This window comes from Sceloporus occidentalis, unplaced genomic scaffold (assembly GCF_023333645.1).
Source record: "Sceloporus occidentalis isolate IW3139 unplaced genomic scaffold, rSceOcc1.0.p SCAF_10, whole genome shotgun sequence".
In the NCBI taxonomy this organism is placed as follows: domain Eukaryota; kingdom Metazoa; phylum Chordata; class Lepidosauria; order Squamata; family Phrynosomatidae; genus Sceloporus; species Sceloporus occidentalis.
Window position 1 is genome coordinate 21,211,741 of NW_028316990.1, and position 277,942 is coordinate 21,489,682.

The following is a 277,942-nucleotide window of genomic DNA, read 5'->3' on the forward strand; positions in this document are numbered from 1 at the left end:
ATCATCACAATGCAGTTTCCAAATCCTAATTACGGAGCGCAAAGTGTCTTGTCTCTTGCGTCTTGTGGTTTTCGTGTCTGAGGACTAAGCCCTCCAGACCGGAGCCAGGCAAGAAGCCAGAAAATTAGAAATGCAGGTAGGACACAACAACAACAACAACAACACAAGAACAGGGCGCGGCAATCCCAAAAAGAGAGCTTGACAGCTGGTTCATTCAGTGAAGTCAACAATATTGTGCAACAGGCCTTGTTAAGTCACACAACTGTCCGATCGGTGCAACTTTAATAAGAGCCGTTATTGTTGTGCGCCTTCAAGTCATGTCCGACTTATGGCAATCCTAGCAGGGTTTTCTTGGCAAAATTTGCTCAGAGCGGGTTTGCCATTGCCATCCTCTGAGGCCGAGAGAGTGTGACTTGCCCTAGGTCACCCAATGGGTTTCCATGGCCGAGTGGGCATTCGAACCCTGGTCTCACTGCTATGGAATTCTGGGATTTGTACTTTTTTCCCCTGGTGCTACAACAAACTGCATTTTCCACAATCCCATAGCATTGAACCAAGGCGGTTAAAGTGGAGCCAAACTGGATTATTTCTCCAGTGCAGATGCACCCAGAGTCTACTTCTCCTGATGCAGCTAATGCTATTGCTCTCTAATGCAAGCTCATGCTAAAGTTTCTTGCTTTGACTTAGGTCTCAAAGGTGCCACAAGATCCCTTTGCACACTTGTATTGCAGACCAACAACATGGCTATGCATTGCTAATCCAAGGGTTGCTATGATGATGATGATGATGATGTAGAAGGTTTTCACAACCAGCATCCATAGGTTTTTAGGGCTATGAAGCCATGATCGTGAAGAATTTATTCTTCCAGAACACAGCCACGTAGCCTGAAAAACCCACAAAAAACCTATTACTATTATTATTATTTTTATTTGTATCCTGTTGTATTAATTTTATAATCTTGTTTGTGGGTTTCATATTGTGTGCCATAGGCAGGCTTTTGTTTCTATTTTGGACCATTGTTTTCTCTCCTTTGCAAAGCGCTATGTAAAGTCTATGGCGCTATACAGATAAATGTAATAATAATAATAATAATAATAATAGGGACCCAAAGCGGCTTACATTCTAGAAACACAGTACAATTAAAAACATACAAAAGTGACGTTTAAAATGGAATTAATTGGAATATAATGCAGTGGTTCTTATGACCCTGCTGCATAAAAACACTGAGGATAACCTTTTAAATGAAATAAAGCTATGATAAAGACAGATGTTCTGCTTTTCTTGGGACCCTTGGCATTGAGCATCGCAGGAGACAAAGGCAAAGAAGAATATGGCCAACGCCAAGCAAAAAGTGGGGAGGAAAAGAGCCACCTCGAATGGAAATGAAAACATAATGTATGGAAATAACGCACTCATAAAAAACCTCCTTAGGCTCCCCATGTATTAATGTATTAGTTCGCAAACATTCAGATCAAAGGCAAAGCAACAAATGCATCCTAAAAAAGTTTTTTAGTCAGATTTTTATTAACGATATACAAGTAGCAAGGCATAAAAAATTAATATGCTCAAGCCTTGAAATGTCAAGTGTAATGATCTCCAGCTCGGCTTACCTCCTTTGCCTTTTTTGTTTCAGTCTCGCTGAAGGGTCTTCTTGCCTTGGGCATCTTTTGCATTAAGGGAATGAGAGAGAAAGAGAGAAAAAAGAACGAATCTGGAGAGACAGAAAGAGAAAGAAAAGGTTAACAGATGGTTAAAGCATCCCTCATCTGTTGCAGCAAGTTTGGAAAAAGAGAGAAAAGCACAGGATTAAGGGTGTCAAAGATGGGATGCCTGCCTTCATAGAAGTGCCATTTTAAGCCTCCAGGTCTCACCCAAAACCCTGCTAAATATTCAGCTCCAAATAAAATCTGCAAGAGGATTTAAAGAGAAAATGCTCCTCTTATTCCTATTGTTAAAGTTTCCAGATTTTTGACAACTTGCTTTTGCAGTTTGCCACTGGATTGCCATGTCTTGCTGAGAAAACAAATTTACTGGTGGCCAAGAGACCATGCGCTGCGGAGATGGAGTATATATCTTCATGCTCACAGAGTTATGTAATGTTTGTGCAATAAACGTGTCATGAGTAAATTGCTATGTTGTGCGACTCAGTGACATGCTTCCAGGCACCTGCTTGTATAGTGTGCGTCTGCAGACAACACATGAAAGTGGCTCCATGCACAATGCAATTGCACACCAGTGCCCCATTTTGCAGGCATGCAAAATGGCACAACTTGGCTTCTGCAACCTGGAAGCAGATGAAAAGGTCCAATTATGTGCATGCAAGGCTATGACTGGGACCCATCCACCATGACTGTGACGTTTCTTTGGACTTGGAAGACCAAGCAGGATGGAAATTTTGGGGGCGAGCATGACCTATGTGTGGGTCCATGTCAGCCCTTGGGACCCTCTCCAAAACCTCCCCAAAAATGTAATCTGTAACAATTACTGCCTCCTTTCACTACACAACATAGGAACAATGTCCTCACCAGTCCCCCCATTATGAAAAAGAGGTCACCAAAAAGGTGCATATCTCTGTTTCTGGAGGCTCTGTTTTGGAGAAGGAACTGGCATAACCACCTCTGAGGATTCCTGCCCTAAGAAAACCCTATGGGGTCCCCAAGGAACATATGTGCAAACACATACAAGGCACCAGATCCCATCTGATTTTGAAAGCTAAGCAGGGTCAGCCTTGGTTAGGACCTGGAGTGGAGACTAGCTCTAGTAGGCTCCATTTCTTAGGAAGGAATTGACAAAAACATCTCTGAGGATTCCTTGCCTAAGAAAACCCTTGGAAATCCATGGAGTCACCCTAAGTCTACAGGCGACATGAAGTCACATAAAGAGATGTATAGGGCTAAATATCCCCAAAGGGTCCAAATTCCATCTGATATTGGAAGCTAAGCAAGGTCAGCCCTGGTTAGGACTTGGATGGGAGACCATCAACCAATCCCAGGTGCTGTAAGCTACAGTTCAGAGGAAGAAATTTGCAAAACCACCTCTGAGTATCCCTTGCCTAAGAAACTCCTATGAAATCCATGGAGTCACCATAAAGTGACATGCGACTTGAAGGCATAGATACACAAACACATGGCACCAAATCCCATTTGATCTTGGAAACTAAGCAGGGTCGTCTCTGGTTAGCACTTGGGTGGAAGACCATTGAAGAATACTGTAGGCTCTGTTTCAGAGGAAAGGAATTGCAAAGCCACCTCTGAGCATTCCTGGCCTAAGAACGCCCTGCGAAATCCATGCCACGTAAGTCAAAAGGTGACACGTGGACGCACAAGGCACAGTCCACTCCTGGAAAAAGGCCCTTTTTGTGCATCAGCGTGTGCCTTTTGGAGCGGGAACGGAAAGCAGCCCTTTGCCATCCTCCTCAGCCTCCTTTTTGAGAATGTTTGTTCAAAGGCTCCCCAAAGGAAAGCAACGAAAGATCTGGGCTGGGTCGGGGGAAACCCAGTCTTGGAGTCTGTCGCAGACATATCCTCGGGGAGCTGTGAGTAACTCGTAATAACACATACTATTTGGCAGGTAACACAAAGCCGACTGTACTGGCTTCAGAGCCAGGCTCCCTTTTGCAGCAGATACGGCACGTAAGGGGCAAAGGAAAGGGATGGGAAGAGGGATAGCGATGGGAGAGGAGGATCCCCAACACACACACAAACACAGTCACACATACACAACATACAAGTTTCAGCTTCCAAGAAGAGCCAGTTGCAATACTGAGACTGACGGAGAAGAGAGCATCTGAGGATCTTGCAGCGAGGAGCAAACAAGAGAAAGCAAAACAAGGGGTTCTTCCACCAAGCAAGCTTCTACAAGCAGCAAGAAACCACCTTTTATCAGGCAGAAAGTTGCACCAAATGGTTTCCAAAATCCTGCCATATTGGACAGTATTGAAGAAGTCCATCTCCTTGTTAAATAGCTAGTCTGACACATGGACCATCAATCCACTTGCATTGCATTGCATTAGGATTCAGTGCAAGGGTTGCACAATGTAGTTCCACCAGCGTATGTTTATGGTATGCTGAAACATGGGAGGATATGAGCATAAAGTTGCCTTTTATGTCCTCCATGTAGGATCTCAGCCAGGTTTTTCTGTCCCTCCATGTTAGCAGTCTCCAAGTTGCATTGTCCCTTGGGAATGCCATGGACATTTAGCCTCTGGGCTTCCCTCTTTAAGGAGTTTTTCACAACAAAGTGATCAAGAGTTTATCCCATGAATATCCCGGAAAAATAGTGTAATTATGTGAAACGATTTCACACGACGTCGCACAAAACCCACCATTAAAGTGGTCACAAAGAAGCATTAACACGCATCTTTTTACTTTTGGGATTTCAGCCACAGTGCATCTCCGAAATCAATTTATTTGCGCAATCGCATGTGATAATCGTTCGTGCAATTACTCCCCATTTCCACTTCATTTGTGGGAAGCTTTAAACATGCTTTAATCTCTCTTTAATGCCGAAATCAGCCCCAGTGTGACAAACTCCTAAGAAACCTCTGTGCCTCCTGTTTCCTGAAACAGCTTCTTCCATGGCCATGATGTACATCTGGGAAGAAATTGCTGATGTTGTGTGCCTTTGAGTCCTTTCCAACTTATGGCAACGTAGCTTGTTGTGTGCCTCCAAGTCATTTTTCAACTTATGGCAACCCTAAGGAGAACCCATCATAAGGTTTTCTTGGCAGATTTCTGCAGAGGAGGTTTGCCATTGCCATCCTCTGAGAAAAATATAGATGATTAATTCAGCAATCCCATCTCTTTCTTACCGAATGAAGCCGAAATCTGCCTCTTCAGGTGAAATACCCATCAACAGCCTCTACTTTTTGGCCGACAATTTTAATTTTCAGCCTATTTCTGACATCGGAGCCAGCCTGTGACTTCCACTTTTTAATTAAAAGAAGTTAAGGCTGGTGACATGAAACACTTTCCTTTGCGCGGCTTTTGCTAATTCGGAAAAAGAAGAAGGAGAAGAGAGAGGCGTAAATTAAAAGTAACATAGCTGAAGGTTAAAGCCCCCGTTCAAAGTCAGGAGGAGGACCAAAGGGAAGGCAGGGACTGTACACCGGCCATTTCTTCTTCTTTCGTTTTTTTACACCTTCCATTTAAAAACATTGCAATTGAAGAGAAATAATTAACTGCCTTCAGAAACCAGGCGTCCGTGGATAACTTTGCCGTCCCTAAAAGGATCACAGCTTCTCTGAAACGAGGAAGAAGACTCAATGGCTGAAAGCAGATCAAACCCAATGGGTTTCCATGGATGAGCTGGGATTCGAACCTTGCTCTCCAGAGTTGTTGTCCAACGCTCAAACCAAGACACCACACTGGCCAAGTTTTATCTTGTGCTGTTGTTGTTGTGTACATTCAGGTTTCTGACTTATGGCAATCCTAAGGGGAACCTTTCTTCAGAGGAGTTTTTGCCCTGGCCTTCTTCTAAGGCTGAGATAGATAACAGACAGGTGGAGACAGAGGATCTTGCCCTGGTCCACAAAACACCTGCCCTGGCTGCCTGGGAAGGAAACCATCAACCAACAACGCAAGCAGAGGCAGTGAATTACAAACAGCCCAAAAGCATCCTTGCCTGGGAGACTCCGTTAAAAGAAAGACGTGGGTCAAGCAGTCAGAGTCAAGGGAGAAAACAGGAACCAAGACCAACACGGTCCAAAGGTCCAAGAAGCCAGGAGGTCTGAAGTAGGGAGGCAGCAGTCGAGAAACAGGGAAGAAGAACGCTGGCCAAGAAACAGACAAATTGCTTCCAGCTACTCCTTCGTAGGCCAGCTCAGCTCTTAATCAAAGCTGGATTGCTTGCTGCTTGGCCTGAGCCTCTTGGGTCTGTCTTTGGTTGAACCTTTGGTTCCTCCTTCTCCTCCTTGATGGAGGTCTGAAGGCCCCAGGTGGGTCCTCTGCCTCATGGGCTGCAGGTGAGTCAGGCCCTGGGCCTCCTGGCTCCGGCGGCAGTTCCACAGGAGCAGCTGGTTAAGGCTCATCATTAGGGAGGGCTGGCTGCTCTGCAACAGGGAGAGCGGTAGGTTGTTACTTCTCCGGAACATTCGCCTGAGTCTCTTCCTCCAGGTCCCAGTCCGGCAGCTCTTGGCCCATGACAGACAGATATAGAAGGAAGGAAGGAAGGAAGGAAGGAAGGAAGGAAGGTGATGGCTAGACAGATAGACAGATCAGTAGATGATAGGTAGACAGATAGTTAGAGAAAGAAGGTAATAGATAGGATAATAGATATAGTACAGTGGGGCCTTGTTATCTGCTGGGGTTTGGTTCCAGGGCTCCCCTGTGGATAACAAAAACCGTAGATGCTCAAGTCCCATTAAATATAATGGTAGAGCAGAATGGTGTCCCTTATATCAAATGGAAAATCAAGGTTTGCTGTTGGGAACTTATACTTTTTTTGAATATTTTCAAGCCACGGATGCTTGAATTTCTGGGTGAAAAACCCATGGATAAGCAGGGCTGACGATAGGTAGATAGATGATAGATAGATAGATAGATAGATAGATAGATAGATAGATAGATAGATAGTAAAAAGATAGGTAGATAATAGATACAGAAGGAAGAAAGGAAAGAAAGAAAATAAGAAAGAAAGTGATAGATAATAGATAGGGTAATAGACATAGTAGGTAGGTAGGTAGATAGATAGATAGATAGATAGATAGATAGATAGATAGATAGATAGATAAGAAAGGAAGGAAAACAAAAGATAACAGGATAATAAATAGTAGGTAGGTAGGTAGATACATACATACAAAAGAAAAGAAAACAATAGCTAGATAGGATAATAAACATAGCAGATAGATAGCTGGACATACAGACAGATTACAGGTATATAGAAGGAAGAAAGGAAAGAAGGAAAGTGATAGATGATAGATAGAATAGACATAGTAGGTAGATAGAAGACAGACAGACAGACAGACAGACAGATCAATTGATCAATAGATAGCCTTAAGAGTTTCTTAAAACACCCAGGAAAAAGCACCATCTGGTCTGAGAGGGAGGTGGCTTAGAAAGATAGGCCTATGAGAATTAAAAAACACACAAATGTTTCCTCTCTCCCTCTTTTTCTTTTTTCCTTTCCTGTTTTCCGGAGTGCCCCTATTTCTGCCTTGGGGCTGGGCGAGGAAGTGCCCTTATTTCCGCCATGGGGCCGGGCGAGGAAGTGCCTCTATTTCCGCCTTGGGGCCGGGCGAGGAAGTGCCCCTATTTCCGCCTTGGGGCCGGGTGAGGAAGTGCCCCTATTTCCGCCATGGGGCCAGGCAAGGAAGTGCCCCTATTTCTGCCATGGGGCCGGGCGAGGAAGTGCCCCTATTTCTGCCATGGGGCCGGGTGAGGAAGTGCCCCTATTTCCGCCATGGGGCCGGGCGAGGAAGTGCCCCTATTTCCGCCATGGGGCCAGGCAAGGAAGTGCCCCTATTTCTGCCATGGGGCCGGGTGAGGAAGTGCCCCTATTTCTGCCATGGGGCCGGGTGAGGAAGTGCCCCTATTTCTGCCATGGGGCCGGGTGAGGAAGTGCCCCTATTTCTGCCATGGGGCCGGGCGAGGGCGAAGCCTGGCACTTCTGAAGAAATAAAAAGCGGGAACGGGTAAAATTGCTATCATCTACTTCTGCGATGGTAATGCTGTGATGTGAAAGGAAGTGGCAGTGCTCCGTGTCACCCTTGGCTTGATGTCAGGCAGGCGCTGGGCTGAGGCCATCACTGCCAAGGCGCAAGGAGGGCGCTGCCACTCGCCAGCAGGGGGCACTGCAGGGATGCCCCTCTCCAGGCAAGAAAACACAAAGGGAAGCAAACAGCGCCAGCATTATGATTTTGGGAGGGACTTTTTTGCAATTTTTCAAAAATGCATATTTTGAATATGGTTGCTATGATGCACAGCGAACACAGTGACAAATCTCCCTAGCAACTATATATATAGATAGATAGATATATAGATAGATATAGATATAGATAGACATAGATATAGATATTAAAAATGCTTCTTTCTAGGCCCTTTGTTGCAGAAATTTCACCTCCATAACACACACACACACACAGTCAGCCCACCATATCCACAGATTTTTTTTTATCCACGGATTCAAGGATCCACAGTTTGGAAATATATTAAAAATACTTTCAATTCCAAAAAGCAAACCATGATTTTGCCATTTTATATAAGGAGCACCACCTTACCATGCCATTGGGACTTGAGCATCTGTGGATTTTGGTATCCATGAAGAGGTCCTAGAACCATACCCCAACAGATACTAAAGACACCCACAATGTATATATCATATATTACCCTGGCTCAGCCATGAAATCCATTGGGTGACCTTTGGCAAGTCACACTCTCTCAGCCTCAGGGAAGGCAATGGTGAACCTCCTCTGAACAAATATTGCCAAGAAAACCCCTTTATAGGTTAGTCTTGGGGTCGCCATAAGTTGAAAACAACTGATGGTGCACAACAACAGCAACAATTATTATTATTACTATTTTCGTTACAATTATTATTAAATATAGGGGAAAGTCTTGTTGGAAGGAAAGCCAGTTCTCAATCCTCTGCAGTAGAAGCACCTTGCAGAATGGATTTTGTTTTGCAAAAGGAGCAGATGACGTTTCTGGAAGCAACATTTGCTCGGCCTTCCTCGAATTTCCGTACAGGACTGTCGGCTTAAATGTATGTTTTCTTACGTCACAAAAATAGAGGGGTCTCACATTTTCCCAAGTCACTGTGGAGACGTGAAATGTGTATTCGATGTGTCAGAGATTTCAGACCGTTTTAACAGCAATGTCAAGAGATGACTCCTTTGGTGGAGGATCACAGCGATGTCCTTCGGGGGATTTTTTCTTTTTGGTGTAATGGTTCTCTCAAGGAATTCTGTGATTCCTTTGCAGTGGAATTCAAAGACAGATAGCGCTGTTCATCTGGGAAATCAGTTTGGAAAGGGATCTTGTAGCACCTTTGAGACTAACTGGGAGAAAGAAACTGGTAGCATGGACAGGTTTGCGTGAATTTTGTGCATTTTGGTTGCCCGAATAAAGGTATCACTGTTTTGTGGATGTTATTGCACTTTGCTATGTGGCCAACATGGCTACCCCAAACTGTTGTTGTTGTTGTTGTTGTATTAATAAATAAACAAATAATAACATTTATTTATATCCCGCTCCTCCGAATGATTGAAGTGGCTTACATTAAAATAAACCAATAAAATACAGTATCAATACAATATCATATAATAACATTATAACTCTACCCCTCCCTAACACTCCCATCAGTAATAATAAAATACAATTAAATTATAAATTATTAAAACAACCATTAATAATTAAATAATTAAATAATTATTATTGTTATTTGTATCCTGCTTTCCCCAAAAAATTCAAAGTGATTTTACAGTCTAAAAGCACAGTACAGTTGGGCCTCTATACCCATGGAGATACACACACACACACACACACACAGAGAGAGAGATTCAAGCATCCACGCCTCGAAAATATATAAATTCCCAAAAGCAAACCTTGATGTTGCTATTTTATATAAGGGTCAACATTTTACTATCCATTGAATTTAATGGGACTTGAACATCCATGGATTTTGGTGGTCCAAGGTTGGTCCTGGAACCAAACCCCAGCGGATAACAAGGGTCCGTTATGCAATTTAAAAACTTGCAAAAGTAACAATTAAAATGGAATCAGGCTATTGCAATATTAAAACAAAAATATTAAAGTATATATGTTTCTTGACATTGTTCTTCCAATGCTCAGAAACCCTCAACGCAGAAGCAGCAGGAGGAGAAGCTTACTCAAATACCCATCTGCTGCTATTGACAAAGAGGGAAGCAGAATGGCAGGATGCTTCTATTCAATATTTATTAAACTAATAACAACTGTTCGGAGGAAACAAGGCAGAAGGCCCTCAACTCCCCTTAGAAAGGCGGATGGAAGCGGGCCAGACACTGTCCAAGATCCCAGCCCAAAACTTCCCCGTTTGCCGTCGAAAAAGCAGTCGTTCCCGAGTGCCTTTTCGACACAAATGGGACCGTTGCACTCACCTTTTCCAAACAAGATGGACATCAGGCAGCTCCGGAACAAAATGCACAAAGGCCATGGAAAGAACTGGTTCCAGTTTGGATCGGAGCAGCTAGAACTGAAGTAGGAAGACACAGAAGGCCTTGTTTGTTGGACAGACTTTGGTGGGCTGCTTCTGCTGAAAAAAAGACAATAAAAAGCTTGGTTAGCAAGAAGAAAAACAGCAAAAGACCATTTTTTGCAGAAGCAAGGAACCCATTCCTGTCTTATGAATGGCCCAAAAATTCATAAAGTTTTGCAATTCAAATTCAGTATTGAAAAGTTCACTTTGGACCGTAAATTGGACCAAGGCATTTCCTTGTCCAAGGTAGGTGCCATTGGGGTATAAAACTAATAGAGTATCAAATAATATAATTGCATTGTATTATTTTAATGATGTAATCCCACTTCGATCCTTGGAAGAGACGGGATCTATAAATAAAAATTATTATTATTGTTATTATTAGAAAGCCAGCGTGGCGTAATAGTTTGCGCATTGGACTGCAACTCTAGAGACATCCCTCTTTTCCAGGACATGTCCTCCATTTCATCCTTCTGCCCATTTTTGGAGGAATTCCAAAACGTCTTCCATTTTGAGCATGACTAAGAGGCGCGAATTGATACTTCTATGAGTGTTTTGAGCTCCTCTTTGGTCCTGTCCTCCATTTTTCTTGAAACGTTCTACATTTGGGGGTGTGTTGTCCTCCTTTGCGGTCACCCTGAGTGTGACTTTATTCCGGATTGCTCTGAACCGACGGTCTTTCGATCTCTTTTGACTTTCCCAAATGCGACCAGATCAAGACCAGCGTCCTCCTTCTCCTTGAAAGCAAACCTTGGACCCAAACGGTGCCAAGTTTGCTGTAGAGATAAGAATGTACAATATTTTACGAAGGAAAGCTCTTCCCGGATCCCTGGGAGGCATTTGGCTGGCAGAAAGTGCCAAGGAAAGGCAAGAGCATCTGCTCTCACTTTAGCAGTTGATATTCTGAGTTTGGAGAAGGGAGATTTTTGGTCTCAAAAAAAGCCTGAGGGGAAGGCAATGGAGTTTCCCAACATTTCTACCCTCCAAAAAGTAAAATGCAAGTGGAGGCAGCATGGGATATTATAGGAAACTTGAAAGAACCAGCTTCTGAAAGAGAGGCTGGAGAACAGCTTTGCAACACCGAACGTATTGGCAAACCTTTGACAGAAACATTAAAGTCTCCCTTTCTCTTTCTCCCAAACTGGAGCAATTATTAAATATGAATAGCTTTAATGGCGGAACGCAACCCAGCCTTTTTTAAAAATGTTTTCTGTTCATGGAACGCATTGTGAGAAATAGAAAACCAGGCAGCTTTCGGCCATCTCTTATGGAAACCTAGGCCAAGTTTTAAAATGCATTAAAAAAGAAATTGAGAAGTAAGCCCTTAAAGGAGTTAAACAAAGTGGCCCAACATGTTCAGAAAATAGAAAATCTGGAATGAAGTTATTTGTCCTTTGCCCCATTGCCTGACTGTATAAATTCCTCTCCTAGAGATTCCTAGAGAGGACACTCCGCTAGGCATTTGTAGCTCCTCCAACGGAATTCTATGGTCAGTGTCTGGCAGATATTGATCATAGAGTTGCACTAGAAGACCTAGAGATTCCTAGAGAGACTACTCTACTAGGTCTTTGTAGCTCCTCCAGTGCATTTCTATGGTCAGTGTCTCTCGGATGTTGACCACAGAGTTGCCCTGGAGGACCTAGAGATTCCTAGAGAGGTGTTCCTATAGGTAAAAACAATAGTGTTTTTGATATTTGCAGTTTTTCCACATTCACAGGGCCCTTAACCCCAGCGAATGCGGAGAGACAAGTGTCATGCCATTTGCAAAAACAATTGTAAAGCACAAGTTCCCTTCCATGTCTCAATGCTGTCTCCTTTTCCTTCTCCTCCTTCCTCCTCGTCTTTAAAAACCAAACGACGTGCATGGCTCTTCCTCCCCGTTTTCCCCACCGTTCCCTTTCTTTCCCTTCATCAACTTGTCGGACTCGAGAGGTTCAGTTATTTGTCTATTTCACTTGAGCAGCTGTAGCTTGTGATTATTTCTAACAGTGGCCCTGGGGCTGCTTGTGACATTACCTTTAGCGCAAGGGGAGGCTGCAAAGGCAATGGCAGCAACGTGGCCTGGAAATCCAAGGAGGAGGAGGAGGAGGAAAATGTGTGCGCGTGTGCATGTGCCTTCGCTCCTTCCCATGCCCAGGTCTTGCCACACCTGGAACCCAGGGCCCACCTGGCATGGTAAGGAGCATCCAACCTCTGGACGGTTCCCTCCTCATGCAGTTTCGATGTGTTAACTAAGTGATCAGGGATGGAGCCCACCTGCATCGCTTCCATCTTTCCCATCACTCCAGCTTTCCTTGGGATGCCAGCTTCAGGACCCAACAGACAGGCAAAAGAGACAAGAGTTTTCTGGATAAAGCCAAATATACTTGTGCATCAGAGAGCGCATAAAGAAGAGAGGGACCCCCTCTTGCAAAGCTGCTATATAGTGAGACCCGGGCTTTGGTTCCAGGGCCCCCATGGATAAGAAAATCCATGGATGCTCAAGTCCCATTAAATATAACAGCAGAGCAAAATGGCGTCCCTTATATACAAATAGCTCACAAAACTACAAATCCCAGGGTTGCATAGCATTAAGCCATATCAGTTTAAAGCAATGTCAAACTGCATTAATTCTGCAGTGTGCGCCACAGGTGTTTGTTTGTTTGTTTGTTTCATAGCTACAGACTTTGAGAGATAGGTTGATTTCTTCTGCTCAAATTGGCTCAGTGCATATCTTTTTGGATTCTCTGCTATTTTAAAGGTTGGTTTGACTCCAAGAAAATTGGTACGGTTTTCCAGATGCACCTTGGACATTTTCAGGCAGAAAAGCAAGGGCTGAAATGAAAAGTGGTGCATCTGCAACAGAGATAAGAGCAGAAGGGGAAGGCAGGGAGGAGGATAAGGCTGCTTTTCCAACAGGAGAGAGCAACCGTCTCCAAGCTGCATCCAAAGGAAGGTCAGCAAGACCTTCCAAAATGTTGACCTTTGCAAGACTGTGTCTTCCGCTTCGGCTGCAAAATATTTGGGCCTGGCACCCCAGGATGTGACACAGACCTGAGCAAGGAATCATAAGAAGGCAGAGTCTTCTTTTTGATGGAGTCTGGCAGGGTTTCTGTGGAACAAAGACGCCATCCTGTGGCAGAGGAGACCGACAAGAAGGGAGAGCCCAACCAGTGTGTGGCTTGTGTCATCATGGCAATGGCAGCCACAGTGTGTTCACTTGGCATTCAGAGCCTAAGGGGCTAAGTAGCCTGTTTGACACAACCCAAGACTGCCCTAGAAAGTTTATGGAGAATCTGACCGTGGACAAAATCCTCTACGGCAAATGGTACGGAAAGAGTTGGGCGCATGCATCCCCAGATCCAACCAGTTTCCCCATGGATGGATGGATGGGGCATTCTCTTAATTGCCATCAAGTCACCTTTGACTTATGCAACCCCATGAAAGAGACTTCTAAGTCACCACCTCATCCACTGCCCTGCTCAGGTCTTGCAAAGCCATTGTGGCTTCTTTGAAGGAGCCCATATACACCTGAGGTGCAGTCTTCCTCTTGTCCTTCTGCCTTCCCAAGCATGGTTGCCTTTTCTAGAAACTCATGTCTTCTCATGATGTGGCCAAAATATGACAGTCTCATAGAATCATAGAGTTGGAAGAAACCCCCAAAAGGGCCATGCAGTCCAACCCCATTCTGCCATGCAGGAAATCACAACCAAAGCATCCCCATTGACAGATGGCCATCCAGCCTCTGTTTAAAGACCTCTGTTTAAAGTCTCAGCTTAGTCCTCTTGGCTTTTAGGGAGAATTTGGGTTTGATTTGCTATAGGACCCAATTTTTTTTTCTTTTTAGCCATCCACGGCATCCGTAGGACTCTCCTCCAGTATCACTTTTTAAATAGGTTGCTTTTCTTCCTATCCACTTTCTCCACCGTCCAACTTACTTCCAAGCAAACACAGCAAGGATGAGAAGAACAATGAATTTCTCAGGAAGCCTTTGCAGTTGTTGCATGTGGAAAACTTTTAGTTTTCCAAATGCAATCCCAAATATGTTTTACCTTTGTTGGAGGTGGAAACCCCAAAGGGCATTCAAAATGTGACACTGAAAGGAGAGTGCTTGGTTTTTCTTCCCATTCGCTTCCTTCATCATCCGGCTCACTTCCAAGCAAACCAACGCGGCCCTTTTTCTTTCCTTACTGGAGCAACTGGGGGAAAAGGAGCAAGAAGAAAAAACAACCCTGAACTTTTTTTCTTTCCAAAGGAAAGAAGTCAAGGCGATGAAGTAATGAAGAAAATATGCCATAATAAAACACTAGGGGCAAAATAAATTTATACGCAACCCTCCTCCTATTTTTCAAGCTCCTCGCTCGGCTTTGGAGATGCCAGTTTGCCTCCTGGCTACAAACTCATTCTTCTTTGCCCATGCTGGGAACGTTTCGGGGGAAACGCGTCACCATTCAGAGGATTAATACAGATTTCCAGCTCTCTGCCCCATGGCTCTGCAGTCGGCCTGCGCTGGGGCCTCCGGAGAGGCTTCGGGGCAACAACGGCCTGCTTTGTTCGGCTTATCGAGGCAAAGCTTGATCTCTCCTCGCTGTTTAATCATTCCTCCCAATTTTATGGACTTATTCAAATGCTGCCGAACTGCTTGGAAGGCAAAGGAAGGGAAGAGGGTTTTGAAAAAACACAAAACAATGCTTCAGATTTTCCTCTCCAGAGGGGGCAAACAAATGACACCAGACACTTGACAGCTTATTTACCAAACTCACTAAAGATTTATTGATTTGTCAATCAGGACCCCGAGCGCTTGCTTCTCCCCATAGAAAAATTAATAATTTCTACTGGCAACGTGGTTCCGGCGCATAAAGCTCGGCAAATGCAAGAATCAATTTGGAGGCCATTGATAAGGGGAAGAAAGCAACACCAGAGCTGGGTCTGTGTTTAAAAAGTGATGCAAGGGGAAGTGTGTTAATGGAGAGGGAAATACCCAGGTTATTCCAAAGGAAGGAAAAGATTAGGAGGGAGCAAAGTGAGCCCTTAAGAAATCTCAAGGAAAGGCACCTTTGGAGAAATGCGCAGCCCTGGGCACATCTTGGCCCAGCAAAGGATTGGTTTCTCTCATCTACCAGCAAAGGTCTCAGCCAGTTAACCCAGTTTTCCCCATCTTTTGGTCCTTCATTTGTTTTCAACTTCACTTCCCAGAAGCCCCAGCCAACTTGGCAAACAGTCAGAAATTATAACATCCAAAATCCACAAAACAGTGATAGCTTTATTGGGCGATGGCTTCATTGCACAAAACAGCAATATCTTTATGGCCCAAATTTACATGCCACAAGCTTTCGAAGCTCCACTGACTTCTTTGACAGAATACGAAAGTGTTGGAATCACAGGCCTACCTTTTGTTGTTGCTGTTGTTGTTCTTGGTTAAGATGGTATGGAGGGACATCTGTGCAGACAGAGGCCATTCCTTCCTGCCTTTAAGACAAAGACTCTTAAAGCCTAAGAAGTAAAATTTAAACTCCATTAATAACACAAAAAGAGACTTCCTTGGAGATCCAAGCTGCTTCTGTCCTTTGCAAGGCTATCTGTTCCCTTCTTAGGCTGAGAACATTGAATTTCTCTACTGCTTTTGCATTTGGAAAACTTTTGGGTGCTGTTTACGCACCAAATGTAGTCCCAATTTTTTAAAAAATAATGTTTTAACTTTATCGGAGGTAGAAACCTCAAGGAGTAAATTCCCAATCCATTGGCTCCTTCTTTAGCTTGTTGTGGCTACAATGCAGTATCCTCAAATCCAAGTAACATATCCAATGGGCATTGGGCGTTGGGCATACAGCAAAATATAATATACCCAAAATCCACAAAACAGCGATAGGAATTATGGAATTATTATGATAGGAATCATCTGGAGGACCAAGGGCTGGGAACCACATTGGGTGAGGTTATGACCCAAAGAGGTTACATGTCCAAGAGTGTAACCATGAGGCTATCCTGAATAATCCTGGGGATTGTAGTTTGGGGAGGTATTCAGCCTGGTGTCTCAAAGAAAGCTCAGGTCCCTCACCAAGCTACAAATCCCAGCATTCTCCAAAAGTCAAAAGCCCTAAGAAGAACTTTTTAAAGAGGGCTTAATCCAGCAAGTAATGGCACTCTCCAAGGTGCTGAGCCTCTTTGGAGGGATAAGGGTTATGTAGTGAATTTGTATTTAACTTGAACACAACCAATGGCGTCTGGTGTGTCCCTGGCCACTGGAGCAGTCAATCCACTCTGGACTTTGGTGCAAAATTTAAAGGTGCTACTGAAACTCTTTGGGCAACTGGGTTACAGCATTTTGGAGAGACCCTTTATAGTTTGGACTGTAACACGGAGCAGCATGGAAACCACCAAACCATCACCAGAGCCATGGAAACCCGCAGGGTGACCTTAGGCAAGTCACACATTCTCAGCCCCAGAAAACCCCATGATAGGTTCACCTTAGGGTTGCCATAAGTCGGTAATGAGTCAGTTTTCTGCACATCTTTTGCAAATCTCTTGCCTCCTTGAAGGATCGCCCTTCCAGCGCATTATTCACATCTTCGCTTGCGCCAGGAAAAGCTGCTGGAGGAAGTCGTAAAGGTACATGGCACATTTATTATTGTTGTTGTGTCTTGTGTGCCTGCAAGTCATTTCTGACTTATGGCAACCTTATCATGGGGCTTTACTGGCAAGTTTCTTCAGAGGGAGGGTTGCCATTGCCTTCCACTGAGGCTGAGAGAGTGTGACTTGCCTAAGGTAACCCAATGGATCTCCATGGCCAAGACGGGATTTGAACCCTGATCTCCAGAGTCATAATGCAATACTCAAGATCAGTTTTTAGGAGGAAGGAAATGAGCACTCTCTCAGCCAATGTGCAAAGTAGGGGGGGGGAGGATTCATAATTATTGCAAAAACACTGCCCTCTGGTGTTAAACAATGTTTTAAAGCAAAGGCCTTGTGCGGCGTGAAGGGGCTTTTCTTTTTCTTTTCCCTTTTTGCAAAAGCTCTTCTCTTGTACCTGAAAGAACCACCTCCAGGGTAATCCAGCTTGTTTTTCTGATTTGCAAAGACCTGAACACACCGAAGCCCCCCGGGAATTTCACTGGCTTGGATGGTTGGTACCTAAAAAACACTAAGCCATGTTATTATGAACTGTCTCAGGCAATTTACATCAAGGGGAGGGAGCAAGGAAATACAAGGGAAAAAGAAAAACCTTCTGTCCAGGAACTAAATTTAACCGTCTCTAAATAGCAGACAAAAGCAAGTGGTTATTCTTTCTTAAAGGATCCAGAGAAAGAGAGAGAGAGAGAGAGAGAGAGAGAGAGAGAGAGATAGGGACACAGCTTTTAAAAGAGACTAAGAAACATTATGTATGTGGTCTGCCATGTGTATGTGTGTATTTCTTCTGAAAATATTGTGGGTTGTTGTGGGCATTGCCCATGGGCAGTTGCTGTTGCTATGTGACCACAGATCATTTCTGCAAAGACTCGTTCAGGTCGAGAAATGGCATTTATGCAAGGTGCAATTCATGTGGGTTCGCCCCCTTTAGTGATAGCTAAAGGTTTGGGTTTTTTTAAAGTGCAACAAATGCACTTTAGGTGTTCATGAGCATGGAACTAGGAGGCCATCTACACTGCAAGAATAATCCAATTTGACCCCACTTTAACTGACGAAATTTCTGTCTTGCAAATCTGCATTTCGGCCCCTGAAACCAGACGGCAGCATCGGTCCATTCACAAAGATTAGTTACTTTTTTCTTTCCCTAGACACTAAAAAGGATTGTCATAGGAATCAGGAGAGTTACATACCACATTTGACAGGAAAGCCCCCGGGGAAACCTTTGCCTTTAGACATGATGCTTTGCCCCTACTTTGCGAAAAACCAGGATCCAGAAGAACTGCTGATTGTCCATCAAGCAGCAACATCTGGAGGCCATTTCCACACAAAGAGTCCCTGGACTCAAAGCTGAAACCACCTTCTCTTTGGAAATTAGAGTCACGTTGGGCCATTGCTGTTGATTTTTGGGAAATTCTGTCTGTAAGGTAAATATTTCAAACATGTTTATGGAGTCCAGATATTAAAAAGGAGGCTTGCAAACTAGATTCTGGCCAGAACAGGAGAAACAAGTTGGTAAAGGGTCTGGATGCCCAGCCCTGTGGTCACTCAAGTCACCTAACAGTCACACAAAACAATCAAACCTTGAAAATTTGCCAGATGTTGACCATAGAATTGCACTGGAGGACCCACAAACACCTGGAGAAGTGTTCTCTCTAGGAATCTCTAGGCCTTGCAGGGCAATTCTGTGATCAAGATCTGCCAGAAGTTGACCATAGAATTGTATTGGAAGACCTACAAATGCCTAGAGGAGTGTCCTCTCTAGGAATCTCTAGGTCCTCCAGGACAATTCTATGGAGGACCTAGAAATGCCTAGAGGAGTGTTCTCTCTATGAATCTTTAGGTCCTCCAATGTGACTTTTGGCATAAGTTGACAATAGAGTCATGTTGGCAGACCTAGAGATTCCTAGAGAAAACCTATGAATCAAATCCATGAATAATCAAATCCGCAAAAGGAAAGCCACAAATGTGGAGGGCTGACTAGTCCGTCATAGGGCTCTGTTTTATCTACACATAATTCAATGGAGCAGCAGACATTTTGCTTCATTTGAAGTCGCTCAGATAAGCAATCAAAATCCTGGAAGTTTTAACAAAAGTTATCTGCATGCCTGACATGTTGCTGCGCCAAACACCATTTGCCTGATGGAAGCCTTTGAGATTGCAAAAGCCTCCTCTACCTGATAGCAAATCAAAGGTGCACAGTTTGGAAAGGACCTGAAAGGAACCCTGCAAACCTTTCCTCGGTCGGGGAAAAAAGGGCTCCGACGACGTGCAGCCTTAAGCATGATAGTCAAAACAGGAGGAATGAAACGGAGCCATTTGTGAAGATCTGTCGGAGGAGAGAAAGGAAAAAGAACGATTTCACACCGGGAGGAGAAACATCTTACAGTAAAACACCGAGGTTTTTTAAATGGTGCATACCGATGCATCAGGATTGAAAGTCCCAGTCGATATCATCTTTTGCTTCTGTACACAATACTTGTTTCTTTGCATTTCGGCCTTTGGGACTGTGGTGAGTCTGCTTTGGGTTGTAGTTCGAACTTAAAAGAGCTTTAAGGTTGCCATAAGTCAGAAATGACTTGTTGGTACACAACAACAAACAACTGTAGTGCTTTGGCATAAGAAACCACAATTTGTCACACAGACGGCACCCGCGATAGAGACTCAGAAGGACGAGTAGAAGGAAAGGCTTGGAATAGAAAACCCAGGATGGAAACAGCATGGAAATTCCTTCTGGTTCCTATATACACACACACACACACACACACACACACACACACACACGTATATATATGTATATATAATGGTTATAATTAAGGATGAAAGGGCTCCAGAAATAGTCTTTCCTGCTCCTGCTTCCCATGGATATGGAAGGGAGGCTGCCATTCGTTCGTCAGGTCTGACATTTATCTTCACTCATGAGTAAACACTTGCTAACTCACTAGTGGCTCTGCCACTTGAGATTTATCAGGCTACTCACTCCTGAAGATAAATGTCATATCAAAGTCCAGCCATCATATAATCTGGCAGCATTAACTCACAATGATCTCCCCCTTGTAGGTTCGGATTTTGTAATAAATATTAAGATTGTCAGCGGATGCCTGGCTTAAAGAAACAGCCTCCCCAGAAGAAATGGCAGAAGGAGTTGTCCTTGTCCTTTACAGGGAAGGGATTTGAGGTGGAGCGTCCACCTTTGGAGGTCATCTTTGGATGGCCATCTTGGAGGGTCAAGAGTGCTTTGACTATGTCTTCCTGCATGGACAAAAGGCGATGGACTGGATGACCCTTGGGAGTCCCTTCCAACTCTAGGACTCTATGATTTGGTCAACCATTGGAGGCAATGGCTAGTCCTGGTGATGCAAACTGATCGACAAAGGTCTTTCTGTGTCCCTCGACGCCCGGATTTTCCTTTTTCTCATGGGGTTTTGTTGGCAAAATTGGGAACCGAGCCCTGGTTTCCAGAGTCATAGCCCAACACTCAAACCACTACACCATGCTAGGTCTCATTCATGTATTTCAAATATGAATGAATTTTGTGCTTAGACTCAGGTGCCTTCTCTGAGATTATGTATGTAAATGCATATACAGATATTCCAAAATCCAAGACATTCCATAATCATTGAATCATGGTATTATAGGAGTCGGAAAGGACCCCAAGAGGCCATCCACTCCAATCCTATTCTGCCATGCAGGAATACACAGCATCCAAGAATTAGAAGAGACCTCAAAGGCCAGCTAATCCGACCCCATTCTGCCATGCAGGAAGACAAAATCCAAGCCATCCCTGGGACAGATGGCCATCCAACCTCTGTTTAAAAACCTCCAAAGAGAGAGACCCCATCACCCTCTGAGGCAGAAGCATCTTTGGTCCCAAGCATTTTGGATAAGAGAGACTGAACCTTTAATGCTATCCAGGGCTTTCCCTACTTTCTTTGGAGCAGGGAAATCCCTCACACAGCTCTGGTTTTGCCTTCCTTTGACTTTACTTAACGCCATCCCACTGTTCCTCCGACTAACTCCCTTGGACCACTCTAAATGATTCATCCTCTCCCTTTGATGTTTAATCTCCTTAAAATATTTGCCGTTCTCAGCGTCCCCCGTTGAGCCGCTGTTTGGCCAACTTCTATCCACAAAATTCCCTCCATCGGTGGGTTCCCTAAGCAGCAGGCCTTTCCCTCTTTCCTGGATGGTGCATGCTTGCGCACATGGATGTGTGTGCATTGCTGAAATCCCGTGCAATCTTTAAGAAAAAAGCCAACTATAGCCTGCTGGAAAGTTTATAGCATCTGCTGGAAAGCGTACTGCTTCTTGGAAAGTATTTTTTAACAGAGCAGAGAAACTCATAAGACACAAAGATCGAAACCTACAACGCTGCCATGCTATCAGGGGGATTTTGGAACTTGTAGTACCGAAAAGTAACCTTTCCAAGCCTTCAGGTCACCTGTCATTCTATGATGATATTATGAATTTCATAGGGTTTTCTTTCACACACACAAATACTTTTAAGCATGTGCTGTGTTGTTTTAATTGTACAGGTAAAAACTCTCCCTTATCTGAAATGCTTGAAACTTGGATTTGTTTTGGATTTTGGAATACCTGTACTTGCATATATGTATGTAATGAGATACCTTAGAGATAGGGCCCAAGTCTAAACACAAAATCCATTTATGTTTCGTAGACAACTTATAGACATAGCCTCAATGTACTTTTACACACAACATTTTTAATAATCTTGTGCATGGGGAAAAAGTTTGTGTATACTAAACCATCAGAAAGCAGCTGTCATGCTCCTGAGAGAGCCCTGGGCAAAGAGGATGCATGCGAGGCAGCAGCAACCGGCCAGATTTCCTCCTGAGCAGCCAGCCCCAGGCAAAGCCAGCTGCATTCTCCCATTGCGGGTCAAGGCAGCATCAGCCTCCTGGCCTGAAGCTCTGCTCTAAATTTGGCCAACCTGGAGAAGACCAGAGAAGAGAGCAAGCTGGCCATCGCTGCAAAGGTAATGTTCAGTAGCCCAGCTACTTCTAGCTCCCAGCCTCTCCTTTGCATGCAAAGAATCCTAGAACTGGAAGAGACCCCAAGGGACAGCTAGTCCAACCCTATTCTGCCATGCAGGAACTCACAATGAAAGCATTCCTTGTGACAGATGGCCATCCAGCCTCTGCTTAAAGACCTCCAAAGAAGGAGACACCATCATAGGGACTCCATCACAGGGAATTTCATAGGGTTTCCTTACACACACAAAAATATTCATTGGTGGTTTTGCCACTTCCTTCCTCTGAAACAGAGCCTCCTGAACTTGCAATTCCTTGGCGGTCTCCCATCCAAGTATTAAACAGGGCTGATCCTCCTTTGTTTCCAAGATCAAATGGAATCTGGCGCCCTAAATTGTGTGTATCTGTGCCTTCGAGTCACATGTCCATGTGGATTCCATACGGTTTTCTTACGCAAGGGATACTCATTGGTGGTTTTGCCAGTTCCTTCTTCTGAAATACATCTTGACAGCACCCTTGTTTTCGTTGGCGGTCTCCCATCCACTTCCCAGCCAGGGCTGATCCTCCTTTGGTTCCAAGATCATGTCCTTCAAGTTGCCTGTCGACTTGTGGCGACCCCATGAATTTCATAGGGTTTTCTTAGACAAAGAATACTCATTGGTGGTTTTGCCAGTTCCTTCCTCTGAAATAGAACCAATAATAATAATATAATATAGCACTTGGGACTCATTGGCAGTCTCCTCTCCAAGTACTAACCAGAGCCAACCCTGATTAGCTCCCCAAATCAGAAGGGATCTGATGCCTTTAGGGCATTTAAAACCAGCATTTCCACTGATACTCTGGATTAAACCAATAATCCTTGCCCCACATCTGGAGGACTGCTAGACAAAGACGGCAATGTCTTGCAACGTGGGTTCAACCGCAGCAGCATCGTGTCAAGTCCATTATCTAAAATACCAGGCAAACAACAGGGCTTATCAAGGATCATGCCTAAAATGGATGCAGAAATACAGGCTCTTTTTAAAAGACATCCCAGTAGCTCGCCTTCAGTTTCTTCTACCCTGCTATATAAACTCACATGAAATATTTCTTCAAAGGCTTGACCAGGTCTTGAAGCCTTCTCTGGGAAAAGGAGCCCAGGCAGGTATTTGGAGCCTGGAGGGGTCCTCCTTCACCCATCATCAAACTGGCAGCATGCATCTTCAACCAGGTATCAATCTTGCAAGTTCCTAGGAGGAAGGCATGAAAACCGCTTCCTGACATCAGAACAAAACCTTTCCACGCTCTTTTCTCCTTCTTCTTTTGGCAGGGAAGGGGAAGGGGGGCTGTTTTGTTTTCGCTGACTTTCAAGTTAAAAACAAAACCTTGATTTAGGATGCCTTCCACACTCAAGAAAAGCCAGAGGCCAGAAAGAGCCGGATCATGAAAGGAGAGCCTTGTCTTGTCTTCCACTTTAAAGGAAGGCAGAAAGTGAACTTTCCTCAACACCTTTCCTTTCGGGTAGCATTTCTTTCTCATCCTGAAAAATCAGTCGCATAATTACAATGGCGATGGAAATGCACAGACACATAGGTGTAGTTTTGGCGTTCTTGTTTTTGTTTTAAATGCACGACCTGCCTTACAAAAAAATGCAAATTATTTCTTACAAAATTGCAGAACTTTACAAAGTTTTCATTTTGTTTTGTCGGTGTGAACGTCCCTCATCGTTCCCATTGCATTGCATTCACGCAAGTACGTTTGTGGTTTGGTTATTTGGGCACAACTTGTCTAACTAAAACGCAGTTATTATTATCATTATGATTGGTTTGACACCACTTTAATTGCCATGGCTCAATGCTTTGGCATTCTGGGAACTGCAGTTTGTTGTGGCAGAACTCTGGTGTCAAACTGGATTATTTCTGCAGTGCAGATACAGCCTCTCACTCAACTGCAAATGTGGAGAATCTATTGAGAGTGTGGTTGTTTCTTCTGAATTTGACGCTAGGGGTGAAAATCCTGTATTATTTGTAGGTACAGTGAGCCCTTGGTATTCGTTGGGGTTTGGTTCCAAGAGACCCCATGGATACCAAAATCTATGGATGCTCAAATCCCATTGAATGCAATGGCATGGAGAAATGGCGGCCCTAACGTAAAATGGCAAAATCAAGGTTTGCCTTTTGGAATTACACAGGATGGCTTGATTCAAAGATATAGCCATGTTAGTCTGTGGAATCGGTATGTGGAGAGACCTTGTAGCACCTTTGAGACACACTGAAAGAAAGAAATTGGCAGCTTGAGCTTTCCTAGACTTCACTCTACTTCCTCAGATGCAAAATGGCTTGGTTCCAGGACCCTCCCGTCAACCCCAAAATCCATGGAAGTCAAAATACATTGAATGCAATGACATAGTGCAATAGTACCTCTTACATAACATGGCAAAATCATGGTTTGCCTTTTGGAATTCATATAGTTTTAAAATATTTTCAATCTGTGGATGCTTGAATACATAGATTCAAGACTGCAAATCCTTTTTCAGCTGAGTTTATGAGGTTTTCAAGGGGGGAACAAGATCTGCCAAATTCCTCCAAATCTCATGTGTTCTGATTGCAGTCTATTTGGTTGGAAAGAGGAGTGTTTTCATCGTGTAGACAAGCCTTTGGATCCAGATCCAAATGCTACAGTTCCCAGAAGCTGGGAGTTTAGTCCCTGGAATCTGGAATCCAGAAAGGTAATCATAAAATCAGAGTTGGAAGAGATCCCAAGAGGCAATCCAGTCCAAACCCCATTGTGCCATGCAGGAATTCACAATCAAAGCACCCAGTGGGAGGTGGCCATCCAGCTTCTTCAAATTTACAGCACTTTATAAATAAAGTATAATAATAATAATAATAATAATTATAATTATTATTATTATTATTATTATTAAAGACCTTCAAAGAAGGAGACTCCACCAGTCTTCCACTGTCAAGCAGCTCTTACCTTTAGGAGGTTCTTTCTTATGTTGAGCTGGAATCTCTTTTCCTGGAGCTTGCATCCATTGCTCCATTTGGGTCCCATTCTCTGGAGCAGCAGAAAACAAGCTTCCTCCATCGTCAGCATGACCTCCCTTCAAATAGTTAAACAGGGCTATCATATCACCTCTTATCCTTCTCTTCTCCAGGCTGAACATCCCCAGTTCCTTAAGTCTTTCCTCATAAAGCATGGCTTCCGGACCCTTCACCATTTTGGTGGCCCTCCTTTGTACACAGTTCCAGTTTCTCCGCATCCTTTTTGAATTGTAGTGTCCAGAACTGGACACAGCATTATTCCAGGTGAGGGCGGCCTGACCAAAAAGCAGAATAGAGTGGCCCTATTATTTCCCTTTATCTAGACACTATACTTCTATTGATGAAGCCTAGAATCGCATTGGCCTTTTTTAGCTGCTGCATCGCACTGTCGACTCACGTTCAGCTTGTGGTCAATTTGGAGTCCCAGATCCCTTTCACACGTATAAATCTCTCGTTCAGCCAGGTGTCCCCCATAATCCTATATCTGTGCATTTCCTTTTTTCTGCCTAAGTGCAGTACCTTACATTTCTCACGGTTGAACTTCATTTTGTTAGCTTTGGCCCAGTATTCTAATCTATCGAGGGAGTTTATCACACGGGGGAAATTGGGACTTTAAACTGTGGGAAAATCACACAATTGACATTAAAACGTGATTAAAGTGAGATTAACACAAGTGCCATTATTCTGTGAATAACCAGAGAATAACCAACTAATAAACAGCAAACAGTCCTGTAAATGATTTGCTGTTGTTTCTTGCCCAGTTATACATGGGTTAATGGCACTTCAATCATGTCTCACCTCGATGTTGTGTGAAAACCATTAGTGCAATTGCGGGATTATCACGGGTTAAACACCGATTACACTTCCAATTGTCCCCTGTGTGATAAACTCCATTGTCTTCTTGAATTCCCCAAAGCACTGGAAAAAGAGAAGGCATTTGTATTTACTTCTAGAGAGAAACTGGATCTTCTTACACAATGGCTCTCGATGGAGCAAAGTCACAGCAAAACACAAGATGGCAGCATCTAACCACATAACGCAATTTCAACTGCGCAGAATTCACAGCTGCCTTCTTCTAGACTTTAAAGGGGAGACGAATTGCCAAACAAGAGCAACACAACTTTTGTAGTTTAAATTGTCTTCAAACATGGCGAAATTCCAGTGAACCTTTGCTTTTGAGGAAACTCAATAAACTCAAGAAATGGCAGGGAAAAACCCACGCCATGATAATAAGCCTGTGGGCCAATGTGGTTCTCTTCTGTTTTACAATAGAAAGAGTCACACTGGGAAAACATTTTTCCTGTTCTGTGGGGCTAAATTTGGTTAAAGCCTAACATTTCAACACTGCTGTTTTGTTTAAAACTGCTGGTTTTTTCGTACCACTTCCATTGAAAGGCTGCATCTACACTGTAGAAATATTGCAGTTTGACACCACTTTTAAGGGCTGTGTGGCTCCATCCTATGGAATCCTGGGATTTGTAGGTTTTTTTACGAAGTCTTTAGCCTTCTCTGTTTTGTGGAGTTGGGGTGATGCAATACTTTGAGATTAGATTGATAGATAGATATACGGTCCCTATATATTGTATTATATTACATTATATTATGTTATATAGTACTATACAGTACTATACTATATTAGTGGTCCCTAAACTATGGCCTTTCAGGGATTTTGGACTTCAGCTCCCAGAATCCCAGAGTATTGGCCAATATGGCTGAGGCTTCTGGGAGATGAAGTCCAAAATCTCTTTAAAGGCACCGTTTGGGGAGCACTATATTATATTACACTATATATAGTTTTATCTTTTTAAAATGTGTTTTATTCTTTTAATGACTATCTGTTTTAATATTGTAATAATTTAATAACTATGTTTTTAACTGTACTGGTTTTTGTAATGTTGTGAAGCCACTCTGAGGCCCAGTTCTGTGAAAAATAAATACATATGCAAATAAATATAATAATAATTATATATTATATTATATTATATTATATTACATTATATTATATTATATTATGTTATGTTATTTCTCTCCACAGAAACAGGCTACAAAGTTCTGTGAAAAATAAATACATATGCAAATATGTATGATAATTATTATATATTGTATTGTATTGTATTGTATTGTATTGTATTGTCTCTCCACAGAAACCGGCTACAAAGCTCTAAAACGCCTAACATAAACACAGGGGGAAAGCGCCTTTGGACTCCAACTCCCAGCAGCCCTTGCCGGCTCCGTCAATGGCGAGGGATGCCGGGAGCCGCAGTCCAAAGGCCTCTTCCGGCCTCCTAACGCGTCATACTACTGCTACCGCTGGTCCGAGGCCCTGACTAGGCCTCTCCCTTTCCCCAAGTTCTCGCGAGACTTGGGCGCCTTGTTCCCGGCATCCATTTCGTGGCGGAGGAGGAGAAGAAAGTCTGTGGCGAAGCGGCGGCGGCCGCCATGTTGGGAGCGTCGGGGCTGTTTTAGGGGGAAGGCGGCGGCGGAGGGGAGGAGAGGAGGCCTCGCTCCGTCCGTGTTCTGCGGGGCGGCCTCGGCAGGGCCTCCCTCGAGCCCCTGTTCGCCATGAGCGGAGGGACGCCGTACATCGGGAGCAAGATCAGCCTCATCTCCAAGGCCGAGATCCGCTACGAGGGCATCCTCTACACCATCGACACCGAGAACTCCACCGTCGCCTTGGCCAAAGGTGAGCCCGCGGAGCCCGGGGCCATAGAACAGCCCTGCCAGGCAGCGGAGGGGAAGGGGAAGGGGCAGGGGCAGGGAGGGTTTCAGTCGGGGAGGCCGGCAGGGAGAATCAAAGCCACACATCAGCCCTGCTGATCAGGGAGGCTGAGGAAGGCAGGAGTGGGGGCACCCGACAGCCCTGCAGGGCAGGCTAATAGGTTGGGGCCAGGAGGGTTTTAATAGGGGCACCCGACAGCCCTGCAGGGGAGGCCCTCAGGCAGAAAGGACGAGCGGGAGAAGGATGCGAGAGGGACACCCAACAGCCCTGCAAGGGAGGCCGGCAGGGAGAATCAAAGCCACACATCAGCCTTGCCAGGGAGGCTGACAAAGGCAATAGTGGGGGCACCCGACAGAGCCACACAGCCAGCCCTGCAAGGGAGGCCCTCAGGCAGAATAGACGAGCGGGAGAGGGACACCCAACAGCCCTGCAGGGGAGGCCGGCCGGGAGAACCAGAAGAGGGACACATCAGCCCTGCCAGGGAGGCTAATAGGTTGGGCTGAGGAGGGTTTTAATAGGGGCACCCGACAGCCCTGCAGGGGAGGCCCTCAGGCAGAAAAGACGAGCGGGAGAAGGATGCGAGAGGCACACCCAACAGCCCTGCAGGGGAGGCCGGCAGAGAGAATCAAAGCCACACATCAGCCTTGCCAGGTAGGCTGAGGAGGGCAGTAGTGGGGGCACCCACCAGCCCTGCAGGGGAGGCTAATAGGTTGGGCTGAGGAGGGTTTTAATAGGGGCTCCCGCCAGCCCTGCAGGGGAGGCCGGCAGAGAGAATCAAACCAGAGGGAGGGCTGTATATTTACAGTCTTGTGTGCCCTTGTTCTTGGTTGTGACTGATGCAAGCAAACAGCATCATTCTTATTGCCCAGGGCTGGGGGGGGGGGGGATCGGTGGAGCCTGGGTCCTTGGCGTCTGAGGGGTTTAGGAAGAGTTCTCCACAGAGTCCCTGGAAAGAGGCGCTTTGGCTGCAGAGGGAGGGCTCCCAGGGTCCCAAGGGAAGGAAGGAAGGAAGGAAGGAAAGAAAGAAGGAGTGGGGACAGTGAAAGGTGGCCCCACTCTTGTTGGGCCGTGTGTGTCTTAGTCTTAGCAGTGGGCTGTGCTTCTCCTCCTTTGCCCAAATGAGAACCCTCTGCTGCAGTGAAGAGAGGAATCGAAACAGGAACCTGGATGGTAGCTCTTTGGTCAGGTGAAAAAGGAAGGAGTAAAGCAAACGGAAACAAAGCACCCGTTTATGTGACGTAAGGAGACCCTGCGTCTCTTGGCAGGGTTTGCCTTGGTCTTCCATCCACAGCCTCAACCTCCAGAGAGTCTCCTTTGCGCAGATGGGAGTCCATTGACCCTACAGAACTGTCATAAGCATTTGGGCCATGTACGCACCTCCTGCCTTGTGAACTGGGAGGCCAAAGGACAGTCAGTCCAGGCTTCTTCAGGCTGGGAGGTGCCACTTCATCTTCATCATCATCACCCCTTATTTATGTATATCACTTCATCAGTGCATGTGGCATTTTACATAGTGAAACAACACTAACTCTGCTAAAAGTATACAATCTAGTATACACACAATCTAATACATATACCTGGGGAAGGAAGGATTTATACAAGTAAGAAACTAATGCAGTACCATTGTAAACAAATAACCTGTTTAGAAATACAAAAAGCCAGTGCAATATAATATAAAGTGAACACTGCGTCTTGTAACTCCTGAAAGTTGAGCATACTTTGGCCTACATCTTTGAGGACCATCCCGCCTTGAATGCTGGGGCTAATCTAACGTGATGCCGTCCGTTGTGCCACCTGAGCTGCTACTCTGTTGGTTCGAACTTGGTGCTTCTGTATGTGTTGAACCTCCCAGAAGAATGGCTTGGGTCAGCTTACAAGCTTCTCAATCATTTTTTGTTCTACCAAAACAGTAACTGCAGCTTTACACTGGATACGGTTTATGTTTACTAGCAAGCAGCCTTGGTTTTACTTATCTTCTCCCTCCTGGCTATATCTCTTGTGTTGATTTTCTCTCTCAAGTCCCTCTTGCATGCCATCCACTTGACGTGCTGCTTAAGAACAACGCAAGCCATGGATGCTTCCTGTTTTCCCTTTCTTACTAACCGTGTTTCTGTATAGTTGCTTGCATAGAGCCTCATACATTGAAAACAATCACTCTTGTCCCCCTTTCCCCCCTACTCCCAGTTACTCTTGTAAGGAAGAGATACTCCTTTTTAAAGTGGAGATGAGGGTCACATGCATTCCTTGAAGGGTGAGGGCACTAGTGCAGGGATTGAGAGCATCCCAGGTTCTGTCCTAGCCATCTCTAAAATGGTCTCAGAGATGCTTGAAGCTATGGACGATAAGAGTCTGGATGGATGGTCACACACATTAATCTTTGAAATACATTTTTGTAAAAGTAGGAACCATATTTGCTAAGTTAAGGGCTGTTGTCTCAGTGTAATGGAAATAGTTTAAAAACTACGCCCCAAACTGCAACCATTGTTCATCTCTCTGTTCAGCAACCAAGTCTTCGGTCCTCTGCGCTGATAACCGTTGCAGAAAATATACCTAGGAGTAGGCTGCGTGAAAATGCTTTGCTTATTAAAAACCTCCTTGCAGGCTTTCTGCTCCGTGTGTCACTGTGTTTGGGCACATCGACAGAAAATCTTAGGTCAGAGTCTTTAGTCTGCATACAAGTTTATTGTGCTCCTCTCTGCCTCTTTCAATGCATGCAGTCCTTTTTTGTTTTGTTTGCATCATTCCAATCCTGTTTCTGCATAGAGTTATGTTGCAATTACACCTGCAAGGCCTTGCATGGTTACACAAGAGTAACTCCTAATGTAAGCATGAAGGCTTAATAGCCTTATAATAACATTTTCCTTCACAGAGTGCTTCTTTATTAATCTTTTCTTGTTTTAATTCTTTCTTGCTTGCTGTGCATTTTCTGTTGTCGCTTTATATCTGGTAAATGGCTCACTAGTGCGCTGTTTTCCTCTGCTAGCATTACGTTGGAATTAGACCCTGTGAAGGAAGAGTGATCCAACCATTCAGTTCTATCATTTTAACCTCGTTCATCCTGCATATTTGTTAGTCAAGTGAGCAACCTGTTCATATATTACTGGCTGATTTCAAGTGTGTGTATGTGTGTCCTGTGGAAATGCATTAGATTCCCATTATAATCTTAAAATTACAGTTTGTCAACGTTTCCTAAGTTATCAGTGTGTAGGGGAAAGGAATTTGCTGTGTTGCCTTGCAGTCGGTTAGACCAGAATTTTGCTCATTCACATGGCTGCCTTATCTGTGCTTGACTGTAGTGCAGAAATGCCCAGCAACACATGATAAAATGTGTGTGTTTCTTCTACAGTTCGTTCATTCGGTACGGAAGATAGACCGACGGATCGGCCAATCCCGCCTCGTGATGAAGTATTTGAATACATTATTTTCCGTGGCAGCGATATCAAGGATTTAACTGTTTGTGAGCCACCCAAACCACAGTGCTCTCTGCCTCAGGATCCAGCTATTGTTCAGGTACTGTCCTGTGTCAGAAGTAGCTGGGCTGAAATAGTTCATGTGGTGAAGATGTTTGTATGTATACTTGAAAATATATGGTTTGGGTGTTCTTGTTCTTTGAGACTTCAGATGCAGATGGGATTTCTTTAGTTTGTCTTGAAACGTTGGTTTATCATTACTCTGTCATAACAGATGGTCTGTTAACTAGCTTTATCATGTTTGCACCCCATGCTCTATTAAGCCAATCCATGTAGTTAAAGGGCTGTGTGTTTCTCTTCTCAGCCAGTGCCACTTCAGTAGCTATCAGGGGTTTCACCATTTTGTCTTTTGTATTATTAATGTATTGTTTGGAGACTGAAAGTCATATAATTGATGGCTGGAGCAGGATTAAATATGGAGTTTTCTTGAGTCCACAGATACCCCAATGCATGCTCAGTTTCTATATGGTGATATATCATAATATTAATGTACTACTTATTAAAGAAGAAGCCAACATTAGAAGCCAACAGGTGACTTGAAGACACATACATGCATGCACAAGAATAAACTAGACAAAACAAGTAAAATCCAGAATTCAGATAACCAAGCAAAAGTAGTATTTATAACACAAGCCTTTCATTGAAAAGACAAAGAAAAGAATCATGTCTTTAAGTACCCTTAAAAACAACATCAGATGGAGGCCGTTGTGTTCCTGTCAGGAGGTGCTAGAGGAAAGGGTGCCCACAAAGAAGCCATTGTCTCTCCTGATGTCCCCGACCTGCCGCTCTTAGTGGCGAGCTACTCCTAGGGCCTCCAACACGGATGCAGATCAGTAAGAGTGCGTGGGTGGTTCTTCAACCCATCCCACGCCACTTGAGTCCCTTTATCCAGATCAGCACATTACCCCTCCCACAGTGCTTCAGTCTTATTTGAGTTAAGCTTCTGAAATTCTGCAGGATGAAGTCCTCAGTCTTCAGCAAAAGCCGATTGAGGGCAGCCTTAATAGTGGGTTTGAAAGGAGTATGTGAGCTGTAGAGGGCCCTGTCTTTGTCTGCAAGCTCTCTGTGACCCCTGCCTGACTCTTCCTACTGTATTTCTCTGGTCGTAAATCTGACCAAGGCATGCATTCTGCTCACCAGTTCTGTGTCGCTGTGTTTCATGAAGATGCACTTAAGCCCCAGGAACCACCTCTGCTCTAGCTACAGATATAGTTGGTTACTACAGATCGGTGGAGCTTTGGGCTGCTCCAGTTATCATGGCACATAAAACCCCAGCACCAAAGAGCAAGCACACGCCATGCTTGGCAGACAGCCCAGTAACTGAAACCCTGCCATACCAAATGGCCATGCATGCATCCAGGACCATCCCACAAGAAGAAACAGCACTTTTCAGGAGTGGAATGAATTTCCATGCACAGACCTATAAGAAAGAACTAGTACACTGGTTGCAGCATCTTGGCTTTGGCCTGTCCTATGAGAGGGTTGCACTACGTCTCTCAGCACAAATAGGGAAAAGTGTGCTGCAAAAGTTTCCATTTTGCTCAAGTAGTTTCTGTAGTGACCTCTTATGGTAGTGTGTTCACAAGTGCTGGAATAGACAACATAGACCACAGCCTGAGTGTGACCACAGCTGAGCACCCAGTCAGTGGAACTAGTCTGTTGCTCCTGCAGGGTCCTTGTTTTTGTTAATGAAGAAACTTGTTGTGGCATAACTATTGCCAAAAAGTGACATATGCTCCAAAAGACGTTGGCAGCCTACCACTCAGCTCTGCCAGTGCAATAATTGTTTTCAGAGCCTTGGTTTGGATTGCTAACTTGTAATGATTTTGCCCTTTGTGTGTTCCTGTTTTCCTGCCTCGATTGAGTCTTTCACGAATGTGGTTTTCTTTAGTCCTCTCTAGGGTCGTCTTCTACTTCTTCATTCCAGTCGGTGGGCTCCTATGGTCCCTTTGGCAGAATGCCAGCCTACAGCCAGTTCAGTCCAAGTCCATTAGTGAGCCAGCAGTTCGGGGCTGTTGGTGTTGGTATGTTTTCATTTAAACATATTATTTTTTTTTTTACTCTTGACAAGCAATTGACTGTTAAGAAATAACTGAATGTGCATATTGCTCACATGCTGTAGGATGAAATCTGTTATTCTAAAAACTGAGGTTTTGTGTAACTGAGGTGATCTTATGAAAGAAAGAGGGTCCATGTGAAGGTCAGGCCTCTGCTGTTATGTTCAGCACACCTGGATGCAAGCTCCTGGCCAAGGTCTCATCTTCTCTAGTTTAGTGCCTCCATTCTGTTTGTCCTGTTTGTATGGCTTATCTAGAAGTATCCTTGAGCTATATGATCCAGGCAGAGGAGTAACAGGTCGAGAATGAGGCAATGTGAGAGACGTCTGTGTGGAAGCAGTACTAAAAGCATGCCACACAGTTCCCTGAATTTTCAAAATGGAGCTTACTTGATTTTGGGTAAAAGTCAAGGTTTACAGGTAGTAAACTAGCCTGCAGAATGTATGGTGGAGGGGTGAAGAAACTTGGTATGTTCCCTCACGCTACTAACTCTGATGCTAAAGTCACTTAAAGGGCAGTCCAGGTGGAGATATATGTGACAAGCCCAGCCTTAGATAGACTCTCCTATCTTCTCTCTCAGCTGATGGATCCCAGCTGCCATTGAGGCTGTGCTTTCTCCCCTTTCCCCTCCCTGATTCCATTCTGTCATGGAGGAAGGGCCTCTATGGACCACTTCTCAGGCTTCCCTCACCAACCTGCCATATCCATTGCTTACATGTAGCTGTTTCCAAAGGCGGCAGGGCTTGACTTACTTTGTCTTCATGCAGGAAGCTCACTGACGTCTTTTGGGGCGGAACCGTCATCCAATGCTAATTTGTCCCAGAGCAATGCAGTTGGTTCTACTTTCACAACTGATGCAAGATCCCTAAAAAACCAGCTCTCACAAGGTAAAAGGCAGGTGTTGACAGAGTCCTGATCATTATGAGTATGTCAGAAGATTGCCTGGCATATCATTTGCATTTTATCAGTGTGTGGCTTGTGTCCCAGTGGCCATATGGTTTGAAGCATTGGCGTCAGAAGCTGCCAGTCGGGGGCAGATGCCATGACTCTCCACAACTGGCTGGGCCCATGCCACAGGCAGAATGCAGCTTCCAGCTTGGTTCCTCAGGACCCAAAACTCATACACATCCCTTCATCCTTTTTAATAATTTGCAATTATTTGCCTTGCAAACAGAGAAACGTGAAAACCAAGCTTGGGCCTAGGAAGCCATCGCTTTTTGTCTTTGTTTCAGGGCGTTCAAGTCCTCCGTTAGACCACTTGAGAAAGAGCCCAACCCTGGAACAAGCCGTGCAGACTGCCTCAAGCCACTTATCTGCCACAGCGCCCATTGGCAGAAGGAGTCCTGTTTCCGCAAGACCCCTGGGAGCTGCCAGCCAAAAAACATTAGAGAATCAAGAGCACAGAAGAGGTAGAATTTGACCTTCAGATATTGATCATTTGATTCCTTTTCTGTAAGCTTTCTTTTCACCAAAGTCCAGGGAATTTTTGTTTCAGGTTGATATGTAGTTTTGTGTGGGTTTTTTCCCCTGTGCCTTTATACTGTTTCAACAATGAAATCATGTTTTAGATGTGTTTATTTCAACATTTGTTAGAGACAACCTACCCTGCAGGAAAGTGGCAAGGGTGATGAGTATTGTGAAACTCTGGAAGATAGATATATTAATATTTCTGGATATCTCCAAGAGAGCAGTTTACCTTTTGAATCGGTTTCAGGGGGCCTTTTTATTGTTCTATACGTGTTTCTCTAAACTGGAAGTGGGCCTCTATTCTTTTCCATGGGTTTTTGCTTTTGTTTGGAGAAATATTTGACAATCGGTACAGTTTTTGGAGGTTCCCCAGAGCAGAGAACTTGCCTCCAGACACACTGCACTTGTCTGTTCTTTTTGTGTACACACTCATACAGAATAAAAAGTAACCGTTGTTTTCTCGCCCTTATATCCTAGCTGAAGCACACAAGATGTCAAGGTGTGAAGCGGAGCATCTCAGAAATGAGAACAAACGTCAAATGGGTAAATGGAATATTTCTCCCAGTGTGCCTGTGTGTGTGTAGGGCTTCACTGTATGTTTTTGACTTCAGAAAGGGCTAGTGGAACATTGCCTAAGTTCTCTCCCTCTTTTCACCTTGCGTCTTCAGCAGAGCCCAATCAGAAATCGAGATCAGGTCGGATGTGTTCTTTTCATGTAGTCACTGCCAAATACGTTTGATTTTCTGCAGTAGCTGGCCTGGAAATGGGGTAGCCTCATGTAAAAATACTCAGCAGCTGGCTATGCTTCCTCCTGGAGAAGTGTGCTGGTACATTACTTCTGTTTAACTTGGGACAAGTCTGAGAGAGGTTATCATAGGATATGACATTCTCATTATAAGGGTCAGTCCTTCTTTATCCTCAGATTCTGGCTGTGTTGTCAGCATCCTGAAGTATCCCTGCTTGGCAAGGAGAATGCAGTCCATTTGTCTTGGACCAGAGCAAGCTTGTTACCTGTAGGAAAATAAACAATATGAAGAGACAGATGTATTGTTGTAGGTACTTTCAAACCCTGTTTTGCTCCCATTTTCCAGGGGTGCCACCTCCGGTGCGAAGGGGCCGTGGCGGTCACCGGGGAGGCAGAGGAAGGTTTGGCATTAGACGGGATGTCCCCATGAAATTTGAGAAGGACTTTGACTTCGAAAGTGCAAATGCACAGTTCAATAAAGAGGAAATAGATCGTGAATTTCATAATAAGCTAAAACTGAAAGGTAAGCCAACTGCTCCATTCTAACAATGGCATATAAAAGCCTTCTTGCAGAGTACAGGTGGGTTAGCCTTCTGTAGAGGCTTGCAAACTGGGTTCCTAGGCAGATGTTTGCTGTTTCTGAGTGCCTTCAAGTTCTTTCCAACTTACAGTGACCCTAAGGCGAACCTGTCATGGGGTTTTCTTGGCAAAGTTTGTTCAGAGGAGGTTTGGCTTTGCCTTCCCCCGAAGCTAAGAGAGTGTGACTTGTACAAGTTCACTCAGTGGTTTTCATGGTCAATCAGGGAATCTAATTGAAACTAAATGCTGGTGCAAAAATTGATTGTTTCATCCACTTTGATCAAAGTGTCTAGTAGAGCTGCGATAAACCAACATTTGGTGTTCATGAAATATATAAAATAACATACTGTATGAGAACATTTTCCATAGTGTTGCTCTCGGCCTCCTTAGGCTTGCCATCTTCAGATTTGAGTGTCCACAGATGGCAAGCCTTGTTGTTTTCAGTGGCAGCGTGCGGCTTCACACATTAGACTGCCATTGGGGACAATGGGACTTGGAAGTCCCCTAGTTTTCCTTGTCCTTTGAAAGTGCTCTGGCCTGGAATATTCAGTGAAATTGCCTGTCTCTTTCTCCTCCATCACCCCCTTCCCACTCTCTAGAAGATAAACCAGAGAAGCCTATTAATGGGGAAGACAAAGGTGACTCAGGCGTTGACACCCAAAATAGTGAAGGCAATGCAGATGACGATGAACCTCTTGGACCCAACTGCTACTATGACAAAACCAAGTCCTTCTTCGATAACATTTCCTGTGATGACAATAGGTACCATATTTGCTTTTGCAACTCATTATGGAAGTGGGAAATCAAAGGGAATGCCGGACTTAACACAAAGTTCCTTTTTCAACAGTAGAGTGGAGAGTGGTCTAACTCACCTTAGGAACTGGCTTAGTATGGTTTGGGGAACATTGGCGACATTGTGTCTTTACTCTCTGAATTACTGTATTTGTTTATTGAGCTTGTTCTTCCTTGATTGGCAAAGGCCCATGGGAAAAGCTAGTTTTTCATGGCAGAGTGGCTAGTTCCACCTTTTCTTGGTTCTTCCAATGATCTGTTATGTGGGGATAATATGTAAGGGGGCATTCAGAAATATGCTCCTTCACTTGTAGGGAGCATTGCCTCAGGCCATGTGATGAAAGAGGAGGAGGAAAGAGTGAAAGTCTCAAAATTTGGCTCTGTGCTCTTAAGCCTTAAGGGTTGCAGCCACAGGATGGAGAGTGCAGGCTTGGTGAGTTATTGGTAGGTGTGCAAGAATCACATGACTCCTCACAGTGCCTGCTGGGAGAAAGAGAAAATGGTGGGTCCCCCTTTCCCTAGAAATACAAGGCTGACAACAACTCAAAAATCTGCTTTTTACCCAGCTTTCTGTGAGAGAACACAGCGGCGTTGCTAAAATAGAAATCTTTCTGCATAAAGTAGCTTCTGTGCAATTTCGTTGTGTGCCTTCAAATGTCAAGCATCTGAAGCAAGTGTTCTTGTCACTTACGTGTTTCAGAGACCGAAGACCAACCTGGGCAGAGGAACGGAGACTAAACGCAGAGACATTTGGGATTCCGTTGCGTTCGAACCGTGGCCGAGGGGGCTTCCGAGGCAGAGGGGGAGGCGGAGGAGGAATGGGCAACTTCCGGGGAGGAAGGGGACGCGGAGGCACAAGAGGAAGTTATGGCGCCCCTCGCGGATTCCGCGGAGGATTCAGAGGCGGACGTGGTGGCAGGGAGTTTGCGGATTTTGAATATAGGGTAACGTACGCTGACAAACTTCGTTGCTTATAGCCAAAGGCCGTTGCCTGTGAATTTCAGTGTCAGTTAATGTAGATCGGTGGCTCCCAAATGTTGGTCTTCCAGATGTCCTGTTTAAATATTTGAAAGGATGTCATATTGAGGAGGGAGCAAGCTTGTTTTCTGCTGCTCCAGAGAACAGGACCCGGAACAATGGATGCAAGCTACAGGAAAAGAGATTCCACCTGAACATTAGGAGGAACTTCCTGACAGTAAGGGCTGTTCGGCAGTGGAATGCACTTCCTCGGAAGGTGATAGAGTCTCCTTCCTTGGAGGTCTTTAAACAGAGGCTGGATGGCCATCTGTCAGGGATGCTTTGATTTGGATTTCCTGCATGGCAGGGGGTTGGACTGGATGGCCCTAGTGGTCTCTTCCAACTCTACGATTCTATGATTCTATGTTTTGGACCTCCGCTCCCAGAATCCCATACTGGCTAGGGCTTCTAGGAACTGAAGTCCAAAACACCTGGAGGACCAGAGTCTGAGAACCACTGGTGTAGCTTGTTTTATTTGGGTTTATTATTATTATTATTAATTATTCAAATATTGGTAACCTGCTCTATATCTGAGGATTTCAGAGAGAGACACAATAAAATCAATTTAGGAGGGTTTAAAGCAATCACAATTATTTTAAAGGCATATTAAACTTAAAATGAGGCAATTTAAAGCCAGTTTAAACCATCTGAAATAACATTGCACATACACAACTTAGACAGAATCTGTTAAAAATGCATCCTCCACTTTGGCCCCTGAAGTCTCCCCTCGATTCCCCAGTTCCCCCCATTTGCTTCAGATCAGGGTTCCTCTGATTAATTTGACTTTGGCCAAGATCCAGCGTAAGTAACGCTAGCCTTGTGTCCCGTTTTCCTTTCTGTTTTCCAGAAAGACAACAAAGTTGCAGCATAGTCTATGAAGAAGTTGGAAGCCAGGCGGTCTTACGGAGATCTTCATGGTCCAGTGAATGTGTTGGTCTTTGCAAAAGGGTTGCATTCGTTTGCTGTAACACTTGTCACCAGCACTGGGGTTTGGTTTGGTTTCTTTTTTTAATTTCAAAGGGGGGCATGGAGCAGGAACCTTTTGGAATAAAAAAATAAAATAAAAATGGTCATTGTCAGAAGCGACGAGCATTAAATATATTTGAGATAGAAGACTTTTAAGTACTTTTCTTACATATAGTTAAAATATAAAGCAGTACCTTCAGTGGAGTTTTAAGTCTTTTCTTTTTCATCACAAAGGGTTTTTTCTTAACCAAAATTGTATTTGACCGTTGCTGCAGGCTGCAAAAGACCATTGTATGCAGGAAGGCCGTCAGTACTGTGAGCGTCTTGATCCAGCAAAGGTTGCTTTTTTGGAAACCCTGTAATCTCCCTTTGAGATAGTTGTACTTTTTGTCATAGGTAGAAAACCTGGTTTGTCAGGCAAAAAATAAAACCCACAAAAACAAAACCCACAGTGAATGCTGTTTCTTAGGCAAAGGAAAAAACCTTTTTATAGTTGTAAAATTCTGTGAGTGCCCCCATTGCCAAAGAAACACTAGGGACTTTGTATAGCTGTATAAAAAGCAACTAATTTTTTAAGAATAAACATTTTTAAGTCTACAAACCTGCTGTGTTGAAATGCTAAACACACACGACACAACACACACACAGAAACACACGTTAGTCGTTTGGGTTGTATTTCCCCCCACTTTGTAGCTTTCCAGCTTTAAACTTGTTTGATTTTTTTTATATTTTGACTACAGACAAAAACATTTGAAATGTTCTTCCATGATACAAAACTGGATAAAATAATTCTCTTGCAAGGAATTCATTTTGTAGTTTTGGGCGGATTGTAGGAATGAGCGGGTTTTTCGATAAAGGCGGACCTTGGCACCTCATGGCACAATTCACAGTTCGTATTAGCGTTGGGAATAAAGGTATTTTTAAAAGACCCAGGCGCACAAGTTCTGACGTTCCCTTTGTTGTGCCTGGAATTAAAACGAAACGTTTCCTCTGTGTGTCAATTCTTAAAAATGTTGACATTGTTTTAATATTGTTGGCCTACTGCTCTATTATAAAAGTGATTTCTTAGTGTTTGCGATTACTTGAGCTTTTGATGGACTGTAGCTTGGAGACATTGACCGCCGATTTCTTCGACAAGTATCCCCAAAAGTGGTTCGGTATGAATTAGATTTTTGCCAGTTCTGAATTGCTAGTTATGAATTTGTTTGAGATTAAGTTGTAATGATTGAGAGAAAGAGAGAGAGAGAGAGAGAGAGTAATCTGGTGACGTGTATTTTGTATCCTCAGTACGGAAAGCCACAGGAATAAAGGGATCCAAAGATTTACAAACCTTTTTATCTAATTTGCTGACCTTGCTTTGTTTCTCCTTCGTGTTCAGTAGGAATAACATGTGGATGAACTGCACTCTTAGAAAACGGGGATATTCAAGTGACAGAATCATACTTTTATATCTCTTTTTGTATAGCACTGTAAGGAAGTGTTTTGTAATTGGTTTCTTTATCAGGTCAAGTATTTGGCAGCCATAGAAAACTAGATACTATTGTTTAGTAATATTTTTGCATGTTTAACAACAGAATGCCTTTCTGGGAATCCACAGATCATGACACTGAACCATTTTGTTTTAGTTTTGTTTCTGTTTCGTCTTATTTTTTAGAGGAAAGGGCAAGTGCTGTTCTGTTGCAATAACTATGTATTACTGTCTGAGGTGTCCCAAGTTTATTTAAACCACATCAGTTGTAAATACCAAATGAGACGCGCCGTGAAGGTATGACTAGGTTTCCTCTTACCTGCCGGTCCCTTTGGGTTTACTAGTCGGGATGCGTTTGGCCCCAGAAAACAGCCGCGTGACGTACCTTCAGTGTACCTTGCTACAGAAAAGGGGGGCTTTCGTTTTAAGCCAGAATAAAACAGTTCAATTTAAAAGCAACAACAACAGTCTTTGTGAAAGTTTTTTTTCCTTGTTTCACAGACTGCCCTGAATTTGGTTTCTCGGGGTTTGGGTTCAAGTTCACCTTCTCTCTAGGAGGATGTTGGCTATTAGCCTTAGAACTCATCTCATCCGAGTGGAGCATGGCGTCGCAAATGGCACCCATTCATCTCTGGAAAGAATCAGTATGGTTTGCCTACAGACTAGATAGACATTAATTTTAAAAAATCAAACATAGGTATATTTAAGTTTCGTATAATTTCTCTTTACAATTAGCTGTCTTTAAAATGAAATCCAAAGTCGTCCTTGACATGGTTTAAATCATTCCCAAACTTTGGTCCTCCGGATGCTTTGGACTTCAGCTTCCAGAATTCCTGACTTTGGGCCAAGTTAGCTGGGGCTTCTGGGAGCTGAAGTCCAAAACAGACGGAGGACCAAAGTTTGGAAATCACTGATGTACTTAAATTCTTTTATAAACCCAAGAAGAGCTGCTTGTCTTTGTGAACTGTGTGAGTTCAGGTATATAACTTCATACAGTAGGGATGGATGGGAACGGTAAGTTATTACATCTAGAGATGTAGACCCTGGGTCAGTGTTTCCCGAACTTTGGTCTTCCAAGTGTTTTGGACTTCATCTCCCAGAATTCCTGAGCGTTGGCCAAACTGGCTAGGGCTTCTGCAAGATGAGGTCCAAAACACCTGGAGGACCAAAGTTTGGGAAACCCTGGTCTAAGTGATGGGCTCCCAAATCTCACCAGCATCATCCACTGCAAGTTAATATTTGGAGTGGATGATATTGTACTCTTAGGTTGGATGATTTTGTACTTCTGTGTTTTATGCCTGACTACTAGAAACCTGGTACTTCGTTCTGGAATAGCTTTCAACCCCAAAACTGATGTTCATCTTCCATCTCATGGAGGAAACCTTGTGTGTCTATCTGGACCTTCCATGCTTTCTGGTGGATTCAGAGGGTTTTCTTTTGCAAGCAATCCTCACTGGTTTTGCCAGTTCCTTCCTCTGAAACATTGCCTGCAGCACCTGGGATTTGTTGGTGGTCTCCCATCCAAGTACCAACCAGGTCTGATCCTGTTTAGCTTCCAAGATCCTATCAGGTTTGGCGCTTTTAGGGTATTTAAGCCCACTGGCAAGAATTCATTGAAGAGGTCCAAATCTTAGAAATCGCTCATTGAATCTCATTACAGTAGTTCAAGTTGCAGGATGTTCCAGTTGCGTTCTGCATTTTTGTGGGTGGTAAACATTACCAGCTGTTAATAATGGTAGTAATAATAAAGTTTACTCCTTTTCCACCTCTCCTCAAGGATTTCAAATACAAAACACACCAGTGAAAAAGTGCTGTCTGTTGTTGTTGTGTGCCTTCAAGTTGTTTCTGACTTACAACAACCCAAAAGTGGCTCTTCTGGGCGAGATTGGTCCGGATGGCGTTTAGCACCATTGCCTTCCTCTGGGGCTGAGAGAGTGTGCCCCAGTGGTTCCCATGGCGGAGTGGAGATTCGAACCCTGGCCTTCAAAGTCCTGGTCCAGTGCTCAAACCACTACACTGTGTTTAGATTACTTAGATGGATGGTGGCTAGATAGTCGAAAGATAGAAAGATGGTAGAAAAATGATAGAATGTAAATAGAAAGATGGTAAGTAGATGGTAGAAATAGGAAGATGGTAGATAATACATTTTGATTTATATCCCACCTCTTCCCATAGGATTGTAGATGACAGAAAGATGGTAGATAGATGAAAGATAATAGATGGCAAATAGAAATGGTAGAGAGAAAAGGATGGTAGAAAGAACAGTAGCTGTCTCCTTGGGATATGACTATTGTACTTCATGCAAAGGGAATGAATGGGTGGTTGGGATGCAAGGATTTCAATAGGAATGAATGAGGGAGGAAGGCTGGCCAGGGGGAAAGAGGAGATGGCAGCCTTCCTTCTCGCCCTTGTGCTTTATTGCCTTGTCTATTGCTTTGTGTTGTGTTCCTCAGGGTTTACCCTGGAGCTGTGTGTGTGTGTGTTGTTGTGTCTCCTCTTTGTGCAGCTACAGCCTTTTGCATCCTTTTATGGATGATCCCCAGGCCTTTGCAAACTCCGATGCTTCGCAATGCAAGAGTATTTGTTTCTTTGCATCGTCGTTTCTTTCCTTTTTTGGGGAGGGAAGGCGGGGCTCCTTCCTTCTGACGTCATCCCCACGTGCCTGGGCCGGAAGTGAGGAGACTGTTCCTGGCCCTGCGCTTCTCTGCACGCGAGCTGACACGTGTCTGCGCTTTCACACATGCACTTTGCTTGCTATGGCTGCCTTGCCTTTGCCTCCGGTGCTTCTGGGCCTTTGCGACGCCCTTCTCCTTCCAGGGTTGGAGCAAAGGCTGCCCAGCAAGTTGGGAGGGATCCCGGTAAGAAGAGCAGGAGGAAGAGGAGGATGGGAGTTGCAGTGCTTTGAATTTCCCCCTCTCTTGCCCTGCCTCCTTCCAAAAAGGCATTTCCCTCCCCAATTCCCCTTATTTAAGCGGGGCCATCATCCCCCGAGAGAGAGACACACACACACCCAAGAAGGCAGAGGGTTGGACTACAACTCCCAGCATCCCCAACCAGCAAGGCCAGGAGATGTTTTGCAAAGAGGGACTAAAGTTTTGTCACTGCAATTTCTATTTAATTTCAATTTGGATGTTATTCTTCCGCTGAAATGTGCATTCCTTTAACTCTGCAGATAGTTTAGCTGTTTTAATGCTTGTATCTTTTTAGTTGCATAGGCACCTGGGATTCCCAAATATCCCAAAATGGTTCTCCTGAATGGCTGAGAGAGTGGCACCTTTGCTTTTTCAGGGTTCAGTGCACACGCACACTTTGGTTTCGTGCACAAATTGCATAAAACTATGCGTCTCAAGGTTTCTCTGAAGCATAAATGAGTTTTGTGTTGAGAGTTGGGTCCCATCTCCAAAATCTCTCATTATGGATATGCAAATGTGCCAAAATCCAAACAACTCTGAACTCCAAAACATCTTTGCTTTCTTGGTTCAATGCTCAAAATGAAGGACGTTTTGGAATTCCTCCAGGACAGAAGGTGGAAATGTAGGACAGGTCCTGGGAGAGGAGGACATCTGTCGCTGACCGGCTTTCTGGACCGTTGCTGAAGGCTGCAACCGCACTGCAGGAACAATCCAGTTTGGCCCCACTATTAACTGCTATGGCTCAGTGCTGTGGAATTACCACAGCAAAGTGCAGTTCCCAGGACTTTAGAGCATTGAGCCACGGCAGTTAAAGTGGTGCAGAACTGGATTATTTCTGCAGTGCGGATGCAGCCACAAAGGGCTTCTTTCTTCTCTTCTCCATCCCAGGATTGCATCCCTTCGGTAACTCTGGTTCATCCTCAGTGCAGGATTTGCGGTGCTGGTTTGGCGCATCTTTTGCAGATCTCTTGCCCCCTCGAAGGCTCGCCCTTCCAGCGCATCATTCACGTCTTTGCTTGCGCCAGGAAAAGCTGCTGGGGGAAGTCGGAAAGGTAAATGTCTCATTTATTATTATTGTTGTGTGTTGTGTGCCTTCAAGTCATTTTTGACTTGTGGCAAACCTATCATGGAGCTTTCTTGGCAAGATTGGTTTGGTGGAGGTTTGCCATTGCCTTCCCCTGAGGCTGAGAGAGTGTGACCTGGCCACTCATGGCCAAGCTAGGATTCCTTTGTTTAAGTGATATGAAACATTGAACGTTTCTTGTCTCAACCTTGTTTGTGTTGCTTTCTTGCTGGCTGTCTCTGCGACGCGTCTGAAGCTGGACGGTGCTGCGATCCCAGTATTTGCAAGAAGAAGGAATTCGGGGCTCCGAAGTGAAGCCGGTATGGCAACCTTTTCCCCCCTAAAGCACAAGGTTTTGGGTCCGCACCGGGTGTTGTGTTTGGGAAGGACGTCTTGGGTATGGGTTGATAGCAGATGTACAGGTTTAGATGTTTTGTTTTAACCTGTAGTATACATTGAGAAATATATAGCAGCCCCTTGGTATCCACTGGGATTTGGTCATATTCAATGGAAAATTATTATTATTATCATTATTACAATGGGTCCTTGGTATCTACTGGGGTTTGCTTCTAGAACCCTCAGTGGATGCGACAATCCCTGGATACTCAAATCCCATTATATAATAATAATAATAATCACAACTACTAATACTACAGTAGGACCTTGTATCCGCTGGGGTTCAATAAGTCTATCCTCTTCTGGGGATTGTAGTTCCATGAGGCATTTAGCCTTCTCTGTCGGAGAGCTCTGGTGCCGCAGCAAAGCACAACTCCCAGGATTCCATACCCTTGAGCTGTGGAAGTTGAAGCAGCGTCAAACTGGATTATTTCTGCTGTGTGGATACAGCCGATGAAGGTTGGGTTTCTGAACTTCTATATCCTTGTATTTGCAGAAGCCAGAATGGACAGTTGCCTCCAGCGACTGGTGCGAAGGAGCAGACGACTGGGGAGAAGATGGCGAGGAAATGGCGGGGTTTTTGGGACACGATCTCAGCCAAAGGCCTGGCAGAGCGTCAGAGTCGGTGCCTGGAGAAATAGACTGTGCCATGCAATTGCAAGACCTCAGCCTAAAAGAAAACCAAAGTCTCTGCCATCCTGCAAATCTTCATAATCTTCCTTGCAAAGACCCAGTCGTGCCCAGCTGTATTCCTATTTTCCAGCCCTATTATATCAGCGTAGTGGACGAAGAGGATTACCTCGGCTACTACGAGGATACTAGCCACGCCGAGCGACTCTTGCACGAGTATCAGCAGAGGGAAGGCCTTGATTTGGGGCGGCTGATGTCAGAATGGTAAGACTTGAGTCAGAGTTATTAGGATTTATTACTTATTGTGTTTATATCCTGCTCTTTAGTTGGCGTGGAAAGCCCTGGTAGCCAGCCATCATGGGTTTTGCTAACGGGTCTATAGTTCGTTGGGAGCCGGGATGGTTTCATGGACTAGGACTGCAGGAGAGCCGGGTTCAAATCCCTGCTCAGATGTGGAAATCCATTGGGCAAGAAGTCACACTCTCTCAGCCTCAGAGGAATGTAATGGCAAACGTCCTCTGGACAAATCTTGCCAAAAAAACCCCACATTACAAAACAAGTCAAAGGCACACAACAACAACGTCGGATGGCACACGCATACAGGTCTTGCTTAGTAACAATCTGCGGCTGATTGTTGACGATCGCCTAGTTGCCTCTGCTCTGGTTATTGTCAATAATTGTTAATTATTTAATTATTGTTGTTTTAATAATTGATCATTTAATTGTAGGGAGGGGTAGGGTTATATTGTTATGATATATTAATATTGTATTTTATTGGGATTTTTTAAGCCACTTTGATCGTTCGGAGGAGCGGGATATAAATAAATATCATTATTATTGTTATAATTAGAGTAATTTTTCAATTATAATTTTGTGCATGCTGTAACGCGGGCACATTTTCCTTATCGGCTTCTTAGTCACCCGTCCGGCGGTTGTGATGAGCGATACGAGAAAACGGAAAAGAGAGACCAGGCCTTCCATCGCTTCATGAAAAGGATTTCAGTCTGCCAGGAACAGCTCTTAAGGTAAAGGGGCCTTTGCATTTCATCTCACTCTTTTGGAGAACCGGGAATTGGGGTCGGGGAATTAAATCAGAAAGCTTTCCGGGACTGAAGGCTGAGGTATAAGTACTCTATTAATAATAATAATAATAATAATAATAATAATAATACACACACAGTTTTAATGTCTATATATATCTAGAGAGAGAGAGAGAATTTAATAATAGTTTTATCTTTTAAAATGTGTTTTATTCTTTTCATAATTACCTGTTTTAATATTTTATTCCTTTTTTAATGTGCTTTTTTCTGTTTTTAATTGTACTGTTCTTTTTTAATGTCGTGAAGCCACTCTGAGTCCCAATTCTGGGGAAAAATAAATATACAAATAAATATAATATATAGTTTTATCTTTTAAAAATGTGTTTATTCTTTTAATGACTATCTGTTTTAATATTGTGATAATTTAATTCCTTTTTAATGCCGTGAAGCCGCTCTGAGTGAGAGGAAGCAGAGGTGCCTGAAGGGAGATAGGCCTCATGCTTTTGTGATAAGAGGCCCGTTTAATTGATGCAGTTAAGTCCTGACGAAAGCAACATTTTGGGATTCTTTTATTAGGTATTCTTGGGGCGGAGAGCCCCTATTTATCACCTGCCCTTCAACAGACGTCCAGACCTCCGTCCCGCCTTGCGATCGTTGCAGAAGCCGGAGAGTATTTGAGTTTCAGCTCATGCCAGCCTTGGTCAGCCTCCTCAAGACCAAAGAAGGAGGTAGGAAAGCCCTCCATTTGGCCCTTTGCATTCATATTTAACATTTCTAAGCAGTGGATAAGGGATCCGTGGATGCAGAGCACCGACTCTATTAGGCTTTCAACATATCTGAAACCATTTTACATGAGGGTTTCTTCGTAGGATTGCTTATTTGATTACATTTATTTAAAAAAGTGGGATACAAATAAAAATAATAATAATGATGATGATGATAATAATAATAATAATAATAATAATAATACAAATCCCAGAATTCCATAGCATTGAGCCAGGGCAGTTAAAGCGGTGACAAAAACTGCTTTAATTCATCAGTGTAGATGCAGCATTAGCCTCAAAGGGTGCTTCAAGATCCCTTTGCATCATTCCTTTAAACTCAAGGCATGGCTCTGCTGCTGGCATAGTCCTTTTGGTTTAAATGCACTTTAAAGTGGATTTAAAGGGTTATGATGGGATTTATTATTATTATTATTATTCCAATGGCAAAAATGCCCCTTTTCGTCTCCTTTTTCGCCAGACGCGTCGGTGGAGTTTGGAACAGCGTTAGTTTATACGTGTGAAAAGAGCTGCTGGCCTCCAAAGCATCCGTCGCCATTTGAGGAATTCATTTATGTACAAGAAGACCCAGATCAGCACCTATTTAATAGAACCCTCCAACAATAAAACTTTGTGTAGGTGTATATATATATATATGTGTGTGTGTTATTTAAACCAAAACTACAAAGCACTTACATAGCAAGGAATAACTTGGTTTGCAGGTCAGGTCACGCTCTCTCAGCCTCAAAGGAAAGCAAGCGCAAAACCCCTTTGAAGACTGCTAAGTCTTTCTTATTATTGATATCCCACTTTTTGTAATGCAACAATCAAAGCGGCTGACAGCATTAAATACATTCTAAACACAATAGATTTGGAATATAAGGGAATGTCTGCACTGCAGAAATAATCCAGTGTGACACCACTTTTTATTCCTATTATTAAGCTTTATTTATATAGTGCTGTAAATTTTCACAGCACTGTCCATACAAACAAGATAGATAGATAGATAGATAGATAGATAGATAGATAGATAGATAGATAGATAGATAGATAACATAAAAGTATCAATGGAGAGCCCAGCAGTGTCCTGAGCCTGACTCCTCTCAAGCCATTTTCAATCCGCTAGGGGGCGAGAGAGAGAGAGAGAGAGAGATACATTCTTGCGCATGCGCGCGGGCGCCTGCTGCTGGCGAAGAGAGCCGCTCTAGCCCTTCCCGCCCTGCGCCTCTATGGCGACGCACGGGAGGCGGGGGCGTCGTGTGCGCATGCGCAGAGCCGGCTTAGCTCCTGAGGGAAAAGCTTGCTGCTGCTGTTTCTTTGGCGCCTTGGACGGAGGGCCATGGCGGCGGAGGTGGCGGCCGGGTGCCGGGTGCTGGTGGTGGGCGCCGGAGGCATCGGCTGCGAGCTCCTCAAGGACCTGGTCCTCACGGGCTTCGGACACATCGACGTGGTGAGCGGCGGCGGCGGAAGAGGAGGCCCCGCTGGGCCCCTCGTTGAGGCGCCTCAGAGATTCGCCTCAAGGCGCTGCGCGTGACGTCACCGCTCCAGCCTCAAGGCCACGCCCATCATCCCCGACCCTGGAGGCCCTTCTCCGACTCCAGCCTCCATCATCCCCGGCCTTAGGGCCCTTTCCCCCTCTCTCACCCCCATCGTTCTCCCTTGGGGGGTCCTTTTCCCTGACTCCAGTCCCCAGCATCCCTAATTTTAGGGTCCCGCCCCCATCAGCCCCTCTTGGGGGTCCTTCCCCCCTCAACTCTCACCACTATCATCCCCAGCTTTAGGCTCCTTTTCCTCACTCCCATTCCCATCATCCCCTCTTGGAGTGCCTTTCTCCCCACTCCAACCCCCATCATCCCCAACCTTTTCCTCCACTCCAACCCCCATCATGTCCAAACTTGGGGCCCTTTTCCCCTGATTCCAGTCCCCATTATCCCTAACCTTAGAGTCTTTCCCCCTACTTTTGCCCCCATCATCCCCCTTGGAGCTCCTTTCCCCACTCCAACCCCCATCATCCTCCCTTGGGGGGGGTCCTTTTTCCTGACTTCAGCCCCTATTGTCCCCAGCTTTAGGGTCCTTTTTTCTAACTCCAGCCCCCATCAGCCCCACCTTGAGGTCCTCCCCCCCCACTGTCACTACTATTATCCCCAACTTTAGGATCCTTTCCCTCCTTTCCCCACTCCAACCCCCATCATCCCCATCCTTATGCTGCATCTATTGTTATTTCCCACCTGCTTTCGACCTTGTTCTTGCCACATGCGTTCATCTTGCCTTTCATCATGGGTTATAGCTTTTGTAGGCCATGTTTTCATTCAGTGACGCTGCTGAAAGTCATATTTTTATCATCATCATCATCATCATAGTAATACATTGTATTTATATCCCTCCTTTCCGGTTGGATCAAGGCAGCTTCCAATAAGAATAAAATACAATACAAAGTACAATGAAATACCGAATAAACCCCATTATCCCTCCCTCCGACCCTTAAAATTCCCAGTTAATACTCATAATGATGGATAACATCCAGTGATAAAATAACAGTAAAGACGGTGGCAATCCTGGGGTGATATACACAGGGGTCCGTAATAACAGGGGCCTAATAAATTGATCAGGGAAGTCAGCCAAACGAAGGGGCTTCTGTCTTAATTAGCCCAGACCAAGTGCGTTCTCTGATCCTCGTTGCTTCGGCTTCAACAGACTTCTCTGTCAGAACATGCCTGGCTTAGTCTTATGCAAATGAAAACCAGTTTGGGCGCTGGATGGTTGATACATGCTAAAGGATATGATTTCTAGTTGATCTCAAACAGTTGATGGCACCTTTGTTTGTTTGTTTATAGCTTACCTTTTCCCCAAGCGCTGGACCCAAGGCATCCTGCAGCGTTTCCTATTCCACAAGGAGAGCAGGGCAGGCGTTCTAGACATGAAATAAAACACACGTGGCATCAATTGTTTGATATCAACTAGAAACAAAACAGTGGGGTTTTTTATAATTAACCTCAAAATGTGTGGAGATAGTGGTCTGTGGCTCTTGAAGCGTGTAGCGACGGCCCCAAAGAGTAGAGTTAGAACGTCATGTGGAGCGCCTCTTGTATTTTACTATACTCACTGTTTATGTTGTGATTATTATGTGGATTTGTTTTAAGGACAGAGCGGATACTGGGATTTATTTTATTGTGTTGTATGGTTTTTACTGATCTAAGCTGCCTCAGTCTTGTTGGAGAGGCGGGATACAAATAAATGTTGTTGTTATTACTATTATTTCTTGGGGCTTCAAAATCCATTGCGTATTCAAGCTGCCTCTGACTTGGCATTGCAAACCTAAGTATTTGTGTGCGAGATTGTGTACAGAAAAGGAAAACCATTTTACACGCTCCACTTCGAGCTGAAAGTGTGTGATGATAGTAGCTTTCCATTGACCAAGGAGCATTTGGGCTGGGGAAAAGCCCGCTTTTTAGACACACTTTCTTGTTTTCTGGTGCTGATCCAGGAAGGCTTTGTAGCAATTCAGTTTTGGACTCTAAATTGGCTAGAATGGTTGTGTCTTGCGATGGCGACTAGTAACCATACAATTTGCAAGGCTGTGAGCGCATACAGTATTTTGTTAATCAGAAGCTGTGACAATTAATGTCTTTCTAGATTGACCTGGACACCATTGATGTCAGTAACCTCAACAGGCAGTTCTTGTTCCAAAAGAAGCACGTTGGGAGATCGAAAGCTCAGGTAAGAGCAACGGCAAAGCATGGTCCTTAGAGAATCCCACTTCGTTATCATATTTATCTCTATCCTGCCCTTCTCCCAAAACTGGGGCTCAGGATGGCTAGTTTCACTTAGTTTCATGTAACTTGGAAACATCTAGATGTTTGTCATGTAATGACTTCACAGAGTTCATCTTGAAACTGCTTTTATAGTAATAATAATAATAATAATAATAATAAGGGTTACAACACAGTTAAAACACAATCATTACATAAGATATCATATATATACCAGCTAATACATACATTTATCTGATTGTTTATAGTAATAAAACCAGTAAGAAGTATTCTCGGCTTTCACTGATGCTAACTTGCTGTTTGTACATTTCTTACAAATCCATTGGGCCATTTCTTGTTCATAACAGGGATTTTATATATATATTTATATTCAAAAATGCTGTTCTATGTTTTATTCTTGCTCTTAACGTATTGGTTTTGCTTTGTCTTTTATGATAAGGCAGTCGGTCAACCACACGAATAAATTGTACACTTGGTTTGCTCTCGAATGAACTAATACAAACGTTGGGCATCTGTTCTTGGTCTGTTCCAGGTTGCCAAGGAAAGCGTGTTACAGTTTCATCCAAAAGCGAACATCACAGCTTATCATGACAGCATCACAAAGTATGTTTGGCATTCTTGTTCTCATATTTGGAGTCTGTATAAACTAGACACCCAAAGTCTCCACTTTCAGTTTCCAGTTAGCTGTTGGTTAAAAGTATAGGCATGTTCTTTGCAATACGGGATTACAGCTTGTACGAAATAGTTGTTTAACCTTCTGAGGTCATCTATGTATATATATTCAGAACAAAAACAAATAGATTTCTGATAGATACTCTGCCTGGAAATGATACAGGCAATTGTGGTATGAAAACAAATGAGGTCGGAGGAAGCTCTTTTACTTTGAGTTGTAGACAGCTCTCTCTTCTTTAGAGAAATGGCAACAGAGATTCCCAGTCAACTAGCCATCAATCCAGAAATACAGCAGCTTATTTCATTTTGCCCTGAACTGTTTTCATCTGTTGTCTCAAAAAAAAGAGGGGAGGGAATGCTGTTGTTGTTTTTAATTCATTCATTCTTGATTACATTGTAACCAACACAACTGCAACACTTTGCTGTGTGTGGTTTGGCAAAGGTTTTGTTCATATAGTTGTGTGTGTGTGTCTGCCGTGTCAAAACTTTGTATTTATTAAACCCTCTAAAATGAACGTGTGTTGTTGTGTTTTAATTGCAGCGCAGACTATAACGTGGAATTTTTTCGGCAGTTTACCCTAGTTATGAATGCCTTGGATAACAGAGGTAGGTTTTTCTTTGCTTCTGTAAAACAGCTAGGAATTGGAGCTTTGAAATGCGGGGGCTGAGAAGTATCTCAATATATGATGACTTCCCCATCCTCAAATAATCTGATATTTTAAAGTGAATATTATGGGCGACTGCTACCTTGATTTTTCGGTGGTGAATGCTAAAGACAGTGACTGCATGCACTGAATATAACCATTTGTAATACCTAAAAATTGTGGAAGGTTCATGTTAGAGCCTGGATTTCACCTTTAGAAGACCAGTAACTCTCTTAATTCTTTCGTAACAGCCGCCCGCAACCATGTGAACAGGATGTGCCTGGCAGCTGACGTTCCCCTTATAGAAAGTGGGACTGCCGGCTATCTTGGACAAGTAACTGTTATCAAAAAGGTACTACTCTGCTTCCATGTGCTTTGGCATGATAAAGCCTAAAAGGTAGTTTCCCACCAACAGTGGAAATTCTATAGGAAACAATATTTTCTGGCTTTTTCTCTCTCCTTTGCAGGGAGTGACAGAGTGCTATGAATGCCATCCCAAGCCGACCCAGAAAACCTTTCCAGGCTGTACCATCCGCAACACTCCTTCTGAACCGATTCACTGCATTGTCTGGGCAAAATATTTGTTCAAGTGAGTTGCTTCTTTAAAAAGTAATGCCAGTTTTGTACATCTTTTCCCCCCAGCAACTGACATCTTATTTGACTAGACAAGGCAATAGCTGGTTAGGCCCTGGTTTCTGTGTCTTAATACATTGGAGGGGTGTTAATTGGTAAAGGGGATAATGGGTCAAAAAGTCTGCCTTGCAGAAAAAGGCTGCACTTTTGATGTCTTTGTGTATCTGGCAAGGTATCTGGCAAACTCAGGCTGGCTTATCCTGATGTGATGTAAGTAGCCTTCAGTGTAGGTATTCCTATAGGAAGACAACGTTTGAGGGAACCTCAAGGTTTATAAGGCACCAAAAATGTTTTAAAACTAAAAAGATAGATTTCCACACACATAAAAAGCTCAGCAAGAATTCAGCATGTTCATTAGGTGCAGAATGTAGTGTAACCGTTGTGAAAGCAAAACAAAACACAGGAGGAGGAGAAGGCATGATGTTCTGCTTGAAGAAAATGGGTGGCTGGAACTCTGACTGAGAACACTCCTTTTGAGAGAGAGAGAGAGGATATATTGCAGCATTTTGTTGCAGGCGAAGATCAGCTTCTGAAATTTCTCTAAATGGTTTCCAAATGAGGGTTGCTAAGCTCTATTGCAGTGCAAACTAGATCCCCCCCCCAAATTAGTTCTTATGATCTCACAGACATATGTATTACTAGAAAAATAAATGTACTCTTCTTGTCCTTTTCCCATCTTGGGAGGGAAGTGGAGTTCCAAGTGAGCATGTTTCCTGTATGCAAGGGACAAAACACAACCCTGTATTTTAGTGGCAGAACACATCCTACTTACACCATTTGCTTTTAGTGTGCTAAGAGAGATTTCAGCCTCCACTGAGGAGAACACATATCTCTTGTGTTTGACTACACAGCCAGTTATTTGGAGAAGAAGATGCTGATCAAGAAGTGTCCCCAGACAGAGCTGATCCTGAAGCTGCATGTAAGTGCAAAAGGGTTCTTCTTGGGAGAGCCCTTGGTCTTTTCCCTGCAAGGTGTTCCTTCTGATATCTGCACGGTTCCTCAGGATGTGAATCACCTGCCACAAAGGAATGTAACTAAGCCTGGTGAGTGATCTTAATAGCAAATGTAAAGTGTCATTTTCTTGACAGGGGAGCCTGCAGAAGCTGAAGCCAGAGCGAGAGCATCCAGCGAAGATGGCGATATTAAACGTGTTTCCACCAAGGAATGGGCTAAATCTACAGGATACGATTCAGTTAAACTCTTCACAAAGGTATTGGTGTTCAGCTATAGCAGCACTTAAAGAAGTCTCTCTGGCTTGGTGAAAAAAGAGCAGAAGTAAAAACAAATCTCATTCTGCTACATATTTGCAGTCCCAGAAAGCTTTATGCCACAGTACACAGTGTATTCTTTAGAAGGGTCAGAGGAAATAATGATGGAGTGAAGGGGGTTATTTATTTAAAAATATATGTGCTGCCTTTAACCAAACCAATTCCTGCTTCCTAAAAAATATGCCACGTACAGTACTAATATTAAAGACTATTTGGTGTGAGGATGAATTCACTCACACCAGAAAGTGTGAGGATTGCAAGTTAAAAGAGATCCTGCCTTTAATGGCTACATAACAAAAGCAGTGAACATTGCCTCTGAACTGACAAGTTTCAAAGAATTTGCTTTTTAAAAATAACCATATATCATATTTAATATTGAAATGTAGGCTAATGTTAGATCGGTGCTCCCACTGTGCAGTTTGGCAGTTCAATCAGTGTTTTAAAGCATCAGCTCTCACTTTGGTTCTTCAGATGTTTTGGGTGTCAGCTTCCAAAACCTCCAGACAGTTTGGCCAATGGTCAATGATACTGGAAGCTGAAATCCAAAAAGTAGATAGCTACTTTTTTTAGGAGCTCACAGGTTGGTAGATCCGAAACGTGGCTTTGGGAGGAAGAAGAGCAAATTGCATCATTGCTTTCCACATCGGGTTTTCCAGCTTTTCAAAGATGACATCAGATATCTACTAACCATGGATAAACTCTGGAGAAAAAGGAAACCCCCAGTGCCCCTGGACTGGAATGAAATACAAAATCAAGGTAAGCATGTGATTGTTTTCTTTTAGTCTATAAAGACAAGTACAGATTTAATTATTGGGCTCCAGTGGAACTGCTGAAACATGAATATTGCCTGGTTCTAAGTTTAAGGACTTCTCAGAAAATGAGAAATCTTCTGTTTGAAAATAGGTTGCGCTGAATTTGCTGATAGTTTTTAAAGACCACCTTTCTCCATATTCAGTGTCTTAATGCTTTCCATCCTTTGAAGAGAACAGCACATCTGAGCAACACAATGAGTGTTCCTTGGGCCTCAAAGACCAACAGGTGCTAGACGTCAAGAGCTATGCACACCTCTTTTCTAAGAGCATCGAGACCCTGAGAGCTCAGCTGGCAGAAAAAGGTGATGGAGCTGAACTTATATGGGATAAGGTTAGTGTGTGTTGTGTCTAGAGAAGTAAACCTGTTTTGCCTCTCGGACGCTACTGATGTACTTGTCATTGGCTGTGATTGCACCTCATGAAAAAAGGAATAAAGCTCTTGAACCAGTTTGCCACTTTCGCTAAAATTCACAGGTTTTCCAAAAGCTAAAATACATTGTATATTATTATTATGGCTGCAGAGGGCACAGTCCACTATAGGACAGACTCCTGCACATGCCCAATTCAAACAAGCCCTTGTCTGGCGAGGATAGGCAAACTGAAAGAGAGGTAGTTCTACTCCTGTGCTCCTCTGTCAAAAGACAGAGCTTAGAAGTTGTTCAATATCAGAAACTGATGGGCTTCTCCTGAATTTCACAATATCCCACTGTGAAGATTTCAGCTGTTCTTAAGGAATGGAAACACTGAATTCATGACTGCCTTGTGAGTTTAGCCATGTCAAAGGTGTTATTTGAATAATGAGGAAAATGGTTTTATATCAGATGTACACATATTTGGATTTTGTTCAGAAGTTTCAGAAATGTTCAGTTTAATTTGAAAGGATTAACTTGTTTCCAGGATGATCCCTCCGCGATGGACTTTGTCACGTCTGCTGCAAACCTCAGGATGCATATCTTTAGTATGAATATGAAGAGCCGATTTGATATCAAATGTAAGAACTGAAGTACCTCTGCTGACTTGTTCAAGTATTTGCTTTCTCCTTCATGTGTGCAACAGAAAACATCTCACTCTATCATCTGCTTCTCTTGCAGCCATGGCAGGAAACATCATCCCTGCCATAGCGACAACTAATGCAATAATAGCTGGCCTGATCGTTCTGGAGGGCTTAAAGATTCTCTCGGGGAAGATAGACCAGTGCAGAGCTGTAAGTCTGGTGTTTATTTCTCTTCTGTTTTCCTTGCTTGTGTTACTTGTCTAATTGGTTTTCTCCTCTCCTTTCCAAGATCTTCCTTAATAAGCAGCCGAACCCAAGGAAGAAGCTGCTGGTTCCTTGTGCTTTGGACCCCCCAAACCCAAACTGCTATGTCTGTGCAAGCAAGCCGGAGGTGACCGTGAAGCTTAATGTCCACAAAGTCTCCGTTTTGACACTGCAGGATAAGGTAAACTAGTACCATTCTTTCTGTGACTCTTGCATTTTCAGTTTAAACAGGCACACTGGAGGAGGCATGGCTGGGGGAAGTCATTTGTCAATATGTGAGAGTCTTAATTCAGGAGATAAATGCTTTGCACTTTTTGTTTTTCTGCACTAAGTCCAAAAGATCCCAGGTTATTCCAACGCCAGTGATAATGTTTCTTTCCTTTCAGATTGTGAAAGAAAAATTTAATATGGTTGCACCAGATGTCCAAATAGAGGATGGAAAGGGGACTATTCTCATCTCATCAGAAGAAGGAGAAACTGAAGGTATGAAATAGGCCAGCTCTACACTAGTGGGACATGTGGATCTCGCCTATGGCCCTGTGCTACTGTTGTGCTGGATTTGGGATATCCTGCTTGATGTGTACAGTGCAACCAAGATAGCTGCCATGTCTTATGTGGATCCTATCATCTCTTCATAACAAACCTGAAAGAGATGCCAGCACTCATCTTCCTACCTCTCCAGCTCTGCAAGTGCCATTTTCTTCTTTCTTCTTACCCCTTTCCTTCTAGCTTTATAAGAAAAAGCAGATTCCTTCCTTTCTGTTGCTTTGCCTCACCCTTCCCTTCTCTCTGCCTTCTAAGCCCTTACCATCCTTCTCTGTCTCCCCCAAACACACCCTTTTCCCTTTGCTCAGAGAACAACCAGCAAGACCTTGCAGTGGAACAGGGGCCTTGGGGCAGTCTGAGTCCCTTCCCTCAGCCCAGTACAGACTGAGATCCTTCTGTTTCCTTTTCTCTCACCCTCCCAGCAAACAACCACAAAAAGTTGTCAGAATTCGGGATCCGGAATGGCACCCGGCTGCAGGCAGATGACTTTCTCCAGGACTACACCCTCTTGATCAATGTGCTGCACTGGTGAGAAAATTCAAAGCCAACTTCGTGGCCTGAAATTGAGACCAGAAATAGCATCTCTGGGGAACAAACTTTCAGATTAAATCCATTTCATAGCACTCACATTTGTGAGAAAAGCCAAATTAAAGTGGGGGAGCCAGAGGTCCTTTGTGACTCCTGGCTCATTCTTAACCCAGCCAGGGTTTTGAACATAATGTTGTGCCACTGGGGTGAGCATGGACTGGTCTGAGGCAATGAGCCATTTCAGAAACTGTCACGTGCCCCTTTCAAGCATTTTCTTATTATGTTTACCTTCTTTAAATCAGTGAGGAGCTTGAGAAGGATGTGGAGTTCGAAGTTGTCGGTGATGAAGTTGTCGGTCCCAAACCATCAGATGAACCCACTAAGAATATCACCAATGGAAGTGAGGATGGGGCAAAGCCATCTACATCCACAGGTAAAAAGAGACAAAAGGAAGAGGGACTGTGCTGAGGTTACTTGTGGCCTTAGGGAGCTCTGAGTAGCTGCTTCAAATCCTGAAACGTAAGACAGTGGAAAATGAGCTGCTATGTGGTGCTGATGGTGGCTTCAGGTCATTTCCATCTTACGGCAACCCTAAGATGAACCTGTCATGGGGTTTTCTGTCCTGGCCTTGGAAGGAGGGAAGAACCGGCAGTATCTGCTGGTTTTGGTTCCCTTTGCCACTGCCATTCTCTTCTCCTTTTGTGTCATGTCTATTGTACATTGTAAGATAGAGGGTAGGGAGCTGACAAATTAAAAATCTGCAAGCTGCCCTGAGAGCCTTTTGGGCAAAAGAGGGGTATAAATACTCTAAATAAAATTAATTTTAAAAAATGGCTGAGCACGAGTGGATTTGAACCTGTCTCCAGAGTCATAGTCAAGTCCTCAAATCACTACATTATGAATTCTCTATAGAGCCTTCCAACAGATTTTCCACAGAAATTAAATGCCGCCATTTTGGTGCAGTTGTTCTTCTGAATCCACACAGGGGCTTGTTTCTTCAATCAGGGTTTCTCCTTAAAAGTTGTTATAACGTGTGACCAGCAACTTAATTCACTAGATGCCCACACCTTATATGACCTGAGTTCGCCCATCATTTCACCAGGTGAAAGACTAAAAAATACCCATGAGATAATAGTTTAATTGACTCATTAAGTGTAAGTGTATAATCTATAGTCAGCAGGTGGAGTCTAGTTCCTAGGTATGATATATTGGACTGCATCAGAGTGGCTCTTTTTGTCTTCCAGCTCCAGACGAAGAGGACGATGTGCTGATTATTGAGACCGAGGAAGGTTCTTCCGGCCACACCGATGACTCAGAAAGCAAAAGCCGCAAGAGGAAACTCGAAGAGAAGGAGCATCCCGACACAAAAAGAATGCGTCCCTCAGAAGAGCAAGAGGATGTCATTGCGCTGGACTGAGTGATGGAATGTTCTGGCCGGTGGGACAGGGGTGGTCTGGGTGTGTTTGTAAAACATCTGGAACTAGACTTGGCCAAGGTCTCTTCTGGGCCTGGAAAGGAACCCTGCCCCTTCTGCCTCACAGAACCTCTGCCATCCCACTCAGTAGAATGTAGACCTTTGCCCATATTCAGTCCTAAATATAGTAGGCATCTAGTTTATAAACACTTAAGTAGTCCTGAATACAGAGCATGATTTTGTATATAATCTTTCAGAGATGAATTGGTATGGGAAAAACAAGGCAACTCCAGTCTAGCAAAGCGGTTTTCTCCCTCCTTGACATCGGAGAGGTTTCGAATTCTGGCAGGGAGGCTGGGGCATTCTCATCCCAGCCCAGTTCTTGTTGTTTCTCACAAGCAAAAAAATTGAAATTTGAAAGCAAAGATGTGTTGTGTTCCAGATGTGAAGCCGGCACAATGTACATTACTGTAAAACAATGGCTAACTTTCAGCTCATACTGCCTGAATGTGTCAGGAATGGATTTTGGTGTACTGTTACAGTTTCAGGTTATTTATATGGGATGTTTTGTAAAACTGAAATGCTTCTCTACCATTCATTCGACGGACCAAAATAAAACACCTTGAACGGCTCCCCACACATCCGCCTGTGTGCTGACATGAAGACGTGCAACATGTATGCACTCTTCATATTTAATACTGTTGTAGTTTTGGTTTTAAACATCCTATACACATAGTGCGGGACTCTTGAAAAATGTCCTTTGGTGGAATTGAAAGGGAGGGTTTTTTAATAAAACATTTTGTCACTGTTTTCCTTTGACAGTCTTCATTAGTCTCCTCCTCTCCAGAGGTCAGTCTCTACTTTTGTAAAGCTTCAGTCGGTCGCCTGTCCTGCCTTTCCCCAAAAACTCAACATGAGCTGCATCCACACTGCAGAAATAATCCACATTGACACCACTTTAATTGCGATAACTTAATGCTATTCTGAGAATTGTAGTTTTTTGTGGTGCCAGAGCTCTCTGACAGCGAAGGCCAGATGTCTCAAAAACTAGAATTTCTTAGCATTGAGCTGTGGAAGTCAAAGTGGCATGAAACTGCATTATTTCTGCAGTGCAGATGTAGCCTTACAGGTTAAAAAGAAATGCAAGCAAAACCTCAGTCATTGGCTCTAAGATTCAGGGAATCTTTTTTCCTCCAAGGGAAATGAAAAGGCTCAGCTGGAATGATTAAACCAAGGTAAGATTCACACTTAAAATCAGTCAAAGGACAGTCTGATAAAAACAATGCAGCACCCCTAAAGCCCCTTTGAAAGAAAAACCCTTACTTATTATATTTTTGAAGATGTATTTAAAATGTTTGACCGACACGCATACCATGTCCCTCCCTTCCATTTCCCACCAGGCACCCATAAAATTTGAATTCTTACCATTCTTTCAATATTTGCTTGCTGATACAGCTGAGCCCCCGCCGTGCAAAAAGTCAAAAGCTACTGCAGCCAAGATGGACGCTTCATAAATACCTCAGATTAGACAGATGGATGAAGGCATCCTCTGAGGATTTAGGGTTTTTAAGGTAGGAAAACAAACAAAGACAGCTTTGCATTCCAGGGAGCCCAAAAATAAAAGAATTGCTCCAGACGGTCGTTTTAAGCCTCTCGCAGGCTGGAGATTTCAGCCTGGTTTAAAATTAAAGGGGTTTATTTTGTTTTTAAGGGGAGAACTAGGCTGTATGGTCAAGATGCTATCACCCATCGAAGGGTGCTTTCCACCTCTACTTCTGCAAAATGCTGTGGTCCTTTGGTCACTCCACAAGGCAAATTTGGGGAATAGTCTTGTTAGCACCTGCCTTCAATTCGTTTCTGACTTCTAGAAACCCTGTCACAGGCTTTTGGCAAGACTTGTTCCGAGAAGGTTTGCCATTGCTTTCCTCGGGGTGAGAAAATTGCCAAAGTGAATCCAGTGAGTTTCCAATGCTGAACCCAGAGTCAAATTAAAACACAGATTAAAAAAAATATGTGCTTCAAAATTCAGGTTTTTATGTATGCCTTTAATTGTATGGTTTCATATTTAGATTCGTTTCAGTCTGATCACCATCTCCATCCTTTTGTTGTGTGCCTCCAAGGTCGTTTCCAACTTATGGCAACCCTAAGGCAGACCTATCCTGGGGTTTTCTTGGCAAGATTTGTTCAGAGGAGGTTTGCCATTGCCTTCCCCTGAAGAGGCTGAGAGAGTGTGACTTATTGCCCAGGGTCACCCTCTAAACTGGGAATCGAACCCTGGTCTCCAGAGTCGTAGTCCAACACTCAAACCACTGCCACTGGCTCTCTCCATCCCTTTACCCTCAATATAATGTGTCTAATAGCAGTGATTTGTTCTTGTTGTTGTTGCTGTTGTGTGCTTCAAGTCATTTCCAACTTATGGTGGCCCTATCATTCTTGGCATGTTTCTTCAGAGCGGGTTTGCCATTGCCATCCTCTGAGGCTGAGAGAATGTGACTTGCCCAAAGTGGGTATCCATGGGATTACTTGGCTGATTCTGGTACAAACCAAAACCTTAAGGAGTCCTGGAATTGCAGGCCCCTCCAGTTCACAAAACAGATGCCATCTTTCCTCTTTTTAACCTTTTATTATTGAAAAGCAACAGATCTGATGCTTGATCCTGGCAGTTCAAGGTACAGAGGCAGCGCTGACATTAAAACTCTCCCCTCATTATTGACCAATAAGATCCCCTTGCTCATATTTGATTTAATTATTATTGGACTTATATGCACATATAAATGAAGCCTCAATGTACTTTAACAAACTACTCCAATTAATACAATGTGTTTTGTTTCTCTGAAGATGCCAGCCACAAATGCTGACGAAAGTTCAGGAATAGACTTCTAGAACATGGCCACAGAGTCCCAAAAAACCCACAAAAAACTATGTTTTGGTTTTTTAATCTTTTTATTCAGATAGACACTTCAAAACATAATACAACACAACACTTTACATAACATAAACCAGCACATTACGTACAATATAAAAATATGAAACAATAATGACATACAAACATACCAGTTAACTCACCTCCTGCTACAATCACACCAACAATGAAACATTAACATTAATAATTATTAATAAAAAGGCTTCCTAATCTCCACTTTCCGTATCAATTAATACAACTGCGTATCGAACTAAGTGGAACTAAATTGACTGTCATATTGGCTTAATCGGACACGGAGTGGTTTTGCTGCCGAATTTCAGTGGCAAGCGGCTGTGTCAATTTCTTAATAAAATAAAAGCTTAGGGGAGCATGGAAGGCCATAAAAAGACAGGATGCAGGACCCATTAATGGCCCCTCTGTTTTCGGATGGCGCCTGCTCCAACACAGTTTGAGTAAAGCAAAGTACACAAAGAGCTGGATGAATATTTGCAGCAGCTGAATTGTTATTTAGGAACCGAAATCTGTCCTGCCTTCCGGAAGGTGGCGATCTAGGAAGCACCCGGCAATACCAAGAATCCTTCCAGCCAGATCAGTTTTAGTTCCTCTTCTGGCTCCTAAAAGAGAATGGTCTCGCCTGGTCACACTTTGACTTCCCAAGTTTGTACAAGGTAATAAATAGATGGGTCTAATTCCCATAAAGGTCCAAATGTCTAGTGCAGGAAAATGGTGCTGCTACAGTTGGTGCGGTTTAAATAATCCCAGAAGTATGGAACCACTTTTTAAAGTATTTTGGAAGCAATGAATATTTTGCAAACTCTTTTAACACACAGTAATATCTTTAAAATGCCAGCTGCTTTTTGGGGCTGTATTGAGGCATTCAAATTTCTGGCCTCGTTCATAGTTCAGTAAATAATGGGATTGTTTTAGCAAATATTCCACAGAAGATAAGAGCCTAAATGCACTAAGGGCACCAGATCCCTTCTGGTCTTGGAAACTAAGCAAGGTCAGACCTGGTTAGTACTTGGATGAGGAACCAAGGAATATCAGGTGCTAAGCTCTATTTCAGAGGAAGAAACTTGCAAAGTTACCTGTGAGGATCCTTGCCTAAGAAAGCCCTATGAAATTAATGGGGTCGCCATAGGTTAACATAAGGCTTGAAGGTGCATGTATACACACACACACACAGCACCAAATCCCATCTGATTTTGGAAGCCAAGCAGGGTCAGCCATAGTTAGTACTTGGAGGGGAGACCGCCAATGAATCCCAGGCCATATAGGCTCTTATTTCAGAGAAAAGAACTGGCAAAACCACCTAAAATTACTCTAAGAAATTAATGGGGTTGCAGTAAGTTGACAGGCGACTTGCAATATATTTAGAGAGAGACCCCAAAGCAGATAAATATCTAATTGGTCTCTTTATTAGAACTCCTTGAGAAATGCTTTCAAATTTCAGCCAGCAACACCAAGTTGCAAAAAGGAAGGCAGAGGATGTTTTGATCAATGCCTGATGAGTAGATTATTGTCATTTATCACATTGATTGGTTATACTAGGTTTTAAAAAGGTAGTCAATAAAAACATGCCCATACAACCAGTGGGCTTCCGTGGCTTAGATGGAGATTCGAACCCTGGTCTCCTTAGTCCAACACTTGAACCACTATACTGTTCTGCTGTTCTATTCTACTTTGGTCAGATCTCACCTGGGATCCAGTGTCCATTTCTGGGATCTCAACAAAATGGAGTATGTCCAGAGAAGGGCGACCAAGAGGATCAAAGATCTGGAATCCAAGCAACTCAAGGAGCTGGGTATGTTTAGCTTGGAAAAGAGAAGACTGAGAGTCGATGTGAGTTGTTGTTGTCGTTGTTGTGTGCCTTCAAGTTGTTTCCGACTTATGGCGGACCTAAGGCGAAAACTATCATGGGGTTTTCTTGCAGACTTCTTCAGATAGGGTTTGCCATTGCCTGGTCTCCAGCCATAGTCCAGTGCTCAAACCACAACATCACACTGGGTCTACTGGGACTAATAGTAGGCCTCTGGCCGAAAATGTCCAGGTTGTTGCATTATTTGCAATGCATTCTCCCCAAGCAGTGGTTGGCAGTCCTCCCAATGCATGCAAATGGCAGATAGGCTGCTTCTTTCCTTGGATGTTCAGCCGCCCGGGTTTCCTTGCCACCTTGGCTGCTGCACCAGACCAAGGACATTTTGTCCTGTTTATATCGTTCTTATTTAAACACTGAAACCAAACATGCATTCAAAGGGCACAGGTTGAAAAACCCATGAAGGACACCGGCAAAAGTCAGGGATGCTGGGTGCCAGGATTCTGGCAGATCCTGCTATAAAAACGATTTGGGTATTTTGGATCCTAGAACCAAACCTCAGTGGATACTAAAAACGCCTGCTTAGTAGTAGTAGTACCCCACTGTATTTATTGAGACTTGAGCATCCATGGATTTTGGTACCCATAGGGGTCCTGGAACCAAACCCGAGGTTTTGGGTACCACTTTATATGTCTGCAACTGGGGATTATGGTCTGAAAGGCGAGGTGTAGATGAAAAATAATAACCCCAACATCTGTATTAGCCTGAAGATCTTTGTTTGGCCAGTTCAAGGTGACCTTGCAAATGCTGGAAGACGTGGAGCCGAGATAAAAACGTTAAACAAAGAGAGTGGTCAGTGTGGGTGAAAACCCTCTGCTTCTGTTGCCGAACTGTGTTTTGGTTTCGTTCATTTAAGGGGGGGATACTACACTAAGGAGACCAGGGAGAAGACCTTGCAAGTGTGAGTTTCTCGGACTACAACTTCCAGAAGTAACTCCAGCCAGCGGAGATTTTGGGAGCTGTAGGGTACATCGCACGTTGTAGAAATAATCCAGTTTGACACCACTTTCAGTGCCGTACCTCCATCATCCTACGGAAACCTGGGGTTTGTAGTTGTAAACTTGTAGTTGAAGTCCTTAGCCTTCTCTGCCAAAGAAGTGCAGAACTGCAAAACTTCTGATCCCAGGTTTCTGTAGGATGGAGTCACGGCCGTTAAAGTGGTATCAAACTGCATTATTTCCAGAGTTTAGATGCACCTGTAGTCCCCAAAAATAACTTTCCCAAGCTATCTCCTAGAAGCAATTGGCCTGATAACTCTATAGGTTAGTTCCAACTTGTCAAGTAGTATTTCTGTTCACCAACAAGAGCCACTCTGTGTAAAAGCATAGGATCTCAAAGCGGCCACAAAGTCCATCTAGATGTACCCCCTTGCCATGCGGGAACACACCATTGCAAATACGCAGCTTGGTTTCTGCTTGGCGGGGGTCCTCTTGCTTGCTTGCGCCCCATTTATTGCAAGGGACTGGGTTGCAACCAGTCTCTTCCTCCAAGAAATGTCTCTGGGGGATGATGATAGGATCGCTCCGTTGAAAGCATAGGCATGCAAGATACTATTATTTTGTTTTGCTTTAGGTATGCCATGAGTTTTCCCTGGATTGTGTGGAATTCCCCAGAGAGCCAAGGAGCTCCCGCAAGGTTGCCTTGTGTGTCTTTCTTTCCAAAAGGCCATTCTTTGGGCATGACATAATTCTCAGCGGCGGAGGCTGCTTTTTTAAGCCACAAGGGAAGGAAGCCAAAGGCATCCAAAGGCATCAGGAGCAGGATTCAAGTTGGGGCAAAGCAGGCAGCCCAAAAAGATTCAGGGTGGCGAAACATGGCAGCTGGGAGAAAGAGTTTCAATGCAAAACGGAGGCAAGCTGGATTCAAGACCAACTTGTGCACAACAGTTGCGTTTTGGAAAGCACATGCGCCGCCCTTAATGTTTTAGGCTCCTTGCAGCCTTGTCTTCTTAATGGGAACTAAGAATTAAGGGTTTACATTTTAAATACTGTTGGTAATGGGAGCTTAAAAAAAAATTCATTCTAGGCCTGTGTTATTGATCATTATCATTATTGTTGCTAATGATCAACAACAGGTATTCAGTATTGTTGGTAATGGGCGCTAATGATGGCTGTTTCCTTGCAGACAGACCTGTGTTGTTGTGGCTCATGATCAACAATAATGATAATGGTCAACGATAGCACAGGCCAGCAATGGGGGGAGGGACTTAATTTTTTGCTCCCTTATCAATGATACTTAATACTTTAAAAACTAACTTTGTTTTTGTATTTGCAAGAATACAAGCCTGTAACGAAAGCAGTCCTTTCCGTTGGCCAGGGCTGATGGGAGCTGCAGTCCAAGAAGTGCTCTGGTTGGTGGAGCAGGTGGCCACCTCTGTGGTCCCTTCCAGGGTTTCTGAACCTCCGTCTTGCTCTAACCACTGCAGGGCACTGCTCCCCATTGACAAGGTCCTCCTTTTCCTCCAGGGGAACCCGGGGCGACCTGCTTGGCTGCATGTCTTCAGGACAGCCCTGTGAGGTAGGCCTCCCTGGCCCTTCTTGGCTCTGCCCCGCTGCCCCTTCGCTCCTGGGCTCCATCAGCTTTAAGACTTATCCAAAGGAGGAGGGGGTTGGGGGCCATATTTGGGGGGCTGTCTCCAAGAGAAGGGGGCTCTTCTGGGGAGCCCCAAATCTAACCCCTCAGAGCCCCTTCTTGCTCAGGTTGCATGCTCTCTCTCCAAGAGAAGGGGGTCTCTCCTCCAGCCCCCCAAATCCGGACCCTTAGAGCCCTCCCTGCAGGGACGTAGCCAAGGGGGGGATCTTGGGGTCCGGATCCCCCCTTCCATTAGAAAAATGAATGGTGTGTGCTGCTGCGCCGCTGTACCCAAGCCCCATGATAATGGTGGCACTTAGTCTGGACCCCCCCTTCCTAAAATCCTGGCTACGTCTCTGCTCCCTGGCTCCAGGAGAAGGGTCTCTCTCTCTCTCTGGACCCCTTCCTAGTCTGTCCCCCAAACAGGTGGGGTCTCTTCTCCAGCCCCCCCCCAAAAAAAAGGACCCTGGCCCTGGGCCTTGGCTGCTTCTGGGCTCTGTGTGTGGGTCTGCGTATATGTACCGTGTGTGTGTGTTGTGTGTGTGTATCTCTCTCTCTCTCTCTCTCTTGTGTGTGGAAGGAGGAAGGCCCCGGCGCCCCTCTTGGACTCCTTGCAAACTTTCCCCAGCTCTCTGCCAACTCTGGCCCCTCTTTCCCCGGCTGCCTCCTCCTTCCTTCCTTCCTTCCCTCCTTCCCTGGGCCCAAGGGGCGGGGCCTCCCTCCTTCCCTCCAAGGGGACCCCCTTTCCTTTCCCTGCCTGCCCCTGGCCTTCCTCCTCCTCCTCCTCCTCCTCCTCCTGGCTGCTGCTGCTGCTGCTGCTGCCCCACACAAAGGAAGGCGAGGAGGAGGAGGGAGGGAGGGCCCTTGGGCCCAGGAAAGGAGGCAGGGAGGGAAGGGAAGGGAAGGGGCGGCCGCATTCCTGCTCCTGCTGCTGCTGCTGCTGCTCCTCCGCCGGGAAAGGAGCGCCAGCCACGGAGCCCTCCGGGAGGGAAGGAAGGGAAGGGGGAGAATAGAGAAGAGGGAAGAAGAAGAAGAAGAAGAAGGGAAAGGGAGAAGGAAAGAAAGAAAGAAAGAAAGAAAGAAAGAAAGAAAGAAGAGGGGAAGGGGAGGGAGAAGGCAGGCAGCCCTGTCGGGGATGGCGTCGCCTTCTTCGGGTCCTGGCCGGGGTTCCCCCGGGGCCCCTTCTCCTTCGGGGGCGGAGGTGGCTCTGCCTTGCTACAAGCGCTGCTCCTCCTCCTCCTGCTCCTCCTCCTCGGGGGCCCCGGAGTCCTTGGGGCCCAGCGCCCGCTCCAGCTTCGCCGGCGGCAGCAGCAGCGAGGAGGCGCCCGGCGGCGGCGGTGGCCCCAGGGCCGGCTCGGAGGGCAGCAAGGGCGGCGGCGGCGGCAGCAGCAGCCGGAGCTCGGGGCTGAGCCTGGGCTTCGACCTGCGGCGCCTCTCCTCCTCGGCCGGCAGCAGCAGCAACGGCACCGGCAGCAACCGCTCCTCCTCCTCCTCCTCCTGCTCGCCCTCCTCCTCCAGGCGCAGCTCCCGGGGCTCCGCAGGAGGAGCAGGAGGAGGAGGAGGGGGAGTGGTGCTGGTGGTCCTTCCCAGGGAAGAGGAAGAGGAAGAGGAAGAGGAGGAGGAGGAAGAGGGGCCCGGGGGCCGGCGGCCGGGGCTCCAGGGCAGGAGGGAGGCCGGGCCCAGCGCCGCCCAGAGGAAGCTCGAGGCCCTGGCCCTCCGCCTCGAGAAGGAGCTGCTCCAGCAGAGCCCCAAGAACAAGGAGTACTTCGGTGAGAGAGAGCAGAAGGAAGGGGGCTCGCCCCTTTGGGGAGGGGGAGAGGAAAGGGGGCCCTTCTTTTGGGGGGAGGGAGGGAGGGAGGGGTGACCCTTCAGCCCTTTGGGGAGGAGGAGAGGGGAGGGGCAGCATCTCCTGGGGAAGAAGGAGTCTCCACTTTTTTGGGAGGGAGGGCTAACATCTCCAGATCCTGAGGGGTAACAACCCTAAGGCTGGAGGGGGAGAAGGACGGTTTTGGGGAGAGAAGGAAGGGGCCAGGGGTTTGCATGTCTTCCAACCTTTCGGGTTTTTGTAAGCTCCCTTGAGCCCTAGGGTTGGGAAAAGGTGGGCTGCAATGGTTGTAATGGGGATGAGGATGATGATGCTAGGCCTTTGGAAATTGCAGAGCTGCTGGTGGCCAGGTTAAGGGGTGTATGCTGGCCCTGTGTTAAACATTTGGAGAGTGTCTGTCATATTGAGGAAGGAGCAAGCTTGTTTTCTGCTGCTCCAGAAATGTTGGGGTGGCTTGTCCTGCTTTGCGGTTAGGACATCTGGTCACCCTTGGACCACATCAGGTCCCATTAAATGCAATGGGGCATTATCATTACTACTACAGCAAGCCCTTGGTATCCGCTGGGGTTTGCTGACAAGGGGCAAATCTGGCTTCTCATCCGACTGTAATACTTCCTTCCTTCCTGATGACGCCTCATTTCATGATGTCTGGACAGTGTTGGATTGAGTCCATAATGGGATCCCCAGTATCAACTGGCCAGAATTTGGAAATGTTCCCCTTAAGTCCTCAGAAAACACACAGACACATAGACACTTGTCCCTGCTGTGGCCCCTTCTGTGGTTTCATTTCACTGCATTAGGAGATCCTTTTGAGGTCAATCAGTTCCCAAAACTATTGCCCATCACAGTTAAAGTGGTGTCAGACTGGAGTATGTCTGTGGTGTGGACGCAGCCTTAGAGAGGCAACTTCATCCTCATTTATGGGAGCATGTAAAAGGGCATTTCCAAGCAGTCTGAAGGGGTCTTGGACCACGAAAACAGCCTTATTAAACGACTTGTGGATAATGCACCATTAAAGGAGGGCAAAGAAACCAGTGACTTTGGCTGAAGTGGATCCATAGGAGAGCAACCTCCATTTCTTCAAGGCCCCACTCCATTTAGGACTTTGAAGGTTCATCACCAGCATCTTGACTTTGGACCAGAAGTCTATCAGCAACCATCAAGTGGTTCCCAAACTTTGGTCCTCCAGATGTTTTGGACTTCCGCTGCCAGGATTCCTGACATTTGGCCAAGCTTTCTGGGGCTTCTGGGAGTTGAAGTCCAAAACACCTGGAGGACCAACGTTTGGGAACCGCTTTGCATTGGGAGATCCTTTTGAGGTCGATCTGTTCCAAAACTGTTGCCCAAAGAGCCTGCGTCTCTCTTTCTGCACTTTGCTTTTCCCCTGCCTGCTCTGAGTCCCTACGCAAATATTTATGCCCCCAAAGACGGGAGCGTCCCTGGCCTGCGATTTTTATTTTCGGTGCATAACTCGGGCGAAAACAAAGGCGCTGTGTTGCCTTCCTTTGACTCAGCAAATCCCTCTCTGAGTTTTTTGGCTTTATGTAACAATTCCTTCACGCTCCCTGCCAGAAATCTCTACTCTTCCTTCCCCAAAAGTTAAAGGCAGCTTGCTAAAGTGCGTGTGTCTGTGTTCAAACCAGGTTTTTAAAACACAAACACAATCCTCTGGCATCTGAATTTCATGGACTTTGGAAATGTCTTTTGCTCTGTGTCTGCTAAAGTGACCAAGGATCAATCTCATCTTGGGTTGCTTCACTGATGCAGCACAAAGTCTCTTGAGTTGGCGGGACAGATCCCATTGCTGTGGTCCCTTATAGATCTGTTTGTGTGTGTGTTGTGTGCCTTCAAGTCCGTTCCGACTATTAGGGTTTCTAAGTGAAGGATAGGTAGGAGATCTATCTGTTAGGGTACTAAGTGAAAGCTTTCGTAGACTTGGATTCCTTCCTCAAATGCATGGAGATCCTCCATGCATCTGAGGACATAGACCAGCAGTTCTCAACCTGTGGGTTGCGACCCCTTTGAGGGTCGAACGACCCTTTCATGGGGGCGCCTAAGACCATCAGAAAACACATATTTCCGATGGTCTTAGGAACCAAGACACCGCAATTTTATGGTTGGGGGTCACCACAACATGAGGAACTGTAGTAAAGGGTCATGGCATTAGGAAGGTTGAGAACCACCAACGTTACAACGTCTTTTGCTCAGTTATTTGATGCTCTTGCGTAGTATAAAGCCTGAGATCAAGGCTGGTTGATCAAACCCAACTAGAGTAGACTCACTGATTCAATCATTGAATGGTGAGTTAACATAATTAATTCAGTGACTCTATCGTAGTTGGTCCAAGGACTCTACCGTAGTTGAAAGCCAGCACGGTGTAGTAGATTGAGTTTTGGTTTCCGGAGACCAGAGTTCGAATCCCTGCTCGGCTGTGGAAACCCACTGAGTGACCTAGGGCAAGTCCCACTCTCTCAGCCTCAGAGGAAGGCAAAGGCAAACCCATTCTGAACTAATCGTACCAAGAAACCCCCATGATAGGTTCACCTTTGGGTTGCCATAAAGTCAGAAATGACTTGAAGGCACGCAACAATATCAACTGTAGTTGGGAATCCAAAGATATAGCCATGTTAGTCTGTAGAGTCAGTATTTAGGGAGATCTTGTAGAACCTTTGAGACTCACTGAAAGAAAGAAGATGGCAGCATGAGCTTTCCTAGACTAAAGTCTGCTTCCTCAGATGCATTTGGTTTAGGGCTGTAGGAAAGCGGTTCCTGCTTCTTTTCCTCTCCCGCCCCATTCCTTTCTCAGACGAAAGTTGGGTTGCTTTTCTTTCTTTCTTTTTTTTAAAGCAGCATTCTTTCTGACATATTTTAGTTATTTTTACTTGCAGGCCATCTGAAAAGCCTTTCCTTGAAAAGGGAGGATTGTCATGAGTGAGTAAATGCACATTCCTTTTTGCCGGGGTCCGTGTTGCAAACATCCTCCTTACTCATTTCTGATGCCGCGGCGTCAGCAGCCCTTCCTCCATCTTGCATTGCAAGAGGGATTATCTCCTCTTCAGTTCCCCATTCTTTCCACCTGTGTCATGAAAGAGAGGAACCGTCTGCATTCCCAAGGCCCTTTCCTGGCTTTTTCTCTGCTGCCGATTCCCCACCTCCAGCGATAGGAATGTGATAATTTGGGTTCCTCTCTGCGCACTCCTTTGAAGAGAGGGGTCCGCATTCATTGACTGCCTGGATAATCTGCTCCCTCCTTGCGCAAAGGGAAAGAAACCTTGCCCTTCATTCAAAGAACGCAAATATTAAAATGCAAGGCGAGGAGGAAGGGAATCTTTGGAAACGTTTAAAAAAGCAAAACCATGTTTAGTTGGGCTTTGCTGTCAAGGTGAGTGTGACATTCTCCCACACTAAAGGCATCTATAGGTCTGTCTTGGAGCACCTTTGAGACTCACTGAAAGAAAGAAGTTGGAAGCATGAGCTTTCCTAGACTTAAATCCACTTGCCCAGATGCATTTGGTGGTGCTGCTCCATTTCCATACACAAAAGATTTGGGATTTGAATGGACATCCTCACATGTGAGTTGCATATATAGGTCTGTCCCTGGTTTTGCACTCCGACAAATGCACCTGAGGAAGTAGACATAAGTCTAGGAAAGTTCATGCTGCCAGCGTCTTTCTTCCAAAGACGGAGGTTTTCTTAGTCTCAAAGGTGTGACATTTCTACATACATTTTGATTTGTGGTTAGTCCTAGGAATGAGAAACCCCAAGGAGACCCCAGTCATCAGGAGTCATCGAATATTTATTCATTCTTTCCTTTCCTTTTCTGTAGGCATCTGCGTCAAGTGTGGAAAGGGAGTCTATGGGGCCAGCCAAGCCTGCCAGGCCATGGGGAACCTTTACCACACCAACTGCTTCACCTGCAGCTCCTGTGGTAAGTGGCACGCTCTACGTCTCCCGGGAGGCCTTACCTGCGAAAGCATGCTCCCATGCGCCTGCCAGAATTTTGGAAATGCCATCGCTTGGGCCGCTTCCCATCCTAGGCACTGCCAGGGCAAGGTGTCCTCCATTTTGGGTGACCAGATACCCTCCTTGCTTATGACATATCCTGCATTTCAACCTTTTGCCCAGGAGGAATTCCAAAATGTTCTCCATTCTGAGCATGACTGAGAAGCATGCATTTACCTTTGTGTGACTGTTTTTAGCTGTTATTTGGTCACGGCCTACATTTTTTTGGAATGTCCTGCATTTTACAGTGCCTCGTCCTCCTTTGCAGTGAGGACATCTGGTCTCTCTGACCCAGGGTTTGTAAATTTTGTCAATTGGTACTTTGCAATGTAAGCCTATGGGCCTGGTCTGGGTTTCAGCCTGAGCTTTAACCCAGACCAGATTCTGCGGAAGAAGCTAAGGTTTGGTGCCAGGATAGTTTTGGGAAATTTGGACTGAAATCTGGAACGGATACCCCAATCATCGTTGAAATCTGTAACCAAATCTCTCTTAACACAGTGCCTTGCAGAAAATGGAGAGATAACGTCACTTCTGGATTTAATGAAATGAATATATGTATGTGTGTGTGTGTATATAGGCTTCTTTCTGAACAAGCGTTTTGTGGTTTTCTTACGACTACCATGATTTTTTAAAGGGTCTGTTTTGTTTTGATCCATGACTTGGGACCCACAATGGAGAAAAAGAGAGGCAGGAAATGAATGAATGAATGAATTCCTTGTGCTGGTTTTTGGATGCCAGTGTTTGGAAGCATAAGGAATAGGAGAATTTATTCTATTTCGTCTTATATCCCACCTTTCTCCGGTGCCCAAGAATATTGCGGAGGGCGGTGGGCTTTAAATGGAGGACATCTGGGGGAACATCTGCCCCACATTTATGCATTAAAACTCAGTAGTGGCTGGTAACCCTGGATGGGAATGGAAAGGGTGATCCGTTCCAGGTTTCAGTGTGAACTTTCCCAAAATGAGCGTCTGGAGAAACTGAGCTGAGAGAGTTCTATGAAGATGATGATGATTATGATGATTTATTTATTGTCACCAAAGGGTGGTACATCAGAACATATGCAATCAAAAATGGGCGATCAAACATAGCTCTATATATATATCAGTGGAACTGCCAATAATTGTCTTGTCTGCAGATTTTAAATGTTGGAAATACTTAGGTGCAATAGCCTCCTTTTGCTTGCTTGGCCGGTTGATGTTTTATACAGTTAATCCCTTTGGGTAGGACTACTTGGCGTAAACGGTGGGTAGAAATTTGGAAAATGGATTCTCTTTTATTTGGTCAGATAAAGCTGTCATAGCTATATACTTCCTGGACATCTACAATTCGAGGTACAAATTCAGTCCTTCCTCCCTTTAGTAACATCTCTACACTTTGCTTGGTGAGATGAAACACTTCTAAAAAAAGGGTGCATCTGCACTGCAGAAATAATCTGATTTGATACTACTTTAACTGAACTGCCATGGCTCCATGCTATGGAATTCTGGGGACTGTAGTTTCTTGGGCACTAGAGCTCCAAAACCCGGGGCAAGTTTAATCCATTCAAAGGTTCTAATAGGGCACAAAACACCAACCAACCAAGCAATCCAAATGAGTCTGTTGCACATCATAGAAATCCTCAGAGTCCCATTGCATGGAGCCATGGCAGTTAAAGTGGACTCAAACTGGATTATCTCTGCAGTGCGGATGCAGCATAAGTGCATTAAGAGCTTCTTAGGAGATGCCTCCTTAAGAGAGAAGGAAGCCCTGATCCAAAAATAAAAGTGTTATTTGGAAGGTCACAGCCTCCCTGTTTTCTTTTCCTCTCCGTTTTGGTCCTCTGAGGAAGGACCCAGCGCCACCTCACAATGCATCCTTGTTCCTTTGCGGTGACAGAAGTAATCTCCCTAAATCCTAGGAAAAGGAACTTCCTAGAACATGGGCAGACTTAGCGATCGGGGCCAAACCGCATTGAGAGAAGGCCTTAGGTTGGTACGCCGAAGGAGAAAGACGTGGAAAGCTTCGCTTGGTTCAGTCTGGTGTGTGAGGATAAAGGATTTCAAAAGGGTTTCTTCCCATCAGGTGCAAACATACTGGCTTTTGTTGAGGCTTTTTGTTGACGGGAACAAACCTTTTTGAAATCCTTCGTCCATGTTGGCTTTTGTCGGAAAAAACATGTTTTCCCAACAAAAGACAACATTTTTGCACAGAAAACAGAATCTTAAGCAAAGTCAGGTCGACTGGAGTAGATCCATTAACTAGAGTAGATCCGTGGAATTGGTTTAGACTAGACTAGATCCGTTGAATCAGTTTGTCTTTGTATTGACTTGCTGCTCCATTGCAGCTCCCATGGGTCTGTCCTTCTTAGGACTAACCAGTAAGATCCCAGCTGCTGAATTTTTGTGCGAAAGATACTGTCTTCTATGCAAAAAGGTTTAATGCAAAGCCTCTTTTTGGGAGCAGGTGCAAATGAATTTTTCACCCCCTGCGAAGGTCTCTGTGTCCCAAGCCTTGGTGCCTTCCCTTATTGAGGACAGAAAGTTTGGGAGTACTGTTTATGCGCCAGTCCTGCCCAGAAACTTTGGCGTCTCCATTTGGGAAGAGAGGCCGTTTGGATGGGTTTGGCTGAGGAAAAGGCCCTAGTGGGGTTGTGTAGGCGTTTGGCTGTGGTTATGATTTATTCTTTGCCTCTGGCACCAAAGATGTCTATGCTTCATCTGTGATCTCAGCCGGAGGATTTTGACAAATCTTGCAATCACTTCCTGTTGGTTTTTTGGCTAGAAGAGGAATGAAGGCAGAGGCAAAAACCACTTCTCTCACATTTGCTGCTTCTCTTTGTGTATGAATGGAAACGTTGCTTATTTTTGGACTTTGAAGAAAAACCACCCAACATCAGATACAGGTTGAGTCTCCGTGATCCAGAATGCTTGGGACCAAAAATGTTTTAGATTTTGGATCATTACTATTATTATTATTATGGATTTTGAAATACCTGTATTTGCATATTATGTACATATTGAGATACCTTGGAGAATGGACCCAAGGCTAAACACAAAAATTAGTTTATCTCCATATATACTCCTTGTGCATATAGCCAGCAGATAATTTTAGACAAGGTTTTAAACAATTTTGTGCATGAAACAACGTTTACGGACAATGAACCATCAGAAAGCCAAGGGGTCACTCTCTCAACCATGCATGAAAACCTTTTTTCGATTTTGGAAGGTTTAGGATTGTTTAGGAATTCCGAATAAGGGAGACTTCTTGCAGGAGTTGTATCATCGGGTCACAAAACTAGTTGCAGACGTCTTTGGGAAAGTCCTGGCATGGGCTTTGCCAGTGTCCTGTAAGGTCTTTTCACCTCCATGTTGGACCACTTTGTGTTAACTATTTGCAGAGGTCTGGACAGGAAGAGAAACATGTTTTCCCCCCAAAACAGCTAGGGTTTTTCCCTCCCCCAAGCCTGACTTTCCATGCCTTTTAAACATTCCTTGGATACTTAAATATATCTCCGGCAGTTGTGGGAACCGAAGCGGATGTGGGGACCCAGATGCCTCCCGAATGGCCGATCAGAGAGACCGCCTTGGCCTGAAGCCCATCCAAACAAACCCTCCTCCTTCCTTCTTCCCTTGCTTTCTGATGGGAAGGTTTCCCTAAGATGCTCCAAAGTTAGCTGGGAAGGATTGGCCCCAAGAGACCGCAAGAAGGAACTCCCATATACCTCTCTTTCTCCCTTGGTATTTTGGCATGAGCTCCTTGGGCATTTTTGCCTTCGTTGCATCCTGGGCTTTGCAAAATGGTGTGAACGGAAGGCGACTTTTGGCCGTGGGATTCGCAGATCGGCACCAGAGCCCTCTCTAATGGAGAAGGATAACTATTTCACACAACTACAAATCCCAGAATTCCATAGGCAGTTAATGCAGCGTCAAACTGCATTACTTCTGCAATGCAGATGGAGCCAGAGATACATGAACCTTTTTCTTTTGTGTGTATGTGTGTGTTAGCAGGATGGTGTAATGGTTTGAGTGTTGGACTAGGACTCTGGAGAGCAGGGTTCAAATCTTCTGTCGTTGTTGTGTGACTTCAAGTTGTTTCTGACTTATGACAACAGGCTTTATAACAACAGTACAGGTTTAGCATCCCTTATCCAAAATGCTTGGGACCAGAAGTGTTTTGGATTCCAGACTTTTTCAAATTTTGGAATACTTCTGTATAGATCATGAGATATTGTGATTGTGGGTTGTTGTTGTTGTTGTTGTGTGCGCCTTCAAGTCATTTCCGACAAAAACTCAACAATGCACGATGCAGTGATGCTAGGCCAACTAAAAGGCATCAAATACCTTTTGCAAGCCTTTGGAGCCCACAGCCTTCTTCATCAGGCATGGCTTTCAAGAAGCATTTTAGGGCTTAAGCATATTAAGCCCTTTATCACTTAAAATAAAACCAAGGAATATAATTTAAAACGCTGCTGGTCATTGTGCAGAAACTGCCTGAGGAATAAGATGCAGTGAAATATGGAAATATGACATCCTTCTCTGCTTATATTCAGACCTGTTTCTTTTGTCTCCACAAACGTCCAGCCGGTGCATGATATTTCTAACATCCATTGAACAAATACCATTGCGACTGCTGTCATTTCCAAAACAGTCTTCCAAAACATCCTTTCTTAAAAGCATCTCTGACAAATGACCTCCTGCAGCCTTCGCCATGAAGATACAACTTCAGAATTCCTAAAAACTTTGATATTCAAACTTTGGTTCAACGCCAGTTTCTCAAGGCCTTTGAGCCTTAACACCTTTGGCTGTTAAAACCTATTTTAAGATGTTGATGATGCCTTTCTTTATATGTTTTGATTAAACATTTTTAATCCGTTGCACTTCAGGAGAGGAAGAAAGTCCTGGCTGTGTCCGAGGGGCGATGGATAAATCCCACAAATAAATGATCAACCAAGATGGCACGTGAAATAAAGTCCCTCATTGTGTGTGCGCATGTGTGTGCCTTTGGGGTTGTGGGGGAGTGCCATTGCCTCTCTCCCGTCCTTAAATTGCCAAATCCCAGACTGGGGTGAAACAGAAGCGAGCAAGTCAGTGACCTCAGCTGGGAAGAATGTCGCTTATTTACGCAGCGCTACTGCTATTCCAACCGCAAGCCCTTTATTCTGCAGCGACAATGTGCGGCCACCGCATTTTGTGTTTATTGGCTGCGAGAGAAGCCTTGGACGTTTTGAGATTTGCATCCTAATGGTTCCAGCAACAAAACACACCCAAATATATGTATTTACCTATATCTAGGAGGAGATTTCTGTTTTCTCTTCTGCTTTGGCCATCGTATGCCTTAACTGTTGAAAAGATGTTTTGCAAAGAATGGCCATGTTTTACATTTTGAGGTTTTGCAATAAGAGAAACAGGTCTGTCTTCCTTCCTTCCTTCCTTCCTTCCTTCCTTCCTTCCCTCCTTCCCTCCCTCCTTCCTTCTTTCCCTCCCTTCTCTTTTCTTTCTTTCTTTCTTTCTTTCTTTCTTTCTTCCCCTTCCTTCCTTCCCTCCCTCCCTCCCTCCTTCCTTCCTTTTTCCCTTCCCTTCTCCTTTGTTCCCTTCTCTTTCTTTCTTTCTTTCTTTCTTTCTTTCTTTCTTTCCTTACTTCTTCATATGCTGCCTTTTTCCAGACATGGTACCCAAGGTAGCTTCCCAAAAGGTTTACATCGAACTAAAAACCCGATAATAAAGAAGTTGAAACAAAAATAAGTTGACATATTAATGATGTAGGTTGAATATCTCTTACCTGAAATTCTGAAATTGCCCTCAGGGGCGGCAGAGATGGTGGCCCCTGTTGCTTTCTGATGGTTCGGTGGACACAGATTTGGTTTCATGCACAAAAATATTTTTAAATATTGCACAAAATTGCCTTCAGGTGTATGTGAAGCATCAGTGAATGTTGTGTTTAGATTTGGGTCCCATCTCCAAGGTATCCCATGATGAATATATGCAAATATTCCAAAACCTAGGGGAAAACATCCAAAACACTTCTAGTCCCAAGCATTTTGCATAAAGGAGGCTCAACTGGTATCAAAACACCATTGCATTTTCAACAGGGATTGTGATGACCCCATCAGTGGGGATTTCTTGGCAAGATAGGTTCAGAGAGGGTTTGCCTTTACCTTCCTCTGAGGCTGAGAGAGTGTGACTTCCCCAAAGTCACCCAGAGACTTTCCATGGCTCAGCAAAGGGGATTCGAACCCTGATCTCCTAGTCTATTTTTCAGACCACTGCATCATACTGGCTCCTCTTAAGAGTCTCTCAACTGCTCTTGGGGACCACTGTGCTGCATGTTGTTGCTGTTGTTGTGGTCGTTGTGGTTGCTGTTGTGGTTGTTAAAAGTAGCTTCACCTCCCATCCTCTCTTTATTAAGGCCAGGCAAGGGAGCCTTCTCAAATATTTTGGTGCCTTTTTGATGCACTGAGTGACAGGAATGTGGTGGGTTTTAGGCCAGAAAATGTGAGCCCTGTGTTTGTATAACTTATACTCCAGACATTCTCACTCTCCATAACAAAAGGGCTTTTCAGCTTTCGCTGGCCTGTCAGGGAGCCATTAAAAAAGAGAAGTGTGTGTATCTGTTGTATATGTGAGTATATGTGGGTGTTTGTGTATATCCTCACTCGCATGAGCAAGAAACCTCAGCAGGAGACAAAAGCTGGTGGACATGCTTCCACTGGAGTCGAGTTGCCCAAGGAATGCTGAATTTTCAGATCCCGCTCCTGGAGATTTGAAATTTTTTCTGGGAAGGGAAAGTAATACAAAGAGAAAGAGTGCAAATCCACAGTAGCCACAACAATTTGGATTTTCCAAGCCGGGGCTTGAATAGCCAGCTCCTGCCAAGCTTGCAAGGCTCTTGCTTGGAGAGAGGAATTTTGGCACCGGTTCTTCTTCCCCCGCTGCTCCTCTCTCTTCTTTCTCTTTCTCCTGCTATTCTGGAATTGTCCTTCCCCATTCATTGACCAAGCCCTCAGACTTTTGGGGTGGAAAAAAAGGGGGATTAGTGAGGGCCAGTTGCGGGACAGAGGACGGGTATTGAAACGTTGGTTGTAGGGCAGCCCCTTTGCCAGCTTCCAAGTTCAGATGGTGACCAACGGCTCTGCTAAGTTTCCAAACATTTTTGCTCGGGGCAAGGAAGGTTTGCACTTTTTCTCCTCTCGCTCTGTAATCCCTCGGTCCTTCGAAAAAGATTTTGAGGAGCCTGCAAAGGACTCCCGAGGACTCGATTTAGTAAAGGCACCCCACCCAGACTTCTACAGATTCAATAAAGGCTCCCCAACTGGACTTCTGGACTGTCCAGGCGGCATGTCTGTAATGCCACAGAGTTATGAGACCTTGCCAAATATTGGCTGTTTCCATTTGGAAAGGCAAGCCAGGATTCCTGGCTTGCCGTGAATGAACTACTTTGGTGTTCCTGGCTATGGACGGCGAGAACATTTGTAAATATTTGGGAGAGGGAAATAGTGTCTTGTATCTTCACAATTCAGGTGCAAAACCCTCTTCTTTTGCACTAAAAATGGCATTTTCTTTGCAGAAAATGCCTTCTGAGTAAAATAAAGAAACTCGCGTAAAATAAATGCAATGTGCAGGGAACTCCCTTTTTTTGCAGAAAATGCCATCTTCTGTCTCCAAAAATGTACCTTTTTGCACTAAGCCCTGCACTGCAGATAGTCTTAGAAAACTTCAGTTATTGATGACTTTACGACAGTTGATAAGAAATTGGAAAAACAATTTGGTTTTGCCTTTAAGAACAAAATTTAACTGCCATTCCCTATCTTCTTGTGGGAGAGGAAGAAGGTGTAGGAGGTTTCATGCCCTGACAAGTCTTTCCTTTATGATAAGCCAGGAATCCTGGCTTATTGTTACCAGCAAACAGAACCAGGTCAGCAGGAATGTGGCCTTGGGGTTGTATGTGGCCCTCAAGGGTGTTTTTGTGGCCCTTAACCCTTCCAGGCTCTCCAGACAACCATTTTTGGGAACTGAAAAGGGTTAATAGTCTCTCCTAGAAAATTCCTCTTGTTGTTGTTGTTGTTGTTGTTGTTGTTGTGTGCCTTTGTTTCCAAGTTATGGCAAACCCAAGGCAACCCTATCATGGAACCCACAGCTCCACTTTGTTGTTGTTGTGTTCCTTCCAGTTGTTTCCGACTTATGGCAACCCTAAGGTTCATGAGGCTTTCTTGGCAAGATTTGTTCAGAGGAGGTTTGCTTTCACCTTCCTCTGAAACTGAGAGAGTGTGACTTAGACAAAGTTACCCAGTGGGTTTTATGGTCAAATTGGGAATCGAACCCTGGTCTTCATAGTTTTAGTCCAGCATTCAAACCATTATACCATGCTGGCTTCTCCAGCATGATTCTGTGGTTTGCTGCTGCCAGAAATTGGCCATAGAGTTATTTGAGGACCTAGAGTTTCCAAGAAAGGTGTTCTTTCTCGGCACTGCTAGGTCCTCCAGCACCATTCTATGGTATGCTTCCAACCAGAAATTGACCATAGAGTTGGGCTTGAGCACTTAGAGATACCTAGAGAGGTGTTCTGCCTAGGCATTTTCTAGGTCCTCCAGCACCGTCATATAGTATGCTTCCACCCAATGTTGCTCCTTTCACTAGGGTTTGCTGTTCTCCATGGTTTCCCATTTCCACAGCAAGTTGATATCTAATTTAACTAATGAAATAATTAAAGCCCCTCTGAAGACGCTTGCGAAGAGACCCCCTTGTGATAGGACCACCTTAGGGTCTCCATGAGTAGGAAAGGACTTGAAGGCACACAACCACAGCCACCACAACAATGGTAGGAGCCCTGGAGCCACGCTTGCCTTGCAAAAGAACCATTGTTCCTGGCATACCTGGGCGGCAGGTGTGAAGCGGAGAGCCCCATCGTCCTGTGCTGCGCTCCTTTGAAACCAAACTCGCCCGGCGAGATCTCAGTGCCAGGGCATGCGTCCAGCCCCAGACCACAGAAGCAGGAAGGAAAGCAGGAATTTGGGGTGAAGGGAAAGCGAGAGACGAAGAAGCCCTCCAGCTAAAGAACTGGGACGTGAGGGAGGCGTTTTGTGGAAGGACACCAAATCCTTTCCGCTTCTGCGCCAAGCAGACAAAACCTTTATTTCAAATGTTTCTCAGTTGACAAAGGTGCATAGGTTGGGTTCCCCCCCCCCCCCCCCGAATAAGCGAATTTTGGTCACTTTCATAAGACTGGAAGCTGTATTTATCAATGTATTTAGCCATAAGTAAGTTTTTCATCTTAATTTTATACTGTTTTAACTGAGTTATTTGAATTTTTAAAAATTTCTTTTTAAAGGCGTTTTATCTTGTGCGCTGCCTTAGATCCCTTTTTTGCAAGAAAGGCAGCATAAAAATGAAATAAACGAATAAAAGGCCTACTGACGAAGGGTGAGGGGCATTCCAGGGTGACCTGGCATCCTCCCTTTCCAGAACACATCCTACATTTCATCCTTCTGCCCAGGAGGAATTTCGAAATGTCTTCCATTCTGAGCATGAGTTTACATTTGTGTTGTGTGTGCCTTCAAGTCGTTCCTGACTCATGGTGACCAAAAGGCAAACCTGTTATGGAGTTTTCATGGTATTTGCATGGTTGTTTTGGGCGTAATAATACAATATTCAAATTGTAATATAGTAAGGTGATATTTATTGGTTAAATAGGTATATTTCAAGAGCCAGCATGGCATCGTGGTTTGAGCATCGGACTCTGGAGACCAGGATTCGAATCCCAGCTCAGCCATGGAAAGCCATTGAGTGACCCAGGACAAGTCACACTCTCTCAGCCTCCTCGGGAAGGCAATGGCAAACCTCCTCTGAATAAACCTTCCTAAGAAAACCCCATGATAGGTTCACCATAAGTCAGAAACAACTTGAAGGAACACAACAACAACAACAACAACAACAGATATATCTGAACCTTGTATGTCTGGGGTTCATTTATTCCATGAGAGGTATGTAGATAAAAGGCAGGAGTATGTAGATAGGAAGGTAGATAAGATGGAGGGGTTAGTAAGGAAGCAAATAGTATAGAATGGACAGATGAGTAAAAGAAGGAGAAGGAGGAGAGAAAGAAGTGAAGAAAGAATGAATGAGTAGAGAGGGATGGAAGAGGTAGGAAGAGGAAGTAAAATGAGATGAAGATAGAAAGAGAGGGGAATAGATGAAGAAGAGTTAGTACCAGTAGAACTTTATGAAAAGGGAATGAAATGAGGAAAGGTGTATTTTGAAAGGAATGCAAGGATGTATAAAAGGCAACATTTTAAAATGGTAGATCGAATGGTAATATATGTGTAAACGTTCAGCATAATGTGTAAATGTCTGATGTATGTTGGTAAACTATTTGTGGTACAATTGTTGAATAAATATTATAAAAGAGAACGGGCAGCAGCCTCTTCCCTCCCTTTGCCTGGGTCATGATAGGTTAAAGATGGTTTTTATTGCAAGTGCCTTGCAAGGGTGGCGTGACGAACAGGGCAGGTCTCTCCGGCTCCATGTCAGAAATGTTTGGAAAGAGACAAAATACTTGCCCGGTCTTGTTGGTTAGATAACTGCTTCTAATTCTAGGCTGTCTGAATTCCTCCAAGGCAGAAAGATCAGCCGGGGTGGTTTCCATCCAGAGCTTGGTTCATTTTGGATTCCCGACTCCGAGAATTGTTTTAGGGATTCTGTATGTTCCCTTTTGACGTCCTCACCTTTGCTTGGTTTCACCGTCTGTAGTCAAAGGGGAATATTCTCCTCCCAAATATACCACTTTTCCTTGCAGATTTCCTTGCAGGGTGGTCAGATGTCCTAACTGCAAAGGAGGGCAAAGCATTGCAAAATGGTGGACGCTGCCAAATAAAACCTCAAAGCACTCATATAAATATGAATTCATGCACAGAGTGGAGACCCCGGGCTAAGATGCGTCCATCTTTTTTGGGGAAGTCTTGGGTGTTGATTGTTCCTCTAAGTCATGCTCAGAATGGAGGACATTTTGGGATTCCTCCTGGACAGAAGGCTGAAATGTAGGATATGTCCTGGAAAAAGAGGATGTCCAGTCACCCTGTTTCCTTGCATGTTGCAGAAATTGAAAAAGGGATGGGAATGTTGGGGTCCAGCGTTATCTGGAGGGCGGCACAAGTTTTGCCCGTGCTCCAGAGAATTGGCTGGTGTCACCAGCTCCTCGGCCTTTCAGCCCTGGGAAAACATCCACTCCTGCTGACCTCCTTTCTCCCTTTCTGCCTTTAATAATTCTCATAATTCTTCCCCTTCTTTTGACATCTGTTTAAAAATCATGCCTTTTCTCAAGTCTTTCCCTGGTCCAGGGCCAGCTCATTATGCAACGCTTCCTCCCTCTCCCTCACTTTTTCTTAAAATGGGCATTTTGGGACTAAAATGTGTGATCGGAGGATGCCAAAGGGCAGCTTTTGGGGTGCAGGAGACTTTTGGCTGGTGTTTTATGGCAATATCCCCAATGACTACCTCGATATATTTTCAGAGCTTTCCCATTTACTACCAATTGTTCAAAGTGTCCTATCTTTGTCGTCTCATGATATGTCCAAAATGCAATAGGTGCTCTACTTAGTCCTTTCCGCTCCTAAGGGAGAAGTGAAACTCGATTTGCTGTCGGACCCATTTATGTGTCTTTTGGGCCATCCAAGGTTATCCTTAGGCCATATTTTGAATGGGCTGGTCTTTTTCGCCGTCAGCTTTCTGTCCAGCTTTCACAGCTCTCCATTCATTTGTTTGCAACCTGAACAGAGGCACTTTTGGTAGAGTCCTCCGGGTTGATTTGCAGAGACTTGCAAGTGCGTTCTCTATAAAATAAAGAACTAGGGTTCCCTTCTTTTTCTGCCTCTAGTCCCAGCTCCTCCTCAGCTGTCATCTGCTTCTTCCCCTGAATTGCAGGTTGGCTTTTGCTTGTTGCCGGTCTCCTCTCCTTGTTGTAGCTTCCCAACAAGTTAGTGCAAGCCATCTGGGCTCCAAGGCATGGCTGAGCCCAGGCAGAGAAATCATTTCCAAATGAGCAAAAGGGAAGGGTTGGCCAGTCTTCCCACAAAACAAACCAACAACAACGGTCTTTGATGCAGCCCAAATGCCAGAAACGCTTTGGGAAGGGATGGCGCTTGGGTATGAAATGCAGTGGGTCCTTGGTTTGGTTCTAGGAGCCTCCATGGGTACCAAAACTCAGGGGTGCTTAAGTCCCATTAAACACAATGGCTTTGTAAAATGGCGTCCCTTATAAAAAATTGCAAAATCAAGGTTTGCTTTTGCTTTTCAATTTATATTTTTGGGGGAATATTTTCAAGCCATGTGTGTTTGGATCTGTAGGTAAAGAATCCATGTATACAGAAGGCTGAATGTAATGGCTTCTCTGTCACCTCAAGAAAAAATATTCTTTAAAATCCTATTGTTTGTTGCAACTGCAGTAGATCCATTGCATCAGTATGATTTGCAGGATTTATTTGCCAAGTCCCTTGCTTCTTATTGGGAGACTTTGTTGGCAGCAGCTGCATTATATTCTATACTGAAGCATGAAATCATGCAGCCTTCCAGATGTTGCTGGACTCCAGCTCCCATCATCCCCCTCTCCAGTGGCCAGGCATTCTGGGAATTGCAGGCCAAGAACATCAGGAGGGATGTTCCAGATGTTGTCGGACTTCAGTTCCCAGAATGCTTCATCATTGCCTTGCTGGGGCTGATGGGAATTCGAGTCTTCACCAGTGCTACTCTTTAAGCATCGTTCCTTAATTTGTCATCAAATCCCCTATTTTCCTTCTTTTGAAAAGCTGCTATAAGTGGAACATGAAGGGCCTGACATTTCCATATTTTTAACAGGGAGAAGGTTGAGGGGGAAAGCCTTCTACAACGTCAATGGAAAGGTCTACTGCGAAGAAGACTTCCTTGTAAGTAAGATTTTTGGGCTTTCTCTCCTTTAATGGGGTGGTTTGTGTGTGTTTGTGTATGTGTGTGTTAAATGATAGCAATATGCATTTGTCTGGACCACAAAATGGCCACTGGGTCTGTGTCTACATTGCAGGATTAATGCAGCTTAACACTGCTTTAACTGCCATAGCTCAGTGCTATGGAATCCTTTGTTTTGTAGTTTTGTGACATAGGTTTAGCCTTCAGCGTCAGAGAGCTCTGCTGCCCCACCAAACTATAAATCCCAGGATCCCACAGCATTGAGCCACGGAGGTTAAAGCGGTATCGAACTGCATTAATTCCGCATTGTGGCAGCCGCCAATGAATACTATGCTATTCTCTGAGCAGCATATGTATGAAAAATGGACACCAGGTGTGTTCTTGGGAAGACCCACATAAGGCTTCCATCTTGACGTTTCCACTGATGTGGGATTTATCTCCATATCCACAAATGCCAGATACATTGGGTTTGATGATAATAGGGTCAAAAGCTTGGCATTCTAGGATTTGCAGCTTTATAACAGTCTTCTCTGCCAAAGAGGAAGGCAAGGGCAAATGTGTGCTGAAGAAATCTTGCCGTGAAAACATTGGAGGACATTGCCATCTTGGAACTGACATAGTCCAGTTGGACAGGCAGGACTTGGGTTCGAATCTTTGGCTCAGCCATAAGGACCCTGTAGTCTAGGTCACACTTCCCTAAACTTCCCCAAGCTCTGGAGACTGTTATTTTGTTGTCCAAGGCAAGGTTTGTTTCCTTCCATGCAAATTGTTATCTATCCGTTTGGTTCCTGTGTCCGCCAGATTGCAGGGTGCCTTTCAACAGAGATTTATTTTTAAATCTGCCTCCTTGCACTCATAATAAATTATCCCAAACCAGACATTTCTCTTTCCAGTTTGTCCATAAACGACGGCATAATTTAGACGCAAAGGAAGTTGGGTTTGCTATTTTTAATCAGGAGCAACTTGGCTCCCTTCCACCCAGATGCCTTTCGAGAGTGTGTTCAGAAAAGCCACGTCGAAACTGGTTGACGTTGTTGGCAAAGAGGTATTTAGAAGGCTTTTTCCACAGATTTAGCCCAAACAGTGAGGACCAGCTTCCTTGACCTCCTGGGCCAACTTGGTATATATGGCATTTCCAAGAGACCCTGCCTCTCCTTCGGGTTTGCAGTCTCAACCTCTTGCCATGCAGACTTGGAATTTAAAGGGTAGTTTTGGGCTCTTTTGCAAACCTTTGGGATTTTTCACACTTCCCTCCGTGTTGGTTGTCGAAGGCCGGTGTGGTGTAATGGTTTGAGCATTGCACTGGGAGACCAGGGTTCGAATCCCACCGGGTGATTTGGGCAAGTCACACTCTCTCAGCCTCAGGCGCTGGCAATGGCAAACCTCCTCTGAACAAATCTTGCCCAAAAAAACCATGAAAGGGTCGCTTTAGGGTTGCTATAAGTCAGAGACGACCTGGCCAAGAGGTGCAATTCTGTGTTGTTTTTACCTACCTTCCTGTACAAAAGAGGGGCATGGATGGCATGGAGGGGAGACATAAATGGCTTTAGCCCCCTTTTCCTCCCCAAAAGAGTTCCCTCTTAATCAATAGAGGCTCCTTTGCCTTCTTTATCAAGAAAGGACCGACGGCCAGATGGTTCTGTTCAATCTGTTGTGAGCAGACTGCCGAATTAGCCCTGCCGATAAGCCTTTGCCGTCTGCTCTTCCATTTAGAGCTGCCCACCTGTTTCCCCCCAAAATCCCTGGGGTCCTGGCCTCCAAAAAATGGCCGCTGGCCAGATGGCCAGTCCTTGAGCCTTTGTCTTGCCTTGCAAACAAGGATTGCATTTCCCCAATGAGGGAGAGCCAGCGGGGGTTAAGGCTTAGGACTCTGGAGACCAGGGTTTGAATCACGGCTCAGCCATTAAAACCCACTGGTTGACCTTGTATAAGTGACACTCTCTCGGCCTCAGAGGATGGCAATGGCAAATCCCCTCGGAAGAAACTTGCCAAAAAACCCTCATGATAATAGCTTTAGGGTTGCTGTAAGTCGGGAGTGACTTGAAGGCACACAACAACAACAGATTGCTGCAACCTATCTGCTGCAACTTATTGGAAACCATTGCTTTTCCATTTGCACCTCTTCTGTGTTTTCCTGGGTTGAGGGGTTGCCTGCAGGCATTGCTGTGCATGGTGCATAGACACAAGTTGCATTTTTCACAAATCCCTGGCTGCGGGGAACGCACACACAAACGCACCATGTTTCCAAGGCCATCCAGCTGGACGTGGGTCCCACTTTTTCTGCTGCATCCTTGTCCTGCATTCCAGGCCTTATCTATTAGCTTTCCTTTGGTTTTTTAAAGCCCATTCCTGGCATGCCTCCAGTTGGTTCAGATAACCAAATGCTGGCCTTTAATGTTGGTTAAGTCGGAGGGAAGGCAGGCAGGTGGTAGTGGCATCATTGTAGTTATATATCAAAGTGGGAGGAGGACAAGGAAAGTCCGTCGCATTGCAAATATGGGATTAAACATTAGCCGACTGGAATTCCAGGCAGGTCGATGGGGCGTTCGGAGGCCTTCCTGGCACAAAAGTCCACTCAGAAAAGGGAATTTGCAAGTTGGAAATGAGCCCAAAGGTCATCTACTCCAATCCCTGGCGGTCCAGCTCAAGGCTCTTTGAGACGTGGTCATCCAGCCATCGCCCTCCATAGAAAACGGAGTGAGGTTGCGTGGTCATTCAACCACCTCTGTGTAAAATCCTCCCAACGAAGAGATATTTCAAATATTTAAAGATGGCTCCATCACATTTCTGTCAAAAGTTTTAACAAGAGATCTCCCTGAGACTGCGTCCACACTGCAGAAATAATCCAGTTTCATGCCACTTTAACAGCCATGGCTCAGTGCTATGGGATTCTTGGAACTGTAGTTTTGTGGGACATTTATTTAGCCTTGTCTCAGACTATTCTAGGGTCGTGTGTAACAAGATTTTGAGCAAAAGCAATATAAGAAAATGAAAAGAGTGACACTCTTTATTTGATTTGATTTGATTTCTCTCTCGTTCCTGGACAGTATTCAGGTTTTCAGCAAACGGCAGACAAGTGCTTCATTTGTGGACACCTCATAATGGAGATGGTAAGACCTTCCTTCATATATCTTCCCTTTCTGAATTCCCAACAATACCCCAAGATAGAACGAAATGCTCTGTATTTTACTGCTGTGGTGGCTGGTGCCTTCTTGGAGTAGTGAATCCGCTCTGGGCTCTAGTCCCAACTGTAAAGGAGCGATTCCAACATGCAAAATAAATTGAGCTGGGATTCGAACCCTGGTCTCCAGAATCAGTGTCCAAAGCTCAAAGCACTACACTGGCTCCTGGAAAAAAAGTACTATAAAATGGTGATGCGCCATGTATTTTGTGCCTTTTGGTTGGCTGATGGCCTTTGCTATATGGCCAACACGGCTACCCCAAATATGTCTCCAAAATCAGAGGTAGCATCTTAACTTAGATCAGTTTATTTGGTTTATTTGATTTTAATTATTTCAAGGATTTATATCTTGATTTTTTTTCCTCCCACGATTGGGATTCAAGGCGGGTTTAATTTAATTTAATGATTTAAAAAGACAGAACGAAAACACTGATCTCAGAAGGTAAAAAAAATACTTAAATATGACCAACATTAAAACGTAAGTTAAAGACAGCATAGTTAAAACCAGGAGAAACCATTAAAAGCTTAAGCCAGCACCAGCACACGGCGCAAGTAAAAGCCACCCATGTTTTTTTAATTGCAATTAATTTTAACCATTGCTAAAAAAACAACAACCCTGGGTTGTTTTGCCCTGGGTTAGGACTTCCTACAAATCGAGCTTGGGGAAAGTTGCTTTGTTGGATGACAATTCCCAGAATCCCCCAGCCAGCCACCATCCAAAAAAGTAACTTTCCCAAGCTTGCCTTGAGTGTCCAGCTTCTGGAGTCCCTGCATTTTTCAGGAACAAGGGAGCCCCCCAGTGGCAGGTTTGGAGTCCTGCAGCCTCCTTCTTTTCCAAAGAGAAGGATCAATTAGAACTCGCATCCCAAGTAAAGGAAGTTACAGAAGGTGGGGGTTCTTTCTCTAGGGTTGTGCTTTGGAAAAGACACACAGAATATTGATGCAAAGACAACGCTGAAAAAATGTTGAACGTTTTGCTAGGTTCACATTTTAGGATTGCATCAATCCTGTTACCTGCCAGGAAAGATTCGACAGCTAAACATGCTGCTTGAATTTAAAACAGTATTAAAGTCCTATCTCTTCTGATAGGCCTACCAAGCTGATTTGAATCTTAATTTTACGCTGGAGGATTTTATGCTGAAGTCCGATCCCCGTCTTTCATAATGGCTGGGGATGATGGAGATTGTGACTTGTCCCCATCTGGAGGCTGCTATTATTACAACCTGGCAGCCTCCAGGCATGTTGGCAGCACATGCCACTTAAATGGTTTTTGTTGGTTTACATTCTGAATTTGTTTAAATCCTTGAAGATCAGATTCATAGCCTGGCATGCAAAACACAACTCCACATTTTCTCTTTTAATTGACAAAATAAATAGGATTTCTCCCCAAAATAAATACTGCGTGGAATTGTGTTGCTTTATTTGTGCCATGCCTTTTCTCCAAGGCCCGGGGTTTTGCCTCCAAGGGAAGCAGCCTTGCTTGATCCGTCATTACCTTTTGGCTTCTGCCTCTTTCAGATTTTGCAGGCCCTGGGGAAGTCTTACCATCCCGGCTGCTTCCGTTGCGTCGTGTGTAACGAATGCTTGGACGGCGTCCCCTTCACCGTCGACCTGGAGAACAACATTTATTGTGTCAAAGACTATCACACGTGAGCATGCGCAACCCTGTATGATGGCACTCTGGTTTGGAGCGTACCAGTCAAAAACCAAGCTTCTCAATATTGCAGCGCCTTAAGATGCTGCTAGACGATCCTTCTTCTCTGTCTGCCGCTTTTGTGTTTTTCAAGCAAAAGCATGATCTGCTTTTCTTTCTTTCTTTCCAATCTAGGGTTTTTGCCCCAAAGTGTGCTTCCTGTAACCAGCCAATTTTACCTGCGCAGGTAAGAGACTCCAGGAGCCTTCTTCTCCCTATTCTTCCCTCGCCATTCATATATTTTTTACGCAAGAGAGACCATTGCTAAACCACACACTTCCCTTTACCCTCCTTCTCCAAACCAGGGTTCGGAGGAGACGATCCGCGTCATATCGATGGACCGGGATTACCATGTGGAGTGTTACCATTGCGAGGTAAATCTCCGTCTTCGTGGTTGTGATGGCTTTTCTTGCGGAGCTTCCTGGTCTCCGAGTCTCTCTAGTTCCTTTTTCACACCGGAGTAAGATCAAATCCATTCCCAGCCCAAAGGAGAGCCAGCCACGTCTCCATGAGATGCCTTTCCCCCCTTTCATTGCTTTCTTATTATATTCCCTTAGAATATTATAATACAGTGGGTCTTTGTTAATCTGCTGGAGTTTGGTTCCAGAGCCCTCCATGGATAACAAAATCCATGGATGCTCAAGCCCCATTAAATATAATGGCAGAGCAAAACGATGTCCCTTATATAAAATGGAAAATCGAGGTTTGCCATTTAGAATTTATACCTTTTAAAAAATATATATTTTCAAGCTGTAGATGCTTGAATCGGTTGATTAAAAACCCATGGAATAAGGAGGGCTACCTATACTATATTGTTAGTATGCAAAGGGGTCTTGCAGCACCTTTGAAGTTGGTGGCATGAGCTTTCATAGACTTGAATCTACTATCTATCTCAGATGCTTGGAGTAGAAAGATAGAAGTTGGTGGCATGAGCTTCATAGACTTGAATCTACTATCTATCTCAGATGCTTGGAGTAGAAAGATAGAAGTTGGTAGCATGAGATTTCATAGACTTGAGCCTACTTACTTCCTCAGATACTATTATTGTTGTTGTTATTTTAAAAGGTTGTTGTTTTTCCCTTTTAGGACTGTGGCCTGCAGCTGAATGCCGAAGAGGGCCGCCGCTGCTACCCTCTGGAGGGGCACCTGCTTTGCCATGGCTGCCACATCCGGCGCCTGGGCCTGAAGGGCTTCATGGCGCATCCTCCGCCCAGCGGGTACCCAATGCACATCACAGAACTATGAGGGCCTTTTCCCTTTGCGCCCGTCAGAGCCAATGGGAAGGAAACCTTTTCGGAAGGAGGGGCAGAAGAGCTCCGCAGACAACCCTTTCTTTAATTTATTGCTTCCAAGACTGTGGGGGGAGAAGGGTTTTCCCAAGGGTTCTGCATCGGAGCGATCCATCGGCTTCAGGAATTCCTCCCAAGACAACAGAGTACTTGAAAAAGGGACAAACCGCACCGTTGCAGTTGGAAATGTGGAGCGGTTTTCGACATTCTTCCTTGGAAGGGCTTCTTAGGTTCGTCTTTAGGAGGTCTCCATTTTCCCTGGCGGACCTTTGCAGTCCCTGAATGGTTTTTAGCGTTCAACAGCAGTGCTCTTCAGGAGAAGGTTGCGTTTTAGGCTGCACCTCGTGCCAGTTTTCTTCTTATTCTTTTAAGCCGCTTCAGGAGCCCCAGAAGTCATTCCAGGAAGGAATCAAGATTGGGTTTTAATGGGTAATCCAGTTAAAAAGGCAGGTGTTTTCTCTGGGAAATCTTCACGACTTCAACCATGGTTTTATTAAATGCAACGCCAGCCAGAGAGAGAGAAAAGGGGAAAGCACCCAAGCTGCTAGTGGCTTCTATATTTGCTTCAGGGGAGAAAAAACACCTCTTCCAAAGGGATGGAGCACTTAATATTTCTCCCCAAAATACAGCTATTTATTTGAGAGCTTGCTTTCTTCTTTTTTCCCTTTCAGTTTTGCATTGATTTGCCTTTTGCATTCACGAAAAAAGCAGGGCTTTGTCTTGTGTATTTTACCCTGAAGCAAAACGGGGAAAGAATCTGTGCAGGATTCGCACTGTGTCCTCTACTGTTATGTAAAATCCCCAAAGGAAGAAATCGCAGAAATAATAAAGAACTTGGTCCCAAGAAAAGTCTGAATTAGAGCAAAACCTATTAAAGGGAATTGTGTTAAATTGTGATGAACAGGGATTTCGGTGAGTCTTCTCTGGGATGAAGATTCAAATTGGATTCGGCCCATTAATTAAAATATCATTATTTCAGATCAAGAAGGTGCGCATTTTGAAATTTTGAATGTTGGTAAATCCATGGAAGAGCTTCTTTCAATTAAACCAAAACTCTTTAACAAAGGCCTGCAAATGCTGGTTTCTTCTGCCCCAAGTTTGATTCCTCCTGCGATTAATACCAGAACGAGAGTATATAATTTGACTTAAATTAAGTTTTTCCCCCTTGAAAAATATATAAATATATATATTTTTTCATTTTCTTTAAAAGAATATAGTTTCCTTCCAAGAACTTGGACCAATGTTGATTTTTTTATTTTGTACGAAATATATAAATGGCTCGGTTTGTGTGTGTATATATATATATATATATATGTAAGATGTGTCTAGTTTTAAATGCTGCAAATACGTTAGTTGAAACGGATGTTTGTATATATCTTTCTCTGGCCTTTTTCGTACATAGATGTGACTTGTTGGGGTTGTGTTGTTGTTGTTTTTGTAATGCCGTTGATTTTTCCTTCCTCGGCGAATAAAGCGTTGGGAAATGTAGGTTTATTTATCTAAAAGAAGAAGCAAGCGGCGATCGTCCTCTTAAGTTATTTTGAATATTAAACAGTCAGAATTTCCACTTCGCCCTTTAGATGTTATTTTCTGCTCTTTGCAATAAAGGCGCTTGACAGATACGCCTCGGGTTTCATAGTGATAAATGCTGATAAGAGACGAATTGGTTTGTTATGGGACCAAATTATATATGTTTTTATGCCTATATACACTGGACCTCCTAAATTGGGAATGCGAGGAAGGAACCACGCCTGAAAGTAGTTTGTTTCAATAACTTTTAGCAACTACATGTCTCTAAAGGTGTATCCGCACTGCATTAGATGCGCCAGTTTCATACTTCTTTAAGCGCCTTGGCTCCATTCTTGGGATCTGTGGGTTTTGGTGAGGGAGGGAAGCCATAAAACCCTATGAGAAGTGACTCATAGCCTAGAGACGGTTAATAGGGGACTTGTTTAAATATCTGAAGGGGGTTTATATTGAGGATGGAGCAAGCTTGTTTTCTGATGCCCCAGAGAATAGGAAGCAATGGAGCCATGGAATAGAAACGACATAAACCCAAAAAATATCAAGGGAAATTAACTTTACTGACAAACAGAAATTGGCTTAAATCGCTAAAGTACTAAGTGGAAGTTCCTGAAAGTCTGTTGTTGTTGTTGTTATTATTATTATTATATTTTCTTATATCCCACCTTTCTCCCAACATTGGGATTCAACAGTGGCTAATGGCAAATTTAACAGCAACACAGTTTAAAAACAGCACATTAAAATGGATAAGAAGTATTTAATCCCGGGCGCAAGACTTAAAAGTAGTTGCGACCGAGACAGTTCTTTTCATTGACTTCCATTTAAGTATTTTAGCAGCTTTTGCAATTTAGTCCAGTATTGATAAGAATGCATCCTGTTTTCCAGTCAAGTTAATTTTGCAAAACACTGTCTGATACTTTCTGTATGTGATTATATCATTGTTAGTTACATTCTTGATATCATATTATATAATAATAATATATTATTATATCATTGTTATTTATTCTTGATATCTTTTTGGTTTGCGTAATTTCCATTCATTATATTAAGTCGCTGGGCTTTGTATGTCCTTCAGTTACTTGTTTGTTCGTAATGTATTTGGTACCTATATGGTTTTCTCCGAGTTTGTTTTTAAACTATGCCATTGGGAGCTCTAAGTCTCAAACCAATCAATCAATCAATCGGTTTTTTCTAACTGCTGTTCCTTTTCGCCGCTGCAGAATGATCAGCTGGAGCAGAATCCCATTCCTTCCCAGCTCAAGCTTTATTTTGTTGGAAGATATGCAGAAAAACCTGTATTTCTCCCCCACCGTCCTCTCCATTGCAATGCTGCTGAAAAACGTCCAGCTAGACAGAGAACAAAGATGCAGAAAGGAGGCACAAAAAGACCTTTTTAAAAAGAAGCTTCTTTGTCAAAGGCTTTGCTAACTAACACACTGATCCCTGGATTCATTTTATGGACGTAAAGATGCCACATTATGATCGCTGTAAGGGAATCCTAAGGAGAGAGCCAGTGGACTAACTGGGACTCTACTATTTGAGGTTTCTACCTCAAACAAAGGTAACACATTATTTTTCCCCTTTTAAACTGGTGCATTTTATCTTAACAACACCTAAATGTCCCCCCCCCCCCACCGAGACTTCCTAAGAAATTCAGGGCTCTCTTCCTAACAAAGGGGTTTGCAAAGGATTTGAGGCAAAGTGGATCTCAAAGGTAGTAGCCTTTTGTCTTGCAAATGGGGTTTAAAGTTTATTTCCTAGACTGAATCTCCCAATATTCAAAAGGCCAGAAGGAGAGGGGTCCCACCTAGCATCTGAGAACAACAAAATGCAGACCTAGGACTAACATCTTCAATGTTGGGTGGGATTATTTTAACCCCCTTTTCCCAATATAGGCAGGAAAGGAGAGGAGATCCCGGTTGGCAAGGAAAGGGACCCCAAAAGCATTTATTTCTTTTAGAAAAGGCCCTCTGGAAGGAGCCGCTTGGGGTCCAGATGTTGGCCAATGATAAACTAGATTGTTTTAATTACTGTATATACTTATGCATACAAGTCTAGAAATGTAGGTCAAAAAATTGACCCAAAAAACCTGAGTCAACTAATCCACTGGTCAATGTCAATACTGTATCTTAAAAGAAGGAACCATCTCCTGGTGAAAAGCATGAGTATGTGAAGCACTGACCCCTTTTACTCTCTCATCCATCTAGTCTTAAGAGTAAGCTGGAATTTTGTAAGTTCTTTGACACTGTTTTGCTTTGCTTCATCCTTTAGATCCTTCTTTTATAGGCCCCTAAGTTTTACCGTTGACTTATCCATGGGTCATAGCGAAATCCATAATCTTGGCCCTAAAACTTGCCCTCGACGTATACAGCAGGCTGACTTATAGTCGAGTATATCTGGTGTTTTCTTTGCCAGCAGTATCTCGCATGGCTCCCGCTGGGTGCTTCTGTCCTTCCATCCTCCCTGATCAATATTTGCCAAAAAGGAGGCCTTTGCCTCCTGCGAAGAGGACATTGTTCTTGGTGTTTGGAAAGAGAGCCACGGCTGCTGGGATGTTTGGAAAGGTAGCCGGGGCATCCTCCGAAGGAATGCGGGAGGAGAACACAAAAGACAACACACAACTAAGATGCAAAGGCTTCTCAACACTTATCCATCCACCGTCAGAAGATCTCCTTTATAGATTAATAGATTTCAGGTTCAAATAAATGTGCATATATATGTATGTACACACACACACACACACCTGAGTGCCAGAATGATTTGGTTATCTTTGCATGTGAATGCGCCCCTTTTTCTCTCCCTAAAGTTGGGGAGACTTCCCTGGTCTTCCAGCCTTTGAAGCCGGCGGTTTGTGCTGCCACCTGCTGGACGCTTCTGGCCACTGCCTGGTTCTCCATAGAGGCAAAGGCAAAGCCCCTCTCTGCAAACCTTGGCAAGAAAACCCATGATACGTTTGTCTTAGGGCCACCAGAAGTTGGGGGAAATAACTTGAAGGCACACTACTACTATTTGTATTTCTCTGTGGTGGTTTCCCATTCTTCCATTTCTTATACCTCTCTTAAATTTCAACTCGTTTCAAAGTTCTCTGTACATCCATCCTGATTTTAAACACCTCTCACATTTTCCCTACATTGACATTCATAGAACCATAACTGCATCTTCTTGCTTTCAAGAAATAGCCATGCGCCATGAATTCTCTTCCCTTTCAGCATTTCTGACCATGGGCTCCCACCCATTACTTCCATCAGCTTCCTGAATTCAGCCTCCTTGGAGTCCAGTATGCTTCTGACAACACTGGCTGCCCCTTTGTGGTTACTCCTACCTGAGGGTCCCACTACTACTACCACCTTGTCAACCGGATCATCTGTTGTTAGAATATAATCACAAATAATTGATCCCCTTGTTGCCTCTTCCACCTTCTGGACAAAGAAATCATCAGCAAGATTAAGAATCTGTTGCATTCTTTTGGCAAGCGTTTGACTTCCAACAAATATTACGGACTCCCATTACTATAACCTCTCTCCTTTTTGAATATTTGGTCATTTCTTTTAGGGAAGCATTATTCAAACCTTAAATCTGGATTTAAAGCTTTAGTGAGGTTGCTGTAGTTTGTCTTCCCTTTATTTACCCAAATCCTCTAAGCCTAAACCATGATCTCCCCACAGCTCTACACATCCTTGCTATATGAAACTGCTACTCCTAATTTTCTGTTTGATCCATTTCTTTGGAATAGGTTTTACCTCTCTTTTACTATATTCCAGACTCATCTCACCAGGCTTTAGACTGTTGAATCATGTTTACCTTCCTGGAGTGGAACACTGTGCCATACAACACTATCAATGAAAAATAAACACAGACGCAGAGGTGTTTTTAGTTAATCCTGGTATAATCTTGTACAGGTAAGGCTGGGTTTCTCAACGCTGCAACTGGCTCACTAAGACACAGTGTGGAAAAGGGGTTTTTAAACTGCGGACTATGCATATCTTTTGTCTGACGTCACACAGTGGAATGGGGAGCAGGCTGTAAAGAAGTGAGGAACACAGTACCCAAAGTGTGATACAATTCAGCTGCCACAAACAGCCACTAAACAACAAGGTTTCGAGTCTCATGAGATAAGAAAAGAATAAAAGGTTCCCTCCTCTGTGACTCTGCTCAAAATGCAACAAAGCTAACCGTCAACAACAACGAAGAGGCCAGAATTGGTGAAAAGTGCTATCTCAGTAGACTTGGCTAACGAAAGCAGCAACTACAACATCAATCTCGGTGTTTGGTGTCCGGATTGTCGCCGTACGCCTCTCCTCCGGCACTGGCGGCTTCAGGCCCGGTGTTTCTGGATGAAGCCGATGAGTCCGTTGGTGGAGGAGTCGTGGGACGTCACGGGGGCATCGGAGGCCAGCTCAGGCTCGATCTTCTTGGCCAGCTGCTTCCCAAGCTCAACGCTGCGTTCAATAAAAAGCGGAAAGGGTGGGGAGAGGAAAAACGCAGGCTAAACACTTGGGAACACTTGTGCTGCATTCCTATCCCATGTTTCCTCAGAGCCACACATCAGAAAAACACCTGGGGACCATGACCACTGGCCACGGTGGCTGAGGTTTTGGGGAGCTGAAGTCCAAAGCATCTGGAGAGGTTGAGAAACATGGCTTTAAAGCAAGTGCAGCTCTCCAGCTCTTGCTGCCCTGCAATTCCCAGCATTCCTCACACATGATTTTACTGACGGGCTGCTGGGAGTCGCAGTCCAACATCATTTGAAGGGATGAACAATCCCCATCCTTGATACTGAGATGACATGCCAAGAGATTACAGCCACCCTAAAGTCAACAGGGGAACCCAATGGCTGAGTGTGGATTTCAACCCAGCTCCTTGTACAAAACAAACACAATTAATTGCCAACCACCGGAAGAAAGAGCTGAACCAGCTCAGGGAAAGAGCGCCTGCCTTGTTCGCATCAGGCAGGCATGGGAATTGTGCGCCCACCTTGTGTTGCTGAAAAATGAGGTGACAAAAATAATCCTTTCTACCAAGTTGGGCTTCAGATGGAATCCAATGAGTTGGAGTACAATTTTATGGTTACTACAGATTTTTCCTATATTGTAACACGGCTCATTCTGTTGCAACCAGACTCCAGTTTGACTTATTAGGAGCTTCCTTCATCCCTAGGAAATCTGCTCAGAGCTTGGGAGAAATTATGTTTTTGGACTACAACCACCCCAACTTTCCCCTAGCAAGCCGTGTCAGCTGCAGTAGTTCTGGAAGCTGTAGTCCAAAAAGGTCTCCTTCCTGCCACCTTTGAAAGTGCTGACAACAGGCCAAGACCCAAGTAACTTAATTCGTCCACTCAAAAGCCAAATTCAGCCCACATGGACAGTGATTCAGTAAGAGTGCAAGGCAGAAGTGAGGTCCCCCCTCCTAGGGAAACTGACTCGTTTTACAAGGAAAGATGACCCCATACATTCCCCAGACCGACTTACCCCCACTGGTCATAGCTGTTGATATCCCACACAACTCCTTGGACAAAGATCTTGTGTTCATACATGGCTAGAAGGAGGGAAATTAATAAGAAAAAAGGAAGCAACTTGAATAGCCATCCTTATGGGACAAAGCAGTCAATAAATGCAAGAACTGAAGAGAAAATCCATTACCAATTAAGGCTCCAAGAATGAATGGGTTAAGTTTAGTAAACATAATGGAATTGGTTGGGCGGTTGCCTTCAAAGACCTTCCAGAAAAAAGACAAGGAAAGAGGTTATTAGTTACTCCGTGCCCATCTTTAAGACACATCTGTCAGATAAACCTTGCCTTGGAGCACCACACACAGCTTCTGCTTCTTAGCCCAATAAAGCAACACAACAAGGCCAAGATGGCTTCTAAAGTGAAGATGTTACTTAAACTGCACTCACTTCCCTGCCCAAAGCTGAACTAAAACTTAAGCCCACTTTCAGGACTTGCTCCTCCTCTTCATCCTGCTCAGGTTTGTTAATCTCTGTGAAGCACAGAAACCAGGCCACTATAGAGACTCAGCATGACTGGATAACCTTTACATAGTTTTCACTCATGGTTCCCACTGGAAGGCCACTTGTGATCAGTCTGCACCCAGGGCCTAGGATTTCAGGGAGAGCTGGCTGTGGGCCACAACCCACATACCTTGTGGGGAAGGAGCTTCTCCAGTGCATCTCCACTCAGCCCAGAAGCCTGAAGCTCTTTGCGAGCCTCATCCGGTGTCTTTCCTTTCATCAAGGCTTCGGTCTGAGCCAGGAAGTTGGCCAGAAGGATCTGATGGAAGAGAGACAGAGGTTAGGATGGAGTGCCTAACTGGCAGACTACCTGCTTAAGCAAGCAAAATGCATCCGGCCACAGAGGATGTAGCAGAATAAGAAGGATTACAATCTTGGCTTGAATGTTAGGACTTTCCAGTAAAACATTGGCTATAAGCTGGTTTACCTTGTGATGGAGGCCATTTCGGATTGGGTGCTGCGTCTGGACCGGGATGAGGAAATCGCAAGGAATCATGCGAGTCCCTACAAAAAGAGAAGGAGATGCGAGTGAAAAGTCGTTTTAGCAGCAAGAGCGGTGAATCTATGCCTTTCCAGATGTAACTGGACCAGCTGTCTATAACAGTGTTGGTTTAAACTGATAGGGACTATAGTCCCAACAAGGTCTGGAGGGGGGTGTCCCACCCTGAAGATAATCAACTGATAAGTTAAACCTTCTGAACAAGTTCTACACTTCTCACCACTTGTAGTTCTGTAGCTTTATTTTTTATTGACTGTTGTGCCAACATCTTATTTATCCACAACAAAGCATGAAAATACACCTGCTTAGCTGCACTGAGTTTAGTGGACTGTAGCATTAGACAACTGACCATGTGAAGGAAAACAATAGTGCACCCTTTTTTGCTATGTAACAATCCACTCGATTCGCCACCCGCTGCCAAGAACCTCCCACGCATACAGACACACAACCTCCTGGGTAGCATTCCTAAGTTTGTGCAAACCTGAATAGAAAATGCAACTCCTTGTGATGCCAGCAGGAAGCCACAACAGGATTTGGGCCTAAGCTTCCACTTTCATCAGATCTCTCAGCTACTTCTAACAATTACAGTTGTGACAAATGCCTGTTTGTCTGTTTCATGTTATATGCAACCATTTTTACAGTAAACCGCCCCTGGCCATCTATGCCCCAAGAAAGAGCAACTGGATCTGCCAAAATGCTGAATGACCTCTGACCACTTTTCACCGTACCTTGATGAATCAGCTGATAGAAGGCATGCTGGCCGTTGGTGCCAGGTTCACCCCACACGATCGGGCCAGTATTGTAGTTCACCCGGGTGCCCTTCTTGGTGATGTATTTCCCATTGGATTCCATGTCTCCCTAAAGCAAGAGTGAAAAAGCAACAGGCCTCAAGTTGGTCTTTGCGCTCCTAAACCATTTCAAAGAGAATGCAAAACAAGGGGAGAAGCCCAATGCCATTTTCCCCACTGTACCTGCTGGAAGTAAGCTGCAAAGCGGTGCATGTACTGGTCATATGGCAGGAGTGCATGGGTCTCTGTACGATAGCAGTTGATGTACCAGACACCTAGCATGGCCAGAATCACAGGGGCGTTCTTCTCCAGGGGAGCAGTGCGGAAGTGGTTGTCCTTTTAGGGGGAAGGCAGGAAGAAACTCAAGTTAATGAAAGAACAGGCTTTTTACTAACACCAGATCAAAGTCCCACAGAAGGAGACTCTTTAAGGAACATCCAGATACTCACCATCCAGTGGGCTCCAGCAAGTAATTTCTCAAAGTTGTCAAAACCTGTGCACAAAATGAAAACATTTGGAGTGAAAACCCCACCTCCAGAACATACATCAAACACCTACAAAGTAACACTGCCCTTATGCTTTCTTGGTAGACTTGCTCAAGTTGCTCAGACAATAAGGATCCAAATATCCAATATGTCTGTACATTTTTCGCCACTGTGATACCAGAGTCCTCAACTTAGAAGGAAGTGAATGGAAGGGAAGCTGCCCTCTGTTCCCTGCCAGAAGGAAACTACACACTGCACACATACTGTATGTAGTTGTGATCATTGTGTGCCTGTTTGCTTCTTCATTATCTAGAAAACATCCATCACTTCCACTCCATGCATAAAAAGGTGTTAAGAAAACTTCCACCAGAGCAATCTGGAGAGAGCTCTAGCATACCTCAGTTAGCAGAAAAGCCACCAGTGCCAGCGCAACAACAGGAGAGTGTTGCCAAATCCTGCTTAACTGGTAGGAAAGCAATACAGGCTTTTCTGCACAGCTGAGTTATTTTAAAGAAAAAAAATTATGCTCAGAGGCATCAATACAACATAGTATTATGGTGCCAAGAGGTCATATGGAGTTGCAAAGACTTCTGGGTACTTACCAATGTGCAGAGCAATGGAGAGGCCAATGGCTGACCACAAAGAATAACGTCCACCAACCCACTGAAAAAAGGAATGAAGGGAAGGGAAAGGGGGGAGCCATGATTTATATGACAGTTAATGGTGTTTAGGAGTATATATAAGAATATTTGCTTATTTAATTTCATTCCATTTTTATTTCTTTATTTCCTAAAGAGCACCTGGGAGCCCTAAGGGCTGGGAACCTCTGCTCTAAGCACTATATTACAACTGTTCTTTGGTGCTGGAATGAAGATGGCCATTTCCCAAAGGGCCAGCGGGCATTCAATAGGTACGGGCTGCAGATCCTCCAGGCAAAAGAGGGTAAATTAGGGAAACTCTCATTGTGCACATAAAACAAGGTGGATTCTTTTGACACGCACGCATACTTTGCAAGGTGACCCAATGGCCTTCGAGCTGAGAGAGGTAATGTTCTCTTAAGTTAATTCTGCTCCTGAAGTGAGACTCCCTGTGAAACATGGGACCTTCCCAGCTCCTCTTGCTGGACAGCCGAGTTAGGATCAGACCTTTGCAAAGTTCCTTTACTGAAACTCCCAGTATCTGGGGATTCCAACAAAGCTTTCTCCAGCTCTGATTAGAATGGGTTTTGTGCTATTCTGTGGGCTGTACGGTGGACTAACCAAATGCAAAAGGCCCAGGCCATCTGACATAAGAGCAAGGATTATGTTCCCGCCACCAGAGCCCTGAGGGAGGCGCCTGAGAGCTTCAAATTCTTCCCCTGTGAAGCAGTTTCAGGTTGACTCTCAAGACTGAAAGTTCAGCTGGGCTTGCCTGGCCCCCTTGCAAGAGATGACATTTGACCTTTACTGACCTTCTATGCCAGGCTTTCCCCGTTACTGCTTAGAATAGCCCTGAGGCCAAGCCGGTGCATGGACTGTCTCCTCTTACCCAACAGCTGTCCAGACTGAAAGGGCTTTGGAGGCCTCCGCTAGCCTGACCTTTCCCAAGCCTCACATTTTGACATTCAGCTCACCATGAAGATCCTCATCGCTCCGCACCTTCTGATAGAGGAGCAATTTGGATCTGCAGCAGAGCTCCTGGAAGTCATTTTTGGACTGGAATTCTCCAAACTCTGCAGCCATCATGGGCTCTATAATCCCCAGATGGTTTTGCACCTTTCTCCCTTCCACTGCTGCCAGTGGAAGGAGAGCTTGAGAAAGTTTTTCAAGCCACCACAACTGCAGAATCCTCCAGACAGCACATGTTGCTGCATGGACAGATCAGTGAAGTGTTTCTGGAAAGATGGACAGCAGGCAAAGCAAGTTTAAAGGATGGGAGACAAAGTTCCAGGAGAAGGTCTGAGCAAGATTTGATCTTGTACATAATATCTTACTTACATCCCAAAACTCGAACATGTTCTGAGTGTCAATTCCAAAATCTTTAACTTTAGGCTAAGAAATAAGAGAGGAGAAAGAAACAGAGTTATATTACAACCTTGCCTGGTAGGGAGCTCTATAATAGAACACACTTATACACAGAACTCATTTACAAGTCAAAAGGCTTTCACAAGTGGGAATCTATCACCACCAACTGCTGAGAGTTTTAAAGAGGGCATTTGCAGACCCTACAGAATTTACTTTTGGGAATATTTTTCTAAGCTGCTTCTGGGGGGCTAAATGGGGGTGTGGAAGGGTGAAGCACAAGAGGGTTAAGAGTCATAGCTCTGCCACATCCTATTACTCTGATCCTCTGCCCCAAAAACAAAGCTGTTTCATAAACCAAATAGTTCAACACACAGGGCCACTTACCCCATTGGTAGAAAGGGCTACAAAATGCTTGGCCACAGCAGAAGGCTTTCAAGGAAAGAAAATGGGAAGAGAAGAAAACTGTTAGATAAATGACAACCATTTCCTGAATAACAAATATTAGGCAGTTTTATTCATGCATTTTCCTTCTACTATAGGTTTCTGTATTTTGCAATCTCAGGAGGAGCAGGGACATCCAAATCCTAGCAAACGGTTCATCCCTGCCTCTTTGTTTATTGCCACAATTTTCCAATCAGATCTAAACCTCTAGGGAACCAAACCTATTGGATCATTTTTGGGGGGAAGGGGCTCATCTCATTGGAGAGGTGGGACATACATTTATTATTATTATTATTATTATTATTATTATTATTATTATTTCTAGGGCCTTCACTGCTTTCAGAAATGTAAACTCTGCTAGGATCAGCCTGGGAAAAGCAAGGTGTTTTTAAACTGCCCCACTGAGCAATGCCTTCCGGTCCCATCACCAGGACATAGTACCCCATACATCAGAGAAAAGAGCCAGGAAGAAGGTAAGTTACAGTAGAGGTGTCCTTTTAGAAGAGTTCCCAGAGAATTCTGCATAAGGGAGCCTATTCATAGTTCAGGCATCTGCCTTGGAAAAGGCCAACCCCGTCTCAAATACAACCTGGTTTCAGACTGCAAAGGAACTGCCAAGTATGAAAACAGCACTGGCTAGCTCTTGTAAAAACTATCTCATGTTTCCTTGCAGTAGAACAGGCTCCAAGGTAGAGGCCTCCTCAAACATCTTAAACCCCATGCAAATCGACACAGGACCCCCAAAACCCAAAGGCCTGCCAAGCATGAGAACGATCCAACCCAAGCAAAATTCTTCCCCTCTCCAACATGAACCATGTTTTCCCTCAAAAGCCCCAAGTTTGAACTAAACATTTAAAACCAGACTGCAGACTGTGTTTCTAGTGGGAACCATGATTAGCATTTGTGCGCAGAACCATGTTTAAGATAATGACAATTCTGGAGCCTGGCTTCTGGATAGCAGTAAGCTTGTGTTATGCCTGTACTGGGCATTATACAAATTTCAGCTACAGTTCAAATGACAACCACCTACAACAAACAGAGTTTTATAGACTGTGTTGTAGGTGTCATATTTTTCTTGCCTGTCCACCATAAGATTAAAAATTTGACTAAGCTGAAAACTGTTACAAAAGCTATGCTATATACTCCATTGAAGTCAGTAGCTCTCAAACTTTGGAAGTCTCAGCCAGCATGACAATGGTCAGGCATGCTAGAAGCCTAGGACCACTCTCCTTTAAGGCAGATGCTGTTGGACCACAATTTCAGCAATAGCCCTCAATGCCAATGATTAGGAATGCTGGGAACTTCTGAGCACCGCTGACCCTATATCAAATTTCATTAATACACTTTGACTTACATCTTTAGCAGCATGAAGGAACCACTCTTTGGCCGTCTCTGCATTGGTGATAGTTTCTTGAGTGGTAAAAGTCTGTGTGACAAAAAAGAAAAAGGAGTATTAAACTCCTGGCCAAGAAATGTATACAAGATTTAAGAGGCACAAAATATAACAAAGCTGCTACCAAGACCTAGTTCCAACTGATGCACCCACAAGCTAGGCTTGTAGGTTTTAAACTCCGCTGAACTAATAGGACAGGACTTCCATTTGTATAACTGTGGATGATACACTGAACTCCTCATAGATTTGATGCCAAGTGCAGCCTGTGCTTTACTGTTGTTCCTTTTATGATCTCATCTTGGAAATGGCAAATGAGATTTTTCAGGGCCTAGAGCATGAAGGGATCTTCTGTTGGGTTGGCTTTGTTTTGTTGCATTAATAAATCATGTACCCGGCCTGACAGCCTTAGATTCCCACTGGGGAAACTTTACAATTTTTTTTTGGCTCTCATTTGAATGGCTGCTGTACGATAATTGGACAGATTTGGAAAGGGATGAATGGCATTTTTGGAGTTTCCATTATAAACTAGCCTTTTGTTGAGTGATGGAACCATACTTGGGAGAGGGATGGGAGAGGAGGAGAGCATGATGTTGGTCCTTAAAGCTACATTTGAATGGCTGAATAAACTCCAATAGAGGAGACTTGACCCTTATAGACCTGCATGACTGACCATGTCTGCATTTCATAAAGCAGGCAATTTTATTTTCACTAATGAGCGCATTGAATTGTATGAAACCCACAGAGAACAAATATCCTCATGTTTAGGTCCGAAGCAGAAAGGAAAGTAAACTTTGGCTCAACTGTGTCTGAAGTTTTAGAATGAGCTGTCGCAGGAAGGGCTGGTCTGTTGGATGTTCTCTGGTTCGTGTCCCAAGGTAAACGTGTGGGACTTGGTCAAAGCCATGGTAGCTTTCACCTGAATAGTATTAAATTACAAATGACTCTTCCTTATGCCTTTTCTCCCACTTTATGTTTCTCAGTAACTAGTGTTCAGAGGTTTAGCTCCTCAGTTACTGAAGGCTATAGCTAGTCTTCTTGACTAGTGGTCCTTGACAGACCCATCCTCCAAAAATTTGTTGAGTCTCCTTTTAAAGCTCTTCAGAGTTGTTCTTGACAGTGACACACTTGGCGAAATCTAGTTGAATAAGTTGCAAAATATAACTCAAAACATTGATTACAAGACTTCCAGCCCCCCCATATTCATTATAGAAGCTCCAGTCAGCAATTCACAAGTTAAATGTATGTCTTCATATGGAATCCTGAGGGTCCATCCTGCACGCTTCTTTTTAAAAGCCATAACCCAACTCAGTTTCCACCAGTGTCCCCAAAACAGAGGCAGATTTTGAGCAGCCTCCCTCACTGTGTGCTCATGGAAGCCTTTTGTTCTCTCATCTCTCTCGCCTGGCACATGACCAGCCCTGTCACAGCACCTCAGTGCATCCTCACAAACAGGCTGGGAATAGCAGCCCTGCAATGGCTTCATCCTTCTGGTTCACAGGACACACACAGACAGGTCACTTTGGCAGAAGCCGCTAACGAAGGGGGTGAGGACGGCCATGTCTCTTGGCCAGAACATACCTTGGATGCAATGATGAAGAGCGTTGTCTCCGGATTGAGCTCAGCCAGAGTTTTGGCAATGTGAGTGCCATCAATGTTGGACACAAACCAGACGCGGGGCCCTCCCTTGGAATACGGTTTAAGAGCCTCAGTCACCATGAGGGGACCCTGAAGAATGGAAGAAAGACCAGTAAGAGCTACTGGAACGTTGGGGCACTTCCTTGGTCTGGAGAAGTTGGTTACGCAGCAGGGAAACTCACCAAATCCGATCCGCCAATCCCAATATTGACCACGTCCGTGATGGCTTTGCCAGTATACCCTTTCCAGTCCCCACTGCGAACTTTCTGCAACACAGAAGGCAATACAAAGGGCATTTGGATAGGAAGTTTTTCAGTAACTGGGATTTCCCCCCCAACTGTGCCCTATTATTTGCTTAGCAAAATTCCTGATCTTTTTCAGTCAGTTTCAGAACAATTCTGGAACCTGAATTATATGTATTACTAGGGAAGGGACTGCATGCCTTAATGTTCCCTACCAGCCCCGCAAGTCAGGTTAGAATTGCTCCCCACTAGTTGCTATTCCTCATGCAACAATCCTTTGACTCAGTTCATGGGTTCTTTTCAGGTACCTCTACAGCAATTCTCATCAGGAGTAATGACTGTACAATTTTTGTTTAAGAGAGATGTCAGGCACTCTTAACCCTTGCACAAATCCTCAAAAAGAAGCACTACTGAACAGATGGCTGTCCAAAAGGGAGCACCTGGCCTGCAAGCTTTGTTTTACCACTCCTAAGATGTACAGAGATACTAAGTAATAAACCTCACTGATACCAAGTTTGAGAAGAGATCTCATCATACTGTAGTCTGACCTGAATAGACTAGAAAGCTGGGCCAAAGCTAACAAAATGAAATTCAGCACGGAGAAATGTAAGGTACTGCACTTAGGGAGGAAAAATAAAATGCAGATATAGGATTATGGGGGACACCTGGCTGAACAAGAGACTTATACATGTGAAAGGGATCTAGGAGTCCAAATATGCCACAGGTTGAACATAAGTCAACAGTGTGATGCGGCAGCTAAAAAGGCCAATTTTTAGGCTGCATCAATAAAAATATAGTGTCTAGATCAAGGGAAGTAATAGTGCCACTCTATTCTGATCTGGTCAAGCCTCACCTGGAATATTGTGTCCAGTTCTGGGCACCACAATTAAAAAAGGACATTGAGAAACTGGAGCCATGTGTCCAAAGGAGGGGGACTAAAATGGTGAAAAGTCTGGAAACCATGAAGCCCTATGAGGAATGACTTAGGGAGCTGGGGATGTTTAGCCTGGAGAAGAGAAGGTTAAGAGGTGATATGATAGCCCTGTTTAAATACTTGAAGGGATGTTATATTGAGGAGGGAGGAAGCTTGTTTTCTGCTGCTCCAGAGAAGAGGGCCCAGAGCAACAGATGCAAGCTACAGGAAAAGAGATTCCACCTCAACCTTAGGAGGAACTTCCTGACAGTGAGGGCTGTTCGACAGTGGAACACACTCCCTCAATGGAGATTGTGGTGGAGTCTCCTTCTTTGGAGATCTTTAAGCAGAGGCTGGATGGCCATCTGTCAATGGGGATGCTTTGACTGAGATTTCCTGCATGGCAGAATGGGGTTGGGCTGGATGGCCCTTGCGGTCTCTTCCAACTCTATGATTCTATGATTCTATTTTGTGAGGAACTGCTGCTATTGTGCATTAAACCCTTTGAAGAGAAAGTGTATTGGCTAAATAATTCATACCTGGCAGAAATTCTTCATCTTCTCCAGCACTGTGTTCACTTCTGGAACTACATCTTTGCCGTCAACTAATATTGGGGTATTTGAGCGATTCCTCAAAGCAATATGGAGTACAGCACGGTTCTGAAACAGGAAGGAATAATCAGACAGGGATGGAAGGCAATGGACATTTGTGCAGTTAACTATCAAAATCCCCAACCCACCCAAAATAAATAAATAAACCCAGAAGTCACCAAAGGTTCACTTCCAGTTTTGGGGAGAAAATTCCCAAGCAGCCTCACCCACCAACTCTAGAACCAAATTTAACATCTTCTTTGAGAGTATTACCTGTTCTCAATTTTGGCACCTCCCCAAAATATTCCAGTGTGGTGGCCAATGGTCACAAAAATAGAAGGAAAAGTCATGTGTTCAGAATGATACAGGTATAGAACAGAGACTCAAATCTGAGCAGAATGGAGCAGTGCACTTAAACTGTGGCAGCCTGGAGTGGGGAGGAAGTAATGCCACCTGCTGCCAAGCGACCACTGGAATGGGACTCCTTCCCTCCAAAATTGTATGAACCTCCAATGATGGACACAAGACACAGCCAGCACTTGCCACAAGCTAGCTGGGAACTATATTAAAAGGAATGGAAGGAACTTTCCTAATAATTTATAGCGATTTCCTAATTTCGGGGTTTTGTTTGGTCTTGTGCTTAATGTTCTTCAACTCTAGTCTCAAGAGACCTCTCAAAGGAGAAGTGGGTATCTTAAAAAGCTATAGAAGCTTCTTGTAACAGTCTGGTCAAATGACCGTTTTGTTGCATGCACATAAGTGTTGCAAGATCAGTACTCAAGAAAAAGCTGTTCTTAGCACCTTGGCTGGAAGGGGAGCAAGATGAACGCTTCTGTCCAGAAACCCCACCTCCTCCCAAATTTTACTCTTATTCTATCAGGGCTAGTGCACCCGTATCTATAAGTGACCAATTGCTTCTCCTTGGATTAATCTTCCCCCTATCTTATCCGGATTAGCTCTTCACTCATGACAGGGACTAACTCAAAGACTTGCATAACTCCCTTAGAATTCAGAGGAAAGGAGAGAAAAAGCTAGGTGCATTACATCCATCATTTAAGTCACTTTGGTTGTAGCTTTTGCTCCTTACCCCTTCCTGCTGAAACAACTTGCCAATTTCATTGTACAGCTTGAAAGAGGAAGGTACTGATGGCGTAAACCAAGACGATCTATATATGTTCAGGCACTAACAAATATGTCTCTAAAGTAACTTGCAAAGTTCAAGCCAACTTTTCAAAGGACAAGGCTACCAAGGTTCTATCTGTGACTCTGCCCATAAGTTGAATGCATCTATGTGTATGTGGACGGACACATAAAAACAGCCCTTACCTCAGTGAAGTTGATCTTTTCTCCGGTGAACATTTGTTCTCTAGCTTTTTCAACACCCCTGGATTTTGCCTGAAAATGAAGATTTAGTATTTAGTAAAGAGACCAGACAGCTTTCTAAACCCACCAGTCACATTACAGAAACCGGTTTCTCTCTTAACTCCCATCTCTCCTCATATTTTTGAACATTTAGGCCACAATATGCTAGAAATGAGAAATTATTATTTGGAATTTGTTCACAACATGGCATCTTATCAATTGATGTTTGCATGAAACAATTCGCTTTCCTCTCGCCTTCTAATGCAGATGTTTTGCTAACTGCACTTGGCAGACTGCCGCATGCCTCAAAGGTGCTATTTAATATTTAGGGGTTAATATGTGAGCTGCTATTTACCACTTCAATCAGCAGCTTCATCACTTCTTCTGTGATAAGGTTCTTGGAATAGTCGACCAAGATGTCCCCATGATCGGTGTTCAGTGTCAAGCTGTCAAAAGAATTAGAAAAGGCCATTCTGTCATACAGAGAAACATTTTTCTCAACCATCACAGAGAAAGGTGGGCAGGTAAGAGCAACCCCATTATGTTAACACTAGGTGTTATTGTGAAACTTCAAACCCCTGTTTTGCTTAGATATCCTGATGTTCTTTCATCAATGTAGTCATCCCCCTTTCCCACCAGACGCAAGTGTTTCACATCACCATAGTGGCCAGTTAGTCAATAGGTGGCCGGGCTTCCCCATAGTTACACAGGCTTCTCCTCAGATGCCAGGCATGCCATCCATCATAAGGACTATCTTTGAAGCCTCGCCAAATCCCGTCTTCCTGAAATTCCCCAAAGGGACATGCCTCCTTCCCCAGAAGACCATTACTAGGTGGTTTCCTAGTATCTGTACAGGTGCCCTCCACCCCATTCTCATGGGATAGAATTCCTCCCCTAAAGCTGCTCCTTGGCTTGGTCCCATCCCATTTTGACTTTGGCCCTGCCTGAGACAGGAATGCAGCCTATGATACCTTTGGCCCTTGGATTTGAAAGAGGCTCTCCACCCTTCCTTGGTACAACCTGCCAGCACTTGCGCCCTGCTTTGCTTGCACAGCCTTTTTGCAAAAAGGATTTGTTTGCCATTAGGGAACAATGCATTTTGTATTCACACACACAGAGAGTTTGCACAGAGAGTTCACCATCAGTGCACCTGGCTGCAAACAAGAGGCATCTTATCTATACAACCGGTCACAGCAAGTAAGGATGACAAATCATTTTAAATGGACACAATCATTTCCACAGGGCAGCAACGATTCAGGCCTTCTGCTCAGTAAAGGCAGTAATCCTGCTTGGGAATTACATAATTTAATCTTCAACTGCCCTGGGAAGCTTTCCGAACAAGGTGGTCTTATCTGAATTGTCAGTGCAAGAAGATCCCTTCTGCACTGGAGCCCAGAGGCAGAACTGAGAGCGACTGGAAAGCCATTGCAGAGAGCCACAACACACAGTTATTCCAGGTTTAGAGTATTTGTGATTAGTAAGACTGCTCAGGATATGAGTGGCTGCAGTGGCTACATCCACAGGTTACAGCACTAGCCTCCAAAGAGGAAGGGCTGCCAGATCTTTCTGGTTACTACAATGCAAAGCTGAACTTCAGACAATGGCAGCTGCCAGTAACAAATGCACTGAAGCAGAGGTGAGCAGTGCGGTCCTGATCCCTCCAGAATGTGTCTTGTTCTGTCCCCTTTCACTCCAGTCTCCAAGAGCAGCCATCCACCTTTTAAATAGGTCGCAGTGTCTCCTTGTAACCTTTATTACATAGTATTCATAACTAGAAATAGACCTTTCATGACTTCCAGTCTTGTTTTTCATGGAGGTGGGGCATTCCGGCAGACTGTGCAACCCTTAGGGACAGAAACCCGGGTCCATATCCACATCTGATCTACAGACATGGACACCAGGGACCCAAGGATGCTCTCCAAGCCCACCTTTGGTGGAAAACACTCTGCTTGAGGGCTCATTCCGCAATGCGGCATCCCACAAACCACAGAACCATTCGGGTAGAAAAAGATGCATCGTAAAGGCCATGGATAAGCACAGCAGGGACTCAGTTGTCTCCCTTGGTCTTGTACATAAAACTTCATGTCCGTTTGCAAGAACTGGGGAACTATTTAGGCTGGCAAGAGAGTCTGGTTCCCAAGGGAAAAAACCCAAATCATGGATTGATAAGATGAATAGGAATCTCCTGTTACTTCTCCTTGGGAAGCCACAACTGAGTCTTCCCAATGAATTATGGAGTCCTATCTGTTCTTACTCCACCGTTACCACCATCCTTGCTTCACCTAGCAGAGTATTATGGACATGGCCTTTCCCAAGTGTTATCAGACTGTAATTCCAGTATTTAGAAAGCTTCTGGTTCCCAGTTAGATCTCTAGGGCTGGTTAATACACTCCAACCAAAGCAAACAGGAGGTGTTTTAGGGTGGATCTTATGTTTGGTTTTGTGCTGGCAAGCAAAAGCAAGCCAAAAAGAAGACAGAATTATTTTTTGTTTTCCAAGTCTTACAGCTGAATAAAGAGCTCTCACCTGTGCCCCACTAGTCAGGCTTTTCTCTGGGCAGGTAAACAGATTCGATTCTCCATGGCAAGAAGCCACTTTATCCCAAAAGCAGAACATATTCATAGGGCAGCTGTAGGGATATGATCTCATGGGTAGAATGACATACTCCCCGGTGGGTCAGGGCTAGCAGTCTTAGTAACTGCATTGTGACTAAACATTCCTAAGGAACTTACAACATAAAAAATGACTTGTACCTAGCAGTCTCTTCCATGTTAGTGAGGCAATGAATCCACTCTGGGTTTTAGTATGAACTTTAAAGGCACTATCTAACATGCCAAACCCTACCTTTAAAATAGGTCCAGCCTTTAAATAGCACCTTTAAAGTTCAGACCGAAACCCAAAGCAGATTAACCACCTCAATGAAGTGCTTGAACTCTCTTGGCAAGGTAAGATCCCCTTTGAGCCGTATGTATGAAGACAAGCTTACTCAAAACCATTAGATTATTTTTATGTGTAGATATTTTTCCTAGGTATTTTTATATGAGGGATCTTGGGAGATACAGTCCAAAAGGCGACTCTTCTGAGCTCTAATACAAACTCCCTACAAGAACGTGATGACGGAGAAGAGGCTCAAGTGATGCCACTACGCTTATGTTCTACTAGCAGCAAAGTCTTCACATGGCACAGCTTCCATGAATGAATCCCATCTTTGGATAAAGGTAGGATATGAATTGAATACATTAATAAATGTGAGAGTTTGTTTCACCCTGAATGACAAGGGGCAAAAAAGGTCAGAAGGAAGAAGAAAAGCCTCCGGAAGAGCACTCTCTCTAAGACGCTACAATCGCTAGTAGTTAATCCAGAGGGTGGATCAGCTGCTCACATCTGCCAACAGATATGCTCAGGACAGCCATCTAGCAAGAAGATGCTAGGAGGAAGGAATAACATCTTCTCCATTAGCCCCAGAGAGTAGCAGCCCATTTAAAACTGCATCTACTGAGTAACTACTGAAGAGAGCTGTGCTGCTTAATCTTGGTATCAACCTAACATCAAGCCCAACACAGAAAGGCAAACAGATTCTGCAAGGCACACACATCCCTTCCCTTGTTGTTCTTAAAAGGGTTTCAGTGTTTTTATATGAGGAGGTTTTGCTTTTAAATTTCACTGTAAACGTTTTTAATTTACTATTTCTAGAAGCCACTGTGTTTTGTAATGTGTTTTTAGCCATTCTGAATTCCTAGAAGAAAGAATATTTGGACTTGACACACAGAGAGCATTATCCTACTCCAAAAAAGCCCTGTGAAGGAAGGAAGTTGCTCAGGAACACAGGGTCCGGGTTGCTAAAGAAAAGACATACTGGGAAGCATCAGAGGTAATGAGGCATCCAAAGGGAAAGTTGCACGGTCTGGATATTGAGATGTAATTTGGTTTGCAGAGGGAGTCTAGAAGCAACGTATTCAGCATAACACACTTTATTGCTGGCTTTAAAAAAATACTAATAAGGGATAGATGACCCTCCATTGCACAAGCAATAAAACCAGAAGAACAGCTATGTATTGATTTACTGCCTTGGGCAATTGTGTTCCTCTGTGCCTTCAGGCTCCTGTTTCAACAAGGTCTAAAATCCATCAGGACTCTTGGAAAGGCTGTCCTCCACCAATCTCCTATTTTTAACGTGGGAAGGTTAATAAGATACTTTTACAAATGGCTTCTGCCTGCAATGGAAGGTCTCCACCCAACAGGCATAGATAGATGGAAAGGGTTACTTCCTCCTTCTCCCTGAAAAGGAAGCTAAAGCTAAGGCAACAGCCCCTGACTGGGCAGCAGTCCTTGGACGCAAAGCATTCCCACCACCGTTAGTGAAATGAAGCTGAGGATGTTACTACCGGAGTCCTCTCACGCAACCTTCAGGAAGCTGCCAGTGGTTAAGAGTGGTTGCAAACCTGGCCTAAGGTCACTTTAAGCAGCGCTTAAGCAACCTTTGCAACATGCTGCCAACCTGATGCAACTTACAACACATTCCCGTTGTCACCCAGGATATCGCTTGGCGTGTTGCTTTGCTATTTTGAGATGTGGCAGAGGTTTAAAGTTCTTCTAAGCTGCCTCAGAGCATCATGACTGAGAGACAGGCTTAGAATGCTTTAAAGTTACAAAGCCCATAACAAGAGATGGAAGGTGGCAAGCGCAAGGGGCCATGCGTGGCCCAAATCTCAGCCGCGCATGTGGACCATTTTCGAATACGTTTCCCCAGACTAAGGCAGACATGTCTTTGGATTTGATGATGCTGCTGTGCATGAAATGAAGCTTGCGCACATCACACCGTCAGAAAAGCCTTGCTCTCTTAGCCTCCCATGTGGACCGTTTTGGAATGCGCTGGGATTCAGGATTCAAGGGGGCTCAACCTATAAGACGATGATGATGATGATGATGATTGGGGAGGACCCAGAGGGAACCCCCCCATGACTCAGCAAAGGCCGGTCCCAGAATGCCTTGCTCCCCGCAAAGGGCGTCTGTGCCTTGTGGCACGTAGCCTCCCTTCCAAGGAGGAGCCAAGGGCAAGCGCAAAAGGACCGGGAAAGGGGTCTCTCTGGCCCTCCCTTTGCGACCCTCCTCTTTCTCTGCAAGGGGCAGCAGAGCAAAGGCTGCGTTCCCACGGGCGACACGCGTCCAGCCCTCTCTGCAAAGAGGCAGCAGCCCCTTCCTCATCTCTCCCCTTTGGCCCTCCTTTGCCAATGGCTCCTCTCTCTCCTTGGTTTTGCAACAATAACCCAGACACGCAACTGGCCCGCGTTCACACGTGCAGCAGGGGAAAGGAAAACAGAGCATCACAGCCCAGACCCCACTTCCTCAGGAAAGGCCCCTTTCGCAAACTCTTCTCCTTCTCCTTGACTGGCCTTTTGCGAGAGGCAGCTAGAGCAAAGGGGGGCACGTTCAGACGTGCAACACGCATCTTTGTAAAGGGAGGGTGGAGCAGCACCAGGAACGGCCACTGCTCTCTCTCCTCTCCCTCGATTGCCCAGAGGACCCGGACACGCAACCCACCGGGCGCGTTCAGACGTGCAACATGGGTTCGTTGTTATGATTCAGTATCCTCTGCCTTTTGGGGGCGCCTTTGCCAAGGCTCTTCTCCTCCTCCTCCTCCTCCTCCGTGGCTCAGGAGGACCCTCGCGGAGGTGCCCCTTAAGACCCCGCAAGAAAGGGAAAAGACACGTGTCAAGGCGGGAGGCAGAACCAGGAGGGCAGCCTGGGACCCCAACCCACGTTTTCCCCCGGGAGACCTTTCGCAAGAGCCCAAGCAGCCCCTGACCCGCAAGTGAACGCGCGTTCAGACGTGCAGGAGGGGAGCCTTGGCTCGGTCCGCCTCTGCAGAGCACAGTCAGCGGCCCCTTTTTAGCTGGGGGCTTTTGTTTAAGGCAAAGAGGGGAGTGACAGGAGGGGGCCAAGACGCGTGTCGCGCGCGTTGCACGTGTGAACGAGGCCTCGCCTGGTGCTGACCTGAACTTGCGGAAGCGCTCCTTGTCGTTGTCGAAGAGCTGCCTGAGGAGCAGCTGGGCGGCGTGGCCCTTGTGCCACTCGGAGAGCTTGTGGAAGGCCGGGTCGCTCGAGAGGGCCATGGCAGCGGAGACAGCCAGGAGAAGGAGAAGGAGAAGGAGGCGAAGTCCGCGGAGAACAGGCTTTTGAGGGACGGAGGCGCGGCCACGGAAGGCTCCACCTTCGGGGAGGAGCGAAGGAGGCCCCGGCCCCGCGCCCCCTTTTCCGCCTCAAAGCCCCCTTTCCCGCCTCTGTCTTATTCTGTGGAGCATTTAATTCCGCTCAGAGGCAGGCCTTGGCTCGGGCCTAGCCGTTAGTTCTTTCCGCCCGAGGGCTGCTGGGATTTGCAGTCAGGGCCCCGGCGCAGGCCAAGGCCTCCAGCGCTCTCCGGAACTACCGTTCCCAAGGTGCTTTGCGCCCCGAGGCCTAGTTCTCCCCACAGAAGGTTATTTTCATCATCATTAGTATCATTATTATGCTCCTCTTCTCAAGTCCGGGGCTTAAATCCAGGGGCGGCTGACAGACAGCGGAGGACAAGGCAACCAGGAGCGTAAACAAAACGACCGTGGGCGCTTGGGCCTGTCGGGAGGGCCGCGCTTTCCGTCGAGTTGAATCATGGGAGTTGTAGTTTGGCTTGGTTCCTCTAGAACTACAGCTTCCAGAGATCCCTGAGGGCCTGGCTTGTTGTCGTCGTCGTCGCCGTTGTGCCTTTCCTGTGTGTCCTGTCACTTATGGCGACCCTAAGGCAAAGCTGTTATGGGCATTTCTGGGCCTCTGAGGCTGAGAGAGTGTGACTTGCCCAAGGTCAGCCAACGGGTTTCCATGTTGGAGTGCAGATTCGAACCCAGGTCTCCCAAAGTCATAGATAGCCCTACACTGTGCCATGCTGGCTCCTTTGCCAAGAGAGGGATGCCTCTACACTTGGCACTTCCATGTCTGTGTGTGTATATATATATCAGAGGTTTGCCTATATATGTGTGTGAGTGTGTGTGTATACACGCAAACACACATGCATACTTTTGCTCTGTATATGTGTATACATACATATACACACACATGCTTATATATACACACACACACACACAAACATATAATTGTATATATACACACAAATGTATGTATATATATATATATGCTGCTAAAAACATTTGTAAGAACAGGGTTGGTGACTTGAATGTCAGTATCGGGGGTCTTGGAGGACACTTCCCATCATCCTCACAAGGCACAGCATGTGGGGGAGGGGTTGGAGGACACTTCCCATCATCCCCAAACCATGGAGAGATTGGGGGAGGTCTCCCTGCAGCCTGTTTGTGCCCTTGGACCCCTCAAGCATCCTCGAGCCCTCCAGGGCCATGGGCTGGTTGGGGGTGATGGGAATTGTAGTCCCAAACTCAGTCCATGCACTCGCAAAGGGCGCCACTCCTTTCCTTGTTGTCCTGGAGCGCCCTCTGGCGGCAGCAGAAAGGGCGGCTTCTCCCCTCCAGGCTCTCCCTCTCTCTCTCTCTAGCGCCCTCCTGTGGCTAGCATTGGGACCACTGGCTTTTACAGAGAGAGAGTTTGAAAAGGGCTCCTCGCTTCCTCACTCTGCACAACTCCTGGCGTGCCTCTAAACTTTCCTAAATCTACGAAAAAGCTCCTTCTTGCAATAATAGCTCTAGCAGTCTCCATAACTCCCGCTCCTAATGTGCCTCTAACCCTTCCTAGATCTACACTCCAGAGATGGCTCTCCAGCCCTTTAAACCCATCTCGGTTTCTGGCCCCGCCCTCTCTCACGTGACTCGCCCTCCCTCTGCTTCCCTTGAGGCCCCGCCTCACTTCCGGCTCCCTCCCTCCGCATGTCTCTACTGCGCCTGCGCGCCGGAAGTCCTCCCTTCCGGGAGGTGTCGCTGTGGCGCTTGGACGCGAGAGCCGGCCTTTGCCGGCGGACTTTCTCGCCGCTCGGGGCCGGTGGGCGCGTCGCCGCCTCCGCCTCCGCGGCCCCTGCCTTCCTCCCTTCCTTCGCCCGTCCCTTCTTTCCTAGGAGGCGCTGGCCGGCCTGGCGCCCCTCTTCTTCCCCGGCTCTCCCTCCTCCTCCTCCTCTTCCGCTGGTGCTCCTGGGCCGCCGCTGGCGGTGGGGCTCCTTCCTCCTCCTGCTCCTCCGCCCGGCCTGCCCTCCGCCTCCGCCGCTCTTCCTCTCCGTGGCCCCGGTGCGGCCTCCCCCGGCCCTCGCCTCCGCCTCCGCCATGCCCGGTCCTGCCGCCGGGAGCAGGGCCCGCGTCTACGCCGAAGTCAACAGCCTCCGGAGCCGAGAGTACTGGGACTACGAGGCCCACGTCCCCACATGGGGGTAAGCGGCCCGGCCCTGCCCTGCCCTGCCCTGCCCCGGGGCCCCAGGGAGCGAAGCAGGCGGCGTCCTTCTCCCGTCATGCCTCGGGGCTTCGGGGGACTTGCCTAGGCGCCTGGAGGGGCCTCGCGGGGAGATGGCTGGATGGACGGGAGGCAGCCTGGGGGGAAGAAGGCCTGGGGTCAGTCAGCAGGGCTGCAGTCCTTGCCCAGGAACCCCGCCTTTATAGACAAGGGTCGCCCTCCTCCTCCTCCTCCCCTCATGCCTCGGGGCCAAGGGCTGGGGATTTGGGGCTTGGCAATACTTGCCTAGAGATGGAGAGCTGCCTTTTGGAGAGGATGGGGCTGATCCTCATGGGAGCCCAGGGCCTTTCTCCATCTAGGCATTTCGCTTTCCATAAGGAGCCTCCTTCCTTATCTCAAATGCTTGGGATCAGAGGGGTTGGGGATTTGGGGTTTTGGAGTCCTTGCATAGACGCCTTGAGGTATCTTGGGGATGATGGGACCCATCTTCATGGGAAGCCATGGAATGCATGTTATGTTCTGCATGCGCCTCACAGACGCTGCCGGCGTGTCGCTTTGTATACAGTATTGTTAAATAACTCCTCTGTGTGGCCCTGAAGCACACAATGATCTCAGATGGTTAAGTGTTGGGGCTTTGGGGCTTTGGAGTACTTTCCTAGGACCTTGCAGGTGACTGGACCCATCCTCATGGGAACCCTTGAAAGTCTCCTGTCTGAGCTGCTTGGGGCCTGAAGAATTGGGGCTTTGGAGTACCACAAGAGCCTTGGAAATGATGGAGCCCAAGGCTCCACTTGAAGTCCATTTATGCCTCATACACGCTGCATGGAGCTCCTTTTATACACCACATCTTCAGTCATTCTGTGCATCTTCCCCCCTTCCTTTCCTTTCCTTTCCTCAGAAGAAGAAAGCCCCTCGACAGGACTCAGCGTCCCTTATTGCCCTAAATACTTGGGGTCAGAAGTCTTGGAGATTTGGGGTTCCCCCTCCTTCCCAGGTTTTAGAGTATCTGTATAGATGCAACACACGTACACACTTTGTGCAGAAAACAAAAGCATCTTGGCGATGGGGCATATACCTATCCTGGAGGAAATGCATAGGTCCTATTTTAAACAATCCCGTGTGTGGTTGTGTATCTCAGCCACCGGAGGAGGATTTTTAAAACCCTGGGTAAGGGATACTCAACCTGTATTACTCTTTTCCTTTCAAGAAGCATCACCCCGGCGGCTGTTGGTGTGCAAGGATGGCAGTGAGAGGAAAGAGCACACATATAGAAGTCTCTCTCTGTGTGTATATATATAAACACACATATCCTCTTTCTCCCAAGACATGTGCTTTCGAATTCATCCCAAACTGCTGCCTCGCCCTGCTTTAAATTTATAAAAGCTCAGGGAGAGGCGGATTATAAATTATTATTATTATTATTATTAAATGGAAAATAGGTATTTTGTGTGCATTTATGAAGGACATGAGAAAGCAGGATGTAATACAAGAAAGTGCAAGCCCTCCTGCATTCAGAGACCCGCATTCTCCTCTTCCATAACGCTCTACCCTTTTTATCCCTTCACCCAAAAAGCATGGATTTATCTTCCCCATCTATATCCTCTCTCTGTATATAAACACAGAAGAATGATGAGAAAGCACTGTATGGGAAATTGCAAACCCGCCTTGCACTCAGAGACTTGCATTCGCATGTTCCTCAAGGCTTCACTCCTTGGGTCCCTTCACCAAAAAGCAAGTGTTTCATCCGGGAAACACTTGCCTGTCCTCCCCATAGCATCTTTATTGTTTAATCCGATATCTTTATCTGTTTAACAGGTAGCCCTCTGCTCTGCTTCAGCCGCACATGCGCCCAGGATGCATTTCCCATTCATCGCCCTCTCCTTTCCACACACAAACACAACACACACTCCTCCGTCTTTTCATGTGCAGGCAGTGTTACCCAACACCGCCCATAATTGCCTGTCTTGAAGATAGAGGGATGGCTGTGGCAAAGGAAAAACGTCCTGGGAGAGATGTGGCGAGGAAACAGCTGGTTTAAAGCCCTCCAGCTCTTCCTTTAAGTGGCTGAATTAAGAAGGAGAGGGCCTGTTGGAAATGCTTTTGTCTAAAGAGACAGGTGGAGGGTGGGGAGGAGCTGTGATAGGACAGTGTTGCTAAACCTCTGGCCACACCTGTGGCGGGGCTGCACATGTCTTTAGGTACATACTCAGAGGAATGCATGGTTTTTTAATGAGGTGTGACCCAAGCAGTGGAGCGTTCAGGGAAATGTGATTGCGTATCTCTTTGAGTCCGGTGTGAATTTACACTTTTATCATTGCCAGTGGCAGATTGGGAAGTGGGTTAAGAGACACTTTCACACACAGGTTTGCTGTCCTGACTCCCTTCCCCAAAGATTTACTGTCCAAGGAGCCCACTGCATTCATTGAGAGACTTGGGTGAGCATGCCATTGAATAAGAACTCTTGAAGTGTTCGCCAGATTTCCTTGTTTGTTGCTCATAGATGGACAACAAGTGATTGAGGACAGGTAGCCTAATGGTTCGGAGCCTCTTTTCCTAATTTGTTTTGGACTTATTGAGGAGGTGGCTGTGAAGTTTGTTTTTTCCAGCTTTTGCAATCTATGGAGAATGAGAATATGCAGAAGACGAATGGTCTGTTTCCACTTGTTTGAAGGTTGGGTGTGTTAGCAGGTGCCCTGGCCCTTTAGTTTCAAAGGTGTTTGGAGCAGAGGATTTGGAAAAGAACCTCAGACTAGTCACTTCTCAGCTGTTTCCTCTTTACTGTCTGCAGTAATCAAGACGATTATCAACTGGTTCGGAAACTCGGCCGGGGGAAATATAGTGAAGTCTTTGAGGCTATAAACATCACCAACAACGAGCGAGTGGTTGTGAAAATTCTTAAGGTGAGTCTTTGCTGGGTGCTTATTCATGGTTTTCTGGGCAACGGAGCTGTGGCAAGTTTACCCCTAAAACTCTGTACTGGATTCTTCTTGTACTTGACTGTTTGCATCCTCAGTGGTTTTGAGTTTCTGTATCTGGAATGGATATTGAGGTGCCGCAGTATCCGGAATCTGTCGGATAGTGTTATTTCGCTGAATGAATCTCGCCATCTGTCTCAAGAAGGTTAAATTGCAGTTGGAAGCCACTGGTGAAGAAATAGCATCTTCCATTGGTGATGGGATAGCCCTCTCCAAGCTGGTTTTGTCCAGTGGCAAGACTTGCTTGGTAGGTTAGATGTTAAACTATGGCACCTGTCTTGTAAAACCTGCACAGACATCATCAATTAGCCTTTCCCCTGGTCTCAGCTGCAAACTCCAGGTGGTCATACAGACGGATTGCAAAAGGGAGGCTTGCTGGATATTCCTGTGAAGTGCCATCTGTTGAAAAGCCCCGTGACATGTACAGGAGTAGGCAGTGCTAGGAAATACTGCACATCTTGATGCCATCAAAGCCCCTCCCAAAGTTCTCATGGCCTTGTCTGGATCATTGGCTACCTTGCTCCAAATTGTGACAGCTGGAGAGATGACAGGGCTGTCAAAGTCTGCCCTGAAAGAATTATCCCAAATGAAACCTGGCCTGTGCTAGGGCTTGCTTGGTCGCCATGGGCCGTCCTGAATGCCACTCAGGCAAGTTCATGGAGTAAGGAAGGACGCTGGCGGAGGAGGGACTGATGGCCCTGTCCTGCCTTCACTCGCCTGCTTTGTTCCCATGTTAACTGCAGAGGAAGCCAGGTCTCTTCCTCGGTGACCTTTACGGAAATACTTGAGGCTGGTGAAAGAAGGCATGGTGTGTTCGGCTCTCACCCACCAGCCCTCCAGGTAGAAGGCCTTTATTAAATTCCTGAGTGGATAGCAAGTGACTCTGGGGGCTACCATGCAGCCAACATCATCTCAGGGAGCTAGCCTCTTAGCAGCCTTGTTAAAGAAAAGCCAGGGCAGTAACTTTTATGGGCTTGTTAACAAGGCTGCTGTTCTGCCTTGTTGGAATACTATACTGTAATAATACTAGCCAGTCTGAGATTGGGCTCCCTGCCTGTGTTGCTCCTTCCCACTTGATTCCATCCCCTGTTGTTCAGTGGTGTTGGCTTCCCTTGTAATGGCACCACTGGGAATGGACTGGCATTGCTGGTCCAACTCAGTGGAGCTGCCGTTGCCTTGTGGTTATGCACAAGACCTTGCTGGAAAGTATTCCACAGTAGCTGAAACCAACTGTTGGCTGGCTGTGACAGTAAAAGCGAGGCATGTCATATTCTCAGCAAACACTAATGTGGATCAAAAGAGTAAGGTATAAGCAAGGAAGTCCCTGATTGAAATCTTCTTAGCCAAACAGTTCTCCCACCATTTTTGGTGGGTTTTTCTGGCTAAGTGGCCATGTTCTAGCAGAGTTTCTTCCTGACGTTTCGCCAGCATCTGTGGCTGGCATCTTCAGAGAATGTTTCCCACCCTCAGTCCCCTCCCTCCCTTTTCTGTAATGAAGCTAAAGGCTACTCTGATCTTAAGAGTAGTTGTAAGGATGACACAGTACTGACAAGAAGCACTTACAGCACTTGGGGAAAGCGCTCTCTACATGTTATTAACGGCTTCTTAGTTTTGTTTGAATTGGGGACTCTTCTCTGTTGATCACCTGCTGTTTGACAAAGGATCTTGCCTGGAGGTTATTGCTAGTCCCTACGTTTTTGTTTTGTGGGAAACTTTAAATGCCAATTATACTAGGTTTACTAAGCTTTTGAGGGGAATACTGAGTTAAAAGAAACAGCAGACAAAAACCTGTGCCTCTGTCTTTAGGTTGTGACTTGGTTCCAAGATGATAAACAAGAGGATAGTGTCAGCAAAATGTCTTTGGATCTACCTTCAGTTTCTCCTGTTTTTGAGAAACGCAAGTGTTTGATTTGAAAAGAGAGGCAACACCATAAGATGACACCCCCCCAGGTCTTGTCATGTGTCAGAAACACACATTCTTTTGTCTGTGGCTGAATGTTCTTTGCTGCTTGCATGCCTCTGAGCCCAGCCCTGCTTTTCTTCTTGGGCAAAGCACATTTATACAGTTAAGCACTTTTCAGCATCTATTTCAGTCCTACTTGGGAAGCGAACAGGGGTCCCTGAATTCCAGGATTTTGCTGGCATGTGTCTTTCGTGGAAAGGTTGGAGTCTTTGCTTAACCTTGCAGGCTTGCAGTGATTTCCAGTCATCAGGGCAACTTCGTTTATCTGCACATTTCTTGGCCTTTCTGACAAGTAGCAGATGAATAACTCATGCAAACTCTCCATACTGGCTTGTATTGACAGGTTTTTCTGTCTTCCAGTGTTTTTTTTCAGAATACCAAGCTTTGGCTATAAAGGAACTCTGTGGGAGCTAATACCTGCCCCTTGGTTCTCTTTGCATTCAGTAGGGAAAGGAGGTGCTGTATTGTCAGGGACTGGAGGATAATGAGAGGATAGGTCTTCACTAACTCAAATCCTGTCGTTTGACCTCATTTTCAAGAACAACAAGCTGATCTCAGCCCGGTGCATACCTGTGATCCAAAACAAACTCAGTTAGGAATATGCTTCATTGCAGTCAAACGCATTTGCGTCTACATGGATGGATTGCAGATTACAGTGCTTGTCTTTGATCGCTGCCTTGTTGAGAAAAAGGATAATAATGCATCTTCATTAGTTAAAATGATTGTTTTGCGTCCGAACTTTGCAAAATTAGGATGCTTCTGTCATACTTTTGTGAAAACTGTTAATTTTGACTGGGGAATCACTTTAGTGTCAATTTGTTGTCAAGAGAGGTGGCAGAACCAACGTCTTTTAAAAACAATGTATATTAACCAGCTGTATGTCATGAGATGTCCTGCAGGAACAAGGCCATATACATCAGATTTGCTGCCACGTCTTGAGCAGGCATAAAAAATACACTTCCAAGTATGTCCCAAATTGTTTTTCACCAGCTTTTCGGAAAGGAGAAAGAGTTGCCTGTTTGCTGTTCCTGTCAGTGCATCCTCATTTGCCTTATCCCACGGGAGGAGGTTCGTCAAGAAAGAGATTATTGAATCAGAGGCAGTTTCTGTTTTCCTTTAAAGCTGGAATCCGATAATTCTCGTTTGTTAAGTTGCTGGGATCTAAGCCTGCTGCCTTCTATAGCACCAAGCCACTGATGCACCCAGATTTGTATCTATCCTGCTGAGCAGCTACTCTCCAGGGTTGTTCCCCAGATTTGTCGGGGTTGAAGCAAAGACCTTGCGCATGCCAGGCGCATGTGCTGTCTCCCTAAGGCACTGCTTCATCCCCCCAAAATAATTCCCTTATTAAAATATCTGCAGCCGTTTCAGTATCTGTCTTCCCCTTGACTTGTCAAGCCTGAGTCTTTAATAGACTGTATTATTGTAAAGTGGTTGGCCAATGGTTATGCTCCCATTTGTCCTAGTCTGGAAGTGGCATTAATGTTAGTGATCTGACCGGTAGCTACTTGCCCCATTTTTGTATAGCTGATTGTGCATCATCGCCCCAGCCTAGGTACTTGGGTACAAAGGAGCATTGAAAGAAACCTCACTTCTAATCACTCTTGTGTATTTAAGCCAGTGAAGAAAAAGAAGATAAAACGAGAGGTTAAGATTTTGGAGAATCTGCGTGGTGGAACCAACATCATTAAGCTGATTGACACGGTCAAGGATCCGGTGGTAGGTGCTCCTCTCTCTCAGTGGGACTGGGGTGGTGGGGTTTATTGTTAGAGATATGGAGGCCTTCATGTACAGATTTTAGAATTCACCCAATGTGCGGCAGGTAGAACAGCGGTCAGGATGGGGCTTTTTAATGATTTTTTTTAAAAAGTAAGCTTTAAAATATAACACAGAACCTTAGGATATATGGACAACATGGTGAGAATCCATGCTGGAGGCTTCAGCTGTTGGTGTATCTTGTGTCAATGAAGGCTAAACTGGCTTTGCTTCTCTTTATTTTTGAGTTTGAGGAATCAAATGTGCATAATTCCAGAGAAATCTTAGGAATAACTGGGGATGCAGGTTATGGGGAAGTGTGGTTAAATTGTAGATCTTTCTCTCTTCCAGTCAAAGACTCCAGCTCTGGTGTTTGAATACATCAATAATACAGATTTCAAGGTGAGTCTTTGTATTGGTACATAGAAGAGTTGCCATAAGTGGTGAAAGAAGGACTCCTTCTTGTGGAAAGATGAACTGTGGAGTCTGTTGGATACTTCATGGGAAGCAAACTGCATATAAAAAACTGCCTTTGCTTGTGGCTTTTGTGGCACAGGTTTGGAAAAAGTGGTGCAATGGAAGTTGATTGCATTTCCTAGCGACTCTGTCTCAATATAGCAACTGTTGCCTTGCAGCATTTAATGCCATGCTAATCTCTCTGCTATGATACTCTGTTTACAGCAGCAGTGTTGATGGGGATGGCAGGGCCTGCTTTATTTATTCATTTATTTATTTAAGTGGGTAGAATGAATGCAGTACATACGGAGAGAAGATTTGGGAGGAATGAAAACCCCAAAATTAAGCTTTGTGGGAAATGGAGGCGAAGCTCTGCAACTGGGACAAGCTCCATCTGCTCCCTGATGGCTCTGAGTGTCTGGAGTTTAGTGTCTGCCACAGAAATTATAAGCAGCTTTTGAACTGATTTCTTTTGAGAAAGATGACAGGAAATCAGAAACACTTAGTATAACTTTCCCTCTTTGGTTGGTGTAAAAAATAACAGTGTTCTAGGTCCTCAAAATGGAGGTAAATTAGGACTTGCCAGTGAGCTCAGAAGAAGCTGGCAACTATTTAATTGGACCCAAAAAATCGCCAGTAAAATGGCAAACAAGAAGGACATATGGGTGTGTATAAGAAGCCATGGATTCCAACACAGGGGGGGAAACTGGTTGTGAAAAAATTATCTGGTGTTTTAAAAGAGCATACATTAGTTGGGAGTGTTGGAAATATAGTGGGACTTTAAGAACCTGTGAGATACATTTATCACCAGATGTAGTCCTATAGAAAGAAAGAGTTGGGAAGAGTAGATTGGGAGTGACTGACGTTGGCAAAATGCACTGAGTCTGACAAACCAGAACACATAACGGGCACAAACTCCTCTCACTATGCAGCATAGTTGGAGGAGAGAATCAGCTACAAAAGTAGTGTAATGTGTATAATGTGCTCCACCTGGCCAAAATTCAGAGAAAAAGAAATGAGAGATATAACCTAGAGGGGTTGTAATAAAGGGTGACCCTAGCTGCTTTCACATTGACTGTGTAAAGATACATCCAGGTCACAACAAAGAGGCAGAATTTTTAGCTATAGTCAGTGGGCCGTGAAATGCCTTTGCTGGTTCTGTGACTAGTGCCAGGAAGTTTTAAGTCAGGCCTTCTGACTTAATCCTGGTGCCTGATGTAAGTGAAGCTGAAGTACTTGGGAACAGTGAGCAGCAGAGCTGTTGGATTTAATATAAAATGTAAGAGGGGAATTGTCCAGGAATGCCAGCATGATCTTGTTTAATTTCAAGTGGAGGGGTTCTCTTTATTAAACAGAATTTGAAATGGACTGCCAGGGCTATTTTAGGTTCTTGGTAGTTACTCAGAACTATGATAAAGGGAACTTGGCTAGAGATTACAACATTTTTGAGGAAGGGTGCAAAGGGGAGCTCAAGAGGATCCCGTCTTGGGTAATTAGCCGAGTCGAGGGAGATAAGAAGACATCCTTTAATAAGAAGGCTTGTCAGAATGAGGCATCTAAGTAAGAGCACAGTTCTGGTAAAACAAATGTAAGTTGACAGCGGGGTAAGGGGAATGTAATTTGAGGAATAGGCTGCTAAATAGATTTAAATAGTTGGCCCATCTAGATTTTATGCGACTGTAATTCCTGTCATCCCTAGCCATGATAACCAGCAGTGAGAAATGCTGGGAGTTGCAATCTAGCAATATCAAGAGGGTTGCAGGATTCACATCCTTGCATTAGAAGAATCCCAGGCTCTGTTCAGACATAACAGACACAGAAAATTGGCATGGAGCTTGTTGGATGATGAAGGATAAAAAGATGTTGTTCCTCTCCAGCCTTTTTGGAGATACCCTTGAGTGGCAACAAGCGTGTGGACCGAGGTTATTCAACAGGCTTGATATACCTGGATTACTAACCAGTCCTGGACACGGTCCTTCCTAAAGGTCCTTTCAATAAACCTGACTGTCAAAGGGTTAGAGGACAGGTTCTTTTACAGAACTGTGGTTGGTTAAAGAGGACACACCAAATAGGACTGAATGGACAAATTTGGTCTCCCAAGAGTTGGTACTGCAGTGAACAGTACTTAACTTGTTAATGCAAACTTGAGTTCAGGAGTCAGCTGTGTTGAAGGTCAGTTACAGCTGAGACCATGTTGCGCCCAGGATAGTGAAATCAAAAGAGGGTTTTGGAGAGCTTCAAAGGCATTACTTGAAGCAAATGCTGATGGGATTCAGTATCAGTAGATGCAGCAGAGGCAAGTAAAACTGGAGTGGAGGTTCACAACTGATGTGATCTGAACCAGCACTGGCTCAGTGACAGGACCTCTGCTGCATTCAGCAGCTACAGGAGTGATGAGGGAAGGCAAATGACATGTTGAGGGATTGTTGGATTCCAACTGTCTTGGGCTTTAGAAGTCAATAATTACACATTGAATTGGGCTTGGAAGCAGGCAGGCTGCCTGTGGAACTCTTTCAGTTCTGGAAAGAGGTGGGTTAAACAATGAGTGCATCTACACTAGCAATATTGCAGTTTGACACCACTTCGTGGTGCCATCCTACAGAATCCCGGGACTTGTAGAAGGCTAAAGATCCTGTAAAACTACAAACCCCAGGATTCCATAGGATGGAGCTACAGCACATAAAATGTTGTCACACTGCATTATTTCTGTAGTGTAGATGCACCCTTAGCCTGTCTTTGTACTTTGCAATGGATAATCTTTTTGCATGTTGGGAGAATAGTTCAGGCTTGTTGGTGGGATGTTTCGGGTCAGAAGTAAAGCACAACTTTTACATTCATAGATTGCAGTAGCAAAGAGTCTCAGCTCTTCACTCAGTGTCCCCAATTCTGGTCTTAACCTCAGCCTCAAACCAATGGGATGGCTAATATTCTTTTAGTTCCCACCCTTTCAGTAGTTGACATTGCAATCTACATTGCAGGGCCGTTGTCAGAATGGCTGGGCTGATGCCTCCAGTGTGCTTGAAGCACTTAAGAAGAATTCTAGATAGATTGCTGCCTTGCTGATACATATTAGCATGGCTTCTCTTCTGAATTTTGAGTTCAGGCCATTGCAGCAGGAGTAGGTTTTGGACATTTGGATGCTTTGTAGAAGAAATTGTTGTGCTTGACTTCATTTAGTCCATGGAACAGCGAAAGGGCACAGAAGGCGATGGGAGTAGGGGCAAGAGGTATGAAGTTTTACACACACCCCAAAAAGTGCAGCACTGATTTCTTCTTTTTCTTCTTTTGCTATTTTCAGCAACTGTACCAGATTCTGACAGACTTTGATATTCGGTTTTATATGTATGAATTGCTCAAGGTGAGTATTTGAACAGCAGTTTGGAAAGGTCACTCCTGGCACTTGGGATTTTCAAGTTTTGTCAGATGGGGTTTCGTGCAGCCGACAAAGATCAAGTTGCAGCTTAGGACCAGACTGGAGAGTTCTGCTGCCCTCTCTGCCTTTCCACTGCCAATGCAAAACCTCTCAGGCTTGGCTCAGAGGCACAGTGAAATCAGCACTATCTCCACAGCAGAACTGCAGAACCAAATATTGTATGGGGGGACAGAACTAGAGCCATTATTCCCCCTTCTCTACATTAAAGCCAAATACAACAGGCTACAGATTGTACCTGAGCAACTCCCAGACTTAACATCTTCTGGATAAGCAGTCTTGAGTCTGGGTCACCCCTAAAGACTTATGCAAGGTCAGAGGACAAGCAGGCTTATAGTGTAACAGCACAGTCAATGGAAAGAGGCATCATTGTTGCGTTGGCAAGGACATCATTTGGAGTATTTTTCAAAGCCTGTGTCATCAGAACTGCCCTCCAACTTGTGTGAAGTGCCACAGAGCTAGCATGGATCTCTTAGTCTGCTCTGCTCCTTTATTTATACCCTGTGTTTTCCCCAAAGATAGAATTCAAGGTGGCTTGCAAAGCTAACTACAGAGGTTTTCCAGTGTTCTTTGGGAAATAAAGATCCCTCTATTCCCTTCGAGAACCATGGTTCACTTTTAGAACAAGGTATACACCCTCTGAGTGCCTGGTTTTAGTTAAAAATGAGCCTTTGATTCCTTCCCGCTTAACCTGGAAGCGGATTTGTGGTATCACTGGCTGTCGAGTTTGGATGGTGAAGGAGAGTGGCCCTTAGCAGGTTCCCAGGTGGAGTTGGGAAATTGGCTCCCTGGCTGATAACAGTTGCCAATGTGTGTTATAAAATGAGAGAAGGAAAAGAAAAAGAGTTAAGAGGAATATTCAGCCAGCAGTTGTTAATGTTGTCTGCTTCTTAGGAAGGCCAGCTATGATGCTGGCAGATGTTTTAGGTCTTATGAGCAGCTGGAAGGGAAGCAGCTCAGAGAGTGGAAGAGGCATAAATGGCTGTTGTCTCAACAAAGACTGGAATCTCTCCTTACCTCTTATTTTTCTCTCTCTTCCATCATAGTAGAAAGTCTGCTTAGTGATTGTTGAGGGAGAGACAAGGTTCATGAGCCTGCCTTCCCCTGAGGTTTGATGGCTGAATTTTTCTTTACATCTGGCACTAACTTCTGTGTGTCTTTCTCAGGCCTTGGATTACTGTCACAGCATGGGGATCATGCATAGAGATGTCAAACCTCATAATGTCATGATAGACCACCAACAGAAAAAGGTACAAACACACACAAACGCTAGAGGAATGTTTTGCCATTCTGTGTTCCTGGAGTAGTACCAAACCTCTCCCATTCTCCCCACTCCCAGCTTCAGAGGCCAGTGTGGATTACTGATCACCAGGCGCTTCAGGTGCACAAAGCTGTTGCTTATGTATGACACACTATTTACTGATCTTCCCATTGTTGCCTGCAGCTTGATTCAGAGCCATCCCCTTCTCTAAAAATATCTTGCCGCATATCTGTTTTCTATCACTCTCTTTGTTTTGCTGTTACCTGGATGCTTTTAGATGACTTGTGACTTGATTAGCAAAACCTTCCTCCAGCCATTGGACTGCTATCACTGTAGGGCTAAAGAAGGTACAGATGCTGAGCCTCTAAACTTACCCTGGCCAGCAGTTGGTTCACTTTTCCCAGAGCGGTTTCACCCATTGCCTGTCTCCTTTGTCTGCAGTTGCGCCTCATAGACTGGGGCTTGGCAGAATTCTACCATCCAGCTCAGGAATACAACGTCCGTGTTGCCTCAAGGTACTTCAAAGGGCCAGAGCTTCTCGTGGACTACCAAGTAAGACTTGTCCTTCTGCTTGCTCTTCAGTGCTAAAAAGGAGTGGGTGCCAATAAGAAATTGAGGAGTAGTCACAAGGTGCAAGCAATGGTGATAAATGTAATTAGTTATGTTTGGAGGGGAAACACAGCTATGACAAAGTCACACTGCCTTTTGCTCAGTAGAGGAAAGATGTGATATAATAAACAAAGAGCATGAAAACCATAAGGGAATTAACAGAGTTCAAGAGATGCTGCCTGGTTATGAGGGAATGATCAGACTAGGCCCAACAGTAAATGTACACTGCGTATACCTGATCTGAAGCTGGGCAATAGAGATCTGGGCGTTTTTGGGGTTGGCAACAGCCAATAAAGACAGGTCTGTTTTTCTTTAGTCAAGAGGGAGATGACTGTGGAGATCCATGGGATTTTGGTTTTTTCTGAAATGTCACTTTCAAAGCTGTACCTCTGCTGAACACAACAATAAAATTTTTGCATAACATTTGAGGCTAGTAGCTGCTAAGTAACAATGTTTTAAGAATCCAGTTGAGTTGGCATTGCAGCAATCTGATTACAAGATGTAAGTCGTTTTTGTTCATTGCTCTTCTTCTCCCTCCAGATGTACGACTATAGCTTAGATATGTGGAGCTTAGGCTGTATGCTGGCCAGCATGATCTTCCGAAAAGAGCCTTTTTTCCACGGTCAGGATAACTATGACCAGGTGAGGCGAAACAGAACAATTTGCAAAGAGGTTGTGGTGAATACATGCCTCCTTTCTCTTTGTGCAGCTACTGACAAGGGACAGATCCCCTTGAGTCATGTTGAGTCTGATGATTTTCTCTTGGAAGATTGGCTTTAAAAAAAGGTCCCAGCATTATCTTGGGGACACTAGTGGCTCCTTTTCCCTTGGGGCTTGAATGGGCAAGCATTGTGCCCTTGACAAGGCAGGGCTTCAATGGACTTGAGGTCTGGTCCTCTTTGGAACCAGCCAGTTGCTATACGTTTTGTCAAATCAGTGAATAAATGGGAGAGGGGACATCTTACATGAGCATGAGAAGTCCATCTTGTTCGGTGTTATCTACTTCTGATAGGCATTGCTGTCTAAGGTCTTGAGCAGTAGAAGGGATCTCTTGACCACAGATGGCAGTGATTGATCCTGAGATGCTGTCCCTGCAAGCCCACTCCCAACTCATACTTGACTACAGCTGTTCTCTATCTCCCTGTCCATGGGAACTAGATCTTGTCTCAGCAACAAAAGATAGCTTTGAGGGAAGGGGCAAGAGAGGACTGAAATATTCTTCCTCCCTGCAGAAACTGTGCTCTGCCAGGGCAGCTGTTCCAGGCCCAGCACTGCTAACCTGCCTTTGCCGGGTTCTTGCCTCTTTCCCCTGCATTGGCAGCTTTGGGGCTCACCTTGTCCTGGTGAAACTGCTGCAGCTGCTGTCCTGGTGTTATTTCCCCCCCTTTCAGTCAATACACACCTGGGTTTTTTTTTTATTGCAGTTGGTTCGCATCGCAAAGGTTCTGGGTACAGATGAATTATATGGTTATCTGAAGAAGTACCACATAGAACTGGACCCACACTTCAATGATATCTTGGGACAGTAAGTTTATTGTGGCATGCATGATTTATTGTGTTTACTGGGATGGGGGAGTGTATCATGAACCATGGGGCCTTTCCCTGCAGAAAAAGAACAGACCCAGCAGGGAGCCTCTTCTTCCTTGGTGGGATTGTGGTGATGGAGCTGGAACAGCTGTTGGCCAGCCTTTTCTGTTGCCTCTGGGCTCCTGTCATTAAATGCCATTATAGGCATCTGCTCTTGACCTCTCCATGATCTGGGAGCATTAAGTTTCAGATTACTCAGTAGTACTGTATCCCACATCTCTTAGTTTGTGGTGCCAATACATGGCTGCATATAAGCCATGTGCATGGACCACATGCATCCCTGAAAGTGGGGTTTTGTGCTGCATAGACTGTTGTTTGTATCCAAAACAATGTTTATTTTGTGGCTTTTAGAAGACAGAGCAAAACCCCCATCCTCAGAGTATAAGTCATGCAGGAGCACTGTGTGTCTGCTTATGGCTTAGAGAGGGAAAAAACCAGGAGAAATTCATAGACTATTCTTGACTCTCTTTGGATGAACATTTTTTAAGTTCATGGTTTTGTAGACAAGTTTTTGGTGACCCCAGCTCTCTGGAAACCCTGCTGGTGAGACAGAATCTGTTTGCAAAATACAAATATTTTTAAAAATGCCCACGAAAACACATTCATGTCTTTGTGCTGACTTTAGTGGTAGTTCCATTGCAGGACTGGGAAAGGAGCAATCTTGACAGTGGGGAAAACGAAAGCAAGCTTGGCATCCCTGCCTAGTCAGAGATACTCTTTCACAACGTGTGCCTAAAATATGAGAGATCCCCTGTCTGAGATTTCTCCCCATCGTCCATCTTTATGCCCACAAAGTGGCTTCTCCATTTTGCTTGTAGACATTCACGGAAGCGCTGGGAGAACTTCATTCACAGTGAAAACAGACACCTGGTCAGCCCTGAAGTCTTGGACCTTCTGGACAAACTCCTGCGATATGACCATCAACAGAGGTTGACTGCCAAAGAAGCTATGGAGCACCCTTATTTCTGTAAGCTTTTTGGGGGTTACCGGGGGAAGAGGGGAGAGCAAAAGACGGGGCTGAACTAAGAAAATCAGCAGTGGCTTGGTTGGGCTTATTAGAGCCATCTCAAAACTTTTGGTAAAGAGCAGGGACAGTCTTGTGCATTAATACACTTAGCTGAACAAGAGTCTTATAACATCTTGAAGGTCCAAACATACTTTGTTTGTCTTTCAAACTGCGACAAGACCATGTTGCTACAGCAGACTAAAAGGTAACCCTAGAAGAAATGTTTAGGCATGTTTGGGGGCAAAAACACCAAGGCAACCATCTCTAAAAACTCTCTCAAAAATGTTTCCTTGGATTTACAGCCTCAGTTTTGAGAAATGGTGAAGGGTCTTCCATGGGTGCTTTTTGTGAGGTTTTGCAACAATCTTTTAAAGTATACCTATATTTTGAAAAGCTTGTGCTTCTCAAAATGAGATGTCAGCACCTCCTTCTCCCGGTTGCTATAGGCATTCAGAACCATAAACGGTGGCAGTTTCTAGGCATATCTTTCTACTCCATAAATAGGATTGGATTACTACCCTTACAATTTAGCACAAGATTTTCTGTAGCAGTGCCTCTTGCTGCCCAGTTGATTTAATAAGTTTGCCACACATTTAAAGTGGTGCCATGCAGGGATGTTTTGTAGTGGTTTCAGTGTTGGACTATGACTCTGGAAAACCAAGGTCTGAATCCTGCTCAGCCACTCTTGGGCAAGCCAGCCTCTCTCCAAACAAATCATGCCAAGAAAACCTCATCATAGCTTCACCTTAGAGTTGCCAAAAGTCAGAGATGGCCGCTTATCTTCTGACTTGAAATGTCTTGTTCCAAGCTACTGGTGTGAATTATTAGTTATGCAGGGCCAGTGATGGGACACTCATGTGCATCTTAAAACATTGGTGGTAGACTGTGAGGGGAAACAGAGGCCAGTTCCCCCACCACCCCAAGCCTTACATTTCCCCACAGCAAGCCCAAACCCCTCAATTTGTAGTCCTCTCAAAATGGCAACCAGAAGTGATGTAACATCACTTCTGTTGCACTTGGGGTGGAGGATTGGTCAAACCCAGTAAAGGAGTGAATATAAACATGAGATACAAAATGAGAAAACTCTTAACCACCAAAGTCAATAAATAAAGAATATACCTGAAGCACATATAGAATATGCCAAACAATTGTATGGTAAACCTGAATGTAATATATAGAATAATGCACAGACAGCAAACAATAAATGTGAAATAAATATACAGTGGGCCCTTGGTATCCGCTGGGGTTTGGCTCTAGGATCTCCCATGGATACCAAAATCCATGGATGCTCAAGTCCCTTTAAATACAGTGGCATAGTAAAATGGTGTCCCTTATATAAAATGGCAAAATGAAGGGTTTGATTTTGGGAATTTATATATATTTTAAATATTTTCAAGGTGTAGGTGTTTGAATCTGTGGATTAAAAAATGCATAGATACGGAAGGCTGGCTGTGTAGCTTACAGTGCACAGTATATGGGAAATACCTACGCAGGTGAGCCTGTGTGCCCCGGCCTATAACCGTCCCTCTTCTCTCCTTCCTGCAGATCCAGTTGTGAAGGAGCAGGCCCAGCAGCCCAGCTCCGACAGCCCAGTGCTCACCAGCAGCCTGACAACAACACGATGAAGTTTGGGGAACGACGGGTAATTCCAGAGGTTTACAAATACAAAACACACACACCCCTCAGTCACCTGGGGAAGGGAATGAACCAAACCCCCGTATTCTCTGCAGAAGCCTCGACTTGAAGGGAGGGTAGGGCCTCCTTGCCTTCCTCTCTCTCTCCAGCACTTGCGGCTACCCTAACCTTTCTCTGTGTGTTACCAAAGTCCTTATCCAAATGGTTGTGTGAGATGTTACATGGATTCGAGGGTGTGGTCCGAGGTTGGAACTACTACTACTGGCTCTGGGTTCAAATCTGCCATTTCCTACTCTACTTTTCCTAGCCTTCCATTTTTCTCTTTTCTTCTCCTGGGCGGCCTTCTGGTTTCTCCCCGCCCCGACCCCGCACACGAGGATATGTAGCATGTACCCCACAGAAGCAAGCCCATGTGGGGTCAGGTTCTATCAAGAAGCGGGTGCCAAGCCTGTAAGTGGTGGACGTCACCCTCGCTCTCATCACGTCCGATTTTGGCCCTTAATCTTCGCTCCTGCCCCCCTTCAGTTTAAATAGCCAGTCTTGGAAATGGTTTGAGTCAGTCAGTCAAACTATAATAAGATGCTTCAAAACACTGTTGGGAGGCAGCTTGCTGTTGGGGTAGATGGGTCGAGTGTCCCCCCGTTCCCATCCCTTTCTTTCTGGGGAAGTGCCTGCCTTAGCAAGGGGGAAGGTGGTTCTTTCAGGCCAAAAGAGCGCTTCCTCCTGTGAAGTTTGTTCCAACGGCTATGAAGAGCCAACCAGGGGCATTCCCATCCGTGGGCAAATTTAGAATTGCTTTCATTGCAGCCACTTTGAACACGTGGAAGAAGCAAAGAGGAAGTGTTTTGGGGATGAGGAAACCAATGGGGAGTTTCGGAAGCCAGGAATAGCGAGGGCCATTCCGAATCCATGTGCGACGACGGCCTTCCTGAGGTTCAGATCCCTGGAGCATTTTTTCGCACCTGGCCCTGCGAGGGAGTGCGGTCTCCTCTGCAGGAAGGGCGCGTCAGGTGCTCCTTTACCTGGTTATTATTTTTCCTTGTTGGGTCTCTTACGAGCGCCAGAGTTCGACCCCCGCCTTTTTTGGGGGAGGGGGCATTATACTTTGTGATTCTGGTGACGTCATAAACCTAAATCTATGCGTTTTTGTCACCATGCCTAAATGCAGATATTTTTTTCTTTCTATTATTACTTTGTCAAATATTTAATTTTAAGAAATAAGGTTAGACTGTTTCTATTTGAAGCATCTGTTTACATTCCACTTCCCAATAACAACATGTTAGCATTGATATCAGGTCAGATCCATTTGTACAATTCACTGGAACCAATAAATCTCTCTATGTACAAACTTGTGTCGTCCTCCTTCTGGTCTCTGGGAGTCCTTTGGGAGGAAAGAGTGCTTTCAGGGGCTGAGGTCTCCCATTGGGGTTTAGGAGGAAGCCATTGTCCATCTAAAACGCTTGAGCAGAGGGCTAGATGCAGATGGCCAGAGCTGAGGTTCCCAGTCAGTGGCCACCTTGGAGGACAGGATGTAGGATCCTGGGAATTGTAGTTTGGCAAGGTACACAGCCTGGTCTGTCAGATGTCATGACAGTTAAAGTCTTGTCAAAGTGCTTTAATTCTGCAGTGTGGCTACATCCTTGGACCCTGTTTCGTATTGCAGATGGTTGTAATGGGGCTAACTGAGCAAAGAAGGTTTCAGACCCTTGTGAATAAGCTGCATTTGTGGGATGCAGGGGTGGGAATCATGTGCCCTTCCCCATGTGGCAGGACTACAGCTCCCAGCATTCCTCACTTTTGCCCTATGCTGGCCAGGGCTGCTGGGAGTGACAGTCCAACATCAACTGAAGGGTGGCATAGTTTCCCCACTGTTTGCATTAATGCATCTTTTTCTCTTGCAATGCACTTTTGATGATAATTTATTTTTCCTTCAAAGTCTGTACCAAAGAATTTTCCTAGAGCTGAGGTCCACATGAGTGTTTCCCGTAGATGAAGCTGTTGCTGTTTGTTTGAATATGTTTGTGGCAACAAGCTTCTAAACAACACACAGCGCAAAGCTGGGGTCTTGGGCTGGGATCGTCCTTGTAGCTTCTGTTCATGCTTCCCTGGCCTCATTGTGTCTCTTTTTAAGCCACACATCCGGTGCAGAGGTTGTATTGCAACACCCAGCAGTCCTGGCCACAACATTTTCTGTGAAAGAGTGTGGCTAACCATGGCTTGAGATGAGGATTGAATGGGGGCATTCAATGCCAGGGTGGCACTTGTGCCGAGCTGCCAGATTTTGACGCCAAGTGCATGGGATCAGAAAGAGCATGTTGAGAAGGCAGGGAAGGTGTACTGGATAAGAAATAAGTGTACTCTCCACATAATGTGGCATGAGATACATTGTCTTCAATGCCACTTGCTCTGCTGCCTGCTTTTTTCCTTCCTGTTGCTCAGGTTGTGTCACCTTCAGAGCCACCGCTGTCACGGTCATTGGCACATGCCTTGCGGAGGTCAGTTCTTTGCCGCTGAGGGAGATTGGTTCCTCTGCATGGCATTAAGCAGGAGTCCAGTGGGTCACCTGTGTCCAAAGCCCTCCCCTCATTAGCATTGTACTAACTAACTTTGTTCTGGCTGCACAAAGTGCCTTCTGAGCCCAGCTTTGCATTTGATGCTTGCTTCCCCTCTCTCCCTAGGTCTGTCTGATGCTGTTCCCCCCAATTTTCCATAAGCAGAACAAGAACCAAATCAAAACGTCTTAATCCGCTTGTGTACAGAGATGGTGGTATGCGCAGCTTCCAGAGGTCACCCCCGGAAGCAGGGATGGCAGCAGCATTGGCAAGAATGGCGGCATTGGCAGTGATGGCTGTGAAGGCACTCAACAAGCATATACAACACACAAACCTTAAAACTTCTGCGTTTCCGAGTTCCCGTTGACCTCTTCCTGACCAAGAAAGCATGGAAAATGTGAAGGGTATGCAAAAAAAACAAACCCATTGTTGTTGGCTCAGGTGGCACCCTGCGCCCGGTCCAATGTGTCTCCGTTCTGGCAAACTGGCCCTTGATTTGGCAGGCTGGGGTCGGGGAGGAGGCTCTGGCACGATGGACAGTTCTATATTAAAATTATTATATATTATTGAATAAAAGTTTTAAAAGGAAACATATGGAGAGAGTCTTAAGACCAGCAAAAGGGCTCAAGCTTGACTCAGGCTTGCATCCTTTCGAGGAGGTGGCTAAAATGAGTCCCCAGATTTCTGGGGGCAAATTAGCTTACAGTTGTAAACCGCTTAGACACTGCTTAGGCGGTATGAAGCGGTATATAAATGAATCTTGTTTTGTTTTTTAAGGGCAGACAAAATCGCACGAGAAGGGGCTGCTGCTCTGGCATTAAAATCAGAGACCCGTTTTGAGGGGCTCCCCTCAAGATAGTCTTCCTTGTCAAGCCCTCCAGGGTTGGGGCCTCCGTTGCAATTGTTTTTCACTGAGGTTTCAAAAATCAGCAAACTTAGCAGCCGTTTCCTATGAAAAACTATTCTAGTTCAAGGCTATTGCCATCCTAGAATTCCCTTCTCATCTCTCTGCTCCTTCTCCCCAGCGTCCAAAAAGCAACCCCCAAAACGGGAGAGAAGAGTAAAGGAACTAGTAAGACAAAGCAGAGGACAGAGCGATATTAATCAAAAATGTAATAAGGACCCTCGGTTTTGTTTGAGAGTGACCAAGTTTAATCTTCCATTTTCGAAATCCTTTCCCCTTCTAATTGGTTAGAGACCCAGCAGCATGACTCATGTTTCTTCTTCTTGTTTTCACATTCAGATTTTCAAATGATGGATTTCCTGTTGTGTTATTGGGGGAATTGGAGTAAAGGGGGTATTCTTGCAGCTGCCAAGGGGCTGCTGAAGCCTAGCTGTGGGCTGTTTTAGTAGTTCTTTTCACCAAAGCTTTTTGCATAAAGATGGGACAGGAACTCCATTGGAGTAAAGCAGGGGAATTTTTATTTGTAAAAGCAAAGGGTTGTGATGATGCTCCCTCCGAAGTCCCAGTGCTCTTCAGGATGTCATCCACTTGAATTTTATTATTTGAAAACAACAAGAAGGAAGAAAGAAATGAGTCATGCCTTTTGGATGTTGGGTCTTGAGGAGACCTGGGGTTGCAGCAGAGGCAACTCTCCTGGTCAGAGTTTGCAGAGTACTAACTCCCATGTTGCAAGGGGCCATTGCTTTATTTCAGTTTGGAAGAGCTCTGGTGCCTTTGGTAACTTTGGCAAGGGGGGGGGATGGTAGACCGGGGCAAAGCTTTCCTTGGAAAGAGGCATCCCAGCCTAAGGATGCTGGTCTGGACTGTGGGTCTCTGCTGCAGGAGAGGAATGAGGGAGATCATGGGGGATGGAGCAGCCACCAGGTGGGGCTCTTCTAACACCATGCTTCCTTCCCACAAAGAGCTATGGCGAAAATAAGCTTCAGCTGCCTGTAAGACATGCACTGCTTTGTGCTTTTCAATTTAGGGCATTGTTCCCTTGACTTGCCCCACTTTCCGTCAAGTCAGATAGGGTTTCTTCCCATATAACCCAGGGCCCTGTTTGCCCAGCCGCCTTCATGCCGTTCCCTTCCTCCCTTGGGGTGACCTGAAGTATCCAGAACCTGGCAACCCTTCCTGGCAGGCAGAGGGAAATTAAGATGCCAGGAGTAGGCTAATGCCCACGGGTATTTGCTAAATTACCAGAAGCGCCTGCAGAGTGGCCACAAGGATCCTGTTGGGCGGCTTGGGCCTTGGGTTTATTTTAATTATTTTTATATAATTATTGATTTCATTTATATCCCACCTTTCTCCCCAGAGGGACCCTGAAGCCAGGAACTGCAGCAGTGCCAGTAGGGCTTTGGCGTCATCTGCTGGTGTCTATCTTATCTCCTAGCAGATGTTGGCCTTATTATTATATTTTAAGAACATCCTAGATAACCCAAAGCAACCCCAAAGCATTTGGGAGGAAACTCCTGGAAGAGGTGCTGACCCTGCTTAGCTTCCAAGTTCAGGTGAGATCTGGCTTACAAACAGGTTAACTCTGGAAGTACATGGAAGGACCCCTTACGCTTATGTTTGTCTGTGCTAAGTGGTAGGAAACCCTTCAAAATTGGTCCGGAGTGTTCACAAGGAAACATTGGGACAATTGAGTGGAAACATTGGGTCAATTCCTCCTGAGCTCATCCTGTAACCGGAAGCGCTGGCGTGTGATTTGGTCCTTTGTGCAAATGGGTTTGAAAAGGGCTGGAGAGGGATAGGTTTTCATTTCAGAGGGATTGAGAAAAAGAAACGTATATGACCCAGGGTTCCCATGTTATTCTTTCTCTCCTTGGTGTGTTACATGGAGGAGGAGTCCGTATGTGCCCTGCAGTTAGGAATAGTAGAAACCCTACTCTTAGGAATTCCTGGGGCACCAACGTCTTTTAATTTCTTGCCTGATGAAGAGAGGAGGAGAACCAAGGCGTGCCCAGCTTTATGTCTTCTTGAGTTGGGGCTGCTTTTGAATTAAGGCTTTGATAACCATAATATATAAATAGATAAATATGGTAGATGTAGTAGTAAGCTGTTATGGGGGAGGAATGCTATGGGCCCCTATCTGGTATAGTTTAGGACTTCAGTGAGACTTAATCTCTTCCAGTAGAGACACGTTTTTGTACTGTTGGGGTTGACCTAAGGACAAAAGCTGCAGTGCCGTTTGGGAGCTTGCATTTGTTGTGTAACTCTGAAGCCATAAAGTTGCACTCAGTGCTCCTTGATTAGGATTTTTAGGTCTCCTTTTAGCAGGGATGTGTGTCCCTCTGGGCGTTGTTTGGGGTGTGACTCTCATGTGCCTCGGCCAGAATAGCCACAGAAGAGGAAGGCTGGGAGCTGCTGCTGTTCAAGAGCATCTGGAGAAGGGCTGGGCAGCAGTTCCCATTCCTGCCTTGGAAGCGGCTGGTTGAACGGTGCCCCTCCTTATTGCGTCTTCTGCTCTGGGTTGCATGGGCTAGTATTTTGGAATGAACAGGGTGTGCATTCAATGCGCTGCTTGTCTTGTGTGGGGTTGTGGGTGTCTTTTGTTGTGGGGAGGATTTTGCTCCAGCAACTGGACATGAAGAAGGTGCATGCAAACTGGACAAGGCCCTGATTGTTCTCGGCATCGGGCCCCGCGGCTTGCGCCCATCATCTCCCCTTGATTTTGGCACCCTGCTCTCACTTCCTGGTGCCCCTCGTCCTGCCACCCTTGGCCACCCGCCAGCCCCAGATGGCTGGCCAAGCCATGCCCCAAAGGGTCCTCTCTTTTTCCAGAGGGGAGCCCACGTCTGCCCAGTGGCCCAGGCCCCTTTTGCAGGCAAGGCCTCCGAGTGGGACATAAAGAAGCCTTTCTCTGCAGCTCAACAGAGACGGAGGGAAGGGAGAAAGAAGACTGGGATCCTCTTCCCTTTTAAAGTCAGGGAGGAAAAGGGGAGGCTTGCTCTGATCGGGTAATTTACGGCTGCAGCTGCTGCCAGGTTTGCTCAGCGCTGGGTTGCAGCCAAGGCGGTGAAAGCAACACCGGCTGCTGGTTGCATGGAAAAGAGGCGAGAAAGTGGGTTGGAACAGGGGCAAAAAAGGGCAGATTCTTCCCAAACTCACAGTGGACTCTTCAGGGCTTCTTTCCAGTCCCGGGAACTGATCCGTCTCAGAGGTGCTTGCTTGGATTTCGTTACAGAGCCCAGTTGGACACTCTTGTCCGCCTCTTGTGGCTTGCAAGGCCTGGATGCCTTCTGGCAAAGCTGGGCCAGAGCCTTAGTTCCACCCAACCAGAACAACAACAACAACAACAACTTTATTTATAACCTGCCCTTTCCCTAAGGAGGCTTACATATTAAAAAGATAACAATATTCTTTGGTGGTCTCTCATTCCAGTCTAGCCTGCTTTGCTTCCAGAATCGGGCAAAGAGCCCTGTGTCAAAGTGGTCATTCTGTAAACAGCATGTCCTGCAACTGCCCTCTTGCCAGAGACTGACCCAGTTAATAAACCTCTGACATCCCAATTTCTCAGCTGTTCTTAAAATGTCCCACTTTCTCCCTTTACCTCCAGCTGACTTCAGTTGCTGCAAATGGACTTAAAAGTGCAAACGTAGCATGGGTTCAGTTAACTCTGCAGGAAGGAGAAGAGGGGTGGATATGGACAGATGTATCATATACTGTGTAAGGTACCATATTTGTTGTGTGCTTTCAAGTTGTTTCCAACTTAGGACAACCCTAAAAGTGAAAAGAACTATAATGGGGTTTTCTTGGCAAGTTCCTTCAGAGTGGGTTCGCCATTGCCCTCCTCTGTGGCTGAGAGAGTGTGACTTGCCCAAGGTCTGGTGCCACAGCAAGCTGCCCTTCCCAGATTTCCATAGCCTTGAGCCATGGAGGTTAAAATGGTGTCAACCCAAATTGATTCTGCAGTGCAAATGCAGTACTTGGCCAGTTCAAGCGCAAGCATCATTCCAAAAGCAAGCTCTGATGGGAACTCAGAATGCCTTCCTTCCTTCCTTCCTTCCTTCCTTCCTTCCTTCCTTCCTTCCTTCTTTTCCAAGATGCACATCTGATGCACAGACTGCTGCTTCAATGGCGCAATTGGCTTTTGGTAAAAGAGGTCCCCAAAGAGAACTAAGCTTGCTGTGTTCTGCCTTGCGATGAGGTTTGTTCCAAAGGGCTTCATTTCCCATGCTCTGTGGGGGTCAGGGGAACATGGGGGTTGTTATCAAATTGCCCATGATCTCACATCCTCTGGCGATGTCCAGAGTTCACCGCACAAGGCCAGGGCAGCTCTGGAGGCTGCATCAGTGAGCGCATGGATGTCTCTGTCTGGCCTCTTAATGGGGGTCAGCAGCACAAGTGGCTCAGAGGCTTCCCAGATGGAGAGTGAAATCTAATTTGAGCCAGCAGTTTCAAGAAAGCCACAGCTGCAAAAGAGAGAAAGGCAGAGAGAGGCTTTTATATCCCGGCATCTTACCATGGGAGCTTAATGGGAGCCAAGCAGAGTGGGAAGAGCGGGAAGGCAGATCCCCAAAGGACCCCTGCTTTTAAAGGCACCCAGCAGTCACAGAATTTAAATTTACTCTAGTGTAGCTACGCTGGAGCACACCAAGTGCAGTTATTTCACAGCCACCAAATGAATTGGAGGAAGCTTCCCACAAAGCACAGCTAATGCGCTATTCACCTCAAAGAGCACGGATGTGTGATGCATGTGTAAATACGCATCCATGTGCAATGTGTGACTGCGCTCAATGGCACCAGGCATTCAACCTTGAGATGAATGCGCACACTCTGCATTTAGAGGAAAATGACCAGCCGCTTCCATGGGGAATTGGTGGCTGTGCAAGAAACCCACAAATTGCCATCTTACCTCTCTGGTTTGCCAGCTTTGCAAGTCAAGAGTAGCCTGGCTGGGAAGGATCTGGGGGCTTAGGTAGGTATCTAAGCTCCCAGACCCTTAGGTAGGATCTGCCTAAATCGCAGGGACACCCTGAGGTTCCCAGAGAACATTTGCACCAATGATCCAGCTGTCTTCCTCCTCAAGAGGCAAATCCCCTCGATTCAACAGTTCTCTTTTAGCAGAGATTAACAACAAGGTTCAACTCACAATTTGCTTTTCTACATAGACACATACTTGCCATTCTTGTCTTCACTTTTTGGGAGTTTTCATCCCAGACAGATTTCCAGACAACCCCAAAGGTTCATCAGCATTCAGGCTGGGGGACGATGGGTAATATGTCAGTCAAGATTGACAAGGAAGGGCATCGTCCCATTTCGCACGGATACAAGGAAGGGAAAGATACAGTTTGTGCCGTCAAAGTCCTCTGTGCTTGTTCTGGAACAAATTTATTACACACCCCATGCCTTCAATCCACATTGCCGCCCCTGGAATCCCTTTTAACCCTTGGTTTCAGGGTCCAAGGCCTACAGCTGTTTTCATGGCTAGTCTGTTGCTTTTGCAAAGCCCCCAAACCCAAATCTGGCAAACCTCCCGTATCTGAGTCAAAATGATCTCTGAAAACACCTTGTTTTGCAGCAGAGGTTGGCAACTCCAGATGTTCTTGGAGAGCAATACCTAGCTGCCTTCTAGCCAAAATACAGCTGCCTGGTGATAGGAAACGATAGGAAAAGAGTTAAATTTTTATCAGATGTGGTCCTCCTTGCATTAGCTTGGCAGTGAGACTGGGAAAAAGAGGTGAAAATCGAGGATAGAGCAGGGAGTGTATTCTGCTTTGCTAACTTGCTTGCACGCAGCCCTCACTGCTAATGGATTTGGGTTATTTTAAGTCTTTCCCAATCTCAGGGAAGGCAATGGCAAATCAATCTTTCTCAGGGAAGGCAATGGTAAACCTATGAAGAAGAAGAAACTCTGAAGCACACTAACAAAGTGAGGTGGGAGGCGTTCATGGCCGGCATCCCTAGTTTTTTGTGGGGTTTTTTGGGCTCATGGCCACATAGCCCGAAAAACCCACAACAAAGCTACACATTAACAAAGCCCATTGTGATGGATAGGAAGTGGGGAATGTGGCAGAATGGGCAGATTAGCTTCCAAAAGCTCATAAAAGAGCAGACATGGCACCTTTGGGGGAGGCATCGCTGGAGCTTACAGTTCACTCCAACTGATGGCAACCCACTTGTAGGATTTTCTTTGCTATTCTGAGATGATTTGCCGTGCCTCTGCTCCAAGGCTGAGAAAGGGGCCCTTGTCCCACTGAGCAGGGATCCCGACTTATTTTCTGTTAAGGAAGTCCTGCCTGGGGAAGCATTGAGTTGGTTGACCGAGGTATCCTTGCCTTCTCTTGGCATCCTCTAACACTTAAGCCAGCCTGGTCTAACTGTTGGCTTTATGTGTTTTCTTTTTTAAATTGTGCTTTGTATTTTAACATGTTGTACCCAACCTCAGGCCTTGAGGAGAGGCAGGAAAGAAGTAATGATAATTTTTGTGCGTTTTTCGGGCTGTATGGCCACGTTCTAGAAGAGTTTATGCCTGACGTTTCACCAGCATCTGTGGCTGGCATCTTCAGAGAATGTGTAGGAATGACAGATTTGCCTTAGGATCGCCGCAAGTCGGACACAACTTGGAGGCACACAACAACAACAACAGCATTCAATTCACAGCTAAGTCCAGAAACAAACTAGGCAAATCCAGAGCCTCACAGACAGGAAATTTTCATTTACTAAAAGCACAACTTAAAACAGACACTGTATGCACATTGAAGGGGAAATGAGGTCCAGACTTTGAAACATTCAGAGTCAGCACAAATGTGGGGTTTTATTGGCAGCCTGTGAAAGATGAAACTGATTTATTTAGCAGCTCTTGAGTGTGGGAAAATTAATTGACTTCCAGTCTTTTCATTAGCAGATGCATTGGCATATTCAGCATAGAGAAGGCACCGTCTGATAGCAAAAGCATTCGGCTGAGATCTATCCCTCGCCAAGTGAACCCAGGGCTGCGTGGCATTAAGAGGCTTTGGGGTCCTGCCAAGCCTTGCTCCTCCTTTCCTTCCAACAATCCCATCACCAAACACAGAAGGGGTTATTTAGGGAAGGAAGGAAGAAGGACTGGAGGAGAGATTTAGGATTAGGACACTGAAGGAGGCAGATGCCCTGGCTATCAATACCCCAAAGCAGTGTGTTTCCTCCTGGGCACCTGTGAAGGGATTATGGCTGGATGCAACTGCCCCCTTTGACCCATCCAGGTCTGCCCCAGAATGTCCTCCAAACAATCCTCAAAGGAAAAGGTGCACAGACTCATGCAGCGATTCCCAAAGGTTGGTCCTCCAGATGTTATGAACTGACTCTCAGCATCCCCGATTGTTGGCCAAGCTGGCTGTGGCTTTTGGAAGTTGAAGTCCAAAACACCTGGAGGACTAGGTTCAAGGAGTACAGGGCCTGAATGCAAGGAGAGACCTTGGCACTCGTGTGGGGAAAGGACACGGGCGGTCCAAGCCCTGTCCATGTGGATAATGGAGCTTAAGAACCAACGGGGAGGATGGGCTCAGCACTCTGTCACCCTTTCCTCGCAAGAGCAGAACATGGCTCCATACTCTTTACCTGCAAGTGTCAGAAAGGATGTTTAAAAACACACACACAAATGTTAAAAGAGGGATTACAAGCCACCCAGTTGCCCTGGAAATTCATTTATGCAAAGCCAAGGCAAGCCTTTTGGACTGGGATTGCAGGACTACAGTTTTCAAGCCTGAAGATCTTATGGACAAGGAGCAGGAATGGAGAGCACCTGGCCTTTCAGGTGGTGCTGGACTACAGCTGCCACAACCCTTCACCAACTGACTTGTTTGGCCAGGGCTGATGGGCACTGCAGTCAAACAGCATCTGGAGGAGTCCATGCTTCGCAGCCCTATGCAAGCAAAACTTCTCTAAGGGGCATCCCAGTGAAAAGAGAGAGGAAGGCCATAAGCAACAACTAGCAGCAGAATCTGTTCTACTGGTGGTTATTGCAAATACTACAGAAGCCGGCTTCTCTTGATGCGGGATTTATAGCTGCGCCTCTCACCAAGAGGCGATCCAAGCCAAAAGACAAGAGGCAAAAACCCTGCCAAAGCTCTGTGCCAAGGCACTCGGAAGTCACACAATCGATGCAATCTGTCCCATGTTTGCTTGTGCGGCACAATCTCGCCCAGCTTGCAAGTTGCAAGGAAGGCAGGAAGGATGTCTGTTGCAGGAAGAGAAGCCAAGGGAAATTGGGGAGTGGGGCGAAGGGGAAGGGGCTGTGGCAGGTGATAAATGCTACATGGGGTTTTTTTGTGAGCGAAAAGCAGTCTCTTTGGAATGTACAAAGTCTGTCCGGAGACAAGAAACTCAACGGATGGCTCTCTGACTCCTCCATGCATTCAGGAGACTGGTTTCTTTTGCCATTGCAGAGAAATTTGGTTCATATTTGTCTTGTGAATGGGGTGGGGGTGGGGTGGGGTGCGTTTTATTTGCTAGTGGCCCAGTTCCCATAATCTGAATATTATTATCTCTCAGTCAAGGACTCAACCTCAGGATTTGCCAGGGAAAACTCATCCCAGGCGCAAGCGAGTCCTCCAGCTTCCAAAGCCCAGATCTTCAACCAGTGACCTTTCTTGTTTTGGGGGGAATGTGGTTACTCCCTGCTCAAAAAGGTCAGGCATTTTGGTAACATCTGGCTGCTTAAATCACTAACTCCAGGCAGCTGTGGCTAGCAACTCCAGGCAGAGATTTTTTGAAGGCCAGTCAGTGATAATTCTTTTTTCCCATCCTCTTCCAAATAGCAAAAAGACCCAAGTAGCATCCAGGGAAATCTGCAGACTGGAGTCTGCTTCTGAAAGATAACAGCAAGGGGTTTGGGGAGGACAGAGGCTGGCAGGACTGGGAAGAGGTAGGAAAGGGACAGCAGGAGTAGTAGTCACACACCAGGAAGGTGAGACAGAGAGCTGGGCAGAGGCTTCAACTTCTCCCATCTCAAAGCCCAGTTTGAGCAATTCCAGCAGTAGTGCATCACAAGTTATTACAGTAGGAAAAAAAGAAAAGCGTTCCAACTTTTGCTTTGCAACCAATAAGGCTACTGGGACGGGGTGAGGAAGACACCCCCCCAAAAAAGAGAAGGCATTTTGAGGATGCCAGTCACTCCGACCTTTCCCGTGGGCACCTGGCCAGACCGTTGCCAGAACAAGCAAACAAAGGCATATTTCCCTCGGAGGTCTATCACGGTTGGCACTTGAACAGGAAAGGAACCACAGACTAAAGCAGCTGCATCTTTTAAGCAAACCAAGAGTCCTGCTTTGGAGAACTCAGGCCTCTAAGTGCAACATGGACAAAAGAGATCCTTGTGCCCAGTCCGGCCGGAGCATCCCAAGGCTCAGTTTTTCCAAAGGGGACAGAACACACTTGCTCAGGCTTGCAAACCACAGCGTGAACCAGATCCCAGCAGGGGAAATGGGGAAGGGAGGAATCCACAGGCTTAAACTTCAGTAGCAAAGAGGAGAAAGGCAAAACTGGGGGGACGAGAGGATCCCTTTTTGGGAAGGGGACAAGAGAGATCTCACAAGCGGGTCAGTGAGTGGACAGGCCACTTACCCTCTACTTTCCTCCCCACCGTTGATGCAGGGGGGACGCTGGACCTTCTTTAAGGCAGCCAACTTTGGCTGAGGCATGAAGGTAGAGAGGCACAAACCCACCTTCTGCACAATAATCTAGACCTCCTATTCCAGGAATATCCATGAGGTCTGCTTTCAAGCAGGGAGAGGAAAGGGCTTGCTGGACCTTACCTCCCAACAGACCCTCTGAAGGTCCTTCTTCAAGGAAAGGCAAAGTAGCCCCTGGCTCAACCTTCAGGCCAAGGAAACAGGAGCACAGACCAGTCACCTGCTTGGATGGATGGAGGGAGGGAGCAAGGAGGGCCGCCCTGCCCAGAGGGGACGCCCGAGGCTTCAGACCCACTCCTGCAGGGATCGCTTGCAATAGACGAACATGCGGGGCGGCCCCTTGCGCTGGAGCTGGACCATGACGTAAACCAGGCCCATGATGCAGAGGAGGAGGACCAGTAGCACCGTCACCATGATGACACTCATGGTCAAAGGGTAGTCGCTGATGTGCACCACAATGTCCACGTCACTGGGGCCGTCGCGAGGGGGTCCCCGTTCCCTGTTTCCATCCACGCCATCCCCGTAGTCCCCCTCTGTGTCTATGGCCCCCTCTTCCTCCTCCTCCTTTACCCCTGGGCGAGTGTCCATCTCCTCCTCCTCCACGTCCACCATTTCCTCCTCTTCTTTGCCCTGTCCAGGGCCGTCCGGATTGAAAGGCGGTTTGCTGAAATCGGGCCACCTCCGGCCGGGGTCAGGATTGGCAGCCACTTCCTCGTGACATCCCATGAAATCCCGCAGGATGGACTTTGGGTAGCCGGGCTCTGTTTTCAGCCGCTCATTGTCGAATTTCCAATACATTCGGCCTTTGTAGAAATAAGTGTAGGCTGGAAAAATAATAAAATAGAGAAGTTCAGGCAGAGTCTCTGGTTTTTCTAATCTTTTGATTTGTTGAAATATATGGATGAAAGCATAACTTCTGGCAGTTGTGCAACACCACTTTGTTAGTGAATTGCAGTATTGTGCCATTATATCTGCACTGTCCCTGCTTGCGCATCTCTAGGGCACAAGGTGCGGCAGCACAAACACATAACCCTAAAGAGCAATATCTCTGTTATATAAAGGGGCAAAGGTTTGATCTGCAGGCATAAGACCACTGATGCCAGTGCACCTCATTTATAGGATGCAGAGGAATGGAAACATCCCTCTGAGGAAGTAGGTTCCAATCTACTTCTTTCTTTAGTCTCAAAGGTGAGGTAAGATCCCTTTGCAGACTGATTTTCCAGACTAACACAGCTATATACAATGGGCCCTTGGTATCTGCTGAGGTTTGGTCCCTGGACTCCCCATAGATACCAAAATCTGTGGATGTTCAAGTCCCAATAAATACAGTGGCACGGTAAAATTGTGTCCCTTATACAAAATGGCCAAATCAAGGTTTGCTTATTGGAATTTATATTTTTAAAAAATATATATGGATGCTTGAATCCATGGATAAAGAATCTGTGGATACGGAGGGCCAATTGTATTTGAACTCATCTATAGGATGTGGGCCTTTTATATCCTATCTTCTCTCAGAGGATCTTAGTGTACAATAAAATCAGCTTGATTAATTTAAATGGCTCTAGAATCCTTATGAACGTAGGCGAAAAATGCTGTTTACATCTTCTCAGTGGCACAAAAGGGTGAATCTGCATCCGATAGACCCTGCAAGACAGCTAGAGATTCAGTTTGGCAGTGTGAAGCTAAGAATGGACTGGGCAAGCAATCCTTGCAACCTGCTAGTCCTGTTCTCATAGTTGTCATGCCTGCCTCCCCAGTTCAGTTTCCTTTCTTCACATCTGCCCTACGTATCCCCAAGGGGCCTTGCCCAGGGCAGGGGCTTCATCCCAGCCCTTAGGACCCATAATCCAGCCACAGGGAGCACCTGTCTTGGGACAGTCCATTGCTTAATGTGTAGGGAAAGTATTCCTTTCCCCCTCCCACCCTTGGCTACTCACTTGCATCCGGACTCAGGAAGACCCCTTTTGGGTTTGGGGGGACCCCCGACCACACGCTGATCTTCCGCGGGTAGCCTTGGTCAACTGTGTGGCTCTCCTCATTGAAGCGCCAGTACCTGCGGGAAGACAGGAAAGCACAGCCACTCACTTTCATTCATCCATTCATTAAAATTATTTACACCAATGCTTCCCAAACATTTGGTCCTCCAAGTGTTTTGGATTTCAGCTCCCAGAACCCCTGAACATCAGCCCAACTGTCTAGGACTTCTGGGAGCTGATGTCCAAAACACTTGAAAGCTCAAAGTTTGGAAACCAGTGATTTACATAGTTGTTGTTAACGTTCTGTGCCTTCAAGCCAAGTCCAACTTATGTAACCCTGGCCCTGGCCCAAGCCTTAACCAGGCACCTCCACGCTGGCTTTGAGGTCCAGCACCCAGATCCCTTTGCAGGATTTTGGCCCAGTCTTCAGCAGCTACTCTTGGCTCACCCTAACCCTAGTCTTGACTCTGCAACTGGGTTTCCTCAAAGACTGCCCCCTGTTCGTTCCCAGCTGTGGAAATTCCCCCTGGGCTTTATTTAGTTCCTTACAAAGTCATTAAGTTATGTAGTTCCTTGCAAAGCAATGCAGGAGCTAAGTGCGTGGTCAGCATTTGGTTACAGAACTAAAAACTACAACAGAACTACACAGAGAAGTCAGAGCATGCAGTAAGGAAGGAGGATCTGTCTTTGATCGAGAGATCTCTTCCAGAATCTGGCCCCACTTCTGCAATCCCCCAATGGAGAGGTCCAGGGATCCCCCAGACCCATGGAGAGCCTGCGGCTGGTTTCCGCCTGCCTGCCACCCACCTGTCTCCTTGGAAGAAGAAAGTGTGCCCTGTTGGTTCCCACCAAATGGCAGCGTCCACTTTGTCGTAAGGGATGCCCACCCCGTAGCTGGTCAGGGGCTGCGGGTACCCCGGTTCCAGGTTCGCCTCACGGAAAAGCCAGTACTGATCCCCTGGGAAAGAGAGAGATGCAAAGGGATGGCACTCCATGGGCAGCTGGGTGGGTTGCAAATGCTCCTTTAATCATCCCCCTGCCTTTTGTGCTCAGACAATGTGGGCTTTGCAATTTACGGAATTTGGCCTCTTTACAGCCAAAGAACGTGATCCCTTGGTAGCCCTTTAACTTATACATATATAGATAGCTGGATAGATAGACAGACAGAGATACTAGTTTATCTCATCTATCTATCTATCTATCTATCTATCTATCTATCTATCTATCTTAAAATATTAATGATTTAGTCTGGCCTTCTTTTGACATTGTGGCCAGTCCTTGGGAAGCCTACTGTTGGGACATGGCTGCAAATGTGCCTCCATCTTGCATTCTCTGGAGGTGACAAATGACCACCCTGACCAGCAGCCAACCATGGTTCCCATCGTCTATGGATGTAACCAGTCTCCTACATCATCCAAGTCCATGTTTTCCATGGCTCTTTCCTTGCCCAAAGCTGCTCACCTTTGAAGAACGCAAACCGTCCGTCTTGCCTCTCGTACGCGGCGTCAATGTTTCCAGGAAGGCCCCTCCAGAAGTACCCCACGGGCATCGGGTAGTTGTCCAGCACCCGGTTGTGGCGAACGCGCCAGAACCAGTGGCCCTGGAAAGAGAAGGAGAAGAGAATGGCTCAGGTTGATTCCTTCCGCCTCAGTTCTCCTCAAGCCAGGCATACCCAAATGGCAGAATTTCTCCAGCGACTCCCTTGCAAAGCAGGGAAACCTGGATTTCTGCAAAGAGAACAAAAGGAGGCTCCTTTCATCACTGGGATTTGCATGCACTTGGTTTTCCTAATTTGGACACAGACTCTATTTTGGCCAGCATCAAGGATGATGGGTCTCTGCAGATTATTTCAGGATGGTAGCTGCCCCCATGATAACAGTCTTGCAAAGTTGCCTCTTTTGGACTTTAACTGCCAAACCTCCATACCCAACCAATTCACACTAAAATCTTAGAACTGGAAGAGTCCCTCAAGGGACATCCAGTCCAACCCCTTTCTGCCATGCAGGAATACACCGTCAAAGCACTCTGGACAGATGGCCATCCAGCCTCTGTTTGAAAACCTCCAAAAAAGGAGACTTCACCACTCACCAAGGAAGCAGCGTCTTCCACCACTGAGCAGCTGTTACCCTCAGGAAGTTCTTCCTAATGTTTAGGTGGAATCTGTCTTCCTGAAGTTTGCATCCATTGCTTTGCACTAAAACCCAGAGCGAACTGGCCACCCCACCTCCCATCCATGGAGGAGCCACAGAGGGGCTGGGAGGAGAGGAACGGAGGTACCTTGAACACAAACATCTCCCCGCGCAGGACGGTCACTGTGTCAAAGTCCCCGTCGCAGATGTTGGGCTCCGACTGGTCAGGGGTGCCAGGCCTTGGGGGCTGGTCCGGGCGGCCAGGAGGGGCAGGGGCTGGCGGCCGGGGGGGCTTCTGGTCTGGCTTTCGGGGCACCACAGTTGGCAGGGGCCTGGTGGGCTGCGGTTGGGCCCCCGAAACACCTGAGCAAGAAAGGAAAAGAGGGGAGAGAATTGAGGGGAAGAGAAAACAGTTGCGGGACACACAGTGGCAAAGGCATTTTCTTATTTATTTGCAAAGATTTATACACTTCAATCCAAAGGTCAAAGTGACATCTCCGAATGGCCTCAAAGAGACATATTGGGGGTTGTCTGAAACTCAGGTGAAGCTCATACTAACAAATGGTCGGTTAAAAGCATGAACAAATGGTAGTTGACACGCCAGTGGATTTATTATTTATGTATTGGATTTATGTTCCAGGAACAGGCTTCTTTGTGCTTTAAAAAAGTATTCTCCTGGGCCTAAAATAATAGCCAATTAGAGCCAAAATATGATAAAATGACCCCCTCAACACCTCTTAGAGAGTCAGGAAGGCATTGAGGATTTTTAAAAATAGTCTGTTTGGGGGGAAATTGTTAATGTTTTTGACCCAGGGAGGCTTTGGAGCTGCATGCCACTCTTTATTGGGCCAACCCAATACAAAATAAAATCAAATACGTTGCAAGCTTTTGAAGCTCCACAGTGAAGCCAGCAAATTTTTGCAAGCTTGCAACATGTACTTTTTGCATTTGATTGGTCCAATAAAGGTATCCCTGTATTCTGGATTTTGGATGTTCTTGTACAGTTGCTCCTGTGTTATCCTTCACATACATCTCTTGGTGGCATTTTGTTGAGATAAACAGAGTCTGTTAGGATATCTGTAGTTACTTCTGAGTAGTCATCAAGGACTAACCCACTCCTTGGCTAAGCAATGGCCTGGAAGACAGCCTGCAAACTGAGGCTCAGACACAATTGCTTCCTCAAAGGTGGAATCCTAAGCCTTACACACATATGTATGTGTGCACACAGATGCCAGCGGGTCATGGCTACTCACCATAGAGCTGCTGAATGCCCCGGCGGTCATCGTCTGGCAGCTGGAAGTTCTCTGTGTCCATCCACTGGTAGAAAGGAGCCATGATGGCGCTGGGGTTACTAGAGTGCTCTAGCCCCAGGGAATGGCCGAGTTCATGCACAGCCACCAGAAAGAGGTTGTTTCCTGTGGGCAACAGACCAGAAAGTGATAGGAGAGAAGGGAAGGCCAAGGAAGACTCAGGTGCCCACGGTCCAGCTGGGGCCAAGGACCACAAGGACCTCTCCTGGACCCCCCCCCATTGTTCTCAACAGGGAGGGCATCCATCTGGTCCTAAGCATCCATGCGCTATGGCCCTCCATAGAGAAACCTAATTGCCTATCACACCGCAGGAGATAGACAGGGAGGATCTAGGAAGTCCTATAATGATTGGGTCCAAGCTAACTGGATATCTATATCATTTCGCATGGATCCAGAGAAATTTGCAGGGAGCCCCTCCCCTTGATCTGGCCACCTCCAGAGGTACATCTAATGGGAAACACAGGAGACAGGGCTTCCACTTGTACTTCCATTCTTGTAATGTCTTTGCCCTCTGCTCTCGTAAGGCTCCCTAATCTCCCTTCACTCCACCAAATGCATCTGAAGAAGTAGGTTCAAGCCTACGAAAGCTCATGCTACCAGCTTCTTTCCTTCATTGAGTCTCAAAGGGGTTGCGAGATCCCTCTGCATACTTTTCCTGGTGTTAAGATATATCCACACATATATAAAGATTGGCAACATCCCCAGACAATAATTGATTGGAAGGATTGGTGTATAATGTTGAAAGAGCTTTAAAGATATATATTTTAAAAGGTCATCAGAGAGCGACCCAATTGTCCAGCCATTTCGTTTTCCAAGCTGGCGTCATCTTTGTGGCAAGTGAAATTTAGGAATGCCGGACAAGAGACCCTTACCAGAGACGTCTGCATTCTCCAAGGTCCAAGGCTCATCCAAGTCGAAATGGGCATCACCTCCCATGCCAGGCCCCGGGAAGTAAGCGTGGGCAAGGAAGCCTCCAGCTCCGTCGAACGGGGAGCTGTCCCTGTGGAACCCAGAGGCGAAGAGCACCATGATGTCAGCTTCCTTCCTCCTCTTACGCCCAATCTCCTCGTAGGGGATCTCCTGGAAGGCCAGTGGCGTGGCTTCCTCCCAGACGCGGAAGGCGCGGCGGACGGCGTCATGTGAGTGGAAGCGGCCCAGCTTCTCAGTGTAGTTCTGGATGCTAGTGGCAGAAAGAGGGGACCGAAAAAGAGGGGGAGATATGACCCTCAATGGGGTGGATGGGGAAAAGAAGCCTTGGGGTCAAATCCTCACTCGACCGTGGAAATCGATTAAGTGACCTTCGGCAAGTCACACTCTCTCACCCGAAGAGAAATGGCGAAACCCCTTTGAAAAATAAATCCCATGGACGCGTTGACCTTAGGGTACCCATAAGGCAGAAACAATTTGAAGGCACACAACAATAACAACAAACTCTGCATGTCAGATAAATGGTTAAGCATCTTTATGCAACACTGGATGAGGCAGTTTAAAGCACAACATTTTGAAACATGCAAAACGGGGCGGTTGAAGCCGAAACCCTACAGCGAGGCAGCTGAACGCTCTTATGAGACCAACCCATCACAAATACACAAACACACACATCTTTACATACCTAAAAGTCAGGTGGCTTTGGGTCCACCTCCGTCCAGTGAGTGCGTACCGTTTCCGCCGCATGTTGGCCTTGACCTGAGCACCAATTTTATCCGGGACGCCACAACGGGGCCTCTTCATCCACCTAAAAAATGTACACCAATGAGTGAAGAGAAGTCAGACAAGAGAAGAGAAGGAAAGAGAAGAGGAAAAAGCTTAGAAAAAGATCTGTCAGGAGCCTTGCAGCAATTCTTTCAATGCACATCACGCCCCATTTGCCCACATTAAGCGCCATTGTTGGAATGTCACCTTTTTGGAGCAAAAAGGAGATGGAGAGGTGGCACATCAGAAGGTTGGACGTTCCTTCATGGCGCCATCCTTTACCTACTGTGCCTTTCCTTGCCAGGCATATTTTTGCCCACAAGGTCACATTCTTCTCCAGGTGCCCTTTGTGCAAAGACAGAGGGAAGGAGACAGGGGAAAAAGAGAAGACTTACGCTGCTGTCTCTTCATCCAAAACACCCGTCACCGTGATGCCATAGAAACTCTGCATTTCGGAGATGGCGGAAGAGAGGATCTGAGCAGAGCGCAAGGTGGACATCTGAGGGCTGGATGGCGGGAGGTAGCCATAGAAGCGCAGCCAGGCCTGCGGAGAAGCCCAGCGTCACGAGGCGAAACGAAAAAGGCCAAATCCCATCCACAGAGAGAAAACCTCCCCAGAGGGGACTTGGTTTTCTGTGATCATTCTGGCTAAAAGGAAGTCCAAACTTTTTGTGTGGAATTTTTGGGCGATGTGGCCATTTTCTAGAAGAGCATCTGTGGCTGGCACCTTCAGAGAAACGTCAGGAACAAACTCTTCTGGAACATGGTCACATTGCCTGAAAAACCCACAAAAAAATCTATGGATGCTGGGCTTTTCGGGGAGATTTGGGGGCAAAAAGCCATCCCAAAATCAATCTGAATTAAACAAATGTCTATATGGGGGGCTTGGAAGGGCTTCTGGGGGTGGCCCACCCTTGAATTTGTACATTAAACTATGAAACAAGTCCAGTGTTGACTCCACTGGAGGCTCCCATTCCAGAGGGGCACTGGATCTGCTCTGGTGTTTAGTCCAGCCTCCAAAGGAGCCCTGCAAGGTGCTGGATGCTCATTTTGAAGACTTGAAATGACAGGTCTCCCATTGCAAACGCCAAATGGCACACTCTGGGAAGGAAGAGGGGTCAAGGGGAGTCCCTTCTTCCAGTGGACACAAAGGTCCAGTGTGGACTCTCAGCCCAGGAGCAGATCCTGAGCGTGGCCTGGCCTCTCAGCTGGACCCTGAAAGGGAGAATTGTCTGCTGCGGAAAGAGCAGCTGGCAGCGAGCGGCGGACATCCTTTGGGCACAGACTCAGAACCAGAGACAGAGAATCCTTTTTCAGGGAACTGGGGACAAAGTGGAACAGAGGCATTGCTTCAGATCAAGTACGCAAGGTGCCAAATCCCATCTGGTCTTGGAAGCTCAGCAGGGCCAGCCCTGGTTAGTCCTTGGATGGGAGGCCACCAACGAATCCCAGGCGCTGGAGGCTCTGTTTCAGAGGAAGGGACTGGCAAAACCATCTCTTGAGGATTCCTTACCTAAAGAAACTCTATAAGGTCTCCATAAGACAACACACAACCTGAAGGCACAGATGCAAACACCCCTGCATTCGGGAACTGAACCTGCCCCATTCCAAAAGCTTGGAAAAGTTACTATGCTGCTTGCTTGGGGGATGCTGGGAGTTACAGGGCCAAAAAAGGAACTTTCCCAAACTCTGCCCTTGTAATCTCTGCTCCAACAGATCTATAAGGGCTAGAAACAGGTAAACTCTGAGGCCGGGAGACGCCAAGAAATCAAAAGTGGCTTATGATCCTGATCCTGATCCTAATGCCAGGCGAGGCAAGACCCCAACTCACCTGGATCGGGACTTTCTGGCCTTTGGGGGGAGTGGGCAGAGGACCCCCCAAACCCTTGAGCCCCTTCCTTCCTTCCTTCCTTCCTTCCTTCCTTCCTTCCTTCCTTCCTTCCTTCCAGAGGCTTTTCCCTCAGAGCTTTCCTTCTGGGATTTCCTAGGAGGGGAAGGGGCTTCTCCCAAGGAGACTGGGGCTCCTTCTTCCAGAGATGGAGGGTGGGAATGGGGGCCCAGCAGGGACTCTTTTGGAACATGGTCCCAAGGGGGGGTCTCTCTGGAGATTTGGGGCAAAAGCAGAGAGCAGCCCCCCCCCCCCTTTCCAGGCCATGGTCCTGTTTGGGCTCCAGAAGGAAAGGGCTGGGAGGGAACATCCAGGGCTCTTTGCAGACCTCCAGGCTCAGGGGAGCCTCCTGGCAAAGGCAAGGCAGAGAAGGAGGGACAATGAAGAAGAGGGGCCGTACCTGCCCTTCCAGGCCAGAGGGCTTCCTCCATCCCTCCTCCATCGCCACTGGAGGAGCCTGGCCCAAGGGGAGACCCTGGGCGAGGCTTCTCTGACTCTGGGCCAGGATGCTTCCCCGCAAAGGGCAGGGCAAGGGGGGTCCTTGGTGGATCTAGTCTGCTCCCCGGGGAAGAGCAGGCTCTTGGCTTGGGGCCCCTCTCCCAAGGGCCAAAGGGGCCCCCAACGAGAGGAGGACGGAGGGGGAGGCCAAAAGAGGCTGGGAGAAGGACTCCAAAACCCATCCTCCTCCCTCTCTCTCCTGGGGGGACTCCAACCTCCATCATCCCCCAGCCACCCACCGGCTACTGGAAGCCTGGATCCCCCGGAGTCGGGGAGCTGGCTCTGCCTGGGAAAGCAGGGACTCCAAGGCCCATCCTCCCCAGACAGCCAGCCCTGCCTCTGCCGCTTACCTCGGGGTCCACTCCGCCGGAGCCCCTCGGAGCCAAGAGGAGCAGGAGGGCCAGCAGGCGGAGGGGGCCCAGCGGAGCCCAGGCCGCCCGGAGCCCCTGGCTGCTGCTGCAGCCCATCCTGCCCTCCCGCCTGGGGGGCTCTTCTTCTCCTGCCGGGGGCTAGCTGGCCATGGCCGCCTTGGGCCGGGCTGCCTCTGGCTCCTGGCTCGCTCCGCCGCCTAATGGCCAAGGGCTCCAGGAGGAGGAGGAAGGCCAGCAGGAGCCGGCCCCTTCCTTCTTCGGCTTTCCCTCTGGCCGCCAGCCAGGAGCCAGGGCAGCAGCAGCAGCAGCAGCAGCAGCAGCAGGAGGAGGAGGAGAGTCCCTCTCTGGGGAGCTGGGGCTGGTTGACTCTGGGGCCCACCCCCCTTTAGTGCCAGAGACTAGAGCCCTTCCCCCCCAGCCCTCTGCCGGCCTTCCAGAGCCCCCTTTGCCCCCACCCAGGAGGGCTAGCTAGGGCCCTTCGGAGGGGCCCTCAGCCCCACCAGCAGCGCCCCCCTCCATCTGGGGACTGGCATCCCCCCAAAACCCCCAGAGAGAGGCTGCCCTAGAGACAGGCCCCTCTGGCCTGCAGTGGGCACAGACTGGCAGCACAGCCAGCAAACCAGCCAACCCACCTGGCATGATAGAAAGGGGGCTTGTTTTACAAGGCAGGAACAGAACCTTGCCAATAGAATCTGTCAGCCTGGCTCCCTCCCTCCCTCCCTCCCCCTGGGTTGGATCCCAGCTCCCAGCATCCCCACCTCAGCTTAGGACCTTGGAAACCTCCATACAGCCCTCCCCAGGCCAAAGCCACACTGCAGCATTAAAACCGTTTGAGGCCACTTGAACTGCCACAAGACTATCCTGTGTGGAATCCTGGGATTTGTAGCTTGGCGAGGTGCATTTAGCCTGGTCCGTCAGGGAGCACTGGGGCCTCCCCAAACTCCAGATCCCAGGATCCCATCAGGACAGTAGAGCCATGGCAGCTGAAGTGTGGCTGCACCCCAAGTCTAGTGCTTTCTAAAAGAAAAAGCTAGCAAAAGGGGTCTGTAAATATTGTCAAGTGCGAAAGCATGCGAGAACATCGGACACAAGCCCTTTGGAGACCTCACCCCCTTTTAATACTGCTTTTTCTACTTTCAGCATCTAAAGCACTTTGCTAATGCAAGACCAAGTTCCACAAAAGCAAGAGCTTGCAATAAGAATTAAAAAGATTATCTTGGACTCATTACAAATTGGGGGCAACTGCCACCGTCACCCTTGAGAAACAAACGCCTCAGGAGCCAATGCCTGGCCTTTATGTGAAGCAGAGGAGTCCCCAACAAGAAGTGCTGGCTTCATCCCAATGGTGTGCAAACAGAAACTGCCCAGGCATCCGCCTCCCAGCCTTCTTCCTTTTAATACCAAACTCGCCCCGGACTTTGTCCTTCCTCAGGTAAACAAGCCGCTTGGTTGCTGCTGCTTTGGTGCAATTCAAGGAGAGAGAAGTGTATTCTGCTTAGGCTCTCACCACATTCTGACCCTGGCAATTAAAAGTAGCTCCAGTTTGGGCCCACTGTGTTTGTCGTTGTGTGCCTTCACATCATTCTCAACTTACAGAGACCCTAAGGCAAACCTTTCATGGGGTTTTCTTCGCAGGTTTGTTCAGAAGAGTTTTGCCATTGCCATCTTCTGAGGCTGAGAGAGTGTGACTTGCCCAGTCACCCAATGGGTTTCTATAGCTGACTGGGGATCCAAATCCTGATCCAGAGTCCTAGTCCAACACTCAAACCACTCCACCAGAATGTTCTCATAGCAAGTCCCTCCTAGGGTTTTCTTGGCCAGATTTCTCTAGAGGAGGCTTGCCCTTGCCTTCCTCTGAGGCTGAGGCAGTGTTACCCGGTGGGTTTCCATGGCTGTGCCAAGGAAAAAGGAACCCTCACCTTTCACACTTCTAGTCCAACAGGCTAAGCATTACAGCACACTGCATGAAAGACAACAACATGCCTCTTTATTGTACATTTGACCATTTCTTTAAAAAAACAAAAGCAAAGAGTGATTCCAAGGCCAATGCAAGCTTTAGCAGGAAGTCCAAAGCTTCTCTCAGAGGAACTGTCCTGAAGCTGATATGAGGCAAAGCCCTGGAGACCGTCCAAAGAGACCCCTTGGCTGTCTCCTACTAAGGCAGCACCCTCTTAATCTGCACCCCATGTTTCCCACACGCTGCCACTCATCCAAATAACCCCACTGGCATGAAACAAGAGCTGCTAATGTGGCACCCACCAGTGATGCATCCCTGAGATCACTGCCAATACTTGCAAAACAAGCCATCGTGATGAAGTCCGGGAGGGAAGAGGCTGATGCTGTCCAACTGTGGAGCCGAGAACATCCTCTGGGGCCTCCTGCAAACCCAGGAATGGCTTCCATCCATTGCTTCCATCATGGAGGAAAGAGCAGAAGGCACCCACTTTTGGTGGGCATCTGCTGCTGGTTGTGCTGCTACCGCAAAGGGAAGGAGAAAAACTTCTTGCCCGACTTGCAGCGGACTTCTGTCGCGGGAATTCGTAAGATGGACGAAGAGTCCTCAAAGCCATCCACTATCTCCTGGAAAAACACAGAGGAGAGTTGAGTCACTAGCCAAAGGACAGCGGGTTTACAAATGAATGTGGGGAGCTTGGAGTAGGAAAGTAACTTATGTGTGGGCCCACCGGCTATGCTCTGAGTTGGTTACAAGACTCAGTTCATGTGGGGCAGCCTTGGACTTAGAAAGCAGTTTGCAGCTGGGGATCATAAGATATCCTTGAAATAAATCCTTTCTGAGAGATGGTTCCTTTGTTCCTCCCAAAACAAGTACAAAAGATGCAGGTGAGTTACCTGGAGCTCGCGAAGACACCGGCCTTCCAGGGCTTCAGAGTGATTTCCAACACACCAGGCCAGGCTGAGGTGGAAGGAGGGGTTCTGTACCAAAACAAGGAAGAGCCAAAACCCACAGGGAGTCAAACTCAGCCAGTCAGGCATCCCTGTCCAGCTGAAATCTGTGCATGGGAATATGAGCACCACCCCCTGCCTTTTCTAGAAAGATGATTATAGGACAACCCTTGGCTGGCTAAGCTGCATGGGGATGATGGGAGCTGTGATTCAACCCATCTGGAGGGTGTGCATTAGGTATGGAAAGGCAACCCTAAAGCAAGGAGATACCAGTAGCCACAGACATGTCAGAGGAATTTCAGCTGGAGGGCAAACAACCTCTTGAAGAGACTACAGTGAGTTCAGGGTAACCAGATGTCATAACTGTAAAGTAGGACACTCACTTGCAAAGTGTAGAGACATTCAAGAACAGTGTAGGCCCTTGCAAAATAAAAGCTAAATTCATATAAATTCATGCTTCTCAGTCATGCTCAAAAAGGAAGGCGATTTGAAAATTCCTCCTGGACCTAAGGTTGAAATGCAGGAAATGTCCTGGAATAGTAGGATGTCTGGTCACCCCGAGTCAGTTAAAATGGCAAGAAGCGCTAGTAAGCTCTTACATACATCTCTACGCATGACTCTGATGCACTTAAGATCCAGTAAATGAGCATTTTGCTAGCTAATAAAACCAGCCTCTAATATTAACATAGCTTTTCATTCAGCTACAGCTGCCTGAGCAACGCAAAGGTCAGTGTGCTCTGCGGAGATAAGGCTGCTCAGCTTTGGAATGCCTGAGAAACTGTTCTTTTTTTAGAGTGGGGCGGCTTCGCTCTTGGCCCATGGAAGTGCCAGCACTTTCAGGAGAGAAAAGGTATTTAGGATTTGAACACAAACTGGCCTGGGTCTCTGGGTGATGTCTGGTACACTGCTGGGGAGGGATGCTTCTCTCATCTGAAGGGATGTGTCTGTCGCCTTTGTCTTGGGGTGTTATTCCTGCTTCTCTTTCAGCATTTAGGTGTAACAATTAAACCACCGCTTTGTTGCACCTGTGGCCCTCACTCTGCAGATCCTTGAACTTGGCTGAGCTTGGATCAGGATCCAGAATGGTTACAGAGATTCTCCATCCCTCCTGGGATTACTTCCTCTCCTTCTGGAAACCTGACTCTGCCTGAGCCCAGGTCCCATTCAAGAGCCTTTCTCACTGGCCAGCACAAGACTTCCGTTGTCTTTCCCCCTGACTCCCCTCCTTGAAAAAGCACAAAGCTTCACCTTGTAAAAAGTTGTCAGGCTAAACTCCTCCATAACTCTGTCTACTTCAGACACCAACTCCAAAAACTCTGGATGCCCCGAAGAGACCTCCAAGCCAATGAAGGTTCTGCAGAAAGAGATTGGCGCAATATTTCAGAGCAGCTCTTTTGGGGCGAAAACCCACCTTGGCGTGTGTCTGTCTGTGTGCATGCTTTGCTCCAGAAAGCAAACAGCGGGGAACTGAAGGGAAGTGACATTCTAAAGGCAAAGTAACAGGAGTTATTTGGAAAGGTGCACACTGTGGCATTTAACTTGTACCCACTGATAATTAGCAATAAATGATCTCTCAAAATCTAAAGAGGGGATCAGAGCACAGCTCCCCTTCCCCACGAAAGAGGCGAAGCTCAAAGTGGAGTCAGGAGAGACACAAAAGTACCACATCCAACAATTTTCAGCATGTCATCCTCAAAGGGAATGGTAAAGATCCATGTATATTGATAAAAGAATTCAGAACAGGCATCAAAGTTCAATACAAACAAAGCAAGGGCTCTGTATTTCAAATTACTGAAACCACAGAGGACAATTACAAGTTGTTATGGCTTTTTAAAACAGAGCCAGCATGTAATGGTTTGGGATCAGCACTCTGGAGACTAAGCTCCAAATCTGCCCTCTGCCCCAGAAACCCACTGGATGATCTTAGGCAAGTCATACTCTCTCAGCCTCAGGGGAAGGCAAAGGCAAGCCTGAAGAAAGCTTGGCTAGGAAATTCTGTGATAGGTTTACCTTAAGCCGAAACAACTAGAAGGCACACAACAACAAATGGCTTTCAAAAATTTATTACCTAAACTAGGAACAGACACACCTCCTTTACAAACAAGCTGGGGCCAGCTGCACCCAGAGGAAGTGTGTCGCTCAGCATTTGCCCCATGACCCCCAGGTGTGTTGCCATCTCCCTCCCATGCCTCTGGGTCAATGGTAGAGAAGGCTCACCCACAGCCAAGAGGAGTCAAAGAGGAGCCGAGCTACAACTCTCTCAAGGGTAGTGGCAACCAATGCGTTCATGCAGGCATGAGAGATTTGTAGTGCCAAGGAAGGGCCACAAGTGCTAGATGTTGAAGGGGAGCCTAAGTTTAGCTTTGCTGGGGCTCCAAATGCCTGACCCCACTGCCTCTGCACCAACACCCTTTAAAGTCCATGGCGAGGGGCAGACCCACAGCCACTTACCCACCTGGTTTTGGTCTGGTTAGTGTAAACTTTCACTTGGTCTGCTCTGCAGATGAACCTGAAATGGGAGAGAGAATCCGTCTGAGCTGGGAAGATGAGAAGCACAAACAGTTGGCCCTTATTTAAATAAACTGTTTACTGTTTTATATTTTTAGAGGCTGTTTACCCTCTATATTTGTTGTTGTTGGTGTCATATGCCCCCAGGTCATGTTTGACCTAGGGCAACCTTGAACTAGGGTTTTCTTGGCAAGACTTCTTCAGAGGGAAGTTTCCTATTTGTCTTCCTTTGAGGCTGAGAGAGTATGACTTACTCAAGGTCACCCAATGGTGACTTTGGTCAAGTCATACTCTCTCAGCCCCAAAGGAACGGGGCACCTGAGCTCCTGAAGGCTCTTACTTGGGGAAGGAGACCAGGCGCTCCTTGAGAGACTGGACAAAAGGGTTTATCCAGTGATAACGCAGGACCACAACTTGAGAGAGGCTGATGTGGAATTCGGTCACAGCGGTCAGAGAAGCCACGCATGTGCGCGCGTGCGAGAGGAGGAGCTGCAGCAGATCCAGGAAATCCTCCTCAGCCTCATCTGTAGAGAAAGAGGGGACAAAAACCAACAGATCAGGGGGACTGGAGGAAAGAGGAGCCTATGGATGACCCACAGGCCAGGAGCAGCCCTAACTACTTGAAGGCCCTTTCCAAGCTCCCACCGACTTCTAGGAAAGCTCATGCTGCCAACTTCTTTCTTTCAGCCAGTCTCAAAGGTGTACAAGATCTCTCTATATATTATTATTGGACCTAAAGGCATCTAGGAAAGCTCCTGCTGCCAATGTCTTTCTTCCAGTGAGTCTTAAGGATCTCTGTAATACAGATTTCAGAGACTAACAGGGCTATATGTTTGTATTTTCCTCTCTCATTGCCTTTGATGGTGATGGGGCAGAGGGCCAAAGAGGCTTACAAGGGACGTAAACGTGTGTCGCCCAGTTGCCTGGCTCATGGGGGAAAGTCCTGAGGCGTCCTCCATGTTTGCTGCTGTCGTCCTCCACCGCTTCCCTCTCCTCCTGGTCTCTGAACATCCTGAGCACACTCTCTGGAACATGGAGCCGGGGGGCAGATGTGCTGAAAGGCAGAGCAAGAAATGAATATGAACATTCCTCTTTTTGGGTGGGAAAATAAAACCCCACGAATCAATACACACTTCTGACCAAGAGGCACCTATGCGCCATGAAGGCCTACCTGCAGCATTGGTGGCAATGACAATTCATGTCACGGTGTTTTAATAACAAAAAAACAACAACAATAACAATATGGTTTGTTTATATTTCCCGCCTCTCCCTGCAGATTGAGGCAGGATTACAACATAACATAAAATGGCAAAGTATTTGCCGGATTCGCCCCTTTTCACTTGCTGCCCCTCACTCCTGGAACCTTCTTCCTCCACAAGCAAGAGTCATCACTTCTTTAACCAGCTTCAAAACAGAGTTGAAAACCATCCTGTTCAGGGAAGCCTTCCCAGACATCGCATAATTGTCGCTTACTATCTGATGTTCTGTTGTTGACTGTTTATTGATCCATTTCCTGAATTGCTATGTACTGTATATGTATTATCCTACTTGTGAGTATGTATTTTCCCTGGATAATGATTAACCTTCCATTTTGAAGCCAAGCCCTCCCTCCTGTCCATCTGCCTTGGTCCAGGCCTCGGAGGTAGAGAGGAACTGCTGGACCTCTTACCCTTTCCCTCCACCACTCCCTTCTCCTTCTGTGTCATGTCTTTTTAGATTGTAAGCCTGAGGGCAGGGAACCGTCTAACTAAAAAATTGCATGTACAGCGCTGTGTAAATTTACAGCGCTTCATAAATAAAGGTTAATAATAATAATAATAAAAGTACAATAAAAATACGTTAGACCCTGAACCTTCCCACCATTAAAATTAATATAAAATTCAATAACAATAATAATATTATAATAATATTTTATTATTATAATACATAATATATTATATTATTATAAGAGTATTATTATCATTATATTATTATAAGAGTTTTATAATAAGAGTATTATAATATAATTATAATTATATAAATTATATAATATTTATAATTATAATAAAATATAATAAAACAAAACTATTATATTATTATATTAGTATTAGATTATATATAAATATTATTATAATAAGAGTATTATTATAAGACTATGATTATTATTATAAGAATATTAACAATTAATATTAGTAATAATATTGGTAATAATAATAATAATAATAATAATTTAAAAATCCCTCATCGATAATGATCAGATCATTCTGACAGCTCCACCTCGAAGGGGAAGACGTCATCCCAGCGCCGCCGCCACCGCCCGAGGAAGAGGAGCCGCCCTCGTCTTCCGACCCCGAGCTGCTGTAGCCCACCAACGCCGCCCCGCTCATGGCTTGGCCGGCGAGGTCACTCAGGAAACACCGAGGCTCCGGGATGCCGACTAGGCCTCAAATCGCGGTCCGCGCATGCGCAGAACCGGCCCTGAGAGGGCAACTCCCCGCCCATCGCCGATGCGCGCGCGGCTATGACGTCACAGGGAGCGACGTCGCCGGCGCCTGCCGTAGAGCTATGAAAGTGGATCCCCCGGGGGATGCTGGGAGTTGTAGTCCAACAAAAGAAACGGAAAGAGTAAGAAGAAAGGCCCCTGATGGAAGTCTCTTTTTTCTGACGCCGGAAGAGCCCAGGTCCTTCCTCCTCCTCAGTCTCCTCCTCCGCAGTCCCCTCCTGGGTCCGCAACGGTAGTTCTCTCCGCGGTCCGGCAGAGGGCGGCCCCTTCTTCCATCTCCGCCGCCGCCGCCGCTTCTTCCCCTTCCTCCTCTTCGTCGGAGGCGCCTCTGTCCCGGCTGGAGTCCCGCTTGCCTTTCGGGGGTCTCCCCTCCTCTCCTCCACTTCGCCCGAGGAAGGTCACTCTGGGCCGGGAGAGGCCGCTACGCGAGGCCGGGGATCCGAGGAGGCGACTAGGCCGCACCCTCCCTCTTTCCCTCAGGTAAGGCTCTCGGTCCTCGGCTTCGGACCAGACAAAAGGCGGCGGCCCTTAAGTCCCTCCCTGCTGGGAGCTTAAAACCCCGGAGGAAACGGGGCTGTTCCAGAGGAGCCCTTTAGGAAGGAGCTATCCCTCGAGGGACACGGAAGTGGGGCTGGGCTGACACGGGTCGGAGGCCCTGTGAGAATGCGGGACACGGGAGTTATTCTCTCTTCACCCCCGAAAAAACCCCAACATGTTCATCCAGTCTGCGACGCCTTTTCAAGTGTCCCATAAATACAGAACGTATATGTATTTCCCCCCTTTTCTTGTGTAATTGTGGTATTGTTATTATATTTGCTGTGATGTATTTGGGTAGCGGGGCTCATCTTGTATTTTCCATCCCTTCGCTTTGTAACCCGCCTTGATTCCGCAAGGAAAAGGCGGGATGTAAATAAATCAAACTATTATTGTTATTGATGTTATTATTACAAGGATCATGGTTTACCAGGAAGTGAGTTTGTCCATTTCCTCCCTAGCATATAATCTCAAAAACCCAGACTAAAACATTTTAAAGCCTCAGTAAAAACGCACACAATTTCAATCCAGACAAGAAGGAAACCGAAATAGAAGCAACATCGTTTGGAGGAAAAAGAAATAATCTCAAGTGGCTTTAAGAACAATTAGAATAACTGGTTTAATTAATAATAAAATAACATTTATTTTTGGAATATAGTAGTTGGCATGTTGCATAAATGATATAATAGGAAGGAGGAATCAAGTCAGAGAGAGTCTTGAAAGCTGGGTGCTGAAGTTAAGCTTAAAGGAAGTGTAAAGATGGAGGAAAAGGTGGAAATTAAGAATAATAATAATAAAATCTTTATTTCTATATTGCTTTTCCTGGAAGATCAAAGCGGTTTACAAGTTCCAGTACAGATGCACCACACATCGTATGACAATATAAAATGCAAACAGGAGAAAAGAGCATTACTTTAAAACATCCTATGAAAACATTTTAAAACCACGCAATCACAAATTAACGTCTTAAATACGCTTCGCATTGGAGGATCAAGGGATAGGAGGGTGATTTTTGTTTTGTTTTTCCTATGAAGGATCGGGGGGTATGCCAAGCGGAACAGATGAGTTTCCCACGCTTTCTTAAAGACATCTGGGGAAGGACTGAGACGGATCTCTTCAGGGAGTCTATTCCAATATGCTGGAGCGATAGCTGTAATTGGTGAGTTACCGACAATCGCACCCTAGGATGTTCCAGTAAATGTTTGCCTGTTGTTCTGAGGGTGCGGGGCGGATTATGTAGGGAGAGGCGCTCCCTCAAGTAACACAGGCCCAAGCCATATAGGGCTTTATAGGTAACAACCAACACTTTGTATTGAGCCCGGGAGCTAATAGGCAGCCAGTGAAGAGCTTTTAATAATGGGGTTATATGGTCCACTCTTGAGGTCCCAGTGGCTAATCTGGCTGCAGCATTTTGAACTAACTGTAGCTTCCGAACCTGGTACAAAGGTAGCCCCATGTAGAGCGCGTTACAGAAATCCAAGCGAGAGGTTACCAGTGCGTGTACTACTGTTTCAAGGTCCTTTCGGTCCAGACAGGGATGCAGTTGGTGTATCAGCCGAAGCTGGTACCAAGCACTCCTGGCCATCGCATCCACTTGGGATGAAAGCTGTAAGGATGAATCCAGGAGTACTCCCAAACTGCAAACTTTATCCTATGGGGAAGTGTGACCCCATCCAGGACCAGATGACAAATTCCTCTGTCTGGATCTGGGGTACCTATCACAAGTACCTCTGTTTTCTCTGGATTCAGCTTGAGTTTGTTTTCCCTCATCCAGCCCATTACTGACTCGAGGCAGGCATCCAGAGAAGAGATGCCTTCCTTAGTCACTGTATCAGTCGGAGACATGGAGAGATAGATCTGGGTGTCATCAGCGTACTGATAGCACCGTGCTCCATGTCTCTGGATGATCTCCCAGCGGCTTCATGTAAATATTAAACAGCATGGGGGACAGGATGGTGCCCTGAGGGACGCCAGATGTCAGCTCTCTTTTGCGAGAGCAACAGTCCCCCAGCCTCACCATCTGGAATCTTCCCAAGAGGTAGGACTGAAGCCACTGGAGCGCAGTGCCGCCAATACCTAACTCTCTCAGGCGTTCCAGAAGGATACCATGGTCTATGCCATGGTATCGAATGCCACTGAGATGTCCAAGAGCACCAGCAGGGTCACACTTCCCCCGTCGATGCCCAGACGGAGATCAACGACTAAGGCGACTATGGCAGTCTCAACCCTGAACCCCGCTCTAAAGCCAGTTTGAAATGGGTCCAGATAATCAGTTTCATCCAAGACAGCTTGGAGTTGGAAGGCGACTGCTCTCTCAGTCAAATTGTTAAGTATGTTGGGATAGGAGTATTACGCATCTGTTTATGTGAAAACGTAATACATATTATTGGGGGGGGGGGAGAAACAGCTGAAGAATTCCCCTGTCTGGGATCAAGCATTGATCAGAATGGAGACTGCAGTCAGGAAATAATAATAAGAATTTATTGATTGATTTCATTTCTATCCCGCCTTTCTCCCCAAAGGGACCCACGGCGGCTCACAATAACAATTTTAAAAACATATTGCAATTAAAAAATAATAATAAAATGAAACATCACCAAAAAACAATGTAAAATTACAAATATTACAATCACAATGAAATCACAATGTCCGTCCCATACAAGAAGACTAGGAATGGGAAGGGCAGCTATGAAAGAACTGGAAAAGCTACCAAAGAGCAAAGGCATACAACTGAGCCCTAAAGTCAGAACCGTCCAGGCCATTGTATTCCCCATCATCCCCATGGAAAAGCGACTGAAGAGCAAAGGCATACAACTGAGTAAATTATATATAAACCCCTGTGCCTAACCTGAAATAGCATCATTCCTCCCCTTTCTGGGCTTCCGCTCCCCTGCTGCCACACACTTTTTCTGTCCTTTTACTAGAAGTTTTATTTATGTGTGTGCAGGGAACATAAGAGGAAAATTGTGAGTGCGGAGGTGAATGGGCTTTCCTCTTTGTGTGAGATAAGACAAGATGGGCAACGGCAAGCTTAAAAGGGTAAGCCCCCGGCCCATCAAGGGGAAAGGTGGACTTGGGAGCCTCTCTCCTAAAGCACTTGGTAGAACCATTTGCCCCCTCTCACTGAGATGCCATTTGAACTATGCCCAACTCCCAGTGACTCAGTGTCCAGGTATTTATAGCTTGTTCTCCTCAATGGGCTCCTGGGTGTATAGGTGTGGCCAGATAACAAATGCATTACTACTACTAATAATAATATTAATAATAATAATAATAATGTTTATTTATATACTAGGGAGAGAAGGCTGCGTGGGAGAGTTGTGACCAGTGGAAGGTGTTTTCAGAAGTGTTTATTTTATTTATTTATTTATATCCCACTCTTTTCCCAGGGCTGGGACTCAGAGCGGCTTCACAGCATTAAAAAAACAAACAAACAAAAAGTACAATTAAAAACATTTTAAAAATAAATAAATAAATGACGTACATTAAAAAGAATGATTAAACTAATCCAACATTCCAGCTTGTCCTTATAGTAATTCCTTAAAAGCCTGTTTGAACAGGTAGGTCTTCACCTGCCAGCGGAAAGCCATCAAGGAAGGAGCCGTTCTTATCTCCCTGGGCAGGGAGTTCCAGTCTCTAGGGGCAGCCACCGAGAAGGCCCTCTCTCGTGTCCCCACCAAACGTGTTTGTGAAGGTGTTGGGATGGAGAGAAGGGCTTCTCCAGAGGATCTCAGAGTCTGGGCAGGTTCATACCAGGAGAAACGGTCTGCCAAATAATGTGGACCTGAGCCATGTAGGGCTTTGTAGGATATAACCAGTACCTTGAATTGTGCCCGGGAACGAACTGGTAGCCAATGAAGCTGTTTCAACAGGGGAGTTGTATGGGCTCTGTAATCGGCGCCTGTTAACAGCCTGGCAGCAACTCTTTGAACCAGTTGAATTTTCCAAACACTTTTCAAAGCCAGTCTTATGTAGAGCCCATTACAGTAGTCCAAACGGGATGTAACCAAGGCATGTACCACCGTGGCAAGATCTGGCTTCTCAAGGAATGGGCGCAGTTGGCGCACAAGTTTTAAATGTGCGAAAGCACTCCTGGTCACAGCAGAGACCTGGGCCTCCAAGTTCAAAGCTGAGTCCAAGATTACCCCCAAACTGCGAACCTGTGTCTTCAGGGGGAGTGTGACCCCATCTAACACAGGCTGCACCCCTATTCCCTGATCTGCCTTCTGACTGACCAGGAGCACTTCTGTCTTGTCTGGATTAAGTTTCAACTTGTTTGCCCTCATCCAGTCCATTACTGAAGACAGGCACTGGCTTAGAACCAGGACAGCCTCCTTGGATTGAGGTGGGAAGGAGTCGTAGAGTTGAGTGTCATCTGCATATTGATGACACCGCACCCCAAAACTCCGGACAACCTCTCCCAGAGGTTTCATGTATATGTTAAACAGCATAGGGGACAACACAGAACCTTGAGGGATCCCACAGGTCAATGGCCAAGGGGTCGAACAGGAGTCCCCCAGTACCACCTTCTGAGTTCGTCCCTCCAGGAAGGAACGGAGCCACTGTAGAACAGTACCTCCAAGCCCCATCCCAGAGAGGTGGTCTAGAAGGATACCATGATCGATGGTATCAAAAGCCGCTGAGAGGTCCAGGAGAACCAACAAGGACACACTCCCCCTGTCCAGTTCCCTGCGTAGGTCATCCACCAAGGCGATCAAGGCTGTCTCTGTTCCATAGCAAGGTCTGAAACCAGATTGAAATAGATCTAGATAATCCATTTCATCCCAAAACCCCTGGAGTTGGGAAGCCATCACACATTCCAGAACCTTGCCCAGAAATGGTAGGTTAGACACTGGCCGATAGTTGTTCATTATTGTGGGATCCAAGGATGACTTTTTTTTAAAGAGGCCTCACAACAGCCTCCTTTAGGCAGGATGGAATTCTGCCTTGTTGTAGGGAGGCATTGATTACCTCCTTTACCCACTCAGCCAGTCCCCCTCTGGCCTGTTTAATAATCCAAGAAGGACAAGGGTCCAAGACACATGTGGTGGCTGTTACCTTTCCAAGGATTCTGTCCACATCATCAGGCTGCACAAGTTGAAAAGTATCCATTAACACTGGACCGGCAGGAGCCAAGGTTACATCCACTGACACTATTAACTGTAGCATCCAATTCGGACCGAATCTGAGTGATTTTATCTGCAAAATGCTGAGCAAATTCTTCACAGCGAGCCTTTGAGTGGTCTGCATTTTCTACTTGAGGATGAGCGTGTAAAAGACCCTTGACCACTCGGAACAGCTCTGCTGACCGGCTCCTTGCAGATGCAATTCTGGTAGCAAAAAATAATTTTTTTGCTGCCCGCATTGCCATAGAGTAGGCTTTCAAATAGGCTCTAGCCCGTATTCGATCAGATTCACTCCGAGTCTTCCGCCAACGTTGCTCTAGTCTCCTTCTTATTTGCTTCATCAACATCAAATCCCTAGAGAACCAGGTGTCTGGTTTGGCTCCACTCTGTGAGAGGGGACGCTCAGGAGCGATTGTGTCCACCGCTCTGGCCATTTCTCCATTCCAAAGGCTGGCTAGGGCTTCAACAGAATCGCCTGCCAAGGTGACAGGAAACTCTCCAAGAGCCCTTAGAAATCCATCTGGATCCATCAGCCTCCTGGGGCAGACCATCCTAATCAGTCCCCCACCCCTGCAGAGGTTCTGAGTCCCAGTAAGTCTAAACCTGACCAGATAATGATCTGTCCATGATAATGGAACTGTGGAGAGTTGGGTCTGCTAGAACCCGGTTATTCACAGCTTTTTCTCCTAAGGTAGTAAGCTGTAGTTTGTGCTGAGAAGACAGTGATAAAACCTCACATAGCTTTAGTCTCACATTAGATGTGCACTTTTTGTGGGGGGAATAAATGGTGATGTTTGAGCATCTGGGACAAAGGAGAACCATTAGAATGATGGAGATCCTGTGGAGGAGGAGGAAGAGTTGGTCCCAGGAGGCAGGGGGAGGGCACACTTTTGTTTGTGGGTCTCACCTGAATGCTCCCTTTTCTTACAGATCCTTGATGGGCATTGTGGAACAAGGTGAACGGCCTTCTGCATCATCCGGGATGTTCCTCCTACTAGTGCACACCACTGTTTGATGCACACTGCTCTCAGCGGTAGGAAAGAGTCTCCAGCCCTGTCGATCCACGAGCTTGGGATTCTCAATTGCCGGGCGCCCAGATCTTCTTAATCGTGTTGCCTCAATTGAGAAGCTGAAGCCCTTATTGTGGAAACCCCGGTTCCTTTTCCCCAGCATGTCAGAGAGCTGGCAGCAGCAGCAGCCACCGCAGCAGCAGCCGCCGCCCCCTCACCATGCTGGGACGGCCACCCTGCCAGAGCACCCCATCCCGTCGAGCGCCGTGGCGGAGAACCCCTTGGGCTGTGCCGTCTATGGCATCCTCCTCCAGCCGGAGCCCAGTGGCCTACAGCACCATCCTCCCATTTCCGCCAGCGGGGGTGAGCCCTCCCCCAAGTGCGGCGTGTGTGGGCATGACTTGGCACACCTCTCCAATCCCCAGGAGCACCAATGCCTGCAGGGGGGCCACGACCGCTCCTTCCAGTGCACCCAGTGCCTGAAGATCTTCCACCAGGCCACAGACCTCCTGGAGCACCAGTGCCTGCAAGTGGAGCAGAAGCCTTTCGTCTGTGGGGTCTGCAAGATGGGCTTCTCCCTGCTCACCTCCCTGGCCCAGCACCACAATGTCCACAACGGCAGTGCAGCTGTCAAGTGCTCCATCTGTGAAAAGACTTACAAGGCAGCCACTGCTGTGTCCGCTGCCCCTGAGGAGCCTGCCCCACCTCAGCAGCCAGCAGCGCTGAACCGGATCCCTGTGGAGAAGCCCTACAGCTGCTCCATCTGCCAGAAGCCCTTCAAACACCTCTCTGAGCTCTCGCGACATGAGCGGGTGCACACGGGAGAGAAGCCGTACAAGTGCAGCTTGTGCGAGAAGAGCTTCAGCCAGTCTTCCCACCTGGTGCACCACAAGCGTACTCACAGCGCCGAGCGGCCCTACAAGTGTACTGTCTGCGAGAAGGCCTTCAAGCACCGCTCCCACCTGGTGCGCCACATGTACGCCCACTCGGGGGAGGCCCACCTCTTCCGCTGCAATGTCTGCGAGCTGCACTTCAAGGAGTCTTCGGAGCTGCTCCAGCACCCCTGCACGCCCAGCGGGGAGCGGCCCTTCCGCTGTGGGGCCTGCCACAAGGCCTTCCGCCGGCCCTCTGACCTCCGCCAGCATGAGCGCACCCACAGCACTGAGCGACCCTTCCAGTGCGACCTCTGCCAGATGAGCTTCAAGCAGCAGTATGCCCTCATGCGCCACCGCCGAACCCACAAGACAGTAGTTGCTGTGGGTGGTGTGGCTGGTGTGTCCGGTGCCACTACTACTGCTGCCACAGCCACAGCCGCTACTCCTTCTGGGGAGCCAGAGTTGCAGTCGGGCCCATTCAAGTGCTCCCTGTGCGAGAAGGGCTTCGTCCAGCCGGCCCACCTCCTCTACCACCAGCATGTCCATGGAATTGAGAACCTCTTCAAGTGCAACGCCTGCCAGAAGGGTTTCAGCCAGTCCTCGGAGCTGCTGCGCCACCGCTGTGTCCAGAGTGCCGAGCGCCCCTTCAAGTGTGCCGCCTGCAGCAAGGCCTACAAGCGGGCCTCTGCCCTCCAGAAGCACCAGCTGACCTCCCACTGTGCAGAGAAGCCCCTCAGATGCACCCTCTGCGAGCGGCGCTTCTTCTCTTCCTCTGAGTTTGTCCAGCACCGCTGTGACCCGGCCCGCGAGCGGCCCCTCAAGTGCCCGGACTGCCAGAAGCGCTTCAAGTATGCCTCAGACCTGCAGCGCCACCGACGCGTCCACACCGGGGAGAAGCCGTACAAGTGCCCCTCGTGCGAGAAGGCCTTCAAGCAGCGCGAACACCTCAACAAGCACCATGGTGTCCACACCCGGGAGCAGCACTACAAGTGCATGTGGTGCGGGGAGCGCTTCCTGGATCTGGGCCTCCTGCAGGAGCACAGTGCCCAACACACCTCCACCGAGGCCACTTACTCTGTGGCCCCCTGTCTGCCCTGAATAGCTCCCACGTGGATGAAAGGGTTGCACCAACCTGCATGCCCAGCACCAACTGCCTCCCCATGCCCTTGTAGGGCTGGCTTGAGCATAGGTCAGGCTGCTCGCCTGGGTGGTGAGGACTGTCACCCTCTGATGACAAGCCAAGGACAGAGTAGATTGGTGTGGGCTGAGAAGGGGGAAAAGCATGCATGCCAGCCTGTGCCCTTGCACTCCTCTCTTCTTAATTTGCAGCTTGGGAACTTGCAGCGACTTTAGCCTGCCTTGATGTCCCAAGTGCCACATCCATCTCCCAGGTCTGACTGAAATGAACATCTCCGGCAGAACCTACCAGTCCAATTCAAACCCTCCCTCATCCCTGATCTAGAAATGTGGTTTCTGAAAAGATTTTGCCATGTTTTTGGGTGGCAGCGGGGTGGCATTTGCTCCTTGCAAACCATGGAACAGGATTAGGTTAGAGAGGTTTCTGTGAAGGATGGACTTGGTTCCTCTGAAGACACACTGTACCCTGGGGAAAGGTCACTTGCCCACACATGCTTATGCTCTTCTGCCTGTTCTTTTCATTTCATCCATGCATTTGTGGGAAGTGGGCCAAGGATTGCACCTGATGACCATCTCCTTGGCTTCAGTTATACAGAACCATCAGTGGTGGGCTCTCTGGCTTCCCTCGCTTCTAGAGTTCTCAGGATGCCATCCAATCTGGTAGTGTGGATGGGTCCACAGTACAATAATGAGAGACAGCCAGAAAGTCATGGGAGGGGAGGGGGAAGACTCTGTTTCTCTAAAGCCAGAATGTGCCCAATTCCTACCCACATGAGTATACAGTATGTCATAGAGAGGTTTCCCTGTGTAATTTCTGGGCAGCAACAACAAATGGAAGAAGGATCTTTTTTACATGCAACTAAAGAGTTTGGACATCAAGGTGATTAAAACTCTGCTACAGGACCCTCCCTGGAACTGTGATCTTTCAGAGCCCCCTTTGCTGTCGTGACCTTAATGGCCAGCCAAATGAAGCAGAGTTGGCATAGCCAAGCCCCTGAAAATGCCTTTCTTTGGGACCATTCTGTGGGACTGGTGTGTATCTGCATGCGTGCGTGCATATTTAGTGCCCTTTATATTCAGCCCTGCAAACACTATCAGACTGGGAGATGGCGGATGCAGCGAAGCCTCCAGGACAGCCATAAAAAAGTTTATGGTTTTACCTCTTTCTGGCTGTGGAACAGCAGCTTTCTCACCTGGATCCATCCTGCAGGCTGTACAGTGTTGTAAAAAGGGTGGAAATGCCTCTCTGGGCAAGGTCTGTCCAGGGCTGGCTCCAGGCACAAGAGGGCGGCCGGATGCGTTGTCGGTCTCCCCTCTTGTAGGACCTGCTCTCTTGGCCCTGGGCTGTTCATGACACCTCAGATGTATAGAACTAACTTTTATGGAGTTTGTCTTCATTATTTTTCATATCGCTTTTTTAAAAAGCAGTTTAATATTCATTAAATATCTGTGTAGCCCAGACAAATGTCCACCTTGATTCCTTAAAACACAAAACAAAAATGTCTGTGACAGGGCCCTTGGATTTTGATGTTAACTGTATGTTTACTCCAGGATATGCTTGGTTTTTATTTCTGCATTTAATCCCAAGAGGGGAAGCTTCCTCCCAAGTGGGAGGACTATCAGGATGTGGCAGAAAGTGTGTTTTGCAGAGGAGCAGAGTAGCTGCTGGAAAGGGAGTGGGTGGCTGGGCCTCCTAGCTTGCCAGACCGGATATTTTGAAACGGAAACAGCTCCTATATCTAGGCGGCACATCAAGGCCTTTCTTGGGAATGGGGAGCGTTCTGTCTTGGGAAAAACTTTCCTTGTTTTTCTCATTTAATGTATGACCTTCCTTTCTCCTCTCTGTGGACTGTCATTGTTACAGAATGTATTTTGCTAGTATTTAGCCCTTCATCTGAAAATGTCCTTCCCTACTGAACCATTTTTTTTCTCCTATTACTTCAGCCCTCCCTCAGGAATTTGCCTCTCCTTATCTCTGTAACTTGGCTCTGCTCCTGGACCTGGTGGTGCTCAGAACCAGACACATGATTTCCTGACCTGGACTCTCCAGAGCTCATAAGAGGCAACAAGGCAGCGCTGATGAAGCAAGAGCATTGGTAACTAATGGATGTCACCCCCCAAAAAAAACAACAACACAGGGATGTTGGGTGAGCTGCTAGTAGATGGTAGTGGCATTCCTTTGGCAAGAAAATATATTTGGTTGGGAGTTCTAGTGAAAAAATATCATGGAGGCTTTAGCTGAAAAATGCTGTAGTGTGCTAGAATTACTCATTGTGGCAGGGAGGCTGCTACTACCCATTTCTGGCAAAAGCCTTCAGTTTTGTTGGGGAAACTGTGATCCTTAGCCTGGCCTGGGGATGCAGCAGTAGGGCCTTGAAGCCTCGCAGTCTGGGCCCTGTGAGAGATGGGGAGCCCTGGGGTTTCTTGAGCCCCCCCCAAGCTTACTTGTGGTGGTGAGAAAAGTGTTCCTTTGCTTCCGAAGCAACAGCCCCAGAGGGGAAACCCTGCTTTTCTGGCATGGCCCCAGAGGTGGTTGTTTTGTCTTCTGACAGACAGTGCAGGAATTGGAAAGAGTACATTAAAAATTAAAGTTGCTACCTGTTGTTTTTCACTTTCCTGGGGAAAAGGTTACTTTTTTGAGGCTTGTGGAACTGCTGTTGCCATCTGAGGAAGTTGGCCAAGTCTACAAAAGCTCATGCTACAACTTATTTTGTTCAGCAACACTTACCATAGTGTTGAACGTAAGCAAGGAGTGGTCATGTTCTGTTTTCAGCTGTTAAAGGAGGTTCCCATGCCGCCCAGAGCAGCACAGGACCGTGCCTGTTGCTTCCAGCACAGAACTCCATGCCACTTTACTTAGGAAGCTGTGCTTTAGCAACAATGGAAAGCCTGGCTGGCTGGCAGCCACACATGCACTTCCTGCAGGGGCCAGAGAACTGTGTCTTTGAGGTGAGGATTTCAGTCATAGAAGTAAGAGACAAAGTCCTGTCAGTGCTGGTCTGAGCAGCCCAGGAACCTTGGTTGCCTGTTAGAAGCAGAACAGCAACCCTGGCCTACACCCCTTTGCTCTTAATGCAAGTGCTAACAGGTCAGGCAACACCAGCATGAGGAGCCAGATGAGGAATTACTTTTTTAAAGCAGTAGTCATACTTTCACATTCAGGGCAGCAGCATGTAACATAACCTGTTATCTTTAAAAACTAACACTTCAGGGTCTGGGGCTGTGACAGATATGGGACCTACTATGGTGATTTAGAGAGGTTCTTTGACTCTGGGAGCCCTAACCATAGTTATCTGTCTGAGGCCCCCTCTACAAGCATGAATATGTAGAGCAAAAGAGTACTTGCAAACACTAGCAATGATGGTGTCTTATCTCTGCAGCAGTGACACTTGGAGCTAGAAATGACCTGTTCTGTGTGAGAACCAAATTGTGGATAGGAAAAAGAAAGCTGTCTTGTGATCAGCAAGTGCCCTGACGAAGCATTTTGATGACTCCATGCCTTAAGGGGTGAAATGTTCCCTCACTGAGACACACATATCCTGTTTTTGGGCAGAAGTGAGCATGGTTTCTGCTTTTAGAATAGGAGCAAGCAATTTCTTAGTCTGTGGGCCAAGGTTTTGGCTGAGGACACTCCAGGAGGCTGCAGAAACCAACAGACCTGGATGAACAAGTTAACAAGTTGTGTTAATTAGAGAGCAGAGCCTAAATGCCAAGCCCAGTTCCTTGGCAGGGGCAGTGTTCTGCTTATTGCATGACCTTGTGCATTTGGTGTTGCTTTTTACTTTTCCACATTTAAAAAACCCCACAGGTTACTTTTACAAACTACCTTTGATGCTGAGGTTGCCTGCTAAGCTGGGGCAAGGAATGACCAAGAAAATACACCATCCCTCCCTTTCCCACCCCGACTGTCTCCTTGCTGCCTTCCTCCCACTTTTTGAGATTCTTATTTTAACTTGACCAGGAAACACCTTCTGGATGCCTTCCTCTGCTGAGGCAGCTAATGGCTTTTATTCTTTGTGGTCGTTCAGGAGCCGAAGGAGAAGATCCGTGTGGCTCTTGGCCCGCTGGCTTCCTTCCTAGCGCCAGGGCTGCAGGTAGTGGGATCGGCTGGAAAGGAAGGGGAGGCACTGTTTGTGTCTGAGCAATTCACAAGGGCTCCGGCTGCAAGGCCTGGATGCTTCCACGCCATCCCCTTGCCTCACTGAAGGCTGCACAGAGCGCTTGCTTTCTGGGTGGAAGGGTACAGAGACTCCTTGTAAGCCCAAAAGTGGACTGAGAGGGGCTCTGGATTCCCACCATCTTGGATGCTAAGATGCAGCCAGCTGTCCAGCATACTTAGCTTGGAATCCTGTTTGGGCACCATGCCAGTGTTTGCGCTTTTCCCAGCAGTGTGTGGCGGCAGCGGCAGCAGCAATGGAAGGGAAGGCAGGCAAAGCCGACCGACTCCAAGCAGCCTGTTTTTCCAATGGCATCCTTCCATTACATTAGGGGTGGGCAACTATGGAGGGGGCCATTTTTCAACCCTGAACCCCTCCTTCCCCTGGGCTGCACCAGTGGCTCCAATAGGACCAGAACTGACGTCGTGTCTGATTTGGGATGGGTGGGCTTTTTCTTTCTTTTGGGGGGGGGAGTTCTCTGTTGCTTGTGGTGTGTGAGTCAGGGGCAGAACCACATTTCCCGGTGATTTTACCCTAGTTTTGGCAATCTAGGCATGAAAGATCACCTGTAGAAAAACACTTAAATTTGGGAGTTGTGACTTTGGAGTCCAAAATCTGGGGCTGCATATGGCCCACAGAGCATGCTTTCCGTACCCCCTGCTTTGCAGCTATTTGCATGCTAAGTTGAGGCCTTTCTCCCCGTGGATAAGATGCACAGAACATCATGAGCCAAAAGGATTTCAGCCCCAAATTTCAAAATTAAGACCCAGTGAAAATGAGCCCAGAGGGCACACTTTAGCATTGGTTGAACTTCACCCAACTATTCCAGTCAGTTGGTTTTCTGGCTCATTATGAGCCCAAGATTATATTATATCTTGTGATCTTGTGTGTCTTGGGTCCAATTCAGAAGAAAGGCAGATTATAAATAAATAATATGCCAGCATTTTCTGAGTGGAGGGTTGGTTTCTTACTGAACTGGTGTTTTAGAGGCACCATGATTGCTTACCTGTGTGCCGATCCAAAGCTCCTGTAGGTATTGCTGCAACAAAGGGGGGAAAAGATGAGAAAGCTCCATGGATCTCACCATAGAGTTCTGCAAGGAATTAACAGGGATACACAAAGTCCTAGGGGACCTGCTAGGTAACTTACACGGTGTTGTAAGGGAGAGGCTTTGGCCCATATCTGGCTAGGCTGGGGTTCTGGTTAAGGCAATACTAGCAGGAAAAGAGAGAGAAGGTGTTACAAATTGCTCATTCAATCTTATATAAAATGGCTGTGCTAGCTGGGGAGGCCTTGAAATGGTTGCCCCAAAAGGTAACTTCCCAGGCTCTAGTTTTGGTGAATGATGCCAAGAAGGCAGAGCAAATTGATCCAAGGTTTTTAACCTTCCTAAGCTCGGTCTCTTGTCTTTGATGCCAAAGGAGTAGACCAACTTGGTTAAGATGCCAGGTTTGTTTTTCTACCAAGGAACCAAATAAAATATTGGTCAGAAAGCCATGTTTGCCCAAGGCGGTATCATAGGATTGGAAAGTCCTGGTGGCAAATGAACCTTTTAAAAAATTGAGACCCCACCCAGCCCAAGACACTGTTTGCCCCTCTCACCCTCCCTAACAAACCTGTACCCTCGTTTTCCCAAAAAGGGCACCTCTTACCCTCCAGGTCTGTGTGACGTCTGGTTTCAGGTACCTCAGGGCATAACAGCTGAAGCCAAGCACTGGGAAGGAAGCAGAGAAGAGACAGTGTAACCCCAGTCTTCCCAGTTGTGGGAAGTCTCTGAGGGTGCCAACTATGCCAAGATCAAAGGGGGGAAATGGCAAGGGCACACATCATTTGGGGGATAATGGGGGTACTCTATGCCAGCTGCATCATCTTTGAAATGTGGGGTTGAGAAAGGCACCCAGGGAATGTCAGGGGTTGCTCCCAAATTCCTGTGCAAGCCACCCAGGGGATGGGTCTAATTTTTTCAATACCATTTGTCCTCTTGTTATGAATTTGAGCTTGGAACCAGCAACTTGTAATTGCCTTCCTCCTCTTACCTCTTTTGTTAAAATTTGGCAGTTTGAACTCTCCGGCCGTGGAGACAAAGTGAGACCAGTCGTCCATGGCCCGAGTGAAGCTGGGCCATTCTTCCTGGTTGATGCTGGGCACCAGAGGAGCCATCTTCCCCGCTCGATACTTGGCGGTCAGGCACTTGCCCAGCTCTGTCATTCCCTGAGTAACAAAATGGTTACTACAGTGGGCCCTTGGCATAAGCTGGGTATTGTCTCCAGGACACCCCCCCTTGTGGGTAACAAAATCCGTGGATGCTCAAGCCCCATTAAATACAATGGCATAGTAAAATGGTGTCTCTTATGTTAAGTGGCTGGCAGGGGTTGGATAGGAATGACTTACCAGGGATGGAAGGCGCCGATTGGGTACCCCAGCCAAGGTGAAGGTTGCATTTTCAAAATCCGCTTCAGGATGAAAAATGAAGAAGGGAGAAAGATGAGAAAGAGACATGGAGATGTCTTTCCACCTCTTTTGGGGCTTCTGAGGTGCAAACATGGGTTGAAACCATAGAACAAAGTGGAGAAGATGGCCTCTAAAGCAGAAATGTGGCTTCTGGGCTGAGACTCTACATATTTATTATTCCCTTGATGTTTCAAATAGAAACTCCCATGGATCTAAGCACAAAAAGGGATTTGAAAGCTGGATCAGCGTAAGTAGGACCCATGGCCATGAAACTGGGATAAGACTTCCCTTGGGTCTTGCCAGTGGTTGCTCTTGCTCTTCCTAGGAGATCAACAATGTCACTGGGACTCACCTTTGGAGCAGCCAGTGGCCGTCCGGGAGTGCTCATCGGTCAGCCGGTTGGCCACCGTGTCCATGTCCATGCGCCGTAAGGTGGGCAAGAAGGGGTGGTAGAGGTGGTCCTTCACTCCGGCCAGCATGACCTTCCGGGGCTGCAGGGGGATGAGGACTGCCGGGGAGGCGTAGACGGGGCTGCCATCTTGGTGCCATGGGACCAAGTCCAGCATCTGGGCCATGGCAGTTGCGTCAGCTAAACCAAGGGGGAAATGGTGTCACAACATCTCCAGAAGAACCTCTCCTTTTCTCTCTTCCACCTCCTCTTCCTTCACACATTGTTGTGTGCCTTCAAGTCATTTCTGACTTATGACAAGGTGAACCTATCCTGGGGTTTTCTTGGCAAGATTTGTTCAGAGGAGTTTTGCCATGGTCATCCTCTGAGGCTGAGAGAGTGGTACCCCAGTCTTAGGAGACAACAACGGACTGGGAATTTTGGACCCTCCATGATTCAGATTCTATCACAAGAATCTAGGAGAAAATAAGCACTATTGTCTGCTGTAAAAGAGATTGGGAGGGGGCAATGCTTGGCACAATTTTGTCAATTCTGGGGGTCCTGTCCTCCCAAAATTGGAGCAAAATAGAGAGGAGCCTACCTTGCTCTGCTTGCGAACCACTGCCTTCTCTCTTCTGGCTTCTCTTGGGGGGGGGGTCTCACAGCCCTTTTGGGTCCCTCCTGGTCAGGTGTCCCCAATTGTCCATTGTGATAGGGACCCAAAGCCCCAGGTCACTTGTTGGGTGATGGATGATGAGGACAAGGTTGCTAAGAGATGGTGAGGGCCATTGTCCATGGGGAGGCCATTGGTTGCTGGTGGCCTGTGTGTGGCTCAAATGTGGGCCAAGCAGCCTCAGATCTTTATGGGGGGAGAAAATAAAGTAAAATGGAGGGGCTGGTGGGAGCCATGCAAGGAAACCCCAGAGTTGGGCAGGGACTTGTTTTGCATTCTCCCTATGGTTGCCGGTGGCTTCCCCATTCATTCAGGGCTCAAATGTGGGTCAAGCAGCCTGAGATCTGTTGTTGTTGTGTGCCTCCAAGTCATTTTTTACTTATGGCAACCCTAAGGCAGGGTTTTCTTGGCATGTTTCTTCAGAGGGCCTTTGCTATTGAGGCTGAGAGAGAGTGACTTGCCTAAGGTTACCCAATGGGTTTTCATCCTCAAGAGGCACTCAAACCCTGATTGTTAGAGTTTTAGTCCAATGCACAAACCACCACACCACACTTTATGGGAGGGATAAACAGAGTAAAATGAAGGGTGATAACCCTGCAAGAAAACTCCAAAGATGGGCAGATTGTAAAGACGGCAGACTCTCATTTTCAAAACCTTTTTTTAAAAAATTCATAATTGTTGAGGTTTTTTTTAAACTTGACTTTTAATCTGTGTCAGTGGCTACCAAACTTGGTCTTGCAAATGTTTTGCACTTCAGCTTCCAGAATTCCTGACCATTGGACAAGCTTGCTGGGGCTTCTGGGAGTTGAAGTCCAAAATTACCTGGAGAACCAAAATTTAGGAACCACTGATCTTTGTGGGTATTTGCATTGGGTCCAAGTTGGAAGAAGGAAAATAATTTGATGCCTAAATGAATACAAACTCTCAGGAGGACTTGCTCCGGAGAAAGCATCTTGGTCCGCACTGGGCTTCCTCCAGCGAATGCGCTCCCATAGGAGGCAGAAGGGCTCTGTGGGGAGATTAGGGGCCCTGGGAAATCCTGTTAGGCACACCAGGTCCATTGGGAAAGGGCTCATCCGTTAATTGCCCACGTTTGCAAATGCAAGATTACTGCAGTTCCTCCGCATGTGAGCCTCCCTTGCAATTGCAATAGCCATGGCCTTGCATCATTGCCAGCCATGAAAGCACCTCCCTTGCAAAATTGTGCCCACGCCTATCAGTTGCTATTAAGATCTACAGTATTAATAACTCTGGGTGGATTTGTAGTTAATTATATATGTGTGTGTGTGTGTGTGTGTGTGTGTGTGTGTATGAAAAGAAAAAGGGAAGGACAACTTTACATCTCCCCTATGCAGAGCTTTTTGCTCTAGAGAGACTAGTGTTTTCCTAATTTTTATCAAATAAGAAGTCTTGCATTTCATTGGCTTGGAAAAGGTCAGATTCAATAACCTGGGCATTTCACAGTAAATAAATTGTACCGATTCAACAATACGAAAAGCAATGCGCCATGGTTTCTCTAGGTCACCTTTATTTCTAGACCTTTTTTAAATGCACACTTATGAACAATAAAGGTTGCTGTATGCGGAGAGACCTTGCAGAATCCCAAGGTGGGCCCATTATGAGAAGGCATGAATGTTTGGAAAATGCAATGATGCTTGGAAAGGTGGAAGGAAGTGGAAAGCAAGGAAGGCCCCAATGCCTCACCCCAAGGTGAGCATCCATGCCCCAAGGTGCCACTGAGCTCTTTCTGGATTGCAGAGCGAAGCAGCCGCTTCTTTCTTAATCCAATTTGTAAACTGTGCTACCAGATAATCCCTTTTCCAGCCTCACAGAAGGCAGAGAGTCCAATTTCATGGCAAGAGACAGAAGGGCTTTCATCCAAAACAGGCGGCGAGAAACCCACCGGCCTTGCTGGCTTCCTTGCTCTCTTTCAGCAGAGACCCACCAGCGCCACGAGAGACCTCCAGGGAAGCCACCCAGGGATCAGCCCCAGCCATGGATCTCTAGCCCTGCTGCCGGTACGTCTGCTTTATCCTCGGGTTTGCTTTGCTTACATCAAAACCTCACAGACCTCTGTAATATCCGTATGCGAGGGGATGGTGGAGCATCCGCTTTCATAGACTTGGTGCATCTTGAGGAAGTAGACCAGAGATTCCCAAACTTTGTTCCTCCAGGTAATTTTGGATTTCATCTTTCTGAAGCCACCAGAGCCAATGTCCAGGAATCCTAGGAGCTGAACTCCAAAACATCTGGAGGATCAAAGTTTGGGAACCACTGAAGTAAACTGAGTCTATTACGAAGGCTTATGAAAGTCAGCCTGGTGCCATGGTTTGAGTGTTGGATTGTGGCTCCAGAGACGAGGATGCGATGGCCCACTTGGCGAATCTCCTCTAGGTTTCAACCAGAACTTTAAAGGGGCTCTCCATAAAGTAGAACAGGGTCCCCCAAATAGATGCAGCAGCTTGAATAACTCTTTTAAAGCTCAACTCAAAGCAGATTCACAGCCCCACCGACATCGGTGCCCCCATTGCTTTAGCCAACTGACAATGAACTGGGCTCCTTGTCTTGCCCTGTTTGCAAACCCAATTCTTTTCTTTTGCTCAGTTACCAAACCTGCAGTGTATTCTCTGAGCTTGGGACAAGTTATGTCCCTTAGGTTCTGTGGTCCAAAAAAAGTTTCAGTGTGAGTTGTAGCTCAAAAAGGGTAGCTTTTCCTAAGGTCTGCCTAGCTGGACTAGCCAGCTTTGAAAGGCAGCCCTATAAAACGCCAGAGAGATAACTGGCACAGGGCTATTTCTGTCCAGGGAGAGGTTGGTGGCTTGCATTAAGCTGCTCAGAGGCAGAGGCCAGGTGCGCATTTAAGGGCCGCCGCACGAGATAAACAAGCTGCCCCATGCTGCGAAAGTGGGCCGTTTCTGGCGGCGCTTGCAAGCCTTGCTCCTCCAGACCAGGATGCATGGCACTTATGCGTTTCTCTTCTCAGTGACTTGGATGAAGGAATAGAGGGCCTGCTTGTCAGATTTGCAGGTGACCCTAAATGAGGAGTAGCAGCTAATGTCCCAGAGCAAAGGATCAGAATTCAAAATGAGAAATGTAGGATACTACACTCAGGCAGTAAAAATTGAATTACACAGATATAGGATGGGGGACACCTGGCTTGATGGCAGTACATGCAAAAGGGGACCTGGGTGTCTTAGCAGACCACAAGCTGAAGATGGGTCAACACTGGTAGAATTCAAAGGTATAGCCATATTAGTCTGTAGAATCAGTATATGTAGAGAGATTGTGCAGCACCTCTGAGACTCAGTGGAAGAAAGAAGTTGGCAGCATGAGCTTTCATAGACTAAAGTCTGCATCCAGGGAAGTAGACTTTGCGAAAAGCTCATGCTGCTAACTTTCTTTAGTCAGTCTCAAAGGTGTTACAAGATCTCTCTACATGAATCAACAGTGTGATGCAGCAGCTAAAAAAGCCAGTGTGATCCTAGGCTACATCAATAGTATAGTGTCTAGATCAGTGATGGCGAACCTATGGCACACGTGCCAGAGGTGCCACTCAGAGCCCTCTCTGTGGGCACACATGCTGGCGCCCTAGCACAGAGTTTGTCAGAGTTACTAGAAAGCCAGAGGGACGTGGCACTTTGCAATAAATAAGTGGGGTCTGGGTTTGCAGTTTGGGCACTGGGTCTGTAAAAGGTTAACCATCACAGGTCTAGATGGAGGGAAGTAATAGGGCCACTCCATTCTGCTTTGGTCCTCCCAGGGCCCTGATTCCTGGCTTTAACTTCCCTGATGCGAGGCAGTGACTATTCCTTAAACTTTCCCTGCCTTCCTCCTCTGCAGGGGGGAAGGATGCTTGGCTGGATCGAGAAAGTGGTCCCTCAGCCCCCGGCCAGCTCTCCCATCCGGGTGATTGTGGAGAAAGAGGCGCAAGCGGCAGCCGCCTCCGAAGAAGCCAAGGCCCGGCTGGCCAGGCAGGTGAGTCTATGAATGGATGGAGGGATGGGTGTCTTGCAGGTCAGCCTACAGGTAAAACAGGTGAGGGCCTTCTGGGGCCTATATAGGAAAAGGGGCCAAGGGGAGGGGAAACCACTGTTGGGGTTGGGGGTCCAGTCAAGGTGAACAGATGACCTCAATGCAAAGGAGGACAAGGCACCGTGAAATGTAGGACATTAAAAAAATGTTGCATGTGACAAAATACAGTGAGCCCTTGGTATCCGCTGGGGGCTGGTTCCAGGAATCCCTGCAGATACCAAAATCCATGGATACTCAAGTCCCATTAAATACAGTGGCAGAGTCAACAGGTGTCTCTTATGAAATGGCAAAATCAAGGTTTGCCTATTAGAATAAATACACACACACACACACACACCGTATTTTCCGGCATATAAGACGACTGGGCGTATAAGACGACCCCCAACTTTTCCAGTTAAAATATTGAGTTTGAGATATACTTGCTATATAAGACTACCCCTCTTCCAATGCGCACCAAATAAAAATTAAAAAAAAATCAGATTTGATTTCAATATGGTAATTTTAATTCAAATGTTTATGACATGCAGGTACTTAGCAGGAAAACTTGTATACAAAGCCTGATTAGATTGGTCAGCTCTCCCTGCCTGCCCAGCCCTCCCTGTCTCCAAGACTATCAGAGCAGTAGCTGCTTTCATACAATCGCTGCATACGGCGGGGATGTGCCCGTGGCCATTTTTTTAGTTCCCCCCACCATATGCGGTGACCACAGATTCTCCAGTCTGCCCTATAAAATGACACCTGGCGTATAAGACGACCCCCAACTTTTGAGATTTTCCTGGGTTAAAAAGTAGTCTTATACGCCAGAAAATACAGTGTGTGTGTGTGTGTGTATATATATAAAATTCTAAGCCAAGGATGCTTGAATCCCTGGATAAAAAAAAATCTGTGGCTACAGAGGGCCAACTGTAAAAGCTAAAAACATTGATATGAATGTCTTCTCTCTCTCTTATGCCTTCAAGTCATTTGTGACTTATGGCAACCCTATCATGGGGTCTCCTTGGCAAGATTAAATGCAAATTCATATCAATCCATGCTTCTTAAGGGTGAGGAAGCCTCCTTTGCAGAAATAATCCGTGGTTCTAATGCTCTTTTTACTCTTCATTCTCCTCCTCCTAGCTACCTGAAGCACAGCCTGGCTATTTAACAGAAGGTAAGATGGTTGTGGACCGTGGTAATAGGCATGGGGATGGTGGGATTTGTTTTGGTCTCAGGATAATGGGAATCACGCACCAAAAAAGGTGGTTTTCCTACCTTTGAAATGAATCCTGAGCGCTCAAAAGTAAGAATGTGGCTTTTGTTAGGTGACCTTTCCCAAACACCTTTGGTTTTAAACTGCTTGGACCAGTTTGGGGTTTGCAAAACAGTGGAGTTATGTTCTTTCTGGTCTCGTCTAAATCATTTTGGTTTCAAACTGCCTGTGGGTTTAACACTGTTCTCATTTGTACTTGGCCCTGAGAGTCCTGGATAAAAAGATAATGAGTACTTTAATAACTAGCTAAATAAATTAATGGGGTTCACTGTAACTCAGGACATGGGTTTTTTTGTTCCCATTCTAGGCGGGAGAAAGCAAGACGAAGCCAATGAACCCCACAATCCTGGATCGACACCAACAAGGTACACTCCTCTCCGCGGCTCTGAATGGGAGCAAGTGGCTTCCGGGAAGCCTTTTATGTCCCTTTGTCGGACCAAAGGGAAAACTTTGCCTTTCTGGTCCGCCACTGAGGCCACGCCCCTTGGCCGTCCGAATGGAGGATTCTGATTGGCTGTTCAGGAGCCACCGCCGCTGCCTGCTTTCAAGGGGCTCAATGGGGGCCCCTGGCGGTCTGCAGGGGAAGAGCAGGCATTTGCTTCTTTTCCAGGAGAAGTTTTGCATTTCCACCTTCTGTCCAAAGGAATTCCAGAACGTCCTCCATTTTGAGCAGGACTAAGAAGCCTGAACTGACATATGCATTATATTTGTCATGCCCTGCATTTTTCTTGGATGCCATCCATTTTTGCAGGGCCTTGTCCTCCTTTTCAAGTGAGGACGATTGGCTCAGTGCTAGGAGGGAATCCTGGGAATTGTAGTTTATTGTGGCCCCAGAGCTCTCTGACAGAGGAGGCTCAATGTCTCACAAACACTACAGATCCCAGAATTTATTATTATTATTATTATTATTATTATTATTACAATCAATACAGTTTCCTAGCATTGAGCCAGGGCAGTTGAAGCGGTCTCAAGATGGATTATTTTTGCAGTGGATTTTGGGGACCGCTTGGCCTTAAAGGTGCTGCTGCCACAAACAAAGATGGTGCTGATGATGGCAGTTAAATGAAAGGAAGAAAGGCTCAGAAGAATGCATAAATCACTCCTGCAGTGATGGTCTTCTGGCCCTTTCATGGTCCTCCATCTCCTTTGCAGCCCCGGCCGAGCGGTCATCTCCTGGTTCTCCGAAGGCCTGGGGAAGGTCATCCCTCAGCCGGTTGGCCAAAGCACACCGGTCAAGCTGCAGGCCGTGGCCAAGAGTTTTGAGGCCAGCGTGGACATCCCTGACGTGGTGAGTGACCATCGATCACCCTTGGCTTTGTTTGTAACCACTTTGGGTTTCGTGGTTGCCTCTTTGGACTTGGGTTTTCTCCCCCTGCGACCCTCATTTATAAAATATTAAATCCATGTTTAAAAGAACAAATTAGATTTGCTGTTTCTGTGGCAGAAATATATATATACATACGCGTATTACTGTGTTTTCTTTATAAATCCACCCACAGACTGAAGTCCAGAGCATCAAATATGAGGATGAGGACGGAATAGGTAAGAGGCTTGCATTTCTTTCGTGGGAATAGGTTCGTGCACTTTTGGGTAGAAAAACAGGACAGGGCTCCTGTGCAGAAGGCTGCCTCTGCACTGCAGAAATAACCCACTTTGGTACCACTTTAACTGCTGTGGATCAATGCTGTGGGATTCTGGGATCTGTAGTCCTGTCAGACATGTATCCTTCTCTATCAGAGAACTTTCCGAACAGCAAACCACAGGAGGGAAAATTTGGTAAGATGCAAATTTACAGCGCTATATAAATAAAGCATAGTAATAATAATAATGCTACGTTTTTAAAGAAAATGGTGGAAAAGTAACATTTTAAAATTATTTGTAAAAATTTAAATTTAATTAAAATGAAAAACCCAGAGGCCTCTGCTTCTCCTCCCACTGAACCCCACCCTCCCCATCTCTCCAGCATTACAAAGGGAGGCAGGTGATGATGTTTGGGGAGCAGTGGGCCCCCCCAATTTGGGTGTCATCTGGTGTGATTCGCACACACACCCCCAATGCCAATCTAATGGCCGCCCTCTTCCTTCCCAGAGGTGACTGACCTCGATGCCGAAGAGGATGAGGAGCACAGCGAACTGCAGTCCAGCTCCGACAATAACGCCCCGGACAAAATGTAAGCCCCCAAAACAGCGAAGGATCTGGAAACCATGACGCCCTATGAGGAATGTTTAGCCAGAAAAAGAGAAGGTTAAGAGGCGATATGAGAGCCCTGTTTAAGTATTGGAAGTGGTGTCATATTGAGGATGGAGCAAGCTTGTTTTCTGCTGCTCCAGGGAATAGGACACAGAGCAATGGATGCTGCAAGCTCCAGGAAAAGAGATTCCACCTCAACATTAGGAGGAATGTCTTGATAGTGGAATATACTGCTTTGGATTATGGTGGAATCTCCTTCTTTGGAGATTTTAAAACAGAGAATGCTTTGATAGAGAGTTCCTGCATGGCAGACTGGGGCTGGACTGGTTCAGGGCCCTTTTTGGGGTCTCTTCCAGCTCTAGGATTCTATAACAACAAAGTGGTAGCTATTCATGGAGCCATTGTAAACACCAGAGAAGTCCATTGAGGTCAGAGGGACATGAAATACAGAACGCCTGTCTGGCCCTTGCTGGGGCAGACAAATCCTACTCTCTTCCTCCATATCATCCTAATCTGTTTTTGTTCTGTATTTTCTCTCAAGTGGTGGCAAGAAAGTGCTGACTTGGCTGGTGGAAGGGTTTGAGAAAATGATGCCTCAGCCAGAGAACATGAGAAAGACGGAGGTGAGTGCAGGAGCATCAGAGAACAACGGATGCCATTGCTGGGAACAAGCGCAAACATGTTGATCATGCAGAGACAGAGCTATTGCAGCTCCCATCGGCCTCATCCATCAAGCCAATGAGGAACGCTGGGAGTTGCAGTCTAATCACACTCTTTTATTCTTATTATTCTTTCTTCCTTTCTGCATCAGGAAGGGGTTTCAGAAGGACGAGACGCAGAGCAGGGTAAGTGAGCCTCCAGAAGCAAACTGAGGACTGGGACAGTTATCGGTCCGGAGCTTTCCCCAGCTTTTGCTTTGGACTAACCTTTTGCTTGTGGAAACTATGGAACAGTTGTTAAAATTTCACAATGCCAGGGTCCCGCACCCAAAGCCCTCCCAATGCAAGGGAGAGGAATGATGCTTTGTAGTAACTATGGAGTTAAGGTTATGCTGGGATCAAGGTAGTGACAGGGAGGCGGATGAGGCATTGCCCTCCAAAAACCAGTGAGTTTCATTTTAATGACAAATGACATTTGCCACCATGTGAATTTTTGAATTTAAAAGTGGACTTTTAAAGTGGAATTTAAAAGCATTCGCTGGGGTCAGGGGCACAGGAGCCCCGTGAATGTGGAAAAACCGCAAATAACAAAAACACTACTCTTTTTACCTCTCTCTAGGTCCTCTAGCGCAGCTCTGTGGTCGGCATCTGCTGGACATTGGCCATAGAACTGCGCTGGAGGAGCTACAAAGGCCTAGTAGAGTGTTCCTTCTAGGAATCTCTATAGGTCCTGCAATGCGACATTTGGTTAAAGTTGACCATAGAGTGGCACTGGAGGGCCTAGATGTTCCTAGAGAGAACTTATTCCTAAAATGTGCGAATAACCAAATCTGCAAAATTCAAAGCTGCAAAAGTGGAGGGACAAGTGTACAGCTATAATGCAAGTGACTGGACTGACATGTTTCCTCCCTTCTGTCTCTGGATGCCATTCCCAGCCATCTGCAAAGACCGCAGCCGAGGGACCCCTGGGAAGGGAACCAGTTCTCCCAGTGCCTCCGGACCCCAGCACTGGACCCCCACCGGCAGCCAGTCTAACCTGAGCCTCTCCCTCTTTCCCCGAAGTCTTGGGGGCGACGGCATCAGGTAACCCTATTCAGACCCCCATTCCCCCCCCCCCCCGAACGCTTGGGAGCAATTGGGTCCATCCTTTAGGAATCCTTTGGAGAAGTGGGATTGTTGGAGACATTGGTGGGTGCAATGTCCAGGGGATCCACTTAGTTGTTTAGGCCAAAGTTTACATGGGATGTCCAGTGGCTTGGACGTTTTTGAAAATTCATCCCAAGTGTCTGATCTACAAATCCAAAGTTCTTTCTCAGGGCGAGAAGGAACATTGCAAAATGATTTGCCCTTGCTTGCAAGTATGAAATTTGCAAAGGGCAATGGTCCTAATGGGGCTTTTCTTTCTGTCCCAACTGGCAGCGTCTTCGAGTGGCTTGTCCAGGGACTGGAGAGAGTGATGCCCCAACCGGTCCCTAAAGCCACCCAAGATGGACAGGTGAGGAGGAGGCATTTGCCTTCCGACACAAGGACAGCTCACACGGGGAAGGGGTGCATGGATTCCCTTCCCTCACCCAATGCTCCTGTGCCTGGGGCAGTTGCCTGGGGATGCTGGGAAAGATAGTTGGTGGGATAGGATGGGAACTGTTGTCCAAGAGATACCCAAAGCACTCGGTTAGGGAAGGCAGCTGCAAATGCTTCAGGATAGTTTGAAGAGGTTCTTCTTAAGAATTGTGGGCATTGGCAAGATATTTGCAACCGTTGGCTCCCTGTTGCTGTTGGCTCTTTGTAGGGGGCAGAGGGGCCATGTGTGTCCTATGTGTATCCCATGTGTGTACCATGTATGTCTTATGCATGTGCCATATCTGTCCTGTGTGTGTCCTATGTGTGTCTTATATGTGTGTCATATCTGTCCTACATGTCTCCTATGTTTATGCCATCTGTGTCCTATGTATATGCCATATGTGTCTTATGTGTATGCCATGTGTATGCCATAGGTGTGCCATGTGTATCCTATGTTTGTCCCATTGTGTGCTATGTATATCCTATGAGTGTCCTATGTGTGTGCCATGTGTGTCTTATATGTGTAACCTATGTGTGTCCTATGTGTATGCCATGTGTATGCCATAAGTGTGCCATTTGTATCCTATGAGTGTCTTATGTGTGTCCCATTGTGTGCCATGTGTATCCTATGAGTGTCCTATGTGTGTCTCATTGTGTGCCATGTGTATCCTATGAGTGTCCTATGTGTGTGCCATGAGTGTGTCTTATGTGTGTCCTATGCATGCACCATGTAAATCTACTGTATATCTTCTTCTTTCTGACAGAGAATAGAAGCTGCAGAGATGGGCTCTGGACAAGCAAGTAAGTCCCACATTATCACTTTGCCTTGAAGGCATACAAAAACAACATATGAATGGGTTTTACTTAAACGTTCTCTTAATAATACTTTAGTTGGGACTCACAGTTGCCCTTTTGCTGGGATAAAGCATCTGGATTTAGACCATCCTCAAAGAAAGGTTCCCAGTGTCTAATTGTATATTTGCAGATAGGAAGGAAGGAGAGGTGAAGTTGCCTTATCAACTTTGGTCTGGTCCCAAACGGTTCCCCTCCATTTAACACCCCTTTCTCCTTTTGTTTCAGGGAGCAAAGGGGCTTAAAATGCCTCTGAAACAAAATGGACCCCGAAGATTTTGGGAGGACAAAACCCACTGACAGAGAGGCCAGGTCGAATGGGTATCCCTAGCGCAATGGGAGAAAAAGAGTTTTGCACATTTTTATTGGTGTATTTATATTCTTTTTTTGGTTCTAAGCTCCAATAAAGCCACAGTCTGAACCTGGAGATGGACAGAGTTTTATTTGGGGGGAACTCAACAATGAAAAATTTGGGAAGGCAATAGTGATCTTAGATGAAGATCCCAAAACTGCGGTTGCACAATGGCAGTGCAAGCGTAGCTCCACTGTTCAGTATTGCACCATTGTGCACAACGATTGTGCTTTCTCTTGCATAACTGCTGGTTATGGGAAGGCCATGACAAACCTCCTCTGTACAAATCTTGCCAAGAAAACCCCATGATAACTGAGCCTTAGGGTTGCCATAAGTCGGAAACGACTGCAAAGCACACAACAACGACAAACAACAGCACTTTAAAGTGGTGTCAGACTGCATTACCTCCCCAGTGTAGATGCACCCTGAAGCCACAAGAAACATGTTCGTCCCACTTTCCACCAGACAGACCTTCTATATTTATTTAGCAACGTCTTTCATGCCATCCCCCTAATCGCCTTTCAGTTTGCACCCTTCCCAAGAAGCGAATGGATTTGGGATGCTTCATGGATAAAGAAGGAGGAGGAGGAGGAGGAAGCCAAACCATCCACCAGAAAGTGATGCGTTGGTCCAGTGAAGGGGAGCCTTCCTTGGGTTCCCCCCCAAGTCCACGAACCCAGCCTGGCATGGAGCAGAGAGAAGAGCAGAGGTAGGAAGCAAAGACAAAATGGATGGGAGTCTTTGACCAGTCCCATCTGGTCACTCAATGCTGGTGCAAACTGGGATCAAGTACTACCATGTGCAATGGCATTGCAAGCTGGAGGGCACCCAATGGGCATTGGTTTGCCATGAGTGGGCATCCAGGTATCATCTGGGTTGCATTGCACAGCAGCTGGAAAGGAGGACCCTTCCTCTTCGTAGGCCCCCAATGAATGTGAGCAAATGGGTTTAGCACAGAGGCAGACATTGCTATCAGATAAACAGGGAGATCTCCCGATCCAGCTCAGCACTGGGCTTCTGCTCTGGAAAGCAGGATTTGAATCCTCACTCAGCCATGGAAACCCAAAGGGTGACTTTGGGTGAGTCATAACCTGGAGAGCCAAAAGAAAACAAACAAACAAACAAGCTTCATTTATCTACCGCTTCAAACCGCCTAAGCAGTGTCTAAGCGGTTTACAACTGTAAGCTACTTTGCCCCCAACAATCTGGGGACTCATTTTAGCGACCTCCTTGGAAGGATGCAAGCCTGAGTCGAGCTTGAGCTCTTTTGCTGGTCTTGAACTCGCAACCTTATGGTTTTGAGTGAGTGGCTGCAGTACAGGCATTGAACCACTGCGCCACCAGGGCTCAACTGAAGGCGATGCACCCTTGCACACACTGAAAGTCCCTAACCAACTAACAAGCAAAGTCTGGTGCTAATGATGTACTACTGATGTATTGCCATAAGTAGGAAACCCACTTGAAGCCACACAACGACAACAACAACTCCTGGGAATGATGCAGAGTTACATCTTGGATTGTGGAAGTTTGACATCACTTTAAATGCTGTCACTCTATCCTTTGGAATTCTGGGATTCTGTAGTTTTCACAAGGTCTTTAGCCTTTCTCTGCCAAGGAGTACTAATGTCCCATAAAACTACAAATCCCAGGATTCTGTAGGATGGAGCTGTGGCAGTTAAAAGTGGTGTCAAATGGCATTATTATTTCCACACCCGTCGTCTTACAGCAGCCGTCCCTAAACCTAGTGCCCTTCCAGATGTAAGGGACTACCTACCCATCACTCCCAGACAGCATGGCCCTTGACTGTTCTGGATGTGGAAGATGGCCGTTGCCATCTAGGACCCATCCAAAGAGATGGGGAAAGGGGTCTTCTGGGATGCTTGATCCCAGGGCCACTTTTCCGCCTCTTGAGCAGGGAAGATGGCCTTGCATGCTGGCTAGGGATGATGCCAAGGGGCGCCTAGCAACCACCAATCCAAATCTCCCGGTGACCTGCTTTTCTCCCTAGCAACTGCTCTGCTTCTCCTGGCAACCGGCAGCAACCCTCTCTGGTCCCTCGGCCGCCTCTGGCAGAATTGCTCCGTCTGTTTTAATAGGACCCAAGGTTCATTGCAATCTCTCCAAAAGCCTACGAAGGAGCATCCTTAGAGGTCGTTGCTTTGCAAGCAATTTGGAGCCTGAAAACCATTGCCATCCAGGGAATTGGGCTCCAGGTCCCCATGAGAAGCAGAGCGAGTCCGAATCTGGGTGCATTGATGCTTCCAAAGGAGACATGACACGATCCAGTGAGTATTTAATTCACTCTTTCCTGGGAGGAGTGAAAAACACCCAAAATTGAAGCGGCAGCTCTCATTATTTAATCGGATTTCCAAAGCCCAGAATGTGGTAGAATAAGACCTAATAATAATAATAATAATAATAATAATATAGTTAGTTCTACTTATCCACAAATTATTTATCCACAGATTCAACCATCCAAGGCTTGAAAATATTTTAAAAAGTGTATAAATTCCAAAAAGTAAACCTTGATTTGACCGTTTTATATGCAGGACCCCATTTTACTATCCATTGTATTTAATGGTACTTGAGCATCCATAGATTTGGGTATCCATGGGGGGGGGGAGGGTTCCTGGAACCAAATCCAAGCCAATACAACAACAACAACAGCAAGTGGTTTTTATTCTAAATCTACCAGTTCGTCCCAGTTGCAGGAGCCCTATTAAATGCATATGAAATGGTGAGTCAATATGTAGGTAAATCCCATTGATTTCTGCATGTATGCATGTAAGAATATTGCATTCTCATTGCTCTTACTTACCTTTCTAGGGCTGAATCGGAGGGCAAGGCCCTTGTAGGAGCTCCTTTGGAAAAGGCCACTTTGTCTCCTTCTCTGCAGGTGGGTTTGCTTTTTAATAGCCATTTCCCCAAAGCTCCTTTTTAAAGGTCTGCCTTCTTGGTTTTACCTGCAAAGAAAACACTTGAAAGTCTTGCAAATGTGGAATGTGTTTGTTCTTGTTTTTAATGAAGGCGGATGAGGAAGGGACTGGAACCGAATCCGTCGCGCCTGAAGGTAAACGCATCTTGCGCAATGGCACTCAATACCAAATGTGGTGGCAAGGTAAAAAGGAAAAATATTCTGGGATAACATGCCTAAAAATATAAAAAATAAAATTACCGAAAAAATTTAAAACCGTTAAAACCAGAATTGTTTTGATTAAACATAACAGAAGGAATCAAAGTTAAACTAAACCGAGAAAAGTGTCTTTCCTTTATATGATCACAGCTGCATGAATGCTGTATGCAAGGCATTGAAACAGAGACAATACTGTCTATAGAAGGGATAGTTTATCCAAGTATATTAATGGAAAGACAACTCAACAACATGAAAGAAAAACAGAGATGAGTGTCAACATTACGGAGTAAAGATAAGGAGGGCTAAATAAGCAAAAGTAAAGGATAGGTATAAAACAGGGGAAGATGGAAATTGGAATGTATAAGTACAAGTATTTCTCTGTGTTATAATCTAAAACCAATCATTTTAAATAGGTTTAGAAAGAATGTGCCGTCAAATGTACGGCCAAAATATGTTTCCTGTTGACTCTTGATTTTGTTTGTTTGCTGGTTGGTTGGCATTTGTCTTTTATAGTTTTGTTTTTTATATTGCATTAAAACTATAATAATAATAATAATAATAATAATAATAATAATAATAATAGAAAGGTGTGCATTTGTTTCATAGTCTTCTCAATGTGGATGGGCCGCTTTGCAAGAGACCCCCATCGCCTCTCTCACCCGTTTCTGTGCTTTTTATTGCAGCTTGGGACACCTGCCGCCGCCGCCTTTGCTTGCTAGTAGCTCCATGGCCAAGCCACAGCGGGGCATTGCGCTGGCGCACCTGGTGCGGGACAGGCCTCTTGACCCTTGGATGGCCTCTCCGTCCGGTCGCGGCCTGGCTGACCACTTGCCCAACGTCCCCAGCGGCTGCCACCGCCCAGCCCCTGCCTCCCGCATCCCCATCCTTGTCTCCAGAAAGGGCACGGCCAGCGTGGCCAACTCCGGTTTTCGGAAGGAAGGGCCTTCCCCTCGCACCCGGGGTAATGTAGCGTCAGCCACGGCGTGGTGCTTGTTGTGGGAGGCAGATGCGAGGCCTCCGTCGGTTTCTGTCTTGCATCCTCTGTGCTTCTTTCTCAATGCAAAAACACCCAAGAGCCTTGTGGTATCTGTACACTTGCTTGTGCGCTCTCTCTTCTCCATCTTATTCCTCCATGCTTGGCCTATTCACAGGAAAGGAAAAACAAACAAGCAGGATTGCTAATTTGGGCAAAAATGAAGACAGCTTCCCCAGCTCAAAAATGAGATTTTTATTGCTATACACTTGGTGCAAGAACGGTGAAACCACCTTGACATGTTCAGTATGCATAGCCATGTTAAACCATGCTAAGTGTTAAACCCAAGGGGTTTGGTTATGGAATAAGCCTCTGAAATATGGAAGAGGCCATGTTCAGTAAAGCCATGTGAAATGCCCAAATGTGCCGTCGTGTGTGTTTTGGAATGGAGGTTGGGGGTGTTTGGCCAGAAAGGGAAGTCCATTTCTGCCATCTGTCTAGGAATAATGCCCAAATGTCCTCCATTTTGATCATGCCTAGGAAACATGCATTTAGATTAACATTTTTTAAAAAGCACCAATTTTTTTTGCGTGTCCTCCATTTTTAGAAAAATGTGTCCTACATTTGAAAATGTCATCCTACATTTGTCCTACATTTGTCCCGGTTTGGAGGTCCTGACTTATGGCAACCCTAGGAGCACCCCTTCTTGCCTTCCCTGCATTTCATGATGTGGATTACAGGGCACCTAATCTTAATGAAATGAATCTTTAAGAGGCCACAAAGTTCTGGTGTTCTTCCTTCTTGTTGTAAATGTGGCTTCTCTGTCTTCCTTGTGGCTGTTGGGCTATTTTGAGAAAAATTCCCGAAACATTTCCTCCTCCTTTTTCTGTGCTGAATGAGGGAAGCTGTCGTGAAACCATATCTAGATTGCTGATGATTTCCAGAAAGATGGAAGATGTTCAGAGCAGAGAGATGGTTGCATAAAGCCTCATCTTACTGTCTCTTCATGCTCCATGCGTCACATTCAGTTTATTAACTTGTGCGCTCTGTATGCGTCTTATCAAAGCAGCACCCCCCCAAAAGAGACCCTCCTTTGCAAAATCTAACAATGCGCATTCAGAAAGGCTTTAGATCCTCAAGAAAGAGGGATGCCATCAAAATGCAAACTGATGCCGTTGATGCAGACTGCAAAGACACAATGCCTTATTCCAAGGTGGGAACCATGCAGTTATTGCACTACAAATCCCATCCTTCCTTACCGTTGGATCTGCTGGATGAGGCTGCTGGGTCTTACAGTCCATCTGGATTCCCATCCTTGACCCATCTCCTCCATGTGCCAAAACACACTGCAGAAATAATCCAGTTTGACACCACTTTAATTGATTCCATAATGATACATAATTCTCGGAATCTGTTGCTTTGTGAGATGTTTAGCCTTCTCCGTCGGAGAGCTCTGGTGCCACAACAAACTACAGATCCCAGGATGCCATAGCATTGAGCTGTGGATGACAAAGTGATGTCAAACTGCATTAACTCTGCAGTGTGGCAGCAGCCTTTGAGGTTTTCCTTTCTGACTCATTTTCATCTGCTTTCTTGTTTTCAGGTAACTTTCCCAAGGTGAACATCCAGAAAGTGGATTCGAAGCATGGCTCTTCGGGGCACCCTGCTTTTGCCCCCCAAACGCACCCTTCACCCCCCAACAAATCCCAAACCCTTGCGGTTCCAGTTACACCTTTGGCTCTCAAGAGGTAAGAATGGAGGCTCTTTCCTAGGCTGCATCCACACTGCAGATGTAATCCGGTTTGACACTACTTTAACTGCCATGGCTCAATGCTATGGGATTCTGAGATGTACAATTTTGCAAGATATTTAGCCTTCTCTATCAGAGAGCTCTGGTGCCACAAATAAACCACAGTTCCCACAATTTCATAGCATGGAGCCATGGCAGTTAAAGCGGTGTCAAACCGGATTATTTGTACAATGTAGTTGCACCCAGAGTCAGCCCTGGTTGGCATGTGGAAGAAGAAAGGGATGGAAAAATTCTGCATCTGATGGATTTTTCTCCTTTTCAAATTAGGAAGAAGGGTCACGTTGAAGAGGACCCTGCAGAGGATCTGGGAGCCCTTTCTCCAAAACGGTCTCCAGTCAAAGCTTGGACCGATCAGTCTAGGCCTCAGAGAGAAGAAGAACAGATCAGGTACAATGCTCCGACACTGGGTTTGTTTGGCATTTTTATCCAAATTTCCTTTATCCAAGGAGCTGAGATTTGCAGTTTTACAGGGCCTTTAGCCTTCTCTGCAAAAGAGTGCTAGTGCCGCATAAAACTACAAATCCCAAGAGGGAGCTATGTCAGCGAAAGGGGTCTCAAACTGCATTATTTCTACAGTGTAGATGCATCCATAGAAGGGCTGTGTGGCATTTCGCCCAAAAGACAAAAGCGCAAAACCATTGTGGAAATAATAATATTATTAAAAATAACAGTAGTAATAATAATGATGAGATGATGTAAATAATAACAAAAATAAAATAAACATATTTTTAAAACTCAAGTTTTTGTTCACTTTGTGCATTTGCTCCCATAGTAGGGCTGTGTGGCATTTCGCCCAAAAGTTATTGCTCTCAGTGCAAAAACATTGTGGCTTCTTGTGATAAATAATAATAATAATAATAATAATAATAATAATGGTAAATGATACATTTTTTTAAACTCAGGTTTTTGTTTCCTTTGTGCATTTGACAAAAAAAAGTCTCAAAGTGTGGGAGGAGGTATCTGGTTTTCTCATTGGGGTCCCCATAGGTCCTGAGGCCCTTTCCATGTGGGTTGGAGGCCATTCCTGGGCCTTATCCTTTGCCTTTTGTGATCTGTAGTTTTACGGAGCGCAGCAGTTCCACCGCGAGCCAAAACAGCGCCATGATCAATGACCGCTTGCAAGAACTGGTGAGGCTCTTTAAGGACCGGACGGAGAAAGTGAAGGAAAAGCTGATCGACCCAGACGTCTCTTCGGACGATGAAACCCCCGGGGCCAGTAAGTGCGGCTTCCCACATCTTGCTTTGATTCAGGCCTTTGCCACGGTGGATCCAGGTCAGTAGGGCAGGGAATTCACTTTGGGTTGTAGTCCAAAAGGCAGCCGGGGTGTTTTGGCCACCAAAAAGAAAATCTCACCAAGGCCTCTTTCCTCTTGTGGGTATTGTGCACCTTCAAGTTGTTTCCAACTTATGGCGACCCACTGGTTTCCTTGGGCAAGTCACACTCTCTTAGCCTCAGAGGAAGAAATCTGCCAAGAAAACCACGCAATAGACTCATCTTAGGGTCACCATAAGCCAGAAACAACTTGAAGGCACACAACAATCACAATTTGCAACCTTCTATATCTTATTATCTGTATAACTGTGTTTAAACAGAATTGTAGAATTGTCCAACACACATTTTGCTAGATTCTTTGCCAGAATATTGTGGGGTATTTTGTCGAAGGCCTTACTGAAATCAAGATGTACTACACCCATGGCATCCTCTTCATCTACCAAGCTGGTAATTTTATCCAAAAAAGAGATAAGATTAGTCTGGCATGACTTGTTTTTAAGACTTTTTGTGGGCAGTGATTCTGTACTCCGTCCGTATATCCTCCAAAATTGAAATAAATGAGTTAGTCCCAGAGGCATAGATATAGGTTAAGAAGCGAACCCTTTGCTTTCGTTCTTCCCGCAGCTCCATCCAAAGAGAAACTGCCAGAAGAAAAGAAGGAGGAAGGAGAAGCAGAGAAGGAGGAGGAGGACTCCTGCAACATGCTTTGCTGCACATTTAAGGGCCGGCGCTTCCTCCGCCGTGGGAAGAAAATCCGATTCCAGTTTCCCAGTAGTATCGACCCACTCACCAGTAAGTAAGTTGGCAGAGGAACTTTCAACCAAAGCAATGGGCAGTTATGTAACAGAAAGCAGGGAAGCCATTGATACCAAGGGATTTCCCAGAAATGAACCATGGGCTGGACAGCTAATGATCTAGTAATTAACATGATTTGCATATAGCTTGCAGGGCTGCATTGCCCTGCTTCATTTCCAAATACGAGTGCACCTAAGTGCTTTGCAGGGCATTGGTGTGATAGTTGCTCATTTCTTGTTCTTATGTTATCTCCGACTTATGGTGACCCAAGAAAATCATGGCAAGATTTGTTCCAGAGGTGGTTTGCCATTGCTTTCCCAAAAGGCTGAGAGTGTGTGACTTGCCCTATGTCGCCCAATGGGTTTCTATGTGGCGGAGATATGGGACTCGAACCCTGGTCTCCAGAGCTGTAGTCTGACATTCAAATGCTCAAAGTCTTCTGGGCAGGATAAGCTTTTGCAGATCAATTCCTAAATATCTTCTGGGCTTTTCTCTCCCACCTTAGACCTGATGTATGTCTTCTGGCTCTTCGTTGTGGTCCTGGCATGGAACTGGAACTGCTGGCTGATCCCCGTCCGCTGGGCTTTTCCCTACCAAACGCCTGGGAACGTCTGCTACTGGATGGCAATGGACTACCTCTGTGACTTCGTCTACCTTCTAGACATAGCCGCCTTTCAGGTCCGGTTGCAGTTTGTCGAGAAAGGAGACATCATCGTAAGTCATGCACAGCAAACCAAACCATTGGCTGATGGCCTTTGTTCTGCTGCAGTAACTTCTCCATTGCATTGAGGGGTCTGGAAGTATGTGAGAATGGACCCAGGAAAGCGATTTTGGATTGGTATCATGATGTCTCCACCAGGAATGGCAGTGGCATCATGGGCCACATCAAACCATAGGTTGCCCAATGGAGACTGATGCTCTTTCCATTTGCTTTCTCTTCTAGATGGACAAAAAGGCCATGAGAAGGAACTATCTGAAGTCACGTCGTTTCAAGGTAGAGAACACTTCCCTTCATTTTAACCTACACTAATAATATATATTCTAAAAATATATTTACAGTCAGCCCTCCATATCCACAGAATTTTTATCATCCATGGATTCAAGCATCCACAGTTTGAAAATATTTAAAATACACACACATATATATGAATTCCAAAAAGCAAGTCTTGGTTTTGCCATTTTATACAAGGGATATTGTGCCATTGTATTTGACAGAATTTGAGTATCCGTGGATTTCTTTTTGTACAGCGCTGTGCAAATTTACAGCACTTTATGAATAATAATAATAATAATAATAATAATAATAATAATTATTATTATTATTATTATTATTATTATTATTATTATGCTATTCATGATGGTCCCGGAACCAAACCCCTGTGGATACCAAGGACACACTGTATTTCATTTCTTCTCTTCCTTTTCCCTTGGAATGAGGTGGGTGACAACAGCAAATTAACACACAACATAACAACACACAAACAGGGACTCGGATCCTGACACTTGCTTTCAGATCAATGTTTTAAAAGGTTTTTGTCCTCTCAGCCGTTGATGCTACTTCAATCGTATTTATCTATATGTTTTTAGCCACTTGTTTTCATTTGCAATTGTCTTCCTTTTGCAAACTGCCTCAAATCCCAGCTTTGTGGGAAAGGCAAGGAATGCTTGGTGTATTGATCGATGAGTTCTTTTGCAGATGGATGTCATTTGCCTCCTTCCCCTGGATTTCCTTTACTTCAAAGTCGGTGTGAATCCTCTCTTGCGTTTGCCCCGATGCTTAAAGGTAAGCCAGGGGTGCATCTACACTGTAGAAATAATGCAGTTTAACATCACTTTAAGTGCTGCAGCTCCGTTCTGTGGAATCCTTGGATTCGGAGTTTTGCAAATGCATTCCTTGCTTGCTTCCATCCTTCCTTCCTGGAAGCTCCACATTGATCAGCCTTTTCTGTTCCTCTTCTCCAGTACCTGGCCTTCTTTGAGTTCAACAACCGGCTGGAAGCCATCCTGAGCAAGGCTTACGTTTACAGGTGAGCTGGGCTCCTCTTCCTCTCCTTGGAAAAGGCTTCTGCCATTTTCTCTTGGTCCCAGTGGTTTTCCCTATTTCAGCTGCATTAAGGAAGAAAGAAGCGCATTTTAAGCCACACAATAGCCTGGCTCACTTCCATGTTCTTCCCAGGGGCAGCTCTTCTTCTCTCTCTGTGCAAAAACAGTGTGCAAAAGTTGGAACATCCCTCCTTGCAGTTGGCAAAGCCTTCTTTCCACCAAGGAGAGCACTGCCAGGAAAAGTGCCATTTTAGCCAAGCGTGACCCAGCGGTTTGAGTGTTGGACTATGCTTCCCAGCTCGGCCATGAGACCCATGGGAAACCATGGGCAAGAAGTCACACTCTCTCAGCCTCAGGGAAGGCAATGGCAAACTTCCTCTGGACAAACCTTGCCAAGAAAGCCCCAGGATAAATTTGCCTTAGGGACGCCGTAAATCAGAAATGACTCGAAGGCACACAACAGACGCACAGGATCCCGCATGTTGTAGGGCTTGTGAGTGTCGGATGGCAGCTCTGGAGACCAGGGTTCGAATCCCTGCTCAGCCATGGAGACATTTTTGTGTGATGCACAATGTCCATGTTTAGTTCAAAGTTTTGGAAATGGAGTGGCTTTGGGTGAGTCCCACTCTCTCAGCCACAGAAACCCCTTTAGGGTCTCCATAAGTCAGGAACAACTTGAAGAAGGCACACAACCACAAAATACACTGGGAAGCTAGTGTGATGTAGTGATTTGGATGTTGGACTAGGACCTTTGTTCGAACCTCCGCACATTACTGGATGATTTTGGGCAAGTCACAGTCTCTCATCCTCAGAGGAAGGCAAGGGCAAAACCACTCCGAACAAGTCTTGCAATAGGGTCGCCTTAGGGTTGCCCTCGAAGGCGCACAAGAGCGCCGTTCACTGTTGTGACCACCATCCTTTCCTTCCTCCTCTTTGTAGAGTGATCAGAATCACGACTTACTTGCTCTTCAGTTTGCATGTGAACTGCTGCCTGTATTACTGGGCCTCCTCTTCCCAGGGTTTGGGCTCCTCCGCCTGGGTCTACAACGGGGAAGGCAACAGGTACTCCTCTTCCTCCAGTGGCCTCCTTTCCACCTCCTTGTAAGATAGAAGTAGAGAAGTAGAGAAGCACCTGGGCGCCTGACGCAGGTGAGAGGGCCCTTTCTCACCTGTTTTGTCTCTCCGAAGCTACATCCGCTGCTATTATTGGGCCATCAAAACCTTGATCACCATCGGAGGACTGCCGGATCCCCACAATCTGTTTGAGATCATCTTCCAGTTGCTCAACTACTTCACTGGCGTCTTTGCTTTCTCCGTTATGATAGGACAGGTAAGAAGGTGGCTTTCCAAAAACGTAAAGGTATCTTGCAGCATCTTTGAAACCGAAATGTGTGAAAGATGTTGTTGCATGGGCTTTTGAAGGCCATCCATCTGAGGAACTTAGACCGACGAGTCCAGAAAAGCTGCAGCTCCTTTCATGCAGTCAGCCCCCAAGATTTTGCAAGTTCTCTTTGCAGATGGATAATATCCCAGGTGAACACTATTCTCTTCTGAATTCTTTCGCTCTTTGTTTTGTGCAGATGAGGGACGTTGTGGGCGCTGCCACCGCCGGACAAACCTACTATCGGAGCTGCATGGACAATACGGTCAAATACATGGCCTTTTACAGAATCCCCCATTCTGTCCAGAACAGAGTCAAAACGTGGTACGAATATACGTGGCACTCGCAAGGCATGCTGGGTAAGAGGTGGGGAAGATTTGGAAACGGGCTTCGCTCTTCCACAGATATATCCTACGTTGCCTAGTATCTAATTAGAAGTGACATTAAGGCTGCATCTGCATTGCAGAAATGACGCAGTTTGACTCCGCTTTCCTGTGGGTTTCTGGGATTTGTAGCTGGGTTGGGCATCACAGGTATCTGACAGAGAAGGGCAGACATCTCACAGAACTACAAATCCCAGAATTCCATAGGATGCAGCCATGGCAGTGAAAATGGTGTCAACATTCCATGATTTCTACAGTCTAGAAGATGATGCAGCCTGAGCTGCATGTTTACATCTGCTGAAGTGGAAAGTTAATTTTCTGAACAGTTGCTATGTTGTTATTTGTACTGCAGTTTTAATATGCAACCCTGCCATATTAAAGGAATTCGCTATTAAGAGCAGTAAGAACGTAGGGCCAGGGTTGAGAGAAATGGCAATATAATATATATATATATGCATGATTATGTATATATGCTGAAAAAACGGGTGGAAGTCCAAGACTGGAGAGAGATTGGACATCTCCTTCAAGTTTGGATGTTTGGGGTTCAGGAAGAAACTTTGGGGTTGACCTGCTAAACTCTGAATTAATGGAACAGCGAATCCTCTTTGGGGTTTTAGTCTGGACTTTTCTGGAGGACTTTTGGTCACAGGAAAGTGCAAATAGTTTTGCAATGTCTCCTTTGCTTCAGATGAATCAGAGCTGATGATGCAGTTGCCGGAGAAGATGAGGCTGGACATTGCCATCGATGTGAATTACGGCATCGTGAGCAAAGTGCCACTTTTTCAGGTAAGCCTGGATTAAGTGCCGTGGTATTTGGCGGCTTCCTGTCACAAAGAAAGCGGTTAGACCCGCTTTGGATCATAGTCCAGAACTTTAATGGTCCAAACTTTTGGTCCTCACCACACCAAACAGTCCAGGAGCTTCATCATCCCAGGCAACCTCTTAGAATATCTTCCCTTTCAACCTTTTGTCCAGGAGGGGTTCCAAACTGACCTCCATTTTGAGCATGAATAACACACTGGGGCTAATTTCAGCATTAAAGAGAGCCTTTAAAGCAGATAAAGCAGAAATGGCAAGTAATTGCACCAATGATTATCACATACAATTGCGTGCGTAAAGTGATCCCAGAAATGCACTGTCGCTGAAATCCTGAAAGTAAAAAGATGTGCATTAATGCTTCTTTGTGACCACTTTAATGGTGAGTTCTGTTCAACTTCATGTGAAACCGTTACATATAATTACCCAATTTTTCCGGGATATTAACTCCTGATCTCCTTCATGTGGTAAACTCCAATGAGGCATGAATTCATATCTGTATGAGCATTTTTAGTTTTTCTTTTGTAATGTCTTCCATTTTTCTTGAAGTTCCTACATCCTGCGGCGCCTTGCCCTCCTTTGCAGTTGGGACATCTGGTCGCCTTGTCATTAGATCCTTTAAAGTTCAGGGGATAACAATCACAGAAGTTACTGCATCCCTCACCTTCTCCAAACTTAGTGATTCTCCTTTTCTCATATATATATATATATATGTATCTCTCATCCAGGGTTGCGACCGGCAAATGATCTTCGATATGTTGAAGAGGCTGCGGTCGGTTGTATACTTACCCAACGACTATGTGTGCAAAAAGGTAACACTAATAATCTACTGGTCTTGAGCCAAGTTGGGGAATTTGGTATCTGCACCAGACCCTCAGATTGCCCCAAATATGTTGACAAAACAAGGAGAAAGTCCCAGATGAGATTGAGACTTGACATCTCTTTCCAGCTGAGATGTTTGGGGTTCGGGAAGAAGATTTGGGATTCAGGAAGAAGATTTGAGGTTGCCATCTCCGATCTGCAAAACTCTAAACTATACAGAGTAATATTTTTGCTCACCAGAAAAACATTGTTGGGCAAAAACTATCCAATTTGTGTGTACTTTGCGTGCAATTTGAGGTTTTTGGTTGCAGCCTTTAGGCCAAAATCTGCAAACCAGAGAGATTTTTCCCAAAGACTTTTGGGGTTTGGAGGACTGGCAGAAGAGTTTAATGACCCCAAAAGAGGGTTCAAGGTACACTTGTGGCCAATGGACCCTACTCCTCCTTGCATCACGGTTTAGGGGTCTTGGGAATGACCAAAATGTTCGGAGGACTCATAAACTGTGGGTCCCAAGTGAAGCCCATGGGTCACCCTTTCTCTGCCTTTAGGTGAAAGGTTCGGAAGTGGTGCATGACCCCAATCCCCTTTCTTGCCTTTGGTCTCTTTTCCAGGGGGAAATCGGCCGAGAGATGTACATCATCCAAGTCGGACAAGTCATGGTTCTTGGGGGTCCGGATGGCAAGACGGTTTTGGTGACGTTGAAGGCTGGGTCCGTGTTTGGAGAGATCAGGTGAAGAAGTGGAGAGGCTGGGTCATTGTCACACAGAACATGAATAATAATAATAATAATAATAATAATAGTAGTAGTAGTAGTAGTAGTATCCAGATAGGGCAGTCTGGTGCAGATAGATTATTATTATTATTATTGCCATCTGTGAGACTAAAGTTTGGACTAAAGCATTGTAGCAGATTCACCATCCCACTAACATGGGAACATCCAACCCTTACAGTTTGTAAGAGTGGCCATACCCCAATAAAGAGGGGTTTTATTTAATCACAAAGGTTGCACATTAATTAAAAGAGCTTAGATACAATATATTCTTGATAAGGAACGACTGGACATTTGGATGAGAGGCTAATGAATTTATATTGTTGCTGAAACATATTGGGGATCACACCAAAAGCAAAGCGTTGGCAGCTGAATTACAGACACAATCCTATGCACCTGGGATTGATTGACCAATTGATTGACCGATCAATTGCTTTTCCCTATTAGCCTGCTAGCCGTGGGAGGTGGGAATCGGCGCACGGCGAACGTTGTGGCACATGGCTTTACGAACCTTTTCATCCTGGATAAGAAAGATTTGAACGAAATCCTAGTCCATTACCCAGAGTCTCAGAAGCTGCTACGGAAAAAGGCCAGGTGAGTTATTGGGACTGAACTGGATGCTTTCTGGATCCATCATAGTTGAAGAGGACAAGGAACATCTGCGCAGCCCAGATGTTTGTCTATCTCAGCAGTTTCCCTTCAGTCGCATATCTATGGTTAGCAAATCTGCAAACATGACTCAGGATGCCAAAAAAGAAGGTCTGCTATTTCTTAGTGGATTTCGTGAGATGTTTCTAGGCTTAGGAGCCAGAATAGTGGTTTGAGTATTGGGCTAAGACTCTGGAAACCAGGGTTTGAATCCCTGTTCAACAATGGAAATCCATTTGGGCAAGAAGTCACATTCTCTCAGCCTCAAGGGAAGGCAATGGCAAACCTCCTCTGAACAAATATGGCCAAGAAAACCACATGATGGATTTGCCTTGGAGCTGCGTAAGTTTCTCACAATGTGGGGTGTAGATAACACTTGACACCAAATTTTGTCATGCCAATTCCTCCCCCCCCCCAAAAAAAAAAAAGAATTATGGGGAGCACTGGGGTCCCATGAGATGCTAAAGAGGATTTGGGAATACATTTTGCCCATCTCTCCTCTGACTGTAATATTCTGTTAATTTGATAAAAGACATTTTAAAAAAGAGTTTCCAGAAAGGCAGAGCATCAGAAGAGTAACTGCCTTGAAATGCTGAGCTAGTGTTTTATTTTAATATCTCACCTTTCTGCATTGAAAAAAATATATTCTGTACGTAATTGATTTTGGAAATTGCTCTAACTTGTTCCAGGGATGCAGCGTAATGTGAATGTTATTCTTACTGCCCCCTATTTTCTGTCGCAGGAGAATGCTGAAAAACAACAGCAAACCCAAAGACGAGAAAGGGGTCTCGGTCATCATTCCTCCGAGGGCCAGGACCCCAAAACTCTTCCAAGCCGCTTTGGTTGCTGCCGGAAGGATGGGAGGCAAAGGGAAGCTGGCGCACATCCGATGGAAGCTGAAAGAGCTGAAGGCCATGCAGGTGACCATGCGTTTGTGGATGGGTTGGAACATGGAAAGAGGGTGCATGAGCCAGGGATAGTCCACTAGCAATGGGGAGATCCACAAAGGCTGAGATCCAGCCTCCATTGTGTCCTATCCTTGTGTAAGTTCCCTTGCAGACGAAGTGGCTGGACATTTTTGTCTCATGTGCAGCATCTGCGTTCACATTAATATTGCAGAAACCAGGCTGCACATGCATTGCCACTGCACAGTTGGTGCATTCCACTTGCAGATGTGCATCATATTGCATTGTAATGTACATCACGCTTGGTATTTCCATGCGTTGTGCATTGCAACCACAGAATCCTAGCGGTGGAAGAGACCCTAAAGGGCCATCCATTTCAACCCATTTCTGCCATGCAAGAAGACACCATCAAAGCCCTTCCTGGGAGAAATGTTGTCCGTCCAGCCTCTGAACCAAAGTTTGGGATTCGCTGGGGAGGTATTGTCCAGAGTAGGACAACAACAACAACAACAACAACAACAATAACAATAGATGGATACAGAGGCCTGGAAGTGCCCTTCCCAAGCACAATGCTCCCAAGACAGGCCTCACCAGCAAGGATCCCAGTGCAAACAACAAGAAGCATTTATATCTCTAACAACTATATGCATTTATATTTGTAGGATGCCAACGCCACTCCGGTTCCACCCAAATCTCCGCTCAGTCAAGGTTCACCGGCTGCTTCCAAGAAACCAGATGACCAGAGGACCGAGAAGGTGGTTTCCAAGTCTTCTGGTCACTCTGTCCTGGTTTGCATGAATCCAGTACCCAAAAGCGATGAACAGATTCTCTCTGTGGAAGTTGCAGACAAGGAAGAAACTAAATAGAGCATTTTTGGTGGTTTGACTCTTCTTCCAAAAGTTTTCTCTATTGTTCTGCTACAAACTTTGGGCCTCCATATGTTTTGGACTTCGGTTCCCAAAAGCCCCAGTCAGCTTGGCCAACAGTAAGGGATTCTGGGAGCTGCAGTCCAAAACATCTGGAGGACCGAAGTTTGGGAATCATTGCAGAAAAGAAAACTGTCAATGAATCTCTCTCTATAGCCAGCCCTCCATATCCTTGGGTTCTGCATCCACGGATTCAACCAACCATGGCTTGACAATATCCCCAAAAGCAAACCTTGTTCAGCATTTTATACCAGGGATGCCATTTTACTCCACCGTTGTATATAATGGGACTTGAGCATCCATGGATTTTGGAACCAAATCCCAATGGATATCGGGGGCCCACTGTAATAGGAAACTGCTGCTTTCCTCTAGTCACAGAAGCCAGAAACCCTTGCAAAGCATAACAGCACTTTCCCCCAAACCCTTAGGGTCATAAGTCACTATTTACTTGCACAAAATGCAAACCTGGTTTCTTGTAGTGACAACTCATCTTTCCCTTAGTATGGTTTGCAGATTTATTATGTATGTATGCAGATACGCGGGTTTATTTAGTATGATTTAACAAAGGGAATGGAAGGGTTATATTGGCCTAATAGTCAAGGGATGGGATGCTCTGCAGCAGAAAGAGATGCCCCAGAGCATCACTGGCAATTGATTCAAAGTGCATTTAGGATGTTAATCCTGTTAATCCTGATATCATTGGCTGCCTTTCCTTCTGTTTGTAGTGAAATTGGGAAACAGGGGGTTTCCCTGCCTGTATTTGGAAGCAGTCTTCCAAATGGTAAGCCAAAGTGGCTCTTTAACACCAGGATCTGGGGCTGAGCTGCACTGCAGAAGTAACAGTTTGACACCGCTTTAACTGCAAAATCTGGGATCTGTAGTTTTGTGAGATGCTTAGCCTTCTCCGTCAGAGAGCTTTGGTGCCACAGCTACAAATCCTGGGATAGGATGGTGCAATGGCAGCTGAAGCGGTGTCAAACCGCATTAACTCTGCAGTGCAGATGCAGCCTTGGTTGCAGAAGGAGGAAACTTGGTGGGCTGGCAGGTTTCCAGATGGGATAGAAGCATTGCAATCTCTGGCGTCTCTATAGAAAACAGCACTTGTTAAGCTTGCCTAAACAACAGCACACAGTGGCACACCAATGCCCTAATAAAACAGCACTGTTTCTGCCACTCTCCGTCTATCTGTACTTCTTGCAACTTACTCCTTCAGACTTCTTGAGACAGGTCAGATGTGTCCAGAGGCTGCTGGACATTGCGGTATTTGTTGGTATAGTTTTCTAAAAATATCCAAAACGACATCTTCTGGAACATCCTCCAACCAAAGATGCGTAGTTTCCCAACTTCTGTTTGCAATGTCCGTCTGCAAAGGGATCTTATAGCATTTTTCAGGGTGCATCGACACTGTAAGAAACACAGACACAGCTGTCTCCTTGAAAACTATAGGAATTTTTGTGAATGAAGCTGTGCAATTTTTTGTCTGGAGGAAGCCTGCAATTAATAGCCGCACGCAAGTCACACTCTCACGGCCGGCTTTAAATAGTCATTGGAAGGCAAAGAGGCTTAAACAAAGGCGCCTCAAAGAAGCTCAAGGGCAACCACCGTGAAATCCTTTTTGGTCACTCTGGTTGGACTCAGGTATGGGGAGGATGCAGGCCATATACACGCATCAGACTGCTTTATTTCTGCAGTGCAGATACACCCCCAGATGGCAAAATTTGGGTGGATCTATTGCTCTGCCTTTGTGAACTTGGATTTTGCAAGGAATTCAGCCAAGGCCAAAGCAATACCCCCCCCCAAATAAAAATTTTGCACCCCATAAAATGTCCTTTCTCAAACAGGGAAGGATAGATGCCTCACAGAACTACAAATCCCAGGATCCCATTGCATTGAGTCGTTGCAATCAAAGTGGCACCGAAAAGCTTTGTTTCTGCAGTGTAGATACACCCCCAAAAGGCCAAAATCTGGTAGATCTATTGCTTGCACTTCAGCCTTCGTGAACTTGGGTTTTGCAAGGAATTTAGCCAAGGGTTGAAGAAACTGTTTGCCGGAAACAGAGTTTACATTGGTGTGAAAAGGCCTTACTTTGACCCTATAATATTAAAAGGAGAATTTGGTGCCGCAGGAAACGCTTGCTCTCTGATGGTTTAAGCTGCCTTTTGGAAAGTCCAGCCGGCTTTGCTTCCAGCAAAGGTCAATGGCTCCATCTGCCAGAAAAGAAATTGCACCGAACAGTCCGTAGGATTGTTGTAAAACCCATTGAAATGCCTTGGATGAGGCCGAAGGACCCTGGCAAACATCCGGGACACATTTAAAGACTTGTCCACGCATTTCTCAAAGGCATTTTTCTTAAAGGTGTGGAACTAAATCAGACCGGAGTCGTCCTAGTCTTTCGGCTTAGGCTGCCCTATTCTTAAAAGATGTAATCCTTGCTAATGGGATTGTGTTGCTATTTCCTCGGAAGGAGGACCCATCGTCCCCAATGGTCATCTTGTCCCAACGCCTGGCTTCAGATGACCCACAAGGCGATGATTCCCTGTTTTCTCAACGGAGGAGGACTGACTTGACCACCATCGCAATGCATTCCCTGGAAGTTTCCAAAGGATGTGTATCCTGCATTTGGCGATAAAACAAAACATAAGTCTTTGGCCGACACAGTCCTGCAAAGCGTTTGCTTTACGATGGTTTTAAAAAGCCCTCTGCGCATGATTTCTCACATAAGGACAAGTCTTTATCCAAGGATCCAACTGTCTGTGGCTTGAAAGTATTCAAAAGCAATACAAATGCCCCGTGATTTTGGCTGTTTTATAGAAGCCAGATGAGTTTCTGCATTTGCAAAAAAGGATGCGATGGCAACATAGAAACCAGAGCGCACCTCTGCCTATTAGTGCGCCTTCGGCCGTTCTCTCTCTGGGGCTGGCGCCAGGTGCATCTTTGGCCTGTTTCTCCATGAAAACACCGAGAAGGTTTTGCCAAGAAAAGAGGAGGAAATCTGGATTTCTAGAACCCAGGAATCCATTTTGTTTAGTTTCTCTCTCTATATATATATAAATATATATAATTTTATTATTGTTAGCTGCTTTGGTCTGCTTGGAGAGGGGCGTTATAAATGCATTATATATATATATATATATATATATATATGAAAGACAAAAGCCAAGGTAAGAAAAAATTAGCAGAAGACTGTTGAAAATAATAATAATGAGAATGATACTGATACTAATTAGCCAGTCTGAGAGCCTTTGTGGCTGGAGAGAGAGAGAGAGAGAGAGAGAAGGGCAAAGACAGGAAATGAATGAATAAATACACTTATTCATATTCTTATTTGTACCCCAGTTTCCCCCCAGAATTGGGATTCAAAGTAGCTTACATCTGAAAATAAAGGAATGTACACACAATATATATACACACACACACACAAACACACACACTTTATATATATATATATATATAGTGTGTGCATATATATATATATGCAGACACACATACTGTTTATATTTATATATACACATACACACAAAATCAGTTTATATATACAGTATATATATATATATATATAGTGTCTATATACTGTATAGTTTATGTGTGTGTGTGTGTATGTGTATATATAATATATATATATATATAGTATGTGTGTATATATATATACACACACACACACACAGACATATATATATATATATATACAAGCATAGTGTTCTCCTGGGGTTGCCATGACAACGGTGGGCCAATGGGAAGGCGTCGTTGGCTGGGAGGTCGGGCCCCGGACCGGCTGGGTCGGCGCATGCGCAGGAGACCCGAGCGTGGCTCCTCGTCGTCCGTCGGTGGCTCTGTAAAAAGAGGTTAAAAAGGCGAATGCGGCAGAAGGTGAGGAAGGGGCGGGGCCAGAAGGGGGCGTGTCGTTATCACGTCACGTGGGGAGGGCGTGTCCTCCCGGTGACACTCTCTCAGCCTCAAAGCAGCAGCAGCAGAGGCAAAGCCCAAGGAGCTCAGCAGCAGCAGAATAATGCTCTCGACTGCTCTTTCAGCCTAAGGCTCTTCCCTATGTCTTTTCCATGGCCCTGTTCTTAGCTTTGGAAGAGCTCTGGCTCCCAGGAAAAAAAAGGGGGGGGTGTTACATATTGTTGTTATTGTTATTGTTACTACAGTGGGGGCCCTTGGCATCCTTGGCTGGGGTTTGCTTCCAGGGTCCCTCAGGGGTGCCAAAATCCTTGGATGCCCATGTTCCATTATATGCAATGGGTTCATTATTACTATTACTATGACTATGTACCCTTGTCATCCTTTGGGGTTTGGCTTCAGGACTCCCAGGGGTGCCTTTGGATGCTCACGTCCTACTAAATGCAATGTGATATTATTATGACTACTAGGCTGGACCCTTGGTATCCAATGAGGTTTGGCTCCAGGATCCCTGATGGGTCCCAAAATCCATGGATGCTCAAGTCCTACAATGGGTTTAGGATGACTGTTACTATTGCAATGGGCCCTTGGTATCCGCTGGGCTTTCATTCCAGGATCCTCTGTGGATACCAAAATCCTTGGATGCTCCTCTCCCATTAAATACAATGGGATTATTATTATTATTATTACTATTCTTATTATTACTATTGCAATGGGCCACTGTGGTCTGGTTCCAGGATCTCCATGGATAACAAAACTATGGATGCTCAAGTCCCATTATATACATTATTATTATTATTATTATTATTATTAGAGTGGGCCCTTGGTATCCATTGAAGTTTGGTTCCAGGATCTCTCCGCAGAGACCAAAATCCATGAATGCATGAGTCCCTTTAAATACAATGGTGTTGTAAAATGGTGTCCTGTATATAAAATGGCAAAATCAAGGTTTGCTTTTTGGAACACACACATATATATATATATTGAATATTTCCAAGCCATGCGCAGTTGAACCCTTGGTTTTGGAGGGCTGGCTGTACCAAGCATTTGCTTTTGGGCACAGGTTCAGCCTCTTCCGAATGCGTCTTGATAGCTTCCCTCGTTTTGTGGAGTAGCAGGGCCTGTTTTATGCCAGCGCTGTCCTTGTTGTTCTGCGTCTCCTCCTCCTCCTCCTCCTCTTTCTTCTCCTCCTTTTAAGCTTTCCTCTTCATCTTTCCTTGCAGATGATTGCGATGGCAGCAGCTTCGCAGCCTGAGAGCTCCCTTCCTCCCTGAGAGATTTGTGAAGACAGACACCTCCCACCAAACCACAGTGTGAACACCGCACACCCTTTTGCACGCTTCTTGGCCTCCACCTCCGTCTGGCACACTGCAGGCAAGGGAGGCCGGAGCAAAGAGGAACCCGCGCCACCGCATTTCTGGCATTCCTTTCCAGATGCCAAGGATGATGAGTAGAAGGTTTCGGAGGAAGAGAGGCTGAAACAGACAACAGCAACGCATAGGAAACTCCAGGGCTTGGCAGCCGGAAAGCGTCAGTCGGAGCCCAAGCTCCAGGGAGAGACTTTTGGGTTTTGTCCTTGGGAGGAAAGTTAACATTTAACAGAAGACAAGTTGTTGGCTTGCCTTAGAGGAAAACAAGGAGCAACACGCCTGGCTTTATCTGTGTCCTTGGAAGCGCTGTTCCCTTTTTGACCGCAGGTAACGTCCGGAAGGTGAGTTTGGCTTGGTCTGTTGTTAAAGGGATTGGGGCTAGAAATGAAAAGAGCTCGTTTTTGTCGCATGCTCTCCGAGGATTCAGAAAAGGTGCCCTTTGTTCCCAGCCTTTGCCCGACTGTCGGGGTCGGGCTGGGCAAGTCCAAGCCCAAACCAATCCTCTGGAAATTTCCTTTGCGGTTTGGGACTTCTGGGTTTCCTGCCCCGTGATTTCTGTATGTCCTCCGAATGCTGGCATCTTGCGTGAATGTGTTGAGATGCGTTTGAGTTTGCAAGGAAGAGGCGCACAGAGCTGGACTGGAGGAAAATACTACAGGAATATTGAACCGAGCTGCTCTTATTTCTCTCTCTGGTCCTGATTTTACCCGGAGCTTGGCACTGAAACCATGAACTCGTAATCGTCATTGCCAACGTTCCAAATTATGGCAACCCTCTCCTTGACTTTCCTTGGATAGATTTATCCCAAGAAGGTTGGCCACTGTTGAGAAAGCGCACCTTGTGCAGGGTCACCCAGTCACTGTCTGTGGCGGAGTAAGGATTTGAACCCCAGTCTCTTGGAGTCCATAGTCCAACATACAAATCGCCACAGCTGTGTATTAGGATCAAAGTTTGGAAAAAAAATACCTTTTTGGACTGCGGTTTCAAAGAATCCCCCTGTTAGTCTGGTGTATTTTGGGAGTTGTAGTCCAAAAAGGTAACTCCCCTAGACTTTGAGTACATCCCTATGTTTATCTGCTGAAGCTGAGTAATGGGGACTCAGCACAGGTTACCATATATACTCGACTATAAGTCAACCTCACGTATAAGTCGAGGGCAGGTTTTGGGGCCAATATTATGGATTTTGCTATGGCCCTTGGATAAGTCGAGGCTAAAACCTAGGGCCACGTAATGAAGGATCAAGGATGGTGCAAAGGGAAATGACGCCAAAGAACTTAGACAATTCCATCAGACATTAACTGTTTGTGCAGATCCTAAAGGCTGAGAGAGTAGAGAGGATCCACGCTTCTTTTTGGTGCTCCCAGGATGAACCAAGCTCTTGCCTTTTACCACTCTTTTCAGAAAAAGGAGATGGTTCCTTTAATATATATATATATATATATATATATATATGAGAGTTAAAGTACACTACTTCCATTGACCTGTGGATAAGTCAAGCCAGTTTTTTTGGGTTGGTTTTTTGACTAATACATGAGTATATACAGCAACTCCTTTTTCGTTCTGCACACAGTTAATCTGGAGAACTGGCTTCCCAAAAACCTGACGTTAGCATCTCCCATTTTGGAGAAATGTGGGATATTACAACCAACCTATCCGTCAGAAGAGCCTTGCAATGATGGCTTGCCATAGGCTTCCTCTCTAAAAGCATGGATGGAAGACCGCACTAAAGCTCTGCCTCCTTGAAGAGACAGAGTTGGTTTGCCTCCTTTGTCTTTTGTAGAGTTGTTCTCTGGACATACAAGTTGTATTGCAAACCCCTTACTAGTTTTAGACAAATGTAATTGTCATGTGTTCCCCTGAGGGACACGTCGGAGGAGAGTTGGCATTGTGTTGCAACTTGAGTTGTTGGACCAAGATTTTGGGAGGCAGGGGTTCGAATCCCCACTCGGCTCTGGAAACCCACTGAGGGGCCCTTGGGCAAGTCACACTCTTTGCTAGAGGAAACTAGTAGTAAATCTCTTGAGAATAAACCTTGCCAGGAAAACCCCGTGATGACAGGGTTGCCTTAGGGTCACCATAAAACAACTGGAAGGCACACATCGCAAGCAAGTGGTTTGGAAACAATGCTGAGCCTTGTCGTTTTTATCCCTATTTTCTTTCCTGACTGTTTCAACTGGCTGAGCTGGATTTCCTCCGCGGAGGAAAAGGTGTAAGTAAGGCTTTCGTGGTCGGAGCGGCGGAAGGGAAGAATCTTGGGACCGAGCCAAAGGAGGAGGCTTATTTCTGTCTCTGGCCCCATTCCTTGGTTGTGCCAGGCAGCAATCCCTCTTAACAGAGGCCTTTTTGTCAGGGTTAAGTCCTATGTCCATGACGCCGGGAACAGACTGTGGCGTTCCTTGTTACCGTTTCCCTCCCCTTCCCTGGGCGCTTCCTGTCCTGGGACACTTCTAGTTGGCTCAGCTGACTCCTGAGTCAGGCTTAGTAGTAAACAGAATGGACTCTGCCCAAACTGCATGCCTGGGGCTCAGCGTAACCCTTGCTCCAGGTCTGTGGAAATCCATGGAGAAATGCAAGGGCTGTTGGTGATTGCATTTCCAAGCACTCCTCTAGGACGCTTAGGGCTGATGGGAGTTGCAGTCCAACAGCACCAGGAGAGCCACAAGTTGCCCAACCCCAGTCTCATTCCCACTTACAAATACATCGCTTTGTGATCCAGTTTAAAAGGTAGTGGGATCAGGCCCTGGTATAAGCCTTAGGTGCTTGTCTTGCGATGTGGGTTTGTAATTCATGTGCTGCTATAGAATACATCAAATTATTAGCCAGAACAAATAGTCCAATTGTGGCTATTGCCAATATTTCCAGAGATTAAAGATCACTTATTGCAGAATGCTGCTAAAACCGTTGTATGCCTTTCGGTCAGGTCAGCATTGAAAATCTGGTAGACACTTCTTTTTTTATTAGCCAAATGGAAACTAGGTTGTGATCTGAAGCATTATTAGGGAAATTAATGGGTCAGGTCTGGGAGCTGAGAGAAGTGATCGATGGTTCCCAAATTGCTGTGCGGCCTGGTTTCCTTTTCATTTGGTTTGCTAACAGCGCCAAAGAAGAATCTCCTCTCCTGCTATTATGCTTCGTAATTTGTAGAAACCTAATGTTTTACTCCAGATCTGGAGCCCTGGTTTACTGGTCTGATTGGAATTCATGTGTGGAAGCGTGGTTGTTTGGGTCTGTTTTTAGTAAACATGGAGAAGTGTGATTAAAAAAGAGAGACTATTGCTCCTCGGCACATTGGAGCTGAAGTGGATTTGACCAGTGGGTAGCTATGTCAGTGTGGTGCAATGCTCTGAGCATTTGACTCCGTAATGCTCTGTAATGCTCTGAGCATTTGACTCTGGAGACCAGCGTTGGAATCCCTTCTTAGCCATGGAAAACCCACTGGGTGACCTTAAGCAAGTCACACTCTCACAGCTTCCGAGGATGGCAAATATGAACAAATGTTGCCAAGAAAACCCAAGAGACGTTCTCTTTAGGGTCACCATAAGTCGGATACGGCTTGAAGACAGGCAGCAAGAGCTGTGCAAGTGCCATGGAAGCTCCAATGTTCCCCTTCTGCCTGGCATGCTTCCCCCCTTTTTGGATGATTTTATGCTGGTCTTGTTTCTTCTGAATTTGTTGAACCTCTTTGGCTGCCAGCCGCCTCTTTGGGAATGGGGACATAGGCCCACACTCAGGACTCCCTTTCGGCCGATCCCCAGTTGCGCCAAGCTGCTCTGGCAGCATTCCTGAGACTAAACACCACCAAGAACATAAGTGCTACCTAGAGAGATTCTCTGGTGAAACCACACTCTCAGGCAAGCCAAGCATCTCTGCTCAAAACCTTGGGCCTTGCCTCCTCCTGTCATGCGTGGGATAGTCTTCCCACATCGTTCATTAATATTAGAATGGCTTTTGCGCATATCTTAGCCATCTATGCTGTTAGCCACCTTTGGGTGCTGCATAGATTAAAGGCAGGATATAAATCAACATAAATCTGCTGCTTACTTTGTTTTTATTGTATACTATTTAGTACACTCATCCCTCCACATTTGTGGCTTCGATTAATCAAATAATCCGTATTTGATTATTCACGGATTTGATTAATAATGTTCCTCAATAGGAATATCTAGGTCCTAGGTCCACCTCCAGTGCAACTCTATGGTCTACTTTAACTTGCCCTGAAAGACCTAGAGATTCCTAGAGAGGATATTCTACTAGGCCTTTGTAGCTCCTCCGGCGCAATTCTGTGGTCAGTGTCTGTCGGATGTTGGCCAGAGTTGCCCTGGAGGACCTAGAGATTCCTAGAGAGAACACTCTACTAGGCCTTTGTAGCTCCTCCATTGCAGTTCTATGGTCAGTGTCTGTCGGACGTTGGCCACAGAGTTGCCCTGGAGGAGCTAGAGATTCCTAGAGAGAACACTCTACTAGGCCTTTGTAGCTCCTGTATTGCAGTTCTATGGTCAGTGTCTGTCGAACGTTGGCCACAGAGTTGCCCTGGAGGACCTAGAGATTCCTAGAGAGAATACTCTACTAGGCCTTTGTAGCTCCTCCGGTGCAGTTCTGTGGTCAGTGTCTGTCAGACGTTGGCCACAGAGTTGCCCTGGAAGACCTAGAGATTCCTAGAGAGAATACTCTACTAGGCCTTTGAAGCTCCTCTGGCGCAGTTCTATGGTCAGTGTCTGTCGGACGTTGACCACAGAGTTGCCATGGAGGACCTAGAGATTCCTAGAGAGAATACTCTACTAGGCCTTTGAAGCTCCTCTGGCGCAGTTCTATGGTCAGTGTCTGTCGGACGTTGGCCACAGAGTTGCCCTGGAGGACCTAGAGATTCCTAGAGAGAATACTCTACTAGGCCTTTGTAGCTCCTCCGGTGCAGTTCTATGGCCAGTGTCTGTCGGACGTTGGCCACAGAGTTGCCCTGGAGGACCTAGAGATTCCTAGAGAGAATACTCTACTAGGCCTTTGAAGCTCCTCTGGCACAGTTCTATGGTCAGTGTCTGTCGGACGTTGGCCACAGAGTTGCCCTGGAGGACCTAGAGATTCCTAGAGAGAATACTCTACTAGGCCTTTGTAGCTCCTCCGGTGCAGTTCTGTGGTCAGTGTCTGTCAGACGTTGGCCACAGAGTTGCCCTGGAAGACCTAGAGATTCCTAGAGAGAATACTCTACTAGGCCTTTGAAGCTCCTCTGGCGCAGTTCTATGGTCAGTGTCTGTCGGACATTGACCACAGAGTTGCCATGGAGGACCTAGAGATTCCTAGAGAGGTGTCCTCTCAGGTAAAAACATGGTGTTTTTGTTATTTGAGTTTTCCCATATTCACATAACCCTAAAGAATATGGAGGGACAAGTGTATTATTTTAGAGATATTTTAATCATGTCATGTTGCTGTTGTTTTAGATTGTATGCCTCTTGGCAGGTTTACATCCCCCCCCCAATTTTATTTGACCCTTGCGATGTAAAGCACTGTGCAGACTATACAGCACTCTATAAATAAATGTTAATAGTGATAACAACAATAATAATCAATATGCCTTTGCCCCATAGTTGTTGGTGGAGCCAGGGCAGCTGTTGACATTCTGTTGGTTGTAAAGGGAGAAGGTGGTGTTGAATTTGGCTGAGGATGAAGGAGCCAGAGGCTCTCGCTTTGTTTGCAGCTGGTGATGCTCTTGGTGCCGGCTGGCCAAAGCCACTTCCACAGTAAACTGCTGTAATGTGAGGCAATCTGAGAACCAGGGTTGTTTAGTGGTTTGAGTGCTGGATTCCAGAGGATGCCAGGTGTGAATCCCAGCTGAGACCTGGAAAGCCACTTGGCCAAGCCACACTCAGAAAAGACTACCAAAACAATGCCTTTGAGTCACTGAGAATTGCAAGCAGCGTGGAGGCATTTTGTATTTTGTTGCAGCAGGCAGCTTTGGGCATTTTGGAGCATTTGCAGGTCCAATATGCAGCTGCCGGATTGTGTGTGTGTGTGTGTGTGTGTGTTCTGTGCCTTCAATTTGTTTTTGACTTATGGTGACTCTAAGGCCACATTCCCACTTACAGATAAATCACTTTGGGATCCAAACTGATGGATCAGTTCAGCAGCGGAGCATAGTTCAGACTACATTTGCCTCTCTTGCACTTTCTTGCTGCAGAATAAAATAAAATAACCCACTTGTGGTTCACATTCATGAACACATCGATTCAAAATGGACCTGCTCCATCCAGCCGAAGGGCAAATTTAAATAGGTTTTGATCCGCATCTGGTTCACGCTTGCGCAGAATCGATTTATCCCAAAAGATGCTGGGGGGAAAATCGGTGTCAAAAAGACACGGGTTAAATGGGTCTAGCGCATGGGCCCCGGTTCAAGTGCAAACCAGGGTAATTAAAACCAGTTCAAACCAATTTGCGATCCGATTTAAAAGGTAGTGGGAATGAGGCCTAAGACGATCCAATCATGGGGTTTTCTTGGCAAGACTTGTGCAGAGGAGGTTTGGTTCTGGACTACCGCTCTCAGCATCCCCAGCCAGTATGGAAAGGAAAGTGCTTGCAAAAGGATATGTGTATTTATGGGAAGATAAATTTATTGTAGCATGGACTTGAGTAAGGTCCCTCTTTCCTCCTTTCATGATATTTCCCCATCTGGGTCAGTGCCCCATAAAGAAAGCTTCCTATGCTTTCTTTAACAAGGCGGCCACACACCTTCCTTCTGATGTGTTTCTCTTGTCAGCTGCTTGGCTTCCTTGCATCTGTTATTAAGATAATGATGCTGCCGCTGGAGATGCCAGATAATGGAGCAAAAGGAAATATCCATTCCACTGTGTTGTACTTACTTACCTACATATTGCTCACTTACTGCCATTTGTGAATCCTTTTACCACGCTTCCCATGTTTTCAGCTCCAGCCACTATGCCATGCTGGCTCTAGTTTAGTGTTTTTAAAAGAAATGTTTAACTTTTAAAAGCTTAGTATCAAGTCTTACTGTATTTTACTTTGTCGTAAGCAGCCTTGGTTCCTCTGCCAGGAGGAAGATGGAGTGTGTAAACCAAATAAGTAAATAAATCAAACAAGGGGTGAATGAGAGCTTTCTTGCTGCTCTGCTTGCCTTCCATCATGGCAGTTAAGGTTTCATTATCCCCTCCCTTTCTGATTCACAGATGAATAGTTGAACCTGTATAAGATTCCCAGGTTTGTTGTTTTTGTCTCTGGATACTTTAGTTCTCTGTGTGCAAAGGGGTCTTGCAGAACCTTTGAGACTGAATGAAAGAAAGAAGCTGGGATGCTAAGGGACCTTGCAGCACCTTTCACTTAGTCTCAAAGGTGCTGCAAGATAAACTTTGCACACTGATTTTCCAGTCTAACATGGCTTTGGGTTTTAGTTTTCTATATATATGCCCAGGGTTGCGTTATGTATCCGACTCCTAATATGTGGAAGTTGTGACTTGTATTCATCTGCTTTTGATTTCTTTAAATTTGGACCCATTGATTAACAAGTGCAAAAGCACCCACATAGATTGCACATTTCCTAATCCATGGAACTTAATCATTACCTCTCGCTGTGAATGCTAATTTTAACATTCAAAGCCTAAACAAAGCTGTTGAGAGGAGACACCCTCCATAAGTGCCACTTTCCAGACGTATTCTTTTCTTCCGAGTAACACTCATTATGCCTTTTATGAATGTGGGATAGGCAGATGGGGCGCATGGTCCATTCAGATGGTCCATAAGCTAACTTTATAGGAGATATATCCTGATGTGGTGATGCCTGCCACATTTGCGGATGAAAAGTGGCTTCTTGATCAGTAGCTATGAGAAAAGATCCTAAGCCACAGTTACAATCTCAGGTCTCTCCCTAAACAGACTTTACTTCTTCCCCAAACTGCATGTTAAATGGCAGCTCTGCAGATTTATTTCCAGAGCGATGCTTTTTATAGATTAACTGGATAACTGCACTGGTCTTATCAAACGAACACGGTCAAAAGCCATATGCCTGTAGTATCTCAGTGGTTAATCCATATTATTTTTAAAATCTGTGGTTAGCTTTAAATTGATAATAAGCTCACTTTGGGAAATCCTCGGAGCAGCTGCTTTCAGAGAGCCCTGCGAACCAGTTCCGTCTTGCTGTGTATCCTATATGCATGAATGTGGCTCTGATATTGGCTTCTGTCGCCATAATCCAGTTTTTAAAGTAAAGCCATTCATGCGCACGCTTTGGGGCTTAAACTGCGTCGGTTTTGAATGTCAAGCCCTGTCAGGGCTGAGGATTTCGCTTTGAAGCCTTGTGCATTACAGTTGTACTTTGAGATGTCAGAGATGGGAAAAGTTGGTTTGGGGGGGGGGAGCATTCTAGGAGTTGTGTCTCTCCCTAAAATACCTTTCCTTGGCTGAGGAAAGCATGGGAACTCCAGTCCTCACAGTCTCTGGAATGGGTTTTTGCATTTTGATTGTGTGTAGGGCAAGGGAGGGAACCATGCAAACTTTCAGAGGCTGTCAAACTGCAACTCCCATCATCCTTGGCCAGAATAGGCAAAGGTGAGGAGTGCTGGGAGTTATCGTCAGGCAGCATGGGCAAGTAAGTTTCCTATGGGAACAAGTGGTCCTCCAGTTTGGGCAGCGGATCCATGGGGCTTCAGTCCTCCTCCCTTCCTCCCCAAATGGCTTTGCTAATGTGAGGATCCTGAAGGCAGGGCAAAGAGGTTGCAAGGTTACAGTATGTATGGCAGTAGATCTTGAGTTTTCTTTAAAGAGATCCAGTGTTTCTGCTGTCCCAGACTATTACATGGCTGTTCATGGCACCACCAGCAGCATTTTATTCCTACAGCTGAGTTGGGTTCTTTTTAATTCTGAGACTTAACCAGAATAATATGCTCCTTTCTCTTTAAAACTTTTCTTCTTTTGGGTATAGTATATCAGTGAAGTTGCTCTTTTGCGCTACAACTTGAAAACGTGATTATTGTTGTTTAAATAATAAGTGGACATGATGGCGGAACCAACCAGCAAAACCCTAAGAGAACTTGCACCTCTTGAGGTCATTCTGGGAGAGCCCTTGGTTGCATATTCATAGCTTTGCAGAAAGTATGCCCATGTGTGTTTCTTGTACAAATGCTAATGTGTCGGGCTGAGAGCTGGAATCAGCATTGGTTTGCATTTGATCTTTCGTCTTGTTTCCCTGATGGTCGGGTGGAATCATTCTCTCTCACACTTTGGAAGAAAGCACTGCGAGAACAATAAAGACAGAGTACCTTTGGCACTTCCAAAATGTCCCTTTTGAAAATGGGAACTGACCTGCTTCTGCAAAGAGTCTTTGAGTCTCTGGGGTTTGGTGCATTCATTGCACAACAAAGAGCTCCTGCTCCTGGTGAATTTGTGGCTCTTGTCTGTATGCCCTGGTTTTCCAATTCTGCTGGAAGGAGACATGCTATAACTCCTGTTTACAAGGAAAGAATGCTAGAGAAGTGATTCATTATTTCAGAGAGGCGACCTGTGAACTTTGAAACCTGGTAGTTCTTTCCATGACAGAAAAGTTGGGAGTGAGCATCTCAGAATGCATTTTGTCCCATGCGCCAAACACTCTGAAAAACAGGGCACTTTGCAGATTTCCAAGCGCAGGGTCAGTGGAAAAGGCCCAAGACAAGTTGCATCTCTCCTCCCCATTCGCTGCAACCCCCTTCCGCCGCTGCTGCCCCAGTTTATGGGAGATGCCTGTGTCTTGGGTTTCAATGAGAAACTTGCCGTTCTTCCACCAACCTAAAACTATTTTGGGCTGCAGGATTTTCAGACTTTCAGGAACACATTGGCAGGAGACCAGAAGGAGATGCGGGGCTGCGTGCTGCTTTTTTGGGCGGATGACGTGGAGGGAGGTGGGGATGGAGAACTTGGAGAGCTGGCCAGATCCGCTAACTGTTGTTTTTGCCTCTTTTTAATTTGGTTTTAAGGAGGGAGCAGGAAGGATCCGCTCAGCTGTGGCTTCAGGACTATCTGGCCCTCATCTGTGTGGATCAGTGCGGTTGAGAAACTTGACTCTGCTGGTAAGGATAACCTTGAAATATTCCAAAGTCAGAAGTGAAAGATGCAGTTTGCCTTACTTTCCCAGAAGTAATTTCTCCTCTCTCGATCCTATACCTGCTCCTGAAGTAGATTTTAGCTTTTCTCTGAAAATGCCGAAGCCACAGATGCTGGCGAAACATCAGGAATAAACTCTTCAGAACATGGCCACAGAGCCTGAAAAACTCACCAAAAACTATGGATCCTGGCCATGAAAGCCTTTGACTTCACAGCTTTTAGCAAAACTAGACAGCTGTAATGTAGGGGAGTGGAGCCAGAGGTGCCCTCCCAAAACCCAGAGGCCACTTTCTTCTCTTTCCTAGCTGGCATGCGCTCCTTTGAGGAGCAGCAACAGGCTTCAGTGGCAGAAGGTCCCATCTTTCATCCCTAGCATCCTATGCTTAAAACTTTTAGATGACCAAGTGGGACAAAACCCCAGCCCAAGACTATGGAGGACTGCTTCCCGTCAGCAGACAGTGCTGGGCTAGAGGCACAGATTGGGCATGCAGGGCAGCTTAATAACATTTCTGCAAACAAGACTAGATTGTGGAACTTGCTGCCAACGCTGCATGTTCGCTAAGCATTTGCAGTCTGGTTCTGGCTAACCCTTCCCAAGGGCAGATTTTGCACTGAGTTGCTGCGGTGGAGCCGTCTTGCAGAGCTATCAGTGCAGCTGTTTCACCTCCAGAGAGGGCCACCAAGTTCAGTGTGAAACATGTTTTTGCAACTTCCAAGGCTACGTTTGAGGTTGAGGGCATTTTGGACAGAGTAGTTATTCAGGGGCGGCTTGCCCTCTTGCCCTGCTCCTCAACTATATTAATTCTGCAGGAGACATGGAAGGAGCCCACATGTTCTTCAAGTCCTTTTGCAGGAGGGCTGCAGAAGGGGCAAGCCTGGCACCAGCTTCCAGCAACCTGTTTAATGCCTTTTCTCTTTCCTTTTCTAAACCAGGCAGGTCTTTTCAACTTACTTCTGTTCGGCGGCACTTTGCTGCTTTACCTTGGGAAACCTTAACCTGGATCCTGTTGTGAATCCCTTTGGGGCAGACCCATACAATCCGTGGGATCTACCTATAGGTTGTCTCATTGTTCAACAGCTGGCTGAATGGGTCTACTTTAGTTGGTCAATGGGACGCCAGCCCATTTCTTTAGCAACTTGCAATTACTGTTTGATTGTTGGCAAAATATGTTATTTCTGTACTGTTGTTGTAGTTTGTAGAGGTTATGCCAGTGCAACAGGGAACCTAGAAAACATAGTTCATGATGTGACTAGCAATTCAAATTCACCGTCAGAGAGCTTGGGAAGGTTTCTTGGAGACTACGGCTCCTGAGTTGTCATCCAAAGCTGCATCCACACTTGAGAAATATCCCATTTTGGCACCACTTTTCAGCATCCTGGCTCAAGGCTATGGAATTCTGGGAGTTGGAGTTTGTTGCGGGGTCCAGAGCGGAGTTCTGCCCCGCTCTGGACCCCACAACAAACTCCAACTCCCAGAATTCCATAGCCTTGAGCCAAGGCAGTTAAAGTAGTGCCAAACTGGGTTCTTTCTCCACCGTGGATGCAGCCCAAAACAATGAGGCCACTCTTCCAGACTCTCCTTGCCAAGCTGAGCTCTCTTCACCTGATCCTCCCATTTCACCTAAAGACTTTTTGGAAAACACAATAAAGCCAGGGGCTGAGAACTCGGCACGTTCAGCGTTCTGCCTTAGTGTAATTGGACCGTCTTTAAAAAACAAAAACCCCACAAACCCCAGCTGGAGATGGAGATATAAACGTATCTATGGAAACGCTTGAGGGAAGTGGAATATCTGTAAAGATCTTCCATTTGGAAAGGCTTCAAGGAGTCAGAGGATGAAGTGTCACTTTTCCTGTGCCATTCTGAGCACTGCATTGTGCCGCCTGGAAAGGGAAATACAGGACACTTACAGGGTGAGAAAAATCAATATACTTTATGCCCATAGGTAGACTGGTAAAATAGTAAGCAATGGCACTGATTTTGGGAATTGATTTTGGGGATTTTGGTCCTAGCTTGGTAGCTTTCGGCAGTGACAGGAAGGAGTATTTAACCCAATCGTATCTCAATGCCTCCCAACCTGGCACCCTCCAGGTGTATTGGATTATAGCTTCCCATCATCCCCAGTAGCCATGCTGTCTGGGGGTAATGGAAATTGTAGTCTTGGGAAGACTGTCATCATAAAGCAAACAAATCTAGATGCTCTTCAGAAGAGCAACTTCCCCCGAAAAAGCAATGAGAGAGAGCTCAGTCTGCATGCTGCCCAAAACAGCCCTTCTCTTTGCCAAAGTAACAGATATCCAGTGGTTGTCCTCCTCTCGCACCCCCTTCTTCCTTCCTGACAAAGGTGCCTTTGTGCATGAAATGGCTACAAGGGCTCATGGTCCCAGCCCTGTCAGAAAAAGGTCAAATTGTGTGAATTGGTTGCCTGCCCAAACTGGCATCCTTGTGGGCTTTCTGTCTTTATTGGCACGCAGGGGAGCCCGAGGCCAGAGATACAAAGAAGAGGAGCGCCACTTGCACTAACTGGACCTTTGTCTCCAGATTACTGCCTGCAGTTTTGGAGCCCTTCCTGCCAAGGAGCTGTTCACAAAGTAGGATTGATTCACTGAACAGCAAAAGCCCTAAAGAGGAAATCTTGGAAGCACAGGGAAGAGCCTGCAGAAAATGTCTGGCAAGAAAACCTGGTGATATTTGACTGATGGAGTATAAAGTTTTAAGAAAGAAAAATGGCAGCAGGAGAAGGCTAAAAAGGGCTGGAAAGCAGAATGGGGAGCTTTCCCATACCCTGATCCTTGAGTCATGTGGACGGGCATAATAATAATAATAATAATTATTATTATTATTATTATTATTATTATTATTATTATTATTCCAAAACAGCAAAGCAGGACTCATTCTGCACACCATTTTCCTATGGACTGCGATCCCAGTCCCGGTTGGCTGTTGTTGGTTCTTCAGAGCGATGAGAGGCAGCCTTTCCAAGGGACAGAGAGAAGATGTTTTACAGGGAGACACAATCATATCAATATAGTTTGTAACTAGCAGTGTGATGCCCATCGTCCAAGGTATAGCCAAGTGGTTCATCAGCCAATGTGGGTTGCTGAAGAAACTCGGGCAATCATGCACACATACACACATACTGTACACATACACATCCCTGGGATTGCTCTCAGCTAATCTATGGGTCCCTCCCTGTGTGGAACGGGAGCACCCCCAGGGTCCCTCTTTTCTGTGGCAAAGTGGCAACTTAGTGGAGCGGATGCCTTCAACCCAGGGTTTCTCTCTCATCCGCAGGCTCTGGAAACTAAGGCACCAGGGAGCAGCAACTGAAGGGAGGTTTTGTCCTTCCATCCCACAAACAGAGACTGGCAGGCACTTGGAGCTGCGACATCCTGGAGCGGGAAGTGGACAGCGGGAACATGGAGAATGCAGGTACCACAGACGCATGGAACATGCCCCTCTTCTCTGGGCAACACAGAAAAGTGCTCTAGCAATGAGGTTGTGTTGGGGTTCCAGAGACCCAGGCTTAGGTCTCCCCTTGGCCATGAAGCTCACCCAGTGCCCTTGGAAAAATCAGATCTTACGACTGTCTCTCAACTTAGGCTCCCACCCTGTTTGCCACCCCAGTCTCCCAGGAAGGGAAGGGAAGCCTCAGCACAAGAGCTGAAGAAGTGGTTTTATTCTAGCAAGCTGCACTCCCTTCTGTTTTTCAAATTAATCCATTTGTTTCTTGTCTCACTGCGACTCAGAGCTGCACAAAATGTACAACTTCCCAGTATAATACTTTCAAAAGTTTTAAATCATGACAGTTGGATCTGTCAGGAAAGATACTGGAGGAGGAAGAGGAGGGCAAAGGAATATTTGTTAGTTGGGGAGGAAACCCACGGGATTTTAGAATATCAGACCTGAAAACAAAGCAAAGCAGAGAAATCCAAGATAGAGAGACCTAAAAGAAATCAAAACCCCAACCCCCCCACATGTGGGAATGTTATGTTCCTGCGCACACAGCTGTGGAAGACAAGTTGGGGCAACTTTCCGCTGATGCACAAGCAAGTCTGTGGCGTTGTTGTTGTGTCTGCATTTGTCCCCTGCTGTGATAGTAGCACCTTTCAGACGAAGGCTGCCTCCGCACTACAGAAATAATCCAGGTTGGCACTGCTTTAACTGCCATGATGCCATAGCCAACTACAATTTCCAGAATTCCATAGCATTAGACCATGGCAGTTCAAGTGCCAGTTATCAATAATATTTATACTAATATTTGGTCCTCCTATCTGAACCTCTGGTGCCGATCTAGCCGGCAACTGCCCTGTGAGATACGTTGACGTTCAGTAGAGCATTTCCAGCTTGATGTGCAGCTGCCTTTTTCCTCTGAGGGGCGCGAGGGCAAGAGGTGGAGTGCATTCTGTACAGTGGAAACCTGAACTCCTAACAATGCCAGGACTTTTAACAATTTCATTCCTAGCTTTTGTAGCTTTGAAACTGGGTGCCTTCTCTGGCGGTGGTTGTGGGGGTGAGGACTCAGTAGCACAAGGACAGGGTGAGGGAGTGAACATTGCCCTTTCTCTCATGGCCAGGCTGCACCTGATGTTAATCCTGCCATGTGCCCTTGAGGGCCAGATCTGTCCTTCACAGATAACCCTTGGAGGAGGCTCAGGGCAAGAGTTGTGGTGGGAGGGAGCTTTAACCCTTTGCTTCCTCCCTCCAGCTGCTGCCATGGGACTCCTGCTTTGGACAGAGAGTCCTGGCAGTTTGTATTGAGGGGCCCTGACAGCTCCCCTTTGCTCTAATGTAAGGCTGGGTAGGTTCAGAGGCCCCACAGAGCATGTTTAACACACCCCACCTGCTCACCAGACTCTTATGAAGTGGCTTGAAGTTTACTTCCATTTTAAGATGATGGGGGGCAGTCTGCTTGTTTTACAAGGCCTCTGGTGCCTTCTGGAAATGCAGTTCTCCCTGTTTTTCTTTTGCGTTAGCAATGGTAAAGGCCGGAGGGGCCCCGGGAATTGCCAAATAGGTCTTGGGGGCCCTGCATAACACCCACTCCTTCTCCCCAGCGTACAGTACTGCCACAGGAGGCTGTGGTTTGGGTCAGGACCATGGAGGGGAGATTGCAAAGTTGGGAAGACCTCCAGCATCCGCACTGTCAGGTCTCAGTCTGGATTGAGCCCCTTGCTCTGGATGCAAATGTTGACCCTGGAGGACATCATGCCTCGTGGCATAGCCCTGGGTCTCGGTCTCCCACCAGCCCTTCTCCTCATCTTGCTTTTTGTGCTGAGCTCAGGGCTTCCCTGCCTTCCCTCCAAGAGCCTGAACAGAAACCCGGCAAGCACTGCTGCAGCAGATCGGTTCTCCTCCTGGGGCTCCTTGGCTCAGGCTCCCATCATCACCTGAACTGCCTGAGCTTGTCCAGACAGATCTCAGCAAGGAGGTGCTCCCTGCGCAGTGTTAGGTTTTTTTCCCCTCCTGCTCTGGAGGTTCTGCCTCCATTCTGCCCTTTTCTGGGGCCTCACAGCACACAGAGTGGTTCGCAGACCGAGGGAGCCAGACTCAGAGTAGACAGCAAAACCAGGTGATTCTTAAGGCAAGATGGAAAGAAGGTGACGGCTAAGAAAGGTAGGGACTGCCAAGGAAGCCAAGAGTGGATAGGGGCAGCCACAAGGGAGAAGAAAGCAGAAAGTGAGCAATGGAAGGCTGTAGACAGGCATACTTTTCCTCCCCAGCAGTAAGAGCGCATGTGGCATCAGGGAATGAGACTGCATCCTTGGAAGCCCTGGCTTTCCCTTGCTGTGGCAGTCTTCTTCCCAGATCTAATTGCTGGTGCTTCTTGACTTTTGCCCCAAGCAGGGAGACTCCTTGCAAGCGCCTAGGGGATAGGGATGTGAGGCCACTGACCCCTTCTCTGGCACACAGAGGGCTCCAAAGTGGCCTGGGCCCCATAGTCAATAGGACAGATCACAGGGGGAATGGGAGACCTGCATGCCATACTACCGCTGCCCTGAAGCTGCTTGGGGTGCACCTCAGATACATGGGATTTCAAGCTATTTGCTTGGCTTCTGCAATTCACTTGCTCAAGCCTTGCGATTCATCCTGATTCGTGTAAGTAGGGATGGCTGGGTTGGGCGACCTCTTAGGAGCCGACCAGGCAACTGGTTCTCCATTGCTTCTCACGCTGTTAAGGTTTCAGATTTAAGTTGCCCATGTGTTCATGCCTCTTCTCTCAGCTGCTTGGAGGGACTTAAAATTATTATTATTATTATTATTAACCTTTATTTATGAAGCGCTGTAAATTTACACAGCGCTGTACATACAATCTTTTTAATTAGATGGTTCCCTGCCCTCAGGCTTACAATCTAAAAAGACATGACACAAAAGAAGAAGGGAGTGGTGGAGGGAAAGGCGATGAGGTCCAGCAGTTACTCTGGGAAAGTCATAGGAGGAGGCAATTGTAATGAATTGCACACAGGTTGAGTCTCCCATATCCAAAATGCTCGGGGCCAGAAGTGTTCTGGATCTGAGATTTGTTTTGGATTTTGGAATATTTGCATCATGAGATAACTTGGAGATGGGACCCAAGTCTAAATGTGAAATTCATTTGTGTTTTGTATATGCCTTATACATATAGCTTGAAGGTAATTTTATACATAATATTTTTTTCATAATTTTGTGCATGAAACACATCCGAAAGCGAGGATGTCACTCAGCCAGGTTTTGTATTTTGGAGTAATTCACATTCTGGAATTCCAGATAAGGGAGATTCAAGTATAAGCATCCCAAAGAGTGGGTTAGAGGAGTAGCACTGAGATGGTTCCTTGTCCTTCACCCACTGACTTCAGAGTCTTAGAGGGAAAGCCACTTCTGAGCAAGCGAGCTACACCTGTTTCCTTTGCCACTGTTTGACAGCTGGAAATCCAGCTTCTCCATTTTAATAACAGCATTTGCAAGGAGCAATGAGTTGGTTTGGAGGTGAGGCATCCGGATGGGCAATCGGGAATGAGGGCCAGCAGGTTCCTGACCCCGTTCCCTCCCAGTGAATGAGGGGCCTTTACAGAGACGGGTACAAAGTTAAGCATATTGTGATTTGCACACATAGAAAGGGATCCTTGGCAGTTGCACATCCCAGCGGCTTGGCCCCAGTAGCTCACATGTCAGTTCTGTTTCTCCAGGGCGATTTATTTAACACGCAGCCCCTCTAAATATGCACAACAGCCGCTGCTTGGGAATTGGTGTTATTGCCATACGAATTCTAACAGCAGATAAATTGCATCATAGTGCCCTGAGACTCTGAAGTGCAGAAATACATGCATCCAATAAAACCCCATTCGCCAGTGGGGGAAATGAGCTTGGAAGTGTGCTTGCGGTTTAAAGCAAACCCCGTGAAGCTTGAAAAACTAGGCCATGGCCATGTGCGGCTGAAACCAACCAGAGTCAGCAAGGTCCCAGTTTCAAGGAAGCGGCAAAGAGTCAGGGCTCTACAGTTTCGGATTTTGTGGCTTCTGGAAACAGTAAGGAGAAGGCACTGAGAAGGAAGTTAAGACAACATCTTGCAGGGGTATGTCTGAAGATATTTGGAGTTAAAGTAACTTTTTTCCTGCGTGGGGGTTGAAACCTCAAAGGCCTCCTTTGCAAGCAGGTCTGGTGGGGATGTGAGGTGGCCTTTTTGGTGGCTGCCCCTGGAAAGCCCACTTGAGGAAGGCTACAAATGCCCCCTCTTGCCATCTTTCCATCACCAAGTGAAGGCTTTGGAAGGACTTTTAAGAAGGGGCTCTACTGTTTTTAATTTTTGAAATTAAATTTTTAAAAATTGTTTTTAACATTTTTGATGGTTTAATTCTACTATAATCCTAATCTTAATGATACAGTTGGACAGAGTTGCCATCACTTCAGAGCATTCTTCTGAAAGGTCTAGCTTAGCCATTGACAGTCCTCAACTTTGGGTCCATTTAAGGCCAGTTTAATGTTACACTTCCTATTTAAACTTCTGGATGTTGCATTTCTACCAAAAATCTCATGGGTGATTCCCCCTCAGATGCCCACATTTTATTTTGCAGGGTCCATAGGCTTTGAGGTTCAGTTGGGGACTCCCCAGATTATGGGATTGGGAGGCTGCGTGCTCCTTTTTCTTTTCTTTTTTAAAAAGCATTTAGAAACAAGTTCTCTTTGGTGTAGGTGACCCTTGCCGCCTTCTCCCTTCTTGGGTCTTCTGGTGGTGTGGTCTTGGGGGGAGGCTTGGATTCAGGAATGCATGCCTTGTCTGAGACTACCTCCAGTGCCTCCGGGGTGCTTTTCGCCTCCTGACATCATGGGTTCTTCTGTCTGTGTCTCCTTTCTTCTTCTTTTTCCATGCTTTGTGATGGCAGGAGTCCCGCACAGTGAGGGCGAAGAGCTCCTCTCGCCAGGGCCCAGAGGCGGTGTGGTATTTATCTTTCCTCCTTGCGCTCTCAATGTGGTCATCTTGTGTGCATCCCACTGGCCAAAAACTCCTCCCAAGAGTTTTGCACAGAAGGTGGAGATGCGACATTCCTGTTCTCTTGTGGCTTTTGCCATCTCTCTAGGGACAAACACCAAACATTGCTGTGCTTGGAAAGCCCTTTCTCTGTGCTCTTCCATAAGACTGGAGACCCCATCTTCTGCTTTTTCCTTGTGCCAGTGAACTATTAATGCCTTTCATTCTGATTCCTCTCCAACACATTAAGCTTCATAGTAGTGGTGGCCAATGCTCAGCTGGGGCTGGTTGGACGGAAGGAGTGGGTCACAACAGGGGAGGCCAACCGCGTGTTGTTTTGCTACCCAGACCTCTGGCAAATCCCAAGTGCCTCCTCTACAGGTTGAGGAAGGGGCTTGGGATTTAGGAGGGAGAGGCTCCATCTGCTCAAAGAATATGTCTCCCCCCACTTTGTAGCTAAAAAGCAGAGGCAGGTGAGCTGGCCCATTAGAACAGATTGGAACTTATGGCAAATAGCAACAATGCCAAAGCCATGTCAGGTTTCCTAAGATGGAGTGTAGGAACTATGTAAGGAGTAAGGCTAGAGTTTCCTTGGGAGTGATCATGGATTGAACTGTGACACATGTTGGTTTAGGTGCAAAAACATTTTGCTAAAGCCTGTGTGGAAAAGGGGGGGGGGGGGGGAAAGAATTTCAATCCTTCATTTGAAAACGGGAATGCCAGCAAGTGATTTGGATCCATCTCTGGCACCTCCTCAGTGTAAACATCTACTTTTCTGCTGTGTTTTTTTGACTCCGGTAACACAGAATTTGTAGGGGTTAGCTATTGTGTGGTTTTGTAACCTCTGTCCAGAGCTCTGTGACAATCTCAAAAGTTGTGCTGTTGGCTGGAGCAGGGCTGGGCTCTTGTGTTTCCTCTTGTGCCAGCCTTGGGGATAATGGTGGGGGCTTGCATCATAGTCTGTGCTGCCGATGGTCTTCCGTGGTGTTGCCCTGACCATTCATCACACGCTGCTCTCCCTTCATCCTGTCCCATCCATCCCACAGCTAGGCTTGTCTGGCTCCTGGGTCATTCCCCTGATCCGAATGTCCTCTTCTGTTGCAGGGGGAGGCAGAGTCCTCAGTACAAAGCGGTCCAGTTTGCGCGGGGTCCACCAGCTCCCGATGGTGCAGAAGCTGGTGGAGTCTCTGGCCCAGCTGCAAGAGGAGAAGCTGCAGCTGCAGGAGGAGCTGCTCTTGCTGCAGGAGAAACTTTCCACGCAAGAGAGCAGCCAGCTCACCCAGACGACGCAGCTCCAGAGCCAGGTAGATCTGGGTGGTTTTCTCTTGGAGCCTCCTGCTCATGGCCCAGGGACTGCCACAGGGACCTTCCAGGGATGCACAGATTACAATTCCCCCCCCCCTCTAAAAATCGGGTGGTGGCAATAGGAAGTCTTATTTTGGGGGTAATAGAGCCCACAGGTTGACCACCTCATCTTTCCTTTTGCAGCAACAAGGCCTCTGCCTCATGAAGCATATGGTCTTCATTGCAGGCTGCTTGACTTGTGCACTCACCAAACTAGCTGTAGCCAAGCACTTGCTGCCATAACGCAATGCCTCCAAGATGCATTGACAGGCGTCTTGATTTTTGCAGAAGGAATGTACATGATGCATCTTCCATCCCTGCAGCTGTTTTTCCTCTGTCAGTTGTCACCAGTGGGGAAAAGAGTAATCTTGGAAGCCAAGGAATTGTGTGTGTTCCTCTTGGCTCCTCAGCTGATTTGTGGGGCAAACTAGGTGGGGTCCTACCAGCTTCTTGGAGCTACTCAAAGCAAAGTTTCATTGACCCTAGGGCCCCCCAGAATGGTCTCTCCAGTGCCCTTCTTTTCCATTTTCAAAGTGCTCTTTCAGTCAACTTTTTTTGTCTTGGCAGACAGAGAGCCTGAAGGGTCAACTCCTGGAGCAAGCGCAGGAAATGAACAGGCTTCATTCTGTGTTGGTGAGTGTTGTCTCTTCATCTCTGGCATCACATAAAGTCTTCCAGCCGGTTTGCATTGGAAAAGGCTGATGAGGAAGAATGAGAAACAGCCTTCTAAGCCAATTTCATATACATCTAGGCTGCAACCACAGACAGAGAAAGTAATCTGCCCAGGACTAGCCGTTCCTAGATGCTTAGGACTCCTGGTGTGTGTCTGTGCGTGTTGTGAGTTCCTGAAATCCTCTTTATATTAATTGACAGTTTTGCATTTTTAAATAGTAAGGAGGGGCTGGTGCTCTTGGTGCTGACCAAGGAATGAGTTAAGTGGCCTTTGCATTATGTATGCAGATCTAGAGCAAATGCTATTTATTGTGGCAGGCAAGTTGTGGCTGCATCTTCGTCTCACAGCCGGCATTGAGCAGGCAGCTGGGCAGATGATCTCCAACATCCTTCCCATGTCTACAAATCTGAACCATGTTGACCTGTTTTGATTTTCTTCCCTAAGGCTCAGAAGGCTCCATTCTAAACAGCCTCTCTCCTGAAATTTATTTTATTTATTTCCGGAGTTTACATTTTTCCTTTTTGTTCATGTCTTCTTCCTATCTGTTTGGTCTGTTCTGGATTCTGGTTCCCACTTGTTTGAATGGTTAATCCTGCTGTTGAGAAGATGTTCCATAAGCATCCATAATTCATACTTGATCTTTTGTGACCGGTTTGCCATGAGTCCTTCCTTTTTAACTCCTCTCCGAGGGCATGCCAGCTACATCAGCAGCAGAGATGACAGCCTTTGCCAGTAGTGTCATTTTTTCCCCTATAAAAAGGCAGGGCTTGTCTTTTGGTAAACACAGTTCCCTCCTTCTGGTTATCTTTCTTTGATATAGAAGAGGAGGAGGAGGAGTGTGTGTCTTGCCTGGAGCTGCCAGAAATGTGTGGCTGCTGCCATTTTCATAGAATCTAGATATCTTTGGAGGAGAAAAATGGTTGGAAGAAGAGTGTCTATGAACAGCAGGAACAAAACGCACCAACAATCTGCATTGGCAAAGCATGCACAGGAAGCTCAGTGAATACCTAAATACCTATGCTGTCAATATGTTAATATAACAATAGCAATACCTTATATAATGCAAAAAAGCAATTGCACAAATGATAAAGGTGTGAGTGCCAGCGTCAGGGTGGGGACGCAGGAAGGCAGTCATTAACTCACTCGCAGGCACCGCTTGCCTTCCTTGATCAGTTCCTCTCATTTATTGGGAATCGTTTCCACGTCGTTCGCATTTCAGTGCAGCTGTTGAGTCATGAAATTCTTCCTTTCTTGCAACGGAGGGATCTTTGTCTGAGATCTTTGCAGGCTCTCACGATGTCTTCCAAAGATAGCATGGCTGCAACTCCCTCGCAGCCTAGATGATCTTTATAAGGAGCATAGTATTCCACAATCCTCTTGCTCATATCTCCACGCCTAAACAGAAAAGAGAGGCAGCACGCATTGCGTCATTTAAAAAGTGCATTTGCTTTCAATTGGGCTCAGCCAAGCGAATATTACAAACATTAAATGCATTGAACATGAATACTGCTACATCAAGATATGCAAAGCGAGAACTGTTCTGTGGATTGCAATTCAGCGGCCCTTTGTTCAGATTAAAATTTGCACGCAATAGACACACACGCCTCTTTGCAAGTCAGATCTGTGGCGATGAAAGGATTGTGGTTCTTACAGGGAAGATTTTTACAGGGTGCTTGTGACTTTTTAAAAGGGCTTTATAAATATATTGGTATGGATTTGGGGAAAGGAGTATGGTATGGTGACTTGATGTTGGATTAAGAGAGCTGGGTTCAAATCCCTGCTTAGCCACAGAATCATTTTGGTTGACTTTGGGCAAGTCCTGCTTTTTCAGCCTGAGAGGAAGGCAATGATGCCAAGCCTCCTCTAAATAACAAATCTTGCCAAGGAAACCTCAGATAGGATAAGGTCACCATAAGTCAGAGCACTGACCTAAAGGCACGTAACAACAAATTAATAGGAATAGATAGGCAACGGTGCTGTTGTATTAAGAGGCAGGGCACCTGTAACCTTCCAGATACTGATGGACTGACCATTTGGAGTCCAGCTGGCTGGAATCGCAGTAGTTGAGAACGATGGGAGTTGCAGTGTCACAACATCTAACGGGGCACTGGTTCTCCATCCCTTTCTCAGTTCTCTAGAGTAAGTGCACATAGAACTTCTGCAGATGGATAGCTGTTACTTCTTCTGCTAGAGCAGTGTGTTTGGGGCCATCAGTCCATTTGGGAGTTACACTCTCTCTTGCAGTCAGTGATGTGGGATGGAAGATTTCCTAGTGCTGTGACTTTTATGGGATTCAATAGGGGACTTGGGGAGTCAAAGTGTTCATGGCACATATGTTCCTCTTGCTCGCTCTGTCCTCAGGGTGGCACAGACCTGGAAAAGCACAGGGACCTTCTGGTTGCTGAAAACTTACGTCTGAAGCAAGAGGTGAAGATGTGTGAGGCACAACTGCAGGAGCTCCGGAAGCAGCCGCCGGTGAAGTGTGTGGGATGTGAGCACAGCCAGGTAAAGAACATCTCCCTCCTTCAGAAGGCCTTCTCACCCATCAGTCACAGCTCCATCCCAGTCAGAAAAGAGTCTTGACAGTATTCTGTGGTGAGCGCTCAAGGGAGACCCACTTGGACGCCTCATTAGATCCTCGGCTAAGACCTTCCTCTCCCAACAGCCATTCTGTCCTTCATGTTCTTTTAGTTGATTGATTTGTTCTTAACTGTTTTTAGATTTGTGATTTTATTATTTTACCTGCCCTAAGGGCCTTACCACTTGAGAGGTATGGAAAAATTAGTGCAGAAAGCCTGTTTAAACGGTCAGGCGCTGCTCCCGGAGGCATCTGGGAAGAGAAATTCACACACAAACCCCATTTTTAGAAAGAATAGGGTGAGTGGTCTGCATGGGCCAAAATCCACATAAACAACTTTGAGGCACCACTTGTGTCCACTCTGGTTTGATAGAAATAGCAAATAGGTTTGATCCTATTTAAGCAATTTTTTATTGTTTTAATCTGGAATGGTTTTGCATTGTTGTTATTCATATGCCACCCTGAGATCCCAAGACCAAAGAATGGGATATGAACGCTTTATTAATTGACCGATGTGCCCTTTGGTTCCCTGGTGGCGCAGGAGAACATGGTGCTGCAGGAGACGCTGTCCCGGCTGAGGCAGGAGGCCGAGGAGGTGAAGGGGCGCCTCTCTGAGCTGGACCTGGAAGTGGAGCAGAAGACAAACCGCTTGGCAGAGGTAGAGCTGCGGCTGAAGGACTCCCTGGCTGAGAAGGCGGAGGAGGAGGAGCGGCTGAGCCGGAGGCTGCGGGACAGTCAGGAGACCATTGCCAGCCTCAAAGCCCAGCCCCAGCAGATCAAGGTGAGGCCGCTGGGTGCAAGGGACACCTAGGAGAGGCTCTCGTGGCCCCTTTGCTCAGGCCATGTGTCCTCAGGAGAGAGCTTCTGTCCACACTCCTTGGGAAGTTCTTGCAGGAGCCACCTGGGCTTAAATTGTGGCGGGGTGCTTTCTGTCCCTCAGTACGTCATCCGGACTGTGGAAGTGGAGTCCTCAAAGACCAAGCAAGCCCTCTGCGAAGCCCAGTCCCGGAACCAGTACCTGCAGGACCAGGTGGGGATGCAAAGGCAGGTGCTGAAGGAGATGGAGCAGCAGCTGCAGAGCTCACAGAAGGTGGCCACTCAGCTCAGAGCACAGGTGGGTTGCTGATGGGAACGTGGGCAGCGGGGACGCAGGCAACCAGACCAGGTTGCCTTAGGCAGCTGGATGGAAGGAAGGCAGGTGAGAGCCCTTCCAGGGTGCTTCTTCGCTCTCTGAGCAGTGGAAGCCTGGAGGACAGTTGCATCAGTCCTCTCCTCCCATTCCTACCCTCTGCTTCCAGACTGCCAGCTCCTGGTGTTAGAGTGTGCACTGTTTTAAACACTTCTAGATTATTCTAAATCATGTAATGTGTCATTATTGCTTCTACTCAACCCTGAAGTCTTTTGAGCATAGGGCAGGATATAATTATTCTAAGAAATAACTAATAAAGCATACTGCTGACTGAAGGCATTCTATAGCAGTTGCTGCTTACTGGAGGTTTTCTTTGGTAAGCAAAAAGAGGGACAGGACTGTGGGAGAAATGTGCCTTGCACAAGGAAAGCCTCGCTTGTACACTCCCAATCCCTCAAGGAGCTACCCAGGTCCCTGCTATGGAGACCCAGGGAAGGAAAGAGGGTCCCTTCGTTCCAATGGGGTTCATGCACTCTTTTTCTAGGTTATGATGTACGAGTGTGAACTGGAACAGGCTCATGAAGAGATGCAGAACATGGAGGAGGACAAGAACCGAGCCATCGAAGAAGCGTTTTCTCGAGCCCAAGTGGAAATGAAAGCTGTTCATGAGAACTTGGCTGGTGAGTCGCTTCCATCAAGCAGGGAAAGGTTTTACTGGGAAGTCTGGCTGAGCCTCCAACAGGCCGCTGCCTTTTCGGCTTTGGTGGTTCTTCTGCAGTGGTTCTTTTGGGGGCTCTTGCTGAAAGAGACGAAGTGGATGAAAGCGACGCAGGTGCTGGTGGATATCCCTTCTGAGGATGCTTCTTTGTTTGCTTCTCCATAGGGGTGCGGACAAACCTCCTGACGCTCCAGCCAGCGCTTCGGACCCTCACCAGCGACTATAACAGCCTCAAGCGACAGGTCCGAGATTTCCCCATTCTTCTCCACGAAGCTCTCCAGAGCGCCAAGTCAGAGGTCAGTCCAGCAGCAGTAGCATTGTTCTTACACACTTTACGTTGAAATCTCAGCCATGGGAATGCACCTGGAAAGTACCGTTTTTGTAAAGTGTTGAGGAAATGTGGGGCCAGGATTCAGACTTTATGAGAATGAGATTCTCTACCTCCCCACTTGGTGCTAACTCTTTTGGTCCTTTCTCAAAGATTGGGCAAGCCATTGAAGAAGTTAACTGTACGAATCAGGAGCTTCTGAGAAAGTACCGCCGGGAACTGCAGCTCCGGAAAAAGTGTCACAATGAACTGGTGCGGTTGAAAGGTCTGTTCATCTCATCTCTACATTGGTTCTTTTGCATGCTGGAAGTGATGTACCCCAGTTCTCAAAGGAGCTCTTTACTTTTTGTTGAAGCTGAATATCTTACATGAAAATACCTCTCTGCAACACTGCTGTCTTTTCCCTTCATGAAGCAAAGTACACACACACAGCAACCACAGAAGGCCTGGCTGAGTGATCACAAAGACACAAACAGTTGATAGAAGCTTCTACTTTTTAAAAGCCCACGCAAGCAGGCAGCAGTTGCTATATTCTGGCTATGCAACCTGCATAAATGTTCTTGCACATGCAAAAATTGTCTGAAGACCCACAGAAAATAATTCCCATGTCTTGCGGGTGAGAAAAAGAAAGCTAGCGGTTTCCTATGATTGCTTGAAAGAATGAGACCTTTTGGGGGGGTGGGTGGAGCAGAGGGATCAGCCGACTCTTGGCCCTGAAGGTGAATGCTATTGAGAGTTGGGTTAGGCTTCAGGATAGAAAGAGGAGCTTTGTTGTTCTTTCTCTGGCAAACCTGAATCCAGGCCATTAAATTGGAAAGCAAAGATTTGAACCTTGGCTTCTCCCCAAATGCTGTAGGGGAAAAGGTTCTTTTGGAATAGCCCAGAGAGGTGACAGAAAACCCCTCTGCCTCTGCAGTTCTTTTTAGAGAGAGTTGTTGGCAGTCCTCCGATTGATCAGATTCTGTCTTTTTCTTTTCAAGGCAACATCCGAGTGTTCGGCCGCGTTCGGCCAATAAGCAAAGAAGACGGGGAAGGTCCCGAAGCTGCCAACGCTGTGACATTTGACCCTGACGACGACGCCATCCTTCACCTCATGCACCGAGGGAAGCTGATCTCCTTCGAATTGGACAAGGTTTTCCCTCCAGAAGCAACCCAAGAAGATGTAAGTCCAGCCCTGGAAGTTCTTGGAGCTTTCTTGTAAATGTCCGCTGGGCAAGAGAGGGCCTGGAAGGAACTGTGGGGAAGCGCTTCTGCTAGGGACAAGGATAGGATGCCCGTCCGTTTTTCCCTTTGCCTCACACTCTGTATATAAAGAGGCTGTGACTGAGCTTAGTTTTGACAGACCCAACCGCTGAGCATCAGCAGGGGATCACTTTGATAATGCCTCTCACACACTTTGTCTCCCAAAGGTCTTCCGGGAAGTGCAAGCTCTGATCACTTCTTGCATCGATGGTTACAACGTGTGTATCTTTGCCTACGGACAGACAGGCGCTGGCAAGACATACACAATGGAGGTGAGCTTTCCACCTGTCTTCTACTTTCATGTTCTTGGCTTTTTCTGCTCAGTTTTTGGGGCGCATACGCACACCCCCGGGTTTATTTTAGCTCATACAAAATACTGGTGCTCAACAGTTGTTGGAGGGCCATTTTTTTTGTTATAAAAACCAGTGTGCAAATAATATTTTTAGTTCCTTAAAAAAACAGAAGCAGCATAACAATATTAAAACACAAAACCCAAAAGCATGGGAAGAATAAAAAGCCACGCTGGCTTCCCCAAGACCGCAGGGAGGCAGTATAAATAGCCACTGGTCTAATGATGTGGCTGGTGGTGTCTGTGAGCTTAAAGGGCTTTCTTTAATGCCTCTTTCTTGAATTTACTTTCCCCCAGGGAACTCGTGAAAACCCTGGTATCAACCAGCGAGCCCTGCAACTCCTCTTCTCCGAGGTGCAAGCCAAAGCCTCGGACTGGGAGTACCAGATCACCGTCAGTGTGGCCGAAATCTACAACGAAGCCCTCAGGTAACACCCCCAAAAGAAAAGCACCTTGGACCCTCTAGGGCCTTGGGACCACCGCCCAGAAAAACATCTCAGGGTGGTGGTGGTTTCTCATGTTGGCAATTGCCTTTTTGTCTCCTATCCCCAACCCACATCTGGTCTCTCTCACCTCCTGGCCCCTCTTCCAGAGATCTGCTTGGGAAGGAGCCTCAAGAGAAGCTGGACATCAAACTCTGTCCGGATGGCAGTGGTCAACTCTATGTGCCCGGCCTGACGGAGTTCCCTGTGCATTGCGTGGAAGACATCAACAAGGTGAGAAAGGGGCATGGGAACATCACTCCAGCCAGCAGAAGTGGCCCCAAAAATGGGCTCTTATTTGGCTTGGTCAAGTAGGGCAAGATCCAGAGGCATTTATTTCCCCGCCACCACCATAAGGATTCTTGTCCCATGTGGAATTTTCTTCAGTCCCCACATTTCTAACATTGCAGAGAATGAACACTGTTCACACACAGAACTCTTCTATTTGCAGTGTTTGCCTTATTCCCTTATCGGCTCCTTTGCTTTGGAGGCCTAAACTGTATCTCTAAATTCTCAACTGAAGGTTTACGTTTCTGCAGTGCTAGAGATTCGGAGGCCAAAGGAAAATGTCATGGAGGGCACAGTTCTTATTTGAGCGGGGCAGAGAGCTAGCATGATGTGGTTTGAGCATTAGACTACCACTCTGGGGAAAAGGGTTCAAATCCCTGCTTAGCCATGGAAACTCACTGAGTGATTTTTGGGCAAGTCACACACACACATCCCAGAGGGACACCAAGGCAGCAAACCCCCTCACAACAAATCTGGCAAAGAAAACCCTGTGATAGGGTTGCCTTATGGTCACCATAAGTCAGAAGTGACTTGAAGGCATACAGAAACAACAACAACAACAACAACAACAACAACAACAACATAATAATAATAATAATAATAATAATAGTATGTTTTATTTATAAACCGCTATTCCAAATAGATCATAGCGGTGTACAAGAAAATTATAAAACAGTACAAGAAAAATCTACAATTAAGATACACTGTATCTTCAGGCTAGCCCCTGATGACGCTGGGCCAGCCTGTTCTCTCCCTCAACGGCCGAAAGATGACAGTTATGGAGGGAGGGCACTCTGTCTTCAGGCCAGCCCCTGATGACGCTGGGCCAGCCTGTTCTCTCCCTCAACGGCCGAAAGATGACAGTTATGGAGGGAGGCTTCAGTTCACTCCTTGCCATAGCTCCCTCCCTGGCAAAATCTTTTTTCCTGGACTGGTTAGAAGGGAAGCTTAAAAGGATAAGCCACCAAGATTTTGGGATAATATTGAAACAAGGGGCCCTAGGAGCACACTGGGATAACACCGATCCTTCCGCCTTTCTCCCAGGTCTTTGAGTTTGGCCACATCAACCGAGCGACTGAAAGCACCCACCTGAATGAACACAGCTCCCGGTCTCATGCCCTTCTCATTATTACGGTGCGGGGCGTCGATTACAGCACAGGAATACGGACCACAGGTCGGTCTCTCAAGCAGGATCAAGCCAAGGGAGCTGGGGATCTACTCACACTGCTCAACGCAGAGAGAGCCCTGGGCCCTTTGGCTGAGATCCCATTGGAATTTAAGGGAGTGAATTGTTCGGTTTTCCTAGGGAAGAAATCCTCGGAGGTGATTTTGCTGGTTCCTTCCTCTGAAATATCACCAACAGCACCTGATGTTCTTTGCCATCTATTAAACAGGGCTGACTTGGCTTAGCTTCCAAGAACTGGTGCCTTTAGGGGATTTGCTCCTGCCCTTTTCTAAAAACTGGGTATTTTTCAAACTGTATTCTGATGGAATTTTCTTTAAAATGCTGTCAAAGTAGCATTTGATTTTTTTATTGTATTTGTTGCACATTGCCTTGATGTATTAAGATATGGAAAGCAGTGTAGAGACTTATTCATCAACAATACAGACATAATAGAATAAAATGGGGTTGCTGTACCTGGTATTTTAGCACATCTCTTGGGCATGGCTCTGGCATGAAACATCCACCAGCACAGATGCCCTGGCAGTTCAAGTGTAGCCCTGGAGCACTGGCATTCATGATGGTAGAAAATGACTTGGCCCTCTTAGCAGTTGTGTATCGGGGCATGAGAAATGTTAGGCCAGCTGCTGTTTACCTGCCCTAGGGCCTGGGAGTGAGGAACCGTTCCCTTTTATTGTGCTCAGTAGGCCTGAAAGTGTGGCACTGCCCATGTTTGCTGCCCATTGATGCCAAGTATGTGTGGTGCCTTCTGAGAGGCAGTCTGGGACTTTCGGTTTCCATACATAGACCTTCTGTCAGAGCTTCGGATGAACAGGGAATGGTGCTTCTTCCTAGAGCAGCTTGGCTGAATCTCTGAGGGCATCGCTCCAAACTAAATACTGCTGTGTGCTTGAACTCTGGTCCTTTCCCTTCCAGGGAAGCTCAACCTGGTAGACCTGGCCGGCTCTGAGCGCGTGGGGAGATCCGGCGCAGAGGGGAGCAGGTTGCGCGAGGCCCAGTACATCAACAAGTCTCTCTCGGCTTTGGGGGATGTGATCTATGCTCTTCGCTCCCGCCAGGGCCATGTGCCCTTCCGCAACTCCAAGCTGACCTACCTCCTTCAAGACTCCCTCAGTGGAGACAGCAAGACCCTCATGATGGTCCAGGTGGGTCCCTCTGTTTGCATGACTTTCCCCCAGGCATCCAGACTTGGCACATCTCATTTGTGAGCAAATAAATAAAAAATCACGAGTGAGACGTAAGAGCTGCTGATTATCTTTTTGCAAAAATCTGCAAAGAGTTTGCTTTGGTTTCTTTGCTTATATTCTTTTTAGAGGCTGGATGGCCATCTGTCAGTGGGGATGCTTTAATTGAGAGTTCCTGCATGGCAGAAGAAGGGGTTGGACTGGATCAGGGCCCTTGCTGTCTCTTCCAACTCTATGATTCTAGCACTTAATACTATTTTGCATGGTTGGGGCAACACCCCTAATCCGTTCACAGCCTAAGAAGACAAAATAAGAGCTAATAAATGTGAAACATCTGTTTTTTGGGGGGTGAGGGGAGATTAAAAGCCCCCCTGTTATCTTGGTCCAGGAGGGGCTCCTCAGAGGGACCAAAGTGGCCCCTTTGTGGCTCCATTTATCTGGTGTTTAGATAATGGTTGTCTTTTTCTACCAAATTTCTTAGGTTTCTCCGGTCGAGAAGAATACAAGCGAGACGCTCTGTTCCCTCAAGTTTGCGGAGCGGGTTCGTTCAGTGGAGCTGGGCCCAGGATCACGGAGGGCAGAATTAGGCTCATGGAACAGCCAGGAACACTTGGAGGTAAGTTGCCCTTGCACATTTCATCCCGTTTCTCATCGATACTGTTATCGTTATTGATGTTGCCCCACCAAAACGCATGGTTCTTCGTAGAGGCACAAGAGCAGATTGGTACCAAGAAACCTCCAGGAAAAATTGGAGCCTCAGGAGAGCAACTTGTAAAATTGAATGTTATGGCCTATTCTGATTTATGATGATCCGGCTGCAAGTTAACCGTTATAGTTTCTCCGCCTGCCCATCTTGCTCTTGTCTTTCTCTTCCAAATTGTAGTGCAAAGGTTCTGGGATGTTCCCTTGAGATTGGGAAGCTAAAATGGAGACTCTGCCTGAATGAGATTGAGGCTTACCTCAGTTTCTTGGACCTCCTTTCGGTTGTTTGGTGAAGCCAGTTTGGCCTCCTTCAGTTCATGGAGTCCCACAGGACTAGTCCTATTCCTTGTTTCTCCTGCTTTCTTCCTTCTGCAGACAGAGCCGTCGGCTGCAGCGCTGCCCTGCATTCGATCCCAGTCTTCTCCTCGAACGGGGCGGTCAAGTTCCCTCCGGGCAAGGCTCCAAACATCTGGTAAGAGTGGCACAGAACGCAATACTCTTTAGAGCTGCTCAGGGCAGCGTAGGAGATTGCATTGCCTCATTTTGAGATACTATCATCTCCTTTTTCTGTGACCTCAAGGAGAGTTGAGCTGAAATCCACAACCAGTGGGTTCTCATTGCTGGGTCCCTGTGAATGAAGTAACCAGATGTGGGAGGACTTGGTATCTTCCTGAGGCCAGTAAAGGTTGTGAGAAAGTGGTTGGGCATGCAATGGGAGCTGAGGGGCCTTTAAGCAATCTCTGCCACATGCCTCCCTGGAATCATCAAGAATTTGGAGAGTGCAAGGAGAGCATGGCACCCTCTCAACCTGACTCACCCTCCACTTCACCCTTTACTCCCCATGAATTCAGTTATTGTCCCCCTTTGACAGTTGGGAGCCTTCAGCCGCAGTCCTGACAGTCCAAATCCATTCTTAACCATGAGAGTCTGTAGGCTCCTTGTTCACAAGTCTTTCTGGGAAGATGAAGAAATAATGAAATGCCCCTCAGGCTCATGTCCCAGGGCTATCCTGGTTTCCTCCAGCAGATCAGAATGGCAATTGCCATCTCAGAGAATCCTTCCTTAGCTGTTCCACTGCTGTTAACACGCACCTGCTTCTTTTAACTTAAAAATGGGGGGATGTGTAGCAAATCTCAGCAATCCCATTTGATTTCAGCCTGGAATTAAGAGAGGTTCTGCCTGCCTCCAGGTGAGTGAGCGAGCGATGGCAGGGAGCACTGGGGCTTGCTTGGCCAGGATGAGAGGGAAGAGGCAGAACGGGGGAGACTTCAGTGCTACCGGGGCCTTGGCTGCAGAATTTTGCACCAAACTGTCTCTGGAAAATGGCACCACATCCCAGACACCCTGCTTTCCATTTTAATGTCAACTTTCAAAGCACGTTTGGGTGGCTGACAGTGATGTCAGGAGGTCCTTCCAGCTTTCTAGGGATGGAGCTTGTGGGCACCGGGTGATAACTTGCTTCTTTTCTGGTGGGTTGAACTCCCATTGCCTAATTTGCTGCCTGCTGGTTCACCACTGTTTGTGCAAGAAAGTGAGTGAAACTCTGCAAAAAAGCAACAACAAAAAAGCAACCCAACGTCCAAGACTTGAGGCTGACGATTAATTCTTCACAAAATAAAAACAGAATTGCACAAAGTAAATGCCTTTGCATATAGTCTGGCAAAGTGGCTTAGAGCACAAGAGGGAGGTTGTGGAAGACACTCAGGGGCACTGTGAGATCTGTCTGCTTCCTGGGCTTCTTTTCCTCCTGCAGCATCCTTTCCAGATCCAGATGCAGGAACTGCTCCAAAACAACATCTGTGCAGGAATCACTTTGGGTGGCTTGAAGCAGGAACGATGGTCAGACAGCTATTTTTGTTTCTGTTCCCCTAGACGGTGGAACATGGCACCCTGAACAAACTCTGAACAAAAGTCCAGGGGACTGATGCTTTAAAGTGGTGTAATATTTTCAAGCATTTAAAACTAATTCATGTCAGCATTCTGCACAGAGGGTGTTTTGGGTAAAGCCTGCCAGGCAATCTAGCATGCAGCACATGGTGGTTGGCATTGGCCACGGTGGCACTGGGATGCTGAGCTGTCTTGATTGGCTCTTTCCTGTAAATCCTCTCTCCCTTTGCCATATCATCTTTTTAGGGAAACTGAGGCCAATCCCGGTGTGAGAAGCAGATGCTCCGGATGGAAGGGACGCTTTCAAAGAGTCTGAGAAGCCACTTTCTCTGCTCCCATCGCAGATGCTCATGGGAGGAGATGGGGGGGGTGCCGAGGAGTCTCTTGGAAGTGCAGCTGCAGCCCAGACGGAGACATCGTGGCATCTACTGTTTCTTGAAGAGCGAAGGGCCGCCGGCCGATGTGTCCGTCCTGAAAGGTGGCCATGCGCCTGTCCGTAGTATCTCCACCTTTGCTGGCAAGGGATGGGGCTGGTCTGGTGGAGAGAGCTCCTCTGCCTATTTCACATCGGGCGAATTTTAGTATATTATTAAAAGGAGGTGAAAGATTCTACATACGTTCCTCTCCTTTGCACCTTTTTCCTTTCATTTTTAAAGTGAATTAAAAAAACCTTTATGCCAAGATGGTGAAACGAGTGCTTATTTACCAGAATAACAACTTTCAGGATAAGAAATGATAGGAAGAGCCGATCTCAAAGGATCAAAAAGCAACGTTGCTATGAACGCTTGGCCGCCACAAGCCAGTTATGTGTAGAGGTTCCCCACTGTATAGACCATATTTTCCAGTGTTATAAAGACTGTTTGAACCAGCAAAACCATTTAAGTCTTTCCTTTTGCCTTGGCCAATGAGGATAAATAATCCCAGGACACAGAACTGCCACACCGCTTTCCAAAATAGGCATTACAAATGTTTTTAATAAAATTCTTTATAAGTTACAGTTTTATGAACAGCCAGTTCCAGCATATTGAATGAGAGATGGAGTGGGGAGGGGTATGCAGCCCACTCCCTGATACTGACTTGCATTGCGGAGAGGATATGGACTGAAAAGACCCCTTCGGAGGAGAGGAGAGAAGGGGTTGAAATGGATTTCTCCGACCCAGAGGCACAAAACGAAAACCGACACACGCACACCCAAAGCGGGAATGGCCTGGAATGAAGAGTCCCGGAGCCCCTCGCGGTGGAAGAGGCCGGAGGGGAGGGCGGCTGCTGTTCACTCCAGGGCAGCCATCAGGAGATGCAGCTCCCGGAAGGCGCTCCCGTGGCGCCCGCTCAGCCCCGATTTGTTCTTGATGATGTTGCTGATGTTCTTCAGCTGCTTGTAGCAAAGGCGGCACTTGTGGAGCCTGGGTCGGAAGAGGAGAGGCACAAACATCTTGAATACAAAAGGGCTGGGAATCCTGGAGCCCTCTACATTAAACCTCTGGATGGCGTAGGCAATTGCACTGAATGCTGGGCACTGAAGTTCACAGTTGGGGGGTTATATGGTCCCACCCCGCTGTGTAACATTGGCACTTTGGAGAAAGAGCACTCTGCTCCTGAGGCCAACCTCTTCCTAATCATTGGAGCCTCAACAGCCATCTGCTCCAACCCCACAGCCAAGCAGTGCTCCACACCAATATATTTCTGGGAAACCCCCCCCCCACATTTCTGGGAGGGGGGGCGGGAGAGACATTTGAAGCAGCAGCTGCCAGACTGAATCAAGAACTAGATCAATGCAGCACCATAAAGAAAAAAGGGTACTTCATGTGTGTGTCTATGTGTCTTCTAGTATTCTATTCCAAGCCAAGAGAAGCCCAACACTTTTTACCCTTCTGCCCCCAGGTAGATAAATTCAAACAGGTGTGAGAAATTCCAAATATTTAAAGTAAGGTGCTGAGTCTTTCAAAATTTGATAGCTTAGTGTTAACCGGAGTGGCTGGGGAATCCACACATGCCAGGAGACCCCCAAAGATTTGCAGCATACATGACTGCAAAAGCCCAACACTTCCATCCCCACAGAGCTTTCAGTGTGGGGCAGGGGAGCCCCAATGCCACCCCTTCGGCCAGAAGGGTACCTACCTCTCCTCTCTGGAGATGTCTACCCCGACGGAGGGTGGCGCAGCAAGAATGTCTGTGATCAGGGGGAGAAACCTTTGCAGGATCAACTTTAGCGAAGTGCAGCCTGTCTGGACATAACTGAGAGGAAAAAGGGGGAGAGTCAGACAGGGAAGGAGCTCTCTCTGATAAAATGCAAGAGGAGAAACTCGGAGGGTTAAAAAGACAGCACCAGAGTTCCTTGTCCTTCCACTTCCCTCTGTTTCAGCTTATCTCTTTGTGTCCATGAAGGTGTGGGTGGCCTTATGGAGGGTGTCTACCCCAAGGATTAAGCATACTATCTGTTCAGAGTGGCCAGAGAGAGCAAGGGAAACCACAGCTGGGCAGATGAAGTGTCTCTGAAACCTTGGAAGGCTGCTTTTTTTGATACAGCATAAGGTCTCTTCATCTGAATTGAGAGCGGTTCCTCCCATATGATCCTTATTACCCCCAGCTGTCCACATCCCATGCCACAATCATGTTCATGGAGAGGCAAGCAACTACTCAGCAGAGAGGCACAAGCAGAATGAGCTTTCTGGGAGACGCACCTTTCATACTTGCTTTGCAGAAGTTTCTCTATCTGAGGCAAGATGACGGTGCACAGATCCAGTTTCCAAAGGGACCTGAAAAGGAGGGAACTGATTCCATCCAGATCTGTTTTAACTGGCTTTGAACTGCCTTGTTTGAAAGTGTCCAATTCTATAATATGCTTTAAATTGTTCTTACAGTTCTAAAAAAATTAACGTTCAGTTTAAAGTACCCTACCCTGAGATCCTTGGATAAAGGGAGGGATATAAATACTTTAATTAATAATAAACAAGGTCAATAAACCATTGATAAAGGATGCAGCTTTGCTCCAAAGAACCCCCATGGAGGCTCCTTTGCTCAGCCCATTAGACAGCCCCACATACGATGTGCCAGCCAAGTGCCTCCCTTGGGCTCTTCACACTCATCCACCTCCCACCAGCCCCAAACATAAATGGCCATGAGATCAAGCGCATGGTACATGCCAACATATCAACTGCACCCTACAGTACACAACATTGTATAGTCACTCTCCCCATCCCATGCCTTCCACCAGAGTGGGACTCACGGCTTCTGGTTGACGATGTTCAGGAGATCCACGACAACAGAAAGGTCATTGATGGCTACCGCCGCATCCACAGAGGTCTGCAAAAAAGCAGCAGAACAAAGCAGGATTTGGGTGAGCCTCCTCTGGAGCCTGATGTCCTGGGTCCCTCTCACAAGAGTTAAGCAAGATCTCAACAGAGTTCAATATAGCATAGATACATCAGGCTTGGCCCTGCCCTTGGACAAAACTAACCCTCTTACAGGCCCCAATCCTGCTCTCTGTGCCTTTGCCCAAAACTCCCTTCTCTGCCTAGAAAGCCAAGCACCTTCTCCTCTCATCCTGCCACTAGAGGAAAGGCTTGCCTTGATGTCTCCAGTGCTCCACACGGCTCTCACGGCATCCAGGTTCTTATGGCGGCTGGTGAGCACCACGCACATGGTCTCATGGCCCTTTCTGATCTGGGACACAGCCTCCTCATCGACAATTTCTGCCAGGCTTTGGTTCTTCACGGCCTGAAAGCAGAGAGACAAAATGATACACTGGACACTTACCATGGAAGTACAATTCTGGGCTGGGAAAGAGAAAAGCAAACCAAAAGATGGCTTTCTCCCTATCACTACCCAGAGACAGGCTGAAACCACACAATAACCAACTGAAGATGATGGATGCTTAGGGTGTTACTAGTCAGATGTGCCAGCTTGTGTCCTGGCCAAGCTAAACAAAGATCCAGAGAGACAGAAGGGAAACAATAAGAAACATACACCCAGCAAGCAGAAAACCTCTAGAAAACAAGGATGGAAGGGATTCCTTCTCTCTACCAACCCAGAATGAATGGAGCCCTGGTGGCGCAGTGGTTAAATGCCTGTACTGCAGCCATTCACTCGCAACCAGAAGGTTGTGAGTTCAAGACCAGCAAAAGGGCCCAAGCTTGACTCAGGCTTGCATCCTTCCGAGGTCGCTAAAATGAGTACCCAGACTGTTGGGGGGCAAATTAGCTTACTTGCTAATTAGCTTACTTGCTGTTCACCGCTATGATCTTGGAATAGCGGTATATAAATAAAACTTATTATTATTATTATTATTATTATTATTATTATTATTATATTATTATTATTATTATTCACAGTAAGTATCCAATATGTCATTCTCTGGTATGGGGAGAAAGGAGGAATGCACACAGTCCAAAGTGTTTGGAGGGCACTGGTTTGACCGATTCAAGCCTCTCTAGAGGGCTGCCATTTGTCCAGAAATCCTTCTCACCCCAACAGACATGCATGCTGTGTCAGGGCCTATTCCTTCACAGAGCTAGTAAAAACCAACACAAAACCCAGAAGCAACCAGATACAGCCAATAAAATCTGCTGCGAAGGAGAGACTGAGTCCCAGCATGTATGTTTTTTTAAAAAGGTCTTACTCCACAAATCAGTAGCCAGCAAAGAGGCCAGGGCAATGGCCAGCGAGACTTTCCCTATCCCTCCATCCCATCAGGTGAACCAAAATTTCTGTCCCCAGCAGTTTCCCTACAAAGCAAGGCACCTACTGGCAAAAAGTCAGAGGCCTTCAGCCCGATGGGCTCGTTGCGGGCAGCGGGGATGACAGCTGGTTCTGTCCTGGCCACAGGGGTGGAGGAGCTGATCGGTGGCCTCTGGATGGGGTCAGCCTGGAGCAGGGAAGCAGAGACACACTGGGCTCTAAGTGGCCAGAACACATCTGGAGAGCTGCTTGCAGCAAGTGGGGCTGCCTCTGCTCAAACCCATCTGACAATAACAGGAAGGCTTAAGCCTTCCCCTCCCACAACAAACAGCTGATCAGGTTGCAGTCCAAGAAGACTTCCCTCAGCTCAGGATAAAAAGCAAGGACCACAAGGTATGTACCTCCTCTTGGCTTGGCGCTGGGGTTGGGATGTCCACAGCCTGGCTGGGCCTGGAGGCTTCTTTGGCAAGCGGGGCTTCTGGGGAAGAGAGAGGAAGAGTGTGTTCTCAGTGTAGGAGTGGGAATCATGGGCAGCCCCTGGATGTCGCTGGACTGCAGCATTCCTTGACATGGGCTACGCTGGCTGAGAGACTGATGGGAGCTGCAGTCCAACAATAATACTTGATGGGCCTCAGGATTCTTTGCTGCAGAGGTAACTGACAGCCATGTAATGTCAGGAACCCAGCAGCTCCTTTGGCGTTCTCTCCCCATTCCCAACTCACCATCTTCCGGAGGTGCGGGAAAAGGCTCACTCTTGTGTGGTGGAGTTCGAGCTGCAAGAGGGGAGAAAAGCACAACCTCAGATTGTGCTTCTCTTATAAAAGTTACACAAAGCATTAGAGCACCCAGTGGCAGGAGTCCAGCAAGGGACACATTCTCTTCTGTGACAACAGTCACCGCATAGGCCGCTCCAATAATTAAGAAACTTGGCAAATAAACCTTTCTCTCCCCAGTTCATCGACTATTTTATTATGTTTATTATTCTTTCCTACACCTCCTTTCATGAGACACAAGCACACCTGGTTGTTGCAAATGGAACCTGGGGATATTGCAAGCTGAGATGCAATACATCCAACTGACTGAACATGATAGGAGGTACTATATCAGAGTGGACAAAGTGTGACCACAGGTCCCACTTTTGTGGGCCCTGAAGCCACTAACACCTCCATTAATTTTTTTTAATTGACAAAATTTTCAGGCAAAATGTGCCCAAAGGCAGGAGGAAAAGAGGAAGACCTTGTACCAGATGGGGAGATTCAACCAAGGAAGTGAAGGGTGTCCCGAGTTTGCAAGACCTGAAAAGGGTAGATTGAGGATAGGGGACCTTGCAGGTCTCTCATCCAGAGGGGGACCATAAGGCAAAGCCAACCTGACACACATAACAACTGTGAGCGAGAGAAGCCAAAAGTTCCAGAAGCCCCACTGGGTGACTTCCCAGCCCCCAAAGCACTCACTGATGGAATTCTTTGGCTGGAAGATTTCCTTGTAATCTTCTGCATTCTGGATCTCTGCAGTGGATTCCTTGTCTTCTCGGTCATCCTCGCTGCTAGGGCTGCGTCTCTCGCTTTCAGAGTTGTGTTTCACTCTGCAACACGCGAATACAATATTCTCCCAGTTCAATCTCTCACCTTAAACCAGTGCCCTCCAAATGCTTTGGAGTGAAACTCCCATCAGCCACAGCTAGCTGGCATTGTGGAAGCTGAAGTGCAAATCACTTGGAGAGTAGAGCAATGATGAATCCTTTGGCATTAGGCGCCCCCAGCCCTCATTTGACTGTGAGGAGTCTTACCTCTGGGGCTTGCTGCATGTGGTGGAGGGCCGTTCGTAGATGCGTCGGAGGGAGGAGCCCACCGGTGGGGGATGAGCGAGGGGCTTGTCATCCCGGATCAATCCGTGCAGACCAGACCCACATTTGGTGACGCGGTTGAGGTCCACCACAAAGGAAGAGACCAGGCTTTGTGTGAAAGATACGCCAATCTACATAAGAGAAGGCACACTCTTGAATTTTAGGTCATATTTGAAGATCAGCATTTTAAAAAAAAAAATGTAATGTCTTAGTGCAAAACAGCTCCATATTGTTTCTGCAGACAACTGCCAAGACCATACTTGGAGTGAACATGAAGCTATGCCTCTGATTAGTGAGACGTAATGAGAGCTTTAAAAATTGTGTTTTTCTTGGACTAAACCTTCTGAAAACCCTCAATTAGCATGGGACAAGCCAATGTGGTGTATGGTTTAAGTGTTGGCTACAACTCTGCAGACCAGGGTTCAAGTCCCCACTCAGCCATGGAAACCCAGTCAGTGATCTTGGGCAAATCACACTCTCTCAGCTTCAGAGGAAGACAAAGCAAAAAACCCTTGGAGCAAATCTTGCAGAGAAAACCTCGTGATCAGTTCACCTTAGGGTTGGAAATGATCTGAAGGCACACAACCATAAACAGTAAAAGATACTCAGGGTACATCTGCAAGAAAGCCTTCAAGACACTCACCAGTTGGTTGTTACAGATGGACAAATCTGCTACCTTTCCCCAGTTCACCAAAACCATGTCAAAACAGCGCTCAGGCTCCCAGCCATAAACACGCATGGAATCGTGGAAGCCAGCGTACAAACAGCAGCCGTCTGGATTGAACAGCACACACCTGGGAAAGAGGGAGATAAGTTGGAAATGACTTGAGGACACATAACAAAGTGAAAACACATTTAAAATATTCCCATTTGGATTTCAACTTCCACAATCCCTGCTACAGGGGTTGGTGAGAGTTTCAATCCAATGCATTTGGAGGAAAAGCAGATGCTGTCACCACTTCACACAACCTGTGGCACACTGACCTCACTGGGGTAGCCTCCTCCTCAATGCAGCTCACAACCTGGAATTTCTCCAAGTCCCAGAACCTGATTGTTCTGCAAGGCAAAAAGAAAATAACAGAAGTCTTAAAAGCCACAGCCCGGCTGGACAGATTATCATACATCCTTGAACAACAGGGAGAGACTTAAAGATGAAAGCTTCCAGAGGCCAGGGTGCCTATGATGTGAGAAGTAAACATAGGACTTTAAAATTCTCAGAGACCAACATGGAAGCAGGGAACCTCTCTGTCTAAGCTGCTGCGTTCCAAACTAGCTGGACTTTTCAGAACAGTGTGTTTGAAGCAACTCCACAAAGACAAATAACAAAATGGGAGGCATCATGGAACGCTTTGCAACACACAGGATGACTCCCATGTACTGGGAACGCAGGCCTCCTTTTGCAAACCCAGGTTCCAAAAGATGATGATGAAGCAGCCCCAGGAGTTTCCCCAGTCAGAAATTCCAAAGATCATCAGTCACTCTGTTTCTAACACTGCCATCACCAGTATGGATATTTGTAACACAGAACAAGCCACAGGGCATCCTCTCTGGTGTCCTTGCTTTCTTGGCCATGGCTTTACCTGTCAGAGCTACCCGAGGCCAAAAGGTACTCGTTGGGATGGAATTCAACGATGTTCACTGGTCCTGAGTGCCCCTTGAACTCAAACATGATCTTCCCAGCAGCCAGGTCCCAGAGCTAAACAGAAACAAACATCAAGCAGCCCATTCCTGGCTTATTCAAAGGTGTGTGGGGGGGTTGATGCAATATGGGAGTGGCTGAAACAGCCATGGAAGGAACGTAGATGGGTTGCCAGAGAGGATTAGAAAGCAACTGTGTTTGTACCTTCACTGTGTGATCCTCTGAGGAAGATGCCAGCCATTTCCCATCTGGACTGAATCGGAGGCACCGGACTGCTTGCGTGTGTCCCTGCAAAGTTAACACAGAGTCAATTGCATGCTTGGAACAGCTAGATACTTTTCAGAAAGTAATAATGACAGCACATCAGTAGGCCTCATGCAAAAAACATGAAGGCTGAGTAGGCTGGTTGCATCTAAATTCTGCATGGATAAAGTAAACTACTCAAGAGCAAGAGAAAAACCCATTTGCTCCTGAACCAGCTGCACAGGCTAGTAAGGGGTAGAAGAATATCTCCCAGTGGTGCGTCCTTTCCAGATTAAATTGCCTTTCTTCTTACCTTGTACCTGAAGACACAGCCTTTTCTTCTCACATCCCAAAGCTGCACGAAAGGAAAAAATGCAGATTTTTTTTTTTAAATGAGAACATAAGAAGTGTCCTGAACAGTTCACAAGGCATCTGCCTGAGATTAAAAAGTCCAGGGATACTGTCTGGAACTGAATAACATTCTTCTAAGTGCACACAGCCCCCAAGTAGGTGCCACAGAAGGAGACTGGGGTCACAATGTTGGAAAAGCCCTATGAAAAACACTCCTTTTCCTTGTTCAAGATAATCATAAGCCACAGGTGCAAATATGATTCCCTGTTTCCCACCTCAAGATCTCTAGGCAACAATGGAGGAAAAAGACAGGCTGGTGAAACAGTTCTGTCCCTTTCTGATATTTTTATGAGGTGCTGGAGGAATACAGGTTGCAGTCGCATGTTTGAATACAACTGGTAGGCAGAGGGATAAAATAAGCTGCCTACAGATCACCCTGAAGTGGAAAAATTGTGCTAGGATGTGTTAGAAACGTACTCACTAAGGTGCATTTGGCCATGTGAGGTTCAAGAGAACCAAGCAGAAACACTAGAAACACCAACGAACATTAGCAAGTGGGCTGATGATGTTTTGAGACCATTGCTTAAAGAGGGCTGCATTTCCCAGCGTAGCTGCTGGGCAGTGAGGAGAAAGGCATTGTGAAGGTGTTACCTTAATGTTGGTGTCCATGGATCCTGAAGCTACAAAACCTCCAAAAGGATGGAAGTCAAGGCTGCAGATATTGGCTTTGTGGCCCATTAATGTACGGAGAACTGGGTAGAAAAGCAAGGGAAAGGGGGGGGGGGGGACGGGATGGAGAAAGAAGGATGACTGAAATCAGGCAGACAGCTTGGGGCGTTCCAGATGCTCTTCTGCACCACAACCTTCAGTCCCAGCATCCCTTAGCACTTGCTATTCTGGTAAGAGACGATGGGAGTTTTAGTCTTGCAATCACTGGAAAGCAACATGTCCCCTGCCCCTCGTTTAAAAGGAACTAGCACCTTCCTTCCATGGTTATTTCAGCCACTGTCATACTGCACCAACCCTCCACACCTTTGAATAAGCCAGGAATGGGCTGCTTGATGCTTGATGTTTATTTCTGCACCAAAGAAACTGCATTTTCCTTCGTCTCTGTCAGCTGACAAATGTTAGGTTTTCAGCCTTCAGCATGGAAAGTCTACTAGTGAAAAGGTGAAGGAAGAGGTGTCCCTGAAGCCTACGGAGAAAACCAAGCATCCATTTGTGAAACCCAACCTCGAAAAAAGGTACAAGAACTAATGATGAACTTACTTTTGGCAGCTTCCAAGTCCCAGATGCGAATAGAGCCTGACTGAGATCCGGCAACAATCAGCTCCTCATTCGTATTGATCTTCACACTCTCCACTGGCGTTGTGTGACCTGTCAGACTCTGGACAATACAAAAAAGGCAGCAGTGAACTAAGCAAAAACCCTTCAGCCTCAATAGCAAAATAAGACCACAAAATGAACTTCAAGGGGTGTTAAGGCGAATGCCACAGCCCAATCTAGCCACAATGAAAGGGATGCTTCGGGGAGCCAAAGTCAAAACATCCAGGGCTGCTTTCCTCCCCTCTTACCCCCCAGCAAAGATAAATCAGCCAGTTCTTACCATAATACAGTTGGGCTTGTTAACGGACCAGATATTAACCCGGCAGTCATCTCCACCAGTCGCCATGAGCCGGCCCGAGCTTTTGCCCAGCACAAGGCAAGACACATTGCTTCTGTGCGCAGTGATTTCCTCTGCACAAGAAAGCAAACGCAGCCATGAAGCCCATATTCTGGTACATGTGTGTGTGCCTCCTCAAGTCCTCTCAACTTATAGCAACCCCATGAATCTCCTAGGCTTGTCTTAGGAAGGGAATCTGCCTAAGGGGAAGTGAAAGCTGTTTTCCAAAAACCAACAACCAAACATTCACTAATGTCTCAAATAAGTGGTCAAGAGATGGACTTTCAAGTCAGATTAAATGTTCCCCAAGTGGGCTTCTCCATAATAATCCTTAAATATGCCAATAAATGCAATCAAGTGTATGCTAGTACTAATGTGGCAAGGTGGTTTTGCCAGTTCCTTTCTCTGACATACAGTAGCCTCCGGCATCTGGTGTTCCCTGGTGGTCTCCATCCAAGGACTAACCAGGGCTGACCTTGCTTAGCTTCCAAGATCAAATGGAATTGTTACCTTCAGGGTATTTAGGCCCTATTGGTCTGTTTATTAACACTTCCCTCCCCTTAGACACAGGCAGGCACTCTGCAATCCAGTAAACACGGAGCTACTTCTGCTGCATATTTCTCACACACACTTTCTGACTGAGATTCTGCAGCCATACATACATGAATCAGCCCCAACTGACACAGAAGGATTCCTGAGTTTTCTAGTACAAGACTGTGCATTTTAAACAAGGGATCCCAAACACCAGCGGGAGCAAGGGGAGAGTTTAGGTTTCATAACCATTCGGAGACATCGCAGCAAGTCAGCCAGACGTGTCAAGCAGCAATTTCTCTAGAGAAGCACCCAAGAGGCAAGCATCGGGCGGCTTCCCAGGGATGCCTTTGCTAAATCAGCCCTCAGAGCAGTGTCCCTCCAAACCACCAGCACCTTTCAGTAGCCTTGGCACCCTCTAAACAAGGATCGGAAGTCCCCTTCGGTGGAAGATGGGAAGAAAGGGAATGAGGAAGAGGAGGAACGGAGAAGAAAATGGAAGGAAGAAACTAACAATGCACTAAACTGTGATATGTCAAAAGAATAAATGTGTCCAAAAAGATCAAACCACCACTTTAGCATGTAAACAATACTAAATTATATTATACAGTAGCCACATGGTAGTAATGTCAAAAAACATTACCATCTATACTTGGCTATAAATTGACCTCATGTATAAACCAAAGGCAAAATTATGGATTTTGATATGACCCGTGGGTAAGTCGAAGGTAAAACTTAGGGACATAAAACAAAGGAGGAAGCAAAGGAAAACAATGCCAAAGAACTTAGAAAATCCCAGCAGGCATCGCTGTTTGTGCTCACACTAAAGGTTGGACGGAGGAGAGAATTGGAAGTGAGGCCAGTGCTTCCAGGAGAGATTACACTCTTGTCTTCACCAGGGGATGGTTCATATGAGTTAAAATACAGGACTTACATCGACCCCCAAAAATTTGGGGTCAATTTTTAGACTAAAAATTCTAGACTTATACATGAGTATCTACAGAAAATACACATCCAAAGTACTATGTAGAGTAGAGTATCCCAAACTAAGGGGCAAAACAGATGGCCCCAAAGTGGTGGCACCTTTCAGTGCCCTGATATGATGCTTTCCCATCTCTAAAAGACACAGAAAAATGCTGCTCCTTTTAGGGCTGGCAAAAAGGCACTCTTGCCACCATGGTGGCACTTTTTGGCACTCCTTTTGCCTGCGCCAAAGGAGCGCTATAACACCGCTAGCCATCCAGTCAAGCGATTGGCATGACACCAGCATGGGGGGCCATCATGGCATGCATCATCCAAACACCATACCCCCATGCCGCCGCTTCAAGCCGGTCTGTACAGCCCCTAAGTACACCTATTTCCTCAGGTCCTAATAACCTCTGCTGCAGTGAAAAGGCTAGCAAAAGGGGAGGAACCAATAGGGAAGGAGTCGCAGCGTTTGGGACTCTGGGAGAGGAACCAAGATGGAGGGAAGCAGAGTCTGCCAGCACAGAAGAGATGCCCTGAAGCCAAGGACGAAGGACTCAACTCACGCAGCTTCCAGGCGGTCTTGGTCGCCACAGCCGCTGCCATTGCAAGGGCTCCTGTGCAGCGCTGGAGGAAACAGTCGCCTTCTTCTTTTCTTGTTCCCACCGCAGAGGACTCTGTTCAGCAGCATGTATGGGGTTCAGCACCCCCAGAGGCCAGGCACCAGCTTTCCTACCGTACTGCAGCAGATTTCGCAATGGAAGTCTTTATAAAAGCACAACACAGGCAGCTTCTCTTGTCCCTGGAGAAAAGTCAAGGAGGCAGCTCTAATAATAACCTGGAGAAGAAAGCAATTCAAAGATATAGCCATGTTAATCTGTGGAATCATTATATACAAATCTTGCAGCACTTTTGAGACTCACTGAAAGAAAGAAATTGGCAGCATAAGCTTCCCTAGACTGAAGTCTACTTCCTCAGATGCATTGCAAAGGGAAGGAAGGAAGGAAGGAAGGAAGGAAGGAAGGAAGGAGAAAGCCACTCGTTTGGCTCATAGTGAAGAGAAGCCAGTCAGGAATAGCTTTAAACAAACGAGACTAAAGCAAAGCTGGACCGTTTCCTCATGATGCGCCGACTTCATAATGAGAGCAATAATGTTCTGGAATTATTCACATGAAAAGGCTGCTTTTCGTACGATTTGGGATTTAAAAAGCTCTCCTCTTGGGAACTGCAGTTTTCCCAGAAAGAACCGCTCAAAGCAGAACCATCATCAATAATAACAACAACAACAATAATAATAATAATTTGTGAATGCGGGACTGGAATTGCACTTGGAAGTAAACAACAACAACAAGAACAACAACTGCAGCCCTTTTGGAAACTGAGTAACTAAATGCAATGAAAGGAAGGGATTTTAACTACATGCCTTTGGGGTTTTTGAAGTCTTTCTGTTGCATCTTTAAATTGTACCTTTTGACATCATTGAAAGCTTAGTGACTTTGGCCCCATACAGACAGGCCAAAATAAAGCTGCTTCGGGTCACTTTGGAGGTATGCTGTTTAAATGATGCATGAGTCCTAAGAGTCCGGAAGCTGAGCCAAAGCCACGATCCAGTCCTAAGGTCTAGAGCACAACTTTGGCGCAGCTTCTGGACTCTTAGTAGCAGCTTTATTTTGGCCTGTCTGTATGGGGCCAAAGTAACGTTTTGGATCTGTTTTCCTTCATTTATGATGCTGTCTTGACTCCTGAATCAGGGGAAAGGAATGCTGGGCCTTCCAGTTCAGAGGCATCTAAAGAGTGGCAAGGCCTGTACCTGGCTCCCATCATCCCCTGGCCTTCCAGCTAACCTAGCACTCCAGCTCCCATCATCTCCCGCAGTCCAGAGGCATCTAAAGAGTGGGAGGGGCCCCAGCCTCGCTCCCATCGTCCTCTGTCCTTCCACCTGACCTTGGACTACAACTCCCATCATCCCACACTCTCTCCTTCTGCCAGTGACGAGGAATGCTGGGCCTTCCACTGCAGAGACATCTAAAGAGTGACAGGAGTCCTAGCCTCACTCCCATCGTCCCCTGGCCTTCTAGCTCACCTTGGACTCCAAATCCCAGCAGCCTCCACAAAAAGAATGCTGGGCCTTCCAGTTCAGGGAGCCCTAGAGAGTGAGAGGATCCCTAGGCCTTCCAGCTGCCCCCGCACTACACTCCCGGCATCCTCAAGCTCCCACAAAACAAGCCAGAGGCGGGGAGGAATGCTGGGCGCTGCAGTCCGTCCGCAGGGAGAACGGAGAGAGCGCTGAGGCCTACCTTCTCCGTCGCGCTCTCATCGCCGGGCCTTGAGCTGCCGCTGCCTGACAACCGGGGCCCTGGTAACAAAGCGCAACAAAGCGCGCGCGAGTCCGCCCGCCCCCAACGGCCAACCCCGCCCCGCCTCCCCGCTGGCCAATCAGGACGAGGCACCTCCGCCCGCCAGCCACTCACAGCCGCCGTTGCTCTCTTCGGCCCGCCTCCTCCAGCTCGGGCTGGCCAATCGCGGCGGAGGCCTTAGAGGTGAGGTGCCTAGAGCGGCCGTTTCCTGGCGTGAGTACGCCTCGGGGCAACCAATCAGCGCCAAAGGAAGAGAGAAAGAGGAGGGCCGCTGGCTCCCAGAATCCTTTGCGCTCCACTCCGAGAAGGAGCGGCTGCCATTATCGTCGTCCTCCTCTTCCTCGCCGCCATGTCGGTGGTTTTCGTGCCGGAGCGAGTGCGGGGCAAGGCGGAGGTGAACCAGGAGACGCTGCGGCGGGTGAGCGAAGGGAGGCCACCCTGAGGGAGAGGCGCCGCTAGGCCTCATTTCCGGTCTTCTTCCTCCGGCCGCCATAGAGACTTCCTAGCGAGTCCTAGAGCGTCGCCGTGTTTACTCCCTAATGGCGCCTGAGTCAGGAAAGCCAGTCTAGGAAAGAGCATTTGACTTCTCTCTCTCGGTCTGCGCCTGCGCTGCAGAAATAAAGCAGCCACGGGACTTTGGGATTTGTAGTTCTGGGAAATGCTTTCCCTTCCCTTTCACAGCAGGACTCTGAGGCCAGAGCAAAGTACAAATCCCAGGATCCCATAGCATGGAGCCATGGGCTAATGGTCCACTGCAGATGCAGCCTGGGTCAGTGTCAGGAATCCATCCCTTGGGAATTAGGGACCTGTGGCTTGTGGCACCAGAGCTCTCTGACAGAGAAGGCTGGATGTCTCACAAAACTACAGATCCCAGAATTCCACAGCATTGAGCCATGGCAGTTTAAGCGGTGTCAAATTGCATTAATTCTGCAGCCCCGACGTGGCCTGAGTTTGGTCCAAAACACACTGCAGAGATAGTAATCCCAGTCTGAGGCCGCTTTGTAACTGCGCTTGCTCAGTGCTAGGGAACCCTGGGAATTGTAGTTTTGTTTGCTCAGCCATGGGAACCCAATGGGCCACTTTCTCAGCCCATTGCCTTGAGGCATGGCAGCTAAAGCAGGGCCAGACCGGATTACTTCCGTCGCATAGGCACAGCCTGGATGTATTTAAAGGAAGGGGCTTCAAGAGGGGGCTGTACTGCTTTTAACTGGCCAAGGACACCCCGCCATAGCTTTGCCAGGAGTCGGGAATGACTCAAATGCCCACGACAGCAACAACGTAATACTTACACATGGGATGAGTGTCAGGGATGTGACTTGGTCGTTTTCCCTTTTGCCGTCCAGCTCCTTGAAGAGAACGACCAGCTGATCCGGTGCATTGTGGAATACCAGAATAAAGGAAGGGCTGCAGAGTGTGTGCAGTAAGTATCCGCCATTTCCCGGCTTTGGCTCCGTTTTGGCACTCGCCCGATGAAACCCACCACAGAGCCTTTCTGAGAGAGAGATGGCCATCATCAGTCTCTGTTCATGGAACCGTGTCACGTCTTGCCCGCCCTGTTCTGCGTCTTTCTTGCGCCCCAACGACTGTCCAACCCCAAGAAGGGTCCTGGCTGCTGTTTGCTTATTAGAGAGCATACAAGCAAGAAGGAAGCAGCTGCTCTCAGGTCAGAAAGGAATGGAAAAGGGGGTGCTCACAAATGGCACAGTGCCCCCTTTTTTCTTTCTCCTTGAGCCCAAAGTGACCATATCTTAAACATCAGAACTGCCTCCTGCTCTTCCCTGGTCTTCGTAACTGGAAGAAAGGAGAGCTTCAGGTGGAGCGTGAAAGCCTAGCATTCCCTAAACCCTTTCTATAGAGAGGCATACATACATGTCTTTGGCAAGGTTCCTCCGAGACATTCTTGCAAAGAAGCTAATAAAATGCAGGCTAGGCAATGCAACTGCTAAATGGATTTGTAATTGGTTGACCAACTGAACCCAAAGGGTGCCCAGCAATGGCTCCTCTTCTTCATCCTGGAGAGAAGTGACCAGTGGGCTGTCACAGTTCAAAGCATTTCCTACAAGGCATCAATTAACAATTCCTGCCCCCTGCGTCTCATTCAATATCATCTATGTCTTGGATCCCTTGTTTCAATTGCTGCTTGTGGCAAAACATTGCCGCTAACACAGCTTCTAATCCTCTGCCTTCTCTTAACAGGCACCAGCACACTCTGCACCGCAACCTCATTTATTTGGCTACAATCGCGGACGCGGCTCCTCCACCAAATGTTGAAAAGACTGTTGTGGAATCATAAGACACGCTGCTTGGCATGGGCGAAGGACGGCGCCTCTGGTGGGGAAAACAGCTGAGTGGTACGCACACAGCCCTGCCTTCGTTCCTTCCTTTTTTGTGTGATCTGATAGCAAATGGCATTTTCTGTAACTTTACCTTTGATGCAGGAAGGACAAATGTGTAATACATTTAGCCTCCGTAATAACATCGCTGCACCGTTTCAGAGATGCCTAAAGGAGCAAACACGGTTGTACTCTGGTTTCACTATGAAAAAAAATTCAGAAACCAGACTGTAAGAAATGCAGCGAGAGAAACCTGGTCTGGTTTGCTGTGTGACTAGTTGCTGCTTTGAGAAGGTTTGGAGAAACTTCTTTTCAGCGCTTCCTGCTGGGAATCCAATGCAGGCGAGAGTTCACTGTACTCCTCTTTGTGTTTCCTTGACTTACTTTTAAAAGTAGTACTCTTTCCTAGTAACCAACAGGTTAATTAGTGTCTTCTCTCCCCCAAATTACTGTTGTGGAAGTGCTGGAAGCAAAACTAAATAAAATACTCAAAAATATAAAACTCAAAATCGGTGGTTCTGTGCTGCTTTGGGGCCTGGGGCGGGCGTGTATTTCCATTTCATTTTTTATTCATATAATGCACAATGTCATAGCCTAAGATTACCTCCTTGTCTCTCTCCCTGAATATCCTAGTCATGACTCGAAAGTTCCTTTCCAGAATATACTGGAAGACGCCTGGCAATGGGGCTTTTCACTTTCTGAATGGTTTCTCAAGGAGATGGGTAGAAAAGTCCCCAAGTCAGTCCAGCTGTATTTGCTCCCTGTGTATTGTTGGTTCTTCCTTCTTACAGAAAAACCACAACTTTTATCGGTGCAGGTAGTGATACCTGCTTCTGCTTTGGCCAAGGGGGTCTGGTGGTGTAATTGCATTGAAAGACAGAAAGGCACAGCAACCATTTCTGTCTCTAGCAGAGATGACACACCAAGACACTAAAACATCCCATGTTATTTGTATTGACAAGCAGTGTTGGCATAAAAGAGCCTGCCCTCTGCACTAAAGGAGGGTACACTATCCCCATCCATGACAGAACCATCCTAAGTAAGCTCTTATTTCAAAGTCTAAGTAAGTGGTGAAAGGATAGTGATATAAAACAGGGCTTCACGATAGAACTCCGTGAGAAGACTGTTGAAGCCAAAGTCATATATCATACAATAATCCTCTTCTACTGGTAGAAGAGAACAATGAGAAGAACTGAGATGTGGTGACAATGGTGGGAGGCTTTCCCAAGATGCTTCAGGCTTTTGAGTATACACTGTTTTGAATTAATCTGATTATCCTCATTTCCAGATCTGCGGGAGGAAAAGTCCCCCCCTAACCCAACGCACGGCTTGACAGCCCCCTTCGTTTCCAAATTTAACAAGATATAACCTATTATTAAAGGTATATCTTTAATAAAGCAAATAAGGTGGTGGTGGTGGTTTTACTTACAGGTGCTTTTAAAATTAAAATACAAAATATACAGTTCCAGTTCCAAAAGCATTAGCTACTCAGAGAAGTACGGCAACAAGGTTAAGTTTCTTAAGCACCAAACCCCTTGCTCTTGGCAGTGTGAAACTCTGTACAGCAAGGTCTGGTTGCCAAGTGGAAACAACCTGGGGAAACAAAACAGCGTTCAGAAGAACTGGAAGCAGAGGATGATGTAGCACCTACTCGAGAGAAAATGGGCCCCTCTGCGCTTCTGCCGCCGCCGCCCCCTCCAGTTTCGGAAACTGCCCAGCACTGAGAACGGACGAAGACTGGGGTGCAACCACAGGATAGGGGCTCCGCGCGATCCGACAAACATCCGCACTTTTGACCTGAAATCACTGTGGTATACAACTGCAACTGGTTTTAGGGTCCAATATAAAGTGTTTCAATGGCATACTTGAGGAAATTCAAAAACCACTTTTTAGAAGTCACTAACTTTTTAGCAGAACGTACAGAACATTAACAATTTACAGACAGGAAGCCACACTGATTGTGCAAAGCACATGACTGTAAAGTTATGCACAGCAAACAACTCTGTAAACATGGTAAGGATGGGTTGTTGTTGTTTTCAGGAAACATGGTGACAATATCATAAATACAGGCAACATTGGCATCATCCACCAGCACAAAGAGTCACATTCTGGGCTTGCCAAGATGGCCCATTGCCACACAAGCAAAAGGCGCGTCAGCCTGAACTCTACCCGCCACAACATTTAGTGTTGCGTGTTTTTATTTATATATATATTTATATATAATTTGGTATCTTTAATATACACATGTATTTAGTTTGTAGAAAATGAGAACTTAAATGTGCTTTTTTTATCTTCATCAAAAAACTATATGCATTTGTAACTAATAACTCATTTTACTTGTCAATGTATTAGAATGATATGACTTAAGAAAATATAAAAATAATATTAATACTGTCAAAAACCTTTATACCAGAAAATATTGTGGTTTATAATTACTCTTTCAAAGATGAAATATGAAAATTTAAATAGGTTTTATAAAGACTTCTCTCACTTCAATGAATATACAATGGGATTAACTATACATGTTTACCTCTGTTTTTAAAATTCAATTTAAGCACCAGTCATTCCCCCCCCCCCCCCCCGATCCACTTTGGTTGGAAGATAGAGTTCCTAATTCCACAAGTTCACCTATTTAATGGCACATATTGACTGAAAGCAATTACTTTAATCCTTAGCACGACAAAAAAATAGTGTTTTTAGGTATTCTCTCTCTGTTCTGAGCCAGCTCATTATTTTTACACACTAAGTCTAGCATTGAAATAAGACTTTTAAATATTTGCAAGTAGTCCTAACAATTCTTTCATACATTTAAGGAGCACTGTATGGATAATGCCTTTGGCCAAATGTAAAAAGTATCAAGTTGTGTATTCACATGTAGTGTCTGCCACAAGTGAACACAATCCACCTAAAAAATGACTTTATGGAGTGCGAGCGCAGGCTAACGGTGGATCGTGCCCATGGACTGGCCAGGAAACTTGTGGCAGCTATTTTTTGTTTTGCTCCAGCGAAATAACTGGAAAGACCAGTTTCGCCGTTGCTCTTGTACCACTCCTGTGACAAAGTGCACAAGTGTGGTATGTTTTAACGAACGGAGGAAGCGTTAAAAAAGCTACTGTCGCCTACACAGTCGGAGTGAAGACTTTATAGAAATCTAAACAAAACCAAAACAACAAAAAAGGAGAGTTGAGCAAAACTGCTTGGATTTGCTTTAAAAAATACTCAAAATTCATTTTAGCAAGAAATGGCAACTATAAATCTATATTAAAAAATAGCTATAAAATACAGTGTTGTTGTTGTTGTTTTTCCTGTGGTAGTTAACGTAAGCAGTTTTTTGTTTGTTAGCAGGGTAGTCCATTCCGCTTTGAAAGCGATCACAGTTTGGGGCTGTTGTGTGTACACACCTAACGCCTTGGCACCATTTGCTCAGTAGGGTCAAAAATAACAAGGAGGACGGGGCTTGGGGCAAGGACTGAGAGAGAGAAAGAGAGAGAGAGAATCATTGCCACTCGGAAGCTGTCACTCTACAGAACGACCAGAAGAGAAGCACTCACCCCTCGACTGTAAAACAAAGCAAAGGTGTGCCACACCAAAGACTTTGGTCCTGTGCTGCCTCTCTGGCCAGGAACACAAAAACAAGCCAGACCCACCAACCGTCAGTACTGGTGCATGTAGGACGGCCGGCGCTCGTGTTTAATGGGGAAAGGTTTAAAGCCCTTGTTCATCGGTTTGTGCTGCGGGGGCGGCAGCGGCGGGGACTGCTGCTGCTGCTGCTGTGTGTAGGCAAAGGTGGAGGTGGAAGAGGAAGAGGAGGTTGAGGAGGAGATCCCCGTCGAAGGGGCGCAGTCGCTGGCTGTGGACCACACGGGCGACTGCAGCATCTGCAGGGTGTCGTTCCACTGGCTGGCCGGGCTGCTCATCTGGTACAGAGACAGGCTGGGGCTCGGCAGCGCATGTTGCCACGGTGCTTTCGGAGGCCAGGTTTTGGTTTTGTTGTCCTGAAAGAGACCCACAGCGACAGGACCCCTGAGCTTCTCCCTTCCTGCAAAAACCCACAGCCAGGGACCACTGCCCCTTCCCCATTTCAGCTCTGCAGGGCCAAAGTTATCAGCTCTTGGCGGCCACATGGGGAGATGCTTCCATGCAGGAGATAAGCCCCTCACAAAGCCACCCCCAGGGTCCAGGACAGTGGCTCCCCAAATCTGCTCCTCCAGAGGTTTTGGACTTTAACTCCCAGAAGCCCTGGGCATTTTGTCTAGTTGCCAAGGACTTATTTTATTGTATAGTTTGGTTTTCATTATTGTAAGCCACCTCGATCTTATAGGAGAGGCAGGGTAAAAGAAATTATCATCATCATCACCATTATGGAAGCTGAAGGCCAAAACACCTGGAGGGCCAAAGTTTGTGAACCACTGGTCTAGGGGCACTCCCTGCAACTCTTTGTGTTTGTGTGAAGGCTCTTTCCTTTCAGGCCTTTCAAGCCATTTTACAAAATGACCCAGCATGATGCAGTGGTTTGAGTCCCAGACAAGGACTCCAGGAGACCAAGGTTCGAATCCCCCCAGGCCATAGAAACTTGCTGGATGAAACTTGCTCAGCAATGGTGGCAATCTTATCAAGGATACCCTAGGAATGAGTTTCCATAAGTCAGAGTTGACTTGAAAGCATATGCCAACAACGACAAAGCCATATTAGATTATTGTGTCCAGGACATTTGTTGATTCAATTCAGAACCAATTCTGCCCCATTATCACATCTGCACCTTGCTTCTCTTAGACCAAAGGAGTGTCCAGCCCTTCACCCTTCTCTGGCTTCACTGAGCAAGATGCTCCATCCCATTTTCCTGCCAACCTTCAAGAGCAGGGGAGGAGCATGGCTTTTCCATGGATCTATATCTCTCCTTCGAGGTAACTGCAGAATTAACTAAATGTGAAGCTTTTTCAAAATGCAAAAGCAGCCTACCATAAATCTCACAAAAGAACATCAGAGGGACCGCCCAAAGGGAGGCCTTGTGGGGCTTACCACTTGGGAGAAAGGCAAGCTGACCATTCAAGATCAGTGTGGGACTGTGTTTGCCCCTTTCCTTCCAAGAAATCCTTAAAAGAAAAGCCAGCTCCAAGACCATGGGAAGGAGCTGTCCGCGATCCACCACCCAGAAAGATACCACTGTATTCCATCTGCTCCTTGCCTGATTATGATCATCCACTGTGGAGAGGAGTGGCGGTGAAGGAAGTGTGCTCGGGTCTTGCTCCCCACTGCTGTGTTTCCTTTTCAAGGAAGGAAGAGGAGAGAAAAAAACCTTGTTAGCTAAATGTCAAGTTCTGTGATAAGAAAATATCCTTTAATGCAGGCAAAACCTGAGACAAATATATCCACTACCAAAATGGAAAGGAGAAGCAAAGTCATGTTCAGCTACATCAGAACCCAGCCACTGCTATGTCAATTGCTACTCTGCTGCTTTTATGGCAGTCAGAAGTCTACAGATTATGAAGAGCTCTCAGGCACCAGCCAATAAGGCAAACAGGGACAATGATGTTGAGGGAAGAGCTGGGTCACACTGCCACCCATGAAAAGTGCAGATCGGCACGCTAGCCATGGCATCCAGAGCTGGGGTTTTCACACCTGCAGCAACTCCCCGTGTTTAGCTCCACACCTACTTGAAGCACTGCAGGGAGTCTGTCATCACTCTCTCTAATCATTTGTGGGTTTTTTCCCATTAGTCACTCTCTATGAAAAAACCCTTCCGCTGCGCTTTTGAGAGACCATGAATCTACAGCTGATGGGTCAGACCTTTTCTGCACTGACTTGTAGCAGCCTGCCTGACTCTTGGGGAAACTCACAAGCCAGAGGCATCAAGGCAAAATCCCTCCTGGGCCCAGGCATTCCACACAAGAAAACGGAGGTGGCACAACAGCTGAGAGGTAAAGGGTCTGGGCCCTGTTTGTTTTATGGCCCGTCCGAGAGCAAAGGAAAGCTTCTAGACCAGCGGTTCTCAACCTGTGAGTTGTGATCCGTTTGGAGGTCGAACAACTCTTTCACAGGGATCACCTGAGATCATTGGAAAACATATATTTCCGATGGTCTTAGGAACTGAGACACTGCTTTTTTATGGTTGGGGATCACCACAACATAAGGAACTGTATTAAAAGGTTGTGGCATTAGGAAGGTTGAGAATCACTGTTCTAGACCATCTCAGTAGGACCTATCTGCAAAAAGTAGCAAAGTCCTCATCCTCCAGCCAGACCAGGGTTGGGAAGGGACTCCAAAGGTACCCTCCTGCTCACCTTCTTTGTTTGACCGCAGCAACAAGGTCTGGCCCTGAGAACATGGAAAACAAGCTGTCTCCGTTGGCTGAAGAAGTCTCATCACTGGAGCTGGCCGAGTCTCCCTGAGTGCCTGGCCAGCTGCTTGCCATCTCCCTGAAAAAAGGAGAAATGGGGAAGAGTGAGCAAGTGAGCAAGCAAATGACTGAGCACATGAGTGGTATACGCACCTCTAGGTGTTCTGAAATGCTATTGAATTTCACCCATGTTAGGCCTCCTTTGGCATTAACAGTAAACCCACCAGAGGCTTAAACTCCCTGCGGAGTTCTCAAAACAGGAGGACACTAATTTGTCAAGGGCAGTATCATCTAGCACTGTTTCTACTGTGGCTTGCTTACACCAGTGGAGTTTGAATTTGTAGCTCCACTACAGATCCTGAACACACTCATTTAAAAGCCTCAATGCTAAAGCAGAAAATAACCATATGATGTCTGCATGTGTCAACTTCAGCTTCACAAATGTAAAAAAAAATGTACAACTTCATTAGTTAATGCTAATGGTACCTTCCCTGTGGCACAATTATAGCACTCTGATTCCACTTTAACTGCCATGGCTCCAACTTATGGAATCCTGGGATTTGCAGTATGAAGAGGCATTAGAGCTCTCTGGCAAAGAATTCTAAATAAGAAAACTACCAGGATTTCTTAGGAAGAAGCCATGGGAGTTACAGGATCAATGACTTTAACTGTGCATCGTGAAAGAAGCCTAAGTTCAAAGGTTGCTTTCAGGGCGGGTTGGAATGGACTGGAAGATGCAGCGGACTGTTCTCCTTACCCTTCGGTGAAATACTCTGGGAAGGGCCAGGTTCTGTGAGGGTCATCAGGATGCGCCCAGTTGCTGCGGGCATTGCTGGGCCGACGGAAGTGCTGTGCTTGCCTTTTCTGCTGCATGGCCTGGCTGACCCCAGCCACATAGCGGGCAAACTCTGGATCAGAGCCAACTAGACAGACAGACAGATAGATACAGAGGTGTTTTTTTACAAGAAATATGTCACCACCTAACAGTCCATTGTTGGCATTTTTGGCTGTTTCTGCTACAGTGATCCCCTCCTTTAATCCTTTTAAGCTCAGTAGTCTCTCCCTCAGTGCCTGCACACCCAGAAGCACAAAGGAAAACCCAAGTCAGCAGTCGGGAATGTTTGTGTGAGCACTGAATGTTAAGCGCTTCCTTTGCCAGGAAGTGATTTATGGGTAGGTAGGCAGCGATCATGCGCCAGGTAAAGGAAGTCCCAATGCAGCAGCCACACTCCTTTACAACCCCTGGCAGATCAGAGAGGTGGTGACAGCCTCATGCAAAGCATAGGCACGCTCAAGGAGTGCTGGCTCATTGAGAAATTTATTCCATTTAAAAAAAAGTTTGAAGATATGACCAGCCTAAACATCAAGAGACACAAATCCAAAGGTAAACACAGGTCAACAATACCCTGAAACCGATAGCAAGGTAAAAACAATTCAAGCCTAAAAGAAAAAGAAACAGATTTCAGCTGAAAAGAAGGGTCTGTCCCCAGGTCAGGTCGATTTAAGGGGTCCCTCATTCCAGGCAAACTCCCCCAGGGCCACCAAAAGGCTGGAGCCAAGAAGCTGCCCCTGTGGGTTCACAGGCCCCTTGGTTATCCCACCTTGAATCAGGCTACTGCTGCCGCGACAGAACTTGGCAGACTTGTGGAAAAATCAAACCCAGAAGTGCATTCCTGTTGCTAAGAGAGATTTGCTCTCCATCATAAAGAGGGAGCAGACTGAAGAATGTCTGGAGGAAGCAGGTCCAAGGAAGCAAGAGGCCTCTCCTCCTCCTCTGCAGATTACTTTGTCTCCCTGCTGATAACTGGCCAGAGGAATGTTCCTCTTCCCCCTCCTCTGCTTTGCAGAGGAATCCCAAGGAAGAGGAATGTGTTCGGTCCTGTTTAGCCTAAACAAAGCTACAGCCCAGCAAGAAGAGACCACACAGACCAGCTTGCAGGGGGGGGGGGGGGGGCTAAACTGGGCCACAGGAGAAAGGAGCACTTTCCAAAAGAGTTCAGAAAACCTGACAACAAGCCAACCAACAGCATCCCCCAGAAGGCATGAGCATGAATATGAAAGCTGCTTTCTGACTCGGCCACAAAGCACAACCGGTGCGTCCAAGTGACACAGCCCAGGAGGGCATAGGGAGGAATAATGCTCTACCTGAAGGATGGAAGTGTTAACAGTGGGGTCCAAACCTCATTGCTCTCCCTTTGGAACTGGTGCCCAGCACTCCCGGCATCAGCACAGACGCTTACTGGGACTGGCTTTTTACAAAGCAAGCACATTTCAGACTCCCATTCTGCATCAAAGTCATTGCAGTGCTTCGTTATTCTAATAGTTTCTTATCTAGCTATTGCCAGTGTTCGGCATCATCAGAGGAACCTGCCGACAGCAGCAGAATTACAGGCAAGCAGAAAAGGGCAAGCGAAGCAGCCCACGAGGTCCAACATCAGCGTTTAGCAAACATGTTCTTGACACAGCCTGCTCACCCGTGAAAGCAAGGAGACATCCCTGCACCTAGTGTTCAGCAGACCTTTTGTGCAGGAAACCCTGGCTAACGTTTCTCCTCCTCCCCACCCGCGCCCGCCTTTGGTTCCCAAAAGCTTCCCTATCTCCAGCTGTATTTATGTTGTGAAAATTCAGCATAGGAATATGCAGCGCAAGATCCCCTTTCAAGAGAGAGAAAAGGCAAGAAAGCTGAGCTACTGCCACAAAGCGGGGCCAGATGTCTACCTTGCAAACTAGGATCCCTTGTCGTCCATAGAAAGATTGTAAAATTACATACAGCATACTCCAAAGTGAAGGTTTTGCTCAACTAAGTGATCCTGAACATGTACAATTGTATCAGAAGACAAGAAATTAAAACAGGAGGGGAGGGGAGTGGGTAAAATATCCCAGTGCTCCGCCAAGCAAAAAGCAGGGCAGGGTCAGAGGGATCTGCCTGAAGCTGCAGGTGGCAGCAATGACTACTAGAGCCTCAGATTTGCCAGAATTGGGAACTGGCTGACTCTCAGCAACTCACCCATGGACAGTGGTCTGCCTTCTATTAGCCTTAGGACAGAAGGAGTGCAAATCCTGTGGCCCTCCAGATCTTGTTGGACTGCAACTCCCAGCACTCCTCACCTTTTCAGGGTTAATGGAAAAGGCAGTCCATCAAACCCATGGATGGCTCCATGATTTCCACCACTGCAGCAGAGGCAAGCAGGGACTACTTTCAATGTGCTCCAGACTGAGTTATCTATAGAGCACAGGTGGGCAAATGGACCGCATGCGAGCCACTAAGGCCATTTCTGCAGTCTGCGAGGCCCTTAGATTCCAGCCACCCCTTCCCTTCTCCGCTCTGAGACCTGCCTAACAAGGGACAGCATTCAGCATGCTCAAGTTAAGCTGCAAGGAACCTGCCACAGACTGTGTTATTTACTAAACAGCCCTAGTTTACACACACACTCACCTGCAGGGTCAAAGGGCAGAAAGTCTCCCAGCATCCCAAAGATCCCATCACTTTGGTCACGATTGGGCCAGGTGTTATTCCTCATCCCCTGAGGTTTCTGCCCCAACATCTCCGACATCACATTGTCCATGTAACTGTTCACCAGGCCCAAGCTGTACAGGTCAGAGCTCAGGTCCGAAAAGGCATGGCCGCTCCACTGAGGCATATGAGACAATCCCGGGCCGACGGTTTGGGCCGACGGCTGACTAGGACCGGCTGGCCATTTGCCCGGCGGACGCTGCGGTGGAGGTTGTGGCTGCTGTTGGGTCCCAATAGGCTGAAGCAAATGCTGATAGTACTGCTGCTGTGGGGGGCCTTTCTGGGGCGTCTGCTGCTGGGACAGCCCTTGCTGAAGATGGTGCAAAGGGGTGTGAGAGGAAGACTGCGGCTGCTGCTGCACAGCCACCAGCTTCTGTTCTGCCACCGCCGAAGACGAGGCAACCGAGTTCCTTCTCTTCACCAGCGGAGAGGCCTGCTGGGACTTGCCCATATTGAAACCGGAGAGGAAATCAATCACCTCTTGCATTTCTTGGTCGGTTGGCAGCTTCATGCCTTTGGCATCCTTGCCATTTTCTGCTTTGCCGCCATCACGCCTGTCGAGAAGAAACCCGTTGACAACCTGGCTGCTGGAGCTCTGCGGCACCTGGGATGAGGACTCAGCTGCCCTGGGGAAGTTACCAATGGTCAAAATGCTCTGCAGCCGGGCATCTGCATTGCTGGGCATTTTTGCTTTATCCTCTGAGTTGTTAGCTATAAAAAGGGTTTTGGAAGGTGTGCTAGGAATGCCGTAACTCCCGCTGTTGGAAGCTGTGCAGGAAGTTTTCTTTGTAAATCGTGAAGTCAGCTTTGAGAAAGTCTTTTGCAGGCCACCAGTCGGCTTGTTTCCATTTCCAGGTGGTAAGTCAATGTGGCCCCCGAAGTCACAAATCTCACGCTGGAGTTGGATCTGAATGCAAGGCAATGCTTGCTCTCTGTTTGGAACAAAATGAAATCTTTATCTCAGGTCAAATCCCCAAATCCCTCCCTCCTACAAAACAGACACCTACGCACCTAATTTAGTGCATAAATTAACCCATTACGTGCCAGTTTTGAATTCTGATTCTACCCCTCAGTATTGTGTGCATAATTTACATTCCACCACTGCCTCTTCCCAGTCCATGACTTTTGGTTGTGTACTGGGGGCATCCTTGTCAAATACATGCAGAGCTAGGATCAAAGTCTCCAGAAGTCAATATGTGTTTCTACAGTCATGGCACCTGTCTACCAAACCTATTACCATATCAAAGTACCAAATGAAGGTACTTGGCACATAACTGATTTTAACATATTCATATCTGACTGACCTAGTTTTTCACTAGGTGTTTATAAATAATTTGGCAATCTGGCCCAACCAATTTCCAAGTAATGAAATCAGTCATACGTTGCCCAATTCCCTGACCTGCCTTCTTTCCTTGAAAAGAGGGAAGAAGAGAACTCCACTCTTTACTCTTCAGTGTAACCACAACCGAGTAGCAACACTTTAGAGCAACTCTCTCACAGGCCTTGGGATCAGGCAACACCCACCTTCCTTCCTTCCATCGATTTAGGTCAAACACTGCAGTATAAAGCACATCTACTAGCCCCAAAGTCTTCTCTGGATCCAGGCTTCTCTGCAGCAAAGACATGGTTGCAGGATCTTCTTTCAAGCACCTTAAAAAAACATTCTTATTAACATATCTCCATGTTTTCAAACGTTACTGATTTGCCAAATAGCTAACATATCCTCTTTAAAAAAGAGAAAAGGCTTGCCTGGATTTCTTAAAGTAGTAAATCATAATTACCAAGTTGATGGGACTTGAACCACGATTCTGGAGCCTTCTAAACTGATTTGAGGTGCATAGGCTTCTTTGTTTTCAATCTGTGCTGTATCCACAACCACCTGATCATGAACAAAAACAGTCTGAATCTGGCATTTTGAAATGACATTTTGTTTTTGTTTCAAATCTAGAAGAGTATATTGTACCTCAGACTAGTGACTATCAAAACACTGGCTGGCAGAAGCTGGACACTGACCTATTGTGTTTAACCCCCAGGCATCTAGGCCCAAGAAATTTTCCATTATGATGTGTATGGAAGTTCATGAATTGCTTCCTCTTTACTCTAATAATTGCCAAAGGCAGCAGTTGAAAAATATCAGGCTCTATTCAAGGAAGATAGCTTAAATCAGAAGTCAGCAACTGCGGAAGGTTCTGTGGGCCTCTGGGGTCAGCATGAACTGCCAAAAATAGCCCCCCAACCCCAAACATGAGAAGCGTCCACTTCTAGTTTTGAACAATGGCTGACTTTTTTTACGTTAAGAAGAGAGAACTTAAAAACCTCAGGCTTCTCTGGATACTAAGGAAATTCTTAAAATGTGGCTGCAGTATAGGCAGTTTCCATGAGATGACAACATGGAGGCTGTTTCTATTTAGCCTTCTGAGTCCTACTTACTGTCTCCCAGCATCTGAACAACTACAAAAGCTGACAAATCTTGAAAGGAAGCTTGTGCTACATTCCAGCTGGAGCCTTCAGGTGCAGCAAATTTGGGCTGGAATTAAAAAAACAAGCAACTCTATGGGTACAGTGGGTCTGTTAGGGCAGGTAAGAAGTGTTGAGCCCACACACAAAGAGTGCAATGCCGAGTCCAGAAACCACCATCTTGTGTGCTAGGGGAAACTGTTCCACACTACACACATGTTTTAAGGACTTCCTTTGTATCCAGTGAAGCTTGAGATTTCCAAGTTCCTGAAATCCAATGTACCATTCTGGAAGTGCAGAATGCAAAGATTTGTGCCAAAGGTATTTTCAATGCACACAAACGCACATTGCTAGCTCATGTTTCATTGACCTGAACTCTGCTGAAACTACAGCCAATGAAGGTTTCACACACCCAGCCTGGGAAGTGACTCTCGGTGGCTATTGTTCTTGCTTTACAGATGTTTCCTCCAAGGCGCCCCACTCAGAAGGCTATGTAAACAGTGGATCTGGATGTCATCGGTACCCCCACCCCCAATCAACTCAGAGGATGTGCTAGATGGGAGGGGTGTGTGTGTGTGTGTGTGTGTGTGTGTGTGTGTGTTAGATTTGCAGCTCTAGGAACACCTCTCTTCTCAGGCCTTGTGCTTCCTGTGCTAAAATCACCATTTCTCCCCTCCTTGATTCTAGATTCCACCTACAATGACTCTCAATGTCTATTTATTTATTATTTAATTTATATCCCACTTTTCTGCCAGCAAGCATGCGATCCAAGGCATCGGGCAATATTTTAAAAGCACAATATAAATTAAAAACTTATAGTTAAAACACAAACTAAATATCTATTTCAATAACACAAGTTAAGAACAAGTTAAAAGCATTAAAAACCACTTAAAACACAGTAAAATAAAAGCACTACACTCCCACTCCATTAAAAGCCTTACCTTCCACAAGACACTAAAAACCAAACACTTTCTTAAATAAAAAGGCTTTTACCTGCCGGCAGGAAAACAACCGGGAGAGAAGCAACCAGACTTCCTGGGGAAGGCAGTTCCATAACAAGGGAGCAGCCACCGCATCTAACAAATTTTAGGACAGTGCTCCTCCGCTCCTCCTTATGCTACCAATGCTTGTTTCTTACTGTTTTCTTCCAAACCAGGGCAGCCTTTCTGCCTTTCTTTCTAATCCTCTCCACATATTTGTTAGTCCATGGCTACTCACCAGGCCAGCTTGTCCAAAGAGCAATTGTACCGCTGTCTTGCAGGCTCCTCGCCACGTCGAAGGGCAAACCTGGTTCAGTACTTCTGTCACAGGGGAGTCGTCCCTTGGCATCACTCCGTTATGGCACCCAGCTTCTTTAATCAGCTGTATCATAGTGTGCTGCCAATAAATTAAGAAGGAAAAAAGTATACTCATGGAGAAGGTAACTAACCATCTATGCTTGACTCTCTCCACCACAAGCACACTGTCTCCTTACAAAGAAACAAGTCAGTTGCTTCCTTCTATTGAAGACCATGGATGTCACTTAAATCAATATTACTCAAGCTATGATGGCCTGCACCAAGGATGGTTATCATGTACCCAGATGCTTGATGCTTTCAGAGTCATTAGAGCCCTGGTTCCAACTGCAGTCTGGCACTATGTGCAACTGTGCATAGCATCATAGTAAAACCTAAGGTGGAATGTCCTTGGCTCTGTTGTGTGCCTAAGTTATTTCTGACTTATGGTGACCCAAAGGCATGATTTCTTCAGCGGGGGTTTGATACCATTGCCTCTGAGTTTGAGAAAGTGTGACTTGCCCAAGGTCACCCAGTGAGTTTCCATGGCCATACGGGGGTTTGAACCCTGGTCTCCCAGAGTCCTAGTCCAATGCTCAAACTACTACATCACACTTGCGTTTGGCAGCATAACTATACTAGCAGAAATGAAGGTAGCTGCAGTTGTGGCAAAAAGAGAAAGACAGAAAGTGTGAGATAAAGTTTGGTTGATATCAGATGTCTGCCAACCCAACCTCACTTGCTTCCAAGTGCCTGGCTTGCAGTGAGCAATGTCTTCAGAACCAAAGCACTCTTTGAGACACAGCTTAGGTCCTGGAATATAGGCAATTGTCCAAGCTATTCCTCCCATCCCAGAGTGCCTTGTACCATATTTGTGCAGACAATTCAATACTTCTCCTTTTATAGATGGCAAATTATTTTAAACATTCTGTTCTGTACTTTAAAAGTTTTTACCAGCGTTCTCAGATACTTTGCAAAAAACACTGCTGGGTTTGACAACACAAGCGGCAATTATGGCCCTTACCGTTTTTAGCTTCAGGTTATCGGCTGCAGACTCGTTGAAGGAAATTCCTTTCAAGAAGTGGGGCCCTATCTGGATGGGAACAGTGGGGAGCTCACACTGGATAGGCTGAGAAGGTGTCTGTCTCCGTCCGGTCTGCTGGGCTTCAGCATCACTGCAACAGCCCTGAAGGGACAGAAGACCAGAGTGACACATGTCAGGGAGCAGCACAGCAGCAAACAGGTCAGTCGTGGCTGAATGATACAAATAAGTTCACTGGGAGTAAAAAGGGGAGATTGTTTGGGTGTGTGTGTGAAAAACATACCTGCAAACTTGCTTCAATCGCCTTTGGGTTCAAGTGGAAGCCAGCTTTCATTGCATATTCACAGTGACCCAAACTTTCCAATGCAGCTTTATATGCCTGGTTATTTTTAAAAAAAACAAAAGTGCAATCA

The 277,942-nt window shown here is 46.3% G+C and overlaps 15 protein-coding genes across 34 annotated transcripts in view; 9 read left to right on the plus strand and 6 right to left on the minus strand.

The window, feature by feature from the left end:
- The first annotated feature begins 27,165 nt into the window (after positions 1–27,165).
- On the plus strand, positions 27,166–40,538 carry LOC149306097 (protein LSM14 homolog A-like). Of its 2 annotated transcripts, XM_089540579.1 has the most exons (10): positions 27,167–27,476; positions 30,859–31,022; positions 32,874–33,006; positions 33,807–33,926; positions 34,272–34,448; positions 34,984–35,049; positions 35,598–35,774; positions 36,430–36,592; positions 37,323–37,566; positions 38,487–40,538. In XM_089540579.1, the coding sequence occupies exons 1-10, from the start codon at positions 27,356–27,358 to the stop codon at positions 38,508–38,510; spliced, it is 1,389 nt and encodes a 462-aa protein (XP_089396705.1). In that variant the 5' UTR covers positions 27,167–27,355; the 3' UTR covers positions 38,511–40,538. The 2 variants fall into 2 exon arrangements, with proteins under 2 accessions (XP_089396706.1, XP_089396705.1); XM_089540580.1 differs by lacking the exon at positions 37,323–37,566 and having other exon boundaries at positions 27,166–27,476.
- A 261-nt stretch (positions 40,539–40,799) lies between these two features.
- On the plus strand, positions 40,800–47,527 carry LOC149306098 (uS5 assembly chaperone PDCD2L-like). Of its 2 annotated transcripts, XM_089540577.1 has the most exons (7): positions 40,800–42,931; positions 43,874–44,037; positions 44,305–44,368; positions 44,941–45,338; positions 45,992–46,099; positions 46,691–46,842; positions 47,357–47,527. In XM_089540577.1, the coding sequence occupies exons 1-7, from the start codon at positions 42,425–42,427 to the stop codon at positions 47,500–47,502; spliced, it is 1,539 nt and encodes a 512-aa protein (XP_089396703.1). In that variant the 5' UTR covers positions 40,800–42,424; the 3' UTR covers positions 47,503–47,527. The 2 variants fall into 2 exon arrangements, with proteins under 2 accessions (XP_089396703.1, XP_089396704.1); XM_089540578.1 differs by lacking the exon at positions 40,800–42,931 and having other exon boundaries at positions 43,241–44,037.
- A 639-nt stretch (positions 47,528–48,166) lies between these two features.
- On the plus strand, positions 48,167–59,230 carry UBA2 (ubiquitin like modifier activating enzyme 2). The gene is made up of 17 exons (XM_089540418.1): positions 48,167–48,325; positions 50,509–50,592; positions 51,178–51,248; positions 51,859–51,923; positions 52,213–52,313; positions 52,429–52,550; positions 53,446–53,513; positions 53,683–53,804; positions 54,519–54,618; positions 54,845–55,005; positions 55,572–55,665; positions 55,766–55,878; positions 55,958–56,113; positions 56,319–56,415; positions 56,901–57,006; positions 57,309–57,439; positions 58,251–59,230. Exons 1-17 carry the CDS (start codon positions 48,215–48,217, stop codon positions 58,421–58,423), a joined length of 1,875 nt encoding a protein of 624 aa, XP_089396544.1. The 5' UTR covers positions 48,167–48,214; the 3' UTR covers positions 58,424–59,230.
- Positions 59,231–66,741: 7,511 nt separating this feature from the next.
- On the plus strand, positions 66,742–96,060 carry WTIP (WT1 interacting protein). Of its 3 annotated transcripts, none has more exons than XR_016282453.1 (10): positions 66,742–67,559; positions 71,442–71,543; positions 84,439–84,506; positions 87,573–87,635; positions 89,225–89,355; positions 89,535–89,586; positions 89,705–89,773; positions 90,486–90,918; positions 93,433–93,773; positions 95,974–96,060. XR_016282453.1 is itself a non-coding variant. In XM_089539795.1 (8 exons), the coding sequence occupies exons 1-8, from the start codon at positions 66,926–66,928 to the stop codon at positions 90,642–90,644; spliced, it is 1,278 nt and encodes a 425-aa protein (XP_089395921.1). In that variant the 5' UTR covers positions 66,742–66,925; the 3' UTR covers positions 90,645–92,310. The 3 variants fall into 3 exon arrangements, 1 of the variants encoding a protein (XP_089395921.1); XR_016282454.1 differs by lacking the exon at positions 95,974–96,060 and adding an exon at positions 94,631–95,022; XM_089539795.1 differs by lacking the exons at positions 93,433–93,773; positions 95,974–96,060 and having other exon boundaries at positions 90,486–92,310.
- A 19-nt stretch (positions 96,061–96,079) lies between these two features.
- LOC149306101 (glucose-6-phosphate isomerase-like) lies at positions 96,080–115,018 on the minus strand. The gene is made up of 18 exons (XM_089539794.1): positions 114,568–115,018; positions 108,929–109,019; positions 108,538–108,606; positions 107,161–107,280; positions 105,649–105,732; positions 105,410–105,556; positions 103,793–103,864; positions 102,382–102,426; positions 101,971–102,024; positions 100,597–100,657; positions 99,959–100,002; positions 99,693–99,845; positions 99,450–99,579; positions 98,650–98,726; positions 98,353–98,481; positions 97,852–97,927; positions 97,681–97,747; positions 96,080–96,651 (listed from the first exon to the last, which is right to left on the minus strand). Exons 1-18 carry the CDS (start codon positions 114,684–114,686, stop codon positions 96,528–96,530), a joined length of 1,662 nt encoding a protein of 553 aa, XP_089395920.1. The 5' UTR covers positions 114,687–115,018; the 3' UTR covers positions 96,080–96,527.
- Positions 115,019–116,475: 1,457 nt separating this feature from the next.
- On the plus strand, positions 116,476–136,768 carry CSNK2A2 (casein kinase 2 alpha 2). Of its 3 annotated transcripts, none has more exons than XM_089539796.1 (12): positions 116,476–116,929; positions 119,738–119,849; positions 123,505–123,606; positions 123,994–124,044; positions 127,397–127,456; positions 128,695–128,778; positions 129,231–129,341; positions 129,939–130,040; positions 130,823–130,923; positions 131,804–131,952; positions 133,537–133,633; positions 136,305–136,768. In XM_089539796.1, exons 1-11 carry the CDS (start codon positions 116,826–116,828, stop codon positions 133,614–133,616), a joined length of 1,056 nt encoding a protein of 351 aa, XP_089395922.1. In that variant the 5' UTR covers positions 116,476–116,825; the 3' UTR covers positions 133,617–133,633; positions 136,305–136,768. The 3 variants fall into 3 exon arrangements, with proteins under 3 accessions (XP_089395922.1, XP_089395924.1, XP_089395923.1); XM_089539798.1 differs by having other exon boundaries at positions 136,344–136,768; XM_089539797.1 differs by lacking the exon at positions 136,305–136,768 and adding an exon at positions 134,434–134,974.
- Positions 136,769–143,768: 7,000 nt separating this feature from the next.
- MMP15 (matrix metallopeptidase 15) lies at positions 143,769–156,914 on the minus strand. 2 transcript variants are annotated; one of them, XM_089477153.1, is made up of 10 exons: positions 156,585–156,914; positions 154,244–154,392; positions 153,769–153,891; positions 153,029–153,336; positions 152,100–152,261; positions 150,995–151,209; positions 150,179–150,317; positions 149,525–149,675; positions 148,679–148,794; positions 143,769–147,565 (listed from the first exon to the last, which is right to left on the minus strand). In XM_089477153.1, the coding sequence occupies exons 1-10, from the start codon at positions 156,699–156,701 to the stop codon at positions 147,027–147,029; spliced, it is 2,019 nt and encodes a 672-aa protein (XP_089333279.1). In that variant the 5' UTR covers positions 156,702–156,914; the 3' UTR covers positions 143,769–147,026. The 2 variants fall into 2 exon arrangements, with proteins under 2 accessions (XP_089333279.1, XP_089333280.1); XM_089477154.1 differs by lacking the exon at positions 156,585–156,914 and adding an exon at positions 155,680–155,924.
- A 1,656-nt stretch (positions 156,915–158,570) lies between these two features.
- USB1 (U6 snRNA biogenesis phosphodiesterase 1) lies at positions 158,571–164,595 on the minus strand. The gene is made up of 7 exons (XM_089477160.1): positions 164,274–164,595; positions 162,911–163,071; positions 162,358–162,541; positions 161,965–162,018; positions 160,758–160,863; positions 159,456–159,539; positions 158,571–159,185 (listed from the first exon to the last, which is right to left on the minus strand). The coding sequence occupies exons 1-7, from the start codon at positions 164,381–164,383 to the stop codon at positions 159,081–159,083; spliced, it is 804 nt and encodes a 267-aa protein (XP_089333286.1). The 5' UTR covers positions 164,384–164,595; the 3' UTR covers positions 158,571–159,080.
- LOC149306105 (uncharacterized) lies at positions 164,551–191,819 on the plus strand. 8 transcript variants are annotated; one of them, XM_089477158.1, is made up of 17 exons: positions 164,796–164,979; positions 166,068–166,192; positions 171,090–171,192; positions 175,126–175,277; positions 182,785–182,868; positions 184,691–184,825; positions 185,999–186,032; positions 186,439–186,496; positions 187,284–187,419; positions 187,631–187,673; positions 188,220–188,301; positions 188,863–188,944; positions 189,133–189,166; positions 189,916–190,063; positions 190,400–190,475; positions 191,305–191,341; positions 191,621–191,819. In XM_089477158.1, exons 6-17 carry the CDS (start codon positions 184,700–184,702, stop codon positions 191,635–191,637), a joined length of 873 nt encoding a protein of 290 aa, XP_089333284.1. In that variant the 5' UTR covers positions 164,796–164,979; positions 166,068–166,192; positions 171,090–171,192; positions 175,126–175,277; positions 182,785–182,868; positions 184,691–184,699; the 3' UTR covers positions 191,638–191,819. The 8 variants fall into 8 exon arrangements, 4 of the variants coding, with proteins under 4 accessions (XP_089333282.1, XP_089333284.1, XP_089333285.1 ...); XM_089477159.1 differs by lacking the exon at positions 171,090–171,192; XM_089477157.1 differs by lacking the exons at positions 164,796–164,979; positions 166,068–166,192; positions 171,090–171,192 and adding an exon at positions 173,138–174,213.
- On the minus strand, positions 177,258–180,383 carry SPMIP8 (sperm microtubule inner protein 8). Its single transcript, XM_089477161.1, has 7 exons — positions 180,142–180,383; positions 179,730–179,791; positions 179,375–179,549; positions 178,991–179,052; positions 178,488–178,552; positions 178,345–178,377; positions 177,258–177,288 (listed from the first exon to the last, which is right to left on the minus strand). Exons 1-7 carry the CDS (start codon positions 180,362–180,364, stop codon positions 177,258–177,260), a joined length of 651 nt encoding a protein of 216 aa, XP_089333287.1. The 5' UTR covers positions 180,365–180,383.
- Positions 191,820–191,834: 15 nt separating the features above from the next.
- Positions 191,835–209,587, plus strand: CNGB1 (cyclic nucleotide gated channel subunit beta 1). 3 transcript variants are annotated; one of them, XM_089477150.1, is made up of 20 exons: positions 191,835–192,453; positions 194,571–194,640; positions 194,772–194,814; positions 197,454–197,598; positions 197,928–198,047; positions 198,719–198,876; positions 199,558–199,725; positions 200,234–200,442; positions 200,672–200,722; positions 201,425–201,511; positions 201,691–201,755; positions 202,711–202,833; positions 202,960–203,101; positions 203,352–203,511; positions 204,224–204,321; positions 205,080–205,163; positions 205,785–205,903; positions 206,390–206,536; positions 207,333–207,510; positions 208,158–209,587. In XM_089477150.1, the coding sequence occupies exons 1-20, from the start codon at positions 192,293–192,295 to the stop codon at positions 208,359–208,361; spliced, it is 2,532 nt and encodes an 843-aa protein (XP_089333276.1). In that variant the 5' UTR covers positions 191,835–192,292; the 3' UTR covers positions 208,362–209,587. The 3 variants fall into 3 exon arrangements, with proteins under 3 accessions (XP_089333276.1, XP_089333278.1, XP_089333277.1); XM_089477151.1 differs by lacking the exon at positions 191,835–192,453 and adding an exon at positions 195,561–195,838 and having other exon boundaries at positions 194,605–194,640; XM_089477152.1 differs by lacking the exon at positions 202,711–202,833.
- Positions 209,588–212,221: 2,634 nt separating this feature from the next.
- KIFC3 (kinesin family member C3) lies at positions 212,222–247,160 on the plus strand. 3 transcript variants are annotated; one of them, XM_089539682.1, is made up of 21 exons: positions 212,222–212,288; positions 213,545–214,032; positions 223,642–223,734; positions 227,061–227,198; positions 233,317–233,516; positions 234,124–234,189; positions 236,591–236,734; positions 237,349–237,588; positions 237,748–237,921; positions 238,481–238,616; positions 238,820–238,950; positions 239,136–239,247; positions 239,963–240,144; positions 240,392–240,496; positions 240,871–241,001; positions 241,166–241,289; positions 242,388–242,517; positions 243,442–243,671; positions 244,192–244,326; positions 244,788–244,884; positions 246,546–247,160. In XM_089539682.1, the coding sequence occupies exons 4-21, from the start codon at positions 227,186–227,188 to the stop codon at positions 246,569–246,571; spliced, it is 2,376 nt and encodes a 791-aa protein (XP_089395808.1). In that variant the 5' UTR covers positions 212,222–212,288; positions 213,545–214,032; positions 223,642–223,734; positions 227,061–227,185; the 3' UTR covers positions 246,572–247,160. The 3 variants fall into 3 exon arrangements, with proteins under 3 accessions (XP_089395808.1, XP_089395807.1, XP_089395809.1); XM_089539681.1 differs by having other exon boundaries at positions 213,545–214,018; XM_089539683.1 differs by lacking the exon at positions 212,222–212,288 and having other exon boundaries at positions 213,514–214,018.
- Positions 247,161–247,253: 93 nt separating this feature from the next.
- Positions 247,254–260,605, minus strand: KATNB1 (katanin regulatory subunit B1). Of its 2 annotated transcripts, XM_089539685.1 has the most exons (20): positions 260,513–260,604; positions 258,782–259,053; positions 256,662–256,792; positions 256,325–256,442; positions 255,707–255,807; positions 255,018–255,059; positions 254,666–254,749; positions 254,403–254,518; positions 253,807–253,878; positions 253,466–253,616; positions 252,766–252,953; positions 252,431–252,561; positions 251,699–251,749; positions 251,378–251,454; positions 251,044–251,163; positions 249,867–250,016; positions 249,526–249,602; positions 248,981–249,055; positions 248,418–248,534; positions 247,254–247,702 (listed from the first exon to the last, which is right to left on the minus strand). In XM_089539685.1, the coding sequence occupies exons 2-20, from the start codon at positions 258,819–258,821 to the stop codon at positions 247,570–247,572; spliced, it is 1,974 nt and encodes a 657-aa protein (XP_089395811.1). In that variant the 5' UTR covers positions 258,822–259,053; positions 260,513–260,604; the 3' UTR covers positions 247,254–247,569. The 2 variants fall into 2 exon arrangements, with proteins under 2 accessions (XP_089395811.1, XP_089395812.1); XM_089539686.1 differs by lacking the exon at positions 248,981–249,055 and having other exon boundaries at positions 260,513–260,605.
- Positions 260,606–260,767: 162 nt separating this feature from the next.
- Positions 260,768–263,414, plus strand: LOC149306110 (SS18-like protein 2). The gene is made up of 3 exons (XM_089539687.1): positions 260,768–260,990; positions 261,916–261,992; positions 262,769–263,414. The coding sequence occupies exons 1-3, from the start codon at positions 260,922–260,924 to the stop codon at positions 262,863–262,865; spliced, it is 243 nt and encodes an 80-aa protein (XP_089395813.1). The 5' UTR covers positions 260,768–260,921; the 3' UTR covers positions 262,866–263,414.
- An 861-nt stretch (positions 263,415–264,275) lies between these two features.
- The window catches only part of LOC149306111 (granule associated Rac and RHOG effector protein 1-like), a 49,322-nt gene continuing 35,655 nt past the window's right edge, over positions 264,276–277,942 (minus strand). The window contains exons 5-14 of the mRNA XM_089539680.1: positions 277,813–277,908; positions 277,512–277,673; positions 276,432–276,590; positions 274,538–274,635; positions 274,281–274,406; positions 272,679–273,688; positions 270,000–270,165; positions 269,187–269,321; positions 268,091–268,169; positions 264,276–266,900 (exon numbers count right to left, since the gene is read on the minus strand). Of these exons, the coding sequence (XP_089395806.1) occupies positions 266,559–266,900; positions 268,091–268,169; positions 269,187–269,321; positions 270,000–270,165; positions 272,679–273,688; positions 274,281–274,406; positions 274,538–274,635; positions 276,432–276,590; positions 277,512–277,673; positions 277,813–277,908 (2,373 nt within the window). The 3' untranslated portion in view covers positions 264,276–266,558. The remainder of the gene's footprint in view (positions 266,901–268,090; positions 268,170–269,186; positions 269,322–269,999; positions 270,166–272,678; positions 273,689–274,280; positions 274,407–274,537; positions 274,636–276,431; positions 276,591–277,511; positions 277,674–277,812; positions 277,909–277,942) is intronic.

Coding starts and splice junctions, on each gene's coding strand:
- LOC149306097 (XM_089540579.1), top strand. CDS start 27,356: ATGAGCGGAGGGACGCCGTACATCGGGAGCAAGATCAGCCTCATCTCC. Junction 27,477..30,858: donor CACCGTCGCCTTGGCCAAAG/GTGAGCCCGCGG, acceptor TTTCTTCTACAG/TTCGTTCATTCGGTACGGAA. Junction 36,593..37,322: donor ATTTCCTGTGATGACAATAG/GTACCATATTTG, acceptor TACGTGTTTCAG/AGACCGAAGACCAACCTGGG.
- LOC149306098 (XM_089540577.1), top strand. CDS start 42,425: ATGAGGGAGGAAGGCTGGCCAGGGGGAAAGAGGAGATGGCAGCCTTCC. Junction 44,038..44,304: donor TGCTGGGGGAAGTCGGAAAG/GTAAATGTCTCA, acceptor ACGCGTCTGAAG/CTGGACGGTGCTGCGATCCC. Junction 45,339..45,991: donor GGGCGGCTGATGTCAGAATG/GTAAGACTTGAG, acceptor TCGGCTTCTTAG/TCACCCGTCCGGCGGTTGTG.
- UBA2 (XM_089540418.1), top strand. CDS start 48,215: ATGGCGGCGGAGGTGGCGGCCGGGTGCCGGGTGCTGGTGGTGGGCGCC. Junction 51,249..51,858: donor TATCATGACAGCATCACAAA/GTATGTTTGGCA, acceptor TTTTAATTGCAG/CGCAGACTATAACGTGGAAT. Junction 55,006..55,571: donor CTGAACTTATATGGGATAAG/GTTAGTGTGTGT, acceptor ACTTGTTTCCAG/GATGATCCCTCCGCGATGGA.
- WTIP (XM_089539795.1), top strand. CDS start 66,926: ATGGCGTCGCCTTCTTCGGGTCCTGGCCGGGGTTCCCCCGGGGCCCCT. Junction 67,560..71,441: donor CAAGAACAAGGAGTACTTCG/GTGAGAGAGAGC, acceptor CCTTTTCTGTAG/GCATCTGCGTCAAGTGTGGA. Junction 87,636..89,224: donor GACACCTCATAATGGAGATG/GTAAGACCTTCC, acceptor TGCCTCTTTCAG/ATTTTGCAGGCCCTGGGGAA.
- LOC149306101 (XM_089539794.1), bottom strand. CDS start 114,686: ATGGCCCTCTCGAGCGACCCGGCCTTCCACAAGCTCTCCGAGTGGCAC. Junction 100,658..101,970: donor ACATGTTCGAGTTTTGGGAT/GTAAGTAAGATA, acceptor TCCTTTTTTCAG/TGGGTTGGTGGACGTTATTC. Junction 97,748..97,851: donor CATTCTTGGAGCCTTAATTG/GTAATGGATTTT, acceptor CCCTCCTTCTAG/CCATGTATGAACACAAGATC.
- CSNK2A2 (XM_089539796.1), top strand. CDS start 116,826: ATGCCCGGTCCTGCCGCCGGGAGCAGGGCCCGCGTCTACGCCGAAGTC. Junction 128,779..129,230: donor TAGACCACCAACAGAAAAAG/GTACAAACACAC, acceptor CTTTGTCTGCAG/TTGCGCCTCATAGACTGGGG. Junction 129,342..129,938: donor AGCTTCTCGTGGACTACCAA/GTAAGACTTGTC, acceptor TTCTCCCTCCAG/ATGTACGACTATAGCTTAGA.
- MMP15 (XM_089477153.1), bottom strand. CDS start 156,701: ATGGGCTGCAGCAGCAGCCAGGGGCTCCGGGCGGCCTGGGCTCCGCTG. Junction 154,393..156,584: donor CCGGCGGAGTGGACCCCGAG/GTAAGCGGCAGA, acceptor GCTTCTCCGCAG/GCCTGGCTGCGCTTCTATGG. Junction 152,262..153,028: donor GGAGAATGCAGACGTCTCTG/GTAAGGGTCTCT, acceptor TGTTGCCCACAG/GAAACAACCTCTTTCTGGTG.
- USB1 (XM_089477160.1), bottom strand. CDS start 164,383: ATGAGCGGGGCGGCGTTGGTGGGCTACAGCAGCTCGGGGTCGGAAGAC. Junction 163,072..164,273: donor ATGACGTCTTCCCCTTCGAG/GTGGAGCTGTCA, acceptor TCTGCCTTTCAG/CACATCTGCCCCCCGGCTCC. Junction 159,540..160,757: donor GCCTGACAACTTTTTACAAG/GTGAAGCTTTGT, acceptor GTTTTGGTACAG/AACCCCTCCTTCCACCTCAG.
- LOC149306105 (XM_089477156.1), top strand. CDS start 171,331: ATGTCAGAGAGCTGGCAGCAGCAGCAGCCACCGCAGCAGCAGCCGCCG.
- SPMIP8 (XM_089477161.1), bottom strand. CDS start 180,364: ATGGCCCAGATGCTGGACTTGGTCCCATGGCACCAAGATGGCAGCCCC. Junction 179,550..179,729: donor ATCGGCGCCTTCCATCCCTG/GTAAGTCATTCC, acceptor TTTGTTACTCAG/GGAATGACAGAGCTGGGCAA. Junction 179,053..179,374: donor GCCAAATTTTAACAAAAGAG/GTAAGAGGAGGA, acceptor CTTCCTTCCCAG/TGCTTGGCTTCAGCTGTTAT.
- CNGB1 (XM_089477150.1), top strand. CDS start 192,293: ATGGATTTGGGATGCTTCATGGATAAAGAAGGAGGAGGAGGAGGAGGA. Junction 192,454..194,570: donor GAGCAGAGAGAAGAGCAGAG/GTAGGAAGCAAA, acceptor TTACCTTTCTAG/GGCTGAATCGGAGGGCAAGG. Junction 207,511..208,157: donor AAGAGCTGAAGGCCATGCAG/GTGACCATGCGT, acceptor TTATATTTGTAG/GATGCCAACGCCACTCCGGT.
- KIFC3 (XM_089539682.1), top strand. Junction 238,951..239,135: donor TCCAGAGCGCCAAGTCAGAG/GTCAGTCCAGCA, acceptor CCTTTCTCAAAG/ATTGGGCAAGCCATTGAAGA. Junction 243,672..244,191: donor AGACCCTCATGATGGTCCAG/GTGGGTCCCTCT, acceptor CAAATTTCTTAG/GTTTCTCCGGTCGAGAAGAA.
- KATNB1 (XM_089539685.1), bottom strand. CDS start 258,821: ATGGCAGCGGCTGTGGCGACCAAGACCGCCTGGAAGCTGC. Junction 255,060..255,706: donor CCATGGACACCAACATTAAG/GTAACACCTTCA, acceptor CCTTTCGTGCAG/CTTTGGGATGTGAGAAGAAA. Junction 249,056..249,525: donor AACATCGTCAACCAGAAGCC/GTGAGTCCCACT, acceptor CCTCCTTTTCAG/GTCCCTTTGGAAACTGGATC.
- LOC149306110 (XM_089539687.1), top strand. CDS start 260,922: ATGTCGGTGGTTTTCGTGCCGGAGCGAGTGCGGGGCAAGGCGGAGGTG. Junction 260,991..261,915: donor ACCAGGAGACGCTGCGGCGG/GTGAGCGAAGGG, acceptor TTTGCCGTCCAG/CTCCTTGAAGAGAACGACCA. Junction 261,993..262,768: donor AGGGCTGCAGAGTGTGTGCA/GTAAGTATCCGC, acceptor TTCTCTTAACAG/GCACCAGCACACTCTGCACC.